The 288,358-nt window shown below is 39.9% G+C and overlaps 1 protein-coding gene and 1 non-coding gene across 2 annotated transcripts; one reads left to right on the plus strand and one right to left on the minus strand.

Moving 5' to 3' along the window:
- Nucleotides 1–62,786: 62,786 nt before the first annotated feature.
- On the minus strand, nt 62,787–242,161 carry LOC146001516 (uncharacterized). Its single transcript, XM_083138911.1, has 3 exons — nt 241,943–242,161; nt 139,626–141,838; nt 62,787–67,307 (listed from the first exon to the last, which is right to left on the minus strand). The coding sequence occupies exon 2, from the start codon at nt 141,747–141,749 to the stop codon at nt 139,650–139,652; it is 2,100 nt and encodes a 699-aa protein (XP_082995037.1). The 5' UTR covers nt 141,750–141,838; nt 241,943–242,161; the 3' UTR covers nt 62,787–67,307; nt 139,626–139,649.
- On the plus strand, nt 180,106–180,176 carry TRNAS-GGA (transfer RNA serine (anticodon GGA)). Its single transcript has one exon. It is a non-coding gene; the product is annotated as a tRNA-Ser (tRNA).
- Nucleotides 242,162–288,358: the final 46,197 nt, after the last annotated feature.

Genomic DNA, 288,358 nt, shown 5'->3' on the forward strand with positions numbered 1-288,358 from the left:
AATTTCCGGTATTAGAGACGAAATGGGAGAAAAGGGATTACGGAGAACATGCAGAGTGCTCTGGAATTTCCTTTTCAAGTACTTACTTCAAAGTAGGATTTTTTTTTGGAAGAAGTCTTGTAGTCTGCATCTTGTCCCTGACTTGATTTTTGACTCTTGACACCTCCTGGGACTTCTGGCGCTGTGGATTCTGGGAAAGTCTCGACGCAACCAGGGAGCGGCCTCTCAAAGCAACAAATGCAATTGAGCGAAGGTCTCGCATCAAACCGAAAGTCCTCTCGTGTTTTATTTCTCTCTTCACCTCTTTCTTTCAGTCTCTTTTCTCAAAGGGAATTCCACGAAAGCTCTTTTTATTAGTTTCAGGGAAGAAGAGGGAATACGGACAGACAGGTTCGCTTCTCAAATATGGTTCTTTTAATGCGCTTGCTTTTATTCTTTCTACACAAAAATACCAACTCTGCTTCTGTTTCTGTTCATAGTATTTTCGTTGGCATGGTTACTCGTGGAGGACTGGCGCAACCAGAGGTATGAGAAAACAGTGTTATGCGTAATGCAAATCTAGAATATTTATCTAAAATCTGAGCTGAAGTGAACCTCATCGGAAAATGTGTGGAAAAAACAGTAATATACAAGGTAGAATCAAAAAGTAAGGTAACAAGTTTTTTTCCACAGAAACCTTTATGTCGTGGTTGCCTAAACTGTGACAGGGGTGTTCCAAAACCTCCCATTGAAATGTGTGACATGGTGACGGGTGAGCTGCGCTGTGTGAGGGCGAGCGTTGTCGTGTAACAACAATATACCCTCCTTGAGTGCTCCAGGTCGTTTCCGACGCATGGCCTCTCTCAATCTGTCCAATGTCTGGCAGTAGGTCACAGCATTGACAGTGGTACCACGTGGAAGGAATTCCAGGTGAATCACACCAAGGTGGTCCCAAAAGATCGTGGCCATTGTTTTCCTTGCACATGTTACTGTTTTAAACTTTTTGGATGGGGGCGATGTTCAGTGCATCTGCAATGTGTGACAGTGTGATTCGCCTATCCTCCCTAATCATTCCCTCAAACTGACAAATGTTCTGGTCGGTAGCTGAAGTTGACGGTCTGCCACTTCGCTGATCATCATTAATGTCAGACCTACCATTTTCAAACTCCTTACACCAACACCACACTTGTTTCCTGGATAACACGTTGTTTCCATACACCTCCACAAGTCTCGATGGTTCTCGGCTGGTTTCTTCCCCTTCGCATGCAAAAACCTGATCACACTTCGCACTTCCACATTTGACCATGTTTCCAGTAACCCTGCTATCTTCGAACTGCGATTCTCTGCAACTGTGTCACCGTGCTGCTCTCTAGCGGTCACCAGGGATACTATCCATCAATACCTACAACACACACACAAAAAAACAGTTACTAGCATATCGTTGTACATTTTCAGGGCACTTGTTACCTTACTTTTTGATTCTACCTTGTAAATTTCATATACGCCTTCATGGCGTGGTGCTAAGCACTGGGTAGCACTTTACTTCTTTTTTTTAAATAAATTTCATCACGTTTCAGGTGAGTCCAGGTACAATATGGCGGATGTCCAACATAACACGACAATATGGAGGATGAGGTAACATTGAGGTTAACTTAGTTATTATTATATAATTTATTTATTTAGGAAAAGATCCTTAACAGAACCAATAGTTCCAATTACAAAGGATCATATTAAAAACATTTATAATAAATTAAATATACATTTTAAAAAATTACAATAATACAAAACTACAAAACTACAGAATTACAATATTGCAGAATACAAAGCAAGAGATAAAAAAAGATAAAAATGGCAGTAGGTATGTTACACAAAGTAACAGAACAAAATACAAACACATTATAGTACAATCACAACAGAGTACTGCTAAATACTTTCAGATACAAACATATTATACATCGCACAATAGTCGATGAACACTAAGATTATTTACGAAATTTGTACAAATATCAAATCCATATGAGAGTAAATAAGGCATGACTTTAAATATATAGTATGTATAAAAATAATATAATACAAACACAGCTTTAATCAAATTTACTGTGAATTTAAATGATTAGGCAATGACAATATATGTCGTTTTATTATTGAGCTATATGTTATAAAAGAAAGCGCGAAGTCTACTTTAATGAGAATCATAACCATGATAAGAAGTATTATTATTTGTACTATTTATTCAAGTTTTATCAACGGCCTGACTTCCACCTACAAGTATTTCTGGTGATGCGCATGTTACATCTTTAAATGATTTCAACTCCTTGGGAGGACTCAGCGTAGTACGCTTGAGTCTACTTACTCACTGTAGGGTACGTCACAGAGTCTGACAATTCAGAAGGGAGAAGAAAATACCCTAGGGTGGGGTAGGGATTTCTCACTATTATAGCCCCAACAGGAGGAAAATCACTCCCTAGGGTGGAACGAGGCTAGCTCACCCCTTTTTATCTTCAAAAGGAGAAAATACACACCCTAGGCTAGGGTGAGGTAAACTCAGGGAGGTTATAAAATTTTGGATCTCGAGGCAATCTTCTATAATGAGCCCTGCCAACATTATTATTGTTGTTGTTATTATTATAAATATTATTATTATTATTATTAACAGTTATTCAGAGAACTGAGAAACAAGGGTGTTGATTTAAACTTCATCCACTTGACTTTCAATTGTTGGCATTCAAAGCAGGGCCGCCAACTTTTAATAAACATTGGATGGGCTCGAACAGTTGTTATAAGCTCACCAAAAATTATCATAAATCCTCTCTTCCGTGTATTAATGGACACCAAGAAGGCACCCTTAGCCTTTTTAAAACAAAAACTGAAATTTAATTATTTAAATGAGCAATCCATCACGAATCAATATAACAAATACGTATATAATAATCATAATTGTAATAAAAGCACAAATTATTGGGTGAGTTCGGGCCACGCGATCCCATATAAATTGGCGCCATTGATTCAAAATTTTTACAATTGTTTATATTCGAGCGCTGTTACGTGACCTCTGAAAAGACGGTTATGGTCTAAGAAATCATTTAAACGCCATAAACTCCTTTTTTCTAGCTTTATTCATGAAATAAGCAAGTAAAGGAACTTGACATGTTGTTTTATGTTGCTATTTATATCATATTAGGGCCGAGTCAATAACTATGTCGATGTATCGGTATCGGAACGTTTCTGTTGGAATTCATCCACCGATAGAGTCGAATTACTTTCGGAACATCTCCGGCGGACTGCGCGAGTCTGTCTAGCGAGCCTAGTGGGCGTATAGAACCTGAGCAAGGGGCTTAGCGATAGGTTCTGGGTTGACATGACGTCAGCGTCTCGCTCCGTTGATTGGCTGCTTCGAGAGTTGTGTCTCGTTCCGAAGCTTCAAATGCATAGTAGCCAAAGATGTTACGGAAATAATCTCCCTCTACCAGCATATTGGTCTTTCACAGGGTCAGCAAAAAATACGCGCGACACATTCGCGGAGTTTGACTATCCTCGAAATTATGCAAGATTCAAATTTTCTTTTTATTATGCACGAAAAGCTATATTTTTGCGATTACACGACATTTGTTTTAATATTCTGATGCAATTTCTTGATAAATTGATGCATATAATTGGAGAAGAATATATACACACCAATATTGATCAGTATTTTGAAACATTTTAATTATTGTAATTTTCAAATATAGGTATCGGTAAGAGTATCGGCATCGGCATCGATTCAAAGTGATATCGGTTCAGCCCCACAATAGTAAGGAATTTTAATACTCGATTGTCTTTGTCACTTCTACCCCCTTCAGCGTCTCATTTTTTGTGCCGCTCCCCTGGACTTGTCACTCTAGGGTATAGAGTAGGGTAGTGGCTAGTGGCAAATAACACCTGGGTAAACTGTCCCCAACATGGACAACATGGACAAAACTCCCCTTTTGGAACGACTATTTGTGACAAGCCAAACTTCCCCTCAAAGGGTTAGTTTTTCAGTGTATTCTCTCACGGCACCTTCGTTCGATACCCGGTGGAGGCACATAGTGGTTCGGATCCCACTTTAAACTGTAGGTCCAGTCCCGATTAGCCTTACTGTGCATGAAGTGGACTTAAAACACCAAATCAATCAATCAATCTCACGGCACCTTCATCCTTGCTTTCCCATCACCACTTGTCCATAAGCCGGATACGATCTGAACCATTATGCACCCATCTGCTACCTCGAAAGGAACCCTGGGCCTCCCCGATGGCGCAGTGGTAGCGTCGTTGCCTTGTAATGAAGGGGTCCCGGGTTCGGTACCCGGTGGAGGCACATAGTGGTTCGGATCCCACTTTAAACTGTAGGTCCAGTCCCGATTAGCCTTACTGTGCATGAAGTGGACTTAAAACACCAAATCAATCAATCAATCGAAAGGAACCAGCAAATAGCAGGTATTGGAAGAAACATTTCGTGCACGGAACCATCGATTAGTAACATTAGGGGTGAACGGGGTGCCAGTGGCGTGCACAAGGGGGGGGGCTGCTGGGGGTTATAACCATCCCCTTTGGCCCAGTATTCCTAAAAAAAGAACATCAAATGCAGGAAAAGATGGCAAAATGAGGGCTGACTGCTAAAAAATGTATACTTAACCCCTTCCTTTCGAAATTCCTGGGCACCCCACTGGGGGTGACCTTCCACGTAGTACACCCAATTGTCAATCTCACTTCCACGTAGTACACCCTGGACTGAATTTTGCAGACTAACGAGGCTCTGGCGACTGGCTCTATGGTCAGTATAATTCTGTGTGTTGTCCTGTTTTTTGTCCTTATGTGTGCTGAGTGCCTCTTTACAGCCTCAGCTTTTAACCTAAGTCAGAATGTTTTAATGTTTTAGTTACAACACGACGTTACAGTTATGTTATTTGTTATGGTAAGGGGCCTGGACCCCGTATAACGTGACGGGTGCAAAATGCTGACGCACCCATGATTTTAAATTCAAATTTAAATTAAAAAATTAGTAACATTACATAAAACATCAGAGCGATCGGTAGGTAGCCTTTATTCCGGCACCCTCGCAACTCGCGAGCTGTTATTTGTGTTTGCTCAATAAATGCTTTCGGTTTCGCCCGCAACGAACGTGATGTCAGACGACCTAAATACACGACTGCATGCGGGAATCGTGGAAAACAATGTGGCAATCGACGAATGCTGCAAAACAGCAAAACGTTTTGGGTCTGAAGGTTAGGAAAAACGCCGCATATTGTCACGTCACAGATGACATCATCCGGTACCTTCAGAAGGTCGTTTTCAATTACGTCACGGCATAATGAAGGAGGCGTAGCACGGCCCGAACTTTTTTCCCCTACTGTTTCCGCGTCTCCGATCGACCGATTCCTCCATTTCCACATCATGGAGCTGCGATCATCACTCGTCTTGGACTTGGTGTGTTTTTCCATCTAAACAGGGGCGGAGGGACTCCCGATGGAGTAGTGGTAACGTCGTCCCCTTGTAATCAAGGGGTTCCAGATTGGATACCCGGCGAAGGATTAGCCTTACAATCAAAGAACAGACGCGGTGTGCCAAGGCCATTGGCGGATACAGAATTTTTTCATGGGGTGGAGGTTTGCAGACTAGTCAGTAAACATACGACATGATGTAATAACGGAAACATGTGTTGATTGATTGATTGATTGATTGATTGAATTAGTTAATGTTACATAGCTTCTCTGCCACTTTTGGCTAATCGCGACGATGATGATGATATGAAATTGATGAAAGGACACTCTCAAGGAACATCCATGTCCAGGTCGGGATTCGAATCCGGGACTCAGTACTACCACTCGGTCACAGTGGCCTTTTCTTTTCTTTTCCCACAGAACGCAGTTATGTAATATCTACCTTAATAATTCCAGCCCGCTCCGGAAATCCTACTTGTAGAACTAACATGCGTAGTTTCGACTCCTTGGATATTATTTCAAAATTCTGGTTATGTGTTGAACAGCCCTGTATTTAATCTTGTACATATTGCTTTAATATGAGAGTAATATTTTGCAAAGTATTAAAACAAGCTCCCTGCGTCCTGTGCCCCGCTTTGCAGAGTCAGTGTTGCTACTTGAAAGGAAATTTCTCCGGTGCAGGAAAATCTAGTTCAAATTTTAGGTAAAAAATTTTATGTAACATATAGATATTTCCAAAAAGAATTGAATTGTCAGACTTCTGTTTTATTTTAATTACATGTTTTAAATGGTGTTTTATTTCTGTTACATCTGGCTAATTAATCTAGAATGGGTGTATAATAAATACCTATATACAATATATAAGAATTGTTGCGCGGTATACCAGGCAGAATTTTCCGAGTGCGCCACTGATAACCACATTGTGACATTATTGTGACATTTCTCGTACTCTGATCCTAATTGCAAACGCAGAGCAAAGATGCGCTTGTTGTTCACTGCCCCACGACAAAGTGCGGGCGCGTATTGCACCACGTTTTCATTGCGAAAGAACAAAAGTGAACATCTAGACCGAAATTCTCACACGAATGTGAAGATTTTTTTCAACCATACGCGAGCGATAAGCAGAGGTTTCTCGCGGACCACGTGAAAAGTTGTGACGAAATAGTCCCTCAAAACTCTGGTCCCAATCGGAGAGTCAGCGGTCTTTAATTGCATTCATTACCCGTGGAGATTTTAATCTAGGGAAGGGGAACCAGCGCAGAGGGACATTAAAGGAAAAAGGTGCGAAGATTTTCTGGAAGGATCTCTCCACAGTTACAAAACCTTGTGTGGGAAGAAATGCACCGTGGTTCGCACCACTGACCTTGCTGCGCGGGGGTTGTGTGAACTGGGACTTCGTACGCTTTTAAGCTCAACAATGATGCAATGTTCCACGTTAATTAGACAGAAAACAAGCGCACTCAAGGAATGGCGACTGGGTGAGAATGAAAATATGGCCAGGTAATGTGAAAAATATCACTGTGTACAAAAAAAAAAAAATGCTTCTCTTTTTTTGTGTCTTTGTGTAAAACAGTTGACGGGTGGTAAACTCCAGTGGCGTTCCTCTGCCTAAATTAAGAGTATTTGAAAATAAAATCCGTAGGAAAATATTTGGACCTAAAAGGGATGAGGAGACAGGTGAGTGGAGAAGGTTACTAGAGCTGCACAAATTGTATTCCTGTCCAGATATTATTAGAATAATTAAATCAAGAAGGCTTAGGTGGGCAGGCCATGTGGCACGAATGGGAGAGGAAAGAAGAGTTTACAGGATTCGTGTTGGGAAACCTGATGGTAAGAGACCTGTAGGAAGCCCAAGACGAAGTTGTCTTTTTACAATTTATTGTCATTGACTTTTTTATATCTTCTGAAATTTTCATGTCATAATTTGTAAGAATTGATTGAAGTTTGAAAACAGAATTGCTGCCATCAGTACCTGGTCGTCTGCAAATATTACTGTGTGTAGTATTGTACTTCCGTCAATATATATTCGTGATGGCTTTAGAGATTTTAATTCCTGATAGTAATAATAGTGGAGCCTTGTTTTAGTCCTTGATTTATTTCAAAATGCCTCCGTTGTTTTTATGGTCATTTTCGATTGTCACTAATGCAGCTTCATAAACGCTCTTTCTTGTATACTGTGAATATAATGGACGCGAACCACTAAGCACCTCCACCGGGTATCGAACCAGGGATCCGTTGATTAAAAGGCAACGTCGTTACCATTTCGCAGAATGAGTGATGTTATGAAATTGAAGAAGGGTCACTCACAATGAACACCCACGTCCAGGTCTGAACTCTAACCAGTGATGTGCGTCTACGCGTAAACAACGATAGTCTACATTCTACATGTAGACTATTTTATACACGTAGATTACGTAATCTATGTAAACAACATGGATAAAGTTGATAACTTAGCAAAGGGCGCCGTGGAATTAAAAAAAATTATACTGCGTATCAGTTGCTGATGTGTAAGGAGAACTTTTCATACTATTTCTTCCAAATTCGAACAATTTCTCACCTAGGAAGAAACCTAATATAGGAAATATTCTAGAGTTTTATGGGAAAAAGATCACTCTTGCCTCACGACTGCCATCTGTTGTTGTTTTTTGCATACTATTCATCTTCTTCCATAGTTGATAATAGAAGATAAGAGAAATTTTGTTGTAAGTAGGGTTCTTTTCATTTCGTTAGGAACCAATATAGTTGAAAATGTCACTTTCCTTTCATGAAAGCCTTGAAAAATAATTTTAGAACAATTTAGATTGTCTACGTAGTCTATGTAAACTACAACCCTATGTAATCTACGCGTAGATTATGTGTAGACAACGCATGTAGACGTAAACTTATAGTCTACTGCACATCACTGACTCTAACCCGAGATCCCCGGCGTCGTAGGGCGCTGTAACGGCCACTCCGCTACGGACATTGCTTTGTGGTCGATGGGGATAATATTTTTTTTTAAAAAATGATTATGATTGAAGCGATGTAGAGACTGTTGAAACAGTTCAGGAAGTTGTGAACAGCACTCGAAGCTTTGGAATATTTCTACATATATCACCTTCACCTCCTTGTCAGTGTAAAGAGTGAAAACGGCTGATGAGGTCGATGCTGCGACCTTGATCCGAGCAGAAACTGTAAGCTGGGGGGCAGAATGAGCGATGAGATGAACGAAATCGCCGCCGGAAAATGATTCCGAAATTGATTCGAGGGATGACAGGCACGCGGAAGGAATTTCTGGGACGAGTGATGTCACGTGCTCTTACACAGTCCACCTTTTGTTTTTGCTTCACTGTTCGAAGACTTCGTGCCAAGGCCTCCCGCCAACAGGCGCCGCTGCTCATTGACAAATGCGAGATTGATGGTCGTTCGTTTGAGATGGCCGGGAGCGCAAAGCAAGGGAAACCGTAATGGTATTATGTGATGGTTCTGAATGCGTTCTTGATTAAATCATCTCTAATGAAAAAAAGAGTCCCTAGTTCGATTCCCGTGCTTAACTTGTCTCCATTGGACATCTTGGTCACTTCCTGTAGACCAGTACTTGTCCATACGAGAGATTGAGCGTCTGAGCCACTTCCTGCTCCCAACTGTTTACCATCCATGTTGATAGATGATGGCAGTGTTTTAACACATGCTTTTAGCTTTTATGAGAAGAGCGTTCATCTTACACTGTTTCTGACGAAGTTTTTCGTCTGCCCTTGCCTTTTTCATGTGATGTGTATGTCCCTTTACAACCTTGCACTTCTAACCTTTCTCAAGGGGCTCTTTACACCCCTTTTTACAACCCTTAATGTAAGGGTTTTAGGTAAGAGGATTTTTCACAAACATTTTGAAGGGTGCAAAATGGCCATATCTGCCGACGTACCCCCAAACATTTAATGAAATTATTCATTCATACGAACCCATAACCTTTGACTACAAGATCGTGTGTCGACAACAGAAGCAGTACCAGTAAAAGAAAATGCGCTCCTTGATGTGACATAAAGATTTGAACGTACGCCATTGTGACACGTGAATGGAGACAAATTACACATAATGTGGTATCAAGCATTGCTACTATTAATCATTAGAAGAATATTCGCGAATAACATTCACTAAACATTACGATCTTTACACCATTGTGTGCAGAAGTGAACACAATTTTATCCAATTCAACTCCACAGTTCACACCCCTGGTGGACAAACTTTGTCTATCCCATGGACGTCGTGTCAGGGGAGAGAGGGGGAGGCGTGAATATGAATAGATTTTTAATTTTGATTTTTGTTATTTAACGTCGCTTTTCTGCCACTTTTGGCTCATTGCGGAGATGAGGATGAGTAGTGGTTATGATGGAATTGATGAGGGACACTCACAAAGAATAAGCACGTCCAGGATTCTAATCCGGAACCTGAACGTTGTTGATTTATTGATTGATTTCGTTTATTTTACTTCACATTTCTGCCACTTTTGGCTAATCGCGAAGATGATGATGGAATTGATAAAGGGACACACTCAAATAATACACATGCCCAGGCCGGGATTCGAACCTGAGACCGAAACGTGGATGGAACCGCAACAAAAGAACGATTTCATCTTAAAGCAAGTCTCACACGGTGGTTAAGTATGTCCTCACTTCCCGACCGACCTCCGACTCGAAACTACCATAAGATTTTTTACGTCTTCAGTTCGCGAAGGCAGCAAAAAGGGTCTCAGACGATCCTTAAAATCGCATCTTTAAAAATTGCGACTACACAAACATACCACTTCGCAAGTTTAGATGCTAATAACTGCTGAAGATTTGGGAAAATAATGTTTTCTTTTAAACGAATAAAAGAATAACATTGGCACTGTTGAAAAATGTAACACACCAACTCGTGGCAGTGAATGTGAGTATATAACGTTATTGAGTTGATATACCACTTTACGGACAGATTAACATAAAGTTGCATTACCCGTATATTACGATAGAAGTTGTATATTCTAATGAAACTCTTCTCGTACGGTTTTGAAATATATCCCCCAATACGAACTAGTCAATTAAATTACATAAATTTCACAACATTCAAAGTGCGAAAATTGTGGTGTTTACATTAAGTTACCATATTATATTTATATTTCATTGACACTTCTTTGCTCCTAAAATACTTATTGTGAAACTTACTTTGAAGTCCATGAAGAACTAATTACAATTCATAACTTATATATCATTACAACACTAGCAGAATAATTTACTGCTGTGCTACACACAGCACAGTCTATTTGTTACAACTAACAAACCAGAGTTCAGAGTTTACTGTTTACTTAAAGAAATAGTATTCGCGTCGGTTGTGAAAGTAAAATAACAGTATCACAATAGGAAATTTAGGCGTACGAACTATTTATTTAAAACAATAATAATTAGTAGACTCTTCACTCAACAAGTAAAATATTCGCCCCCAATCATTTATATGGCTGTTTTATTGTCTTCTTCTTCTACTTCCTACTTCAGCTGGCCAGTGTGCTCCTCAATTCTGATTGGTAGTTCTATGGTATTAACGATGGATTTAGAGACGGTTTCTAATTCTGTCGGGAACTGAATAAGAGAAAGCTCTCACACGATCGTTAAGTAACGAAGCTACAAGTCGATGGCGAAGTGAGGACGTACCTACCTGCCGTGTGAGACTGGCTTAAGAAATGATTAAATGAAGCTTATATTCTTTCCGAGGACTTATTGTTATACTGTTAGCATGTGAATATTCTTCCTTCCATGCCATTATGAAGTTTACATGAGCTTTGGCCCCCAAAATATTTTTATTCGGCACCATGGCAAAGCACCTAAGGGCTCACCTTTGTGTCTCTTTCTATAAATGATCCGCGGCCATTCTTCCTTTGTATTCAACTTACACCATTACATGCAGAATTTTTACAATCGATGCAGTGTTATCCGAATGAACGCCACGGTGGCTACAATCCCGCCGAACAAGCTCTGCCTAACCTTGCACCTAAACTTGGAGTGAGTCCTTGGGATTCTCGATCGAGAACAATTGAGGATCGACCTTCATCGCCCTCCTCCATCAAGAGCGTTCCTTCTTCTTCCGATTTCGTTTACACAGCTCTGTTGTCGCTTGCCAAAGTTTTGACGTTTCGATGCCGCAGATCATCTTCCTCGTCCATCAAGGACTTCCATTAGTTTCTTCCTCGGGGGGGGGGGGGGAGTTTGGTTCTTCTTTGTTACTCCCCCGCCCCTCTTGGTAGTTAGGAAGAAATCAATTTCCATCCAGCGACCTTCCATCGGCTTAATGTACGGAAACATGTCTTTGTTACAGCCATCAGACTGCATAATGGCTTTCGGTGCGCAGTTTCGTTATTAAATCGATGATTTGCCTCTTTCTTACTCGTGTAATGTATAAGTATTTCCAAGCGAATTGTTTATCGGCATGTTTACTCTCTTTGTTTTACCTAGTGCCGATGGCGCAGTGGTATCGTCGTCGCTTTGTAATGAAGGGGTCAGGGGTTCGATTCCCGGTGGCTCGGATTCCACCTTAAACTGTAGGTCCAGTCCCGATTAGCCTTACTGTGCATGAAGTTGACTTAAAAGCACCAAGTCAATCAGTCAAGTTGCAAAAAAAAAAAAAAAAAAAGCCAAATAAGCTGTTAACCTCTCCACCAGCATACGTAAACACCAATTTATAAAAACACATAGGATGTGTTGATTGGTTGATTGATTTGGTTATTTTACTTCACGTTTCTACCACTTATGGCTAATCGCGAAGATGAGGATGAGTGATGAAATTGAGGAGGTGATACTCACAATGAAAGCACACCCATGCCAAGGCCAAGATTTGAAGCCGGGACCTCTGGCGTCCTAGTGTGGTGTGATAACCACTGCACCACGAAGGTCGGCACGTAAAATGTAATAGAAACATTATTGAGAGTAGTCAGTTTTTCGAGATACTGCAAAGGTGGATATTCTATATATGTGTTCTGGGGAAGAAGGGGCGGGATACACTTCCTACAAGTTTTAAACTTCATTTTAAAAGTCGTTCTACAACAAAAATTGCAATTGTTTAAAAGGTTTTGGTTTTCCAGAGTTCTTTACTAGTTTCATTTTAAAATTCTTATTTTCTCAAAATTTCTGGACGGGCTGTAGTCCCATCAGCCCCCACTCTGCGTACGCCAATGGATGAACATATTTAGTTTATTACATTTTAAACTCTTTATTACTTTATTAAATTTTTGTTTAATGTACAATTTACGTTTTTCAATATCAGAGATTCCAGGCCTACTGATATCTGTGGGCTGTTGTGCTTTTGCAGCTGCTGCATTGTACGGTCACCGGCAAAAGAAGTGGGGCAACTAGATCCTGAAATACTCGGTTCCCTGCAGGGTGTAATGTGTGTTGCTTCACTATACGGCGATAAATGGATTGTACCATTGCCGTAGAGTTAGGCAACACACATAACGCCTTTCAGGATGTAGGTGACTGTACGTTAAGTGTTGAAGTAAAATGTCCTGTTGTTTTTTTCCTTGTAGAATCCTGGCAGCCTCTTCATAGCGTGTTATTTCCATAATAAACTGGATGATCTGTTGTTTCCATGTCGACGTGTGCATGCGTATGCTGTTCGAGACTGTAGCCACAGTGTCTTAGCTGAACGTGGTCAACCGCCGCAGCAAATTCCACTTATTCCTCTGTCAATTTTCAACCACGTGGCTCACAGGACAAAATATGAAAGCGCTGTAAGAGAAATAACTATCTATTTATGTCGTTGACGTAATTACGAATCGGTCTACATTTCTCTCATAACGAGGGAGCCTAGATATTGTCCGATTTTACCTCGGGCGCTGATCCACTCTGATGGCCGTCACGCGAATTTAAGTCATTTTCTTTCGAAGGTGAAGGCCTTTTCCTCGTTCCGTAACTAGTTTCTCGTCGTGACTCTCATCGTAGGTTTTCTTCAAGAGGATTTACTTTGCCGCCTGGTCTTTTTAACGTAATACAACAGCACTGGCATAGCAAGGCATGTGCCAATGTGGCACATTATCTGCAAATCTTGATCGCATTAATTACACTGAAATTTCACTTTGGAAACAATCAACAATGGAAAAATAATAATGAGAGCAACAAACAAATGTGATACAAGAACTTGCTCAGTACAACAAACAACTTTTGGCCAAAACTCTGTGGACCGCTATTTCTATTTCTACAGTGTTAAATGTATTTGTAATGACATTTTGACTTTGTAATGGTGACAAAAGTTAGCAGCTATGTAATACTGTCAAGAGTGAACTGCATTTTGCATTGTAATATTTCTAATGCGTAAATACACAGAAGTAATAGCTTCGCATTCGTGTTTTCTTTCCAGGAATTTATTAATTACTTCAAAATGTATAATATGACCAAGATGTGATCGTTGCAACATATTCCAGTATAATATAAAATTGGTCATTTGATTTTGTATGAGCAATGCAGTCAGAACACGGAATAAACTATCATGCTACTGGCAACACTACAACCAGGTAGAGGTGTTCAGTGGAGAAGTAGAAAGAAGGGACAGTACAGAGGCACAACCACAAATTTTTGTCTGGGGGGGGGGGAGTACAAGGACAAACGTACCAACAACAACAATAATAATACTAATAATAATAACAATAATAATGACATTATTATTATGATTATTATTACTATTATTATTATTACTTGTGGTAGTAGTAGTATTAAATACCTTTTTATCCTCATAAATTACGCAAAGAGGGGCTAGAAGTCGGTACTAAAGCATTTGTTGGGAACAAACGATCAGTTTCACATTAGCTACTAATGGAAAACAAGCAGACAAACTGTATTCTTGAATGGCATAAAATTAATGATAAACGCATTCCGAAGATAATTATTTTGGTACATATATAACATGTATAACTTTCATTTAGAACATATGTTTTACACATATGGAACATGGAGCGACATAAAATAAGAAAATGCATATGCAACATGCTAACGTTAATTGTGTACGTATTCAAAGTTCATTCAGTAGCCTACATATAGCTATATAATACATATTATTTAAATACATTACATTACAGAAAACAAGTACATTGCGAGCGAAGCGAGCAAGAACGTTTTTAGATCCAATTTTTGCAATTGAAAACAATATTGATTTAATAGGGCACAAATAATTCCACAGGACGCCATGGCGTTCTCTCTTTCTCAACTATTTTCATTAAGATCACTCGGCATCCATGGCCAACTCCCGCCGTCCCCTAGCTACGGCTCGATACCGAGATAAGCAAGAAAATTTTGCGAAATGTATTTTAATTTGCATAATATTTGAAATCGAAAGGGGCAATTCTCCTCTGCGCCCCCCTGCAGGTGCCCTTGGCCGTCAATGTTTGCCCCCCTAGAATTGACTTCCGTCGAATGTTGGGGGGGCAATGAGCCTCTGCCCCCCCCCCCCCTTTGTGCCAATGGGACAGTATTGGTTCCAGGGTGGGTGGGCGTGCGGTTAGAAGCTTGATCTAAAACCGCCTCTACTCGCGTAATGCGTCAATAACCTCACCGTAGTGTGAAAATACACGGAAGAAATCTCATACTAAAAACGCTGACAGAGATTTTTCTGGCTGCACTTTTCAACTGCACGTCGAGTCCCGATTAGCCTACCTGAGCATAAAGTGAACTTAAAACAACCTCGCCCCCTCCCTCCCCTTCTAACCCGCGTTTGGCGTGCAGGTAGAGGTGAGCGAATCGGAAGCTCCTGGAGATTCAAGGACGGAAAACAGAAGCAAAATGAGTCATTCAAATCGCCAAACAAGTTTCGGATGCTGGTTTTGTTTCCTTCCTCCCCTTTTAATTTTCTCCGTGCTACTAAAAGTACTGATACAGGAGGATTTCAATTAGCTTCAAATCATTATCTTTTGCAGCGAAACAATTTGTTTTGTTATTGTTTCAGGTGGCCGCGGTGACTCAGTCGGTAACGCGTCTGACCACCATGCTAAAGGTCCCGGGTTCGATCCCCGGCCGGTTCAAATCCGGGAACTTTTCTAACGGTGGAAGCGGCCCCGGCGCCTACCCAGCGTCGAATAACATGGGTACCTGGGGGAAACCCTGGGGGGTAAAGGCGGTCAGGGGCGTGATGCTGATCACATCACCCCCACTCACGACCGGATCAAGAAAGTGTCGGGCGTTACCCCCACACCCCCTATATGCCTTCATGGCGTGGTGCTATGCACAGGGGAACACTTTACCTTTTTTTTTTTACCTTTTATTGTTTCAGGTTATTAAACCAAATGCATTTCTGTTTATGCTTAGGAATGACCAAAGGCGTCGGTTTCTTCCCATTTGACGAATATGAATTTATAAAAGCTTAAAATATGCCAAGATCATGGGCGTAACTTAGAGTTTAATTTGGTGGGGGGGCACACTCGAAAAGTTTTCCATCGCATAAAAATATCGTTACATTTGCAAAATCACAAATATTTCTCTTTATTACTTTGCTCCTCAGGGTCCCAGAAGGTTAACGAAACTCGAAAATTTTAATAAAGATGAAAATTTGGGCCGGCAAGTGCCACCTCTTGTCCCCGCCAAGCTACGCCTATGGCAGAGATAATACAGAATATACAGGATGTCATCGTAAGACATCGCCAAACTTTCACCGTACTCATCTCACATCAAATTAACAAGTTTTCTCAATAACATTTGCCTGTTGAGACCTCCTTTCCATGCTTAAGCACATAGCATTTTCTAATGGTAATATGAGTAAGCCTTGTTTCCATGGCAGAACAAAACACTACATATGCTGACCAAGGCAGTCTATATTTCAGAAAATAACACTTAACAACGTGACGTTTCAACCTTCAATCAGACCCTTCCTCAGTCTTGAAACCGAACTAAAATGAAATAAAGTTCAAACAGAAATATATATGTGTGTGTGTTTGTGTGCATACACCCATAGCACAGGGTCTAGATAGAATAATGTTTGAAAGTTTCTTATTTCATTTGAGTTTGTTTTCAAGTCTGAAGAAGGCCCTGATAAAGGGTTGAAACATCACGTTGAATATTTATTTTTACTGAAATATAGACGTATGTTGCATTTACTATTTTGTTCACATAAAACCATTCGGAATAAATTCACTGTTTACCGAAGTTACCCTGTGTGCTGTATTTGTGTGTGTTAAGGCTGTATCTAGAGATTTCTATGCCCCAGGAGAGAGAATAGAATTCGGCCCATCTCTGCTGGCGGGCAAATGTACGAGTATTACAATCCTTGTTTACTATGCATGTTAATACTCGAACGAACACACAAGAACTCCCCGACCCTATAAGGAATCCGCATCCAAAGTTATATCAATTTTATCTAGTCTCAAGGGTTTCGATCCTCTTGAAGAGCTAAGAAACAATATTACCACGTGGTAAAAAGTTTGAAATACCTTATTTATTTCTATGTTCTGTTGAGAAAGTTGCAAAGCGTTACTCGGTAGTATGTTGAGTAGAATATTGAAGTGCAGAAAACCATTAAGATGATAGTATTGCAAAAATTGCTGGAGCCATAACATTACTTTTCCAGCAGGGTTCCCATTCTCTGGAAGTACTGGGCAAGGCCAAGTCCATGGCGACCCGTTAAAGATAACATTACTTACACTCTTTCGAGCTTACCTCAAAATAGATAACTTGAACTAACTACGAGCTTTTACAGTATTGTATCCACTATTAATAATATCAACTATTACAGTATACCCAGTGGCGGATTAAGCTTCCTCGCCGCCCCTAGACACAAACTTAATGTGCGCCCTTCTCAAAAGAAAAGTAGTAACTTATTTGCAGTATTTTACAGGTTAATATAAAAATTAGTGAACATACTGAAAAAAAACAAAGGATAAAAATCAATAACAAACAATTCATTTTCTGTATGTGCTACACCTAAAATTATGTAATGTATTGAGAAATTAAATTCACCACTAACCAGTCATAAATGAAACCGCTTCCGCCTCATTTTGGTTGCTGCAAACTCATGTATAAGTTCTTCAAAGTTGATGTGTACATCAGTCAAGATGTCTGCTTCGATGTGGAGAATAGATAACTCGTTCAGTCTTTTATTACACATGGTTGAACGGAGATAAGTCTTCAGTCTTTTTAGGGCCAAAAACGAACGTTCAGCTAAACAGTTTGTTACAGCAGTACACAAAAATATTCTTCATGCAATGTCCACATTTGGAAACACAGACTGCAGATTTTCTTTCCGTGTAAAGGCTAACATTTCTGCTGGCGATTCACAGATTCCTCTGGTCTTCAGAAGCCCCGCAAAATGCACACATTCGCTTGGAAAGGTTGATTCCAGATCAGTTTCATATGCAGCCTGAAGGTTAGCTGCGCGTTCAGAAATGACACAAGAAGAACTTTGCAGAAGTTTGTAGAACTTTGTAGACTCATTCAGACACCATTCGGCAGGATCGTCACTAATGAAATTTGCACTCTCACTGTCACAATCAGGAACTCCTACGAACTGAGAGGACACTACACTACCTCAGGTGCACTTTCTTCCTCCACTAAACCCACAATATTTTCGACATTTTGCGTTTCACAGAGTTCACTCGATGTAGCCGCTTCCACTTCAATTTTTGAACTGCTTTCGGAAATCACTTGTTCCTTTCGCCTAAAAAACGTGTCCACTGTACCAATCTTTTTCTGTAAGGTTGCTTCTCTTTCTCGCTTTTCGTTTGGAAGTTTACGATAAGCCGCCCCACTTAACTTTGTTCGCTTCATGCTGCTTGCTGCATAAAAGAAAGCAACCCACCAAATCTCAAACGCACTAGCAACAAACTGAATGCACCAGCCAGAGAATACAGTAAGACATAAACTATTTGCGGCCCAAGCGAACGCTGTACTCACTCACTCACTTATCACCCGTGTTTATGTGTTTATTTTTTTTAAAGACTGGCATGCGAGTTTCAAACAATGTATTCTTTCCTTAACAAATGCTTAGTGGAAGATCGAGGGGTATGTATTTACAAAAACAAACCAACAAAGGCTGGGCGGCTTGCATTGTCATTGTAAGCCATAAAAGGCACAGCACGGGTTAAAAACAAATTGATTGGCGCCTGAAGGAGGTAGAGCATACGAAACATTTCTTGATAACACATAAATCCGATACATCAAGGTTTATTTCGTATGAAGCGAAAGTGTTGCACACCGTTGATTTGAAACATTGGTTTCATAGGTCTAAATTGTCACTGTGTACGTAAGACACTTTTTATTATTCTTGATATTCTGGAAAAAAAATTTGCCGCCCCCAAGAGTTGCCGCCCCTAGGCACGTGCCTAGTGGGCCTATTTGGTAATCCGCCACTGAGTATACCCACTATTAATAGCAACGTATTTAACAGATTAACAGGTTGTATGTATACTTTGTTGAAACACTTTTGGTTGTGTTTAGTCGGAGAAACCAACAATAATGCGTATCTTCATTGCTATTGATGCAAATAAATACCTGGAATATAAACATAACTTATTCTTCTTTGACCGAAGTAAAATAAACTAAATCAATCAATCAATCTTTGACATACCAGAATACAAAACAATTATAGTGTGTTAACTTCCCTGTGAAATATGAAGAAAATGAGTAACATAGATTGACCTGCCATCTGTAGTTTTGGAATGGACTAAAAGTTACACCATTTCCCATAACTTCAATTCAGCATTTGCTTGTCCAACGTAGTGAGTCGCTTCTCATGTTTTGCTCGGATTTTGATCTCTCTTCATCGACGTGGGAGTCCTCTGTGAGCCTTGGTGAAATGTACCGAGTTTTAATGGAACCTCTGCGGACCAAGGGGTGACTAGTATTGAGCGACGGACAGAGAGAGACCAATTTTGCAGAATTCGGAGCTCTGGTTGTTTCAATTAGTGTCTGAAACTTCTTCCTTGCGGGTACAGTCATGGTCAGTTCTGGATTGTAAGAAACCCGTTGATTTTCTATTGTGCTGTTACAACCCAGAACTGTCCGTGAGTGTACAATAGACACACAAATGCATCAAAATCTAATGAAGAGAAGGTTTGGACTGTATTTTACTTTTGAAATTGTGCGGACAATTACACTCCAAAACAGAGGCTATTGAGTTGCCTCCAAAAATGGTGCAGCTTAATAGGTGCAACACAACACGTAGTCGAGTGTTAGTGGTCTCTATACCGAATGTTTGGTAGCCAATAGTGTAACAAGACATGAGAGATGGTACTGAATAACGCCAATTCCACCTAAACACCAAATGACCATTGTAAGGTAAAGACAACCCTGTGCCAGGAAGGCATATGGGGTGATGTGGAGGTATACAGCTCCACATATTCTTGATCTCGGCCATAGTTGGGATGATGTGATCAGCATCACTCCCGGCCGCGTTTATCCCCCCTAGGGTTCCCACCAGGTACCCATAAATACGAGGCTGGGTGGACCTAGGAGCCGCGCAGAAACTCTAGATGCTCTATCAACTGAGCCATAGTTTTTTAAGTGAAGTGTGGCTACAAACATTAGTAGGATGGCCAGGAAAGTTGAAAGGTGGCGCAACGATTAAGATAGCTGTTTTAGGGAGCTTTTTAGTGCTAATTTGTTCACTTTTCATTTTTAATAAATTATAAATTGGAGTCAATGGTCGAAGGGATGCAACTGCCATCAATTCCCTTATAAACTAACTGAAATCTGAACCTTTTGTAAAAGGGAAGGAATTTCTCCTAATTGTTTCATGATTTAGAGCATTGAAATAAGTTTATAGATGCACAATATTTATTATCTACTGTATCCACTACATTCCCTACATAAACTGGTCTACTTCGTAATCCTTCCATTCTGCTGCCCTTGTGCTGCATTACTTTCCCGTTTTCCCGTATGTTATATTCTTTCCTATATTTCTTTCTTCCTTTTATTTACACTTCTGTGTTTGCATTTCCTCATCTATGCTTTCCTTTCTCACTCTGTTGGTCTCTTCTTTTAACTCTCTTTCTCTCGTTTCTCGTCTATTGTCAGTTATTTATTTTCTCCTCCGCTTCGCTCATTTCGAATCTGAGACTCCTTGATTACTCTCTTTTGTTATGCTTGCTGTCTCTTCATGAAGTTTTTTAATGGGTAAATTGGTCCAGAAAGTGTGTGTAGTGGGGGGAGGGGGGAGTGAGGGTTTATGGTTCCACCAACTGAATAGCACTCAATTTAAGATAATTGCTACGAAAATTTTTCTCGTGTTATACGCAGATATTTTTACTTGAACATTCCTTTTTCGACAAGCAGACACGGTGAGATATTCTCTTTCTCTATCAAATTCCATCTCAAACTCGTTTTCTTGTATTTTATGCAGAGCAATGAACTACATAATAATGTCTTGACAGATACCTTGCCGTTCACCCTTGAGCGTGCTGTGGTACACGGTGGAACCAATAAATCTCATTCTACATCCAGAAAAATGGTGCCAGTCTTTCTCCTTAGTGGGTTCCACCAATATAGGGAAACATGAAGAATGGGTTAAGTTGTGTGATTTGGGTATGTAGCCACAGCACGCATATTTTTTAGTGTATTTTATCGTTTTGTCAGTACGTACTGAAATAGAGTATGAAGTATATGTACCTTTACGATCAAGGCAATTTCCATTTTTACTTTTATGCCGGCCGCCGTGGCGGAGTGGTTAGTACATCGGCTACGACGCCAGGGGTCCCGGGTTCGAATCTCGACCTGGGCATGTACATTTGTGAGTGTCCATTCATCAATTTCATCATGTCATCAGTCATCGCCATCTTCGCAAATTAGCCAAAAGTGGCACAAGAAGCGGAGTAAAATAAAGCAAATCAATCTATTTTTACTTCACAACTTTCATTTTCTAATTGAATCGCGACGATGGGGGTGAATAATGATCAAGGTAATCGGAGATGAACCAGTTGTCGTTGTAACAACACCAGCTGTGGTATCCCTACAGTCCATTTGACATCCACTCACTTTGATGTGCTGAAGAGTACATCTAAGTCTGCATGCGTAGTATATCCTTTCTTAGATAACACGCACTTACAGTGTATGTAATACACCAAAGAGGGAGATTCGCAATAAAATAAAAACGTTTTTAAGGGCAACATCTTGAGTGCATAGTCCACTGAACTGCACCACCACAACACAATGTTTATTTTTATTTTTTTATTTTACATTCAATATCAGCCACCTACACTCGTCCATTTCGTCCCATGCTTCTATTTGTACCCAGTGTGATATTTCTATCATTTCGTTTTTCTTTCATGTTTACTTGGTCTGAGGTTCACGTATATGCATGGAGATGCGTAAATACTGCATAAAACATGTTTTAAAATTCTTTTGGACATTTGCCAGGATACAAAAATTGATGTATGTCCGTTTTAAATGGCCTCCATGACAGTTAGAAAAATAGATGCATTTGCTTTCAATCACGACAGAGCTCGCCCTTGTACACATTCAATTCCACGTCGAAACTACATGTTCGTTAAATATGACACAATCAGACATACAGAAAACTTTAGAATCAATCTCCGTCTTCATTCAAACCACACATTTTGTAAACAATCCTTTCGAGAAACAATCCCCTATTCCCAGTGGCGGCGATTAGGAGGGGGGGGCGTGGAGGGGGCATTTGCCAATTTTGCCCCGGCACTATGGTAAACCCTATGTACCAAGATAAAGTAAACTGTCCTTGCCCCTTAGTTTTGGCACTTACTCCTTCCCAGTTTTGGAACCCAAGTGCCGCTACTGCCTATTACAAAAACTTTTTTCCTGTGTGCCAGATATTGCTCGTAAACTAAAAACAATGTAATGAACACGAGCGCAGATGTGTACGGTCACCGTCAATAAAAATGGGACACCTGTATCCTGAAATACTTGTTTCCCTGCAACGTGTTATGTGTGTTGCCTAACTCCGAGGCGATAGGAGAACTTCCTATTGAAAAGTTGCTATTGAAGATGGATCATCGCCGTAGGCAATACACATAGCACATTGTAGGGAAGCGGGAATTTCAGGATATAGATGTCACATTTTTATTGCACGTGACCGTACATAAGAGTTTGTGCAAGAGCATTGCTGGTATGGACCAGGTCAGTATGGATGTGAGTTTACAAAGAGAACTAACGCGTTTGTGTTTCGAGAAATACTGTAGAAATACCTACTTGATTTTAAGATCATTTTTAGTATAATGTAAATGCATGAATGCAACTGTTTTATTACACTATATAGGGGAAATAACTACATAGTACAATTTTTACTAAACTATGAGACAAATATTGGTTTGACGTTCAATTTTGGGTAAGCTTGCCTAAGCCACCTCTGATTCTGATGAAAGCTACCAATACATTTCATCTGAATACATTACAACATGATACTCGTATAAGCAGTAGTAGACAAGATCCCCGGCCGGTTCAAATCCGGGAACTTTTCTAACGTTGGAAGCGGTTCCGGCGCCCACCCAGCGTCGAATAACATGGGTACCTGGGGGAAACCCTGGGGTATAAAGGCGGTCAGGGGCGTGATGCTGATCACATCATCCCCACTCACGACCGGATCAAGAAAGTGTGGGGCGTTACCCCCACACCCCCTATACGCCTTCATGGCGTAGTGCTAAGCACAGGGGAGAACTTTACTTTTTTTTTAGACAAAATTAAAAATAATTCAGGCGCCAGCTCTTTTTTCTCAACAGACACATTTTGTTTTGTCAAAAACGGGCTAAGAAAGGCATGAATCAAACTAAGATAAAGCTACACGTTTTGAAATGAAATCTTAAAACATTTAATTTCTTAATTGACACAATATTGGATTAAAATTAATTAATTCCTGTACCAGAGGGAGCCTTCCTAAAGAAAACTCAACCGGTAACTGCATTGACTAAATAACTATGCATATGGTAGACTGTACCATAGCACTGTAGATTTTAAAATTCTGCAAAGAACAGTGCAAAAATGTGTAATTGCATTTTTATTATTATTTAATGATACACATGATACAGAAAACCGCAAAGATTACAAAAAAAGTTATTTAAAGTATGGTCATAAGCGAATTTAAATTATTTCACTTATTCGAATTTATTTTAGAACTGAATTTGAATACGCAGGCGCCAAGTGAAAATTTTCAGACGCCATGGCGATTGGGCACCCTGTATTTCTACCCCTGCGTATAACGTTTCTTTTTTCTGCAAAGAAGGGAAACTACACGCGGCAGGCGTTTATTTTTCAAAATATATACTAGTAACATTTTATCTTCGACATGGAACGGCAAAGTTTGTAGGAATTTTGGACAAATATAAGTATCATCTATGGTGTGATATTTCTGTTGCATTGGAAGTAATTTTACTAGAACCGTTTCTTAAGAATCGTTTTTAAAGAATGGCTGGGGATACTTGACCTCTAAACCCATTATCCTTTGGCACACAAAGCTGAAATAATGGAAGGACGTCAGCCGAAGAGAGATCAGCACACGAGAATGGATGGAGCCTGATGGTCGGCCCGCCTATACCTCTCGGTGGCACGATAATTACCCTCAGAAGCAACCTGACCTTTGCCTGCATCCCATTCGTCTGGGATCCCTGAGGCGAAACGAGATACGCCTGCCTCATCGTATAAATCAGACGTCTAGACGCCAGGCGATCCGCTCGTGCAGAGGTGTGTCCATCGACGTGGACTGCTTCTTTCTGTTCTTACAGGAGAGTAGTCTGCAGAGATTGTCGATAACTCCATCGACATTCCTTCGTCTTGCACCCGAATCGATCAAAAAACCACGTAATAACATGTTGGTGCCTCTTCTGTCTTGTCCGCAATTAGGCGATTGTCGAACCTCCCATCTGTCAGTCCGGTCCAAGTCCATCAGTCCACTACCACGAATCAATTCCCTGGGTTACGTTAACCCTGCCAACAGTTTATAGCTTTTGCTTCTCTCTCTTTTTGTTGTTCTTGCCAACCTGTTGTTGTTCTTCGGTTAATTGTTTCCTGGAATCCCGATAAAGAAAGCGCAAGGGTAAAATGGCGGTTGGGCCGAATAAGGGCAACATCAGTTCAGCGTTATTCAAATTAGTCTTTTATTGGCAGGTTCCTCTCCTTTATAGTCCTCGCAAGGAGTAAATCCTGAACATCATAAACGGAAGTATAAGCCTTTACGCTTATTAAAGGAATATGCTTTCGTTTTGTAGCAACATGTTCAACGACCCCACGAACCACCCATGAACCTAAACGTCCGATGACTCTCTGCTATATCTTATCACCCGCGCTTGGCATTGTATGCAAAACGTATGCAAGAGGAAAGAATTTCAATCCTGTAACTTAGCTGTGCTTGTGACTGTCTTGACAGGTGAAAAATTGCTGCCGAAGATGCTAATCTTGTTATTTTTTTTTTTTACTTTGTTGGTTTTGCTGAACCCAACGAGGTGTAACAGTATGGAATGTGACAAGATATACTGTGGTAACTGAAGCCGTTGTACGATGTCGCTGTTGCACAACAGTTCATCCAGAGACAAACACTAGAAATACAACTGTATAGCTGAACTGCTGTGGATTACGCAAGCGATACAGTTTCTTGTAACACAAGAAAGAGTAATTCAACGCGTCTTACAAACTAGCAGAATCCTAACGAAATCACTATATGCACTTTCTCCTCAGTTGATGGGGGAAAAAATATCCTCATGAAGTTTCATTGTATCATTGAAGTAGGTAGCTGCATACATCATTTTCAAATGACTGATGTTAGAAAATCGAAGCTTGTTTCAAGTTCACATTAAGTGTAAGTAGTGTGATTGATACTATTATAAGGACAACAAATGATGAGCCCCCCTCAGGCAGAATTGGCCACACTTAAAACAAGCTCAACATGCCCATATGAGTTTTTTGCTCAAGTGTGGTACTCTGTCTAATCCAAGATTTTTGTAAAAATGCCCTCGGGAATTTCCCGAAGCTACAGTGTACAAATGATGAGCCCCCTCAGATTGATTTGCCCATACTTACAAAAGTTGCATCAGCCAGATTTTTGTCCATAAGCTTGTTAAAAATATGCTCTTTTTGATTTTGTTTTGGATATACTTGAAATTAAGCCAAGATCCTCATAAAACCTACACCACCTACACATATTTACTTCCGGTTTAAGTTCAATTGGATACCAGGTTCAATTTGTTTATCTAATATTAAAGCAATGTAATATGCAGAGATTTTCTAGAATTGCTCTGTGACTCTCTCATTTCTTACATCATAAACATATGATTTTTCCCCTATAAGAATAACACTACATATAGTGTCATCAGGGAGTGCATCGTGGAATTCACAGATAATTTTAATAAAAACTCTCGGGAAATTCCCGTGAAAAATTATGACCCCTCGGGAACTTCACGTAAAAAAGCCCTCGGGAATTTCCCGTTTTTTTCTTCTCGGACCGGCTTAGGGTATATAAAGAGATTTTGCATTGCATATCAGCCAGTATTGTGAGAGTGGCTGAGGAGTACAGATGTGTTGTTACAGTGCTTTTCATACTACAGGCCTGTTTGATTTATTCTTATTATTCATATTAAATATATTTCAGATATATTGAACAAAAGGGCTTATATTTTGTATAAAAAAATCTGATATTTGTTACATCCAGCTTGTTTGTTGTAATCCACTTATATTTAGAGTCAGGCTTATATCTGTCCCAGCCTGTTATACAAAAATCAATACATAACACTCAGTGCTAGGTCATTGCCATTCTAGGACATGCATGTCTGTGCTGGTATTTGTGCTAGGTCAGTGTAGATCAATATTTATTCTCTTTTTCCACTTGTAGGCTATTAGCTTTACAACCTGTCATAATAAGCATAGAGTTTTGATTTAAAACCCAAAAAATTTTATATAATAAACCGAGGATAAAAATTAATAATATTAACATATTAAATATACACAAGAAATATACAAACCACACAGCTGAACAAAACTTATATATATATATATATATTAAGTACAAAATTTTGAATTGAACCCCAGGAAATCTTATATAATAAACCAACAACAAAAATGCCAAATCAAAAATATTGCAATCAGTGTAATAAGAATATATCCAGCCCCAATTGGGCCAGACACCAAAAGAATTGTGACCCAGGCAAATGCAGAACTCCCACTAAAATATGCCCCAAATGCCATAAAATATCTAGCAAGGCATATTTTAATAGACATGTGGGCTCTTGTTCTGTACAGTCATCAACATTACCCCCACAACCATCTACTTCTGGTCTGAAAAGGAAGCATGAAACACCTCTTAATGCTAGACCGGCAAAGCAGCCACGCTATAAACCTATCCATAGCAGTTTTAATGGCCAACTTAGGGATTACCGGTTTGTATCAGAGCCAAGATGTGACATTAAGAATTTTTTGAACAGTATAAATCCTGATGTGCAGGCAATTCTAAATGCACAAAATAACTCTTATAAGCTGTCCCTCAAATTGTTTACACAATATAAGAAGCCAAATGGCACAAAATTTACACAGCCCCACATAACAGAAACTGTACCGGTATATTCAAATGCAAATTCAGACAAAATAATAAGCAGTTTGATAGATCAATTGAATATTAAACACTCTGAATTTGCTGGAAAAGAGTCTGGATGGAGCCTATGCGGTTCTCCACACAAGTTTTATATTAATATTTCTGAATTCAACCCATTACAAGGTTCTACATATCTGCCATTACCTGCTAATATTAAAAACAAAAGAGCCGTGGTTAACATAGAAAATACCGACCAGAAATGCTTTTTATGGTGTATTTTAGCTGCTTTGTTTCCAGTTTTAAGGCATCCTGAGAGAATAAGTTATTATAAACAGCATGAACACAATTTCGATGATGCAATGAAGGGCTTAGAATATCCAATGTCTGTTCAGAATATTGATAAATTAGAAAAAAAGGCCAGGGATATTAATGGTAAACAATTATCTATTAATGTATTTATTTGTTCCACTGGCCGTGGCAATTGCTTGATAGCACCTCTCAGAATCAGTACACTTGATGATGATTCTGCTGTTCGGATTGATTTGCTCTTAATTGAAGGGGATGACACACACCATTACACTCTGATACACAGTCTTGAAGCTTTAGTCAGAAAACAACAAGGCAAATCCAATACAATATTCAAGTTGTGCAGAAGATGTTTGACTGTATTTGATGGTCAAAAAATGATAAAAGGGGTTCGTGAAAAAAATGCAGAAATTGCTAAAAACAAGTTAATTGAGCATCTGAAATACTGTGGCAACCATAAACCTGTTCATATGGTGATGCCAATGCCAAGTGAAAATGCCAAATTCAAAAAGTTTGAAGCCTTGTTGGAACACCCAGCATATATAGTCTGTGATTTTGAATCAAATCTCAAACCTCTTGCATTCTGTAGCCCAGACCCTGAGGAACCTTCAATTACACCATACCAGCTACATGAACCTTCTAGGTTTTGTTATATAATTATACGGGATAGTGTAGCTAGTGAACCACACTTATACATGGGACCAGATGCCATCAAAAAATTTGCACATAGAATAGAAAATGAGTGCCATAACATAGCATCTAATATCTTATTAAAATCAAAACCCATGTTGCCTTTAACAGAGAAACAGATTGAAGATTTCAACAATGCAGAAAAATGCCCGGTATGTGATTCTGAATTTTCAGATACAAATATCAAGGTACATCACCATTCTCATACAGATGGTAAATTCTTAATGGCCCTGTGTAATAGCTGTAATATTAAGATCCAGAGACCAAAATTTGTCCCTATATTTTGCCATGGTGCATCCAATTATGATTTTCATCATCTGATCAGATACGAGGGGTTTGACAAGCAGAATTTAAATATTTTAGCTGAAAATAATGAGAAATATATTGCTATTAGCAAAATAATTAAAGTTAATGGTGTTCCTATTCACTTAAGATTTCTTGATTCCTACAGAATTCTGTCTGCTAGCCTGGCTACACTGGCCACTCAATTATCTGATGATCAATTCAAAATCACATGTCTTTGTTTCCAAATCAGGACTTGAAATTAATTAGGCGGAAGGGTGTATATCCATAAGACTATGTTACAGATTTTTCTAAATTTGATGAGTGTGGTCTGCCACCACAACAAGCATTTTACAGCAAAATCAGAGGATCTGGAATCACTGATGATGATTATCACCATGCCCAGTTGATGTGGAACAATTTAAAATGCCAGACATTTGGTGATTATCACAATGCTTATTTAAAACTTGATGTGATCCTCTTAGCTGATATACTGCAGCATTCAGAAAATCTTCCATGCAAAATTATAAGCTGGATCCAATATATTTTTACAGTGCTCCGGGGCTAGCATGGTCTGCAATGTTTTTAAATACTAAAATGCAATTGGATCTGATCCAAGATCAGGACATGTATCTGTTTAAGGAACAATGTATAAGAGGAGGCATGGTGCAATGCTCTCAGAGATATGCCAGAGCTAATAACAAATATATTCCTGATTATGATCCAGCACTGCCATCAAATTATATACTGTATGTGGATGCCAATAGCCTCTATGGTTATGCTATGATGGATAAACTGCCATATGCAGGGCTTGAGTGGGTTGAAGATTTCAATATTGAAGATCTTAAGGATTTTGATGACAGTAACTATGGCCTATTCTTAGAGGTTGATCTGACAATTCCTGATGATTTACACAACACATTTTCTGATCTGCCCCCAATTCCTGAGGTTGAGTGCTCACCTGGCTCTAAACAGAAGAAATTGATGATGACTCTGGAGCCAAAACAGGGTTATGTCATATATTACAAAAACCTCCAGTTCCTGATGAATCATGGTGTTCAAGTGACCAAAGTTGGCAAAGTTTTGAGGTTCAGGCACTCAAGATGGTTGAAACCATATATTGATACAAACACAGAGCTTCGAACATCTGCAATGAGCCAATTTGATAAGACCTTGTTTAAATTGATGGTCAATTCAGTGTATGGCAAAACAATTGAAAATGTCAGAAAACGTATTGATGTTAAAATAATTACTGACCCCAGCCGGAGCAAAAAATTGATTGCAAAGCCTAATTTCAACTACAGAAGAATTTATGATGAACATATGGCGCTCTTCAACATGAAAAAAACAAAGATTAAGTTTGATAAGCCTATTTATGTAGGGGCTGTGATATTGGAATTGGCCAAATTACACATGTTAAAATTGTATTATGATGTGTTGAAGCCTATTTATGCTGATCGTGTAAAACTGATGTACATGGACACAGATAGTTTTATTCTTGATATTCAGACAGAAGATGTTTATCAAGATATGTCACAGCCTGCATTGCTTGAATATTTTGATACCAGTGAACATACAAAGATTCAACCCCACAACAAAAAGGTGCCTGGCAAGTTAAAAGATGAGACACCTGGTGATGTTATTGTGGCATTTGCTGGGTTAAGAGCCAAGATGTACAGCTTTGAAACATGTAGTGGTGCTGTTGCCAAAAAGGCCAAGGGCATCGGCAGAGTAACTGTAGACAAAGAGCTTGAATTTGAAGATTACAAAAATTGTCTCAAATCATGTAGCACAATCAGAACATCAGAATGCAGAATTCAGAGTGTGGATCACTTGTTGACTACAAATGTTGTAAGAAAAGTGGCTCTGGACCCACATGATGATAAGAGATGCATTTTGTCATGTGGCATACATACTCTACCAAGGGGGCATTGTGATTTGAAAAGTGGTAATCAATGCCCAATTACAGAGCATGATTTGAAATAAATAAACATGCCTATGAACTTATTTGGGTTCAAAAAACAGGCTATTATGGACCTGCCAACACCAGCACCCTCTTCTGATATAATATCTAAACTAAGTGCTTTGTTAATTATTCATCTGAACAGCATACTTACAGATGTTGATGATAAAACAGGTAAAATATTGTACATATTTAAAATAATTTAAATCATTACCAATTACCTGTAGGTGGTCAATTACAATTTATTACAACCCCCGAGGGTAATGTCAAGATTTCAATGGGGAGAAATATTTACAGGATAAAGCACTCAAACATGGTTTCTGGCACTGTATATACTGTTTCTGCTGGTGACTGCTTATATATTGAGGCCCCGGGATCCTATGACAAGCTTATACCCTTTTTTATAGAATTAAGAATTAGATATTCAATAATAAATAACCACTAAAACAAAAATGCCTAATGATATATTTGGCCATACAAGACATGAAGATCACAGTGATGAGATTCTGATGCTTGATGTCAGAGTCAAGAAATTAAGAAGTGATTTACAAGCTTTACAAACCACACTCAATGCCAGTCTTCAACTAGAAATTACAAATTTACAATCACAATGCATGGACCCTCTTCTTAAAATTGATTCTGAACTCAAATTATTGCTTCAGAAATATACTGATTTGGCCACATTGGATAATTTTCAAAGTTTAGAAGAAGCTGTAGCAGCTCTTCAAGCCAAATTTAAGACCCAGGCCACCAACTCTGAGCAATTGAAACAACAATTGGAAGAGCAAATAAATAATATCCAGACACAGCTCCAAACAATTGTCAAAAGCATAAAATCACAAGAAGATTTTGATCTAGTGATTTCCACTCTAAAAGAACAGATTCAATCACTCCAGATACCTAATCTGGGCCCCTTGAACAATGCCATAGCCGAGGTTTAAGAAAAAATTGAGACACTTGAAATTTTTATGAACAACTTGATATCTTCTGATGCTTTGAGTGCAATAACTCGGTGTGTTGCCAACATTAAGCTGCAACTCGAAACATATGAAGATTTTGGAAAAATTCAAAGTACCATAACCCATCTTGAGGGTACAATAGCAGCAGTGCAAAGTGATTTGACAAATGTACAAGAATCTCTAGAATCCCGCCTGCCTGGTATTGTAGACACACTTGCCAGTGTCCAGCAACAGATCACAAAGCTTGAAAACCTCAACACTGAATCTGAGCTATCTCATTTTCATCACTTGATCGATGATATCCAAACAAAGCTTGAAATTTTACAACAATCAACACCCACTCAGGCAGATATAGCCCTGCTCCAAAATGCTATGCAAAGTGTGGCTGATGCTTCTGAATTAAACAATGTAAAATTGGCACTTGAATCTTTGCAGAATACTGTATCAAATCTGCCTACATCACAGGAATTTAAAAATATTAAGAGAGCTGTGAATAGGATATTGAAATCAGAAGATATCAAGAATATCCAGACAGAGATCAAACAACTTACTCAGACAGTGGCCACTCTACCAACTAATCAACATATTAATGAACTGCATGCCTTGTTTGAGGATATCAGAAGACAAGTCCATGATCTTACAGCTCAAAATTCAAAATTGGCAGTTGTTGAAAATCTACAGCAAATTGTAGCCAACATCAAGCAACAGCTAGGGACCATGGAATCCAACCAAGCAAATGCTCTGTCTGTTTTTGCCACCCAGCTTCAAGAAATTGTGCAACAATACAAGAAACTTGCTGTGGATATAAGAATTAAACCAGGGCACGATGAGATTGTTAGGACTATCAATGAGCACCTAGAATCTGTAACAAGTAGATTGCTTACAGCAGAAAAAGAAATAACTGGCATAATCGAGAATCCTAAACATACAGTAATTCTTGAATTGTACAGTATCCCCAACAAAGAATATGATTCACCATTTACACCAGGTGGCAAAATAAATATGCTGTCCCCTGCACAATTTTATTACCAGTTTTTTGTTGGGGGCACACTTAGACCAATCAAGATCAAATATTGGCTACAACCACAGGCACACCACTACCCTACCTTATCAATAACAAATGCTGATAACAAAGCAAAAATCACCAGTGTAGAGTTAGAGGATTTTACAGATCCCAATACATTAGAGACATCTTATGCTGAAGATGATGGTTCTCTGGAATTTAATATACAAATAGGAGACAAATTATATTTAGAATATCCTGTAGTATCAGCTGCTGAACACCCTATAGTTGCAATATTCTTGTTTACATACTATGTCTAGACAAATTATTGTTGATGAATTACACAGACAAGCCAGACATAATTATAAGAGACTGCCAGTGGTTACAAAGGGCACAGATGATTTATGGCAGTGTGACTTGGTTGAGATGGCAAGTGGACAGCTGAAAAACTTAGACAAGATCAACAAGGGCTACAAGTATCTACTTACTGTCATAGATACATTTTTAAAATTTGCCTGGGCTGTGCCACTCAAATCCAAGACTGGAGCATGTGTTACAGAAGCCTTCAGGACAATCATCAATCAGAGTGGAAGATCACCGCGCTACCTACAAACAGATAATGGCAAAGAATTCTAGAATTCGGTGTTCCAACAATTTATTAAAAGCCAGTCAATACAACATTACTCGAGTTATAGTGATCTCAAGGCCTCTATTGTAGAAAGATTCAACAACACCCTAAAAAATCATATGTATAAACAATTTACCCTTCAAGGTAATTATAAATGGCTCAGTATTCTACCAGAACTTTTAGATAGATATAACAACTCGGTCCATTCCACAATCAACATGAAGCCCTCTGTGGTAACTTCATCTGATGAGGAAAAATTGATCAGTACTGTTTATTATCCTAGATACCAGCCAACAACAAGAAAAGACAAATACAAGATTGGTGATCAAGTAAGAATCAGCAAATATAAGCACATATTAAAAAGAGGCTTTACCAGAAACTGGAGCACTGAATTATTTACAGTGGTTCAAGTTAAACCTGGGACCCGTAACACATACATAATAAAAGATCACCGAGGAGAAATTCTCAAAGGCAGGTTCTATGAAGAGGAACTCAGCAAAACTAAGGAGCCTGACACATATCTGATAGAGAAAATCATCCGCAGAAAAGGCAACAAGATACTTGTCAAATGGCTAGGACTTCCAGAACACAGCTGGATCGAGGCAGACAAAGTGATACTATGAACACCTGGGATGTTATAAAGAGACTGCCAGAGCCTGAACAGCAGAATAAGAGAAATGGCAAGCTGCTGCCTGATAATATTAGATGTCTTATTGTTGGGCCATCGGCTTGTGGTAAAACTACACTAATGATTGATAATTTTTTATTGGCACCCAACTGGTTAGACTGGAAAAACAGGCACTTGTATGTCTTCTCTAAGAGCTTGGAACAATTAAAATATCAGCAGCTGATGAAGCTATATGATGGACTGGATATTGCTACTTTTGAATCAGATGTTAAGCCACTCCATGAATGTCTCGATAATTCTGTTGTTGTGTTTGATGATATTATACTGGATAATCAAAACAAGGTTAGAAATTTCTTTACACAGGGCCGACACAAAAACATTGATTGCTTCTACCTGGCACAGACTTTTTCAAAAATACCCAAGCAGCTGATCCGAGACAACAGCAATTTTATGTGTGTTTCATCAAGATCATACCAACCTCAAACACATACATGATGAATATGTAGGTGGGGACTTGAGCTACAATGATTTTTCCAAGATTTGCAGTTGGTGCTGGAACCAAGACAGTTATGGGTTTGTTACAATTGATATGACAAGAACACCTAATACTGGTAAATATAGAAATAAAATCAACAATTTTCTAGACATTGAAACATATATAAATAACCATGAAAAGGCCAATCATTGATGATCTTAAATTAAGAGATTATCTTGTAAAAAGATTTAAGGGATGGAAATCAGAGAACCGGGGAATTTATGAAAAACACAAACAAACAGAACAGCCTGTTATTGATGCTATTAGTGAATTAGGTAAAAATATCAAAACTGTTACAGAGCAAAATCAAAATTTGATCACAGAGCTTGTACCTGTAGCTGCAAGGAACATATTAGATTATCCATTCACCCCACTTTCTAGTATTCATACACCTAGTCCTGTTGCTCCTCGAAGAATTGAAGCTAGTCTGGATCCTATTGAATTGGGTCTTCTTGCTCAAAAAATATTTAAGCACACCTAAAGACAACAAAGATGAGGTCTTTGGCTTATATGCTGACACAGAGCGTGATGGTAGCATCATACATAGAATTGGCAATTTCAGAGTAACATTTATGGGAGATGATCTTATTGTATATTCAGAATCTCATCTTGGAGAAAAAGGTGCTTTTGTTAAGTATCTTGGCACACCTGGATTGTGGGAACTGATGACTAGGAAGAGACCTGGCAGCTATACAGATCAAGATTATGAGCATTACAAAGAAATATTAATAAAATCAGATGCTCTATACCAGAACAATGATCCCACACAAAAAAGAGTCAAGTCTAGCAGTGGAGCAAAATATAACAACTTAATCAAGCCCATATGGTCACAGATCAAGACAGGTAGTGGGATCAAACAATACAACACCCTGCCTAAAGAATTTGTGTGGGTTGATGATGTCAGGAAACTTGTAGATAGGTTGCTGGTGATAGCTGGGGAGGAAAATGCTGGCAACCACAATTTTTACAATGAAAAGGTTGGAATTATGGACATGATAAGCCCAAAATTGTCTAATTTTATAGTGAATGACACTAAGGGGATTGGATATCTTATAAAAATTATTAATACTCTACCACCTAAATTTTGGAATATTTCTGAGGGTCGGGGCCTGGTTAATGACATTATAAACAAGCTGCCATTTGAACTACATATTCCAGGCTATCAGTATTGTGGTCCAGGCACAAAATTGGACCATAGATTAAACAGAGGTGGTCCTGGTGTTAATCCCCTAGATGCTGCTTGTAGAGACCATGACATAGCATACAACACACATTCTGATCTTGACAAGAGACATGTTGCAGACAAGAAATTAGAAGAGGCTGCATTTGGTAGATTTGTAAGCAAAAATGCTTCTTTAAGTGGAAGAATAGCAGCATTGGGAACCACCATAGCTATGAACACCAACCAAAAACTGGGGTGGGGGCTGTGAATATGTATATAATAAACCTACAATGAAGGCCAAGGGTGTTATGTATCAAATACCTTATGCAGGTCTTAAATCTCTTAAAACTATTGATAGTCTTTTAACCAAAAAGCAGCGCAAGAAAAAAAAAATTCTTGTCTTGCCAAGGGCCATGGTATGAAATTGTTACTTAGTACCCCCCAATTAAAAAAATTACAGCAATCCAGGAAAAAATCACATGTAGGGGGTTTCATATTTACTATCCCGGCCATCTTAGCAGAACTTGGGGCTGTTGGGAGCTTGGCTGGGGGATCAGCTGCCATAGCAAAAACAGTAATAGATGCCAAAAAGAATAAGGCAGAATTAGATGAATTGAAGCGCCATAACCTGGCCATTGAGAAACAAGGCAAAGGTGTTAAGAGAGCCATGAATAAGTTTTAAAAAACAAGAGCCGCTTACAAACCAAGATATTGAAGCTTTAATCAAGCCACTGGGCATCAAAAATTTTAGAGGTGTGTACATGTCTGATTCTTTACCAGAACAACCACTCAACAAAGAGTGTGGCATTGTTAATTTGGATAAGTACAAAAATCAGGGCACTCACTGGATTTGTTATCTTAAATATTTAAAAGATGAGGCATTTGTGTTTGATTCATTTGGAGGTGTTCCACCTGAAAATTTAATAAAATATCTAAATTCAGCTAATCTTTATTACAATAATGCCCGTGTTCAAAATTTCAAAGATGTTAATTGTGGACATTTGTGTTTATCTGTTCTTAGATATATGTCTCAAATAAATAAACCATCAATTGAAAATTTTCAAAAAGCCCTGTGGTATTTAAAACATCATGGGGGTATGCCATCTCACCAGCCAAAATTCAATATTGAAGCTCAGATTACATGATGATATAGTGTATCCCAAAACAATAGCTCTCAGAGCATTTTATGGCATGTACTTGATCCCTAATATTACACACCATAACAACACAATTGCAGTTGGTGATCAAAAAATTGTCATCACTCCAGGGCAATATAATCTGTCCACTCTAAATGCTCAATTACCCAGAGGTATAGTATTAACTCAAAATTCTGTCACTCACAGAGTAGAGATTGCATCTGCTACAGAGACAGTGGATCTGGGTACTATAGGAGAGCTGTTAGGCTTTGAGAACAGCACAAAACTTGAACCAGCCATCAAACACACTGCTATTAATATACCTAAATTCTTAGCCATAGAGACTCTGAATATTCACTGTAATGTGGCCGAGGGTATGATCACCAAATCAAATGGCATAGGCACTCACAAACAAACTGGCATCATTGCAACATTCAAACCTAATTCTGAATTTATGGAGCCCATCATCTACACTCCATCCCCAACATTATATTTTCCTGTGTGGCATAATAGAATAGATAACATTGAATTGATGGTCACTAATGAAAAAGAAGAATTAGTTGATTTTGCTGGAGCCACAACAACTGCAATCATAGAGATTAATATTTACATAAAAATACATACAAGAAAAAAATGGAAAATATTGAGAGTTATGAGCTACAATCATTCCCCCCAAACAGGAGGACATTTGCAAATTTAAATCAACCCAACACAGAGATTGAGGTTGATCTTGATGTAGGGGATGGCTTTATACACCCTCACAGAGCAGATCTATACATCAAATTTGATGTTGTAAAGCTCGATGGTACAGATTATCCGGCAAATTCAAATATAAGATTGGTGGACAATTTTGTGCCGCATCTGTTCTCTGAAATTGAGATCAGAAAACATGGTGTTGTTATAAACAGAGTAGATTATCCCGGCATTACCTCCACAGCTTTGCCACACTAAAATTATCCAAGACCGAGGCTTCTTACTACAAAATAGGTGGATTTGAGGCTGGTGATAAAATTATATCTAAAAGCCACACAGTGCTGTTCCCAATGCGCCTGTTGCCAGGATTCTTCTCAGATTACAAAGATATTATGTGGAAGGGTGGTTTAAGAATCACATTTAGAAGAGCTGCCAATGATAACAATGCTTTGATGAGGTACAGTACATTAAATTCCACTGCGGAAGCTCTGCCTAATACCCTACCTGATGAGGGCAAATGCATTATTCAGACTATGGAGTTAAGAATCCCGGTTGTTGAATATGAGGCCAGTTATGCTCTTAAATACAAAGCAGATATCCTAAAAAATCCACAGATTCCTTTACAATTTTATACATATCAATGTGTACAGAAGCCCGCAACTGGTACCTATTATGAGTTTGATGCTACAAATTCGTTCTCCAGTATACAATATGACATGCCAGATTTTGTGGTGGTACTGTTTCAGACTGGAAGACACAATAATCAGGAAAAAAATTCAAGTAAATTTGATAGCTGCAACATCAAGAACATATATCTTAAAAATGGCAGAAATGAGGTATTTCCTAGAGAAAATTATAATTTAGACATGTCCAAGGATGATTTCCTCAAATTATATGAAGCATTTACAGCATACAAAAGGGTCACTACTGGCAATACTGACATGTATTACACACCAGATGAATTCAAAGCACAGAGACCCATGTTTGTCATCAACACTTCAAAAAGGAAACAAGTTGTGGTTAATGACAGGACAAACATTAAAATTATCTGTGAATTCCACGATGCACTCCCTGATGACACTATATGTAGTGTTATTCTTATAGGGGAAAAATCATATGTTTATGATGTAAGAAATGAGAGAGTCACAGAGCAATTCTAGAAAATCTCTGCATATTACATTGCTTTAATATTAGATAAACAAATTGAACCTGGTATCCAATTGAACTTAAACCGGAAGTAAATATGTATAGGTAGTGTAGGTTTTATGAGGATCTTGGCTTAATTTCAAGTATATCCAAAACAAAATCAAGAAGAGCATATTTTTAACAAGCTTATGGACAAAAATCTGGCTGATGCAACTTTTGTAAGTATGGGCAAATCAATCTGAGGGGGCTCATCATTTGTACACTGTAGCTTCGGGAAATTCCCGAGGGCATTTTTACAAAAATCTTGGATTAGACAGAGTACCACACTTGAGCAAAAAACTCATATGGGCATGTTGAGCTTGTTTTAAGTGTGGCCAATTCTGCCTGAGGGGGGCTCATCATTTGTTGTCCTTATAATAGTATCAATCACACTACTAGTGTAGATAGTCTACTCAGGATGAATCTATAGTCAAAGTGGAATTCAAAACACTAAAATTTTCCTAAGGTGGCCATAGTTAAGCTTCTATGGCAATTTACAAATCTCTAATGAGAGATATATTTCTGAAATTAAAATAAATAACTCATATAACTAATTAACAACGTGTACCAAATGGATATTTTGTAACATTGCTTGTATCTTTAAAAAAAAAAAACGAACGTCAATTATGCCTTATTTTATAAATTAGAGTGTGATCTATCTGATTATGAGTTCTACCATCTGGAGAAGACCAGGTATATTTATGGATATCTTTATTTTTAAAAGTGGTACTTTTCACAATTAAATTGTTTCAGGTTGCCAAAGTAATTAATCTTATATCATTATTATTACTTAATTCATGAAGACTTTCTTTGCCTTGTAAAACTGCACATGATATTCTATCAATAATAAATTCTACTGTTTTAAGAGCCGAGATAATTCTATTTTTTTTATGAAGAAGCCTGTTCCAAAATTATGATTTTCAGTACCACCGTAAAAAGAAGTACAATTTTTAGTTTTACAATTACCTTCTCCTGGCCACCTAACTACCTGGACAGCTACTATGTCTAATTTATACTTAAGTATTTCATTAACTGTAGGCTGAAATGCACCAGGCCGGTAAAGGCTCAGAACATTCCAGGTGCCTAATTTAATATCCATATTCCTATCCAGGACTATCCGTAGGATACGAATGGGAGACTATTTTACCTCCGGAATATTTTACCTTGGGAACATCCATGGCCTCATATTGCTTATTCTTGACATAACTTCTTTACAGTGCAGAGTTGTCAGCTCTACGCCATGAATGGAGGACCGCACCTGTCGTTGTCAGCGTGTGACCATATTGTCATATATTTCAATTTTTATTCATAATTAAGCATAATTTCATACAAAAGTATTTTTGTATAATAATTCGGAAAGTTAATTACCTAAATTATTTATTTTTATTTACATGCAAGAAAACTTAAAAAGTATTATGTAACTGAAAGCTTTATTTACAATTTACCTAGTATGGCAAATTTAACTTACGAGAAGATTTTCTCTGATTTTATTCATTTTAATGTATAATTAAGATATTTGTAAAGTACGTTGAATATTTCCGTCAAATACTTTCACTTTTGGACATGCAATACTGTTTCTTTCTGCGACATTACTAGTATTTCCCATGTTACAAATTGTCCATCATCAAAAGTCCAGTTAATGGTCGGTCATACAATATTGTACAGTGGGATCCATGAGTAGTACCGTGCAAATCGTCCATCATCATGTTCATGCACTTTATTTGACCCAATAAGAACTTCAAGAATTAAAAGAAAACTCAAAACAAGCTGTTGACAACTTCTGCACCAGCACACATAAAAATCCCTCGCTTAAAAGCACACAGGATGTAAGATAAAAATTAATGAAAATAGTCATGGATAATTTGCACGGTAATACTCATGGATCCCACTGTACAGTGGGATCCATGAGTATTACTGTGCAAATTGTCCATGACTATTTTCATTATTTTTTTCTTACATCCTACGTGTTTTTAAACGATTGATTTGTATGTATGCTGGTGCAGAAGTTGTCAACAGGTTGTTTTGAGTTTTCTTTTAAATCTTGAAGCTCTTATGGGATCAAATTAAGCGCACGAAAATGGTGATGGACAATTTGCACGGTAATACTCATGGATCCCACTGTACAAACAAGGTATGGATAAATCATATAACAGATTTTGTAAATGATAATTTAGACTATGTAAACTTAACATTTATTATTCTTTTGTACAATTCCAACATTTACATTCATATATACATGTAAAACAAGAATTTTGTCAGTGCAGAAGTGTCTGGGCAATAACCGTTGTGTTCATAAAAATTAAGATCTGGCACGATTGCGAGGGGAGAGGAAATAAAGATGGCGAAAAACAGAGAAGTGAAGCAACGTAATTGCTAGTTTTCCATGGCTGCTATCTAAGAATTATAACATGCTACATGAGGAATTAGCATGTAAAGGCATCTCAGATGCATGATAGACAGTTTGGAGTAATAATTTAGTGCTAAGTTGTACAACCTGAACCGGTAAGAATGTATTTGTAACAAGTCGTGTTAGTCGATTGACAATGACAATGATTGCAATGGGAAGATGACAAAACATCGGCGTGGGTTTGGTACTAAAAGCATGAAACGAACTGAAACATTGTTTTGCAAGGTTCAAATTACACATATTTGTGATAGTTAGCATGCAATAATATATTTTAATGCATGTAATCTGCACTCAAAAGCTGTAGTACATATTTTTGGAACCTAAAACTTAGATGCATGTTCTGATGTTTTAACAAGATTGTGGATATTATCACTTCTCTATTGGGTTTTTGCATGGAGTTATAAAATTGCAACCAAGTTGAGAAGAGTGATACCAGATAGACATTAACAAAAGGAAGTGAATTTTGGTAATCCGACTTATAAGAAGAATAGTGTTAAATAAATCGAACACATTGAATGTATTGATTTTTTGTAAACGTACTTCTATGTCAATGTACGTAGGCTATCTGATTTCTTATTTATATCAAACTTGGAATACCTGTGAAACACATTTTATTTGATAAATTGTTCATGTTACTATTACAATAAATCATCATGTTTTCTTAAATTGTACAGTATTAGTTATATGACAGAAATATCTTTATTAACAAATCTAAATTTACTCATGTCTAATAAGTTGATATCCAAGTCGCTCTCTGCGTGTACTATTAATTTTCGAGGTAAATAGGTCCTCGAAGGTCCTTACACCAACACACAACGTTGGCTTACATGTTTCAAGCGGATATCTCGGATATAGCTGGAAGGACCACATAGTAGTCCACCAACCTACCCCACCTCTGTCACTTGTGGAACGCCCATAGAGTCATGACAGAACAGCTCTATAAATCCTAACAGAGCAACATCTTGACCATTTCCATCTGTTGGTTGACTAACTGCTTGCAGTGAACAAGCCACTGGGCGATGGGGCCGTCACATCCCTACGTCAGCATCCCTATTCATATTATAACTATATTATTATTATATTCATACTACATATTTCGTACTATATTCAATTATTAACAATTATTTTCTTGTAATTACAGATATTGGTTGTAAGCTGAAAGCTACCGTGGATGTGGTTGTGACATTATCCTTGCTTCTTGTACGTATTGTGTTGGAGGTCGCATTGAGGCGAAGCTACCAAGTGACTTTCAAGTGACCACGATAGACAAGAAGATAGCTGTGTTTATTGTATGTGTGTGTGCGTGTGATATACCATCGGCAAGGTAACCCTCAGTGAACTGTAGCGGCAAAGTTATAAGATTTTCTGCAAGTGGAGCTATATACCAAAATAAAATTTTGCAATGCATCATGTTAACAAGATATAAAGGTATGTTTTCCATTCGCCCAGCACAATAGCTGAGTGATTCCAAGCACCATACTATCTGGTGTAAAAGGTGCGTGGTATGGCGGTAAAAATGTTGGTAAAGCATAGAAGCATATTCTATACGAACAGCAAGTGTGGCGAATGAAAATATGCATGATGGAAGGGTGTCATGGATGAATGGGATATGTTTCATAATGGTATCAATAATAAGACATGTGAAATTTGTTTGGGGAAAAGAACATTGATGTCCACAGTGCAAAAAAAAATGTAAACTTTATGACCTCAGTTTCTATGTTGTACAGGGTCAACGAAGTTAGTAATAAGGTGCGTTTTATACAGCGTATATTGATATACTTGTAGGTTGAATTGTATCTTTTGCAAATATAAACAAACTGCCGGAGTACTAAATTAGAGGAGTGTACATAGACGGGTAACAAAGATAGAATGGATCCACATTATCCCAAGTATATATTGTTGTAAAATATTAATTTATATTATTTAATCTTAACAAAAAGAACACCTATATTCTTACCACAGTACCTTTCTTCATTAATGCATACAATACATTTCACAAATACGACTTGAAGACTTTGTAATTTTGTGTGTGACTTGACCCGAAGTCGTGAAACCACAACACTTGAAAACTGTGACCTAAAGATTGAATAGTTTCTGTGGGACTACTGAGGTGAATACAATTATCATTGTCGATTTGTATAATAGTATTTCATATGTAATCAAACGATAAATGTACACCTCGCAATCGCAACTTCTTATGTGGGATGTTTATATAGGATGTTGATTTCAGAAGTCAATATCCCTCCATGTCACTTTCAGTAGTTGGCATCCAAACGCTTATATTCGTCTCTTCGAGGAACAATTGTTTACATTTGAGCACTGTTACGTGAAAATAGGGTTATAATGTAAGAAGTTATTTTAGCGCTAGAAACTCCTCCCTTCTACTTTCATTCATGCAAGTTAAAGAACTGGAAATGTTTTATTTTACTGCAATCACAATAATATGGTCGATGGTCTTTGTAACTCCTGCCCTTTCACTTGCGGCCTGTAGGCTATAGTGGCAAATCCCTTGTCTGTAGCCATGGGCGTATTTAAGTGGGGGTTCAACGGGTCCAACCCCCCCCCTTAGGCTCAGATTACTTGTTCTATCCACTATGCGCAGAGACTTGTTCGAAAAAAAATTCTTCAGACTTATTTTGTTCTCATAAATTACAAGCGTATAGAACGGGGTACAGATGGGAAAGAAATTAATTCCGCACACCAGATGGAACTGCAAAGCAAATGTTTGCAATTTCCTGATAGTTTCGGAATTTCTCTGGAAAATACTCAGAAATCCCCTGACGTTTCACAAATTCTATAATGCCACATGGAATTTCTGCGGAAGCAGCTGCTTGTGAAATTATAGCGCTAACATTATAATTTCATTAGAAGTTCCCGATATGGTTTGTTGCCATTCAAGATCTAAGTATTTCTCAGGTTCTAATTTTTTGATAATTTGAAAATTCGGAACTGTTTTCTGTTTGATAATCCCGAAAGTCGATAAACAATTTTCCAAACTCTAGATCGGAATGGGAAACTTGTCCCTATTGGAGAGTGTAACCGCATCTGGGTTAGCTTCAGCTATTAGTACTTCTACTTTCTCTCTGGGTTGAGTGGGTGTGGATTTAGAAAAAAAAAATAGTTGGTGAAGAATATGATGGTGCTGATGTAATGGGTGGTAGAATTAAGGGGTGAGATAGATAGATAATTTCAGAGAAATGTCCAAAAGCAATTTTTGTACATTGTTCAGCACATACTTTAACCTTGGCTATTGCCCATTTCTGTGGAATATCTGCGATATTGAGACTGTCAAATCAGTTATAATTTTTTCCCCTCGAGTTTTCTCAAAGGAGCAGCCCCCGTAGTTAGCACATCGTGGGTCCCGGGTTCGAAACCCGGAATGGGCATGGGCTTTTGTGGGTGTCCATTCATCAATTTCATCATGTCATCACTCATCCCGATCTTCGGAAATTAGCCAAAAGTGGCACCAAAAAAAGCGAAGTAAAGTAATGCAAATAAATCATTCAAACTTCTCAAAGTAATTTGGACGTAAAAATGCAGTGCAAGATAGCTAGGGAAGTTCTGTAACGTTCTCAAGTTGTTTGACACAAGATGGACAGAAAAGTATCAATACTCAGTAGGGTGACTTGTGAAATTATACACTAATAGTAGAAACTTTACTTTTGTCCATTTTTGGACAATTTTGTAGTAGAAATGAACCCATGTTTCTCTGAACACAGTCAACACATTGCAAAATTTCTACAACTTATTCTAATATGAAATTCCCATTGATCATTCATTGGAACAGTGTGTCAAAATGTTGGATGGCCTGGTTGATATTTTTTACATTTTCAAATCTGAATGAATAATGTGGCAAACAGTAATTGAAAAGACATGTCCAGGGTCTGCATTGTAGGCAGTATAAAATTGTTACAAGCTCTTGTACTCAAATATGCACAAATTGTTGGTGATCTTGGCTACACTGCCAATTTCATCTTCAACACCCGAGAGGATGTGTTTAACATTAAGGAGGTTGAAATAATGTCCTCGCAATTCAACGGGAGATCCTCCACTAATGGACCCTGCACAGTTAAGTGTAAATACATACGAATATTAAAATAACACCGATGTTGTTATTTTCAATTTTGTAGCAAGGAGGAAAAGACTCATTCTAACATTGTAATTCTTTCTTAAAGAGAAGCTGGGACTTAATTTAATAAATGTGTGACCTTTCATGTGGTGGCAGAGTGGATTTTGATAGCCAGAGCATACTTAGGGACGCTATACGTTCCTTATTTTCAGGGACAATCCCGGAATGGTATCATTTGTCCGTGTTCCGAATAGTTTCTTCGGGATGCACAAATGTCCTGAAATCGAGTGGGAAAGAAGAAATGATTAAGACTATACTTTCCTGAACTTTTTTTATATTTAAATGCGTGGACGTAATTTTAAAATGCTAATTTTACAAAACAATCTAACTCTACATTGAGCCACTCCCTCTCCATAATACAAGAGTTAACGAAATACAGACAGTACTGCAAACATCTTTTGACTTCACGATGGCGCCGCCGTCTGCTAGCAGTGCTGAATTTTAGTTACGATTCTCTTCCATTGTATAGTAACCTGCTTACTATAAAGAGTCAGTGCTTGGGTGCCTATCTGTTCAGTCGGCAGTTTTCAAATAAAGTTCCCACACAATGTGTGATGTAAATGACAATTATGTTGTACATACATAAAACTTTATCGGGTCCAGCCCCCCCCACCGCGCTCCCTAACTAGCTACCGGTCAGTAGTGTCCCGGATTTTCACTTATGAAATATAGGAACCCTAATTGAACCAAAAGTTGAACCCCCCCCCCCCCTTACGTGAGCTACATATACGCACAATGTCTGTAGCTACGTATTCAGGATGCTGTATGTAGTAATGTTATTTAAGATATGTATTGTTTATGCTCTTGACTGCACAGCTAAAATATTGATTATTTCGATATTCTAACACACACACACACACAACTACATGGGAGAGATTAATGGGTTCAAATTGCTAAGATTATTTATGTTATGTCCGTTCCTTCGTAATGACTTTTGTTAATGAACTTACCTGATCTCCAGATGCATCTAAAACTAATAGTAAACAGCCAATTAACGTAAGTAAATGGCTATTGCTACCGAGGCGGATTCGATAAAAAAAACTACTAATAACTATTTATATAGCGAGTGACATCTAGAAAATGAAACACTGATAACACTGTCCAACAATGATTTTGTTAAAAGTAAAATTTCAACGGTTCTTTATGTTTTCCCACCTGCTGATTCCGAAAATGAAGTCAGAAATTGTCAATCACCCACCATTTTTTTGTAACAATAAAAATATAATTCTGCATTATTATTGCAGCATGCAGTCCCTAAATAGCTGATTGGTAGGCAATATTTAAAATATTTTTATGTCTTTGCTCCAACAATACACTATTAACTTTATGCCATTGATGTCTGAATGAATGACAACAATTTAACTTGTTAAACAATCCCACTGAAAAATTTGACAATGATTAACTTTTCAACACAGTGCTGTGATTTAACTGTTATGTGTACTTCTCATTTCAATAGAAAGTTGTCTGGAGGAATGAAGCTTTCCTGAGTGTTTTTCTTCAGTTCCAGTGAGTTTTTCGAAGCAAAGACAGAATCATGTCAAGATGTTGCGTAAAACACAGGAACAATTTTTGTTATATCTGTGATGAGTTGACCTTAAAAGCAAATAGGAGAACATTTACTCCTCGTGTAAGAAAAGCTTATGAGTGTTACTTTGACAATAAGATAGACGAAAACAAGAAATGGGCCCCTAATATCTGTTGTGCGAACTGTGTAACGCTTTTGAGTGGTTGGCTGAAATGATCTCGTCATATGACTTTTGGAATTCCTATGACATGACGGGAACCTAAGGATCATATAACAGACTGCTATTTTTGCTTGACAAATATATCTGGGATAAATTCGAAATCAAGGCAAACAGTGAAATATCCATCACTAGAATCATCAACTCGACCGGTGCCTCATGGACCTGGAGTTCCTATACCTGCCCCACAAGATCACATAAGTATAACGGAAGAAAGTGAAAGTGTTCCTAACAAATGTAGCGAATTGCATAGTGATCCTGATTTTGTGGGGAGTGTTTCAACAGCTGAACCTCACTTAATAACTCAAGAGGGTCTTAACGATTTAGTTCGAAATCTAGAGTTAAGTAATGGCAAAGCAGATCTGCTTGCATCGCGATTAAAAGGATGGCATTTGTTGGACAGTGACACTAGTTATTTTTTTCCGGCAACGCCAAAAAGACTTTGTAGATATGTATGCCGAAGATAAGGACCTTGTTTTCTGTTGTAACATTGATGGTCTATTAGAGTCACTAATCGTTGTCCATAAAAGTGAAGAATGACGTTTGTTTTTAGACTCTTCGAAAACAAGTTTGAAAGGAGTGCTATTGCACAATTGAAATAAATATCCAATCATTCCCGTAGCATATGCCTGGGGCACGAAGGAAAGTTATGAAAACATGAAACTGTTATTAACAAATATCCAGTACTATTAAATACTCTTGGTAGATATGTGGAGATTTAAAAGTTATTGCTATCTTCTTAGTATCGCAACTAGGTTACACCAAATTTTGCTGTTTCCTGTGTAAATGGGACAGCAGAGATAGAAAAAATCATTAGACTCCCACCTCGTTTCTTCCCGCAAAACCTTGGGACAATGAGCGACGAACATGAAGATCATTTCCACCAGGATATTGGTGAAATGAAAAGGCGATACCAAGGAAAATGGACTTCAAATATGTTGGCAGATTATTGCTGGACACTAAAAAGAGATGTTCCTCAGGCAAAGTACAGCCGAAAATCAAGTTCGAAGACATTCTAGATATGGCATTGTAAATAATATTGGATCGTATTACTATAAAGCTATATAAGATTTGTATGTACCTGATATTTTGTATGTACCCTGTTACTCAAATTTCATGGGTGATGGATAAATTCTGTAATTAGATTTGAAATCAGCACATCAAATTCAATTAGAATCACCCTCAACTTCTCTTTTAACAGGCAAAAACTTAAATTTTGTTGCAAGGGCGCCGACTTTCCAAAATTTCTGTGGGTGCATATCAATGGCGGTTAGATCTGCAATTATCAAGTATTTTATACTTTAAACAACTTACATGAACAATGATTCCAAGATGCAATGATATTATCAACACGTTACTAAAAGAAAATACCACATTCATACAAATTAAAATGAAAAACTTCATAAATGCAAATAATTTTAATTGTATTGCAGAAAGAACTATGCAAGGATTTTGTTGTGAACAGAAACTACAAAATGACTAATTTTATGTACCAAATAATAATAATAATAATAATAATAATGACATGTTAATTTTCAATATAAAACACATTCCTTCTTACGTCATTTGCACTTATGAATTTGTTTGCAATTTTAGTAATGTCAATATTTTTAGTCATTTCTTTATGAACTTGCAAAATTGCCAAATCATTCAATCTTTTTTGGGTCTTTGTTGACCGCAAAAACATTTTCAATCGTCTAAGTGCTGAAAATGACCGATTAGAAGTACAAGAAGTAACAGGTATAGTTAAAATCACCCGTACAAACTTCACAAATTCTGTGAGCATTTCATGCATACGACCACCGTTTTCTCTACTTAAAATATTTGTAATGTCTGACAAGTTGGCCACTTTTTCTTTGTTCGTTCTGCACACATCTAGAAACATGTCCCTGTGCAATGTTAGCTTGTCTCTATCAGAGTCTGTCCCATAGAACTGCAGAATTCGATCAGCACCAATTTGACCGGTAGCAAAAGCTTCAAGTTGTGAAATAAGTTCCAAAACCTTTGTTTGAAATCTACGATTTAGCGAATCCACAGCCACATCAATTATTTAAAAAAATATTTGTCTGTACATTTCCTCCGGCGTTTGATACGTATAAGGATCACTTCCTTCGTCGTAGCGTTCTAGCATCTTGCTTTTTCTAGGCAAAACTGGTTTATCAATGTTCAATTCCTTCCCTTTCCTTATGGCAGAGCGTATACGCTCTGCTTATGGTTTCATTCCACAACTCAAAAAATATATCCCTTTGTGAAGCTAAACTTGCAGACAAAGTTTCCACCAAAGTTTTGATTTCTCGGTATGACAATGATTTCTTCTGAAAAGAAGAATGAAGTTGTTCAATCCTGCCGAAAACTGAAATTAACATTTTCAGGAAAATAAGAAATCTGAATTGATGTAGGTTTGAAAAATATCCACTAGCCTTCCCACAGACTTCACTTTTTTCTTCTGACAGATCTACCAAAAATTTCAAGAGAACGTCATAATTACTTTCCAACGATTGTAGTGATTTTACCCTCACACACCACCTTGTGGGACCGAATGGTCGCAAAGTCAGTCTGGGAATGTTTTTTACAACACCATCTTCGTTGTCTTCTTGTAGCGATTGAAACACTGCTAGCCTCTTTGGCGAATGTCTTACAAATTACTGTATATTAATTCACGAAGAATCACCATTCGGTTTATTCTTTATTAGTGCTCAATATCGGCAAGTAGTTATTTTAAAACAATTGTTGACGAATGGAGTGGACGTATTGTAGTGTGTCACTTGTAAGGAAACATCAAAGCAAGCCGAGAAGACGGGATTCTATTCACAATACAATACACTTCCATTGTTATTGTGGGGACTGCCTTTGACTTGGCCAGAGACTGGAAAGGAAGGGGGGAATGTGTTGCTTGGTTGTCTTTGCACAAACACATTTGAAACAATATTGTTTTAGAGGTTAGACATTTTAACTTCCATCTCAATGTTTAATTGCTTATTATTTTTTGATAATGGCAAGTGAGAAATATTTATTTTATTTTGTTTATATCAAACTAAAAATCTTGTGGGTGCAGCGCACCCACATGATTATTTATGTGGGTGCTCGAGCCCCGGAGCACCCACGTAGTCGGCGCGCATGTTTTGTTGGACAGTGTAATTATCGTTAATTCGTCACTGCGTTGTATCCAAATACTTGTCTTATTTCAACATAATTAGATGTAACTTGATTCTGCACATTGCAGGTGGCACATGATTGCCTTCTACCATCGAAATAGAGTCCGGAAATGCTGCACCTCTTACTCCATCCTTTCACCTCGTCAAATACAGAGACCAACTTTAATTTGCAAGCACGGTGGATAAATTTTACGCCCAACTCCTGAAAGAAATGCTGTCTTCATTGAGAATCGAACCTATAACCACAGTCGTCAGGATCAGGAGTACTCACGCTATCACTTCTCCAAGCATCTCACCTTAAAATTAACAACCAGTATGAAGAAGCCAATGCAGACATGATATCATGTTCATAATTTCCTCTTGGTAATTTTTAAGTGGAAACATATTCAGCAAAAATCGAGAAACGCTCAAAGGGAAGAATGATGAAAATTTTTATTAGTGTTTTGTGAGTCACTTTTTTAAATAGTGTGTAAATGCCGCGTTTTGAACAAGCAATCGATTAGTTACGAAGTTTTTTTCTTGTTTGTTGAAAGTAGAATCTCGAAAGCGAAAAGAAGGCAGTTTAACCAGCACCCGGTTGACAAGAAACTTCAACTTTTCCAAAGACTAGAAAGAGAGAGAGAGAGAGAGAGAGAGAGAGAGAGAGAGAGAGAGAGAGAGAGAAAGAGAGAGAGAGGAAAGGGATGTTCAACTTCCATTGTTTGGAAAATCTCATAAGTGCATAGTAACGAACTTCAAACTATGGAAAACGGCATTGATCTTCAAGTGATTTTCGAAATATGAAACCGATTTTTCTGTATTATAAAATGGTGATATGAGGCGATACCCCTAAGCAAGGGAAATTTACGTTAGCCGCCGCCTGGCCTCCAACTTCCAACTCATGCAATGACCGTCTAACCAACTGCTCCATGAGATTACTGACGAAAACCTTAATATGCAAAATTCATTGCTTGACAAGAGTAGTCTTGTCTTTTCTGTCTGTCTGGAACAAATGTTGCTCCAATGGATGATATTCGGCGAACAACTTCCTCCACAATTCATTGCACGAAATCACACCCACCCGCTCACATATTTCGAGCAAACGGGTCAGATCCTACGTTGAAAACATGCCGGGTAAGCATTGTGCATGTGGTCTTTGCTGAAGTTATTCAAGGTATGATTATCATGATCATATGAGGAATGTGAACCATATGTTTAGAATGTAAATACGCGGTGGCTGTGGCTAAATCTGGAACCAACGATTGAATGATAAATTGTTTGGAGCATGTAATAATGACACTTCGCATTGACAATACATGACATATGCCACACTAGAGTCCAAGGGGGAGAATGAGTTGCAGACCTCAAAGTCTATTCTAGCTTATAAAATAATCTAATGAAAAACATATGCCCATGCATACTGCAGTTCACCAACTAACTAAATAGGTGGTCATCCCCGATGGCGTCGTAACCCAGATACCAGCTTCGATACCCGGTGGGGGCACATAGTGTTTCGGATTCCACTTTAAACTCCAGCCCCGATTATCCATAAGTGGACTTAAAACAGAACTTAAAAAAATGGGGTGTCTGAATCGCAATGTCCATTTTTCATAAATGAGGATAGGAATTATCCAGCTTGTTGGACACTGCAAACGCATCTTCCTTGACATCTGTGATTTTGTAATATTAATCTGAAGTAGTAAAAATAAGTTTTTCTTACACGCAATAACAGAAAAAAGCAAATGCTCTCGCTTTTGTGTGACGTCCATGCTTCGAAGAAGATACAATTGACTGACGAACTGCACCAATTGTACACAACTAACAGAAGAATGATAATCTCATTAGTGAAGTTACTTGCAATGATAAGAATGGAAGCATATAGAATCCTTGTAAGATTCCATTAACAACCAAATGGATTTACACTTTATTCGAAGTGTCTTGGTATTTTATTATATGGATGTGAAACTTGGTCTCTTACATTGAAAGAGGAACATAAATTGAGAGTATTTGAAAATAAGATCCTTAGGAAAATCTTTGGACCTAAAAGGGATGAGGAGACAGGTGAGTGAGAGTGGAGAAGGTTACATAATTTAGAACTACATAATTTGTATTCATGTCCAGATATTATTAGAATAATTAAATCAAGAAGACTTAGGTGGGCAGGCCATGTGGCACGAATGGGAGAGGATAGAGGAGTTTACAGGATTCTTGTTGGGAGACCTGATGGTAAGAGACCTGTAGGAAGGCCAAGACGAAGATGGAGGGACAACGTTGAGATGGATCTAAGGGAAATCGGTAGGGATGGAAAAGAGTATATAGAACTTGCTCAAGATAGGGAAAGATGGAAGGCCTGTGTTGCTGCAGCCATGAACCTTCGGGTTTAAGAAGGCTAGAGTTAGTTAGTTAGTCTTGTTATTTTATTTATTTTAAAAAAGTAACAAGAAACGCAAGTCCAAATTACACACGTGCAAGAGGTACAAGAAGCTAATCCTTGTACAGTGGGATCCACGAGTATTACCGTGCAAATTGTCCATCACCATGTTCGTGCACTTTATTTGACCCAATAAGAGCTTCAAGAATTAAAAGAAAACTCAAAACAAGCTGTTGACAACTTCTGCACCAGCATACATAAAAATTCATCACTTAAAAACACATAGGATGTAAGAGAAAAATTAATAAAAATAGTCATGGACAATTTGCACGGTAATACTCATGGATCCCACTGTACATATGTTTGCATCCACAAGTTACATTATTTCAATTTACAGATTGTGCTGAAGCTAAAATAGTAGTATGCAGTGGTTCCCAAGCAAGTGGCAGTTTGGTCTATAGTAGTTAAGGCCGCTGCTCTACAATCATAAGGTCGAAGGATCGAATCCTCCCATAGGCGAGAACTTAACAGAGATTTTTTTAATGAAATGACAAGTGGCGCCATCTAGTAGCAAATGTCTGAACTAACATCAATTTTTTTTTTTTTTTTTTTTCTTCCGAAAATACCCCTGTTACCTCGCTCGATAAGGGTGTTACTCCCAATTTCCAGACCTTTCCCTTCAGTGAACATTGTCTTTGATTCGGTGATCGGAGATGTGTGTGAAGGTGGTTGTGGACTTCTGCGAGCCCCGAAGCTGCCCCGTAGGGCGGTACGGGCTCCGTAGAGGGGCTTGCATTGGCCCACGGAAAGGGGAGAGGTTGAGAGGAAATGAGGAATTAGGTAAAGTGGAAGGTAGAGAAGACCAGAGGAAATTCAAAACCAATGTACACCTCCGGGATTCGAACCCGGGACCTCTGGGTTTGGAAGCAACACCCTTACCGATTGAGTTAACAACGGCATTCACTTGATGTTCTTTGGAACTTCTATTTCAATCAAGTTTGGCCTGCTTGTTGCCTGAAAAAAAGATTCAAATTTCTCGGAGGAGATTTGAACTCGCGTCCCTTCGTATTCCAACCAGTGCTGTTACTAACTGAGCTACGGTGGAACATGAAGAACCTTTGATTAGAATTTGTAGTTCTATACAGGAAACATGAGTTCAGCCAATACGAAGCCCGTGCTATTACGCTGTTGCCAAACTAACTGCTAGCTGAAGGGAAAGACAGAGAATTCACCGTGTCCAATAATCAACTATTTTTTTTATAATTCATAATGAGTACGGTGATATACGTATATAGTGAATATTTCTACATAGGATTGTAATATCATATCACCGCAGCATATAAAAAACAAACTCAAACTGACTCGGAAAGAACGGAACTTACAGATTATTTACTTTCCTTGGTGAAGGATTGGATAACTCCATCTTAAAAGCGTGCCGAGGCGGCTAACTTCACATAAATGTGTAGAGGGAGACAAAATTGACAAATATTTTCTTATGTATAGTGTATATACCTCTTAAGAAATTGGGGGGGGGGGCAGAAAGTTCCTTGCACTCCCTAACTCGGCGGCTAGGGAAACGTGATTTTAATATACCTAGGTATTTGATACCAGTGACCTCATCGAGAAATGGTTATATTACAGATAATTTACCTACCGGTATCTTTAGGAAAAATTGTATACCTCCATGTTAAAAGCGTTATTTTAATATATTTGATTCTAGCGCCATTATCGGGATATTGCTAAACTACAGATTATTTGCTTTCCTTTGGAAATAAATGGAAACATCCATGTTAAAAGCGTGATTTTAATATAGTTGATTTCGGCGCCATCATCGGGAAATGGGTGAACTACAAATAATTTACCTCCGTTTAGGAAAAATCGGATACCTGCATCTTTTCCCAAGGGAGGTAAATAATCTATAGTTTAGTCATTTCCCGATGATGGCGATGGAATCAAATATATTAAAATCACGCTTTTAAGATGGAGGTATCCAATCTTTTCCCAAGGGAGGTAAATAATCTATAGTTTAGTCATTTCCCGATGATGGCGATGGAATCAAATATATTAAAATCACACTTTTAAGATGGAGGTATCCAATCTTTTCCCAAGGGAGGTAAATAATCTATAGTTTAGTCATTTCCCGATGATGGCGATGGAATCAAATATATTAAAATCACACTTTTAAGATGGAGGTATCCAATCCTTTCCCAAGGAAGGTAAATCATCTTTAGTTACGCAGTTTCCCGATGATGGTAATGTACCCCAAAAATGAAAACAGTTGTGCTGGATCGAGTTTAAAAGTCTCCCCTAGCATATAATAATAATAGTAGTAGTAATAATAATACATTTCTAATTAATTGGGTTATTATTTAATATTCATAATTGTACGCATATTATTATTATTATTATTATTATTAAAGGTTCATTATTGCGCTGACCTCCAATAACAATTTCTGGCAACATCCATGGATTTAAATACTTAGAGGTAGAACCATAATTTTGTCAGACGGCTGAGTCCTTGTACTCCCCTACATATGTGTGTGTGTGTGTGTGTGTATTCTAAAAAAACTAACTTTAAAGTAATCGATTTATTACAAGGAAATATTCTTTCTTTACACAGAGGAAAATTTAAAATTTTATTCTTCCCACACTGTTGAATGACACGTGTGCAGGTGATCACGTGATTCCAAGATTCTGTATGTGTGTGTATATATATATATATACACACAGGGTGTTCAAAAGTCCCCATACATAGGGAATGTCTCTTTAGAATTTATATTCAATTGAATTCAATTATGCTTTATTGACGGGCGAGGTTCAGTCTACGGCATGTCGCATAATGAGCTCGATGTGGCGACCTTCGAGAGCCAGGCACAAGTCAATGCATTCCTGCAAATACATTTATTCAGGTGGATGCATTCGGTATCCGTCAGTGGTATTTTTGCGTCTCACTTGCAAAGAAGTAAAGTTATTCCCATGTATGGAGACTTTTGGGACACCCTGTAGATAAGCACAACAGTATGTTTAGCTTTTTACAATCCTGCAGGACATTAAAAAAAATGTATATATGTATACATATATCGAGGGCTGGAGAGGTTTATCCATCCTCTTATCAAAGGTTATAAGATGGTCAGAGAATGATGCTGATCACATCACCTCTACAATGGCAGAGATCGAGAATTCATTGAGCCATACATGCTATTACATGAAATAATTTAACCTTTCATAGTGTAAACAATCGCGTTTAGTTATGGAAACACTGGGAAAATCTGTAATTTTGACTGTCCATGGTACACCCAACGGCAAGAGAAACAGTAGGCGAATTGTCCATCACCATTTCCATTCGGTCTGTGTTACACAATGTGATAATAATGAATTGAAATAAGCAGAGGGCAATGCCTGTTCCGCATCAACATAATTTCATTCCTTAAAACAACACAGGATGTAGAATAAAAAGTAATGAAAATAACTGTGGACAATTTGCCTACCATTATCTTTGTCGTTGGCTGTACATGGCAGATGAATAGCATCAAGTGAGCCAGGCTCTGCAAGCTTTACACAGGTGTAAAAAAAAACTACTATTCATCAAGACATGTGTAAGATCACCTTAAGTAGACAAAGTGCCACCCACCACCGCAAGTTGACTTCCTGTAAAGCAAGAAAAAATTACAACACAATTCCTGCTCCTTGCCGGGCCACAAAGGATAATTATTGGAAGTGTAACACGTTGTAGAAAGCTGGTAAAGAAGAGCCTCTCGCAACAGGGTCACAAAGATTAACTCCGTTAACATTTTTACGGCCATCCTGAAAATCACTTTTCCGTCCACTTTCACACGAGCCACGCGAGAGGTCGTGGTGGTAATAGCAGGGCTCTGGGGGAACGTGCAAAGAAGGGCAGCGAGCGTTAAAAACTTACAAAAGAATTATAACGCAATTACGCAATTTCGAAAGATTTAGGTGAGCCGAATGGAGATCACAGGAACAGGTTTCGCGAAAGATGCAACGGTTTATTTGTCCATGTTCAAAAGCCACGAGACTTTACTCCCCTAAAGACCTGTCTTTATTTTGGAGGCTGGTGAAGTAACGTTCCATATCGTGAATCTTCAATCGAGCAGAGAAAGTGTGATCCGATTGGCCCGCACGGTTGTAACTTCCGTGGATAAGTTCATGTTTACTTTTCACTCTCTAAAGGGTATAAGATGGCCACAGAATGATGCTGATCACGTCACCTCTACAATGGCGGAGATCGATAACTTACGGAAAGAATTTCGCCTAACTTTTACAGGATAAAACATCCCATTTGGTTATGGAAACACTGGGAAAATCTGCAATTTAATTGGCTATGGTATTGGCAGACGAATAACAACAGGATGACGCAACTCTTCATTCACCCGGAAGAAGATGGACAATTCATAAATGCTATGAAATAGCGAATGTTCTTCAGGCACAAGCTGAAACCGTGTATTAGGTAATCTTCACATTTTGATAAAAGGCGCAACAAATTGTAAAGTGGTTCTCAGTGGTTTCATGCCAAATATTTTCCTAACTAGGACAACCGATTAATATGTTCCATTGCATTAAGAGGCCTTCAGTAAAATTTCAGCATTTTCAATTTCCTTCCTGAAATTGTATGCAGTCGGGAATTATCTCATTCCTCGTGTTATGGCTTGAAACAGCCAAGCTCCACTAAATCGAAACCTGTGTTCAAGCGGGTATACTTCAAAAATTAAAGTTCACCTTCTAGTACGAGGTGATATCCAAAATTTTATGGACTGGTGCTACCATCTGGTCAAAATCTCCTTGGGTCTCTCACCCTCTAAGTAGTCGCCGCCGATCCCATTGATTCTTTCATTTTTAAAATGCATCCTGGAAGTTTTATTATGTGACGGTGTTGAGTATTGCGTTCGTTTCTGCTTGTATCATCTCAATCGTGTCAAATCGCCGACCTTTCAACTTGTTCTTTAGTCGGGGGAACAGATGAAAAAACATCAGGTGGCCAAGTCAGGCAAGTAGGGTGGGTTGGGGACGACAGTCGTTATTTTTAGTCAAAAAGTCCCTCGTGAACAAGTCAGTGTAAGATTGTGCTTTACTGTGCTGCAAGAATCAGTTCTTCTGCCGCTAAAGTTCGAAGGATCGTTGCTCTGTCTCAGGGTTGTAGCTGTAAATCTAGCTCCTATCACCAATGATTACCCTCGACAAGAACATGGCATCAAGGGAGGCATCATGAAGATCCTTCCAGGCATCAACATGCCTGATCAAGAAGTCTGATCAGCAGTCACGATCCTCGGCACTCTGCCGTCAGAATCCCCATTACCTATCGTCAGATAGGTGGCGAATGGTTCGGTGTTGATCCTTACGAACGAGGTATTGAACTTTGGCAAAATGGCGGGCGTTGTGCAACTGAGGGGGCCTCCTTGTGTGTTCGTATGTATGAGTGTCTACGTTTAATATTCATGTTAACATCTGATTCTAACCACAACGGAGATTTCGACTCGAATGCGTCTGCTCTGCGCTCTCGAAATAAAACGGCTGTCTGTTTTAGTAAATTAACAGGCATACTGTGAAACTTCTATGTCTCTCTCGTCTTTCTAAGTCATTTTTTGCGAAGAGAGTGTTCGCCAATTTTGGGCAGCATTTCTCTTCGCCGTTTAATAACCGATGGCCATCCTGGAGAGAATGATAGCAGCTCTCCGAACATCAGAAAAGGATTTCTGAAAACAACTCCGTAACTTCGAGAGCTATGACTTATTATTGACAAAAGTACAGTGTAATCAGTATGTAATTCTTCTATGAATTCCGGTTACTGCTGTAGCTTCTGTTGACACGGAAAACAGTTTTCGAACCTAACAACAACAAAAAATAATGGGCAGGGATCTCGTCTACCACAAGGGCAATATCTCTGGAGTTGTACAGCGTGCTCGAGTTACCACTCGGAGGGACGTAATCCGAAAGCGAGAAACCAAAGTCGACAATGAGAAACTGATACGAAAACAAATGATAATGCTGCATGGATAATGGCCTACTCGAATTACATAATGGCTTGTGCGCTGAGTGGTAAGGATTTCGCCTTGCAATAACAACGAGTGACTTGGTTGAACGTTTGCTGTGGGAGATTACCTTGATCCCAGCATGCCCGTTGGTCTGTTTTCCAGTCACATTGGTCTCTTCCGTTGAAATAATTCAAATTTTATCCTTTATTGTGTCACGTGCCAGTTCCGACGACACAATGAAAAATGCAAGGAAGAAATGTTTCCCGAGAGCGACGATAGATGGCAGCACGCCATATAAATAAGAGCAGAGTTCACTGTAGAAACTAGGAGCGGAGAAGAGCGGTTATATATATTATAGTAAATGAAAAATACATAAAGGAAGAGTATAAAAATTATAGAAGGAGTAAATAAAATTTGTAATTAGCCAATTAAGATAAATAAGAATATGCTCTTATATGAAACAATCAGGAAAGTTAATAAGTGAGCAAATGAATTCAGAAATGTATCTCGTTTTTTGATCCTCCATCGAGGAGAATAATTGAAAGGATATAACCGACGTAAATTTGGAATCAGCATATATTTCAATGTATATTCAAGCTTCGCTATATATTTTCTCTGTATTGTGTACAGTTTTCATAATATAGATCCGCATTTAACTATATCCTCTTGGCTATAAAACGCTTTCTTATTTGGAATTCTCGAATAAAGAACCTATCCCCTGAGATTAAGATATCTGTAGCCGTGGTATAAATAACATTTAAGTAGGTACCCCCAAAGGGCGTAGCAAACTTTATGGGAGAGGTGTAAGAGGTGACTCTTTCTGAAGATACCCAAATGTCATCATCCTCCCATCCACGTACTACATCCTGGGCTGTATTGAGCAGACTAACGAGGATCTGGCGTTTAGACTCGCAGCCAGTATAATGCTCTGTATCCTGTCCATGTGAGTTTGTGATTGTCCTTTCATATTATCACTATTCGTTCTCATCTTCGCGATTAGCTAAAAGGGCACAAAAATTAAGTAAAATAAAACAAAACCAATGTTGCTATGAAAATGACTGTGTGTGAATGTGTGTGCTAAGTACATATTTTACAGAAATACTTGAAAGCTTCATGTATGTGTGTGGGTAAAATCAAAATGCACAAAAATATAGGAGAAAGAAAATAAACTGTTCAATAAGTATCTATTATATAGATACCTGAAATTCGGATAAACACCGGTATAGTATATTTTATTCTAATTTGAAAATCTGTAGTTTTTTCTTTTGTGGTCTTAATTTATTTTACATGAACAGCCTACTCATTATTACCATATTATTATTACTATTACTAGACTTTTGTTACTTATCCCTTTGTTTTCATAATTCTAATTTTGTTTATCTGTGAATGAGTACGAGAAACTACAGGTTCAGTAATATTGTTTTTCTTAATAATGATGTTTTTATGAATGTTTGTTTCGTATTGTTTCTAATCTTATGTTCAAAATATTTACTATTTATTTTCTTTTATTGTGCTCAAAGTTTAGAAAGTGCCAGTTTTAACAGTCGAAATGAGCGGCTTTGAAACACAACAGAATCACTGACGTAATGCTTACGTCAGTGGATGTCAAAATCTCCATTGTTGAGCGACCAGATCCTCAGCTTACATTCCCCAGGTCTTTCTGTCTTGAATAAAAAAAGGGAATTACAAATCGTGGAACTTATTGATTGACCGTGCCAGAAAGTTCCTGGCCCCATCCGACGGCGTTGGCTTTAATCTTCGGGACGTTTTAATCCAATTACACGAGGCACAATTTCAGACCGACGGATAGATGGCGCAAATGGTCTGTTCTGCCATTTGATTGATTGCCCCTGCTGCGTGCGAGAATCAAGGTCACTAGATCTGTGATTTTTATTCGGCGAGCTACTTATTTCTTCGAAAAGGATGAGGAGGGGTGGTGGAGTAAATGGAGGGAATTTTTTTCTGAGATTGCGAGTTACAGGAGGGAAAAGATGAGAATTCTCACGCAAGCAACTTTATTCGAAATCTCAAAAGTGATGCCACCCATCGGCGAATTCTTATGAATATATCAATTCTGAAATGCCAATGTTTCGGGAATTAATACAGAGAGGGTATCATGCAGAAATTATCCTTGCAGAGGTCACGGAATCATTCGCCTTGAGGAATGGAGGGGGGGATTTTTGCTTGGTCTTCTTGCAATTTCTTAGACTTCTCTCCCACCTAGTGAGTTTTGCGCGCAAGGATGTCCTTTGTGCACTGTTCTCTGTAATTTTAGTTCACTTACGTGTGTGTAGTGTGTGTGTAGAGACGCGGTGCTCCAGTTGTTAGGGTGTCCGACTGCCATCAGGTTTGATTACAGAGATGAGCGATTTCAAGAGGGATTTATTTCAGCGATTTCCTTACAGAGAGCGCTTCTAGGGTTCAACTTCTAATAAATGGGTACCTGTGGGGAGGGTAAAGGCGGCTGGAGCGTTGTGCTTATCACATCGCTTCTACAAATAGCCGAGATGAGGAATGCATGGGACCCTACATATACACACAGATATATGTGGACTGAAACATGCAGCGCTATCGCGTACCACCGTCCGTAGTTTTTCAGTTTTCTTTTAAGTCCACTTTATGCACAGAAAGGCTAATCGGGACTGGACCTATAGTTTAAAGTTGAATCTGAACCACTATGTGCCTCCACCGGGGATAGAACCCGGGACCCCTTGATTACAAGGCGACGACGTTACCACTACGCCATCGGGGAGGCCACCATCATCCATAGGAATGAAAAACAAGTGGCAGGTAGTGAAATGACTGCCACCAGTCACACAGTGAAGTGGCGTAGGAGATTCTGTCGCACCCTTTTAAATATCCCTTGTGGTTGCAAATCCCACCACACAGGCGCCGACAATCGTGACAGCTAATTCCATGTCAGTGTCCACTGGGGGGTCACGTCAGCAAGCGGTTTGAGATATCCCAAGACGAAATATCAAGAAAGTTCAGGCCGGCTCACCTCCCCGTCCAATTCAACAAGCAAGAAAGGTAACATCCAGATGGTTGCTGGTATCCACACCGAAGTGAGGCGGTGCTCCGTATCTCGGTATGCTGGTTTTTTCGACCCCAGGGCTTCCCCGATGGGTTAATGGTAACGTTGTCGCCTTGTAATCAATGGGTCATGGGTTCGAATCTCACTTTCAACTGGCGGTGCAGTTGGGCATAAAGTGGATTCAAGCACTCAAATCAGGACAAACTCGAGGATAGACAGCACTCTGACATCATAAATCACAGATATTTAAATACCTAGGTAGTATAGCACAAAAACAAAGAACGTTGATTCATTGATTTGTTTCATTTTACTTCGTTTCTGCCACTTTTGGCTAATTGCAAAGATGAGGATGAATGATGATGAAAGAAATGAAGGAACAATCACAAGCACGTGGATAGCACAGAACACATTCCATAGAGGACTGATTACACTGGCCATGGGTTCAGACACCAGAACCTCGTGAGTCTGCAAAATGTAGTTCAGGGTGTACTATGTGGAAGTATCATCCCTTACACCCCCAAAGACGTAGAACAGCCTCGAGGTGTTTTTTTTTTTCCTGCAAAGAGCAAATATTGACCCCCGAACCTTTCCTCCGCAGCTATCTGCTGGGTAAGCAAAGTGATCCGTAAAGCAACACGTTCGCCAATCGACCGTACCTGAGGCTGGGGAAATGTAGTTGGAAAGAAACGCCGGGGAGGAGGAAGAATGTGAGAAATACCGGAGAACAGAGGAAACGTGTAGGGTGGAGATAGTATCGAGGCGAGAATAGTTTCGGTCTTGTTTCGAAAGACGAGACTGAAACTTATAGAGGGAATGTCTCGCACAGAAACACTCCAGAGGCAGCTGTCTGGGGTTACATGTTGCATAGTGTGTAAAAGAAGTGTGCTTAGTTTGTTTTATTACATATTTGTTTGCAACATTATTGTACCTATTGTTCGAAATTCGAGACGGAACCGAAACGAGAATAGAATTTTCCCTTCGAGACACTTAAGGTAAATCTTTTATCAACGCAGCACACCCTGAAAACTCCATTCTTGCAGGTTCGCTAGGTTCTAATGCTTCGGTATACAGCCAATACAGAATCCTCTGTGCAGTTTGTGTGTTGGTGCATCAAAATACACATAGAAATGGTTCATCACGTGGTCCCGAGTTCGATACCCGGAGGCGGCACATAATTGTTCGGAACCCACCTTAAACTAAAGGTCCATTCCCGATTTGCCTAGCTTTGCATAAGTGGACTTACAACAACAAGTCATATCATTGAGACAGGATTTAGCTTTTCAAATCTAGTCTCGTTCTGTCAGAGTTTCGCCATGTTGGTTTGTTGCAGATGTAACTACTTCTCACTCATCTTTTTAGTTTGAAACCTACTTCAGAGGTGAGAATTTTTGTATGGGTACAAAATGTAGTTCCCTGTACAATAGTAGTCACAATGTAGTTTGTTTTTTTAAATCATGAAAGCGCTGGTAGATTAAATTTCCACTTACCTAACCTACTCTGTGGGCCAATGTTCTTCTATTCCACTCTGTAGATCCAGTATTTTCTTTTCATTCCATACCTAATATTTTTTCCTTCTTTCCTTACTCAAACTATAATTTTATCTAAGTAGATATTTTCCTTCTGGAGATCAATTTACTCCTTTTCAATCCTGTAATCTGATCTCTCTTTTTTCTACTTCTGCCAATAATCTCTCTTTCTTACAATCCAATTGTAGCCTGTATCGAACTTCCTCGTGTACTCAGTAAAGTAAGTTTTCTTCTGTCCATTCTCTACATATTTCCTATTTCTTTTCTGGGTTCCTAAATAATGGAACTTCGTTAAAAAATACCTTTTTACAATTCATCAAAATCACACGTACTTCACGTGGAAATTAAGGTAAACATACAAAAATTCATGAAGAACTACCTAGATTGTGAAACTTTTATTGCATGAACTAAAAATAGACAGTAAATGGCGTACAACGAGTAAAATGTGCGCGTTTACTTTAGTTACAACGCAGACTAAATTACTGGTACAACATCTAAAACATAACATGACGTATGGATAGCTACAAAAACAAAGCTAATGTCCAAAATGTGCACAAAAATGGTGCTACTAATTTTCACAATAAATTACAAAGTTTAACTGTGGAATGCATTACGAAAGACAATGATTTTAATTTCTTCATCTCCTACCATGCAGGTACTTACCAATTGAATGAAGTAGTTGCCTGATGTGACTATAAAAAGCTCTCAACAATGAAGTGAATTATGATGATTACCATGGCACAAAAAGCCTGCTTAATAGGTATTCTTAAAGCTATATTTATCTTGCACTTCAATTCGTTAGCGCCTTACCAATAGTTATGCAAGCGAATAATGATTACACATTATAAGGAAGTATTATGCTTTTTCTTCTTTTTTAATCGTCGCACTGTTTTTCGTTCAAGATAAATTTGGGAAACAAAGAAAAATGGAAAGAGACAGTAAAGGACATGATTCAATGATTACAGAAACTTCTAAACCTAACCGATTCGGAAAAATATCAGTTTCTTAATAAAAAAGTATTGATTATGGCATGAAGCATGTACATGTTGCTCCATATGGTTGTTGAAGTTCTTGAAATATAGGACACAATTTCGAGTCTCAAGATACTCAGTTTTTGAGTGGTTCTTGTGTGTTGCAAATCGTGACTGCATAGCGCCTAGGAAAAAATGCTAGTTGATACTTCCGACATGATGCATCTTATTAATACTTACCCCACTTAGAGGACAGTGAAGGTGGAATTTTTTAACTGCACATGTGGCGCCACACTCAGTTAAAGCACGGTGATAAAATAAAGGAAGACCATACCTGCTTTATATTATTATACAGTAAACCCTCGTTAACACAAACTCGCTTAAGACGAACACTCGGTTAACATGAACGAAATGTTGGTCCCGGCAGGGATATTATATCTTATAGAAAGTTTCATCGGTTAAGGCGAATTTCGGTTACCACGAAATTACGAACTGCTTTTTAGTCCGTTGCGTCATTAGATCTCATTTAACACGAACTTTCAAAGTTTTTCATAATTTTTTTCTCTTGTTCCTCTGTCGTTCCTCTGCTAAGTATGTAAGAAATCTCTCAACAATCTCTATCATCTTGTCAACAATCAACTCATACAGTATTGTAACCAACAGATTCAGATCAACAATGTGTTTTTCAAAACGTAGCCAGTACGAGTAACATCAAGTTGCAAGCAGACGGGAGTCATGGCCAAGAGGAAGCAGACAGGCATAGATGTGCAAACAAAACTGAAAATCCCCCGTTAGCACGATGTTTTTAAACACGAATTCTTGATTTTTCGTTCCCTTGGGATTCGTGTTAACGAGGGTTTACTGTACTTTATTAAATATGACGGCCTTTTACCTAAAATGAAACTGTGCACTTTAGCTAATCGCGTAGCTATAATGTATATGGTCAGAACTGTAGAGAACGACGAAACTCGCACTGAAAAAAATAGGACGTCGTTAACTCAGTCTGTGCCAAACGATACACTAACTTGTGGAAGGTGGTGGAACTCAGCAAAACATCAGACACCTATTGAATTCCACAGTAATTTTAGTTGATATTTTCACAAAACTACACCAATTAAAATAAGTTAGAACATTGCATGGGGGGCACAGATTCAAGTGAACGTGTTTAAAAAATGTTGACGATATTTCACGTGAAACAATAATTATGATAATGTGGAAGAGTTATGCTTCATTCAACACAAAGACATGTTGGTAATTATAAATGGATTACTTGAAATTCTTTTCGAGAAAAGTGTCCATGTTAAAATTGCAAATATCGAAATTTTAGTAATTAATTTCAGAATGTTTGAGATATTATCCAGGAAATTGTATGTCTAATGTTCCGAAGGTAGCAACGCCAATATTTCCTAACGGCTGAAAAATTGTGATAAAGAAACCACAAGAGATATAGTGCTCTCCTGTGCAATTACGAGTTTATTTTTAGAGCAACATGCGTGTGTGCGTGCGTTTACATGAACAGATGAGCACGCTGATAACTACTCAAGTTGCTTCACTTGATGTTCGTTTGGTTCTTGCACATCGCCAACCAAGCGAGAATTGAATCGATGGGGTTTAGCTGGCGCAGCAACCATAATGAGACCATAGATAAAGCGTGCGTCTCTCAGTATGTTTGGATTCCCACAGTACGTCATCAGATATAATCTATGGCAGCTTCACCTGTCTGATTAAGCCGAATGGGAAAGTGAGCGAACTGGTAGGAAAACCGAACATGTTGCCAAAGTGACATCGAGTTCAAAGTAAAGTAGGTAGAACCGTCATCTTGCACAGTGTCTCGGATCAGAACGAGAAAGTTTCGCTGCGTACATGGAGGACTGATAATATCTTTATGGCTTCTTCTTAGTTTATTATCTGTGAACTGGTGCGACTTGAAAAAGTACCCTCCCTCCAGTGCAAGGATTCTTCAAGAACTGGAGCGTTTGGGTTAGAGGTCATTGCGAAATTCTACACTTATTCATATTTGAGTTCTGTGACTACGCACTTCTCATAGTCAATGTTGAATTTCATCGCTTGACGAAGAAATTCCCATACTTTTCCAACGATTGCTTATAATGGTGTGCACTCAACCATACTCTTTATTCATCACCAAATTTATTCGCTTCGTTTTACACAAAGTGTAGCTGAAGAACAAGTTGGAAGTTTACACAGGGCAGGAGTGAAATACTAAGTGATTATCAGAAAAACAACTTAATTTACTGATGGGCTGGTACGAGCAATCATTTCTTGCAAATTCTTCACTTGAACTTTTGAACGCCCGCCTTAATTCCTGAACATTTCTTTCTAGGTTGAAACGTCATGTATTTCCGCCATTGTGTTGACCTTGATATATGGGAGGATATAGATTAATAGCAACTTGTAATTACTGGTGTGGTCGAAGGATTATCTCAACCAAGGTTTGAATCAAAGAACTTCCGTATTACAGCTCGTAAAGTCTCACTCTTCTAACTAGTTTAATCTTGCCAAATACTAACAATTGTGTGGCCAATAAAATTTAACAAGTTTCGTGATCATACCAGGCTAAGTATGACGCTCGAGGTTGTGTAATGCCAAGTTGATAGTCAGCGAATGGGTTTGATCAAATTATTTCGGGTATTCAAAATTCGGCTTGGGGAGGTTACAAACAACCACAATAATAAAACATCATTGACACATGCAATCACTTACTTGCATTCTGTAACAGAAAATATACATAATTCTGAGGACTGGTTGGTCATTGTGTATATCTCGTGCACGTTTTAGAATTGGTTGGACAACACTCTTCTTCAAGGTTAAGTACATATACTAGACCTAATCTTGAAACAATTGTAAAAAGTACGTGTCTACAGCTCAACATATCTTGCAATAATTTATGTTCGAGTGAATTACTTACAGTTGAGAAGAAAGTATGACGCTGCATTTGTTAACAATGGAAAAAATACTTATTTTTACCCATAAGCCAACATCACTTGGAGCAACAAGTACAGTACTGTTAACACATGATTTATTGTGCAAAAAAATTAGCAAGTTAGAAACAGTAAAGCGTAACTGGTACTCTTTTGATAAAAGTACAACGAATAACAGTAGCATATACATACTTTTTCAGTACATATTATTAACTATGACACGTCGGAATTATCATTTATCGAAGGATTGAAGAATAAAATGTAATTATGACTTTATATTTGAGCATTTTTCTTTTTTAAAAAAATCAAGCTTAATTCTAAATGCAAACAAGTCAATAATAATCACAGATGCATCAAACGCTCGTACGTTTGATGGTAAAGGCTCACTGAATAATCACACAGTTTTTATTATATGTTTATAATACAAAGTCAACAGCTTGTCTTTGCCCATGTTCACCAACACTGTGAATTCCGAGCCAAAACTTCACACTTTATTTACACTGTTCTCCTGTTGGTCATAAAAACACTCTGCATTCCCGTGATTATGTAAATATCACTTCAATATTTCAAAAAATAAAGATTTAGAAAGACAAACGTGAAAGGACTTGTCACACATTGTCATTTAACAGATGAAGGAATGGAGCGAAACAACCCTCGACTCTGAAATAAACCTTCATAAAAAAAATCTTCCTTCAGTCGTTACACGGCTCTACGCCTTTTAAAGGTGGCGATAATTCATCTATCACTGGCCACGTTTCCGCACAATGTTCCACATTTTCCTCTCACGTTTTACACCACACGCGCACGCACGCACCAGAACATGCATTCTCCCTTACCACGTGACAAGTCGAAACGTCTCATGTGAGAGTCCGTCTGTAGGTCATATCATCCTCCACACTGCAGAAGCAAGGTCTCAACATCAACGGTACATTTTCTTTCTAGCAGTCTTCAGGTGCGATGTTGCCACACTGGGAGCAAGCGAGTCGTTCGTTGGCGCCTGAAAGTAAAACAAAAAGAGGCATTAATGACAGAAACCTATAATTCGGTTATTTATGTCAACCTTCCTGGTTTATCAGTTTTTTTAAACGATTTTACCACTATCTTTAAGTGAGTTAATTACCTTTCTTTTCGCAAATAATTCCTTAAACCTCAAGAAATTTCGATGTCATAGTGGAGTAATTCCATTCAAGACAGTTTTGAGAAAAAGGAACATTTAGATAGCTTAGTCCTATATATAACCATTGGAACACAAAAAAAGTGGTGCCTCTATGAGCAAGAATTTGAAACTTAGGAGATACTTCTGGCACTGAAATGATGATACTTCTCGCTAAGTTAACTCAATTTTCATGAAAAGTGGAATTGTGCTACTTGTGTTCTGAGCCTTCGTATCTACTCCGGTTCTTAGCCTTTTGTTGTTAAGGTAGCTTCAGAAATAATTTTTAGAGGATGTAAAAAAAAAGGCAATTTGTAAGAGAAATACATTCTCAACTTTTTTACAAACACGTGAGGGCATGAAGGCAGAAAAACTTCGTCATATTCAAAATCATACTTTGCAAAATTGATTTTCAATATGGAATTATGATTGTTGCAAAGGTGATGTCTACCCAATATTTCTTTGTAAGAACTGAAGTACGTTATATTTGGGGAAATCAAATACCAGACGCTATAAGCTTGTTACCATATTCATAAAATTAAGTAAAATAGAATTTTAACAAAGTACTATTACTTCACTATGCTTCTGAAAGTAAAAATCTTCGTAAAAGTGTAAATTACTTCCAAAAAGGTCACTATGCTAAACTTTATCTACCAAGGGAAAGTAAACTGTCCTTGCCCCCCCCCTCCAGTTTTGGCACCATGCCCCCCTAGTTTTGGAACCCAATCACCGCCACTGGTCCCGTTGTCAGTTTGAAGTAATCATCATTCATTCTTATGATTCTTATCGCGAGGTAAAATAAACCCACCATGGTATTATTACACGTGGAGTGATATTCATAATCTGCAAAGAAAATTTGAACTTGATCTTTAAAGATTTGCAGATTCACACTTAGTGCTACTAAATTCCTCAACCTTGTTCTTCGAGGGATTTTTTTTTACAAAGAAAAAGGGAAACTTCGTGGTGGATTTGCTGCGAAAACAACCACCATCACTGCAGTGACCTCATTTCGAGCTCACGGCACCAAACACAATGCTACCAGGCCGACCGTGTGGGTTATGTCACTTCAGAGAGTCAGTCCTACAGCCATTATACATAATATCTGGGACGCATTTTCTTCACACCCGATTCACTCCCACCCGTCAGTGTCTATCATAACGTGCACTTGGTTGTTGCATTGTCCCATTGTTGCGAAAGGGGGAGGGGGACGATGGAAGGGTGGGGCATGCTTCTTAAAAGGCTTGTTGCTCAAGACTTCTCGCGGGGGAGGGGGGGTATCTTCCTCCATAAGTGACCTCAAACCCAAATCTAAGGAAAAGAAAGTACTAAGTACAATGTTACCGGGATAATCCGGATAGTGTTATCAGGATTTAGTTTATTGTCCTGCCGCCTAGGTTTTGTTCATTCTTGAAACTATTTCATCAATTATCATTGTTCTCTCACTCCCATACTCAGTTAAGATAGAGATGAAAGCGACATTAACTAATCTAAATACAAACAATTTATCGTTAATTATTCGTGATAGAAATTTGATTTATAACAATGGCGGAATTTTTTTTTTTTTAAATATCAAACCCCGATCGGTTGTTGTCGATAAAATGAAAATTTGACTGCTAGCAAATGTTTTGGAACCAACTTGCCAAAAAAGAAGTTTGAAATGTGCAGGTAGTTAGTGAATTTTTATCATGATTGCTCAGTCAAAGCAGCTATGACGATAGCTAAGCTTCCTATCTTTGTGATAAAAAAATGTCTAGTATGGAGATGTCCACATTAAGCCGTGACCGAGTAAAAAAAGTAAGGGCAAACTCGCCACATTTTCAATAGTTCGTTTCGCTACCGCACATGGACGTCCGTAGGATTTTTTCCAGGGAGGGGCAAGGAAGGTATTTTTTTCAGGGGGGGCAAACAAGGCACATTTTCTCCAACAAAAGTGTTGTTCCCTAAAAAAATATTGCTTAAATTGGAATTTATGATGTTCATGCAATAATTAACATATTATTGTGGCTAAAATGAAATTATATGTGTGAAATACATAATTTTTGGTTGACTCTCATTTTCCAGGGGAGGACCACGGCCTCCCCTTGCCCCCCCTTCCGGACGCCCATGCTACCGCACAAACGACAACAATGCTACACATTTCAGTTTATAACAACAATTGTCCTTTCATAAGTTTCAGAAACAGACTTGTTACAATAAAAGTACCGGTTCTACATATATATACATATATATGCTCTAACATGAATACTATGTCGTAAAGAAAACACTTTGTTAATACAATCTCCGTGCATCATACCGTTTGTGGCATGTGTAGGAATGTAACTCGTTGGGGGCAATGAACGACTGTAGACTAGTCTAAACATGTTGATGTGCACATTTTAAGGCATACAAATTTACACATACAACAAACATTCCTTGTCATAAGAAAAGCATAAACAAGTAACAGATCTACGTCCGTAAGCAAGAAAATATTTGTGTCTTCAGTTGGGTGCTTAGAACTGTTTCAATGAGAATACAAGTGTATTACAACAACTAAATTTCATGGAACAAGAGATTAAGAATAAGATTTACGAACAGTTGGTGTGATCACATTCGGACCTGGCAGTTCATCGGGCTGCAGTTGTTTAGGTTCTCGACGTCTATTGAAGAGACGAAAACTGTTACTTCAACAAAAGGATAAAATAATAAGAAATTGCTATTATTGCGAAGAAAGCTGAGAAAACGTTGGGAGAAAAACAAACTAACCACGTACTGGTGTAAAGGCCAGGCAACTTGTGTAGTTTTCAGACTTGAGGTGATATTTCTCGTTGAAACTGACCTACTCTACTAATCCAAAAGATGTGCACAAATATGGCCAATCTCTATTTCCACCATTCTGATATGTTTCTCGAAAATTCACAGTCGTCTTTCTCAAAACTATCTTCTTGTAAGTTAGCTCCTTATTCCACAAAGCCCTCATTTTAAAAACAATCACTACATACGACGTTACGTCTCTCTGGTGTGCTATCAAACTGCATTTTTCACATCTTTCCAAACTTCTAATTGACTGAAAAATGTCCATGCCACTTCCGTTAAGTGTACTGATTTGTTGCACTAAATGTCATGCGCAGTTCTTTACTACAGTAACATATAAAAAAGCACCCAGCACACTGTAGAATATTGAAACTGTTAAGATATCAACATAAACACATGCAGTAACACAATTTTAACGTATAATCTCATTCTTAATGGAATCTTTATCAGAATAAATCACACTTTAGAAGCATAATTGCACATGTATACAAGAGAAATACTCATATGAAACAAAAACGAAAGCATAAATACAGTAGCATACACACATAAAAAGCTGCTTTGGTTAAGATATATTAATTCTATTCCTTCCCCTTTCTTAAAGGACAAAAAAAAAAAATCTGCGCACGAAAATATTAATGTGTGCGCGCAGGCTCGCTATGGTATTATTTAGGAAACAACGCACTATATGTTTATATTACATACAATAACTGAAATAACGCTTTACATATTTAATTTAAATATACAATCTTGAGATTTAGAACTATCAACATCCGACTGCCTTGAGGTGTTATTCGAAGTGGCCTGAAATATCGAATTGCCACATGATATCGATTATTGATCCAACTCGAGATTAATCTGTTATGAAGCTTCGTGCCACTTCGATTTCACAGTTTTATGTTCATGTTGCAGTAATTTTTTGGAATATAGATAAGTCACAAACTTATAATGGATATTAATCATTAGATTTCACGAATCGAGAAAATATATGTACGTTGGCCTATGAGGAAGAAATCTAATAAAGGAACAAATACAATGAAACCCAGAATTCGAAACTGGAACACTTGGCTCTGTAGAAGGCTAGGTCACGGAAACTAACCCAACATTATGAACTCTGAGTTCATCAGATCAGTATTAGAACTGCTGCACAATTCTTAAGTTTAGGAAATTATGCAAAGAGAACTATAATTTTTGTTAATAAATAATATAATATTTCATAGCCTGTAATTTTCGGAGGCGTCTAAAGAACATGTATTGTTGGAATTTTATATACATGTTTTTCAATGCCAATTTATTTTTTCCGCATCTACATTTATCTTCTTGTTCTACCTGTTGAACTGCCCTCGGGTGAAATCTGAGAAATAACTTGCCAGGAAAAAACATTCCACTGCTGTAATAAGTGGTGGTTAGGTGAGCGGCAGTATCATTATCGTTTATCTTGCATTCTACTAAACAGAAATTTGACAGGGTGAAATACGAATTTTACCTCATCACGTATTAATTATTATTATTACATTCCCAATTCGTAGCGGAGGATTTTGGGGATTTTTAAGCCCCACTACAAAATATTTTATCATGTGTCAGGTTCAGTTATACTGAAAATTGAACTTAAGTTTTGAACGACCTTGTTAAGTGAGCGCAAGTTCAAATGAGGTTTTCCCCACACTTTCCCTTAGTCACTGCAATCAAATGCTTGGATGGAATCTTAATAAAGAGACACTGCTTTATTCCATTTTCTTGTCCCTTTCTTTCTATTTATATCCCCTCATAATAATGAAATAATTGTAAAAGTTAGTGAACAATTACACACAGCTATTCATATTACAATCATGCACTTTACACGTATTTATTCAAATACTTTTGTACTTACTCGTTAATACTACCTTCATAGATATCAAATATTCTTAAAGAAAAGAATTGCTTGTTTTGCTATGGTAAATTAGCAATATTAATGGACTTTATTGATTTTGACATTTTATTCTTGCATATTTAGAAGAAAACTACTGTTTTTATTTAGGAGGAGTCTGCTTTTACAATGTAGCTTATGGTGGTGCCACAGTCTGATTGAACTGCATATTTAAAAACAATGTTTTTCTTTTTAACTCTGTACATTGTTTGTATTGCTTTAGCGTCGATTTTATGCCACTTTTGGTTAATCGCGTACATTATAATGAACGATCATATGATGCAATTAATGAAGGGGCACTTGTTACTGGAAATATGGTCAAAATGAGAGGAAAGCTACAAAGAAAACCCATCTCCAGGCAGGGATTCCAACCCGGGAACCCTGCCGTCGTAGCGCACTGTGATAACCAACTTCTTCCAGAGGTAAAATGTGATGTCGATCACTGCAATGTGCCGAGATCGAGAATAAGTAAGCACCCCCTGTATGGACTTCTAGCACAGCACAAAGCACAGGGACAACTTTTTAAATAAATAATAATAAATAGGCAAATTTCTTATGGTGCTGCAATTTGTACAGTCACGGACACTTTTGGGTTAGAATTATCCAGTTCGAAGTCGCTATGATAGTTGCAGCCCACATGTACCCGTGACTATACACATCCACATTCGATTAAACAATGTGCAAGCACTTGGTTATGCAGAATTGAGTTTATTGCGAACGTTCGTATCTTGAACCGTAAATAAGGTTTCAAGATAACACCTTTTTCATGCATTCCTCGAACGTAGGAGTGCATCGGGGCGTGTCACTAATTTTACACCAACGCTTCGTTGCATAAAAATGCAACAATCTACGCATGCATTACTTGCCCGTTGCGCATGGAACCGTGTGAATACTCAGGTATAAACGTCGTACTGATGGATACGGCGAATGAAAATTAATAGCTAATTTACATGGATGGCCATGCTCTATGGGCTATGTGACTAGCTTTGCGTATCACTGAGTTTTTCCTATTTGTCAACATGACAAGTTTGTTGTTTCTGAAGCAGTGTAGTATTAGCATTAATATTATCTTATTTGGTTGTGCAATGCATCAACTGGCCTAAGCTGTCCAATTCCTCAAAGATTTAAGAAATACGAGGTAATATTGTGTGACGTGTTACCCTGCTTCTAAACCTTTAAACTGCTTTTAAGAGAACTTTAATTATTATACAAATAAATTTATGAACACAGAACTACACGTAAGCGTGAGGAAAGTTAAGCAGTTGTTTGAATAAACGATTGAGTGAAACCTAAGAGCAAATACGCGATAAAATGCATTAATTTTTAATTATACAAAAAAATGGACGTAAGTTCTGCATTGTACATCATGCAGTATTCTTATATCAGTTCATGACTTATAATATTTAACAACTAAAATCATTAATAAAGGTTATCGATATTAAGAATAATTTTTGTACACTACACAGTCGTACCAAGAAAGGACCAAATCCATGCTGTTAGTTTAGAAGTATTACTGAAAAAATGCTTCTTAAAAAAATCACATTCAGATCAAGTAGCTATAATGTTTTTCCACACATCAGTATCCTAGTGAAATCTATGCAATACATAACGCTACGGGGGGTTTACAAGCTTGCTTGGTTTATCCTTGGGACTTCGTTTCTGTTATTATTGTTGTCGTCGTCTACCACTACATGAAGCAAAACCCCCTTATATTCTATGAAATGTAGAATTGTGACTAAAGTGTGCGTCAAATCTCCTGCATACGGCGATAGCCAATAGCAGCGCACTGCAGCGGTGCCATGTCGAAATCGCCAGGTACACGATTTAGTAGCGAGGTGAAACAGGTTCAGAACTAGGCAACGCCGCACGTCTGTGATTCGCTGGTGCTGTTCAGCTGTTCAAGGCCATATGCAGGGGATTTGACGCGCACTTTACTGCATATTTGCATGATTGCATTGTATGCTCCCTGATAATAGACTTTCATGGCGGTTCACGAATTCACTGATGCTGTAGCCATGTGTTGGCTCCCATTCTACGTGGATGGCCTTTGGGAAATCATTTTCACCAGATTTCTCCTCTTTCATGAAAAATTGGAGTGATGAGAAATACTGGCTCAATGTACGATGTGAAATGTACGAAAGGTGATACACCGTCCTTACAGGCACCGAATCGACATATTCTCGACTGCAGCTGGTGGAGATGATTATAAATATTTACTGAAACCTTAATATTTTGATATTAAATCTGAGGCTTATCAATCCAATACCAGATGTCTCTACAAGTGGATTTAAATGTGACCATTTTTCTTAAGTAACGTGGTTTATTTGGACGTACCATTAGCCTAATCGTGACGGAGACACGAGAGAACACTGGAAGAAAAGAGCCGAGAACGTGAGACGCCCCATAGCGTAGTGGCTAAAGCTGTAGCCTTGCAATCAAGGGGTCCGGGTTTGATCCAGTGGTTCAGATCCCGATTAGCCCATCTGAGCAAAAAATTGTCTTTAACAAGCAAAAAGCAAGTGAGGAAGAGCGTCCTGGTCACCGAAAACCAGGGGGAAAGCCCCGGATGTTACGTACGGCTACAGAATTTCAGCCAGCGACTGCCAGAATACGAGTACGTCACATAAACCAACGCGGTAAAGACAATGAGATTAAGATGCTAATCAATTAATGTACCCTTAATGAAAATTCCTAAATCATTGCATCAAGTGGTAGTGTGCTGGAGTAAAAGGAGTTAATTACACATTTGTTTTTTTTTTTTAATCGTTCCTTGTATCAGAAGGAGGCCTTTGCCACCCATAGCACCACACCCATGCTGTTAATTTGCCGACCTCAACAAGAACAATGCACTTGGCCATCTAAAGAACACGCCGCTCACAATATTGATAATTAACACGAAGGGACAACCCCGATAATGAATAGCTTCGAAGACTGAACACGTGAAGATTGTACGACTGGATTGTCTAGAATTGTGTTCTCGTAACATGCAAACATTCACGTAACATGCGAAGCCTGCAACGTCAACAGCAAGAAGACATTTTCCCACACGTCAGCCAGCTGCGCAGAAAAATGTGCAGCAGGTTTCGCGCCTGCGTAGTAGATCTCTATACTGTGTAGAAGGAGCGTTCAATGCAACGTCACAAGTTATACGCTCGCATCGCACGTGTGTATAGCATTATCCAACAATGAATTCGACTGCAAGTGTTCTTACGCTTCGATTTGCAATTTTTGCAGAAGAATAGACTCTTTTAATTGTTTTTATATTGAGATTATCAGTGGCGAAGATATAGTACAAGCAATGCAAGCACTGCTTGCACTATTAAAATAGTATTTAATGTATTTAATGTTGAGTGCCTTATTTAGTTTCTATCGCACTCGATTTCGCGAAATTTTACGGCCGCAAACTCTCTCAGCAGCCCGTTGGCAAGCACCAAACTCTCTGCTTGCAGCCACTGCGCGGGAAACCAACGCTTCTGAAGTATCATATGGCGAAGGGTAGATGCTGGTGAAGGTACGGTCCCCAAACCACTAATAAAAGCTCTGCTTTTCGGAGCTTTTCGGCTTCTCGAAAACAGCCGAGCCAAGCAGACAGCAGACACTACTAGCAGAAAGCATATAAGTGTTAACACGATATCGAAGATGGATATTTGCTTTATTATAAACACAGAATTATTGAAATAAATCATTATAACTGTTCTAATTCCACGTAAACATACTTTAAAGCATTACTTTAAGTTTCACGATTTGTAAAACGTGCAGATAAACATGTTGTCCCCGGCGCTGGAGAGCACTGGAATCTGCAGAACAGCTGGCTATTGTCCACCTCACACTCTCTCATCTCAAATTGCAACGCCACGCCAGTGTTGACAACTACTACCAAATAATTTACACGATATTTTTCGTGAGTTTCCATACAAACAAATTCAATAAACTGATGTTTTTTCGATAACACTTATGTCAAGAAAGCAATGAAACACTCTTCTGAGACCTGCAAATAGCAAAAACGTTAAGTCCTAAATGCTATCAAACTCAAAATAGGCTACTATTTTTATTAATATGATACATAGTAAAAAAAAAAAGAACCGGCGTATTTTATTCCTGTTCTAATGATTTATTATTCCAATGCTTCATATAATTTTAAGCTTCAAGTCAGTTATTTTATTCTACCGTGAACAATAATTTTTACAACGAAGTTGGTATCACTTTTCTGTTAGTTTCGGAGCTTTTCGGAACATTTTCCATTTGTGTGGGAAGAACGAGTGGTTCAAGTAAGAGTTCTCTTTTGTTTGGTGTGCTGAGAATTTACCAAAACAAACATGGATATTTCAAATTGTATACGGGAAACTGTAAGTAATAGCAAGTTATATCAATAACGTGACCAAGAATTTGAACTAACAAGCATGGCTGTTGAGAAAGGAGTTGGGGATTATTATTATTATTATTATTTAAAATGCCCTTTCTCTCCTAGAAAAACTGGGACAACAACCCCCTCTCCCACTCTTTCGGAGTACTGCATTGCTTGCCTTCCCCTTAAGACCAAGCTTCGCCACTGGAGATTATCAAGTATTAAATGCAACTTTTATTAGGAACGAACATGAGGTCTCCCCGATGGCGTCGGCTTGAGTTCGATTCCAGGCGGAGGCGCATTATATACCACTTTGAACTGTAGGTCCGGTTTCTGTGCGCTTATCTGACAAAAAAAAGTGATTGTAACAAACTGCCTTGGAAATCAGCAATATACAGGCACAGCATGGACGAGATGAAAACAAGACTCAGACAACATAAAAGGGGTGCCGCTGTAATTTTAATGTCAAAACGAGACTCACAACGGCTGAGGACAGAGATTTGCTCTTTTTTTCCTTTTCCGAGTTACCTGTTGAAACGTGAAAGATAAACTTCCAGTTTATCATCCTTGCACGTTATGCAACGCATCAATTCGATGTGTGTTTTGGGTTGCTTGTCTACAATTACTGTGTGGTTCATATCTCTTACTTTACGTCTAAACTACAACTCGCTTAGGCTCACGACTGTACACTTGATGGAGACATAGGTGTAACGTTTACCTGAGGAAATGTGGAGCGATACCCGTGGAAAGTTAAAACAATAACATGCGACTACTTATGACATTCATTATCCAACTTTAGCTGTTTCGACGCGCAACCAACAGATGGCTCTGCTAAACGGCTAACTGAATACGTATCTTTACATAGACAATAGAATTATAAATTAGCTTACCGTTACAAGCAGAATTGGTCTTATTATTCGTGAAGTAAATCCATTAATTATATTTTTTCAGTTTATGTAGATCTTCAGTACCTACACAGAGTATTTTGTGCAAACCGGATGAAATGATCAGCAGAACACTTTTTTGTAATTTTCTATTTTGTTAAAATCTCGTGTAACATTATTGGGTGAGGTGAACTTTACTTGAAAATCTAAAACACGATAAACTGATTTCCCGCGCGGAAAATGCGGCTTTGGGGAAGAGGAGAGCGAGAAGGGTAAGAAAAGATCACAACGTTGAAAACTGGCAAAATTTAACAACGCAGTGTTGTGTTAAAAAACGTAGCTTCTTGGTCTCAACGGAACACTGATTATCTCCCTTCGAGCAATTAATACAGCAAGCTGTACGGAAACCCAAGGTTAACATCTGAAAAAGTTTCAAGTTTCCACGAAACTTTCTTACTTTTACACAAGAATTAATACGGGTTATTGCATAACAACGGCAGACACTACGTTCAACCTTGCACCGGATAACTTGCGTGCATCAAAGAGCTAATATTACGAGCCTGTTTCACGTACATCGTATGTAATTTTCTAAACGACTGACGACTGAGCACCTGGAAGTTTCTGTAACAGCCGAGTCATGATTCGACTTATGAAGACGATTGAACTGTTTGGTTAAATCAATGAATTTGCAGGGTGTCTGTTCACAGGTGTGCTTTTTCCGGTTATTTCATGAATCAAGGTGAACTCTGAAGAATATTTTCATTTTGATAACTTATTCGGTTTCCGCTGTTCGGCACTCAAATAAATTTGATGTTCAAACTAGGGGTGGCCTGGCGGATCCGAAATCCGGATCCGGTTGGTTCCGGATCCTTAGGATCCGGATCCTAAAATTTTTCGGATCCGGATCTGCGGATCCGGAATTTTCAGATCCGGATCCGGATCCAGAACTTTCGGATCCGGATCCGGATCCACGGATCCGGAATTTTCAGATTCGGATCCGGATCCGGATCCAGAACTTTCGGATCCGGATCCAGAACTTTCGGATCCGGATCCAGAACTTTCGGATCCGGATTCAGAACTTTCGGATCCGGATCCAGAATTTTCGGATCCGGATCCGGTACTTTTGGATCCGGATCCGGAATTTTCGGATCCGGATCCGTTTTGCCATCCCACATGCGCTTCTTTGGAAAGTAAGAATGTGCTTATAACATATTGTTACCTGCTAATATACATATATATATAATATACATACACACATATACAGGGTGGTGCAAAATTCCGTTTACAACGCTTGGGAGGTGATTCGACAAGTAAAAATAAGGAAAAAATGCCATGTGAAAAAATGTCGAAATCGGCACCGTTTTCGAGTGACAGGCGTGCGAAAATCGCCTCACACCATGTTTAAAGCACAATAACTCAAGAAGGAAGAAATATAGCAATGTCGGATTAAAATAATACAAAGAAAATCGTACCTGGCGAATACAATGGTGCAGCAATTGAGGCCCAGTGTAAATTGCGCAAGGGGACTCACAAAGAAAGTGGGGAATCCCCTGATGGAAAATACAGGAAATTTACTACTATTTTCTACATAATGGTGAGATCGGAATGTAGCCAGTAAAAAATGACGACGTATGTCCACATGTCCCACTACTGCTGGGACACCCACACTCGGGAAATAGGAAAATAACTGCAAATCTCCTGTTGCACATTGTTCACATTGCGGTACGAAGAAGAAAAGAAACCAATTTGTCGAATGTCCCACTACTGCTGGGACACCATCCCAAATGGAAAAATATGGGAAAACCAAGAAAAAAGTATTCAATTCCCTAATGTTGACACACTACTTTGCAGTACGAAAAACAAAAGTTAAACAATGACCACATGTCGTCAGGCTGTACATACTACAAGAGAGCTCCCCAAAGAAAGTGGGTAATCCTCGAAAGAATGAAGACGGAGAATGGCGAGAAAACGCACACAATTGCATGTAAAATTTCCAGGCACAGCACATCTTGAAGGGATTATCCTGAGAAGCGCACAACATCCGCACATGCAGATCGACGGTATGTACTACAGCGATCTCCAGCATCTTCACTCGCACCTTTCACTAAAGGACACTATGCGGTGCTGATAGGGGCTCACAAACACTGGCATACTCAGAGACGTTGTTGAAAATGTCCGCCATTGACTTTAAGACAAAGATGGCATCGGCGAAGCATTGATTGTCTGGTACGCGCAAATACCTCTGGCATGTCACCAAACGTCCCAGCAGCGGCACTAACACGAGCAACGAGGTCTTCGGCACTTTCCTCAGGGGTTTCATGCACAAGCCTTTTCATTTCTCCCCCCACACAGAAATCCAGTGGAATGAGGTCGGGGGAGCGAGGTGGCCACGGTAAAGGTCTACCCCTGCCAATCCAACGATAGCCGAAAAAGCGTTGAGTAAGGCCCTGGTTCCCCGGTCAAAGTGCGTGGGGGCGCCGTCGTGTTGAAACCAGATACCTTGTGTACCTGCCAGTGACACGTTTTCCAAAAGTTGAGGTAATACGTCATGTAGAAACACCCGATAATTCCCACCACACAAAGTAGAGGGCAAAATTTACGGGTATATCATGTGGTCACCTACTACGCCACACCACACATTCACTGCGAACCTATGTTGATGATGGAGCACAATGATTGCATGCGGATTGTCCATATTCCAGACGTGGCTGTTGTGGCTATTGAACATGTCGTCCATGGTGAACATTGCCTCACCGGTCCACAAAACTCTTGTTGGGAAATCTGGAATGGCAAGAGTTAGTTGCACGTACTATTGGCAGAAATTCATGCGTAGGGGAAAGTCCGTGGGCAGTATGTAGTGCACCTTATGCAATTTGTATGGGTGCAATCCCTTCTCCTGAAGATCGCAGAACACATTGCTATGGTGGGTTTGTCGCGTACGAGCAATGACACGTGTGCCGGTGCCAGGAAGGTCTCATCGCGTCCAAAACGTCCTCTTCAAATTGCAGAGTACGGGGTCTTCCACAATCCCACCTACGGGATAGTAGAGATACAGTTTCACGCAGTCGATCATCAGGTCTTTGAAAGAGTGCATGTGCTGCCAACCGCCTATTGGCAAAACGTTCGTGAAACGAACGCCGTGCTTCGCGGTTGTTTCGGTTTGCATCTCCATAAACGAGATGCATATCAGCAAGCTCGTGGGTAGAGTACTCCGCCATTGTCCTGTTCGAGAACCGACCAACAACGGGGGGCACTTTCCCTCCGAGTGACGGATCACAACTACCGTGATTAGCACCCACGTAATGTTACACATGTGTCCACGCAGTTGTTGCAAACCGAGAAAGAACACTGGAATACGTACTCTACGTACAATATTCCTTGGAGCGATACAACCACACACACACGCCAGACTAAACTCCACGCTGCGACACGCAGAACATGCAGGAAGAACAACGGTCGACTACACTCTCTACGTAGTATCCACCAATGCTAATACGTAACAGGTGACCTACACTCCCAGCGCCTCTAGTGGGGCTTTCTGTATCAACCTCAGCGTAATCTGACGACATAGCGTTATTTTCGGGTGAATTTCCTATTTCCCGAGTGTGGGACGGTGTCCCAGCAGTAGTGGGACATGTGGACATACGTCGTCATTTTTTACTGGCTACATTCCGATCTCACCATTATGTAGAAAATAGTAGTAAATTTCCTGTATTTTCCATCAGGGGATTCCCCACTTTCTTTGTGAGTCCCCTTGCGCAATTTACACTGGACCTCAATTGCTGCACCATCGTATTCGTCAGGTACGACTTTCTTTGTATTATTTTAATCCGACATTGCTATATTTTTTCCTTCTTGAGTTATTGTGCTTTAAACATTGTGTGAGGCGATTTTCGCACGCCTGTCACTCGAAAACGGTGCCGATTTCGACATTTTTTCACATGGCATTTTTTCCTTATTTTTACTTGTCGAATCACCTCCCAAGCGTTGTAAACGGAATTTTGCACCACCCTGTATATATAGTGTGTGTGCTCGCGTGCGCGATTTGTAATTAATTAATACACTTACTTACTATACACCTGTCAAATTTCATGGGAATCGGAGGGGAACACAGGGGTCAGATCCTTACTTCAATTTGTCCTCATCTTGACATTTGAGGGGATTTTGCCCCCTGAAACAGTTTTTAGCTCAAACAAAAAAACACGTAATTCTTCCTTCGGGCCCCTCTATACACCTGCCACGTTTCATGGAAATCGGAGGGGAATTCAGGGGTCAGATCCCCACTTCAATTTGTCGTCATCTTGACATTTGAGAGGAAGTTGACCCCTAGAACAAATTTTTTTCCGAAACAAAAAAACACGTATTTCTTTATTTGGGCCCGTTTATACACACACCTGCCAAGTTTCATGGAAATCTGAGGGGGACACAGGGGTCAGATCCCCACTTCAATTTGTCCTCATCTTGACAATTCAGTGGGTTTCGCACTGTAAAACCGTTTTTTAGCTGAAACAAAAAAAAAACATGTATTTCTTCCTTTGGGGCCCACTATACACCTGCCAAGTTTCATGGAAATAGGAGGGGGATACACAAATCAAATGCCCACTTAAATTTGTCCTCATATTGACATTTGAGGGGGGGTTGCCCCCTAAAATCGTTTTTTAGCCGAAACAAAAAAACACGTATTTCTTTATTTGGGCCCGTTTATACACACACCTACCAAGTATCATGGAAATCGGAGGGGGACACAGGGGTCCGATCCTCACTTCAATTTGTCCTCATCTTGACATTTGAGGGGGTTTTGCCCTCAAACAAAACACAAAAAAACCACTTATTTCTTCCATTTGGCCCCACTATACACCTGCCAAGTTTTATGGAAATGGGAGGGACACAGGGGTCAGATCCTCACTTCAATTTGTCCTCATCTTGACATTTGAGGGGGTTTTGCCCCCTAAAACCGTTTTTTATCTGAAACAAAAAAACACGTATTTCTTCCATTGGGCCCCACTATACACCTGCCAAGTTTCATGGAAATCGGAAAGACACAGGGGTCAGATCCCCACATCAATTTGTCCTCATCTTGACATTTGAGGGGGTTTTGCCCCCTAAAACAGTTTTTTAGCTGAAACAAAAAAACACGTAATTCTTCCTTTGGGCCCTACTATACTGCCAAGTTTCATGGAAATCGGAGGGGGACACTTAGATAACCTCCCTTGTTAGTCTTACACTTTGTAATTATTTAACACTGCATATATTATAATGTTTTATTTTAATTTGTAAAACTGTAACTGTAGAACAATTGTATAATTTTTGTATAACATTTCTATCTTGTTATATGTGTTAAAGGTTTCATCCTGGAATGGAATGTCTCACATTTATGTGTGTTTTCATTTCCAATACATTCGAATGAATACATATTCGTTTCAATGGCATTTACAAAATCACTTCGGACATTTGTGCACGAGTGTGTTAGCCGATGCGTAGCAAAGTATTTTAGGAACAACACTTGAAAAAAATTCTTGTAGGACTAAGGTGTGGTAATATTATAATGGGATTGAGATACGAAACTCTCGGATCCGGATCCGGATTTTCGGATACGGATCCAGATCCGAAACTTTCGGACCCGGATCCGAAATTTTTGGATCCGGATCCGAAACTTTCAGACCCGGATCCGGATCCGCGGATCCGGAACTCTCGGATCCGGATCCAGATCCGAAACTTTCAGACCCGGATCCGGATCCGCGGATCCGGAACTCTCGGATCCGGATCCGCGGATCCGGAACTTTCGGATCCGGATCCGGATCTCTCGGATCCGGATCCAGATCCGAAACTTTCAGATCCGGATCCGGATCCGGAATTTTCGGATCCGGATCCAGATCCGTAACTTTTGGATCCGGATCCGGATCCGAATGGATCCGGATTTTTCGGATCCGGATCCGTTTGGCCATCCCTAGTTCAAACATCTGACACCAGACTGTGGTCCCACCACATGCTGGCCCAGGGGTGCCCATCCCCCCCAAGGCCAATGGCGTATCCCCCCAAAATCATGTCATGCGTCCCCCCAAAATCGTCATGAGACCCCACGCCCCGCAAATCATATCATTCGCGCCCTCAAACCATATCGTAATCCGCACAAAGTATTAAATTACAACAGCACTTTATCAAGAGCTTTCTATCTCCCCCTTTAAATTTAATACTCAATCAATTTTAGACTTACTGTTGATACTGAAGAGTGGATATTGCCTCCTCAAAACAATTAATTCTCTGTCTCCACACCAGAATTTCCGCAACAGTCTAAGACAATAATTGGATATCCCCTCAATTTAATGCTCAATCCCCCCTCTAACTAAAATACGCGCCATAATCTAAGACCTAGAGTTGGATACTGTGCCCCAAAGTTTAATTCAGAATCCCCTCCACAACCCACATGTCAATTAAGGCCTAATATGCAAAAGTTGGATCTCTCCCCCCCCCCACCTAAGATAACACCCTTAAACACTTTATTTTCTTCATCTAATGGATTAAATATGGTGCATTTAAAGTGTAAAATCTTTACATATGTATATTTTCAAAAAAGGCATAAATGTTGAATTTTATATTATTTGAAGAGAAAAAATCCCCCCCAAAAATTTCGATGGCGCACCCTGCACCATAATCCCCACCGTGCTGGCCAATGCAACATCTTTAATATGTTTCATTATTCATTCATCATCGCCACTTTATGTACTGAAAGGTTAATCGGGACTGGTCCTTCAGTTCAAAGTGGGATACGAACCACCATGAGCCTCAACCGGGTATCGAATCCGAGATCCCTTGAACGTAAGTAACGTTCAACACAAACCCTGAAGCTATAATACTCTTATGATGCGATACACTTGCTAGGATACTTTCTGACGCCGACCTCTGTGGCGGAATGGTTAGCACAGTGTGAGTAACACTTCATCAATTTCATCATACCATCGCTCATCCTCATCTTGGCGATTGGCCGCAAGTGGTAGAAGAGCGACAATAAATAACAAAAATTCAAATCAAAAACTTTCTGTCGGACAAGCATTGGCACCCTCGTCTTCTAGATAGAGTTCTCAACGTTTCATTCAAATAGCTCAATGACGGGGGGTTAACAGAAAGTCTGGGAACCTTTCAACTACTGAAATAGCTTCTGTTTGTTGGACGAACAGCTAAAAAGATTAGAAAAGAAACATTTTCTTGTCACAGGCTAAAGCAGAACTGATCACCTCAGAATCAAACAGCGAAACAAACATGTTACACGGAACACAGCACTCCGAGCGATATGACGTTCAAAAGAAAGCGCCATCGACAGTTTGCCCGCAGGAACAACATATCAAAGCATGGGTTCCACCTTTTTTTCCAGTGCACGGGAAGATAGGGACTTCAGGCGATGTAAATGACCTGCTATCTAAAGACACGTTGAATAATACATATGATTAGTGAGTGCCGGAAGCATACAGATTGGTGCTATCGTCTTGTCCCGACAGCCATTGTCCCGTACAAAACATGCGCAGGGAGGAAGCAGAATCTGCCACTACAAGCAAACCAGTTTGAAGAAAAATACTTTGTTTTTCCTACCAGAAACTCATAGCTTGATAACTACTTAAAAACAGGAAATCGAAAGTGATCGGAAAGTAGCTGCGATATCCTTTTGGAACACGGGAAAAACAAGTGAATGTCAAGAATGTCGTGGGAACCTTTGAGGCACTAAAAAATAAGAAAGAATGGTATCTTGCGGTCTTAATCAAAAGCTTCTGACATTGCTGTTGCTCTTTCTTTATTGAAGACGCCGTCGACTTTGCGAAAATGAATTTGCCGTGACAGATTTCCTGTTGATGGTAAAAAGGTGGGAAAACTTGTAGATCCTTTAAAAGTGTCGTTGATCTTCATCCTCTATAGTTCGGAAACTGCTACGACTATGAAGTGCCCTACAGTGTCATGTATCAAGGTAAGGAGCATAGTTTTCGTTGATATGATGAAATGGGCGGGAGGAAAGTGCTGAGACTTGCTTCTCAAGGCGAATTATTCCATTTCTCCGGCTCAAGATAGCCCTGCTGGCTTTCTCTTCTTGTTTGGAGTTCAACGTAGGGTGACCAATGGTGTCAACCCGGAACAGACGAAGTGACTCAAGGCTAAGATAGTCTACAAATGTTTTTCCTCTGACCATGTTCTGTTGATCACGATCGTTTTCATTGAATCTATTACATAAGATAATTTTCATTCGCTTTAAATTTCTAATATTATAACTTAAGGCGAAGAGGGACAATTACGCACCAGGCATGCATTTATTCCAATATCGTCGGAATGAGCAATGCTACTAAAAAGATCTCCGCCAGAAATGAAGAGTATGAATTTCTCCCCATGTGGCAAGTGGAAGCGGTTTCCTAAGTTGATTATTAAGTCTTATACGATTTTTGAAAAAATTGATGAATTAGTATTTACCGAATCCCATGTATTCCTTATGGGACATCAACTTCAACTTCAAGTTACGGCTCATCAAATGGGAGTTTCGACTTTTCCTACTACTATGACATAGTTAAACGTGTCCTTTTTCCGTCCATGTACTTTTCTACGTCATCGGATGTTTGATATTCCCGAGAGAACGAATAAAATAATGGTCTCATAAGCCAAGTGCATTTCTCCTTGCCTCCTACGGCCACCCTGGCAGTGTTGCCAAACCTGATGAGCTAAATTTCACCATTAATATAGCTAAAGAGGACTTTCGAGGAGCTAGATTAGCGAATGCTGCATAAAGTGCCTACTAGGGTAATTTTAGTTGTCAGAGGGGTGCGGGTGCTGCTATTACCGATAGCTTTATAGTAATGGCAAATTATTCTTAGTTTTCACCGCCTAGATTTGGCGGCATCACCCATCTCAATAATCCAATGATGTTAATATAAAATCGAAAATAAAGGGTTCCCGGATAACAAAATTGTCATCTTCACCTTAGCCACAGCGCTATATATAAAAATACATGGGGAGGAAAGAAGAGGTGGGTGACGCAGCCTATAGCTATACGAATATCACGTCACGTGCAAAATGTACACTCATGGCAAAAGTTGGTATTTATGGGCCGGAGCCAGTGGTGGCATCATAGTGGGGCAGAGGGTGGGTGCCACAGTTCACAGTGAAACGAGTGCACGAAAGAGGCAGATCTGGCTTCAAAAGAGCGAAGTTGGCAACAGTGATCAGCAGCTGCCCCAGCGAGAAAGACCTAGGGGAAATTGTCCCTCCTCGCCTTAAGGTTGTGCGTATGTGCTCATGAATTCTAATGGAGAAAGTAATCGCTCTGTGATAAAGTTCCTTTTTCTCCAATGAGTGACAATGATCTTGAAAGTGTACTACAATGACCCCCACACCAAAATTGAATTAAAAATCGAAACATCCCCCCTCCCCAAACTTCAATGAACACCAGAGTGCAGCATGGTGCTGCAAAGGCCTCTCCTCTCGTTTCTTTTGGGGAGGGGGGACAGAAAGGTAACAATTAACGCTCAGTACGAAATCACCCTCCTAAAGAAATTAAAGAACACCATAAGCTAAGAAAGGGGGTGGTGTTACTTCACAACAAAGCAACTGCTCACAGTGCCATTGCCAATGGTGATGCTGCCGCATCCACCATATTTACCTGATTTGGCATCTACTGCGTTCTAAAATAAATAATACAGGCCAAGCTTTTCCATAACAACCAGGAGGTGATAAATGCAAACATGGTTTCAGATTAAGGATGCCACCTTTTTTTTTTTTTTACAAGGATGGGATCCCCAAGTGACGACAGAGGTGGGTAGGTAAGGACCGACGTATATACAAAAGAATTTCCTATGTAGTCTTCTTTATAGGCAGACAAAAAAAAACTTTTTGAACACCCTATATAATTGCTACAAAACAATTTTCTTGAACAGCACATTAATAGAGATGTCAATAGTACAATCAATTAAACAAATAATAAACAAGGAATACAAACATTTACATTTCTTCCATAAATCCTCTGAACATGCAACAACAGCACTAAAATATCTTTCTTACAAAACAAGTTATTCACGTCCAAAATATATCTGCGAAGCTGACAATTTTGACAATATTCGTGTAAGACACGAAAGGAAATGCACGTTATTGTGTATTATTAAAATCTATATCATGTAGCTGCCACACCCTTAGAAAGAGAAAGAAAGTAGAGAAAGTGATGTTTCCTTCCCAACCATCAAACATATAGACTCAATCCTTCAATGCTTCTTTCTTATCCTTGAACCATTCACTTTCGTCACTGCGGTTAACCGACTAATTGAATATAAATAGTCACATTTGTAGCAACCAATCTTTCCCGAGGTGGTGACTGGTAGGTATCTTGGAAACTGGCGTGAGAAAGACACACTGAAATTTGATACCAACAACTGACCTTCATTTACACGTGCAAGTAAAGCATTCATTCAGAAAAGGTTCCTACACTCGTATCTTTCAGTCATTTTCCCAAGGACTCGGGAAATACAGTGCTCCGTGCCCTCTGCTAGCAGAGGAATCATTAGGATCCTAATACTCTGCAACCTTAAACTCGATTGAGCCTTGAACTGGCACGTCAAGGTGTGAAATAAATCAGAAAAATGTAAATGGCACGGCCACCTAGAAGGAATTCCATCGAACGTGATGGAGCACGATAGTAGATAGTGTGTTCAAATCTTCAAACACAGTCCAAATGCGTTAATGAGTTCAACTATAGATGTGTTATTCAACTAGAGTGCGCGTCAAATCTCCTACATATGGCCTTGAACGGCTGAACAGCACCAGCGAATCACAGACTTGCGCCGTTGCCTATTTCGGAACCTGTTCGTTTCGCTCAACCACGCTGTCTCTTTTCCGTGTGAGATTTCGACATGGCACCGCTGCATTGCGCTGCTATTGGCTATCGCCATATGCAAGAGATTTGGCGCGCACTTTAGTATGCACAAGGAAATAGGATAACGAAGAGCCAAAAGGTCATCCATGTTCATGTTATATGTTGTTTGAGAGTAAAATAGTCCTACACTAGATACTGCCTGTGACCGATACATGACGAAACGGTAAAAACTTCACCATTCATCAATGAGCATGACGTCAGAATGACAAGACTGGCTGGGATGACGTGGTAAGGTAACTCAAAAACGGGTTTTGGTATTGCTTGCTTCCCATCTTGGGCTACGACGCCAGGAGTCTCGGATTCAAATCCTGGCCTTTGTAAGTGCCCCTTCATCAACTTCATCATTCATCCTTAACGTCGCGATTAGTCAAAGGTGTCAGAAAAGCGACGCTAAATAACAAAAATCAAATCAAATCAAGCTTGTTTGCTTGATTTGTTTCACTTCGCTTTTCTGCCACTTTCGGCTAATCGCGACGATGAAGATGAATGGTGAAGAGATGGATGACACAAAACAAGCCCCACAGAGCATTATACTGGCTTTGAGTCCACGCGGCACAGTCTCGTTAGTCTACTAAATACAGTTCAAGGTGTACTATATGAGAGGAACATTAACATTTGGGTGTCTTCAAAAGGGTCACCCTTTTACACCCCGGTTTTGATATTGCATCATGATTCATGACAGTTTGGTTGTAAATCTGCTATTTAGGACATGCGGAATAAGAATCCAAAATGCGTCTAGTGGTTTCCATTCTGGATGTGCAGCCTAAAGGTCTTGGCCCCTGTCAGACATCCAGCGTCAATGTTCTGGATGTCCAGAGACTTTCTATGAACAACTGTCGAATATTTAGAACTTCTAGCTGGAGGAGCACAGACTCAAAGCTGATTGGTGTACTTGTGGTGTGTAAGAAAGCTACCAGAGATTACATGGAGCACCCAATCAGAACACATACAAGTGTTCTCCACATGCAGTCGACCTCTTGCAGAGCGAACACGCCCAAGCGAGATGCCACGAGCGAAAGTGCGAAGAATGTTTTCTTTCCTCGCTTTCCGCATCACCTCTTTTAATTCCGTTGGCGAATGATGTCACACACTGTGCAATAACGATGGACGAAGACATGCAACGTAATGGTGAAACTCGTGTCCGTGGGCAGCAGCAGCTTCGTATTACGTCCAGCAGCAAGTGTGAGTTCACCGATAGAATAAATAGAATTTTAATTTCCGCGGAGACAGTTTTTCCTAGGTAATGAGCGGAAGGACGGCGAAAGCGTGACGAATGGAAACAGTCAAGTGTCCCAATTCAAGGTACAGAAGGAAATTCTCCTACAGTTTACTAATACTTAATGGGAATATAACGACGTTGCCTGTCTCTCTGTACATCACGCTCTAGCCAACTCATTCTTTCAGAGGAACTCTAAAAATCTCTGACGTAGTGGATGTTACAAAAGGCTGTTTCGGGGTAATATATGAGTATCCATTAGAATGTAACGCTTCCTCTGAGAGCACGCATTTGCACAAGTGGGACGTTTTTCCTGAAACATCTGCAGCTTCCTTCAGACATTTAGCCACCCAACTTTCCGGGACTACCCCAATTGAATTTCTTACTTTGGTAAATTTCTTATCTCCGGAAAACGGCTGAAATTTGCTAGTTCATTTAATTTCAATATTCGTACTTACGTATTCTGCATTGGGAAACATTGCTGAAGGTGGCATTTCGCTTATTTCACTGAAATAAGCTCTATTTGCAACATATCGAGTAAGTTTTCTTAGTTTCTTTTTGCCTTCGGTAACACGCAAAATGGCGGTCACAGTTTCATTACCGTACTCGGCATGCAGTGTTTCCACCTCACTGCACCCAAAAATACCTACGTAGCCCCACAAACTATTGACGCATAGCCCCACGAACCATTCATACATAGCCCCACAAAACATTTCCGGTAAGGTTAGGTTAGGTAGGGTCACGTTTAGGTTACAATAGTAAAAAATAGGTTTAGAAAAAAATATGCGTAGCCCCACACACCAATCTCGCATAGCCCCACGAACCATTTGCGGAAACGTACCTTCTTCAGTCCGGGATTATGTAATCACACAGGCTACATCCACCTGGAAGTATATGGATGCAAGAGCTTTCGTGCATCGGTCACACATTTATATCGAAAAATAGATGATTTACCGGCAAAATTCAATGAACGATGCGAGAAAACACTTCCCCGAACTTCCACAACTATAAAGAAACTGCATTCGGTAAGTAATTTCTCCTATAAATTTGAAGAAATCCGTTTTCCGGAGATAAGAAATGTAACCTTAGTTTTCATACCCAGAGCCAATATCTCACTGCTGTGAATCAGACGAACATCCACAGTAAACGAAACATTTATTAGGTTATAACGTAACTTTGGAAACGAACTAACACATTAAAAAACTACATCTATAATAACACGTGTATACGCACACGAGTGTACTCAAATGAGCATATGCCTCACCTTTTCCCATACTAACTAAGCGGTAGTCACGCAGATTATTTTCCAAACTGTGTTTCGTTTCTTCGATTAAATTCAGCTTTGTTTACTAATTAAATAGTGACGAAGGTAAACAATTATGAGATGAACTATGGCTTTGCGAGAGAAGCGAAGAGTCGTTGGTTTACACATAGCATAAAACCTTCTGATCTAATGGCAGACTTGTGCGCCTAGAACCACCATTCCATTCACAATAATGAAATTTGATAAAATGTACAGACATTTCGTTCGTAAAGTTAGTGATTATTTTCTTCGTCATTATAATTACTATAAAGTCTTCACGTTTTCTACACATCCGGGATTCAAACGATGCCTACATTTATCTGTCCTTATCTGAAATTAAGTGTGTTTTCGTTTTACTCAGTTGGGTAATCCATTTCATCTTTTCGCAGTACTTCTTCCATCCTCTCCTCAACATGTTCCATAGCTGTTCGTGTCCTTTACACTTTTTTTTTTCACACACATATTATCAACCCTCTCGTTTTTTTCGCGCCATCTTGAGACTCATACAACGTAATGCAAATATCATCAACAATTTTCTTCCTTCATTCCACAAGAAACGAACACACAACTTCGTAGTGGTAAAACATACCAAATGATATTCAATCCCCCAAGGCCAAAAAAGTATGATGACCAGAACATCAGTTTCCTGGCAACGTAAACATACCATACATCATTACAAGCAAATAAACGTATGTGGTCACTACAAACCAGATCCTGTCAGAAGTTGTCGCGCCATAACCGAACGAGATAGCTAATGCAACATTGGTGTCCAGTTAGTCAGCGCTTAGCAGGGATCTTCATTTGCATTCTCGGCTGCATGTGCACGCGGAATTACTTACCTTCGGTTCATCTGCAGTTCAAGGACTCACATTGACATGCCTCAATGTTGCCAACTCCAATAAAACAGTTACTGAACCTGCATCCTTTTTATTCACACCGTTCATCTGAGAGATTTTTACAACCATGACTGTTTTTTTTCAGACTGATATAACTAAAGCTTTCGATGTTGAAGAACAATAATAACGCACGCTGTTCTCAATCAAGGTGCTGTAAACCTCCGACAATTCAACAGCATGATCCTGTGTGAAGAGATTTTTACAGTGTTTCCATGACAACTCAATTGGTGTCGGGCCATTGATATCACTTACCGGCTTCTCCATTGGAAACATCATTCTTGGGAGCTTCTTTAGGCGCGAATTACGGGGGAATGTGGGTCACCTCCATGGCAACATTGTCGTGCAGGGTTGCCAAGCCAACAAACAGGGTGCCTTTGAAGGTTGATCGACGGCATTATAGAAGCTGATCGGGACCGGGGGGAAGGGTTGGGAACAGCATCCTTTTGTTGTTCGCAGCTTCTCGTTCCTGCCTTTAACCGCAGCCTATTGTATAGGAAATCATCGTCCGAGACGGAGTGGGTTTCTCCAGCCATTGAACTGGTGGTGATTTAGTGGTTTCACTCATAGTTATTGCCCTCATAGCATTCGAAGGTACTGAAGACCTGCTGCTTATTCAGGAATCTTATTTCCATTTCGAGACCTTGTTTTTTCTATGTGGACTAACAAGAAACGCTGTGAGCAAAATTTAGGTTAACTGTTGAGCATTGCAAATCGTTAGGACAAAATAATCTTGATCCGAAAGTAGATCTCAAGCTCATTAATTTCAAATATTCCTAAGGGTCTACCTAAATCTGTTATTTGCCGGTAGTTCTGATTCCCAGTCAGTCTACATCTAGCATGTGTATTTTCCAGTACTTCGATACTTCGAAAACCTATTTATGCTTTAAAAAAACATCCCAGATGCCAATGATGGTCAGCTTTTAGAAGAACAAGTCTGGAAATTTCCCCAATATTCCCGAAGCGAAGACCATAATCTAGTCTTCACATTGATGCACAGGTATCTATTTACCCAACAAACCAACCCTTTTTTTCTGCTTTCACAATGTACTGCCGAATACTTACCTTTGCCTAAACACAAACTGTCTATTGTTATTCCAAATGCTTTAGCTTAAGAACCCATGCAATTTGGAGGTTTTTTCGTACGTACAAAATTAATTAATTATCCTTTCCCATCAAACCACTAACGAAATGTTGAACATTCTTATGATACATCCCAAATTAATCTTGTGTTCTTAAATTTTCTACTACATCGTTCATTTGATTTGCTCTTTACCGACATTTGTCGACTATTGTGGCGGAGTGGTTATCACAAAGCAATACATTTCATCATATCATCTCTCATAAACATCGTCCCGATTAGAGGAAAGTGACAGAAGAGTGACGTAAAATTCAATGAATTGGTTTTCCCCGATATTCGAGTCTCTTAATTTTCCGATCAATGAGGCTCTCATGTTGTTACTCTCCAATTTTCCATTGTAGCTATATAGCCAGCTCCATCCAATGTCTTTAAGTGGACAAGTGTTGCTACATTCTTTCAGTATTTCTTCCTGATTTCCAATTGCATCATCTCAACTCAGAACCAAGGATCTTATACGTACCATAGAAGGTAATGACGCTGTCATATCACGAAATATAAACTATTATGTGCTTGAAATTGAGAAAATATCGACATACAACTTCACTGTCTCGTGTAGACAGCCCAAATACGACTATCGTGCTTTACGATCTACATGCCAATAGGAACAGTCGGTATCACAACAGGAAGTCGACTGAAATAATTCTCTTTTCAGACAGATTGTATCTCCCGAGGATCAGGAGACAAATTCCAGGTTACGAAAAGCCGATCAGGTACAGGGAATCGGTGATCCCAATGATAATCTTCCGAGTCAGGATTTCCTTCAAAGAAATCATCCACAAAAGCGTCCCGCTGACCTCGAATATGATATTAGCCGAACACAAAAGACGAACGTCGGCAACAATTGAAAGGGAATCGTCGCTAGGCCTACGCAGGCAACAAGACTTAGAATTCCTTTTGTCTTCCAACCATTGCATTTCCCCTCCGTGATGGACAACGCCTAGTTTTCCAACGAGGTCCTTCCTTCTTGGTTTTCTCCTCTGCGTGTCAGACAAAAAGAAATAAAAGTTTCCATGGGCGGCTGAGTGCTCTGGCCAGGCAAACCACAATTGTCTCTTTTTAAAGGTGGTCTACAGAAAGTGTTCCCACTCGATGTTTGGTAGCATCACCTCGAATAACGCCACCTGGCACTCATGACGCATCAAAATTCAACCACCTTTGACCTACAATATAGGGAAACAGTATAGAGAAAGAAAGATTCAAATCTTATAAGCAGAAATGGGATCTCTCCATTGAAAAATTGTAATAGAATGAGTGAGTATTCGTCTTAAGTCCACTCTAGGAACAGATAGGGTGAGTGAGTGAGTTATTCCCTACGAACCTCAGGAACTCTTCTAGCTTTGGGGCTCTCAGGAATCCATACCAGTGTTTTTCCTAATTACGGGTTTCCAAATTAACCGACTTATCCTGCCCCTTGGACCAAACACTTCGCGTTTTCTTTTTGGCAAATTGCGAAGATGAGAATGGTGATAAAGTTAAATGGATGAAGGAACAATCCAACATACAACACAAATCCCATAAAAGGTTATTCTGGCCATGGATCCAGACGCCAGAGCCTCGTTAGTCTGCAAACTGTAGTCCAGGGTGTGCTACGTGGAAGTGAGGTTGACATTTTGGTATCTTTCTGGAAGGATCAGCCCTTACACCCCATGTACAGATAGGCTAAACAGGACTGAACCTACAGTTTAAACTGGAATCCGAACCACTATGTCTCTCCGCCGGGTATCGATCCCGAGACCCCTTGATTCCAAAGCGAGACATTACCACTACGCCATCGAGGATACCCCTGGAATATATTTAGTGTGAGAATGTAGAAGTGTGGACTATGAAACACAGAATACCTGACAAATACTAAAGTGATCAACCAAGAGTGAGAGGGAGGACAGCTACTCAACAGCATAAATAACACAGTCGAGACGAGTGAGATATCTTTGCAGACCATGATGACAGGTTTTGTCATATCTCATGAGACGATACGTCGAATAAATATTACGTTTTTCTTGAGAATGGTGTTTTTTATGTAAAGCACGTACGTATATCTGGAATCATTTTTTCATCCACTTTACGTTGATTGACCTCAAAGGCAGTCCTAACATACAGGACATTAAACAACCGATTGATGTACTCCTCCAGAATAGCATTAGGCTGTTATCCTTAAAACTCGCCTAACACGTACTAAAACTGGAACGGACATTATATATCCAAGAATACTGGTTTATTCGCTGGTTCGATATGCTCCAACAAAGCCCTGCTGTTGGGGGTCAGGAGCACAATCCAATATATAATATTTTTTTCTCTGCTGAATCTACCGTATGGTACATTTGAGATTAAGAATATTCACTTACACAATCATGTTTGACTTGTTACAACACCTGAATACTATCGGGACAGCGTGTTACTTTGTCAGCATCCAGTAAGCATGGAACAGGAAGACTGCCAATGTATGATTGCCTCATCATCTCAATCACAGGCAATATCTCACGAAAAACGACCAGGACTCAATCCAGTAACCCTAATTATCTTTGCAAAATCACGGACGATAATTCGAACCGTAGACTCCCATTTGGCCTGTCGCTGGTATCTTTAATACTAACGCCATTAATGTCTTTCGAACTCTATCCAATTAACTACAAGACGCGTGAGACAATAATCTTATCAGGTAAACAAGCCGTAGATTTTTATTTTTGTTATTTAACGCGGCTTTCTGCCACTTTTGACTACTCGCGACGATGAGTGATGATGGAATTGATCACGGGACACCCAGAAATAACACCCATGCCCAGGTGGGGAATCGAACCAGGAACTCCCTGGCGCCGTAGCGTGCTATTCTAACCACTTCAACACGAAGGTCGGCGAAAAGCCGTAGACTTTCCTCTAATAACTTTTATTATACTGCACCTAGTCTAATAGACTAGGTATACTGTGCAGTAATATTTTCTAAATTGCGACTTTTTATTGAACTTTAACACTTTGAAACGTGTGTATCTTTACCTAAATTAAAATTTCTTGTATAATGAATACTAAGTTATCCTGTCACTATTGTATTATTTTCCTCTTCTTGTTCCGTGCTCTTCTGCCTCTCTTCTCCGCGCGTCACGAGGTAGACTTGGAATGACTTAGCTTTGTAGCAAGTTACCCAAACCACTACACCACAGAGTATTCTACTTTTCCTGTTTTTGCGCCTTCTAGCGTAGTCGAACGTGGTGTCTATATAATTGACGAAAAAGGCTTGTTCGAAACATGAAGTGTTACATGTATAAATATATCTCATGTCCGATGAACATCGCAAATGTTGTTTCAATGTTCAAGAGCATCTCCACTCTGCCGAGACAAAGCATTGTTTGAGAACTGTCAATTGACGCAGCCCACGATAGAGGTCGGCGTCCTCAGTTGTTTCCACAAACCACTCTTCTCGGAGACTCAAGTATCTTTCTCGAATGTCCACACGTGAAGAAATTGGCCAATCGCGTTAACAAAAAGGCCGCCGGCGTGTGTGACGTTGTCGCTACAACGGTCCGAACGCGAGAAAGCTCAATGTTTTATTGTCACTTGACGGAAGGTGAGAGTGGTTGTTATCTTACGGTCCGCCACCCACAATGCCACGGACAATAAAAATCAAAGAAGCTGTTGGAGGCATTGTCTGGGAGTGGAGAGGAGGAATGCGAGTGAGTGACCCCTGACACTCCCTCCGAGTTCGCCCACGGCAGGACGTGAACTCTCGCTTGGATTGAAATCAATTCACCCGTTCCCTCTGGAGTGGAGGACCGGGTGAACAGTGGACCGCATTCACGGTCTTGGAATCTTGCATCGAATCGGCTGAGCTTAGCGGTACATTACAGCACTGAACTCTTATAAACTTCACTTTAACCTTCGTGCACTTAACTTAATCTAATTTAGCTCTGGCCATTCTTTGGGAAGCCAAGACTGCAAGGCAAGGCACCTGGGGACAAGTTGGGTGAGAATGAGGCCAGGGTCCTACTCCTCCCAAATTAGGGTATTTCTAGGTTGGATAATTCCAAGCACTTACCGGGTCTCTAGCATTATTTAAGAATCTTTGAAAAGGTTCTCAAGGAATGCTAGAGGTCCGGATAGTACTTTCAATTATCCAACTTAGAAATTCCATAATTTAGGAGGAGTATGTTCCATCGCATCAATATGTTTCAGTATCTCGATTTACTACCCCAGTAAAGCCATATGCGATCTCTCTTCTCGCTCTAGCCACAGTATCATTCAATACTTTTTATTGTTTCAAAATCAAAACATTAATTTTTACTTATTTATTAAGAAAGTTTTCGAACCTTCCTTACAATATCCTGCTATTATTTCATTCACGACATAGTTGAATGTTTCAGTTGCCATCTTCTGGTAATTCTTGGAACTAGCGGATGAATCTATAGTAGCTCTTCTGTTACTGTTATTTTCTTGTGGATATAATTTTTATCTTACACTGCTGCATCACGTCTCTTCATAAATAAAGTCAGGGGCGTTTCGCACAAATTTTACATTAATACAGATATGTAGAGCATAATGGTCATGTATTGAAAATTTGGCAACACCTCACAAAATGTTTTCTAGGAAAGGTTTCTTTCCCTTCTGTGGGAGAGCTGCTAAATGAATCTGTCATCAAAGGACAACGCAATTTGCAAGCTAACTTTATGCTTAGATAGGCTAATCAGGACTGGACCTCGGAATTTCTGAACGCCACGATTATAAGAACCTTCCATCAATACACACCACTGAACCAACACAGGATGACTTGCATGTCTATAGACACGAAATCTTTTCAATATGCAAAATCTTTACTCACTTCTGCATGTATGGATGCGATGAGGTCATACACCCTTTCAAACACGGCGACCATTAATAATGTCTTATCACGCAATTATTGAAAGCAGCGAGGAGCAATGCTACCCAAGAAAGAAGCATATTGTTGTTGTATATGTAGGAGTGAAGCGAATAAAGAAGAGGCTGTTTCCTAACGTCATAACTCGTGCATAGTGTAACAGAAGGATTAGAGAGTTGCGAATCATGTACATCTTTTCATTGGAATATTTCTATTAGGTTGGTACCAATTCCCAGCTGCTGCCCTTTCTAGCCCCTTCTTTGCTTACATTTACCCTACAGAGAGCTTTAATTTTGAAGACGTGCCTCTGAAGTGGCGTAGTGGTAGCAGATTTGATGCCCAGTGGAGGTACAGTGGCAAGTTATAATAATGGGACATGTAGATCCTGAAATGCCGACTTTCGTAAACTGCGTTATGCGTTGCTTAACTATGACGATGAACGAACTTCAATAGCAACCTTCTGGTAACAAGTTCTGCTTTCGCCGTAGAGTTAGGCAACACTCATAACGCAATGCAAGTGAGGTGAAATTTCAGGCTCAAGATGTCACATTTTATTGGCGGTACGGGCCCCACTTTAAACTGTAGGTCCAGTCTTAAATAACTTATCTGAACAGAAGGTGAACTTAAAAACGTTGACAATTTTGAAGACAGTGGTTCGAATCCAGAGTAAGATGTGAAGTTTCATGCTTCTTGCGTCATATATTTACTATATTCTTAAATCTGAAAAAAAGGTTGGGGGGAACTAAGTGAAGCAACAGCCTTTAAGGCTCGGCTGGACCTTTGGCATGCAAATGGGCGAATTTTTTAAAATTTTCCTCTCCATTCGAAAAACGTCTTGGATATTTCAAAATATGAAACATTACATCAGCTTAGAATTCCTTCTAGAGCATTGACGTGAATTTTCATGTAGTTTTCTTTCACTGTTGTCTAGATATTATCAATAGTTTTGTGATTACATAAGTCTATTAAACTATTAATAATATCTAGACAACAAATAAAGAAAACTACATGAAAATTCACGTCAATGCTCTAGAAGGAATTCTAAGCTGATGTAATGTTTCATATTTTGAAATATCCAAGAAGTTTTTCGAATGGAGAGGAAAATTTGAAAAAAATCGCCCATTTGCATGCCAAAGGTCCAGCCGAGCTTTAAGAGTCAAGGTCTGCTACGAGGCTTTTCATTTGGAGAAAGTTAAAGAGTGGGAGGGGGAAGAGAAGAGAAAGAGACAGAAGAAAGAGAGGCAGAAGAGAAAGAGAAAAGAGACAGAACGAAAGAGAGAAAGGAATAGACAGAGAAAGAGACAGAAAAGAGAGAAAGAGGGAAATAAAGATACAAAAGAGACGAAGGGAAGGACAGAGAAAATAAAGGAAAAAAGAGAGAGACGAGAAAGAGAGAGACAGAAAAGAGAGACAAGAGAAAAGAACAAGAGAAAGAGAGAGGGAAAGAGAAGTGAAAGACAGAAAAGAAAGGCAAGGAGAGAGACAGAACAGAGAGAGAGAGAGAGAGAGAGAGAGAGAGAGAGAGAGAGAGAGAGAGAGAGAGAGAGAGAGAGAGAGAGAGAGAGAGAGAGGGGGACAGGAGAGAAGAGAAAGAGGAAGAGAGACAGAAATAATGTTAAAATAAAGAGAGAGAGACAGAAATAAAGAAAAAGAGGCAGAAATATAGAAAGATGAAGGGTGCGAGGGAAGAAGATAAAGAAAAGAGAAGAAGAGCGGGAGAGAAGAGAAAAAGAGAGAACCGATTCGGCTACACTGGAGCACTTTAACCTACAAATTCTCTTCAAATAACCACAACAAAATACCTACAATGAAAAACGAAACAACTTCCCGATATGCTCTACAGATGTCTCCAATCCTCCCACGAGGAATGCGGCAACTCTTATTAACCACACAATCTAAATAATCTTGGGAAAGGACAAACCGACCCTTACTACGGGCTAGAAAAAAAGCACCCATTTATCAAAAGGGAAGGCAACACAGAGAGTTTTATATACAGAAAAAAGGACTTTCACAGCTACTGGAACGTTTTCTCCTTCCTCCGTCCCGCTGGATGGAGATTCACAGAGCGTGACCACAAGGTCGTTGCTCATCCAAAACGCCATCTTTACACAATACCACAATCTCGTCCGTGGCCGAAAATTATGAGCAGCATAATAACTCACTTAAGTATCTTTTCGAGATTCCTCCGCGATGCGTTCTCGAGTGAAGCTGAGCGTACCGGAAAAATAGAAGACACAAATCTAGGTAAGCGCGTACGTGGGAGGGGAGAAATCAATGCCAATTGGGATGAATTCCAAGGACCGGATGTAACAAATTCAAAGTTTTATTAAATCTTGAGATCTGGACCGTTGGTTTGCGCCAGAGAAGAATTTTCTGGAAATTCATCTCCTTTCATAAACTGCTATGATATTTCAAATACAGATAAAACAAATTTTTCTAGAGCATTCACGTGAATCTCGGTGCGACTTGATTTCCCTGCTGCAATAGTTTCGTGGCTACGTAAGTCTACACTCTGTCCCAGCTAACTGTAGAGCAGGGCCGCGCATATCGGCAGAGGAGGAGGAGGACAATCGAGTGGTGAAAGCACAGTGTTGCCAACCGTACGGTCCAGACCTTAGTCCGTACGCTAAATGCACGCACGACTTGTCAAAATTTGCTCTTGCAGTTTTATCGCTAATATTTCCCTAAGAAATTCTTTAACCAATCGCACGGACCTGGAGACAAAAATACGGTCCGTTTGCCATGTGCTTTCGGCAAAAGTTTGCAACGCTGCATGGCTAAGGCAGTAATCGGGTAACTCCCGTCGCCTATTACGCAATCCCGTTTCTCTCACTGTTCATTGGTGGAGCCGTCTCGCGTTACTATACATGCGCAGAGACTGGTTCTCGTTCGCCTGGTCTACAGTTAGCTGGTACGGTGTTTATTTTCCATCCCAACTATCCAGCTAATAATGCTGCATCGAGGGCATTTTGCTCGAACGCTTAATAGTTCGTACTGACAACGCTAGATAGCATACGGAAATGGAAGCTTCTCCGTTAATAACGCTCGAGCAGGCAAAACGAGCGGAATACACTCGAAGCCTATAGTACACGTACAACCGTAATTTGTCTGTGGTGGTGGGTCCTCAAATATGGATCGTGAAGTGACAGATGCAGTGAAATTGAAAATTTAGTGAACATAGTCATCATCTCCATGTCAATATGTAGTTTAGTCTATACCAATACATAGAAACATATGAAAATGAATATATGATTATGGGCTGAAACTTCCAGGGCGAATTTTTACACATATATTTCTACGAATATTGTCACATTGAAATGATATTTGATTCTATATACTCGAGCGTGCAGCACTTTAATCTACACAATAGCAGAAGCAAACCTGCAATAGAAGGAATTCTAAGCAGATGTACTCAGAATTTGAAATGTCATAGCAGTTTTGGGAAAGGTAAGGAATTTCGAAAACCGCTTTTCTGGTGTAGGCCGTAGGCCCAGTGAAGCCTTAACACCCTTTCAAAATTACATCAACGTGCCTAAAACTTGCGAGAAAGGGACTATTTATGGCGATTTTGAGACAAATTTACCTTCAGGCCTTTTAAAATTATTCATTACGCCCTATCATTTTCTAAAAAAAACTGAACAATGGAATTTAAAATCATACATAATTCACGATACGAGGCTAGACCATCCCTACTTTGGAAGATTGCATTAATATCGAAAGCAATTTACATCGACTACTAGAATACTAACAAACAGAAAGTAACTTGAAACTGTTGAAATCCGGAAACTCGGAAATTAAGTACGTAACTGCATACTAGTGATTATTTGACTGATGATTTTTTCATTAAAAAAAAGAAAGAAGAAAAAAGAAGCTCGTGCTTGCCTGACTCAAGTCTTCCCGTGGAACCCATTTACTCGGACTGTCGTGAAGAAAACTGGTAGCTGGGTCACGCTTCTCTTTCCCCCAATCGCAATCAAGGACGTTTGCGGTCAGCACACAATTGAAAGGGCGATGACTACGGAGCAAAGACTCTTGTGTCCGCGGTGTGCGACTCCCGGTTATTTGGAGAAGCGTTCCAGTGCTGGAAGATCCCATTGGTTTCCACGCTGGGTTGCATCCGGATCAGCCAAACGAGTTGCATGAAGTTCTGCGTGTTTCTGTGCTTCCGTTTGAACCGTCATGTGCTGTTTATGAGTGATACTACAATTACTAGATATTGAACACTTACATAACCCCTGAATGTTCACTACATAAGCAGTGGGGGCGATTGGGTTCCAAAACCGGGAGGGGGGGGGGAACAAGGTGCACAACTTGGGGGCCAGGACACTAAGTATATTTCACTTTGTATATAAGGGCAAAACTGGCGAACATTGGGAAGCAACTGCCCCCTAATAGCCGCCACTGGACATAAGTGTACATAAGCTGAGACTGCATACTTTGACGTGCAATTTAAAGCACATAATGGTGTCTCGCCAGATCCCATTCTAGGACACTTATGGTTAAATATCATCCAAAAACATTCTTGTACACGAACAGCCCGCAACAGAGCTGTTGTAAAGGTATAACACCGTGCCGTTGTCGATCAGCAACAATGAAACAAGATTTCGGAAAAAATAACTTCCAAAAAGTACCTCACAAAACCCTTACTATAAGTCATGAATAATATTGTAAAAGGGAACACTTCCAGAACTTCAGTAATAAGAAACTGGCGTGGATATTATTAGCCACCTCTATACTTTCATGTAATGGATCCGTACATATAGATATAAAAACATTACTTTAACTTGTTTTTACAAGAAAATCAACTTAATTTTGTATATTATTTCCATGTAAATGATATATTTAGTCGAAATTTATATAACGAATAAATAATCTCTGGTTGGGATTTTTTTCCAAAGTATCCAGTCTTTCTTCTGTTACGTCCTTCCATACTTGTATGTCTTGCGTTTCTGTACTTGATAGATGGGCCGCTTCAACGTTAGGAACTCATGTTCATTTGATTCGCCTTTGATTATTTAGTGCTGAACACTGTCACACGTTCTGAACGTATTTGCAAAAATATTTACACTATTCACAATATTTGAAAACTTCATGTTTGAAATATTTATAAAAGTACCTCTGCATTTTTGTTTTTCGATTTCACTTGACATTCAAATCCTTGGTAGTAAATTTCTTTGTACCACGAGAAAAATTGAACTCGATAATGGTAAGGTCAACACATACAATTGTAGGTGGCGTTCGTGACACAGCTGTTGTGTGCATGCCCATTGCAAGAGAACAACAATTCTTATGTTATGCCTGTCTAAATTAATTACGAAGAAAAAGCACAAAGACATTTGCAACAAATGCGGGATGACTCACGAAGGAACAGGTTGCGAGCCACTGTTCCAGATAATAAATAATGCACTTAGTTGTCCTGAAGGCATTCGCCCATCTTCAACAGCCTTTACACACGCTCGTTACTATATGGTCGCTAATTCCTCATTCCTCTGCCTCCCAAGCTCGCCTGTGATAGTACCGTACAGCGTCACTGCAAGGGGCAAATTGCAGGATATCATTTTCTTCTTAGCGAGGAATATACACACACCTATGAGGCTTCGCCATGAAAGGAAGTGTCAACTACGGACGACAAAGAACATCGTACTCTTCTGCTTTCACGGCACATAAACGTAGAGAATGTAGAACGCTAAATTATTTCAACTGTACACACCAAGACCTTCATGTACTAGGACGACCTTCTTTGGAATTCAGTTTCCTCGCGTGGTTCGTCGAATGACCGCTTTGGCGCTAGTTAACATTTTTTTTCCTTCAGGTTCGTTTGAACGTCACATAAAGTACTGCCACGCATCCTGCAGATCATGAATAGATAATTCGTTAAAGAAGCATATCAATTGACGGTAATGTTCAAGAATTTACGAGAGCAAATAAGTTCGTACACGAAGAAAATTTCAGTAAGACGACAGAGGCACGAATTTTACGATCTTTATGGAAAATTTTGGAAACCTGAATTTCCTTGAGATATTGATTACCTTAGAAGAACTACAAATGGGAATTGAGGACGTAGTACGTGGGTCTCGATTAGTCTTATCTGAGCATAAAGTGCATTATTAAAACAAACGTTGTAACAAATGCATCTTCATGACGCATATATGCTACAGAAGAATAGCCTAATTGGAAGAGGCAAATAGCAATGCAAATTTGAAAGATAAAATTTAAAGAGAGATCTGTAACCGACCATTCACGGAACGAAATTAAGGAAAAAGCCTTCAAGCTTGCCCGTGTATGTATACCTTGGTAGTCTCCGCTAATTGTGATAGTGGTGTAGTATGTGCAAGATGGCCCACAGCCAAGCATTAGATGGGCATTTTGCACGATGGAATTCAAACTGATACTGTCGTTGCAGTGAACATCACTTTCAGACCAAATTCGTCAATGATGGACCACACATTGTATTGTGCGTTGGGTGATGCAGTTTCAAATCCATTGGTGGCTGTTATTGACTTGGGAATTAACATCCGAGGATATCCTGCTGAAGCCTCCGGTAAATTCTGAACTGTCATCGGATACTTGTACTGTACATGCAATTTATTGATTTGATATTTAAGAGCATTTTATGCACAGTAAGGCTAATCTGGACTCGACTTACAGTTCAAAGTGGGATCCGAATCACTATGTGCTTTCACCGCGAATAGAACTCGGGAGCCCTTGATTACTAGGTGACGACGATACCACTGCGCCATTGTTGTGGTCACTGTACTTTACGTGTAAGAATTGTTGTGTCATGAATGTTGTGGTATGACAGTTCAGGTATGAAGACATCTTTACTTCTCCGCCATTCCGAGTACTGGTTTTCTGCTAGGTAATCTATACGCACCACACCATTACACTCACTCTTCTGATTATTGGACATCTATGCAAGCGTCACCACTTCCCTGCTGACGACCTGGTTCCATATCGACAAATTCAGTCTTGTAGGTTAGTTTCACACTTTCAACGTCAACCACCCGACGTTCTCTGCCTTTCGACTCATCTGGGAGACGTGACACACTTGCCACTTTTCTTTCGCTCAATTCATCCACAATGACCTCCACGAAAACGCAATTTGGTTATCGTGGCTTGGCCAAGGAAGACCGAGCGACCAGAAGGTAGGTCGACCGGTCCTTCGCAGAGACTGCTGCTGACAGAAAACGAACCGTTAGTATCCGAGCTTCGTAGGAAGCAAGGCCCACTGCTCGGTAGCAAGCACTCCTGCCTACGAAGCAACTTTTCTAATTTTTTTCTATCACTGCTTCATCTCTTTAAATACACGTTCGTCAAGAATTGTAGTCAATGCCAGTGAAGAAATCGTGATGGTGGGAGACCGCAATTCATCATCTCACTTGGGAAGGAGAGAAAAAGGACCATAATGAGGATTCCCAGGAAAGATGCTTTGAAGGACGAACGACAGGTGGCATACGAGGCTTGAGACAAAGAAGATCTGTTCAAAATGTGGACAGGAGAAACCTTTTTTGAAACCCGTTCTTTTTTCAGAATAGCAGGAACTACGAAACACCTGTTCTCTCAGGGTGTACACTAAAAAGAACTTTATTTTTTCAGTTGATGAGTTGCACAAGAAAAGGAAAATCATCATGCGACGAGTTCTACCTCAAAAGGACAACAATCTTAAAAAGAGAGCTGTACAAGATTGGCAATACTAAAGTAGAATATATTTTCCCAAATTAGAGTTCTTATGAACACTCGTGCGCTAGCAAGACTATGATGAAAGAAACGTTAATAGTGAAACTGTTCTAGCGTTGCCATTCAGGGCATCATTAGGGATTGACTTGCGATCCGGGTTTGAACCGGAGAGACTCTCTCTCTCTCTCTCTCTCTCTCTCTCTCTCTCTCTCTCTATGTCTCTCCCCCCTCTCTCTCTCTCTCTCAGCAGATAGAAAGAAGAAAGCGAGGGATAGTTTTCTTTTTTCCGCTCTTTTTTCTATCTACCTTTCTCTAAATAAGAGATAGAGAAATTATTTTTATTCTAGTTTTTTTACCTTGCTTTCCTACCTCTTCGATTTATCACAGGGATCGAATCTGGTACACTCACCGACAAAAAAAATAGGACACCTAGATCCTGAAATACTCGCTTTTCTGCAAGGCGTTATGTGTGTTGCATAACTCTACGGCGTTGGTAGAAGTTGCCACTGAAAATTTGCTATTAAAATCCACTTAACGCAGAATAGTTAGGCAACACCATAACGCCTTGCTGGGAAGCGAGTATCCCAGGATCTAGGAGTTCCATTTTTATTGACGGTGACTGTACAAGAGGTGCCAGTGCGTTGAGAACCCAAGAGGCTGACCACAGGCACACGAGACCGTGGGACCTCCGACGCAGAACTTCTTACTCACAAGGGAGGTCATCTAAGTGTCCCCCTCCGATTTCCATGAAACTTGGCAGGTGTATATAGGGGCCCAAAGTAAGAAATACGTGATTTTTTTGTTTCGGCTAAAAACTGTTTTAGGTATGTGACCCCGAAACCACGTAAATACGGCATAGGAAGAACACGCACATATAATGGGAACACACACAGCACAGAACTGCAGGAATGTCGGTACCAAACGCAAGTGCTATCGTAAAGGACAGATCTCCACTTCAATTTCCCCTCATCTTGACATTTGAGGGGGGGTTATGCCCCCCAAAACTATTTTTTAGCCGAAACAAAAAAGCACGTATTTCTTCCTTTGGGCCCCTCTATACATCTGCCAAGTTTCATGGAAATCGGAGGGGGACACAGGGGTTAGATCCCTCACTTCAATTTGTCCTCATCTTGACAGAAACGTGAAGAAGCCCAAGGTGGCTTGTTCCAGCGAGCAAAGCAGAGTGGCTCATTCAACAGGGAGCTCAGAGGGCGTGGATGTCTGCCTCAATTCGGATCGAGTTCACATTGCCGGGAGTCCGTTTGCGAATGCAGCGCCGGGAGTGGAGTTCAAGCCTAATCGTGACCGGCCGTCTGATCAGCAACTCACGACCCTCATAAATCTCTTCAGGCCGGACCCATTTGCATAATTACACGTGGATCGGCGAGGGTTCTCCTAAGAGGGCGTAAGCATCGCCAAAATCGGAAAATTTCCAAACCGCGCAAAACAAACAGCTCAATTATACAACCGCGCTGGTTTCGGTAGCAGACGTCTTCATCTGGCAACACTGTTCAGACGGGTAAAAGGAGCGATCACGTCCTCTGGTGGAGTTGAATTATGGTGGCCTTCCCACCCATAGTAATTGCATCGCATTGGATGCTCATCCTGACAGTATTGCCTATCTAATTTATACAAGGTAAAGGTCTTGTAAATAAACGCTGGTTCAGGCAGCAGATGGCGTTGATGCTTCTTGATACATTGCAAGCTGAATGAACGAACACAACTGACGGAATTAACGTCAAATCACAAAGCAAATACTTAGCAAAATTTTAGAGTGTAGCATACTTTATAATCTGTGAACTTATAACAGCAATAGTAATCTAGACTAGAGGAGCATAGCTGGGTTTTATTAGTAGTTTTAACCTGATAATATATTTCAGCAACTTTCAAATCGTATAGAAGAGCGTACCTTAGAAATCGCATTCTCGTAACTTAAGGCTCCTTCATACCTCGACGAAAACGCGCAGTGCAGACGTTCCGTTTTGAACAGATTTTTCAGTTACGGGCAAAGATAGAATCTCGGGGTTTGTTTTTTATCCTTCAGAAAATATGGCTGCGTAATTCCTACAAAGCAGAAATTTTAAAAAAGACCCTGCTTAATAAGTAAATTGGGCATAAAAATGGGGAAAACCGTAATTTTCACATGTAATTATCTCGTTAACCACACAAGCTTATGGAAAACTGTTTTGTTGGGGTCATGCAATGTTCATTGTACTTGACATTAACATCATCACTGTAGAAGTCAGTTTTCCTATTTTGAGACTGTTTGAGGAAAACGAAACCCTTGCAATACGTAAAAGTGTCCCTGCACTGTGGCGACACCTCGTGCAGATAGTTAGAAGCGATCTAAACTCCACCCACAGTAGACCGCGGAGGGATACAACAAAATAGCTCGAAGACAAAACACGATCGCAAGAGACAGGGGGAAGTGTGTGTGCGTCAACTGGACGTGTTCAATTGCAAAATATGGGTGACGGCAGCAAGTGTGTTTGACGTAAGATGTGGGCTCCGAGAAAATCGTCTGCTGCAGAAACAACAATGAAGTTTCAAGCGCTACAAAATCGCCGGCAAAATAACTACACAGACGTTCACGTATTGTGGAAGGGTTCAGAATGAAATATAAATAATATCTATCCGTTTACTACATCATCAAATGGGGAAGTATTTATCGCTTTCCATTAGACGTTTACATTGTACGTACGTAAGCCAGTAACGCTATTTTAAGTAGTTCAATTAAACCGGTCTCCTTGGCAAATATTACGCTATAATACGTAGAACAAGTTTGCTGGGGGTCCCCCCCCCCCCCGATAGGATTATGAAGTACTAAAATTAAATAATGTAAATATACTCCTTTAGCAATTTTTGCGTATTAGATGGATATTTTCCTCTGAATGCGTATTGGAAGGGAAGGATTATAGCTATAAATATCATACGGCTTTGAAGTAAAGTACCCGAATACGTACCAAGTACTACTATTTTTACTCTGAATATATTGGAAGGCAATGATTAGGACTGAGATCATACAGCTTTGAAAGACATAAAGGATTTATTTATGGCGTGTGGACTCCCTAACCCAAACGAAAAGATTACCTAACTAACTAACTAACTCTCTAGCCTTCTTAAACCCTTAGGTTCATGGCTGCAGCAACACAGGCTTTCCATCTGTCCCTATCTTGAGCAAGATCTATATACTCTTTTCCATCCCTACCGTCAGGGCCTCCCCCCTAGGCGCAGTGGTAGCGTCATTGTCTTGTAATCAAGGGGTCCCGGGTTCGATACCCGGTGGAGGCACAAGTGGTTCGGATCCCACTTTAAACTGTAGGTCCAGTCCCGATTAGCCTTACTGTGCATAAAGTGGACTTAAAACAGCAACTCAAACCAAACCATCCCTACCGATTTCCTTTAGGTCCATCTCAACGTTGTCCCTCCATCTTCGTCTTGGCCTTCCTACAGGTCTCTTACCATCAGGTTTCCCAACAAGAATCCTCTAAACTCCTCTTTCCTCTCCCATTCGTGCCACATGGCCTGCCCATCTAAGTCTTCTTGATTTAATCATTCTAATAATATCTGTACATGAATACAAATTATGTAGTTCTAAATTATGTAACCTTCTCAACTCACCTATCTCCTCATCCCTTTTAGGTACAAATATTTTCCTAAGAATCTTATTTTCAAATACTCTCAATTTATGTTCCTCTTTCAATATAAGGGACCAAGTTTCACACACATATAATACTACAGGCAAAATTACTGTTTTGTATATTTTAACTTTGAGTTTGTTAGATATTAAACGAGAAGACAAAAGTTTTTGAAGAGAGAAGTAACATGCATTTCCTGAATTAAGCCTACTTTTTATTTCCTCCTTAACATAATTTTCACTTGTTAATATTACTCCTAAGCATTTGAATTTGGAAACTGGTTCGAACGAATTGTTATCAATAATTAGATTTTGATTATTACCTAACACTTGGTTTCGGCCTGTAAACATATATTTAGTTTTCTCTTTGTTAACTTCCAAACCTATCTCTTTAGCAGTTTTGAAAAATGTTTTAGCATTATTCTTAATTGTATTTATATCATCCCCTAATTAGTCTACATCATCTGCATATGCTAAAAACTGAGTCACACCATTTAATTTTAGTCCTTCGTTAGTTTCTTTCACCTTCCTAAGAGCATATTCTAAGGTAAAATTAAAGAGCAATGGAGATAATGCATCTCCTTGTTTTAACCCATCATGAATTGTAAATTTGTCAGACATATTAATACCCACACGAATTTTACTTTCTGTTTCACTGGTGCATACTTTTATCATACTAACAAGCTTCTTAGGTATTCCAAACTCTACTAATATATTATATAATTTATCTCTTTTGACCGAATAATATGCTTTTTTTTAAATCAATGAATAGCTGATGGACATTTCGATTATATTCCCACTTTTTCTCAAGTGTCTCTCTAATGTGAAAAATTTGATCTGTAGTTGATCTGTTACATTTAAATCCACATTGATAATCACCTATAATTTCATTAGCATATGGGGTTAGTCTTGTTAAAAGAATGTTAGACAATATTTTGTACGTAGTTGAGAGTAGAGAAATTCCACGGTAATTATTGCAGTTCATTTTATCACCTTTTTTAAACACAGGAACAATTATGGATTCTTTCCACTGTTGAGGGATTTCTTCTTTATTCCATATTAAACAAACTAATTTATGAATTTCACATATTAATGGATTTCCACCATATTTAATTAACTCAGCTGGTATTAAATCAATGCCAGGTGCTTTGTTATTCTTTAGCCTTTTAAAAGCATCTTTAACTTCAGTCAAGTTAGGTTCTGGAACTAAAGGTTCTGCTGTGTGGACTTCATTTACTTCTGATTTATCTCCTACATGGGCATCTAAAAGGTCATTAAAGTAGTTCTTCCATCTATTTAGAATATCACTTGGGTCAGCTAGAAAATCACCGTCTTTATCTTTTATCAAGTTTACTTTAGGTTGCCATCCCTTTCTAAACTCATTTACACCTTTATATAAATCTCTGATATTTTTATTTTTGCTGTTTGTTTCAATTTCGTTAATTTTGCTTTTCAAGTAATCTCTTTTTTTTACTTCTAAACGTGCGGTTAACTTCTCGCTTTATTCTATTATAATTGTTTAGATTTGTATCATCAGAGTTATTTAACCACCTAAGTCTAGCCTGATTTCTTATTTCTATTAGATTATAACATTCATTATCAAACCATGGCTTACTTTTTATCGGTTTATGGTATCCTATACTTTTTTAGCTGCTGATTCTATTGCATTACGTATGTGCTCCCAATTCTTATTTACGTCTGTTTCATTTATATTTTCATCATCATTTAAATCCTGCAAAACATCAAATCTATTTGACAGTTTAATTTGGTAATATTTCTTAATTCTTTCATCAGTAAACTTTCCTGTATCAAATTTTATAACTTTTAGATTTTGTTGCTTATGATTTATCACTGCGAGTCTTTCTCTTAATTTAGCAATTACTAAATAATGGTCACTGGCACAGTCAGCACCTCTATGTGTACGAACGTCAATTATACTAGTATGCCTTCTCTTATCAATGAGAATATGGTCTATCTGATTATGAGTTTTACCATCTGGAGAAGACCAGGTATATTTATGGATATCTTTATCTTTGAAAAGATTACCAAGTGATAAAACAATAACAATACTAGTTTAGCATTTGTTGTATATGATGTTTGTTAGCTTTATCTGAAGAGACTGAACCTATTGGAAGGCAAGGATTATATTGGGATCGTACAGCTTTGAATGATATTTAAAAAAAGGGTTTATGCATACTGCAACTCATAACAATATGTATACAATATTAATCAGAAACTTCACTGTATCTAACATTTATTTCGTTATGCAATAGTATTCAATTCTTCTTCTATTTGACATTAATTTAATTGCTGGGCACTTGTTCTTATGTAAATGTTTCTACTTTTAACTACAGGTAAGCTACTTAATGAAAATACACTGTTTGCCTTCTTACCTAGTCACGTAATATTATTAATTTATATATTGAAATTAGTATTACTTTAATTCAATTAAAATATCATGAAAATTATTATTATTATTATTATTATTATTATTCGTAAGACATTTCGTTCAGATCCCCCCCGAAACATTTCTGGATACGCCACTGATTGTGCAGAATTTTCTTTGTTCCACTTCGAAACGGTTTATTACAAGGTGTAAGAGCTATCACAAATCACGAACACAACACAGCGAGGGAAAATAAAACTACTGAACCGGCTATTATTTAACGGCTAAAATAAACTTTAAAATGTCCACGATGCTATTAGAATCATTATATTTGAGTTTTAAATCATATAATTCGATAATTTGACATTTTTGAGATTACCTTACATGAAATTGCACATTTTACAGGTTTCTTCCTTATACTTATCTTTCCCTGCTTAGAATTGTGAAAGGGGTTTCAAAACTATAAGTAGTGATTCTCAAGATATTTTTAGAGTATTCAGCGATTTTTCAGATGAAGATATTAGAGGATGAGAATGTGGTACTTTTTATTTCAGCTATTGAATATTTCACCTCCTAAGGGATTGCACATTTGTAGAATATCATATTAGAGAGGCGTTCCCTTGTTGCGTTGCTATTTGGAGTGCACTGCCACTTGAGTTGTGTGTGTTTAAGGTAAATATAAAAATAATTTATTAAATTGTATGTCATAATTTTTTCGTTTCTTGTTATTTGTACTTCAAAGATGCAAAAATTGGAATAGTATACAGGGTGGGCCAGACTCAATTAGGCAGTATTCGAACATTAGTAACCAATCAATCCAACAGCACACGGAAAAATTGGAAAGTACATTTTGTTGTCGATAGATAGGTGCATCATACGGTATGCTGTGAACGAGGTTGATCGCTGGATTGGCCGTCGAGGGCCTGTGGAGTGGCCAGCCCGATCACCCGACATCAACCCACCAGACTTTTTCCTTTGGGGTTACTTCAAACACAAGGTGTACGCTAATCCGATTGACAGTGAGCAACATATGCGTGAGGTGATTGTAACGGAGTTCAAGAATGTTCCGGTTAACATGTGTAGGAAGTCGTGTGAAAATGTTGCTTTGCGTCTACAAGCCTGTGTAGACTTACATGGTGCCCAGGTCGACCACTATCTTGAAAATCAATGACTTAAGTGTGTGTGATTCCATTTTTGTAACCATTTTGTAGCCATTGGAATTGTTAACATTTGTCAATAAAAATAAAATAAAGAAAAAATAAAAATAACATCGAATCAAAAACTGTGTAATTGAGTCTGGCCACCCGGTATATCTACATACGAAACTGTTACTTATGCAAGAAAAATAAATGTACCTCGAGAAAAACCAGTCTACTCCGTCCCCTGCGGTGTAGATGGCAATGTCTGTTCTCATCATCCCGTTCATTACTCTTCACCGCGAAATAAACTTGATCAGCAGAAAATAATACAGAAAGACTACTAATTCAGTAACGCACAACTTTGCTCTTCCAGTGTGAGCGTTGTTCGTTGTAAAAGCAAAGTTGTAAAACTACAATTTTAGCATACGTGTAGTTAATTGTACATGATCTGAATGATACGTGTATATCTTATGGAACACTGTCCATTCAATGAACCTGTTGTGATCACTGACTGGGCAAACTGATGAAATGTTTAATTCGTGCTCTGTTTTAAACTAACTAGTGTCACATCCAGCGAAAATATAAACAGTTCATATTATTAGATTACTATTGTTAATAAATGTAATAATAAAAACAATGTATTGACGGCCCCCGTGGCGGAGTGGTTAGCACATCGCGCTACGACGCCAGGGGTCCCGGGTTGGAATCCTGGCCTGGGCGTGGTTGTATGAGAGTGTTCATTCATAAATTTCATCATATCCTCACTCATCACCATCTTCGCAAATTAGTCAAAACTGGCACAAAAGTAGAAGTAAAATAAAGCAAATCAATCAATCAATCAAAAAACAATGTATTGTTATTATTACTATAAATACTAAAATCTAAACAAACTTGAAACACCTCGCGACAAAATTCTGCGTAAGCCAATTATAGTCACAAAAATTGTAATTTCTATTTAGGAACTGTAGGTACAAAATAGGAGCAGTTTTCGGTTTTCCTTTCATTGCTCTTTCTGGAAGATTAAAAAGTGAAAGAGAGAGAGAGAGAGAGAGAGAGAGAGAGAGAGAGAAGTGCCTTTTCCGCTCCCCGCCTCTCCCACATAATGATATATCCAAGATTGAAGACATGAAAGTGCGGCTGTGTTTACTATCTTCCATTTCATAAATGTTTGAGAATTTTTTGTCATCAAATTACAGTTTTACTATCCATGAAAAATTTGTTACGTGTTAAAAGAACGATAATTCATGTTTGCATTCTTCGCTCGCCTGCGCGCTAGATGGTCAACTGCTTCACAACAAACACATTTTTGTCCTTCCACCCTTGCAAGCGATTGTGTTTGTTTCCCCTCAGGTACCCACCCCACTCCAACTGCTCTCCCGTCAGCCGTGAACAGTAAACAGCGAATGCCTACCTTCAACGATCTCATATGAAGATCTGTTTCCATGTGTAGGTAATCTTTTATACTTTTTTAAAATCATTTCGCTGTTTCTTTAACATAACTTCTGTAGTTTCGTTAGGGACTATTTACTGTGTCGGAGCTCTACGAGGCAGTAGAAGCTGAGACCCAAGAAAAGTGTGAAGACTGCCAATCTCGTGACGTATTCTGTTACGTCAGAGATACGTTACAGAGTAAGCCACGCAAAAACCAACCCATATGACCCTCCTTTTTTCTTCTTCTTTCTCAGATTCGACTTTCGTCAAATGTATGAAGGAGCCTTAAGGATTAAAAAATGTAAAATACAGAAAAGTATATCGGAGACCGTTTTGCACCCTCTATGTATACGGTGAAAATCCCCTTATCTAAAACCCTTACCTGAGACATAAAAAGGGGTGTAAAAAGCCCCCTGAGAAGGGTTCAAACTGCAAGATGTCAAGGGACCTGCATAGGACAGGACATACACAAAAAAAAACTTGTTCAGAAACAGTGCAAGAAGCCTGTTCTTCTCAAAAAGCTAAACACAGGGAGCAGCCATTGCATTTCTTCGAGTGATAATAGTCACTAGTCGCTATTATTGCGTGTTGTTAGCATGCAACAAAGCAGTTTCCAGGGTGCACTTTGGGGAAGAGAAGTTGCCACTTGAGTACCTTCCAGGAAGGCTATCCTAACACGGCATGGTTTGTGGTATTTATATTATTTTTTGTTATTAAAAGCGACAATGATCATTGAAGAAATTGGTGTAAGACAACAAGTAAGAATCATCCATTGCATTGAATTGAAAATAATTGATTTTCGTACTTTGTTGCTTGGGTGAGGTTCGGCTGTTAGCGGTGGCAAGTCGCAAAATGCCACTATATTTTTCAGCTTTGGCAACCACCTTATTAAACTACAGGGTGACCCAAAAAAGGTACCCTAACACATAATACAACGGTTAACCTTTCGGATACCTTTTTTGGACCACCCTGTATTATTTCGTCACTTTTTTGTTACTACTACATTCTTGAGGTTAGAATGTATCATACAAAAATATTTGCACTTTTCTTGGATGTTTTTGATGCACGAATGTGAAATAGCTATTCCGCATATCACATAACTAGAGTCAGGAATTACGAGTAGCATTTGCATTGCTTTGACCAAGCAAATATGAGTTTCACTTTATTGTACGGTGCTTATTTTGTGTCGGCTTTCTGTCTGTGTATCGTGACGATAATAATAAGTGACAGACATTAGCACCAATCAATAGTAACTTGAAATTTTCCGTTCTGGTAATTAAGTTCTAAAGACTTGGCTCCTGAATTTTATACACAAGTCACCACATTGCGTCTAAAAGTGGAAGTTCGGTCAAATTCTGATTCTAACACGTTTCTTTTCAAGAGTCATGTGGTATCACTGAAAACAAATCGCGGATCTTTGCATTTTCTGTCTCAGCCACCTTGTTACCGATTACTTGAAAAAGTCGATCACCAATCGGAAAGAAGTATAGCAGAACAAATCTTAAGGCCCTGTAAGGTACTAAATATAAACAATTTTAAATAGTACCTTTATCATTAACGAAGGTGCAATGTATTCCTGCATGCGCTGCTCACGTTCTGTTCGCACCGTCACACTATATTGATTTGAATTCCAGATAACGACCCTTTTATTAGAACATAAATTTTTGATGATATTCGGGGAGAAGGGGTGATGGTGCGCCGGGGAAATGAATCTCTGTGTCGTTCCCTCGTTACATACTTTTTTTGTCTTTATTTCGGAAGTTTACGCTGTGCCGAAAGAGTGTAATAATCCCATAAGTTAACAGTACCAACCAGAGTTCGAAAGTCCCAGCTTACACGGCTAATGGCAGGCGTATCTTCTGCTTTACTACACGAATAAAATCTGGGACATATACAAATTGAGAGTTACACTGTTCTCTATCCCATTACTTCTAGTTACAAAACTGTTAGTTTCTTAAACAGCCCTTTAACAAGGACATATACGGAAAAAGTAGTTATAGAAGTCATCAAACTAATGATTTTATACACTAACATTCAGCATTTAAAAAAATAGTGTTTAAAGTTGATGAGAACTACTTTGGGTAAATCTGGAACTGTTGGTGACCCTCAAGTTCATCATAAAGATTCCCTTCTTTTTTCCTGCTTCAACACCGAAGTCTTCTTGAATTTCGAACTCGACCATTCTTATTTCGACGACCCCGGATCGAAGTCTTCTTCAATTTCGAACTCGACCATTCTTATTTCCACGGCCCCAGACCCAAGTCTTCTTCAATTTCGTACCCGACCATTCTTATTTCGACGACCCCGGATCGAAGTCTTCTTCAATTTCGTACTCGACCATTCTTATTTCAACGGCCCAAACCAAAGTCTTCTTCAATTTCGTACTCGACCATTCTTATTTCGACGGCCCCAGACCCAAGTCTTCTTCAATTTCGTACTCGACCATTCTTATTTCAACGGCCCAGACCAAAGTCTTCTTCAATTTCGTACTCGACCATTCTTATTTCAACGGCCCAAACCAAAGTCTTCTTCAATTTCGTACTCGACCATTCTTATTTCAACGGCCCAGACCAAAGTCTTCTTCAATTTCGTACTCGACAATTTTTATTTCGACGGCCCCAGACCCAAGTCTTCTTCAATTTCTTACTCGACCATTCTTATTTCGACGACCCCGGATCGAAGTCTTCTTCAATTTCGTACTCGACCATTCTTATTTCAACGGCCCAAACCAAAGTCTTCTTCAATTTCGTACTCGACCATTCTTATTTCAACGGCCCAAACCAAAGTCTTCTTCAATTTCGTACTCGAAACCATTCTTATTTCCATCCCCAGACCCAAGCCCTGTTCAATTTCGTACGACCATTCTTATTTCGACGACCCCGGAACGAAGTCTTCTTGAATTTCGTACTCCGTCATTCTTATTTCAACGGCTTCAGACCGAAGCCCTCTTCGACCATTCTTATTTCGACGACCCCGGAACGAAGTCTTCTTGAATTTCGTACTCGACCATTCTTATTTCAACGGCTTCAGACCGAAGGCGTGTTGAATTTCGTACTCGACCTAAACTTTTGAATCCATCCATCTCAACAGGTAAAGATTATACTCGTGCAATTTAACCTTCAGATGTTCTGATATTAAAGAACAGTGCATTCCTATCGTGATCCAAAAACCATATAAAAATTTAAACTAATGATTTCCGTCCAAATGTAAGCAGACAGGTATGGTTAATATACTTGTCACGTGAAATGCTACTTGTTTCGCGTTTCTTATAGTCACCGAGCCGGGAGAGGAAAAAAACCCTTTTTGATCTGGCAACATGGGGATCCTCGTCCGACGCCTCACTGTCCCGGGGCAAGTTGCTGCAACTGCTAATTTTCCTCAACCCGGTTTTAATTCACTCGCTGTTTTGTGGGCAGGCGTTGCATCTCCTGTACTCCGGTGGAAGGCAACAGGTTTTGATGGGAAAAGGGTCCACCAATAACTCATCTTTTTGTGAAATTTTCCTCGGGCTTCGACGCCGTCTCTCCTGCATTGAATTACAAGCGGAAGCGAATGTTGATCTTCAAGTATATTGACACTGAGTCGACATCTTTATCTAGCGGCTACTACAGAGAGAAAGAGTTTCAGGGAGGTGAATCTTGGCAACCCTGTGATATGTATTATACATATATATACATTTGGCTGTGTCCCTTCAATTACATTGCTTCGCCAAATGTTCTGATAGATGCCTTACATAACAAACGCACCTTTTGTCTATACTTTTCCAGTGAAATTCTCTCCAACACGAAGATTAGCTTTCAATGGTCTTGGACATTGAACACATTTAAAAAAAAAACGACAGTTTCCCAAATGCTCTTCCGTTTTGGAAAGCCATGCTAAAATTCTAAATTTCGAAAATTTTAACCTGTTCCAATTTCTTCCCATAAAGTTCGTTCGTGATCAGTGCTCGAAGTGAAGGGATGCGGGGAAAATTCTCCCAGCTAGCAAAATTTTCGCAAAGCATCCACCCTAGCTGTCTCATTGTAGCGCAGCTAACTACAAAGCTCAATCAAACAACCACCAGCTAACATTTTCCGCTTCAGGGCTGTTCGTAATAGAAAATAAGTTTTCGGTGGCACGAAACTGTTACAAAATAGTTGAGCTTCAATGAATGCATATGAATATTAGTACGGTCCCGGACCAATTCTAAAGCTAATCGCCAGCGCCCAGCCACCGAGAAGAAAAATGTATCGATTTCTTCCTATGAAATCCAGTCGTGCAACGCACACTACAATGCCCATCGCTGAAACACAAGAGAAGCGGCTTGTGAAATGTCCATGCGGCAAGTTTGATAGTTTATGGAAAATAACTTTTTCGTTCATGGCGCCTCCGAATTTGCTCTCGTGTCATTCCGCATGTCTTTGTGTAGTTCCTACACTTCTTGTACAGTCACGGACACTGTTGGGTTGTAATGATTCTATTGAAAGTCAATGCATTCATTACAACCCAGAACTGTCCGTGACTGTACAGGTAAACAAACGATGAAACCCCCGTCCCTCCCGCATACATTCCAGGGTATGCGCTTATTGTCCTGGTTCCTTAAATATACCAGGACGTCAGTTGTATGAATTTTTTACATTTCCCCCGACTTTATATTTCTTATTTATTGGTTCAATTTTAATATATATAATAGTACAATACATAGTAAAAGATATATAAATACTGCGAACATTGTCAGTTCTTTACATAATTAATTGTGGTTGATCTCGCTATTCTGGGGACCAAAACAGCGTTATTAACTTCGTTTGTCAGTGTTCATCCTCTTGATGCGACGACGTGTTTTGTTATGTATTCAATTTAGAGCTGGAAAATCAAAGCTTATTAGTGTTAATTCTGAAAACCAGAACCGGCAGGGTATAGAAATTGTGTTCCTTAGATTCTGAATGAAGTGCAATTGCATCAATTGCGCCAGGGTCTAACGTTCGTTCTGGTGTTCCAGAACGTGCACTCGGTCGAAATCAAACCTTAGTGCTTATACAGGGTGTCCCACTCAAAAGGGAACCCATAAATTGTCACGTCATTGGGTACGTATTTCACCGAATGGTATCAAATTTGGACAGATTGCAGTTCAGTACATGAGAAAGTTGACGTAGCAACACTGTACGTCGTAAAGACTGAAGAAGTGGGTCAACAGGCAGGTTCAGTGAGTCGCCGTGTTTCAGTGAAGCGTAAGAGGAGTAAGTGGCTTGATGTGACTGTCATAATTGGGCCTATTTTTTTCTTTAATCTACTGTGACAAGTGAAGTTTACATTGACCTTTTCCGAGAGTTTGTGAACCATTTAGACGATCAGGAACTGACACTCGGATGGTACCAGCAAGACGGTGCAACGTCACACACCTAGGGAGTAAGCATGACTGAGGTGGAATAGTTTTTACCTAACAGAGTCATTTCCAAAGGATTGTGGCCCCCAAGGTCACCGGAGTTGACCCCACTTGACGTTTTCCTATGGGTAACCTTAAAGGAAAGGTCTTCAAGAACAAAACCCTCGATGAGCAACGGGAAAACATCCACCATGCAGTGACACCCGAGATTCTGCCAGCTACATTCACAAACTTGCAACGTCGTGTTCAACTGTGTTTACAATTTGGTGGACGTCATTTCCAATACCTTTTGTGATGTAATTTCTTTTCCCACAAATACAGGTAGGTCATGTTCAAATTTCGTTTCCTTTACTCTTCACTTCCATTTTTTACAAAACAAATTCAGGGTTCCCTTTCGAGTAGGACGCCCGTTATTATGCAGGGGACGTGCTTGGTGATCGTACATGTTTCGTTTCTCGCGTATGCACAATGAACCATCACACAGACTAGCGAGTGGCTTGAGCCTTCCAGAAACCGAAAATGGGTTGTCATTATCACACTAATTGCCTTATAGACTTAAAAATATAAGAACTATATTGAGGCATAACCCCAATCTCACCGCGGAGACCGAAACTAAAACACACACTCTCAACCCCTCTTCCCCCGAAGAGAATATAAACATGTCACTGACTCGGGCAAGTCTATGATGTTCGCAGCGCGAATTTTCCGAGGAGAAAATACGAGCCTCTTCTGAATCGCCGTAATAGAGTTACAAGGGAAGAAGCAGGTACTGCACGCGGAAAATCCACGAGGCTCAACGGGAAGATCGTAAACATCATTGGAAGAAGCGCCCCCTCCTTACAGCTGCACAAGCTCGTTCCGGAACCTGCTTCGGTCCTGTATGCTTGCGTAAAACGCGGAAAGCATTACTTGCTTTCAGAAAAGACAGCTGAATTTCGGCATTCCCTTAGAATAAACAAGATGCAGTAACCTGGATGGATTCCAGAAACGTTCCCAGTTCCGCGACGCTCCAGCCTTGTGCGGGGTCAAGGTCACAGTCTCGCATTTGTGCCAGATTTTAGATCCTGCCAGTCTTTACTAGGGCCGTGTCCGAAAGGTGCAAGACCGTACTTGAAGCGAGCATCCTCCGAGTATGGTCTTGGAGTGCGGTCTTGAAGTCGTAGACTGTAAGTGTTGTCTTTCGAATTGCACTTCGACTGCAGCGCCAAATACGATCAGTAGATAAAACTTAGTACTCGTTGGTTTCCCCACGTTTTAAACACTTGTTTTTCACCATAGAAATCACATAGCACTTTCAAATGTTCGTACACATACATTTCTACACATTATAAGAACTTTTAAAACAACTTGCTGGCCCATAACGTATATTTAACCTGTGTTCCTGGCTTTCTACCTCCGTGATTTTAAACAAATGAACAACGAGTGTGGAAATCACGTGACCTAGTCAGCTCCCGTCTGTACTGCAAGCTGTGCACTTGCGTACTTCTGTTCTTGGCGCTTTCGAACTGTGACGTCACTTCCGCTAAGACTATACTTCAAGTCCGTACTTTGTACCTTTCGGACAGAGCCTTAGCATTTCGCTGATATAATTTGGTAGTTGCTCTGCGTACTTCAAGCGACTATTTATCACAGTTTGAAATATTTAATCGAATGTCATTCACGAAGGTTCTTAAGACATGAACCTGTGTGAAGGTCCTTTCTTTCAATATCAACGCCTTCATTTCCTGTACTCTACTCTTAGTTATCCTGCACCCCAAAAGAACAGAACATTTCTATCTTCCACATGGTTCTATTAGTAATTTTCATTCTTCTGATTCTATACCAGTGGTTCTCAAACCGTTTCCTCATTGTACCCTTCAGTCTTAACTATAGGTTTTCTCCGAATCGTGGGTTTTGGGAGACTTTTTTGGGGGCTGCTTGATTGGTGCGGCGTTTTTTGCCATGTTGGAGGCGTGCATCTCCAATAGAGATTCGGGCTGTATGTGGAAAGATGCTAAATAAATAAACATTAGAATCCTACGTTTACAATCTTCATGGTTAGTTACAAAAATGAAAATGTGAAACACATGCATGCTAAGAAGTACATAAAAAACTTTAATTTTTATATATCGTTTTTAGAGTTGTTAAAAAAAAATAAGAACAAAAATAAGTTTGTGTCAAGCACAATTTTGGAGTTTTTATTGTAAATCCTGAGTGTCTAGTGAGAATAATGTGCCTGCATAGCCTGACAATTCCTTGATGTCTGGTTGTGCACTTGAAACTTTCAAGCGGAGATTCGGCTCCAATTTCAAGACATGAAACAAAGATAGGAGTCAGTGACAAGATCAGCCTTGTTTTCCTGTTACGTGTTAAAGCTATGGAATCTGAAACAATGAAGTATGCTCTACGCACCAGTGTGGGTATTCTCGTCACATCTCTTTCGAGCAGATGGCGGACCCCCTTCAAATCGTTCATGTACCCCTGGGGCAAGGACGTATTTAGGGGGGTCAGGTCTCCCCCACCCCGAAGGATTTATCAAGTACTAAAATTAAATAATGAAAATATACTCGTTTAGCATATGTTGTATAATTTCCTCAACTTATTGGAAGACAAGGATTATATTTGGATCATACGGCTTTTAGGGACAGGAAGGACGTATTTAGGAGGGGTCCGGACCCCCCCCCCGAAAGGCTTACGAAGTACTATAATTAAGTAATGAAAATATTAGCATTTGTTGCATAATCGATGGTTATTAATTTCCTCTGATTTTTTTTAATCAGAAACTTACTTTTCTCCAACTACATGTGACGTCATTTTTTATATTCGATAAGAATTCAATTATTCATCTATTTGACATTAATTTCATTGCCAGAGCACTTGTTTTTATGTAAATTATTCCGATCTTAACTAAAGGTAAGCTACGTAATGAAGATACGCTGTTATATCTATTTTTATAGCTACAGTCTTTTTACCTAATCGTGTAATAATAATATTAATTATGTATTGTAATTAGTATTAATTTGATTTAATATCATTATTTTAATTTAAACATTATTATTATACCTGAGACACTTGGTTCGCCCCCCCCCAAACATATTTGTAGATACGTGCCTGCCCTGGGGGTACGCGTACCACAGTTTGAGAACCACTGCTCTATACCTTCTTTGCATCCAGGTATTCTGGTAAGATATCCACTTAGCCAAGGCGACAACGAGTTAATGGCCTCTGAACACTTGATGCAACCGCTTCACTTGGAGATCACGACCAGATTAGGTTGCCCCATCAGCTACCCATGCGATCCAGAATTTGCCAGAGACAAGCGTGGGCAATGGGGCAGTGAACTGCCGGAGTGACTGGTCGACTCGTCGCAACCACCGACCGACCGGTCCAACCACAACACAACCATGAATACCCATTGCACGATCGGAGTTGTGCAACTCCCGTTTTAGGTCAGTGAAAAGAAAGGGTTAAGTCAGTGCCACTGGTCTCGAGCAAGAAACAAAGCCGCGATGACCCTTCGGTCGAGCAGGAAGTTCGCCACGACAGGGGAGGAGCCATTTCAGACCTTGCGGTTGTTAAGATACGGGGGTATTAATGTTTTTGTTTTCTTACGTGTGATAGCATACCTATCGGTGATCATTGCGAACAATGTGTGTATTTTTCCAATTCATGATATAGTTTGGTCTTTTTCGGTTTTCTGCAATGATTCTGACAGACTGAAATTAACTAAAATATTGAAAATACTTGTATAAGTACTGTACGCTACTTGATTTGACAATGCTTAACCCTAACCAAGCTAATGTTAATAATACCATAATAGTTATTAAAACTGTAGTATCTCCGAGTCGGGTGCAATACAGCCATGCTAAATACAGGGTGTCCGGGCTAGAGGTATACAAAAATAACTGCTTATAATGCGAAAACTGCTCTTTGTATTGTCTCATAGTGAAGCTCAGTCGATTGACCATCGATCCAAGATTTCAGTAGTCCACTTGGACGATCAATCGTGCTGTTGAGTCTACGCATGCGCAGAAATTGCCTGGCCACAGAGATCCCCAGATTTGAACCATTACACTTTTTTGCATGGGGCTTCATTAAAGATGTTGTGCATAATGGAAAGTTCACCTGGTGAATTGAGACAGCGTATCGTTGCACTAATAACGCCTCAAATGCTGGTCAACACTTGGCACGAGCTTCAGTACTCGTTTGGATATGTGTCAAGCTACAAATTGTGCTAACATTGAGATGTACCAACGTACATAAAAACCTTTTGAGTTACTTTATACATAACCAGGACAAGGAAGTTAATAAACTTTACACATGCTAAAATATATGTGTGTATTTTTGTATACCTCTAGCCCGGACAACCTGTACATTGCACAATCTACATTGCCTATGCGTAGATGTAGACTTATTGCTATTTACGACGATTGGAAGTTAACTAGTTACTTGCAACGCAGTTACAAGTAAGAGTTACTGTTTAGGAATTCGAAGTCAAATAGTTACCGTTAGAAGTAAGTAACTGGAACACTTACTTTTGGAGTTGCTTTACGACACTTAAATTACTAACTTTAAAATTTGTAACGTAGCAACTCAGTTTCCAACCATGTGTCTTCTCTGGATGCTAAAGTGAAAGGATTTTAGTGATATTGCGGCAAAGAACCTAAGCATCGTTGTATGCTATAATGTAGAACATGCAGGCTTTACTGCAATTTGTTATTTGCTAGAAAGAAGTCATTGTTTACTAAGATAAAATGTTTAACACGCATATAGAGAGAGAGAGTAAGATAAAATTAATAATCATTCATACAACGCTAACTCCTTGCTCCATATTTTATGTGTTGAAATAATATAAATATATGAAGACTTTATATTATGTACCAGAAACATAAATAAGACAGCTGAAAGTTGATTTCAATTAATGACAAATCATTGTGTGTATTTTTTTTACAAGAACATTTCCAGCAGAAAGTAACTTTAAAAGTAACTCAAACTAACTGTAACTGAGTTAATTTTCGAACCAACTAACTGTAACACGGTTACTTTTAAGAAGCAAAGTTCCGAACACTGGTTATATATTTTTATATCTACATTACTGGGGAGTCCATCGTAGGTTGGTTCCTTACTACAGGGAGGTTATTTCAGTCGTTCACCGCCAGCGTGTCGGCCGTTCGGCGGGCTCTTCATGCAACAGGTCCCGGCAAATTGCGTTCAGGAAGTCCGTAACAGAAACCGCTTGTTTTGTAATGTTTCCACTTTTCACAATTACAGTTACAATTACAATTGAAATAAGCACGTACCTTGTCGCAAGGATGCTGGAAAAGGTGTCCTCCCAAATACAAATATTTCTGGCACCTTATTTCTGACATCTAATCTTAGATTAGTCATCGCTACTTTATCGTCAGTTAACAGAAATGGAAGACAGCATCCCGGCGCATAAAGCAAACCGAAAGCGTAAAATTATATTTAAAAGTAATAATAATGATGATCACTAACCTCCTGTGTTATAAGAGATGTTGAAAATGACCTCCTTCAACAGCAATACAACACGTTTCTTAGGTTCAAGAGATCCTGTCTATCGTAATTCCCTGACCACTTTTCTGCAAGAATTCGTTTTCACGTAATTATCGTACATAAAAACTCTCTGTTCAAGACTATATTTGTTTAACGACGTAAGTAATGAATGAATAACAATTAACACACAATAAAGCACTGGCCACGAGTAAGCACATTACAATAACACAGTATAAGCAACACGCGTACTGATAAATGAACAGAAGTGAACATGAACGTACACTGACGTCTGGTAGCCGACAGTGTTGCTAACTATTTTTCGGCAATGTCCCTACAGACGTAGTCAAAATCTTCCTACAACTGACCAAATGTCCCTACGCCAAGTAAAACGACTAAAAAAAAAAAAAAAACTCATTAGCATGCAAAACAGAAGATAAAATATACACATTTACTTACCAAATCTTTCTGCTCGGTGCTTCCACAATTAATGAAGGAGCGAATTTACAATACAGGACCTCTCCCCGATTTTTTGTAATATTTCGCACACTCACTAATTGAGGCCTCCTAATCACGAATTTGAAGTTAAAATTTGGGGGGTCACGTGTAGAAATTGCAAAATAAGTGACATTGAGTGGTCCGCGATCGGCACGATTGCTTATTATTTACCGGAAGATTTTGTGTTTCCAATACTTAAAAAACGAAATATACATTCCTGATATTACTACGACCCCAAATTTTAACTATGTTTGCCTATCCTAACCTAACCTAACCGTACCTGAATGGTTCGTGGGGCTATCCGTCAATGGTTTGTTGGGCTACCCGTGCATGTTTTTTTCGAGCCCAAATTTTAACTATGTTTGCCTAACCTAACTTAACCTAAACTTACCGAGAATGGTCAGTGGGGCTATTCCTGAATGGTTTTGCGGTAATTGTGATTACGAACCGATAAAAAATATTATTTTCGTAACACTTTAACGGCAAACGTTCATCATCGAAGACGCTATTTTCGTATCCTGCAATTTTATGATTGATGTACTGTTGCCAAATTTACCTGTAATCAAATCAGTTCTTCTACATCGTGATTGTCGCTGTCACATGTAAGCACGTTCTTTGGGCAATATACTGAAATCCATAAGTTTATTAATTAGCCCAAAGCCATCCTCCTGCACACTCCACCTAACAATCTGTACAACATTAACAACTTTTTTACTGTTCTCTTCCACCATTCTTACACGATCCATGCTCTCCAAGTATGAAATCAACAGTGTGGCAACGCTGTAGACAGCGTAACTAATTTTAATTTGTTCATATCAACAAATATGGCTACCATACTTGTATACGGAGAATCATTGCGAGAATTGAAAAGCTTATTTTACAACTTCTACACGTTAATGAACATTTTTTCCCCCTCACCCCAACATGTTAACTTGAGATAAATAATCACGAATAATTATTTCGTGAGTATAAGACGTAGATAGAAATTACAGAAGGGTCCGGTATTGTAAATTCTTCCCTTAATGAATAATAGGGGTGTGCTGGACAGAATTTTTTGGGTCGGGACGGGATCGGGACGGTAATTTTTTTAAATCCCGACATTCGGGACTGAAAAATTTGCAATTTCCCGACCAAGTCGGAAAATTTTCTGGACGGGAAATGTTCGAAATTTCCCGAAGCACTGGAAATCTCGAATTTTACAAGTCATTTTCACTTTAAGTGATTGTTTTTGCATTTCTAGAATAAAAACTTACAACTTTCGATAAGTTCCAGAAACTTACAAGGCAGAAAACGTCGAGAATTAACGACTTTTTAAAGTAAAGAATCCAGCACACCCCTAATGAATAACGTTGAGTCGTTTACTGTTGATTATGTTATTTGAAGTCATACATGCTTCTGCTGTGAAGAGATAGATGTTGGTTGGTGATGCTGTATTTCCTGCATTCTTTAACAATTTTCGTCCCATTTTATTTCCCTTTTTTGTTTTTGTATCACTTAACATTGAAAATATTCTTTCCGTTTCCGCGTTAGAATGCGGCAATGTTAGCACTATTTTCGCGAGAGTGGAAATGTTTTCAAAAAGGAACTTGCCTTGAAAGTTTTTGGTAACCGATAACATGTTCCAAAATTCTGATGGAGATTTGTTAGTTCTTTTTTCTCCTCCTCGCTAAAGTATCCAGATAAACTAATTCATAAAATGTAATTTACCAAGATTGAAAAAAGTACCTACGTTTTCCCTCATTTGGCAAAATCTGTCCCTACGTTCCTACGCGGGCGAAATTTAGTGAAAAGTCCCTATGCGTAGGGACATGTCCCTACGGTTGGCATCACTGCCGACACGTGCAGTATGAAGCGCCCTCTCGCGGCTGACAACTCACCCAACCCCCGATAAGCTGCAGGCGCTGTCGCGACAACTGAGAATAAAGTAGCGATGACTAATCTAAGATTAGATGTCAGAAATAAGGTGCCAGAAATATTTGTAATTGAGAGGGTACCTTTTCCTGCAATCCTTGCGACAAGTTACGTGCTTATTTCAATTGTAATTGTAACTGTAATTGTGAAAAGTGGAAACATTAGAAAACAAGCGGTTTCTGTTACGGACTTCCTGTAATGCAATTTGCCGGGACCTGTTGCATGAAGAGTCCGCCGAACGGCCGACACGCTGGCGGTGAACGACTGAAATAACCTCCCTGTATATATGCGAGTCTCATCAAAATTCTGCCGTAATGGCATTGACTACTTACTCGGCCGAAACACAAAACAAAGCGTTTCCACGGTTTACCAAACAGATGCAAAACAAGCTGCTTTGGATAAGGTCTTTGAACGTTGCCCCAAGTCACCGTCCCATTGCATTTATACAGCAATTTACTTGGACCAGTTTCTTCCCTCTGCTCCTAGAGTACCATTGCGGCTTGCATGTGCTGTGTTGCCGATCCATTAAAAGAAAAGAAAAACAACAACGAATCGGGTTAAATGGCAGACACAGACAAAAACATGCTTTCGGGTTACTCATCTGCATACACGTCTCTCGTACTGTTGAGGGCAAAACCCTGCGCATGCTCCCAGTGAAAGTCTGGTTTCACGTTGCACGCAAAAGGAATATCTTGAGCTGATTGCATGTTTCTGCACTCTAAAACAGATTCTTATTGTTTGTATTTTGTTATTCATAGCTTTCGTTAATCCTCAGTTTGATCGTGCCGATACGAATGTTTACTTGAAAGAACACAATAAAACAGGCAGGGACACTAAACCCACAACCTTCAGTGGCGAGAGCAGCCTTTGGTACAAGATGATTAGAATGAATGATAACTCACTGGAAACAGTAGTCATGCATGAGTTAATTTTAACTCAGTTAATATTATTCACACATACAAAAACTTAGTACATCCTGGGTGGTTGAATTCCTGTTTTAAGTCCACTTTATGCACAGTAAGGCTAATTGGGACTGGACCTACAGTTTAAAGTAGGATCCGAACCACTATGTGCCTCCAGCGGGTATCGAACTTAGTACACCCTGGACTGCAGCGTCTGGACTCAGTCTTTGTGGGGCTTGTGTGATGTGATTGTCCCTTCATCAATCTCATCTCATTCATCCTCATCTTCACGATTACCCAAACATCGCAGACAAGCGAAGTAAAATTAAATTAAATCACTGAATAAATCGAAACGCACACAAAATTTGTCATGGTATGAAAGACAATCCAGAATTCAAATTTCTCGCTTTCATCTCTACATTGGCCTCGTTCTCAAGTCTAATTAAATAAGAACTTACGAAACGCGCTGATTTGATTAGTAATTATTAAACGTAGCTCTTCTGGCACCACTATCTTATTTGCGAAACATGTGACAAGCACAATGAAATATCCACGTTTCACAAGCGATTTAAACCCACAACCGCTACACGGATACAGTATGTAACATTGTTATTCGTACACACGGATTTTCAAAGACAATGCTTTAATATCTGAAAGGAAATACACTCTTTTGAAGTTGTTTCTTTACAATTCAATAACTAATATAATTAGGAACATAAAATCTTACCCGAATTCTGTATAACCAATGACAATAATAAATTAAATGAAACTGAAAGAGAATCATGCCATTTTTTGTACAACTTTTCTATTCGTACACTTAATAATATAAAAGAAAAAAAAGTATATTCAGACCAAATTGACTGACAGTTCTAGTACTTTGATGCGTATCCTTTGGCTTTAATTACTGCTTGACACTTGTTCTTCATAGAATTAACCAGTTTCCGACATGTTTCAGAGTTTATTTTATTCCACTCGGCTTGCACAACAGTTTTCAACTCTTGTATTTGGACTTGACGCCTGTTTTATGGACTGGCCTCTTCAAAATTGCCCATAAATGCTCAATGGGATTTAAGTCTGGATTTTGAGCTGGTGTTTGTAGAAGTTTGGCCACATTCCATATTAGCCAGTTCATGTTAAGTCGCGCCTTATGCTTAATGTCATTGTCTTGTTGGAATCTGTAGATAGGCGGCATGTCCATTTTTTGGGCACTCTGCTTTACATTGTTCTTCAATATGTCCAAATAGACATATGCATCCATGATACAATCAATAAACTGGATGGTATCAACACCTTTTGACGACATACAGCCCCAAATTATTAATGACCCACCACCGTGTTTAACTGTTGGAACTGTGTTAATGTGATCATTGTCTTTATTTGATTTTCTCCAGACCCTATTTATCCCATCTGACCCTTATATATTAATCGTGGACTCGTCTGACTATATGACACTATCCCAAAATTCCTGGTCCTTGTGGATGTGCTCTTTCGCGAATGAAAGTCTATTCCTGCGATTCACCTTATTTAAATACGACCTCTTTCGTGGTATTCTGCCATGATATCCATGCTTCCACAAGGCACGTCGGACAGTTTGATCGGACATCATCTTGCCAGCAACATTTTCTACTAACGGTCGTAACTGAGGAACACTTAGTCGGGGATTTTCTTGCACTCTTTAAAATAAAACATCCATCATGTTTATTCAACCGTCTCTCTTTTGGTTTTCTCGGCACATTCTGTGTTGAACCTTCCTCTCTACATTTGTTTAATATGTATCGTACTGTGGAGTGTGATTTATTGACTGTTTGTCCAATTTTTCTTAACAAATAACCTCTAAGGGCCAAATTTATAATAACATCCTTCAGATCGGAACTACATTCCTTCACCTTGCCCATTTCGAACACGCTGATAGATATACGATAAGCCTACAACAATACCTATGCCAGCATTCCGCTTGACGGAGAGCGCGCCTGCATGTTCAAACTTGTTACGAAGTTGCAAACTGCACGAAATCGCCCGAATAGCGGTGGCGCTGTATGCGAGGAAGATTGAAACTCTTGCCTGTACGAATAAGAATGTTGCATGAAACAGCGTGTTTTTCTCTTTTCACACAAATTATATGCTCTGTTTATACACTTTGAACATACATTTTTATTGACATTTGTTGGTGAAACCTTCATTAACATTAATTTCCAGGTACATATGAATATGATTATATTTGCTAGTAGATATGACATTTTTTCCTCGGAAATTCTATGTGTACGAATAACAATGTTACATACTGTATATAAAGGACATAGGTAACTTAAAACAAACGCATAATTTTGAAAAGAATAGTGCTAACGTGATTTGCATAAGGTAGCAACATCAGTGGCGGCGAGATTGGGGGGGGGGAAGCAGTTGCCATCCACTTTTCGACACTTTTGCCCCCGCACTATGCTAAACCTTATCTACAAAGGGAAATATTCTGTCTTTGCCCTCCCAGTTTTGGCATCTTGCCTCCCCCGGTTTTGGAACACAATCGCCGCCACTGAGCAACAATCTTTTCTAACAAGAATGGCAAGCTTATTACAGTAAATAGTGTTACATGCTAATTGATCAGTGGGTATTCCATAATTCCTCGCCGTGAAATTGGGTTTGATACTCCCAATTATTTAATTATACCAGAGATGACCGTGCTTAGGTCAATTACGGTGCTTGTGTTTGTAATATAATCCAATGCAACTAACGGCTGGTGCAATCTGAGCCTCGACTGTGTTTTATACGCCGACCTCGACATGCAGAACGTGAACATTCATAACACCATTAAGCCTTGTTTCCATGATATGAAAAACTCAATATGCTGACCAAGGCAGTAATTTATTTTATTATAAAACATAAACTAAACGTTACGTTAGTTTATGTTTTATAATAAAATAAATAGAGTCTGAAGAAAACCTTGCTAGAAGGTTGAAACGTTACGTTTAGTTTATGTTTTATAATAAAATAAATTACTGACTTGGTCAGCATATTGAGTTTTTCGTGAACATTCAGTTCAAAGTGTCGAGTTTTTGTTCATTTTGTGACATTTTCAAAACTGTGTTGACTACGTTTCTGAAGCTTACAGATCTAAGCTCACAACAGAAGTGCTAGAAATGCCAATATACCCTTTGAAATATAATGCGCGGTTGAGAAGGGTGGCAAGTCAACAATTTCCTCACCATGTTGACTGGTGTAAAGTTGCAGCCGATACTTCGGTACGAAATCTGTCAACATGACGAATCTTAAACCTACCATGATAAAACTTCATAATGTGCAGAAGTAAGATTTTGTTATTAACAGTGTGCATATGGTCCAATAATGCTCTTCCGCAACTTATTGTATCCAGGCGTGGGATTGATTCTGCTAAAAAAGTGAAAAAGGTGCTTCAAGTGGCAGTTGCAGGAATATTATAGGAAAGTTTTGTACGAGTTGAAATCACTTTACTTGACCTAAAGGACTTGCTGTTAATGGAACACGACTTCCAACATTCTTTTCCGAGTCTTTTCAATCTGAATGGGAGTTGGCATGGAACCAAGAAGCAAATCTCCACTGGAAGATCATTAGTTTTAAGATAAATGTGCACCGTGTTGGTTCCTCGCCAATTGAATGGATGTAGCATGTAACTTGTTGCTAAACTTGAAATCGAAGGCGACTGAATCAGCAGCCTAAGGATATCACTTTTTTTTGGAACAGGGGAAACATTGGAAAGCGACCAAACTATGTTGAACATGATTCAGGAGCTCTGTCGTTGGTAGAATTGTATCAAATGGGAATCGCAACTTTTGTACGAATATTCTTCTATACATACAGAACATGTTCGCTCGCCGATCTCCGTGGCCGAATGGTTAGCATAGCGCGCTACGACGTCAAGGGTCCCAGGTTCAAATTCAGGCCTACAGATGGGGCCCTGGATTTCTGATTTGCATTTCTAGCCTGCATGAACTGCAATTACTCACACCACCTTAATGCACCATCTACAGACGACCAAGCACATTTTCCATGAGAATTATCAGGACAAAATTATTTGAAAAGGATCACAAAATGAAACAAAATATATTTGAAATGCGGCAAAAGTATTAGCAATAATGAAATACCTGACATAACCTGAACTAATTGTTACAATTAAAATTACATATAGGTGCATAGAGAGGAAGAGGGGGAAGACATACACACACATTTATACGAGATGCGTGTGTGAACCAGTGGCGTATGCTTAGTCTAAGACATGGGCTATCTCACTATGACACCTGGTCCTAGGCTATGGTGGAAGGGAGAAGGCTAGACTCATTCTTGACGTCTTCAAGGAAGCCACGTTGCCATTCCAACGCTAGTCAGGTTGCCAACTCCTAAGAATTCAGGTTGCCAACTCCTAAGAATTCAGGTTGCCAACTCCTAAGAATTCAGGTTGCCAACTCCTAAGAATTCAGGTTGCCAACTCCTAAGAATTCAGGTTGCCAACTCATAAAAATTCAGGTTGCCAACTCACAAAAATTCAGGTTGCCAACTCACAAAAATTCAGGTTGCCAACTCACAAAAATTCAGGTTGCCAACTCACAAAAATTCAGGTTGCCAACTCACAAAAATTCAGGTTGCCAACTCATAAAAATTCAGGTTGCCAACTTCAGAATCGCCATTATCTTCTTTTTCAAATCAGCGTAATTCACACAGTTTCTAATAGATTTTTCTTCAGTATTTTACTTTCTAGGCTTCAGGCTTCGCAGATAGCCTAGCTGGCCTGAAATATACGCTCCTGGTATTAACAGTAACGGGTTTCACATATACAAGAATCCCGGCCTGCACACCAATATGACTAATTACAAACAGACTAAAGGAAGACAACACTTGTGCATTCACGGTCAAAATAGTGTACGACATATTTGTATTATTATTTTTTTAAAATATGTAGTAGCAGTGGCGGCGATTGGGTTCCAAAACTGGGGGAGGGGGACAAAGTGCCAAAAACCAGAGGGGCAAGATCAAAAAGTGGGGTACAATTGCCCCACGCCTCCCTAATGGTGACACGGTGGTGCCAGGTTCAACTGTAGGATATTAATAGCCATAAGAATATCTTCATCTCAATACAACTTGAGAATGAGCAACATGAGATTGTATATTGGTATACGCGTGATACCTCCCAGGGCAAGGGAAAACATTAAGATTTGCAGTACATAGAAACAAAAACACAGAACTTACGTTTTAACATATGAATTCAGAATCTATTTATCTTGATTATGAAATTTAAAAAGAACCAAAGTTGTACATCATAACGAAACTCACAAAAAGAAATCACAGTAACAGCACAATCTTTCTCTCATGCACTTCCATTAATCTCGTAACTTCCAGCAACAAGATTAACATCTGTCAGGCCGGATGGTGTACTTCAACAGTCTGTTCATACGTCCGGGAAGGACATGTCAATGGCCACCACTGTATAGTAGTTCCTAATGTAAAATATCACATTATTGTTGAAAAAGCCTCGTTCCTTATTGCCACATACTAATGATATCTGTATTGGAAAATAAAAACAACGATTCTTTAATAAATAATGGCGAAACAATTTCATGTGTTGATCATTTCGTGTTCAAGCGCCATCCCAAAGTAAAGAGCCCCCTAATCGACAACAATGCTTTCCGGCAGCTGCTGTTAAGGGTTGCGTGCCGCAAGTGAAAAAAAATAACAATCCTGACGTCACTTCCGGCGCACGAATGCGGAAACAAAGCAACAACGCCTCATTGTTGATTTAGCATGGGAAGATCCGGCGAACGCAGGTAACGGTACATGCACGTGATAACCATCATGCATTGACCTTTGTTCAGTTGCCGCTCACGGACAGACTGAAGGAGCCGAACTTCAGGAATCGGAAGTGGCCAACCGTTCGTTCCTCTGCCCGAGAGTGACTGTAATGGCTTCTTAGGGCAACATTCGCAGCCTCAATCGATAAGCATGGGAGTCCCGGGTTCGATTCGAGTTGAGGGTACAATTTGTAAAACTGTGGGTCTATCAAGGCATGAGGTGATACTAAAAAAGAGCTTGACAAACTGGAATTATCGATTCACTGTACAGTCAGGGTCACTTCCGGATTGTAACGTGCCCAGTGCAAGTCAATATGGTTGTTACAATCCAGAAATGTTCGTGACTGTACAGCAAGTCAATATGGAAAGGCCTCCCCGTTCGCGCAGTGGTAGCGTCGTCCCCTTTTAATCAAGGGGTCCCGATACCCGGTGGAGGCACATAGTGGTTCGGATTCCACTTTAAACAGTAGGCCCAGTCCCGATTAGCCTTTCTGTGCATAAAGTGGACTTGAAACAACAAATCAGAAATCACAGAATATAGAAGGGAAAGAGGAAATAATATATGCATACCAAGCTTCCGAAAAAATGTCAAAAAATCCGCTTTAGGCTCAGATTCAGTACAATAGGCTAACCAGACTGTGCCTACAGTGGGATCCGAACCACTATGCAATGTCTCCAGCGGGAATTGTACCCGGGATTTCTTGACTACAAGCTAACAGCCTTGTCCATTCCGATATCGGAGAGGCCCCTTTCATGAGGATAAATGGTGATAACAAAGAGATGAAGGGACAATCATGGACAACAAACTCCTGTAGAGGATTATGCTGGCCATCGGTCCATACGCCAGAGCTTCGTTAGTCTGCAAAATGCAGTCCATGGTGTACTACGTGGAAGTGAGGTTCACATTTGGGTGTCTTGCGAAAGTGCCACCCCTTTAACCACCAAAATTACATTGTGAATAGTTGTGTGCGTATTATTGTTGTTGTGTACTTTACGTCACCTTTCTGAAACTTTTGGCTAATCACGACAATTAGATGGAACTATTGAACGGACAACCAACACCACACTGACAGAACAGAAACCCTCCTGGATATGGGTTCAGGCGCCAGAGCCTCGTTTACCTGCAAGAATGAACTTTCCCTTGCATTCTACGTGGAAGAGATTTCCCAGAACATATACTACACAGAGGCATAGGTGGGTGGGATTGTAATGTTCCCTTCTCCCCCTCTGTGTGTGGTGCTTTCATAATTTCAGGAAATCCTGTTCATAATGCAACATGAATGGGGAGCCGAGTCCAACATATGGAACCATGGGCGGGCGACAGAGCGTTCACAGCACGTGACGATTCAGGAGAAGCCGCAGCATGTCTCGAGTTCCGGAAAGAGCAATGCCGTGTTTCCGGTCGACATGTACTTTTGTATCTGAATGCAATTCATTCACTTCACCACACACAAAAATATTTTTTTCGTGAAAAATAAACATCTGACCTATGGTCTCTTGTTGGTAAAACTTCAACAAAGACACTAACAATATCGACTATCACGTGAAGATTCACTTCCTCTTCCATTGTTCTTATTGTTATAAACATCAAATTGTTGGGCAGGACAATTCTCATATCAATGTGCATCGTAGAATCAATATGTTAATACTGTCACGGCAGTAACTCTTATACGCGTTTATTCAAACTAATGTCGACAATTATTATAATTATTTAAATGAAAAAAAGGTGTCATATCAGGGAATTTACTTAATGACAGTTACAAGTTCTCATAACTTCCGCCAGGGTTCCCGGGTTCAAATTCAGGCCTGGGTTCTGGGTGTTCTTTGTGAGTGTCCCTTCATCATTCATTCTCATCTTCTCAATTAGCCAAAGGTGGTAGAAAAGGTAAATAAAATAAACCAAGTCAATCAATCATAAGTACGTGTACTGCCCCCAATGGCGTAGTAGTATTGTCGTCGCCTTGTAATCAATTGATTTAGTTTACTTCGCGTTTTGTGCCTCTTGGATAATTTGCGAAGATGGGGATGAGTGATGAAATTGATGAATGGACATTCACAAACAACCAAGCCCGAGCGGGATTCGAACCCGGGACCCTTGGCGTCGCAGCGAGATGTGCTAACCACTCGACCACAGAATCCGGCTCCTTGTAATCAAGAATTCCTGGGTTCGATACACAAGGCACACAATGGTTCGGATCCCACGTTAAACTGTAGGTCCAGTCTCGATGAGTCTGATCCAGACATCATTTCAAGTTCCAAAGTTATAAGGAACCTTTAATAACTTTCCCGCTGTTGTCGAGGTTTCTTTAATAATCCTCTTTGTGTGCAAATTATCTGTGATGAACGAAATTACTTGCCAACCTTTTCAATTCAATAGACACTATTCCTTAACAATTACACGATCTTGTAAATTCTCATTCTGCCTACGTCTTCATACACTTTCATTATTATATGTAACGTGACCGATGACAAATAACAAACTCGCCAAGTGAGAATAAACTACGTGAAAATAAAACTAATTTTCCTCCTGCCTGCGTGGCCACCACCACAATTCTGATCCATATAGCTTTTTTCATAATAAAGATTTATCATTACAAACCATTGGCTTTTCTATGTCTATATTTGTCATTTTGTTCGGAAACGAAATCGTGATTCAAGGATGAAGTTCGCGATGTAAAGCAACGGTGTTACAGATATGCTGTTATATGCACCTAGGGTTTATATTTCAAATCGTCAATGACGCAGTTTAAAAAGGGCGTATGAATATTCACAAGAACTAACGGTACGTACGGGTTAGTTAACATCTGCAAGATGAAGAAGAATAAGTTAGCAGCTGCTCCGAAGCGACAAAAGACTGACCATAGCGAAATGTGGCCGTACCTGGACATCTGCAGTCCTAGACAGAGGTCGTAGCAATACAAGAGTTCCTTTCTTTGGCTAAAGAGGGTCATCACCTTTATGCAGATTCCTCGGGAGAGTTTAAAATTTCTACGATCAAATATCACCAATCGGTTAGTTATGTCAGTTTTCACTCCAAAAGAAATGTGGGTCACCACGGAAACGGTGCGTGTCGATCCGAACTGCTTATGAAAGTGTATCAACCAGCTGTTAATATGGTGATGACGATTGCGTAAGCGAAAACATGTCTTCAAGTCCAGCTGGTCTCGAAGGGCTGTAGACGTCAGATGTCGATTGTGAAGGACAGGCTGCTGTGTAATCCACCTGGGTCTATTAAACTCTCCGATAGTTCTGCATATCTTGTTTCCAACAACAGACAGCCCATTCAACCCCGTGGAAATCTGAATGCCTTGAATACGGGGTATGCAACTTGCCATATGTATGGTATGGTATTTTAACAACGAAAACTTCACTGTACAAAGAGACCATTGATTTCACTTGGTTTCCACAAAATATGGAATTTAACAGAGTCCATCCCTCTCCCATTCCTATTTCTACTCAGTGACGAATTCCGAAGGTTGTCCTGGGGAATCCCCTCCGGAAATGGAAAAGTTCCCCTCCCACGAAAATTTGCAAGAGATTTGGCAACCACGTACTTCACTTTGCCATAATTCCATTCACTTTATTGTAAAACGAACTTTTTCAGCATTTTTCGTAATAAGCACTGATTCAGTCCTCTTTATAATTAAAAGTCAAAATAATGAACGAGTTGAAATTATCGTGTCATTGAAACTCAACATCGTAGAGGGAGATTATTTCCGTAACATCTTTGGCAGTTTTGCATTTGAAGCTTCGGAACGAGTCACAACTCTCGAAGCAGCCAATTGACCAAACGAGCTGCTGACGTCATCTCAACCCAGAACCTATCGCTAAGCTCCTTCCTCAGGTTCTACACGCCCACTAGGCTCGCTAGACAGACTCGCGCAGTCCGCTGGAGATGTTCCGAAAGTAATTCGACTTTACACGGAGAGGCAGGACTGGTGTAGCTTCTAGTGTAACGAATTCCAACTACTTGCAGCTATTTTAACGTTTAGTCAGTCAACAGTTTGTTGTGGAATTGTGGTGACGTGCTTGAGCAATCTTATTGAAATTTGCACTTAATTTAATTACATATCAGAAGTAAGTGGCAATTTAATAATATTAGTATTGTTTTTATTAATATTATTTGGTGCCCATGCACCCCCTCCCCACCCCCAGACGAATGTGGGTGGATTCAACAATGCCCAGGAAGTCTAGAATAACGTATTGTACGATCCACGGATCATTGTTGCCCACGAAGTAATCATAAGGTATCGGTAAAGCTGCCATGTTTTCAGAACGTGAAACCGGGACGTTTTCTACTCTATTCTTATGTCGCAATGCGCATACACATAAATGATACATGTTATTAATTAATCAAAATAAACAAATGTTATTAAGCACAATATGTAATGGAACAAGATGTTCAACAATGTTTTATGGAAAATGTGCGTTTGTATGTTTATTATGACTGGGTAAACACTAGAAAATTAAAGAAGAAAGGCTTGACAAGAAATGGGAACGTCTGGTAGCCTTAGCGTATCGGACAACATCAAGATGGTGATTCAGGAACTCAGTAACGTTTCTTTCTGTGTATTGGTAGCCCTGTATGGGATTATTCCAGGGATAATAACACTTCAATGATTTCTAAATCGTCATCATGTCTTATGAATTAATAGAAACCGCACGTACAAGAGGATTATAATATATTTCGGCGACAGATAGTAGACAGGTTTCTAACACTTGAACGTAAAGTCACCGGCTATAAAAATGGAGCCCTGGATCCTGAAATATTCGCTTCCTGCCAGGCGTTATGTGTGTTGCCTAACTCTAAGGCGATAAATGGGTTTAATAGCAAAATTTCAATGGCCGTAGACTTAGGCAACACACTAACGCCTGGCAGGAAGCGAATATTTCAGGATCTAGGGCTCCATTTTTATAGCCGGTGAGTGTACATCTATATATACAAAAATGGATGTATGTGTGTGTGTGTGTCGGTGTGTATATTTGTTTGTTCCGGCATAACTCTCGAACGCCTGGAGCGTTTTCAACCAAACTAGGTACGCGTATCACTTGCAACCTGGAAAGAAATACTGTGGGGGTAAGACACCCCTAAGGGTGGGGGTGGGAAGGGGTGACATATAAAAATAATCGAGAACCACCGATATTAAATTCTGCACAACGGTAGTGTTTCACGGGTTGTCTAACATTTAGGCTGTGTTGCGAATGGAATAGTTTTCGTGACACTCCCAATGCGGTTCAACTCCAAGTTCATCACCTATCGGTATGGGGGGTGAGAGGGGGTGAGAAATAAAATGCCACAAATGACCTAGATTAGTGTCGAATCCATAATTTTCGGAGTCGCTAAGCTAATTGGTGACATTGACGATCACATTTAAAATTAGTTACATTTTACACTATAGTTAGAATTCATTATTTTCCTGTACAAGATTGGGATAAATAAATACCCGGGCAATGCCGGGTAATCAGCAAGGTAGGACTGATTATGGATCGTTTGAGTCCAGGAAACTATTACTGAAACAGCACTCGAGAGATTCAGTAGTTTTTATAGGGAATTAGTTTCCTCTTGCCATCACAACTAATTTTACCCTTTAATATGAGGGTACAGTTTTCAATAACCCAAAGAAATATCTAACCAAAGCAGCTCTCTAACACAATATACTAATTCAAACTACGCAGCAGAATTCAATTTAAGAAAATATTACCTTACCTTATTTCTTCGCCTGGAGGAACATTACAGGTAGAGTGTGCCGATTCGCTTTTGAACCGCTGATCCCATTTTACTGTCCTTGGAATTTTTCCGATACACTCTTGGTTCCAGCTTCACTTGTCGCTCCAAATCAGGCGGCGGCGAAAGTATCAAAGGGTGCCGAGTTGGGTTCGGGTCGGAACTAACTATGGGATTTGGCGTGCTCGGGGGAGTGGGAGAATTTCCTCTGATCTCCCAGACCAGGTTCGTGAGAGACCGGGGCCTGCTCAGCCTCCGAGATCTCTTCTCCGGAAGCTTCGCTGCCGACCCTGCGGAGTCGCCGGAAGTTCTGCCTCCGGAGTTGCTGGAATCGAGGGTGTCGAAGTCCATGGCGAGATTCGTGAGGGACTTGTAGCGGATGTTGAACAGGGGAGAGGGACTCATTGACTTCACCGTTACAGGAGACATCTGCTGAGCCATCACCGTTGTCGTGGAGACCCGCAACGGAGGAGTTTCCTTCAGGGGAGACGAACTCTTGTGCCTGAAGATCCTTGCCTTCTGGGCGTTCCTGTGGTTGGCACTCTTGATGTAAAGCTTGAGACCCGGAGACTTTTCAGTCGCGGTCCCTATGGCAACACTACTCGTTCCCAGCGACGCCTTCCGCGTTCGCTTCTCGCCGCTCCTCTCCCGCCTCTTCTCCTTGAGATCAGTCTTGCTGGAGCTTCTGTTGACTAACACAGTCACACCTTCTGGTACCGGCGAGGTGGCGACTTCCGGCGGGGTTTGCTGGAGCCTTTTCGTGGGTATCGTCTCTATGGGAGGCGGTTCCGGCTTCGGACTGTCGTCCGGCGGAAGCTTGTCGATCACCGGAACCTCCACGTGGCTCGGCGTCGACGTCGGGGAAGACGCGGGGGAGTTGTTGTCCTCCGCCTTGACGAACGGCGGCTTGATGGTCTTCGGCAGAGGCGCGAATCCGCGGACGTAGTCGTAGATCTGGTCTATCTCGTCGTAGTCGTCCATCGCAGGATTTTCGTTCTCGTCCTGCACCGGGGGACTCGGTGGCGCCGACTTCCCCGTCCGGTGGTGATGCCTGTGGGAATGGTGAGCCGAGTCCGTCGAAACGCTCCTCCTGAGGAAGTACGCCTTCGGATGCGCCTTCCACTGCTTATCTCCGAATCGCATCTCCTTGCTCAACGTCGCGTCGAACACCTGGATGCGATCCACGACGTCCGCCATTAGGCGCCCGCTCTTCTCGGTCAGTCTGAGGAACTCCTTCATCGACTTCAGCTGCTCCTCGTTCTTGGCCTTCTGAAGCTTCAGCGGCGCAGACATAGGCACCGACATGATGGTCGAGTCTTTCTGCAGAGGCAGTGCGAACATGTGCTCCTCTTCAAAAGTTGCGTAGAGTCTTAGCTCTGGTATAAAGTGACTTGGGTTCTTGATACCAAGCGGGGGAGTACCGTGAACCAACCTCACCATGAGCGGCATCCTCTTGATCAGAAGATTCTTCACCGAGTGCACCCCGCTGATGTTATCTTCCTTGGCGATTGCACTGAAGCGACCTCTCTGATCGTAGGGCAGGTACACGTTCTCCCCTTTACTGTCAAAGCACCTCAGAAACCTATTCTGTCCCTTTCCCTTCGAACCTATGACCTCACCCACCAAAACCAGAGTTTCTCCGGCAGGCACAGTCCTCGATTTCTCGGTTATGCCGTTAATGTCCTCGGACCGCGATACGTAAGCTCGGATGTTATCGCGGACGAGACACGAATCTGGAAACCTCCGAGCTAGCTCGGCCACGCTCTCGATGCACCTCACGGGTCGGCCGTCTTCGCTGAGGATCTCGAAGAACCCGCCGTAAGAGTCAGGGATCGAGAACTTTGGACCGACCGGAATCACTCGGCGACCTTCCTTGAACTTGACGGACTGCGCGACGATCTTCAGTCTCCAGCCAGCGGAGACGAGGAGAACTGTGGAGTGTAGGGAGGGGTTGGGTAACGTGGGGACACCAAGATTCATGTACTGGCCCTTGATGATCTTCACGATCTGCGGCAGCTGGTTCTTGGCGACGAATTCCCTCAGGTAGTGTCCCTCGTCGCCCCACCGCGCCGCCGCAAGGAGGATTTGCCCATCCGTGGCAGCCATCTTTGCTTTCGGAATTCTCAGTCCAGTAATTTGGGGCTGCGACGCAACGGCGCTGAGTGGAATCCCTGCGCCGCTTCCGTCATCGTTTCCTGTAAAAACACGGAAGAATCAGATTACATTCATTCACAAGTGAAGAAACTCGTTACTAAGTACAAAGGTCATCCCGAAATTAATGCCTCCACCTCAATAACTCCTGATATTGTTATCGGATCGCAATGAATCTTCACACACATAAAATACGATATGTTACTAATGCACACAATTTTTAATTTACAGTTTATCAAATAAAGAACATAAATAGCAGAGAAAAACAAAGAGCCGTGATTGAGTTCATGCAAATAGAGGTTTGTTGGGCACCGGAGATCCGTAGCAGGCTGCAGGCGTCATATGGAGAGGACGCAATTGACATTAGCAATGCTAGAAGATGGATGAAGAAGTTACGAGAGGAGATAACCATTGAGGTGGCAACCACAGTGAAGGATGAAAAGCGAGAAAGAGGACGATGTTCTGGACAGAGAGGGTGTCATCTGTACGGACTTCTTGGAACGTGGTGCAACATTGAACAGTGCTCGCTATGTGCAGGCTTTTAAAAAGGTGAGGGAAGAAGGTATTGGACGAAAATGAAAGCACATTCCACTGTACAGTGTTGTCTTGCACCACGATAATGCCCGTCCCCATGTGTCAATGGAAACGTCAGTCCAATGACAAAATGTGGTGGTCAGTAATGCCCTAATCCCCTTACAGTACTGACTTAGTTTCCCCTCTCAGAAACAAACCTCGTAGACAGCATTTCCAGGACGCGGAAGACATTAAATTCACTGTGAATGCACGTTTCAAAAAAACAACCTCAGACTTTGTTCCCACAGCGGATTTCGGCAATGGGTTGAACGGTGACAGAAATGTATCGAAAACAAAGGACAGTATTTTGAATAGCCTTAAAAGGTACCCAACATGTGTATCTATTTTCACACAAACTTTCTAATTGTTCCACATACATTTTTTACAGCGGAGGAGGCATTAATTTCGGGATGACCTTTGTACATATCAAGTATTATTAAAGTGACAATTTTCTCGTTTGTAAAGAACAATTTGCCTTAATATTAAATGACATTGTTTACTTATTTGTCATGTGCAAAATTATTAAAAGCTGTAATACAAGGATGAATCAAAAAGTAAAACCATTTTTAAAGCTCTCTTCTCTTCAAAACATGACATTTCTGTCTACTTGTTATTCATGGAGTAGCTAGCAAAAGATACGCAGAAGATAAAAAGCTCAACAAGCGTCTCAATTCTCCGCACACAAACCCAACGACACCTTCTTACACTCTGCAATGAAATCACAGTTCTCATTCCCTGAGAACTTGCAAATCATTTTGCAATGTCCAAAGTCACTCCGCGAATCACCTGAGTACAAAGTCATGCCGATACAAGTAGAGTGATATTCCCACTCTCAATTTCTCACATCACGCGCCACTGTGAGCAAAGGTTAGTATCACGCGTAACACTATAATTTGCATTATCCCAACGTTACATTCCTCCACGCGTTACCTTGCATCATCCCCGCGATTGAATGTGTGCTATCTGCCTACCAAATGCTACGACTTTCTCCCTTCGGCGGGACAGGATGGTATGCGATCTGTGGCGCTCTTTGTTGTGGGAAGAATTGGGCTCAATTAGGGCATCTGGTCTGCGAATGATCGTGAGACCAAACTTGAGGAAAGCATGCAGAGTCGAGAAAGTCCCCTCGAAGGCGACGGCCCGATTGTATTCAGCATCAGAAACTGCCGATCAGAAGGGAAACTTTATTGTCATGCCAGAGAGATGGATGGTCCTCCATCTGCGGCAATCGCTTCGTTTTATAGTCATGTTTGAAACGCCAATTTCAAAGATTGTCATGGGTGGGACACCCAGACTACATTTTTGATTTTAAAGTGACTAGCGCAATAATAAAGGGAAATGATGTGAACGAGTTAGAAGCCAACATTGAAAAAACAATGGAAGTAATGAAATCTTGGTTTGACAGTAATAAATTACTATTGAATGAACAGAAAACAAATTACGTGCTATTTCACACTAAACAAAACAATAAAATTAAAGATGTACTAAAGAATAGCCAGCCCTCTTCCAGTAATATTAGTTAGAGAAACAAAATTTTTAGGAGTTACTATAAATGAAAATCTAAATTGGTCAAACCACGTAAAAATACTTGTTAAAAAACTGAATTCCAAAATATTTGCACTGAGGTTATTAAAACTGACACTTCAAACAAATTCACTAATTCAGGTATATTATACATTGTTTCATTCACTAATAAATTATGCAATAGAATTTTGGGGGAACTCACCGGCAAGTTTAGAAGCATTTAGAAAACAAAAGCAAGCCATTAGGATTATAGCAGGTATAAAGCCTAGGGAATGGTGCAAAACGTTGTTTAAGAAATTTAAAATATTAACCCTCCCTTCTCTGTACATATATGAAATGTCATTATATGCGAGAAAAAATATTGCGCAGCGAAGTTCAATAGAACACACATATAACACCCGAAATAAACAGCTCTTAAAGTCTTACTTCACCAGGCTAACATTAGTTCAAGAAGGACCCCAACAGATGGCAATTAAAATATTCAACCATTTACCAAATGATTTAAAAGCAGAAAGTATGACCAGTTTCAAAATAAATTAAAGAAACTATTAGTTAATAAGAAATATTATAGCGTTAGTGAATATCTAGATTGTAAATTATAGAAATTTTGTAATTATATATTTTTTTTTAATATGAACTGTACTGAACCCTCCAAATACCAATGTATATGGTTTCCATGGAGATAGTTAAGCAACATTTTTCTTTCAGTTTCTGTGCAATGAATCATGAAAGTTAACACTGTTGGTTAAACATACTAAATACCCTTAAAATACTTTCCCAGATTTATAGCTACAAGTGAATAATTTTGTGCCAGAGGTGGGACAGATAAACACTGCCTCTTTACTTAATAAGAAACTTATTTTAAATTCTGTGAATTTTCAAATTATGATAAATAGTTTATTTAAGACAAAAAGAGAAGGTAACTGACCTTTGAATATTCTACTGGAGTTGAAGGGGAAATGAAACAGTTAAAGGAGAAATTAATTGTTTTTGTGTCACGGGTGGGACACAATACAAAAGCAAATCAAGATGTTAATATAGACGAACAATACGTAAATTACCATCTCCTTCTAACAATTATGTATAATACTTGAATTTCTATCCAAGTGACAATTTTAGATTGCTGACTCACAAGATAGAATAAAGTTATAGCATTTAATTTAATTTTAAAAATTGAGATTCAGCTGTACTTTCACATGGATTTACCCCCTCACGTTGACGCAGATAATAAATTTTTGACATTTTGTTCAGCTGGGAATGATTTACAAACAAGACAACTATATTGCTAAATATTCCCTCTGCTATACTTGACCAAATTAAGTGCACATGGTGGCGGAGTGGTTAGCACAGCGAGCTACGATGCCAGAGGTCCAGGGTTCGAATCCCAGCCTGGGCATGGGTGTCCCTTGTGAGTGTCCATCAATTTCATCATATCATCACTCATCCCCGTCGTCACGATTAGCCAAAGGTAGAAGAAAAGGAACGTAAAATAACCTATTCGATCAATCAATCGACTAGGTGCAGATATGATCTACAACAACGTGGTAGTCCTGCTTTAGGCATCATTGTGTTTGTTGCATCATCAATTTCATGTGTTCGTCTTCACCAGAACTGAAAGAGAAATAACTAGGTAGGTTAATGCAGGTTTCGATTTCTAGCGTCAAGATTACAAGAACAAGTCTGACAATATTACAGAATTTTGGTGCAGTATATTTGCACTAACTTTGTGTTGACAGGGCCTTTCGGTTCACCAAATGCTATCCTTAAAGTAGAACTTACTTCACTTTGATATATCTGTAGCTCGTGTGAATTTGAATGTAAAATTTTAGGGTGCGTCAGCACTTAGGCTATTTTGCACCCGTGACTTTATACGGGGTCCAGCCCCTTACCATAAATAAAATATCTGTAAAGTCGTGTTGTAACTAAAATATTAAAATGTTCCGACTTCGATTAAAAGCTGAGGCTGTAAAGAGGTAAAATATTCTGACTTCGATTAAAAGCTGAGGCTGTAAAGAGGTAAAATATTCTGACTTCGGGTAAAAGCTGAGGCTGTAAAGAGGTAAAATATTCTGACTTCGATTAAAAACTGAGGCTGTAAAGAGGTAAAATATTCTGACTTCGATTAAAAGCTGAGGCTCTAAAGAGGTAAAATATTCCGACTTCGATTAAAAGCTGAGGCTCTAAAGAGGTAAAATATTCTGACTTCGATTAAAAGCTGAGGCTGTTATGAGGTAAAATATTCTGACTTCGATTAAAAGCTGAGGCTGTTATGAGGTAAAATATTCTGACTTCGATTAAAAGCTGAGGCTGTAAAGAGGTAAAATATTCTGACTTCGATTAAAAGCTGAGGCTGTTATGAGGTAAAATATTCTGACTTCGATTAAAAGCTGAGTCTGTAAAGAGGTAAAATATTCCGACTTCGATTAAAAGCTGAGGCTGTAAAGAGGCACTCAGCACACACAAGGACAAAACACAGGACAACACAAAATTATACTGGCCACGGGGCCAGTCGCCAGAGCCTCGTTCGTCTGCAAAATGCAGTCCAGGGTGTACTACGTGGAAGTGAGGTTGACTTTTGGGCGCCTACGTGGAAGGTCAACCCTTACACCTCGCGTAGGTCGTGTGATGTTGGTTGACAGTTTTAACGCTAGTATTCCCAGACACTGAAAACCCTCAGACGGGTTGGTTGGTACCTGTGACAGAGTTGTCCAGTATGAGGAATTAAAAAAAAGAAAAAGGAAAGTCTGGAAGCATCTGGATATTATTATATGTCCATAGAACACCCCTACCCTCTTTTACAGATTTACCGCTAGCACGGAGATGAAAAGAAACTATAGAACGAAAGGGTTGAGGTATGGAAGGAAACCGCCGTGGCGTTGTTACGAGCAAGACTCCAGCATTCGCCTGAGGTTGATTCCATTTGGTGTTTTGAGTCCACGTTATGCACATTAAGGCTAATCGGGACTGGGCCTACAGTTTAAAGTGGAATACGAACAACTATGTTTCCACCGGGTGTCGATCCCGGGACCTTTTGATTACAACGTGGAGACCATCGGGGAGGCCATTCGCCTGAAAAACCTCGATCAGGTTGATCGGCCGCAGGATCCTTCTGTTTAGGTACTTTACGAAACATCAACTTTAACAGTTACAAAAGGAGCACTTTCTTGAATATAAGGAAAAGAAACTCCTTGGTGCCGCGTGGAAAATTTCCTCAGGGAGTCAAAAACACAAATAAAAGCAAGAGAGAGAGAGAGAGAGAGAGAGATGCTGGAAGGTGAAACAGAAATAAAATAAGCAAAAATGACAGTGAGAGAATAAAAGATAAGACAAGACGGAAATAGAAGAGAAAGGGTATTAAAATAAGGGATTAAGCAAGAAGTAGGATAGAAGGCGAAAATCTACAAAAAAAGATAGAAAAACAAAGTGGCAAAGGAATAAAAATAAATAAATAAATTTAGTAAGCAAATTATTCATATTCCGGGGGTAGGGGGTTTGAAAACTTCCCCACTGAACAACTCAAGCTCCAAATAGGGACTTTTTTCAGCTTTACTGATGGTAAATGTACCCCTGTGCGTGTGCACACATACCATTAAGGCATGTGGAGGTATACATCTCCACATATTCTTCTTTTCGGCCACAGTTGCGATGAGGTGATCAGCACCACGTCCGGCCGCCTTTACCTTCCCAGGGTTGCCCCATTTACGAGGCTGGGTGAGCCTCAGAGCGGCGCAGAAATAGGGAAATGACTGGAAAAATTCCTGGTTCACATCACCTGCCCCGGGATTCGAACCCGGGTCTCCCGCGTGGCAGCCAGATGCTGTACCAACTTTTTTTTGTTTTTAAAGGAATATCCCTATACGGTAGTATTCCCCGTCATTCACACTTTTTCTCAACATTCTAACATATCAGTTTTCTCTTTATTCTCGATTTTCTCATTTTATGGACAACACAAACATCCAAGACCTAGCCGGGAATCGAACCCGGGACTAAACCAACTGAGCCACCGCGGCTGAAATACCAGATAGAGTTGAGGATACGAGTTCGGCCGAGAATGGTGCGTCCTGATGGTCGTAGGAGCTCGGGTCGACAACAATAAATCCAGCGATTGTTATCTCGCAAACACTTACGAGCAGAATGGTGCAAATAGGTATGAATGCAACCCGTTAGTTGCATCGCTTCATCGGTCCTCTTTTTTCTTTTTTTAGTCCCGACGCAGACGCTCCAACGGCGGAACGAATTACGAATTCATAACGGATTCGCCCCCCTCTCGCCGATCTCAACGCCTGATTGTGTCGGGAGATGAGATGGAGAGGGAACGCCCCTGGGCACCTCGAACGATCATGTGCAGAACCGCAAATCTTTTGTCGGATGCAACTGTTTTCCATTAAACAGCTACTTGGGATGAAAAGCCACGGTGATGGACGCCAAAAAGGAAAAGGACAGGTCATGTTAGGAGGAGACAATAGGGAGGATGCAACCTTTTCACACCTTCTTTTTCTGTTCTGTGTTGAGGGCGTCTGAAGATATTTTGCTTGTTTTAAGTTTCTTACTTGTATCACTAAAGGTCTACAGGTCAGTGTTGTCAGAAACTGAGGGCAAAAAATCCCTTTTCAAGCTGCAAAATTTCCCTTTCCCCCCAATGTTCTATTCATCTTAAGAAATAATTTAATAATAATAATAATAAGACATTGATTGTCTTAATTGTGACCAGACCGTTACTGGGATCCATAACAGATCTGGTTTACAATTTATGATAAAAAATGTATTATTATTTATTTGCATTTTGCTTGTGCGAGCTTTAAGCTGTACGCACTACATAAATTTTACTTTACACACACTTTCTCTTTCCTTACAGTCATGTATTAATATTGTACCCTCTTTACATTAATATACAGATACTCTTAGTAGTTGATCATAAGAAAATTAGACATAATAAGTATAGTTTAACAATCCAAATATTGAACCAGCAAATAAAGTTGTGTCTCGTTCCTTTGGTCTCCAGTCTCTATATACCTTTATTCCAATCTTTCGGTCGGACCCTGTCGCCGAGTGGTTACCACATCGCGCTGCGACGCCAAGGGTCCCGGGTTCGAATCCCGCTCGGGCTTGGTTGTTTCTGAATGTCCATTTATCAATTTCATCACTCATCCGCATCTTCGAAAATTAGCCAAGAGGCACATAAGGCGAAGTAAAATAAACTAAATGAATGAATCAATCAATCAAATCCAATCTTTCACTTCCCACACAAACTCCCCCCCCCCCTTTGCACTATTTCTCGAGCTGCCTTTTACACTTCCATTCTCCCCTCTTCTTTGTGTGATAAGGGGTGTTTATACTTTACGTTACACTATAAAGATGGCTCGGTTTGAGCATGATCACTAATATCGCTGTCTTCTCTAATAGCTTTCCCCCGCCGTTCCCTTTATTCCCCCCCAGGTATTTCCCCACTTGTCCCCCTTCTTTTGTTTTTATTCTATCGTTTACAACTTGTATCACCTCCCTCCCTGTTAAGTTTTTCAGAAACTTGTCCCTTAGGTCACGTGTAGAAGGGCAGTTCAGGAAAATATGCTCGTCCGCCTCCTTTCCATCGCACATAGAACATATCGTTTCCCAGTCTTCGTTTATCTTCCTTAATTGTTTCCATCCCCCTAATCTGAACCATGCCAGATGCTTAGTGTATAGTTACCGGCATGAAATATCTGCTTCAGTGCAATGCGTTGTGTTGCCTAAAACTAGGATGATGAGCAACTTTTCAATATGAAGTTCTCCTATCGCCTCATAGTCACGCAACCTACCTAATGCATTGCAGGGAAACCAGTATTTCCGGATACAGGTGTCCCTTTTTATTGCAGCTGACTGTACATATTTGTATTAGGGATTGATATCAACTATGTTATGCAGAAAAATGTCAGGAACATGATTACATGTTTATTTGCAGTATAGCGATTGGGTGCCAAAACAGGTGAGGGGCGGACAAGGGCATTTTACTTTCTCTTGGTAGACAAAGCTTAGCATAAAGCATTTGCCCTAGTGCGCTGCAAAAAGTGGGGGCAACTGCTCCCCCTAATCGCCGAGACTGCCTATTTGTATAAGATTATATTTAGTGATTGATAACAATATTAAGCCTTGTTTCCATGATTATGAAAAACTAAATATGCTGACCAAGGCAGTAATTTATTTTATTAAAAACATAAACTAAACGTAACGTTTCAACCTTCTAGCAAGGTCTTCTTCAGACTCTCTATCAAGTACTTTTGTACGTTTTTAATAAAATAAATTACGGCCTTGGTCAGCATATTTATTTTTTCTTAGTGATGGAGCTAGGTAGGAGTCAGATATATAATGTGATATGTGTTATCTATATAAAAAGGAACATATACATGTATTTGTGCCGAGAGTTTTAAAATGTTGATATTCTCACAGCCTAAATCTCCTGGAACTATAAAGTGACAAACGCAAATCTTTACAGACGGTAATGTGTGTTACCTTGGCGACGGTGGGCGGATTTCTATTAAATATATAAATGTAACACCAATTGTGTTATCGATCAGGACAAGCAGCACCATCTGTTGACCGAATGAATATTTACGCATTTCTCGAGCACTGAATCGCCGGACCCCGTGGCCGAGTGGTTAGCACATCGCGCAGCGACGCTAGGTGTCCCGGGTTCGAATCCCGCTCGGCCATGGTTGTTTGTAAATGTCCATTCATCAATTTCATCATTTCATTCCTCATCCCCAGCTTCGCAAATTAGCCAAGAGGCACAAAACGCGAAGTAAAAATAAAACCAATCAATCGAGCACTGAATCAAACTAACAAAGTTTATGTATGCCTCAAATTCTTGTTCCCAGTGCCGGATGTAACCGCATAATGTTACCAAAGGTCCCTTCTACTTAAAATACACGTACTTGAGGAAGGAAATGTCACATTTGGAAAGGTTTGATTTAATTTTTTGTTATTTAGCGTCGCATTTCTGCAAGTTTTGGCTTATCGCGAAGATGAGGATGAGTGATGATATGATGAAAATGATGGACACATACAGAGAAAACCCATGCCCAGGTAGAGTTTCGAATCCGTTACCCCTGGCGTCGTAGCGCGCTGTGATAACCACTCTGCCACGAAGGTCGATGTACCTCTGGACATCTAGGTAGAATCGTACATCTCATACAGAAATTTTACAAAATAATGTACAGTTTAAACTTTTGATACGTCACTTTTGAGAGCTGTTTCAAAAGACAATAATTCAGCTGGGAATGATGGCTCAATATCTGTTTCATAATACTTCTGTAATTGCTCTGGTTTTGCTATCAGTTCTTCATGTGTTGGGTTTGGTATGCAGCAGTGGCGTATATTGAGTCCAAGGTCTGGGATATCTCACTATGTCACGTGGTCCTAGGCTATGAATAGAAATAAATTTACCAACTCATAGGAAATCAGGTTGCCAACTCATAGGAAATCGGGTTGCCAACTCATGGGAAATCAGGTTGCCAACTCATGGGAAATCGGGTTGCCAACTCATGGGAAATCGGGTTGCCAACTCATAGGAAATCGGGTTGCCAACTCATAGGAAATCGGGTTGCCAACTCATAGGAAATCGGGTTGCCAACTCATAGGATATCAGGTTGCCAACCCATAAGAAATCAGGTTGCCAACCCATAAGAAATCAGGTTGCCAACTCATAAGAAATCAGGTTGCCAACTCCAGAATCAGCATCATCATCTCACTGATATGAATAACATTATTTACAATTTCTGATCTATTTTTCTCCTGAATTTTGTTCTCTAGACTTCAGGCTTCGCAGATAGCCTAGGCAGCCTAGAATATACGCTCCTGGTATGCAGTATCGGGTTTGAGGGTCCCCTAAGTAAATAGTAGTTTCGTTCCATCCAAGGGATTTTCGTCCGTTCCTCCGCCGTGTTGAACTTCTAGTAAAACCTTTTCACCTAACATCATTTAGATGGTCTTTTCTCCTCTGCTCTGTGGCGCTTGACAAATGTAAAGGGCATGGCAAGGGCTCCCAAAAGGCTTGCCCCCCCTCCCCCCCCCACACACGGCAGGGTTTTGCGGTTTATAGATCCGGCACTGCTTTCTTGTAAGGGGAAGAGTGACGATTTCGCACCAGTTGTGTATATATTTCAATGTCGTCGGAATGGGCACTGCTACTAAAAAAAAGCCTTAACTATATAAAGAGAGTATGAATTACTCTCCATGTTGCAAGTTGATGCGGTTCTTTAAGGCGATTATTAAGCTAGACACGATGATTCAATTATATGATAAGTATTTACAAAATCCCATGTATTCCTTATGGGAAATCAACTTCAACTTACGGCTAATCAAATTGGAGCTTCGACTTTTCCTACGACTAAGAAATTGTTCAAAGTGTCCTCTTTCCGTCCATGTACTTTTCTACGTCGTTGGATGTTTGATGTTCCCGAGAGAACGAATAAAATAATGGTCCCATAAGCGTAATGCATTTCTCCTTGCCTCCTATGGTCATGCTAGCAGTGTTGCCAAACCTGATGCGCATAAAAGAGCCAAATTTCACCTTAAATGGAGCTAAAGTTGACTTTCAAGGAGCTAGATTTATGAAGACTGGTTAGAGTGCCTCCTACGGTACTTTTAGTTGTAAAGGGTGTGAGGGCGCTGCTATTACCATTAACTTTAAAGTGATGACAATTTATTCTTAGTTTTCACCGTCTAGATCCAACATCAATAATCTATTGACGATCGTATGATATCGAAAATAAAGGATTACCGGATAACAATATTTTACATCTTCACCTTAGCCAAGCCGCTATATAAAAGTAGCTGGGGAGGTAAAGGGGGGTGGGTGACGCAGCCAATATAACAATATCACGTTACGTGCAAAATGTATACTCATGGCAAAAGAGCCAGATCTGGTTCCAAAACATCTAAGTTGGCAACAGTGCTCCCCAACTGCCTCAGAGAGAAGGACCTCGGGGAAATTGTCACTCTTTCCCTTAAAATAACTTTAAAAAAATGCAGGGCGCACTTCCTCTGAATACACTCAGCATGAACCGACCTCCCTCTTGAATTACTTTTGCTACTTTGCCCGTGTGTTAATCAAATGACTCTTTGAGATTCTCACATCGCCACTCAAAGCACTTGAGAGTTTGAGTGCTTGGGTTCGTCCATTTGGAGATCTTCCGAAGTTTACATTTCAATATTATTCCACCGCATTCCACGATATCTGCACGTCCGTCTTCATGGCGTACTTATATTGTAGTTGCCCTATTCAGAGTCCCCTGGTGGTATAAATTTGAACTATTTTCTTCTTCAGCTTTCGCTTCCCCATGGTCTGCATAGAATCTCGAAAAAGTTTCACCGCAATCCGATGCTTCGAACGGACTTCGGGGAGCTCTGGCAACTACATGGTGTCTCAAAAGTAATAACGCGAACTGACACAGTTGAAAGTACACGATAATAGAAGGAAAAAGTCTCTGTAAACATGGGAATGTGTGAATACAAGCCGCCACTGACTTCATTGTTTGTAAACGTCGTCCTAGTTGGTAAAATGCTAATAATGTTTGCGAATGTGTGGTTACAAGCCGCCACTGACTTCATTGTTTGTAAACGTAGTCCTACTTGGTAAAATGTACTCTTAGTTGCTGTAAGGTTCCATTTTCGCTACGCAGCACAGCACAACTGACGTCACTCCCACAGTACGATTAGACTGTGTACTGATTGTATCCATACAACGCCACCTCTCGGAAATGTTACCTCGGACCGCGCAAGGAGTAAAGCTCTCGGTGTTTACGAAATGCAATCAGTGACGGCTTGTAACCACACATTCGCACACGTTATTAGCATTTTACCAACTAGGACGACGTTTACAAACAATGAAGTCAGTGGCGGCTTGTGATCACACATTCGCAATTATCTCGAAAACGGCTCGTTTGCAGACCCATGTTTACTGAGACTTTTTTGCTTCTATTATTGTGTACTCTCACCTGTGTCAGTTTGCGCTATTATTTATGAGACAACCTGTATAATTATGTCCACCCAGTGTGCGCATCAACAAGAAACAAGAGAGCGCTAGTATGTTAATCATGGTCTCCGCACGGAAGATTCCAGGTTCAAATCCCGACTTGGACATTAGCATTCCGCCACTTTAAACTCCAGTCCTATTTCCAATTGGCCCCTGACGAGCATTCCTTTGTCAGCGCCCCTTCATTCATTTCATCCTCATCGTCGCGTATATGGAGGTAGATAGAGAGTGCGTCGATGAGGATGGATGCCCACGCCGGGAGTCGAACCTGGGACCGTCAGATTAAATTTCCAGTGGCCACCCAGCCCAGTGAGAGCAACCTGAGAAGATACTTGTGCAAGAAGTGCAGACAGGACAATGTTTTAAAAGCCAGAGTAAAGCAGCAATGGAGACGGTGAAATTTCTATCCATGTAGCACGCCAGTGGTTCATGGATGGAAGTACTACACTCGTGGACTCGAAACCACCTCCGTCCATTTTCAAAAAATGTTTTGGTTTACCAAACCCTTTTACGGCTTTAAATAATCAAACATCGAAAGTTGTAAATTAATTTTCAATTCCAACAGTAATAAGTAATAAATCAAGCAAGTAGACGACTCAGGGTTGCACTTCGTAACCGACTTGACACGTGAGTGCAAAGCGAGTCAAAAGGCGCATCGAACTAGATGGGGTCCCTCACAGTGATGCCAACCCTAGCATAATGATGCTAAATCTAACACAATTTGAGCTGCGTTGCCACCTAGCACCCTATAGCATAATATACACACTTGCTCCTCTGGGAGGGATAAATTCACTTCAAAGGACGAGTAATTTGACAAATTAGAAATAAAAAAGATATCGATATCTTATTTCCGGTCGAGGGATATGCTTTTTCCAACCACACCCTCTCCTCATCTTTTCTTTATTCTCACCAGCTTACCTCCCCAGGAACATTTCCTCTGACACCTAAAATTACCCTAGGAGGCACTTTATGCAGACTTCGTTAATCTAACTCCTTGAAAGTCATCTTTAGCTCTATCAGTGGTGAAATTTAGCTCTTTTATGCACACCAGGTTTGGCAACACTGCCAGGATGCGCGTAGGAGGCAAGGAGAAATGCATTAGGTTTATGGGACCATTATTTTATTCGTTCTCTCGGGAATATCAAACATCCAATGTCGTCAACAAGTACATAGACGGAAAAGGACACGTTGAACTATGTCATAGTAGAAGGAAAAGTCGAAACTCGCATTTCATTAGTCGGAAGTTGATTTCCCATAAGGAATACATGGGATTCTGTAAATACTTATTAATCATATATTTCAAACATCGTGTCTAGCTTACTAATCAAGTTGGAGAACAGTTTCCACTTGCAAGATGGAGAGAAATTCATATTATCTTTCATACTAAACCCCTTTTTAAATAGCAGTGCCCTATCCGACTATATTGAAATAAATGCACAAACTGGTGCGTAATTGTCCCTCTTCGCCTTAACCAGGACTTTTTCTTATCAGGGGGTTGGCAACGCTGGTCCCTCATCGTTGCGATTAGCCAGAAGTGGAAGCAAGGCGACGTAAAACAACAACAGCGTTCGAGCACCGAAGTAGATCCTTGACATCATGGCCTGAAGATCGGATTTGAAGTTTCCCGTGCGATACCGAAAGGCCGCATTCCTACAGGTGCGCCCGTCCAAGCGGCCAGGTTGTCGACTCGACCTTGGTCTGCCCTCGCTTCAGAGCCACTGCCTGATATTCGAGCATTCCTTCGGACTCCTCAACCTTAGCCATCCCCGAAGGATGCGTCATCCGATTCGGCGGAAAAACTGCCCAACCACCAGGCGATCAGCTAACCGTGTAATCGGCGAGGGGATCGCGTCGTCGATCAAGAATCCAGGCCCAATTTATCTTGCCACCGAGGAGTCGACCGCAAACCACCGGCTTCGCCGCGGGAAGGGCCTCCGACAGGAGCGATAGCATCTCATTCGGAGATCCCTCCATGTGGAGTAAATAACAGGTGCAACAAATTACCTGTGACGTTTCTGTGAAGTCTGGCTGATTCCTTTGGCGCAGGCCAGCACGACTACCTACTTAACGCCCAACGGACATTCCCAAGAGAACGAATAATGTACTTCGTAGAAGGAGAAAAGAACTGCGTATGTTTCTCGGTATTGTCAAACAATTGGACAAAAATTTCTCTTCAGTCAGAGAGCTCTTTGCACATTTGTATATTCTCTTCTCTCGTAAGCGTAGATGGGACATGAAAGAAGATACCTTTTCGGGAAGAACTCACTTCTCAACCTACTGTTCACGTTGCATTGTTGCAGGGAAACAAGACTCTGATACCTAGACTCAACGTCAGATAATTATCCGTGAGACTTTGTGTTGTTCTGTGATACATTATTGAGTGTGACTTTCCTTAGTCTCAACTCTTATTATGGAATTTAGGTTCTCGGGTGTTTTACTGCTATTATTCTGGGAAAAGAATTCATCTCCCATAAAATGAGGTTTTATTCTGTTTCTTTGAACTCGCGCGCGCGCGCGCGCGCGCGCGTGTGTGTGTGTGTGTGTGTGTGTGTGTGTGTGTGTGTGTGTGTGTGTGTGTGAACCCTATCTATTATTTGGCATGTTAATCACTGCAATAACAATCCAAAAAAGGGCTATCTATCCTTCAATAACTCTGTGTCGTGCCTTATTCCCATCTTAGTTTACAAAAGTTAGTTTCACGCTCGCCCAGCCTTGCAAAATTTCGCCTCGATCCCGTCGCCGTTTGCAAAAAGTTAAGCCTCGAATTCCGTCGCGTTTTGCGCCAAGGGTCCCGGGTTCGAATCCCGCTCGGGCTTGGTTGTTTGTGGATGTCCATTCATCAATTTCATCATTTCATCACTCATCCCCAACTTCGCAAATTATCCAAGAGGCACAAAACGCGAAGTAAAATAAACTAAATCAATCAATCCGTCGCTGTTTGCAAAAGTTGTCCTACATTCCGTCGCGGTTTGCAAAAGGTAGCTTCCATCCAGTCCCCGGTTTGCAAAACTTAATCTCTATTTGTAGAAACGGGAGCTACAAACACGCTTTTCACCTTAGCTGCCCTTGTCCCTCCTCAACCAGCTCCTTTCCACATGTTCGACACAAGCCCACTTGAGTAAAAGCCCAGCCATGAAAAGCGAAGATTAAGTTCTAAAAAAACACCGTGAAAGCAGAAATGAAAGCACATTCAACTCCACTTTATAGCTGCAACCCCTTCTGCATAACGGTTCAAAAAGGCAGCGTTGATTGCACACACACCACAGCGACACCTACGCCGTTGTCCCGCATGTCTCGATATGCATTTGTTTTTTACCTTGTTTCGAGCTCGGGTCAAGGAACTAAAATGGGAGGGAACGTTGCTAGGATACTAAAAAGACTTTACTGTCTGTTCCCTTCCCTCCGTTCCTCTCTAAAGCTGTTTTTTTTTTCTTGTTTCCTTACTCTTTCCGCATAAAGCAAACGGAAATGGGTTTCCACTTCGATCATAAATAAAGGGAAGTGACAAAGGTTGACCACTCACTCGACCGAAGCTGACGACTAGTTCTGGTTTATAGTAACATAATACGGTCGTCTCTGCTTACGCGAGAAACTTTGCATGGACAGACGAGGTTAATTTTCACCCTTACCTGTAGGGATTACCCCACCCCCACCTAAAAGTTTTCAAAGGGCTAAATTGAAGATCATTTCTTTTCACTAACTTTTACACCCCCTCGTCTCCCCACCACGGATTTGATTGATGTTATGTTTTAAGTCCACTTTATGCACAGTAAGGCTAATCGGGACTGAACCTACAGCTTAAAGTTCGGTCCGAACAACTATGTGCCTCCACCGGGTATCGAAACCGGGACTCCTTGATTACAAGGCCACGACGCTACCACTGCGCCATCGGGGAAACCCTCCCCACCATGAAAAATTCTAGATAAGCTCTCCTGAGTAGAGGGTAATTCGCAAATGCATTTTAAAACGACACCATAGGCGTGAATTTCCAGTTACTGAAGATCCTCCCCCCCCCCTCCCCTTCCTCTGTCCGGAGCAACAGGTTCGGCAATCCATCCGCGCCGTGAGAAGTCTCTTTAGCAATATTTCAGCGAGGATGCAAAAATAATCATTCGTGTGGTGCAACGCGAGCCCTCTTGCCTGATTCACCGCAGACAATATGGAGCAAAGCGAGGAGCCGAGGCGGACTCTTCGGCCGTGTTCGGGAACTTTCGTGTGGCCTTGAAGTCGATGGCACTGACATGGATGATCGGAAGAAGGATGCAGCGAGCAGGGTTCTTGCTCTCGTAACGAGCTGCAACGCGCTGTGCTTGTGATATAAACTGCACCGCTATGCAGTTCTCTTGATTGTGCACAACTTAAAAATGTGTACAAAATTTTCGCTTGAAAATCCAGTCGAAATGAAATTCGGAATGCATAAACGCACTTGTAACTCGTGACAGCGTACCCTATAATTTGTACCACTACAGAATATCTAATTCTTAATTGTATACATCATTTTTTTACTGCATTGTAATACTGTGTGTGCAGCTAACATGTTTGCATCAATGTTTCGCTTTCACGTTAAATTATGGAAGCACAATGTTCGTTCATGTTGAAAAGGGCATTTTTTGATTATTTTTTTTTTAAAAGAAGATGATTTAGATCATGAACATAGATTCTGAAAGTAATGAAAAAGTTATTCTGCATATTAAATTTTAAAATTCTCTATGGAATAGGTAGGGGAAAGTGCAAAGTGACGTACTAATACAAGGGCGTCGGTAGGACGGCATAGAAACTTTTATTATTATTATTATCATCATTATTATTATTATTAGTAGTAGTAGTAGTAATAGTATTACAGCTATTATTGTTATTATTATTACTTATATATATATTTTTTAAAATTACATTTATATTTTTCATATTCTGTATACAGGGTGTCTCATAAGTAATAGCGCAAACTGACACAGGTAAAAGTACACGATAATAGAAGCAAGAAAGTTTCAGTAAACATAGGTCTGCAAACGAGCCGTTTTCGAGATAATCGCGAATATGTGATTACAAGCCGCCACTGACTTCATTGTTTGTAAACGTCGTCTTAGTTGGTAAAATCCTAATAATGTTTGCGAATCTGTGGTTAGAAGCAGTCACCGATTGCATTTTGTAAACACCGAATGCTTTACTCCTTGCGCGTTCCGAGGTTTGCTTTGTTTACAAAACAGAACATTTCCGAGAGGTGGCGTTGTAATCAAACAGGGTGGATACAATCAGTACACAGTCTAGCAATGACATCTCCAATGACATTTCTTACTGTATTATTAGCATTTTACCAACTAGGACGTGTTTACAAACAATGAAGTCAGTGGCGGCTTGTAATAACACATTCGCGATTATCTCGAAAACGGCTCGTTTGCGGACCAATGTTTACTGAGACTTTTTTGCTTCTATTATCGTGTACTTTCACCTGTGTCAGTTTGCACTATTACTTATGAGACACCCTGTATGTATACATACTTGCATAACTGTATATGTACGTATACTTAACATATTAATTCATGTAGGACGAAAAGCATTTTTTATAGTTAGATATTAAGACTGAGAGCATGTAACCCTACTTCAATAATAATAATAATAATTGTTGCTGTAACTTTTGGCCTGTAAGTCACAGAAAACAATATTTTTTGTTGTAAAATATCTCTACAATTTCACCATTCGTATTACATTAAGTCTTTCCAGAAATCTCAGGGGGGGCAAATGCCACCTTGGCCCCTCCCTGCGGGCGCCCTTGATAGTATATTCATACCCTGCTTTTAGATCTGCATGGGGAATTCGATGTTGTATATTTACAGTATTTCTAATACTGTCATGAATTGTAAGTATATTTCCTACAGGCGATTTTATATGAGCACTAGCTCATTGCCCGGCGTTGCCCAGGTATTTATTTATCCCAATCTTCTATTAGACAGGAAAATAATGAATTCTAACTATAGCGTAAAATGAACTTGGAGTTGAACGGCATTGGGAGTGGCACTATTCACCTTAGCGACCCCGAAAACTATGGATCCCACACTAATATCGGTCGTTTTCGATTATTTTTACATGTCACCCCCTTCCCGCACCAACCCTCTAGGGGTGCCAGAGGTGTCTTGAAGTTGAACGGCATTGGGAGTGTCACTATTCATCTCAGCGACCCCGAAACCCTAAGTATTTCTTTCAAGATTGCAACTGATACGTGTACCAAGTTTGGTTGAAATCGCTCCAGGCGTTCGAGAGTTGTGCCGGAACAAACACACACACACACACACACAAATGTACATCCATTTTTATATATTAGAAAGATAATACAATTACGATTGCGCGACGTAACTCGTCCTTGATCAACGAGAGCAGATTTCGTGCACTGCAACCACGCTATGTTTCCGATTCGTACCAGACAGTGAGAGAGCGCCAATAACCAGTTTCACACTTCTGCTGGTAATCCGCAAGAGGTTTGCTGATGTATAATTACAAGTCATTGTCCCCGGGTAGGAAACGCTCCCGTGTTCTTTTTTAATACGCCAGTGGTTTCATAATCTCCATTTAAAGTGGTTGCCACTCTTATCCGCCAGGTGAGTCACGTCTGTCATTTTACGACCCGTAATAGCACCTGCCGAGGGCCAGACAGCCGGCAATTGGCTACTTGCGTTACTGCTTCACCATTCAGATGGCTTCCCCTTATACAGTCCGAGACCGCCTCATGAATTACAATTATATTGTTGTTTACACTCTGGAGAAGCCAACAGCTGCTGAGAGGAATGTTTGCCTAAAAGATAAAGTTGTTGGTCGAGGTTTGGTACCAGAAAGTGTTAGATATGTAAATATATATTTAGTTATTTTAATCAAAATATTGTATTAAATGTTGTCTTACATTGACTGGCACGCGTTCAATATCGCATGAGGTAACTTCCCTGTGCATATAGCACCGTGCCATGAAGGCGGTATGGCCATCTTGGAGGATGTGATCAGCACCACGCTCCTGCCGCCTTTACCCACACGCCCCAGGGTTGTTGGTATGGCATTTTAAATCTTGAAGGGTGACTTAACACGCCGTACAATACCTCTTACAATATAATTATGTGAAATATTGATATTTATGGCTGGGAATTTGGTTCAGTCAAGTTTTTGATCATGGGCCAGAGCCAACAGACACCTCTTCCTCATATGTGCGAATACACTCGTCGTCGATTTTAATGTCACGCTTCTTCCTTTTCTGACCTTCTACATTAAGTTCCATCCGCATGTACTTGAAGTTAGTGTCTTCTGCTTGGGACTTGAGGCAGGCAAGAACGTCATGAATTTTTGGATGCTGTCTTCCAATCCACCTATTTATATTGTTGTTTCAACTTTCTACACCATTATTAGTTCTGTCTGTGGCGCCTTTGGTTATGTTAGGTTCTGAGGTCTTCACTGTCAAAATCATCGCAATTGTCCGTGATTTTGGCTTCATTGCAATTTTCCTAGATTCGGTTGAGCCCCAGAGCCGATTTATACGGGGACAAGGCCGGAAAATTTCAGATCTTTGATCACCCATCCTGGGAATCGAACCCGGGTCTCCCGCATAGCAATCAGACGCCCTACCGACTAGGCCACCGCAACTCCATAACCTAATATATATAACCTATACCATTCTTAATGTACAGTCACCGTCAATAAAAATGGGACATCTATATCCTGAAATGCTTGCTTTTCTTCTTGACGTTATGTGTGTTGCATAACCCAACATCAACAGAAACTCTTCAATAGGAAGGTCTACAATCACTTAAGAGTTAGGCAACACACAACGCATTGCAGGATAGCGGGTATTTCAGTGGTCTCATTTTTATTGCCAGTGAGTGTACCTGCATTGAACAATTTGGAGCTCTACATACCGGGTGGTCAGAATTAAAGTTACCCAACTCAGAGCCCTCTGTAGCCTGTTTGAGGCATCGTAGAACTCTGAAATTTGGTGAATCCACTATGCAGACCATGGGGAAGAGGATGGCGATAAAAAAAGTTCAATTTTCCGCCACCAGGTTGAAATGTAGCGCTGTAATAATGTTCAGCACTCACGTTAAGTGATTTAGCTGAGTTATTAATTAGAAAGACATTTGTTAGTGGCTGGAAGTAGCGAGAAAATAATCTCTCGTTTATTGCAAGATTGCAAGGTAAAGGCAAATCCATAACCAATTGGAGCAGTTTACATCATTATTACAACCCATCATGGAAGTACAGCGCCACATTTCAACCTGGTGGCGGAAAATTGAACTTTTTTTTATCGCCATCCTCTTCCCCATGTTCTACGATGCCTCAAACAGGCTACAGAGGGCTCTGAGTTGGGTAACTTTTATTCTGGCCACCCGGTATGCATGTTCGCGGTAAATTATAGTTTTTTTTCACGACGCAGGATAACTAGCCACACAAATTGTAATCAACAACAGGAAGAAGCGAGGACATTTATTTTTACCTATAAAGTTTTTCATATTGCAGTCAGTTTTTACAGGCAACTGCAACGGTTTTTCTCTTGATAAATTCATTTTGCTGGTAGTTATCGGTTAACCAGCTATAACATGACAACGCTATCCGACACCGCAACGCAGAGGCAGAATAAAAACCCGCAGCAGCAAATAAACAAGCTATGAATATGCAAACTGCTCAGGATTACCGTCAATATCCCAAGCAATTAGGTCGCAAGGGATGAAGAGAAGAGGCCTTTAGAGCCGAGCATGAAACCGTTCGCCTCTTGTTTGCAACTGTTTGTATATTCCCGCACGTGTCATTTGACTGTGGACAACGGCTGATGTGGGCTGTAACGCCGACGTATAATGCGCAACTGTTCTGCACATTAATTTCTTGGAAATTACTTCACGAACTGCATTTCATCCAGCTACGCTCACCAGAAGAAATAAGCACAGATTTCTACTCTGGAAGTTATTTTATGTTGCTCTGCGGTTTGTGGGGCTGCATTATTTCAGTTTTTGGTTACACTAAGGCGCTTCTCATATACAGGGTGAGTCAAAAGTTATGAACCATAGATCTAATGTGTGCACGCATAGTGTAGTTTCCGGGGAGGTGGATAGATTGGCGAGGCCTCTTTGAGTGGGCCGCGAGGTCCCCTGACCACCCAATGGAACATATGGGATCACCTGAAGGCAATGGTTTACCTAAACCATCTGCAATATACCGCCTGTAACAATCCTGTGTCCTGAAGAACTGGGAGCGTCGTCTGAACACGTGCCTTGCCGAAGAGGATCAACATATTGAGCCTATGAGTGAATAATACTATGGTTCCTGATTTTTGATTCACCCTGTAGTATGGACAATACTGGGTTGTAACGATCTCACTGAATGCCAATAGCCGGGTTCGATTCCGGTCCAGGGAATGGGTGTTCTTTGTGAATTTCTATCAATTTTGGCTTCCTCGATAACGTAGCGGTAACGCCGTCCGTTGCTTTGTAATCAAGGGTCCCCAGTTTCGACAGATGGTTGGAGGCGCACACCGACTCCGATCCCACTTTAAACTGTAAGTGCAGTCCCAATTAGTCTATCTGTGCATAAACTGGACTTCAAACTCTCTTAATCACTTTAATTTAAATCATCACTCATCACCTACTCCATAGAAACTGCAATTCCCAACAAATCTGTATATTGTATTTCGAGTTACTTAACTTCACTCTTCTGGCACTTTTGGCTAATCGCGACGATGAGGATAAGTGATGAAGGGACACGCACAAAGAACAACCATGCCCAGACAGGGATACCAACCTAGGAACTTCGGGGACCAGATCGAAAGTCGAACACACGACTTGCTCGGTCACCAAACCGGTCCAACAAATCTGAATAGACACAGTTACACGTCTTATACGTTCATAAGCAATATATCTGCGGTCAGGAATTATGTAGATGCATTTCGGACTTGTATCGTTAGTGATGTCTTTACAAAGAATTAGCAGTTGAGGACTTGGAGGATCTTATCATAAATGCACTTAATCAGGTTTCTTACAAAACTTGAGAACACTTTATAAAATGTATTTCAAGTCTACGTCATGAACAGATAGGCGAATCAGGAACGAATATATGTTTTGAATTAGGATTTCAACCTCTTAGATATGCCCAAACTGGAACTTGTTGCCCGGCATACCTAAGGACTTCTTCCTCAAAAGATAGAATCCAATCCTGTATCTGAACGAACTGTAAGAAATCCATAGCTATTATTGCAGCTGATTGGATCTTATTTTCATGATTGATACAAGATGTTCAAGTTGAAGATTAGAATGATATAGTTTAAACTCTTCAATTGTATTGAAAGAAACGTGAACTTAATATGAGAGTAAGTGGACATGTCTAAAAAGAAGAATTCTTTCATATAATATGGTCAATGAAGCTTAAGTAATATATCGATAGGCGTCGTTTGGACATGCACCATCCAATCGATGTATGACAGTATGCTTCGGTTAGTGAAAATTACCCATTGGATCAAGGCCAATATTCTAGAGTCATCTTTCGGTGCACTTGAAAGTTTTCGCCCCGAGGATAAACTGCATTGAATGGCTTCAACCACTAAAGGATCGAATATCGCGTACCTATGGTCCCAAACTTGGTTGGCCATCTGTTGCATTGCTACCAACAACGACCAGTTTTACACGCTCTATAGTTGAAGTTCAAAGTCTCATTATGGATTTCCAACAGTTAATTTAACGTCCATGAAATGGTGGATGTGGCTATAGCAGTCCAGCACGTTTCGTGGACAATGCAATGAGTTTCTTTTTGTAGCTCTGCGCATCAGAATCTACCAACGTGAGCACTTCTTCCAAAGTAAAAATGGCGAGGGACTTTCAGTCTGGTGGGCGATGCGACCAGTTGGTGTGAGCATATCGATAGACATGTTGACCTCTTCTCGCTCGGTCAGTCTGGAACGATCAGTCCACATCCCACACGGCCAGCATTCCAGAACACCCGATTTGGAAACTGAACTGTAGCAAAGATCTCCAAGATGCTTCATTGAGACGAAATTTTCGCGTGGTGTCCCGTTACTCTCTAGTTTATTGACGATGTTGTTGAACCACAAGTAACTAAGTTGTCTTTGGTTGATGAAAGAAACAGAACCAGCTCCCGTTTACAGAAGAATGCGCGATTTAGCTAGTGGTAATAGTTATTGTACACTCACGGACACTTCTGCGTTGCAATAATCTCATTGACTTTCAATGCGATCGTTACAACCCTGACTGTACTGTACCCTGTCCCAGTATCTCCGGAGCAAGCGAACGAAAAAAATAAATCCGCGCAACTAGTGACACGAGGCAGCTCCATTAATGAACACGTGAGAGGGAACGGGATTGCGTGAGTGGGAGAAAGCGACTACAATTAACAGCCTTCGAAGCAGAGTGTACTACTGCCCTCTGCCCATTCGAGTCTTCTCTGAGGCTATGCGCGGCCTTGTTCCAGAGATAACTTGGACAGGGTTAAAAAGTTTATTGCTCGATTGGATTAGTTTAAGTCGCTTTCATTCCACTTCTGGATAATCGCCACGATGGAGCTGAATGGTGATATGATGATATAGGCGAAATGACAATCAAAAACATTGAACGATTTGGTATATTTTACTTTGCTTTTTTGCCACTTTAGGCTAATCCCGAAGGGACACTCACAAAGAACACCCAAGCCGGGATTCGAACCCCGGACCTCTAGCTGGAGGACAGAGCTTCAAATATGGTGGCGGATCAGTAATGGTAAAATTGCATGTGTACTAAATAAAATAAATCAGAACATAAGATTTTGCACATTGAATAGCACATCAGGAATGAACTTTCCTTTGTGTGAATAAGAAGCAGCTGCATACGAATGACATCCTATATACAGTAAATTGAAAATGCCTTTTTGGAACCCACCACTCTTCACGTGTTTAACATCCTGTCGTTTGCGGTACCTTAAAATAAGGACAATGGTTAACGACTGAGGAGCACTTGGCCCATTTTCGCGGGGCAACGGGCTGCTAAACGCATGCATGTCAGGATGGGTGTTAATTGCCAGCAAGGTCCTGAAGCAATCATCGGCTGTTGGTGAAAACCCCCTCGGATCAGGAGGGCGACACATTTCGCAATCTCTGACCCCAATAGAAGCATCGGCCTTCAACTGTTTTGTCGTCCCTTTCAAGATTGATTAAAATATCAAAATCGCTGTACATCAGCGATTCCTGATCGATTATTGGGGGCAAGGTCTCCCGTTTTGATTCCCGAATCGCTAAATGTGGGAGCAGATTATGCCGGATTCTCTTGACTGGGAACGTTTTAGTATTCCATGCTCTCTATGCCTGAGTTGCTTATCGATGACGGATCTGACCTTTCACGCAGTGAAAGTGAGCGATAATGGTAGTAGTTTTTGTATCTGATGCTATGCAAATCGTACGTTTCGGGTCGTTTGATCGACTAGTTGGTCGACAAGCTTCGATTCGTTGTGGGAATGCCGAAATTTTCATTGTTGGTACACATTGGTTGTAGCAACGCAATGTTGGATTTTCGTGTGTTGCTTTCTTGAAGAATGTTTCACCTATGGTTCAAAGGTGCAACAGCAGTGATTTAGCAGAAATATTGTATTGCATTTTGTCTGTTTTGTAGATGTTTAGGCACGCGACTACATGACTGAAATAAATGAAATTACAATCTTAATAAAACAAAGCTCACATTCTATGTAAAAACCACGAAACTTACTACAACGCGGAAGACCTAAGCACAAAACAAATCATGACTTACTGCCATAATATATATCTTCAACCACACTTCAATTGATAGAAAGGGCAGACGTACAGTCATCTGAACCCAAATATTTCATTTTGAAGGAAGGATGTTCGTTTTTTTCTGCTTCTTTCATCTGTCACACCGCTGTTAATGTCAATATACAGTACAAAAAAAATCCCTGTATGTAGGTATCTAACCGTACAGTTTGCAACACTACGGTAGATCAGCAGCAGACCTTCCTGATTTACTATGACCACATTTCAGCCCCTGCCGATTGGGGATAAAAACTATCGTACATGTGTGATGGCCTATTATTGGTTGGTTCAAGGTCACCAATTCCACGTCCCGTTTCCCTGAGCCTGGGGTGTTTGGCAAAATACACAGATGTTTTGTCAAATAGCCACAAGATGGTGTTAAAGGGTTTCATGTCGAAAATGAACTGACTGGGGAAGACTAGAAGTTAATTCTTTTGACATGGTAGAAAATAATTATAGAAAAATTCAAAAAGGTAAAAAAAAAGTATTTTGCAACTCTTAATGCTGTGGGCCTGCACTTCTGGCATTGCTGTACTGGAAGAGACGCTCATATCAAATATTTACTTCTTCGTTTATGTTTTCTACCTCTACCTCTACCTCTAAGTTAATTTTCCTTTGTATGTCTACGTTTAACCTTACGTGGCAGTTTGTCTTCTGAATTCCTATCAAATTGTATGTTTGATTACTGTGGTTAAATCGTGAAGTGAAAAAAAATCCATGATGCTTTACCATCATGACATACACAACATCCAGAAATGAGCAAATGTCTCACAAGCGCTTTGGAAGATGATAAATTTACATTGTCCCCTGACGACCCGTCGGAATTGCAAATGCACTCACGCACTCCCTGTGTGGCAGAATCGTTTATTACGGAAGGAATTCCATTGTGGCTCCTGCGCGTGGCATTCCCCGTTCCGTTATCTGCCGCCATCTTGACAGAAGTGCCGCGCGTGATTCGCGACATGACGCCACCTGCGTATTCGCATGCATTGATTGGCGTTCCCTTTTGGATAGCCGGGAGGATCTCTTCCTGAAGGACGCCATGTCATCACCCTCGTCGCCAGTTGCAGGCAGCGATGCCAACCCTAGCATAATGGTGCTAAACCTAACATAATTTAACAGTCTTTGGCACCTAGTACCCTGTGTTTGGCATAACAGACAAATCTAGCATAATCTGCAACCGTCGGTAGATATTGAACTCAAAGGAAAGTGCTCTTAAAAATAAAAATAAATGCACATCTCTATTTCAGGAGTGGACATGTTTCCAACAAAAAAGAGAGTTAACCGGCCCAGGGATCTCGTCCCCCACCAACGCCTTTCATCTCTCTGCCATAAAATCGAAGGGAGGCCTACCTTGAAAAGTTTGTCCTTTCTCAGCACTGACACAAGGGGTCAGCCATTTGCGGTGCTTGTATATTCGCAAGGGATGTTTAGTAGAAAGTTAGATTGACAAATAAAGCTCATGTGCCACCCTCCTTTGTCGGCAAATTTTGACCATCTTTGTCTTCAGCTTGTGTTCGGTTTGGTTCGGTCGGTAGCTTACCATTTCGGAAGCCGTCTCCTGCAGCGAAAAAAGCGTTGTTCGTGTGTATGATTTTAATTTTTTGTGCGTGCGTCTTTCAGTGTATTTTTGAGCGTGTGTTTGAGTGTATCTATGAATATTTTTACCTGCTTTATTATTTTTTATAAATATATTTTGAACAATTTCGAAAAATGAGTACTAATAGCAAAAGAAGTAACTGTATAATCCATAGACCATTTCATTAGTTCTTCATTCATCCTCATTGTCGTACTCACTCCCAGAGACCCTTAGGCAAAAAAAACTACTTAAAATAAATAGATCCTAGGGTGGGATACAATATAACATCTGAAAATAGTAATTAAATATATTGTTAATATTCATTCATTCATTGTTTTCTGCCTAATTGGCAGGTTTTTCACTGCAATCTCCAGCTTTCCCTGTTCTCTGCCTTACGCTTCGTAATAGCATACGACCCAGTTAATTTAATATCATCCATAAGCTGATATCTCTTTCTTCCACGGACTTTTCTTCCTTCAACCATTCCCTCCAAGGCATCTCTTAGCAGGCAGTTCCTTCTTAGACAGTGTCCTAACCAGTTTCTTTTCCTCTTCTTGATGGTCTCCAGTATAGATCTTTTTTCACCAACTCTTTTCAGTACGGCTTCGTTTCTTACCTTGTCCGTCCATTTTACACGCTCCATTTTTCGCCATGTCCACATTTCAAAAGCTTCGAGTCGTTTCTCTTCATTTCTTCTCAACGTCCAGGTTTCTGCACCATATAGTGCTACACTCCACACAAAACATTTCACTAATCTCTTCCTTAGACCTATGTCCATGGGTCCACAAAAAACATTTTTTCTTCTATTGAAAGCTTCTTTTGCTATTGCGATTCTCATTTTCACTTCTTGGTTGCAGCTCATGTCACTGCTTATAGTGCATCCGAGGTACTTGAAGCTATCCACTTGCTGGATTCTTTCACTGTTTGCTCATTAATATTCCTTGGTTTCCGTCCTATAACCATTGCCTTTGTCTTCTTTACATTAATCTTCATCCCATACTGCTCACAGCTGCTGTTTAACTCTTCTAACATACTATTTATGGTTATTTCATCCTCAGCGAATAATGCCATGTCATCAGCAAATCTTATGCAGTTTATTCTTCTTCCTCCTAATTTGACACCTCCTGTGCCCTGGAAACAAGTTTTCACTATATCTTCTAAATAAATATTAAACAAAGTAGGCGATAGGCAGCATCCTTGTCGTACTCCTCTTCCAATTTCACAGCCTTCTGTCATTTCGTCTCCTGTTTTCACTTTAACTCGTTGATTCATGTATAAGTTGCTTAGAAGTCTTCTCTCTTTCCAATCTACACCAATTTTCTTCAGAATTTCTAAAAGTTTAACCCAATTCACTCTATCAAAGGCTTTCTCCAGGTCTACAAATACTACAAACACCTCCTTTCCTTTCTCTAAATATCTTTCCCCAATGGTCCTCAGTAAACCAATTGCATCCCTTGTACCTCTTCCTTTCCTGAAACCAAACTGTTCTTCCTCTAACTCGCCACTGACCTTCGAGTATAGGCGTCTGTTCAGAATTCTTAGAAGAATTTTTGCCGAGTGAGATATCAAGCTGATTGTCCTGTACTCAGAACATTTTCTGGCATTGCTTTTCTTCTGCAGAGGTACCAAAACAGTCTCCGTGAAATCTTGTGGCCAATCCCCTTTCTCATAGATTTCATTGCATAAGTGCAGTATTTCTCTTTTTCCATCTCCCAGGCATTTGATAAGTTCAACAGGAATTTCATCAGTGCCCGTTGCTTTCCCATTCCTCATTTCTTTGAGTGCTTGCTCAAATTCTTCATTCAGGATATAGTATCCTTTCTCATCGTCAGGCACGTCGTCTTCATTTTCTACATTCAGACTGTCTGGGCGATTCTCTTTCTGGTAGAGCTCTTCAACGTACTTTCCCCACACATTCGATATTCCTTTTTTGTCTGTGATTTCACATCCTTCCTCGTCTTCTATCATCCACATTGTTTTCCATTTCTTCTTTTGGAAGCCCGAGCAATTTACTTCACGATACATCAAGTCATACCTTCCTCTTTTTTCCAGTTCTTCAATTTCTTCACATTTTTGTTTCATCCATTGTTCTTTTGCCCTGTCAGTTTCTCTTCTTAGCTGGTTATTCAGTATCTTGTAATTATGTCTTCCCTCTTCTGTATTTACATTCTTCCATTTTCTCCGTTCCTCCATTTTTTCCAGCATACTTTCAGTAATCCATGGTTTCTTTGCACTTTTCCTTTCCCTGTAGCCTATTGTTTCATCCACTGCCTTCTGTAAGCAGCTTTTTATTCTATCCCACATCTCATCCTTATTGTTACAACTAGCTTTAAACTTATTATAGTTTCCTTGGAAATGTTCTGCAAATTTTTGTCTTTCGTCTTCTTCCCTTAGCTTCTCTAAGTGGGGTTTCTTGCTCACCTGGTTTTGGGTTATCTTCTTCAATGTAAGATTGATTTCTCCTATTAGCAAGATGTGGTCTGAATTAATGTCAGCTCCTGGCAATGTCTTCGCATTTTTCAAACAATTTCGAAATCTTTCTTGTACCAGTATGTAATCTATCTGGTATATTTTACAATCTCTTGGACATATCCAGGTGTACCTCCTTCTCTTATGTTGCTGGAACAGTGTGTTTCCAACAATTAGGGAGTTTCTTTTACAGAAATTTACCAGGCTTTCCCCTCTCTCATTTCTCTCGCCTAATCCATATCTTCCTACTGTACTTCCATCCTGCCTTTCTCCTACTACAGCATTCCAATCACCCAATACGATAATGCACGAACCCTTTCTCTCTTTTTCCATCAATTCCTCTATCTTCTCATAGTTTTCTTCCACTTCTTCTTCTGACAACCCACTATGTGGCATATACACTTGAATTAACACTAAGTCTTTCTTCTTTCCTTGAAGTTTCACCATTATAATCCTGTCATCCACATAACGCACTGCTATAACTTTATGTTTCACACGTGGTCCTAGCACTATTCCCACACCACGGTTTCCTTGTTGATCACCTCCAGAATAAAACATCTTGAACTCATCACTCACTATTTCACCATTTTGTTCCCACCTCACTTCTGATATTCCCATAACATCTACTTTGTTTCTTCTCATTTCTGCCTTTAAGTTTTCTAGCTTTCCCGACTGTAACAGGGTTCTGACATTCCACGTTCCAATCCTTAATCTTACCTTCTGTTTGCTTCTCTTTTCCCCATCAGTGTCCTTTGTCATAACGTGTCCTTCCCAGACATCCCCCTCCCGGACATCCGAATGGGGGGCTAGTTTACGTCCGGAATATTTTGCCTTGGAATGACTCATCATGTTTGCAGTTTTTCTAGGGAAAAGATATATGCGGTAGCTTCCCGTTGCTTTCCGCACACCACTCTCTCTTTCGCATCTTGAAAGATCCCAGGGGGCCCCAACGAGGAGGTGAGGAGAGTGGATTTGACTAAATGAGCCCTCCGGACTTCACCGAAATTCACTGCACCAAACGTATGGTGTTTGGATATAGGTTGCATATCAGTTCCATCAGGGTTTTTGACTCAAGGTCGAGAAATCCCATTTAGCCTTTGCCCTCCATTGTTAATAATAATAATAATAATAATAATAATAATAATAATACTGCCCTAGCACAATTGGGTGGCGTTCTAGCATAATTCCACAGTTCGAACAGCACTTTTCGTAGCTGAGGGGTTAGCAACGCTGGTTGCAGGAGGTGAACGTCTCTTTCGTCGACGCCTGCACCCGAAAGGTTACTTCCCAAATGAGCTCATCGGCGTCTTTTGGAGCTGGTTGCCCCCCCCTGGCCGCACCTTCCACTGTTTCGGCGCAGCCATGAGGATATTCTGTTGTCGTGAAATGATTTCTTGTACTTCCATTATGCGGGATACACGTGCGTTCAGTCAGGGCCAAGATATAAACGACTTTCTTCTCGATGCTGGTACTGTTATGTGTTATGGGAACGCCTGCGCTGGTGACAAAGCCAATGTCATGCTTTCTTCACGCCCTCATCGCTCTATGGGTGACGCTCATTTATTTACTCGTGAAGGACAAGCTATCCTTAGATACAAAGAGTTCATACAGGGCAGTGTCTCGATAAAATACCTTCCTGGAGAATTAACCGAGCATCTAGGAGGAAGCAGTTGCCTTTACAATCTTAACCGCTGAACCAAAAGGACATACACATTCATGGCATCAACTGAAATGTCTGAAGTGGATTCGTGTCCCAAGATTACACAGTTACTAGATTGCAAGATGATTCGTTGGGATGCATGCTGTGTTTACTCTACAATAGGAATGTAGACGTTCCCAATCATTATTCAAAGGCAAGTTCCTTCTGTACATCGTCGGTGTGTACGACGGGCATACATGCCGACAATTATGCTATACACTAACAAGCTTACAACAGGCCATAATAGCAATATTATAATGCAATTATAATACAATGTCCAGTATCTTTCTACTCTTCCATGTTTTTTGACAACCTATTAGCCACGGGCAAACACAAGTCATTTACCCTATCTCGATAGACATGCATAGCTTTCAAAGCACATATGCAGCAAATGTTACGAAGTACTACAAAGTTACCAAATACGTATACCAAGGTCACGCACCATGTGTCATGGAAGTTTCATCCCCCCACCACAGATACTTCATTCCTTCTATGAAGTTCATCCATCGCTGTGAGTTGCCAACGAGTGGAATAATATGTGTAACATCACATTAATTAAAGCAAAGCGGGGGTCAATTCTGAGATTGGATATTATCTCATTTTTAACCAATCGTCGCTGAATCCTAAGTTTAATAAAATAACTGCAACGCGATAAAGAGTTGTGGGGGGAAACCCCCTGAAGGGGGTATGCGCTTATGTAATGTTGCCTTTAAACAATAAACCAAGACGTCATTCCCTCAGAATTTCGGTTCCCCAGTCTATTGTGTACTAATTTAATTTTTTGTTTGCTTTACAATTTACATTTTTCATATCGTTCACACTGGTATTTAAGATTACATTAATTTTGATTAATAGCTATAGGTACCCTGATTGTTTTTGGTTTCCAGACAAAAACAGAACGTTTGTTATTTTACTTATCTACTGACTTTTCTAGAACGCATGAAGAATTACGTGAAGGAACTATTAGATTGATTGATTGATTTGGTGTAAGTCCACTTTATGCACAGTAAGGCTAATCTGGACTGGACCTACAGTTTAAAGTGGGTTCCGAACCACTATGTGTCTCCACCGGGTATCGAACCGGGACCTCTTGACTATACGGCAACGACGCTACCACTGCACCATAGGGAGGCCTAGGAACTATTAGAAAGAATTAGATTAGATTAATTTCCATTTATGTGCGAGCCATAGGCTGTACGCACTACATAATAATATTTGAATCTTTCTACAGTGACTTCGTCGTGCCTTGCACTCCACGGTCACTCCATGGTCACATTACCAACCAACACTGCTATTGGACTGAGGATTTGTTGTTTCGATACCAAGAGTGGTATTTTAAGTGGGAGAGGAAGAACGTTTTATATACACTCCCCATATGTTTTGAAACAGTCTCGTGGAATCTTCCCCTACTGGATATTCTGAAATACCGTACTAGGCTAGAAAGCACACTCAGATTCCTCCAAGTGCAGAAAGAGCAATGCTAGATCAGAAGACCCCGACAAAACGACCACTTCAATGTGCACAAAAATTCTTATGGTGGGCCTGACAATGCTCTGAACACGAACAAAAGGAGTGAGATGATGTATTTTTGACCCTTACCTCGGGAGACAATAGACACCGCAGGAGGTACGTCGAGCTAACATAAATGGCATGAAACCACGCCGTGGTTTTGTTTGGCGCCTCGGTTTTTCTTGTTTCTTTTTTTCAACTTGACATCCCAGCTAATGTGAAGCCTTTGGGTCATAATCGTTCCTGGAGCCACCAGCAAGGTTCAGACGGGCAGACAGACCAACCTGTAGCATCCATACCCCGTCCAGTGATATTGGGGAAGACTATTAAGCCCACATCACACGGAACTGGATTTGCAGTAGGTATGCCCTAGTTGGCGTTGGACTGGCTACCAATTTGCTAGTTTTCGCCTCACACGATGCTTATGAGCGTACTTGTCGATAGACTTTTGTTCCCATACGAGGGAAGTTTTAATGGCGGCCGCGTGAGATGTAAACAATGTATCACTTCACATTTTTAAAAGCCGATAACTATTCAACCGAGAGGAATAACGTTTGGTATAAAACGTTATTAGGTACAAAACAATGGCGCTGCTTAAAGACATACTTTACAACGTTTATTGTACACGTATGGAAGAATATTTTAGTTGTTTCAAATGTAAACACCGTGCACTCAGCATAGATGGTGTAACTCAACGCTCCTTTCATGTTGTATACGTTATACATTGCTGGAGTAACACTCGGAAACCACAGACAAAAGCGCCCCTTTGCACACTCACAGATTATCTTCACATGGCGAAACTTTGCTCTGATTGGCTGTTCCACAGAATCCAGTCGAGGAAAGCAAGTAGCAATTAGAACATGTCCTATTCCTCCAAACCAGTCAAGCAGTCAGCCAGGCGGCATGATTGCTACCTAGAAAGTTAGTTCAGCGCCAACTAGGGCATTCCTACTAGAAATCTAGTTCCGTGTGATAGGGGCTTTAATTCCAACTTTCTGCACAAGGTATGTTAAATATTTTCCAGCATCATGACGAAACATCCAATAGAATGTCCATAGGAAGGGGGTGGGGAAATGATGAAGGTTATATGTCCGTATTGGTCCAGTTTCGGTATAATAAATTGACGGTTAAGTGAAAAGATAGTAAAAATGTAGTGCATTGTTAGTCGAATAGAAATCATAAGCTCACTTGCGAAATGGAAAAGATCAACTGTCACTGTGAAACAATTTGCGTTTTATCTGTCTCTTGCAGGATGTTTGGATCGTATTTATAATACCATTGAAGATTATTAATAACTGACATTTCCTGTTTTATATGGTGCAACGATGTGTGTATGTCCGTTTAGGGATACATCATTACCCGAAACATGACGAGTTGATGAGCAAATGGCAAAAGGGTCATCCTAGAGATATAGGAAATCATTTCACATGTGCCTTGCTGACACATCATTTTTATGTAAGTACACACAACGCATGCAAATCATGCGTGATGACCAGATATCTCTAATCATGTGTTCTTTATCACTGCTTGTTGGTTACAAAATATGGAATCGCATATACAATACCAGCAGTTAGTGAAACGATGAAGGAAAAATTCAATACGCCTTACTGTAGAATTTTTGGATGCATTTCAACAGTATAAAAGAACTTTTAACACGACTAGATACTTGTTTAAGAGATAACCTAATGCTCCACATACCTTTTTAATATTACAGATTCGTTGTGTATGTCAGGCCTCCATGGTGGCTTAGTGGTCAAACCGCTGCCTTGTAATCAAGGGGTTGCCGGGTTCGATACCCTGTGGTTCGGGTCCCACTAAACTGTAGGTCCAGTCCCAACAACTCAGTCGTCGTATATGTCGCACAATTACCGCCAAATCCTCAAATTTTCTTTGTGTGTGTGTGTGTGTGTGTTCTGTTCAGTAACAAGCAGAAAATGAGATACCCATTTATTTCTAACACGCACACATACACAGTATATACGTGGCTGAGAAGTTAATGGAGATGTAGAGAGAAGAAACACTATTATTTTGCCCATAAAAGCGTATACTACTCTGAAATTAAAGGAAGCTACAAAAGGCAATCATACCCAATATGTAGATATGAAAACCTGCTAATCAGTTTATAGCAGTGGCGTATATTGGGTTCAAGATCTCACTATGTCACGTGGTCCTAGGCTATGAATAGAAATAAATTTACCAACTCCTAAGAAATCAGGTTGCCAACTCACAAGAAATCAGGTTGCCAACTCACAAGAAATCAGGTTGCCAACTCACAAGAAATCAGGTTGCCAACTCACAAGAAATCAGGTTGCCAACTCACAAGAAATCAGGTTGCCAACTCCAGAATCAGCATCATCATCTCACTGATATGAATAATAATATTTACAATCTCTGATTGATTTTTCACCTGAATTTTATTCTCTAGACTTCAGGCATCGCAGATAGCCTAGCTAGCCTAGAATATACGCTCCTGGTTTATAGCATTAAGATATCGTGCTCTGGTGTGTACGATTGATACCGGAAACACCATAATAAATAATAACTTGAAATGGTGCAATCAGATCTAGTTCAGTTGGGAGGTTACAGCAGTAAGCGATTGATGAAGACACAGTGAAAACACAGTTGAACCTGAGTTATACGTATGCCAAACTAAAGAGAAAGTAATACGTATAACAGATAATTAATTACAAATCAGATTTAGATACCATGCCATATCATTATAAAAAAAAAACTGTAATTGTATCTATTTTGAGGAACGAGATATACGTAATACAGGTTAATTGTCATAAAGTGGTACATTAAGGATTCTTAAAGTTTGATACTTAAATACACTACAATTGTCACTTTATTAGCGAGCACTTTCATACTGAGATACTGCAGTAGACGCTTTAGTTTTATAGTTTTACTACCCAATTTTTAAAAATCGTCTATAATAACATTTCTTTTACTAATGACTGTGCAAAGTATGGTATGAGTAGGAACATTGAATTTTCGCGATGCGCGAAATCGCGAAATGTGAAAAAAAGATGCAATTTTCAACCTTCTGCACGTAACCCCAAATGATGAAATATGCATGAGTTTTATTCGCGAAGTAATGCGAAATGTGTGCTTTTCCACGAAATGGACGCTTTTTCGCGAAATATCATCAAATTAAGTAGAAAACACGCAAAAACCGGCAATCGAGGTTTAGCGCGCAAACTGTCGATTTGTAACGATTTGTTTGCCTAAAGTTTCCTACCACTTGCAGCTGAAGAACGTTTTATCTTCGATCACATCAGGCAGACGCTGCAAATTGGGATTCCCCATGCACATAATCTCAGTTCGAAAACTGAGCTGCATTCCTTTCTTCCCCCGAATGTCTACTCAACTTCCAGTTTCATTGAACTTGCTAGCTGTAGCAGCGATAAGATTAGTATGTTCCCGCACATCAAGGGAAACAATGGTGTAATTTGTGTTCATTCATGAATGAATTTTGTTTATCATCATGTGATTTTCAACATGTTTGTGTATGTGCAGTAGTGATTATTTTATTTGTTGGACAGCAAGGATATCCTTTAAAGGCATATAATGAATAAATCACTTGAGATATGCAATTTAGAAATGAAGTGATTTTGTGTTGATGTTTTCTTTTTGGTTGGATAGCTAATTACTTGTGTATATAAAAATGAAGTACTTTATCAATTAATAGCTCTTTTGTATGTTGTTTCCTCTCATAATGAAAAAGTGTATGCCATTTTTTTTCCAATGCTGTTATATACCGCTGATCTAACATTTTATTTACCGCTCTCCTCAGTTTTTATTTACCATAAATTTGTCTCCCTAGGTATGAGCAATGCCTAAATCTGCAGCTATTTCAGTTTAATTTGATGGTAGATTAGCATCCACTTCCTGTATAAATTTTACTTTCTGGTCAAGCGTGTAAATTTTCCTCTTTCTGTTCTCTATGGCCGACCAGTAGCAACTGAAAACCGTCACTTCTGTGACATTGGTGTAGCTTGGTTACGTATAAATAGGGTTTAGTTAACACGTTTTTAAATTATATTTTGCCGGGACCTACAATAATTTACGTATAAAACAAAATTACTTAGTTACGTATAAATCAGTCAACTGTATTTCCTACAGTCCTAAATAACCAATATGGCCGCTATTCAGTAAACGGAGACTAGAAGTGCGCGTCAATTCTCCTGCATATGGCCTTGAACGGCTGAACAGCACCAGCAAATCACAGACGTGCGGCGTTGCCTAGTTCAGAACCTGCTTCACCACGCTGTCTCTTTTCCGTGTGAGATATCGACATGGCACCGCTGCAGTGAGCTGCTATTGGCTATCGCCATATGCAGGAGATTTGACGCGCACTCTAGCCATGAATGATCCACATAATCGAAAACCTCAAGCTCCTGCAATAGCTAAGCTGGAGATGTTCCTAAAAAGTAAGGCGAGGCAGCATCTCTCGTCGTCTACCAGAATGACTCCATTCGATTGCAGGACACGTAGCGAGCAGCCGGACAGGTTCCACCGACACTCGCTGACCCCAAACCAGTTCTTCCAACACAGAACTCTCAAAGCAGAAGATTCAGCTCCACTAGAGACCCCGTACGACCGACTGACTATCACGTATTGTGAGCCTCGTTTCGCCAAAGCAGGAATGATTTAGCGGAGCTGCGGTAATGGGTGTCAATGGCATTCAGACCAATAGTAAATCAAGTAACAGAAGTGTGCAAAACGGAAGCTGCCTTTGGTGTCTGTGGAATCTGGCACTGACATTGCAATCAGCTGTCCGTGTGTTCCGTAAGTTTCGACAGTAGGCTCCTTGTACAGAATCCTCAAGTATACTAGGTCGAAGCACAGTGTTAGCAGCAAACGATAAATGCTGTGAACACGCTATGAAACGAAGCAACTATTTCGTGTACAACATAGGTAATTGAATGTATAGGGTGTTCCAATAAGAGCGACGGATTTAATATGCTTAAGAAAATACTGTATATTTACAAAATCACAAATTTTTTTACATCATTACAACGGGTAAATGTTCCGATTTAAGAATGCCAAGTTTGATTTTCGCATTATGTCTTGTGGTTGAGTTGGTAACACTGTTCTTACAAGTTCCTTTATCAGTGATTGTTGCAGCTTAGTTGACATGGAGAGTTAAACAAAGGAATAACGAGTTTTGATAGAGATAATCATTACAAGAATGGCGAGTGTTATGCAGAGAGTGTTAGGAAGCTTCGTGCAATCCGTGGACGTGAAAGTGCGCCTAGTGAGAGAGTACATTTCGCAAGTTGATCAAAAAAATTTGAGGAGTCGGGAAACATATGCCGGCTGTCATCTTTCATTCTTAAATCGGAACATTTACCCGTTGTAATGATGTAAAGAAAAATGTTATTTTGTAAATATACAGTATTTTCTTAAGCATATTAAATCCGTCGCTCTTATTGGGACATCCTTTACAATATTCAAACTGGGAACAGGGAAGAGTGGGATGATAATGTAGTTTCTTGCGTGTATAACTAAATGCGATCTAGAACTTTGGTAAATTCTCCTCTGTAAAGAAACGAAACATTTGGAAACCGTCAGGAAAGGGTTGGTAAGAATGGTAACATAGTAATGCAGTAATTAGTAACATTTTGCATTAACTAACATTAACTAAAACGCTGCAGCAAGGTCATAGGCAGTCCTTTGGAGCTGACTTCCCATAGAATAGAAGACATAATACACCCCTCTCCTATACAAAACTCCTGAACAGGCGGCTACATCTAAAGTTGTCGTCCTGATTTCATGCGCACCTTACTTCAAAGAAAGTTCCGAAAGATCAGTTTTCCCCCTAACAACAAAGTACAGGACATTGTCAACATACACATGGAAATGATCGCAGCAACCTATTTTCCAATTGAGGTTCAACTGCACTAATATTGGCACTATTATAGTGGAACAAAAATTCCGATCTTTGTTGGGCAAAGGGGCGGAGGGGGAAAGGGGCATTTTTCTTCAGAAATTTAGAAATTTTCTGGTCCCCCCTCCCTGCATCCATATTATAAACTCAATGTGCATAAATTTTATATAGTCCGATTCTATGTAGATTTTCAGCGAAAATTGCAGGCTCGACCAGGAGTCGAACCCGGGTCTCTGGCAATCCGTGCCATTGCTCTACCACTGCGCCAGCGAAAATGCAGGGGAAGCCAGGCCGGCTCGGTAGCTCAGTGGTAGAGCAATGGCACGGATTGCCAGAGACCCGGGTTCGAGTCCTGGTCGAGCCTGCATTTTTTGCTGAAAATGTACATAGTCATCTCCTGTGTGTGCCTAATTTAATCCGATTCTATGGTTTATTCCGCGTATAACGGTACTTGATTCGTCCATTTAGGGCAATTAGCTTCGGACCTACAGTCGTTTCAAGGTAACTGCGCATTACGCTGAATGGCTCAGTGGCGTACAAACATATCGTTTTGGGGATACAATTCGTGTTGTATTGTTCATATCATAATAGTGCAATTATTTTCTTCTTCCAGACATGCCAGCGATCATTTCCATGTGTATTTTGACAATGTCCTGTACTTTGTTGTTCAGGGCCGGAGGAGGGAAGGGGCATTTTTTTTTAGAAATTTTGGAATGTTCCGGTTCCTCCCCCCCCCCTGCATCCATATATATACAGTCAATGTGCATAAATTTTATATAGTCCGAATCTATGGTTCATTCCGCGTCTAGTTTAGTCCGTCTAGGGCAATTAGCCTCCGATCTACAGCCATCTAAATGAAACTCTGGATTTTGCTAAAAATTGGCCCGGTTTCAGCGTGCTTACCTGGCACAATGGGCTCGGTAAACAAAAGGAAGGCAAGATAGTTAGTTACTAAAACTAATTTATATTTTTAATACTTTGTTTTCCTGCTCACTTTTGTGACAACGACGCATTTCTAATAGCCAAGCCAAAAGTCTTTGCAAATGCAATGTTCCTCGTTGAGAGCTGGTGCCACGCTTTCCGTGTTAACGCAGGTGATATAACGTGTGCATAACATACGAAACACACACCACCTTAACGCTTATAAAGGAGTTTACTTTGTGAATATGTCCTCGGTAATGGGAAAGATGATTTTTTTATGTTCTGGTGAAACGGGGCTGAATTATGAAACAATGAGTTCTTTTTCTCACGCAGACACTGGAGTCATCCGGAAGAAGACACTCGACCCGCACGGCATGTCAGGAGCAGAAGAACCTTTTTTCGCATGCATGACGTCGCAAAACAATTGTCGCCCGGGTTTACGACGAACAACATCTTTTGGCGAGGAGGAGGGGGGAGCTTTTCCCTTCACTACTTTACCTGCTTTGTCTTCCGGAAGTTGCTTCCTCCGTACTCTCGGGAATCGGAAGGTCTTGATGAGGACGCTACTCAAGAGTCATCCCGTGCACCTTGGGTTTCGGCCATCCGGAGTAGATCGAACTTCCACAGTTTGGAAGTTTGGAACTTCTACAAATCTCGCCAGCAAAGTTCCAAGTTTGAGCTCCGTCCTGTTGGGGCATGGATGTCTTTGTGAGTGTACTTCATCGTTTTGCTTACGGATGCAGAAAATCGACGTACAATATTTTTGGAAGTACCATTCCAAGTCGCAATCCATTTTTTAAAAAAATATTTGTTTCTTTTCTGTCTGTTTACGCGATAAGAATGAATGATGATCAGATATATATAAAAAAAGATTCATACTCGGGTCTTTAAAAAGTAAGGCGAAAAATTTGCTAAATAATTTTATAAACTAAATTTAGATTGTGTATACACTGTATAATATTGTACTTTTACAACACTAGTCCACTATTTAAGAACTCAAAGATATAATTTATTTTGTTAATTTTACATTGTATTATACAATTGAGGCGTTACGGATACGAAGGGTGAACTCAACAAACGTACCTTGTAAAGGAAATGCGTTTCAAGTTGTCAGGCACAGTGCGAACTCCACAAAAACGTGGTAAGGGTAGATCGGAAAGTTTCCTGCGTGATTTCCAAAGTTTTTGGTTGAATTGGCCCCGTGCATCACAACTTGAAACGCATTTTCCTCTAAATGTACTCAATTGTTATACTATTATAAAAAGATAGTGCCCAATTGATTGATGTGTGTGTGTGTGTGTGTGCCTCGGTGGCGAGGTCTTGATCTGACTGACCACTTCAGTTAACCACCACTCAACCAACAAGGCATCTGATTACAAGTAATATAATAATGTTTTCGAAGCAGGAGCTGAATGAGATTATGCAACATCGCTGACTGGATGTCTCATTTCATCTACATGAGCACAGCAGCCTTCAGAGACAAAGTGCCAGAGCCTTGTTAGCTTGCAACATTATAATTATCGGGGTGTAATACCCTCGGCAGATAAATATAATTGATATTTATATATTAGAAAGCACGCTGTGTTACAGCAGAAAACTGTGCATACACTTTTACCCAAAGGCCATTGCGCCAAGAACATGTTACTTTCGAATCCCCTGTTGAAATCTCATAAGATGGAAATAAACTGACAAACGTTCGTTGATATATTTAATGGTCGAATGATAATTGTAATTGATTTTACAATCAAATTCAACCCAGATGCGTTTTGTGGGTTTTAAGAGCAAGCGAATGAGTGTTTTGTAACTACGTGGGTTACTAGTTTCGACCCACAACGAAAGACAACTACGTTCAAAAGTCATCATCCTATTTGAACTTACCTTTATTTTGACATCTTGTTGTTTATATCAGTAATGTTTTGTCAGTTAAATATAAGATACTCACGAAGTTTATTGTGTGCGAAGATGAATAAGTATACCCCAGAAGAACGTGGAAAAATTGTGACAATTTTGCGTGACACCTTTCCGGTGATTTGCGTTTTTCCGTTTTGGTGATTTGCCATGGCCGGCCAGGTCTCCCGATTCGAACGCTCCAGATTTTTTTCCTTTGGGGATATTTGAAGCCATTGATTCATGTGAATAAGCCAGAGACGTTACAGCAACTAAAGGACAATATTCAGCATGAAACTGAAAACATTTTCCCGCAGATTTCAAACACCATGGAAAACGCAATAAAAAGAGCCCAAATTTGCATCAATTCGAATGGTGGTCATTTATTGGATGTTATCTTTAAAAAAAAACAACAAGCTATAGGCTAAGAAAATCAGATAACCTTTGCGCCACCTTGTACTTCATTACCACCATAAGCATATTCTAAAATCGAGCAATTTCACGGGATTGCATGAAGTCGGTGATCATGAAATGAAAGATCATTGTGGAAACAAAATCATGTGCTTCGAATAGGGCTAAATGTGCATTCGATTGGAGCTCCGAGACCATTATACACAAAGCCTGTTATTATGCATGGTGAACAGGCAGCTATGGCCAACTGTAATAGTCTGTGCATAGCAACTAGTATGGACTTAGTTTATGTTTGTCTTGTGTATTAAAATGTTAATCCACTTCGGTTATATCTAATATGAAGTTCCACTCTTGACATGTGTATTTCTGTTAATGTCATGAAGATTAAGACATAACAAAGACTTAGTTCTGTATAAAATAAATAAGCACAGAAAAGGGTATTTAATTATTGTCCCAGAGAGTCTACCAACCTTAACTTTCATGTAAATTAAAAATTGTTTCCGTAGTGAAATTTCTAGAGAAAAGCTGGTGGACGTAAACCTCATTGGCAAATTCTCGAATAAAAAAAGAAAGTTATTGTGCCTAATTCTTGGGCACTATTATGTTCGATACCCTTCAAAAGTAAACGAGGTCTGTAACTCTATAAAGCAATGGGGTTTCAAGTACTATAGGGTTGAAAGCTGCAGTGTTCAAAGAATGCCATTGGTCAATTTGACGCAGGTATGTTCGAAATTGCCATTCCTTACGCCAGAATTGAGTTTAGCCAGAGAGACAGGTGTCTTTCACAAAGCTTTTCCTTCACACTTAGGGTTTACAGTTATAGATTTAAAGGGTAAAGGCACACATCTTAAAATGCTTCCTAGGGGCTACGGTTTTGGTAAAAGTGTTGGGCTATTTACAAACCCTTTACAAGTAAAATGCAGCTTGTAACAGCCGTGTCAATAGAGATTTCTTGAGTCAGCTTGGTCGTTTCTGCCACTAGCCTCAAGCAGAGATTGTGCAAGTTGATGGTGGGATCGTAAATGAACAGGAGAAACTCTTCGAACATTGCGTTTGCAGTAAAAATCTTCTTTTATGGCATCTTTCTGGGCTGAAACGACCCTTACCTGAAGCCACGTGAGGATCTACGGGCTGCTTCTTCGCTCAGTGTTGCCACAATTCGAGGGCACAACTTCCCTTGGCAAAGGCGAAAATTTCCCTTTTCCGACACTTTTTTTCCCTTTTCCGACACTTTTTTCCCTTCATTTAAGAAATGTAATAATAATAATAATAATAATAAGTTGTAGTAATAGTAGTGGTGGTGGTGGTAGTAGTATGTGAAAAAATTATAATCGATTAATGACACGGGCCAGATGGTTCAAACATGAATGTACAATTGTTAATTTCATTCATCCTTATCATTGCTCTTAACAGAAGGTGGAGAAAAGTTACGCATTATCTATCGGTTAATCGGGACTAGACCTACAGTTTAAAGTGGGATCCGAACTGCTAGGTGCCCCAACCGGGTATCGAACCCGAGACCCTTTGATTACAAGGCGACGACGCTACCACAGCGCCATCGGGGAGACCGAAATAGAGAGATAGGCTTATATTGAAAGAAATATAAATAAGAAGGAGATGGATACGAAATTTGAACCTAAGATAATCTGTGCTGACTCGCGAGGTCTTCAAATTTCCCTAAATGTCGGTATTTTCATGGAATTTCCCTTTATGTGGCAACGCTGTCTTCGCTCCGAGGAAACAACAATCACAGGAAGGAAGAAGGGAAAAGGCTAAGCGTGGCAACGCCGCAGCGTCAGGTCTCTGCCCTTGAGGAGACGGACCGCACCCACCGTGCAACAAACCCCTTCTGCTGGTCACGTGAGCCGCTTACCTGGACATGTGGCGCGACTCCGCTGCACATCCTGCGTCAGGGAAGGAACATAAAACTGCCGGTCCGAAAATCCTCCTTCGCCCGCTTGATTTCAGGGAACGAACATCCCTTCCCTCCTCCATGCCCGGTGCACGCGAGACAAGGAGGAAGTGGGATATCGGGCAACGCATGGATGCAAGCTTACGACATGGAAAAGTATTTTTTTTCCACTTTCAAGTCAAGTTCGTTCACTCCAGAAGGAACCTTCCTGCTGCCAGAACAATGTCATTAAAAAGAGGCGACACCACACCAAATACAGTTTCACGTCGCAACGCAATTTCATTTGACAATTCTCCTGTAAGACATGAACCCAGTGGCGTGGCGTGATTTTTTCAAAAGTGTTACCGGCCATCAGACGTTATTATCTCCACCCTAACCCCCCCAAAAGAAAAAAACATGCCTGTGATCTGGATTTTTGTTCTCTTTTTATTTGCAATCCGCTCAATGATATATTTAGCCACAATCACTCTTAGAGAGAACTATCACTCGTGAGAGAGTTACCGCGAAAATCCAGTGAATAGTAGTCGAGCCTTGTCAACCATCTCTGTTTCTTTGCAAGAGGTGGAAAGGGGAAGCGAAGAAGAACCACACACTGGGGCCAGTTTGACGTTTCTGCGGTGAGCAGACGACAGAATTCCCCTCCTCCAGCGGTGGAAGGGAAGTCCAGATGTACGTTCTACTGTTGCCAACTTAGTTTCTTGGAGGAAGGTTTGTCCAAATCACGAATCGCATGAAGTACTTATCTTTTCGTCTATTACTAAACGGTCTTAGTTGTAGTTAAATCCAGCTTTGGCTTTGCAGTCTAGCTCTTGTTGCTTCAGAGAAATAGTATCCCCGTTTTAGGCGGGATTTAGCTCTTTTCTGGAAATCCAATGTGACAACACTTGCTGATCCGGTATGCCGCAGCGGCAAAAGGGCCCCTAAACAGGCATATGAATAACCCTCTAGCACACTTGCTTCCAAGTCTTTTCCTGCTGTTCCCTTCCATTGCTGGAAGCCCTTTCCTCTTGTTGCCTCTTGAGGGTAGCGGAACGGCCTGTCTCTTCGCTTTGTCGGCTGCAGAAAAAATGTCCTCTGCAATATACACTCAACTGCAACGTTGTCTGTTAACGTATTTAACAATGTTATTTTATTGAGAAGAAACTTTTTAATTCCTTTACATTTTGCTGTTACCTGCGGTAACACCGGTTACATGCACGCCACGCCTCTGCATGAACCACTTCCCAAGAATGCCGGTCCCCGTGGCGGAGTGGATAGCACATCGCGCTACGACGCCAGGGGTTCCGGGTTCGAACCCCAGTCTGGGCATGGGTGTTTGTGAGTGTCCGTTCATCTGGCATCCTCGAACGGACATAGAGACTGACACAATTGATGTAATTCCACTTCCTAAAGAATCTAAGTAAGACAATTTCTACACCCAGCTCGTTCTGGTTTCCAGAATTAACACTAATCGGCTTCGGTTTCCAAGCTCTAAATTGAAAACATAACACGCCGTCGCACATACAAGCTGACCAAATGACAAACGAAGTTAATAACGCTGTTTTGGTCCCCAGAATAGCGAGATCAATGTAAGACTAACAATACTTATATCATCTTTATATATTGTTTACTATATATCATATCATATTATGTTATTTTATGTATTGTAAAATAGAACCAAAACTAAAAGTTAAAATATACAAAACAGTAATATTGCCTGTAGTATTATATGGGTGAGAAACTTGCTCCCTTACATTGAAAGAGGAACATAAATTGAGAGTATTTGAAAATAAGATCCTTAGGAAAATATTTGGATCTAAGACAGGTGAGTGGAGAACGTTACATAATTTAGAACTACATAATTTGTATTCATGTCCAGGTATTATTAGAATGATTAAATCAAGAAGACTTAGGTGGGCAGGCCATGTGGCACGAATGGGAGAGGAAAGAAGAGTTTACAGGATTCTTGTTGGGAAACCTGATGGTAAGAGACCTGTAGGAAGACGAAGATGGAGGGATAACGTTGAGATGGACCTAAAGGAAATTGGTAGGGATGGAAAAGAGTATATAGTTTTTGCTCAGGATAGGGACAGATGGGAGTCCTGTGTTGCTGCAGCCATGAACCTTCGGGTTTAAGAAGACTAGAGTTAGTTAAAATAGAACCAATAAATAAGACATGTAAAGGCGGGAGAACAGTAAAAAATTCACGCAACCGACGTCCTGGTATATTTTAAGGAACCATGACATACGGTATGCGCGAGGAGGCGGGCTTACTTCGGGGGTTCTCCCCTTTATTTATTTTTGTCCATTCATCATGTCATCACTCATCCCCATCTTCGCATATTAGCCAAAAGTGGCACAAAAAGCTAAGTAATATAAAGCAATCAATCATTTTTCCCAAGAATGAGGAGTTCAGGAAATAAACGGCTCATCACACCTTTTTTCATTTATAGAACTTCAGAGAGAGGCGGTCGTTATGAAAACACCAAGAAACGGCACTTTCTGTTCTCACGACGATAAAAAATCGAAGGCATATTCGAAAAAAAATGTTAGCATAGATTAACGCAGAATTGAATAAGCTAAATTTTGATATAACTCGTTTTTATATAGGTGTACTGGTTAATTTATAATCAGAGTTCAAACTCTGGTATCCATAATTTTTAATCCGAATCACTCCATGCTCATGTTCAGCGAGAATACAAAACCAATACGGTATGGAAATAATGAAATGCCTTACCTAAAGCGAATGAATAAGTAAAACTTTTGGGTTGTTCCGGAACATATGGCCATTTTGCACTATTCAAAGTGTATGATAAAAAAAGTTCCTTATCTAAAATCCCGACCTAAAAGTTAATAAGGGGGTGCAAAAAGTCCCTTGATTTTTAAAATTTTGTGTTTGTTTATTCTAATTGGCTTTTTTTGCCGTTTTTGGCTAATCGCAAAGATGACGATGAGTGCTGATATGATGAAATTGATGAAGGGACAGTCAGAAATAACACCCCCATGCCTAGACCGGGATTCGAACTCGGCACCCCTGGCGTAGTAGCGCTTTGTACTAACGTAGCTACGTAGATGTGCAATAAGGCTCTTGAGAAAGATTAGAAGTGTAAGGTTGAAAAGGGACCCGCACAGGTCACACACCCAAATTTAAAAGTAAGGATTAGGGATGGATGATATCGGAAATTGGATATCGCGATATATCTTCAAGAAAATATCGTCGACGATACGATACGCTGCTATTTTTTCCGTATCGTGATATCGGCGATATATCGTCTTCACGATATATATATCGCCAAATATCGTGATGATATATCATCGCTGACACGATATCGCAAAATATCATGACGGTATATCGTCTAGTTGATATCGCCTGGAGACGATATATCGCCCAACACTAGTAAGGAGAACTTAAAGAATTTCTTCAGAGATAGTGTAAACGGTCTGTGCTTCTCTAAGAGCTAAAGACATTTAAAACACTACATCTCCCAACACGGATAAGGAGTCGGCAAGATGAAAAGTTCTTAAAAAAAACTCAAGCTACATATCTAAGCATTACCTTGCGGCATCTGGCAGTCCGTACAGACGTCTTGCATACTGAACGCGCGGCAGACTCGCAATCCGTGGTCATCCAAAAATCGACATCCCTTCACCGTCAAGGATGAGAATGGAAAGTGCCCGACGTGTGGGTGGATGCAGCATCCCAGAGGGTTTACAGCCTGACCCAGGAAACGTAAAATAATGAAACGAGATACTTGACCTCAGCAAATGAACCCGGCTTTTCCTAGAGGCAGATGAAGTGCATTCCCTTACGCCAAGCGACCTTGTGTTGTTGTGATTGACCCCAAATGGCAGCCAGTTGGGAAGGAGTCGAGGTTGACGGACCGTCGCTGTTAAATTCACATTAATCTATACGAGGAGAGGAGCGGTAATCGGTAAAGACACATCGGCAGAGCATTGACGTCACACGAGAATTTCGTTTGAGTGGTCATGCCTCCTCGTCTCTACTAACTTTCCTATTCATCTGCTTCTCAGTTTTCTTATATTCATGTTTCTGTATTTCTCCCTCTTCTTCCTATCCTCCTTTCCCCATACCTACCTTTCCTTTATCCGTTCCTCTGTTTCTTCCTTTACGGATTTCTCTTTGTTTTCATTCTCTTTTTTCTTCGTTTTCTACTTCTCTCTATCACTCTTCTTTTTACTACTTTTACATTTCCTCTCGCCCTTTCTTTCCATGTTTCTCTATTTCTCTGTCATTTTTGACTACTTGCCCCTATCTCTTTCCTTCTCTGTTTATCTCATTCTATATTCTTATTAACATGTTTCTCTGTGTAAACCTTTCCTTCCTCGTTTTCTCTCCTACTTTCAATCATTCGCCCACTACTTTTTAATGCTCTTCTATTTGCTGTTTTCTTTCTTTCCTGTTTCTGTATTTCCCTCTTTCTTCTCTTCCCTTCTGTTCAAGGACGTAGCTAGGATGATCAGTTTGGGAGGCCCAAAACTAAAGATTTTTTCTATCAAACCATTAAAAACTAACAAACTATTAATATACCATATAGGCCTACATATATGTACAGTATGTGTATGTGCTTTATGTATATATATATATATATATACATATATATATACATATATATATATATATATATATATATATATATATATATATATATATATATATATATATATATATACCGTGCGTCCATTTCGATCTGCAGCCGAGAGATCGGGAGAAGCGTGGCGGGCGGCGCTGGCGGAGATGCCGACATTTGCGGCCTGTAATGCTCGCTTATTTTTACGGACATATCCAGACATTTATATAAATATTGCAAAACGAGCACTAACCTGGGTTATAATTCATCATCTGTAATTCATCCAAGTTCTGCAATTATATACACAAAAAAATACGCTTTAGAAGTGACGATAAGAGTCACAGATAATAAAACATTTTAATCATAGTTTTGACCAGCAACGTCCTGCTTAAGTTTATATCCTTGAGAGTTTTGTGTCGATGGGGATGGTTTGGAGGTTTCGAATGTGCAACACTGTATCAAGATTACGCTGCCGACGAAACCATTAAAAGTCAATGGTTTTCGTGAGCTTCCTCGATGAACTCGATGAAATTGGGGCAGCGTTAGAAAGTTATCCAAACAAACCTCTACGCCGTGTTTCACAGGAGATGGTAGTGTCAAAATCATCAGCACATACAGCCACTAAGCTACTAAAATTAAAACCATACTCTTATAACACAGGTTAGTGCTCGTTTTGCAATATTTATATAAATGTCTGCATATGTCCATAAAAATAAGCGGGCATTTCAGGCCGCAAATGTCGGCATCTCCGCCAGCGCCGCCCGCCACGCTTCTCCCGATCTCTCGGCTGCAGATCGAAATGGACGCACGGTATATACATACATACATACAGTATGTAACATTCTTATTCGTACACACGGATTTTCAAAGAAAATGCTTTAATATCTGAAGGGAAATACACTCTTTTGAAATTGTTTCTTTGCAATTGAATAACTAATATCATTAGGAACCTAAAATCTTACCCAAATTCTGTATAACCAATGACAATAATAAACTAAATGAAACTGAAAGAGAAACATGCCATTTTTTGTACAACTTTTCTATTCCTACACTTAATAATATAAAAGAAAAAACTATATTCAGAGCAAATTGACTGACAGTTCTAATACTTTGATGCATATCCTTTGTCTTTAATTACTGCTTGACACCTGTTCTTCATAGAATTAACCAGTTTTCGACATGTTTCAGAGCTTAGTTTATTCCACTCGGCTTGCACATCAGTTTTCAACTCTTGTTTGAACTTGACGCCTGCTTTATGGACTCGCCTCTTCAAAATTGCCCATAAATGCTCAATGGGATTTAAGTCTGGACTTTGAGCTGGTGTTTGTAGTACAATGGAAACGTTCCATATTAGCCAATTCATGTTAACTCGCGCCTTATGCTTACTGTCATTGTCTTGTTGGCATCTGTAGATAGGTGGCACGTCCATTTTTAGGGCACTCTGCTTTACATTGTTCTTCAATATGTCCAAATAGACACATGCACCCATGATACCATCAATAAACTGGATGGTACCAACACCTTTGGACGACATACAGCCCCAAATCATTAATGACCCACCACCGTGTTTAACTGTTGGAACTGTGTTAATGTGATCCTTGTCTTTATTTGATTTTCTCCAGACCCTATTTATCCCATCTGACTCGTATATATTAATCTTGGACTCGTGTGACCATATGACACTATCCCAAAATTCCTGGTTCTTGCGGATGTGCTCTTTCGCGAATGAAAGTCTATTCCTGCGATTCACCTTATTTACATACGACCTCTTTCGTGGTATTCTGCCATGATATCCATGCTTCCACAAGGCACGTCGGACAGTTTGATCGGACATCATCTTGCCAGCAACATTTTCTACTATAACACTTAGTCGGGGTTTTTCTCGCACTCTTTTTAAAATAAAGCGTTCATCACGTTTATTCAACCGTCTCTCTTTTGGTTTTCTCAGCACATTCTGTGTTGAACCTTCCTCTCTAAATTTGTTTACTATGTATTGAACTGTGGAGTGTGATTTATTGACTGTTTATCCAATTTTTCTTAACGAATAATCTCTAAGGGCCAAATTTATGATGACATCCTTCAGATCGGAACTAAGTTCCTTCACCTTGCCCATTTCGAACACGCTGATAGATATACGATAAGCCTACAACAATACCTATGCCAGCATTCCGCTTGACGGAGAGCGCGCCTGCATGTTCAAACTTGTTACGAAGTTGCAAACTGCACGAAATCGCCCGAATAGCGGTGGCGCTGTATGCGAGGAAGATTGAAACTCTTGCCTGTACGAATAACAATGTTGCATTAAACAGCGTGTTTTTCTCTTTTCACACAAATTATATGCTCTGTTTATACATTTTGAACATACATTTTTATTGACATTTGTTGGTAAAACCTTCATTAACATTAATTTCCAGGTACATATGAAAATGATTATATTTACTAGTAGATATGACATTTTTCCCTCGGAAATTCTATGTGTACGAATAACAATGTTACATACTGTATCTTGTTGGAAGAGAACATTATATTCTCCTGTAGCCCCCTAAAATTTACGAATATAGACTCGCGAAATCCACGGCCATTATTCGGGAATCTAAATGCACAAAGAACGCATTAACTTAATGGCATCTAGACAGTCTTTAAAAATCCATGTATTTTCTCTTATGTCAGATTTGAGATACCAAGAACAATGTCATTAGTCCTTACTCCTTAGATTTGTAAATTTGCTCGAAGAAAATTGAGAAGTAGAGAAAACCCTCTTCCGTAGGTTTAGATATAAAATGGTGTTGTAATCAGGTGTACAAGTATGACAACGGTACAAAAATGAAATGTTTGTGTAATGAGTTCAAGATAGGCATCCCATGTATATTGTTTATACCAGAATCGAATCCGGCGCCCTTTAGTGCGACACCGTTAATCACTATCCCATGGGACATGCCCGAGTCTTTTGTGGCGTCGTACTGTACACATTAGAGAATGATGACTATATATGTATATGAAATTTTATTCACACATCTAATTTCTTAAAAGTAATCTTCTTTGTGCGTGCGGAACTGATTATATTATGGCAATAGAAATAACAAAATTCCCGCGCTCTAAAACTATTGCGCTCTCGTCTTTGGTAAGACAGGTTCAAGGTTTGATGCCTGGAAGAAACTCCAAAATTTCTGTGATGGCCCAACATAGTGAGGACAATTGGGAAGCTACTTGAAATCAATATCTAAGCGAATGCAACTCTCAAAACTAGATGGATATTTGTGATGAATGTAAAATTTTCAGCAAATGTAGAACAGTTTGCCGGGGCCACATGAACATTTCGGGGGGCCAGTGCCCCCCCGTGCCCCTCCCTAACGACGTCCCTGCTTCTGTTTGTCTCTTTCTTTCTCCCCTGATTGTTTTTATATATAAGGTATGCCCAAATGAAAAGGAGACTACGGTTATATCTAAAGAATATCATATTACAGAATATTTGCATTACATAATATATGAAGTACAGTTTATGTGTAACATGATACCTACACATAATTTTCATTGATATTGATGCACTGATTCCAGCACGTACGAAGGAGTGGATGGCTTCAGTGTAGAAACTCCTGGGTGGTTTACGGATCCAGTTTTCACGGTGTTCTGCACGTCCTTGTCACAGGTGAACCGTTGACCTTTCAGTGCTTGTTTTAAAGGGGCGAAGATATGGGAGTCACATGGGATAATGTCGGGGCTGTACGGAGGATGTGTGAGGACTTCCCACTGAAATGTTCTCAGCAGGTCGAGGGTCCTCTTGCCTAGCGTTGTCCTGGAGCAACACTATCCTCTTCGAGAGCTTACCTCTGCGCTTGTTTTTGATGGAATGTTTAAGCCTCAACAACGTCTTGCAGTACAGTTCAGAGTTCACTGTTTCACCACGTTCCAGCCAGTTTACCTGGCTGATCTCTGCGCTGATCTGGAGGAATCCATAATGCACCCGTCTACGTAAAACAACTCTCGCCAACTGAGGAATCGGCCATTCGCTACACCTGCAAACTGGGACAGACACCGCACCATCTCTCGGCAAACATATTTACCTTCAATGCTACAATGCCGCTACAGCAAAGGTCTCCTTTTCCAGAGGCGAAGATATATAGTACAAGCAATGCAAGCACTGCTTGCATAATTCGAATATCATTTAATGTACTTAATGTTCTAACCGTATTTAGTTTCCATCGCACTCGATTTCGCGAAAAAATGCGGCCGCAAACTCCCCAGCAGCTCTGTAGCAAGCACCAGCCTCAATGCTTGCAGCCGTTCTGCGGGAAAATAAGGCCTCCCAAGGAGTCACATGGCGAAGTGTGAAATTCTGGTGGAACCCGTCCACAAAGCTTCTACAAAAAGCTGTGCTTTCCGAGCTTGCGTGATTCCCGAAAATAGCCGAGTTCAACCGAAAGAAGAAGGATTCATCTATGGGTACGTTGCCAGCAAAAACTAGTAACGAATATTTGTCTTCATGAACACGTAAACAAGATCGCAAATATAATAATAATTGTTAGTCATAAAATAACTAAAAGAAGTTATTATCACTGTTCTAAATTCCATATATATCATATTATATTACAAATTATTTTAGATTTCGCGAATGTAAAACGCGTAAAAAAAGTTGACATTGGGAGTTGGGGCAGTGGAATTTCTGCACCCCCGTGAAGAGTTTTCTCAGGGAGGGAGGGAAGATTGGACGGACCTTGGTTCTGCACCCTGCTTCCTGGTCGGTCCAGCTCAAATTACGCCAGAAGTGTTGACCGCTACCAGTGTTTGCAACTGCCAAATTATTTACGCAGTAATTCAAGTGAGCTCTTTCACAAATTTTACAATCAATAAATTGACTGCTTTTGAATAAAACTTGGGGTGAAAATAAAGCTATCTGAGAAAGAACTATCTACTGATATTTGTACATGGCATAGAAGTAAATCGTATACATTCTGCATATTATGAGCACAAGAATATGTTTTAATGATCGATTGATTGATTTGTTGTTTTAAGTCCACTTTATGCACAGTAAGGCTAATCGGGACTGGACCTACAGTTCAAAATGGGATCTGAAACACTTGTGCCTCCACCGGGTATCGAACCCGGAACCCCTTGATTACAAGGCGACGATACTACCACTGCGCCATCGGGGAGGCCCGAATATGTTTTAAGTTCTATTATTATGACGCAAGTGGTGTTCCCAGGGTCATTTTACGGTCCCCATTTTGTCATCTTTTCCTTCCTTTGACGTTTTTTCTTAGATATACTGGGCCAAAAGGGGGTTATGTCTACCATCCACCCCCCCCCCTTTCGCCCCGGGCACGCCATTGAATGACACTTTATTACTTAAATATTAATGTACATACTCGTTCTGCTGAAATGATTCTGATTCCTCCGCGTAATTTTTATCTCCAAACTGATATATCTTTTGTGACGGATAAAAAAAATTAAGGAAATAGGTTGGTATCACTTTCTGTTGTTTCAGAGATTTTCAAAGTGATCTTGTGTGGATGCTTGCAGTTGTGGAAAGCGCGTGGGATAGTGTGAGTGTTTGTTGCTTCGTGTTTTGTGCTGTGAATTTATCGGAATGAACGCGTATTTAGGAACGGTTGATGTGAAGTGCGGGTGTATTATTGAGCAATTGAAAATTGCTTCGTTTAGCTCGAGAGAGATACCAACACCGCATTTACCGGACTTAAAAACAAGTTAGCCCAAGGGGCTTTGTGCGACATTTCCAAAGGGTGGCATCCAATGGACCAAGAGTTTGAAATTTATTGTGGTGAGTACATCGTCTATGCATGTGTTTCTTTGCTTATATTTTTGTTTTGTTACTTTTTAGTAGTGTTAAGTACTCAATGCGTTTAGTGCCCAAAAATACTAAATACATCATCACTAAAAAACCCAGTAAAAAAAAAAAAAAACACAAAAAACAAAAAAAATAAAAAAAAAAAAACAAACAAAACAAAAAACAAAAATGAATTTTTTATTGTTTGTGTTTAACTTTTTATTTAGTGTTTTAAGTTACTCCAATGCGGTTTTTAGGGTGCCCAAAAATACTAAATTACATCATGCAGCGTAAATAATATCATATGAATAACGTTACCTGGATTTTTTTTAAAAAGTAAATGTGACGTTTGCGGATCATATGGTTTATTTTTAGTACAGTCACTTTATTACGATATTTTGACAAATCCAGCGACTGGGTAAATGAGGCAATAAACCTTGAATCTTTCCCCTCGGCATGTCGTTGTACTACATGTTTTGTTGTACTGAAACATTGCTTGCCTCCTTCGTAAGACTACGCTTCGCTACTGTCCTTTTCATTTGGGCATACAATATATTTCTTTCTTCACATGTTTCTCTGTCTTTCTCTCTCTTCTAGAGCATGTTTCTATCTACTTTTCGTATCTCGATTTGTCCTCTCTGCATTCGTCCAACCATTCTTCCGAACCCTTCGACAAGAACAATCAGCATTAATGGTACACTCAACGGCGAAGGAAATACTACGCAAATTGTACATTACTATTTCCGTTCTTTATGTTTTTATGGAATGGAATTGTCCTGGAGCAGAGGTTATCATACGCTTATTCCTCTCGCTTCAAGTCTTGAGCTTCACATGGCGGAAAACAAAGCCGATGGACAGTTTGGGCGATTAGGAAGGACAATTGAGGGGTGCAACTTTTTACCCCCGCACTCTGAGCTCTTAATAAAGTGGTGATGGCTTCTCAGACAATTCGTCCTGCACCAGAAGGTTTAAGTAATTCAACTTGGTATCGTAACGGAAACTTCAGTACGGGTTCGACTCTCCCGTTCACTCCAACGACCTATATGGTACATTGCAATTCAAACGTCATTGTGCTCGCTGGATGGTTAGCAAAAAACAGCTATGCGGACTGCGGAAAACAATCAAGTCGAAATGCAAACGCCATAAAGAGAAAGACTAGTTTGACTCGTAACGGGCACCGTATGCTAACCTAACTGTCCCATACGGGTTGCCACGCTTAACGAACATGCGATCGATATGCAACGGAGCAATGGATTTCTGTTTATATACCTGGTCATCTGAAGTGTATACATCCTTAACAGGAAACACTGTATGCAAACCATGTTCACTAATTGTTTACATGAACAGTTTGTAAGCGAAGTTTCCTGGTGTGAAGGACAAGGTCTTGTGTTTTTGGTGCCACGATAACTTCCGCTAAAGCACAAACATAACTGCCTTAATCCAGTGACGTAACCAGATATTAAAGAGAGGCTGCCGAGTTTACCCTCAAATAAATCATCTCTTCCGTGGATGGTTCACTCCCCAAAATAATTGTAACAATTTCTAACTCAAATATTTCTCACATGTCCACTTCTTAACGAAGTGAGCAAATTTTCGTGGTATTGCCGACCTCCATGGGTCCCAGGTTCGAATCCTGGCCTGGCCGTGAGTGTTTTTTGGTGTTCCTTCATCAATTTATGCTAACGTCGTCGCCGTGAAGGGGAGGCACATAGTGGTTCGGACCCCACTTTAAACTGTAGGCCCTGTCCCGATTAGCCTATCTGTGCATAAAGTGGACTCGTGTAACAATTAAATTAAACTCAATAGGTAGTTTCGGCAGGAGGAGCTAGTCCCTCATCAGGAGCCGCCATTGGAAGGCGAAAACGTGTAGGGGGGCAGAAGATCTGAAGCTGAATTTCTCACTATATTACATCTTGCTAAATAAAAAAGGTAAAGTGCTCCCCTGTGCTTAGCACCACGCCATGAAGACGTATAGGGGGTGTGGGGGTAACGCCCCACACTTTCTCGATCCGGTCGTGAGTGGGGGTGATGTGATCAGCATCACGCCCCCTGGCCGCCTTTACCCAAGGGTTTCCCACAGGTACCCATGTTATTCGACATTGGGTGGGCGCCGGGGCCGCTTCCAACGTTAGAAAAGTTTTGAACCGGCCGGGGATCGAACCCGGGACCTTGAGCATGGTAGTCAGACGCGTTACCGACTGAGCCACCGCGGCCACCTTATTACTCTGATGTTATACATGTGCTGCAAATTTGGTTTGCAGAAAGATCCAATGTATTACTTCTTGCTAAGGAAGAACAATATTAATTGCCACTGCACACTATTTAAATGAGATATTTGTGGGATTTCGGAGGGAGGCCTTCAGCCCCCGAACCCCTCCCCCTGGCTACGTGCCTGCTTGGGTGCCTTTCGAGAAGGTCATTCCTTACATCCCGTGAAATGTTTTTTTGTGATTGGGGACTATTTTGTCGACTTCCACAAGGCTTAACACACATGATACTGACTGTTCTTCCGGAAAAGGAGTTTGTCGTTCCGATTCTTGCTCAATGACGCTTTTTATTTAAAAAAGCGGAAGCGCAAAGATAAAAATAATTCACAATGCACGTTCAAGGACGGATTCAGTAGGGGTACATGCTTCCGCGGAGCGATACAATGGCTCCACCTCTAGTCGGCATCGCCACCAGCTTCAATTTGGACAACCTACATAACGTTGATACACATCTGCTTTTTCTGGGTCACAAGTTCCCCTCAGCGGCGGTTTTTGACGGATGCTCTATGAAAGCCAGCCTGCACCAAGGACATCGTCCCATTGAGGTGCGTCCATAAGGGAGAGCTTCCCTTCTGTGTCTCGTGACATCCACGGCCGCCACGTGAAGGTTTGTTAATTGGGTGGATGCACGAGAACTTCCATTGCTATGCTCATGCCCCGAAGGCCTCTTATGTTATACATGTGCTGCAAATTGGTTTGCAGAAGGATCCAATGTATAGCTACGCAATTTGAGTGCAATACTTGGCTGTACCGTTCTGAATCAATTGAATCGTCGAATTAAAACATTAATGAATTCCGGCTTGAGCATGAATGTTTGTGAGTGTCCATTCATCAATTTCATCATATCACTCATCCCCATCTTCGCAAATTAACCAAAAGTGGCGCAAGAAGCGAAGTAAAATAAATCAAATAAAAAAAAGATAATTTCAGTAAAGGTTGATGTTATGGATGGTGTGAACTGTACTAAAAGAAGATTGATTGTTTATTTATAGATTTGCTTTATTTTACTTCGCTTTTTGTGCCACTTTTGGTTTTTGGCTAATTTGCGAAGATGGGGATGAGTGTGATGTGATGACATTGATGAACGGACACTCACAACCATCCATGCCCAGGCCAGGATTCGAATCCGGGACCCCTGGCGTTGTAGCGCGATGGGCTAACCACTCCGCCATGGGGGCAGGCAGAAGATTGATTGGCTTGTGCTACATTCTACAAAATATGCTGAAGTGGTGCCAACTTAGTGGCCACCGCAACTGTGCAACACATAATCGAGCATACAAGACCTCTGTATTTGGCGTTGTTTGACAGTTCAATGGTGTAGCAAGACACCAAAAATGGTTCTCAACATCGGCAATAAAGCGTTAACACCACAAGGTGTGTTCTGATGCACCACGTCTGCGTATCTCTTAACACCACGCTTGGTGCTACTTTGCAATATGCATTTTAGAGTCAGAGACTGTAATGTGTTCAATGTTCTCACGAAAAGTATAGGCTCATCCCTGTTGGGCGACGACAACAGTGTTTTATCAAGGGCTTTTAACATTTTTGAGAAGAGCTGATTGATTGAGTTGGTGTTTTAAGTCCACTTTATGCACAGTAAGGCTAATCGGGAATGGACCTACAGTTTAAAGTAGGATCCGAACTCACTATGAGCCTCCACCGGGAATCGAACCCGGGACCCTTTGATTACAAGACGACAACGCTACCACTGCGCCATCGATGAGTCACAGTTGAGAAGAGCTGGCCTAATCAAAGTATATGCAAGATCGGGATTTTTTTTAACGGAAGTGGGGGGGGGGGTGTTAAATAACGACACACACTGAATGCTTAAGTTGGTCCAAAAGTATGGCTGAGGGGAACAGGTCCATAAAGCCAAGATTAGTGTGCCGGTGTACGTGAGAATATGAGCCTAGGAAACACTGATTACTACGTGGACTAAATTGGTGTTGTCGCCACTAGGTGGCAGCAGGATATGCATATGTTACCTATATTTTGCAAATATATGCACTTTCTTCTTGAAGGTGGGGTAAATAAACATTACTGTTATTAACAATAAGTACAATAAAACATTAGTGTAATCGAAAATTACATACTGAATTATTAATTTTGTTTCTTCCCATAAGTATATCTCTTTAGTATTTTCTGTACAATCAATGAATAAGTAGACAGACACACTATATAAAAATACTACTGGGGAGTAAGTGGCATTCATTATTATACGTTACCGCATCTTTCAGCGTTCGTCAGGAGGAACATACCTGAAATAAAGGAATATATTTGCTTAGTATTTATGGATAAATAGGCGAGATACTGAATCAGCACACTTGTTAATTTTATGGATACATGAAATACAATGGAAAACTGACAAGAATTAAAAAATAATAATAATACATATCAATGCCTTGGTTTGAAAGTACTAGAGCTTATATTTAAAAAACACAATATTGCAAAATGATTGATCCTGGACTGGAAGACATGATAATGACTGGGGGAGGGATAGAGATGTATATATTTCTTTCTGTCAACGTATAATAATTACCACTCTCATATTTGTAATTTTTGCAGAAGAAATCAAATATATTTCTACTTACACCAGAGTCATACCATACTTTTGAATATAATCGGGTAAACGCAGGGAAAATGTAGAACTGAACCTTCATATCATTTTAATAATTCTAATTGTAAACACACTAAATTTCTCTCACGAATCTTTGCATTACCTTCCTAATTATGAAACAAGTACATTTATGATAATACGTACACATTTAAATGCATAAAACTGAAGGATTTCGCAAATAGACATCAAATGATCATAGCACCCACCTTTTATCCTCATAAAGATATACATAAAGCAACATGGAGAACTCCGGATGGGTGATCAAGTAATCAAATGGACCCTGTAATTTTAAATACTAAACACAAATCTAACATTTTAGATGTACGTAGTTTTAGAGGAGCTAATGTGGAGACAGACCACTACCTGGTTATTGCTAAGGTTAACAAAAGGAGACAACGAAGTGAAATTACAAGATATGACATAAATAAATTAAAGGAAAAAGACGGAAAGGTATGAGCAAAAGATTGCTGACAGGCTGAGGAAATTGGAAGGTGGTATGAATAGTAGTAGTAGCAGTGAGGTGGACCAACATAAGAGATAATAATAAAAGTAGCTGAAGAAATAGGGGCAATGAAGAAACAACATCGTAGTGAATGGTTTGATGAGGAGTGTAGGGAGATAACAAGGCAAGAAAATGAAGCTTATCGAAATATGATAAATAGCTACTTTACAAGAACAAAGAAGTATATAGTGAATTGAGGAAGAAAGAAAAGAAAATACATAAAAGGAAGAAGAGGGAGAATGAGGAAAGTAAGAAGAGGCAACTGGAGGGATTTAATGCAAAACGAGAAAGTAGACGATTCTATAGAAAAGTCCATTTTGTTTGCCATGCAAACATATTTCCACGTATAAATTTATGCAAAAAATACATAATCGAGCAGGAATTGAACCAAAGGCTCTGAAATAACTATGTCATTCCTAAATCAATTTTTTATATGTATTTTGTCCCCCAAGCGACAGTTTTGCGCGTCTTAAATCAGTTATACTTAATTCCTTACTCTTTTTCCATTCAGGATAGACCAATGCAAACACCGAAGTCTTGCCTAGGATTCGAACCAGGGAACCTTGGCGCGCTGTGGTAACCATTCCGTCACGAAGGTCGACAACTGAGCTACCGAGCTGGCCTGGTTTCGGCTCACTTCTCGCAACGGAATCCGTTGCTTTTGAAACACTGATGAAGTCAATGCCGCCTAGCATCTCCCAGCGTGGAACTGTATTCCAATAGACGGTAAAGGAAAATGGAAATACCAACTTCTGATGCTTCACAACTTTCTGAACAGGCTTTAACCATCTTAATCAACCGAAGTCTCGCCAAAAAGAGGGATCTGATCATGTGTCAGGCCCGTACCCAGCCCCCCCCCCCCCCAATCTCGAGCCACGAAATATTTTGATGCAAACCTACAAAAATAATATGGATAATATTTAAGATTTTGCAAGAATTTAGATTTTCTTCTTGTATAAATACATGGGTTGTGTCTCTGGAGAGAGGAGACTCCAGAAGTCTGCAGTCTACTATATTTAGTAATTTTAGTTTTATAACCATTTATGCGAAGCTAATAAATGTTCCAATTTGGTCGGGACAGTTCACCATATATACTCCCTGTTTTGACTTTTTTCGAACTGCAGTCTTGATGAGAAAATGTCCTCTTTTTGTGGTTAATTCATATTCACACATGTTCATTAAAAGGATAATTCCATACCGTTGGTGGTCGCATTCAGGGTACGAATTCCCATGGCGGAAGGGGGATCTTCCACCTTCCCACCAAAGATCTTGTTCTATTAAAATGTTTCCCCTATTAAAATTTTCCAAGGGTAAGAGTTTGTGTTATAACAACAAACATAAGCAACTCGTTTGGACTTCAAACATACTTTACTATGATGGGGCAAAAACGTACTTCTACAATCATAGATAAAATTTTAAAATTATATCAAATTGTTCTAGTAAGAAATGGAGTCGTAGCTGCGAAGGTGGTTGTCATTGTCACCCTAGGCCCCTTGAACATAGAAATTAGACCGACCTGTTATTTCTCCTCCATTTCTCACCTCCTTTCGTCGGGAATAAAACATACCACTTACATGTTAATTTAATAGGAAACTAATGTCTTCTTAAAGTTTCTAATTTTTTATCCCTATACCTAGTAAACTTTAATTTGCAATCGATTTTGCAGATGTGAACAATAACACACACTGCTTCAATGAAGATGGTGTGGGATGCACAACCGACTGTCCTTTTAGTAGCCACATAACTTGGATGCTAAGTTTTCTTTCCATCGGATTCAACGGAAAAGAGTAAGTACATACATACAATTTCTACATCTAGTTAGGTAAGGGGGTGCAAATTCGGTGCAGGGGGTGCGAAAATCATTCTCGTCCTGGGCACTGAAATCTTTAGCTACAACTCTGATGAGGAAATATTTCCTTTCGAGAGAGTATTAATAGATTTCACACCATTATAAAAACATAACACAATAAAAGTATGAAAATTTAATGATCATTTTTAATAAAAAGCAATAATTAAATAATATCTAACACTTATTAAAAACATTTCACCTATCTTCTAATTTCTTGACATTTTGAACCAGTCGTTAAAGAAGTAATTTGCTAGTTTATAAATGTAGCAAATTAATTTGTTTATAAACTTTTATAAATATAGGTATAAATTAATTATATTAATTGATTACTTAATAATTGACATATATTTCATGACAATTATATATATATACAGGGTAGTGCAAAATTCCGTTTACAACGCGGAGGAGGTGTATTGCCAAGTGAAATGAAGACGAAAATGTAAATGGAATTTTGTCGAATGACGCACCGTGTCAGAGCTAGAGGATGCCGAAATCGTGTGAAAATTGACTTCACACCTCCATATGCCGACAAATAGTACTCATAAAGAAGATGCGGCACGACATTCCCAAACAAAACATGTCATGTCATTTCCACAGCCAATAAAGAATACTACTTGTGTACGTGTGTGTCATCATACACCTCTTGCACATGTTGTCTGTGTCCACTCTTCTCTGGGGAATCCCCTTCTGCAGCCTGCTTTTTGGACATTTCCTGGCGAAATGTTCTTCATGTGCTGTGACCTCCGTCATTTCCCTTTGTACACCCATTCGATATCTGCTTTCCATGTCGGACATATTCCCGGGAATCCCTCACTTCTTGTGGGGAATCCCTGCCGGATTTCTTTTCGACACGCGATTTGTGCATCATTCGCTAGCCCAGGTGTGTTTTCTTTGGGGATATCGTGCTGCATCTTCTTTATGAGTACTATTTGTCGGCATATGGAGGTGTGAAGTCCATTTTCACACGATTTCGGCATCCTCTAGCTCTGACACGGTGCGTCATTCGACTTAATTCCATTTACATTTTCGTCTTCATTTCACTTGGCGATTCACCTCCTCCGAGTTGTAAACGGAATTTTGCACCACCCTGTATATCCAAGATTATGGGCTTGGCCCCCCCATCAAAAAATCCTGTGTACGGGCCTGACATGTGTAAACAGTGTATCTCAACCCCCATGGGTGACAAGCGTAAGAGGAACTTAAGAAATTATAATGATCAACCTTTCCGTATCTGATGTAGACTTTTCAACTTACAGTGGCTCCGGAAAGTATTCGTCTGAGCACAATCAGACTGTCAAACCACAGTACTTTGCAAAAGAAGAAAAGCATAAGCAAAATGTAATACCGACACACGTCCACATTCGTTCTGCGAAAATTAAGAGAAAAGGCAAAAATATTTCCTGCTGTGTTCGAACACAACACAAATATCGAAAATCATGTCATATTACGCACCAAACTAGTATTCGTCTGCTACATACTTCCATGAAATCACGCCCCCTAGGTACTCGCTTTTGAGACGCAAGGTGAATCTCGTGTATTGCAAGTACGAGCTTTCTTCTGTTGCAACAGGGAATGTGCGTGCTGGAGGCCAGGGTTGAACCTGTGTGAAAAAATGGGGCGCAAATCGAAGGAAACTACCGAAGAGGAAAGGCGTATTGTGCTGAGTTTGTTTCGTAGTGGTAAATCTTTCACAGACATAAGCAAAACACTCAGTAGGCCAATCACCACAATTAAAAGTATTGTGTATAGGTTTAAGAACACAAGAACATACACAAATGCCCCAAGAAATGGCCGACCTCCAAAGCTAACACAGAAAGAAAAACGTGTGATAGTGCGGAAAGTTGCGAAAAATCCGAAAGTGAGTGCCCCAAAGTTGGTTACTGAGGTTACAAATGAAACTGGAAAAACGGTCTCAGCAGAAACAGTAAGAAGTGTTCTCCACGAAGCTGGATATCGGGAAATAACTGCCCGTAGAAAATCGTACATCAACAAACGCAACAGGAAGAAAAGGACTGACTACGCCAAAGCACACATAAATGACACATATGACTACTGGAAGAAAGTCATATTCACAGATGAGAGTAAATTTAATATTTTCATGTCAGATGGACGGGTCATGATGTGGCGGAAGAAGAACACAGAACTGGCTGAGAAGAATCTAACACCGACTGTGAAACATGGTGGAGGTTCAATACTTGTATGGGGATGCATGAGTGCCAGTGGTGTTGCGGATCTGTGCTTTGTGGAAGGCATCATGGATCATACAGCATACATCAACATCCTGAAGTCCCACCTTCCCAAAAATGTGCATGATATGGGTCTATCCGATGGATACATCTTCACCCAAGATAATGTACCTAAGCATAAAGCTCAGAAAATCAAGTTGTGGTTACTATATAATACACCACACTGAATGGAAACACCTCCACAGTCTGGAGGAAAACATACGCAAACACAACATTTCTAATAAAAATGATCTGAAGAAAGCTCCAACGACTGAATGGCGTAATATTTCACAGGAAACGACAAGTAATTTGGTTCGATCAAAGCCACGAAGGATGGAAGCCATCCTTAAAAGCAAAGGTGGTCCCACCAAGTATTAACCATATGTAAAGATGACACACTTTTATTTTTATTTATTGCAGACGAATATTTATTTGGCATCAGATGATGCGTGTTAAGGTACTTTTTGTTGTAATTCACTTTGTATGACAAACACGACATTTCCTTTTGTATATATTTTTGTGTGCAAACCAATAAGTAATCGAGTGCAATTTGTGTTCTTTTTTATTGTAATTTAATGCCAGTCTGTACATCCAATAACCCATTCCTCTATACAGACGAATACTTTCTGGAGCCACTGTATATCCGCCCATTACAATTACGGTAAACTGAAACACTGACGCATTTCAACCATTGTTCTTATCCACACTTTGCATCCGTATTAACGCTTGCTTGTGTGGAAGTTACCTGTGTAATTTCGCACCTGTGAAAACCGACCGTGGCAGGGAAAGATTTAAAAAAACGCCCAAAAGAACAACAAAGGGATCTCTCGGCTGTCCTTGACTGGCCCATATTGCTCGCGCAAGGCGAAAGGGCATGCGAGTGTGACTTGGCCGACGGCCGCTGAGAGGCGCTGCAAGTTTTCTCGTTTCCGCGACTGGTTTCCTTTGGGCGGAAGGTGAAGTAGGTCAGGCATGCGAAAGTCAAGTTCACCCCCGAAATGATTACGTCACAAGAGAGAAGGAAGAATTAGACGTTCTGTACAGCAGAATCTTCCGCATTATTTCCATGCGTGCAGAATCTGCAGCGACATTACGTATGAACTCTAGATCGCTAAATTTATCGTAGCGTGTTCGGAGAAAGTCTTTGTTTTTGGCAAAAAGTTTGTGCTCGGATAGGCTTGTCGATACTGGATCTACAGTTCAAAGTTTTGAAAAAAGGCATAGCCCGCTCCTCCTTAGGAACTTCCTGGGCACGCCAATGACCCTGAACTGTAGCCTACCTTGACTCTGCATCTTCATAGACTTGAAGTTTTTGTTTTTAGTCCACTTTATGCACAGAAAGGCTAATCGGGACTGGTCCTAGAGTTTAAAGTGGGATCCGAACCATTATGTGCCTCCATCGGGTATCGAACCCGCCTCCATCGGGTATCGAACCCGGGACCCTGGATTACAAGGCGACTGCGCCATCGGGGAGGCACCTCCATAGACTTCTAAAAATGTCTCTCTCGAAAGTGCAACTGAAACACAAATGAAAAATCCTCCATAGAAACCTGAAAAAAAAAAGGTACAGTCGCCGTCAATAATAATGGGACACCTAGATCCTGAAATACACTTCCCTGCAAAGTGTTGTGTGTTGTCTAACTGTAAGGCGCCAAGCAAGGGGCAGGATCTAATATTGCCGCTGACTGTACAAAATGCAGTAACGTTGCGATGATGAAGCTTTCAATCGACTCGGTTTTTCATTTTGTCAAGGCCATCGTAATTCAACGCGCAAGCTGCGATGCTCCAATCTCCCCGCCTCCTATCCTATCTTCCCTGGAGATCTGCTAAAATGAGACAAATCTCTCTCGCACGAGAGGCGGGACCGTTTGCGGCTCCCAAGGACGTAACAACGCGTTACGTCATTGCGGACACGATATTTCCCCCCCGTCCTACTGAAACAATGTCCCACTTTGAGCGCTCGAACCACCGCAATCGCCGTTAGAAATGCGTAACGAAAGGGTAACAACACGATGCAAAAATAAATTGAATTTTCATTCCCAACCTCGGTTCATGCGTCCTTAACCTTTTTTCTGTGCCGTTTTGCTAACCGAAAAGAAACACGTCTGTGTTTTTTGGGCTCGTCTAGCGTGCATGATAACACTGTCGCGTTGCAATCAAGGGATTCAGGGTCCAATTCATGGTGGACGCCATGGCACTGTAGGTTCAGATCCAATTACTCTGATTCGATTTTTGTTATTTAGCGTCGGTGTTTTCTGACACTTTTTGCTAATCGCGACGATGATTTGCATTAGTTTATTATATTTACGTACCTATTCTGCTACATTTGGCTAATCGGGAAGCTGAGGATGATACTAATGAATGGACAATCATTAACACGTAAGGGCAGCACCCAACACAGACGCCAGAGCCTGGCTAGTCTGCAAAAATGCAGTCCAGGGTGTACCATGTGGAAGTGAGGTTGACATTTGAGTGTCACCTTTACACCCCAGTCGCAAAGATGAGGAGTGGTGTTATCATGAAGGGACACTCGCTAAGAACACCCAGACCGAGATTCGAAACCACGGCGCTAACCACTCTGCCACGGAGACCAGTTAAAGACTAATAGTGCAAAGGGGGGGGGGGTGGAAAGTGAAAGATTGAAACAGAGTACAGGTATATGGAGACCGGAGGCCAAACGAACCAGCCATGCATGCATGTGCAATATTTGGATTATTAAACTATACTTTATGTTTAATTTTTTTGTATCCGATCAACTACTAAGAGTTATTTGTATACTAAGGTAAATATTACAATATTTATTTATTTACGACTTTGTTTACATGGCGAAGTTAAGGCATTAATGCCTTCTCTTCCACTTAACCATTAATTACAGCAACCTGATTTCCTATGAGTTGGCAACCTGATTTCCTGTGAGTTGGCAACCTGATTTCCTATGAGATGTTAACCTGATTTCTTATGAGTTGGAAACCTGATTTCTTATGAGTTGGCAACCTGATTTCTATTCATAGCCTAGGACCACGTGATATTGTGAGATAGCCCATACCTTGGAGTCAGTATACGCCACTGATACATACATAAACAAGGTGCATAATATTTACTATGCACATAATAATGCACTTGGCCATAACTGCCAGTTCACCATTCATAATAATGCATGTTATGGTATATAACAATACGTTATAATAATAATAATAAAGGTGGCTTATTTTTATTAGTTTATAATAATTATATGATAACAATCATGACCATATCATCCCTGCTATTCTAGTTTCATCAATGCTCTGACAACCGTCTACAAACATGTATATCGACGCCTATGTTAAAAACCTCAGGAATTACATGATAACAAATGTCTACGAGGACATTAAAAACCTAACAAAAAATAAGTGAAACGTCTCGAAGCTACAGAACATCACGCGAAGAGCGTCGAAATCCCGTTCGTATTTGTGACATAAAACCCTCTCCTCTCCTTCACAGTTCCGGGAGATAAAATCTGTCTTGCTTCTCGCCCATTCTCACACCTAGTGACCTACATTCGCACCAAGAGAGAGAGAGAAGACACCAGAGATTCCCTGTTTTTGATTTCAATAGCCTGCTTTGCCTCTTGTAGCCTTTCGGTGACACCCTTTGCGTGTGAAGCGTTTTAGCGCTTAATCGACGTGGGCGAGAGGAGGAGAATACAGCTGAAAGGAAAGGGGTTATGGCGTTTGGTTACCCCGGGGCCACCCGATGGCGTGGTGGTAACATCGTGGCCTTGTAATCAAGGAGTCCCGGGTTCGATACCCGGTGCGGGCACAAGTACGAGCATTCCATGGCATTCGCTTCGAGACTCAGCGGGAAGCGGCCCGGCATCAGCGCTGGTCTCTCCCGGTGAACGGGGTCCGCGACAGTCGCACGCTACAGCCTTTTTTCCCCGCTCTCCCTGCCTTCGCTCTCTTTCCCTTTCTGTTGACGTTGCAGACTGACGCCACTATAATCCTCCCCCGGAAGTTGTGTTGCGTCGTGTCCGTGTGTTGAAGATTGTGGCTTAATATGGCACCACAAAAGTTTACATTACAACAAAGGACTTATCTTGTCGAGTGTTACTTCGGAAAGAGGAATGGTGGAGAAGTGCGACGACGTTTTGGAACGAAATTCCCTGGCGTTCCCGTTCCACATAGGACCACTATATTAAACATCGTGAAAAAGTTTAGAGTAACAGGGTCAGTTCTGAATAAAAGTGGAAAGAAAAATGGGGAAATCTAAAAAAATGAAGTATACAAAGACAATCCGCACACCATCCGTGAGTTAAAAGAGAGTATTGCACGAGAAATCGGGAGAATTACAGTAGACGAACTTGCACGTGTAAATCCCAATTTCCTTCGGAGATGCCAGGAATGTGTTGCAGCAGAGGGACATCATTTCCAACACCTTCTGTAGTCAAGGTTAGTACACAATATGAAAACTTAAATTTTAATATCCGACCCTAGCGACTGTCGGTGACCCGTTCACCGGGAAAGACAAGCGCTGATGCCGGGCCGCTTGCCGCAGAATCTCGTAGCGAATGTCAGGGAATGCTCTTAGTTCGGATCGCACTTTAAACTGTAGGCACAGTCCCGATTAGCCTACCTGTGCATAAAGTGCACTTAAAAACCAAAACTCATCATTCATGTTCACCGTCGCGATTAGCCTTAAGAGGCCGATCAATTTTCAATAAAAATCATAGAGCCTGGTCTTCGTTTCTCAATTTTCAATCTCAAATTTCGAGAATTGTCTTGATTCATTGATTGACACTTTGCTTTCTGTTACTTTTGGCTAATCGCGAAGATGAGGATGAAAGGTGATAAAGTGAAATGAATGAAGTGACAATCATGGACAGAACACAACACGAACTCATGGAGGATTATACTGGCTGTAAATCCAAACGCCAGAGCCTCGTTAGTCCGTAAAATGCAGTCGAAGGTGTACTACCTGGAAGAGAGGTTTACATTTGGGTGTCAAGAATATAAGTAAAGACATTTCAAGAAAGCAAAATATAGAACGTAGGAGATTAAAATAACGAGTAAAAGTAAGGGGAATTAATCTTCCGCTTTCGCTGACAGCGCATGCTACACATTAATTTTATCGAATGTGGTATTTTATATGAACAAGAATGTACAACGAAACATCTCTGGTCCTTAGCGTACCTGTAGCTCCAGGGCGAGTCTATCGCTTGACGTTGCGCAACAGTATCCTCCCACCAGTGTTGCCACAGTATGAGGGCACCATTTCCCTTTCCAAGGGGCAAAATTTCCCTTTTTGCCTTCACATAAGCAAATCATACAATAATAATAATAATAATAATAATAAGTATTAGTAGTGGTGGTATCAGTAGCTGTAATTATTATTATTATTATTAGTGGTGGTGGTGGTGCTGGTGGAAGCAGTAGTAGTAGTTTTTCCGTTGGTCCATGTCCGTGTGAATAAAACATGTAAAATTTTTCACATACAAGTCACTTTCATCGCTTCCTGGCCAGATGTCCCAGATTTGGATCCTGGTCAAGAATCCATTTAATCGTTAATCCTCATAGTTACTATTATCCGAAGGTGCAGAAAAGCGATGTACTTAACAGAAATATAAATAGATACATATATTCAAGGGAGCAGAAAAAATGAAAATGTGAATATGAAACTCGAACTTAACATAAACTGTAATAATGTTGTCAGATGTCTTAAAATTTCCCTCAAATTGTGGTATTTTTAATCGAAATTCCCTTTTCCCTTTTGGCTAAAATTTCGGTCCGAATTTCCCTACAAAAGGGAAATTTCCCTTCATGTGGCAACACTGCCACCCAACGTCTTCGATCTCGAAGCGCATGCGCAGAAAGTTACAGCTCATCGCTTCACGCACACTCCTGTGCAGGATGCGCTAGCCTAGGATCGCTGACTGTATTAACCCCACAGATTTTGTAGACAAAGCAAAATATTCATTGCAATAATTACATTAAATCGCTACTGTATTCAATGGGGTGTTAATATTTGTTGTCTCGTACGTTCAGGAGTGAGCGCGCTACAAAGAACAGCGTTGGGTTTGCGTGTCCAAGAATCGCAAAATGTTTGTATCGACGGTGTTGTGTCGAGCGAAGCGTGCAGTCCACAACTTTGAAGACGACGGTTGTTCTCTTGGATGTTACCTGAGAAACGAATTAGCACGAACAGACACGTCTGCTTCAAGTTACGAAGTTCGCACTTTACTTGGCGCTCGTCCACCAATTAGAGGCCAGGAAACGGTTTACCTTCGATAACGGATTCTCTCGTTGCTGCCTCGTTACGTTGGCATGCATTCGAAGATATGCCCCAAATGTTTCATTTTTTCCATTTCGCTTAACTTTGCACATACTGGAGCTACGTTTGCGGATCATGTGTGCATGGGAATTTCTATAAAATATACGTAAAATGAGCCGCGGTGGCTTAGTCGGGAGGGCGTCTGACTGCCACGCGGGAAACCGGGGTTCGATTCTCCGTGTGGGTGATCTAAGGTTTGAATTTTTACAGCCTTGCCCCTGCATATAGCAGCTCTGGGGTTCATTTAGCCTCAAATAAATGGTTACCTGGACTCAAATATGGGGGTAAAGAAGGCCAGAGTACTTGATCACATCGTCTCCAAAAACGACGAGATCGAGAATGTGCGAGGCCCTGTCATCACACCCTGTGCTTTTACCCACACATCCACACATGCACGTGGGGACTTTACGCTACCTACCATTACTTTTACTTCGCTTTTCTGCCAATTTTGGCCAATCGCGAAGATGAGGATGAGATGATGAAACTGATCACTCAGAAAGAGCGCTCATACCCAGGCCGGGATTCAAACCCGGAACCTACGACGTCTTACCGTGCTGCGCTAACCACTCCGCCACGGAGGCCGGTACACCTACAGTTTAAAGCAGTGGTTTCTTGTCCACTTTATGCACAAACATGTTAATCGGAACTGTACCTACAGTTTGAAGTGGGATCCGAAACACTATGTGTTTCCACCAGGGTGCGAAATCATTTAAGACTGGTGGGGGGGAGAAGGATCTTAATCTACAAACCGCCCTCCCCCCACAAATTATAGGATATACATATTTATAATGTTATTAAAAGTAAAAATAAATTACTAAATTAAAAATATATTATTATTAATTACCCAAAAATAAATAACTTTGTTACTTTACTTTTAAATATATTAGATATTATAAAGTAGCAAACTACGTCCTTTACTAACTGGTTAAAGATATTAATAAATTATGAAATAGTTGAAGTGGTATTATTATGTGTAAGTTTTTATTAAGTTTTTGTTTCATGTTAATATAAATCAATTAGATTTCATAGTTATTATTGTTTTGCATTCATGTTTACTTTTATTGTGCGAACTGATGTAGATTTGATAATGAACTCTTGAGAGAGAAAAAGCATTCAACACTCACAACTACACTAATTTGTGTAAGTATTCGATATTATTCTCAATACAGTATACTTGAAATTAAAAGTAATTTTTTATCTCTTGTTTGTTGTAAAAAAAAAACTCCCCCCCAAACAAATTGGTGGGGGGATTTTTGAGGCCAAGATTGTTGGTGGGGGGAAGTCCCCCCAGGATTTTCCACCCTGGCCTTCACTGGGTAACGAACCCATGTCCCCATGATTACAAGACGATAACGATACCACTACGCCGTCGGCGATCCCTGAGAGAAAGACAGAACACTGTTTGAACTAAGAAGGGATACTGGAAATCAGCCACATGACTCATTGTCGTGTAACTAAATGGAGACAAATCTTCAGCAGCACGCCGCCACCAAGGTCACTTGATATGTTTTCCTTTTTTTACCATCCAGTCCCTTTTTCCCAGCCTCCTCACCTCGCAGCGGACAACCACTGGCCACTACAGCTTATTATGTGCAATTTTCACTTTCCCTGGCGACCTTGAGAAGTCTCGAAGCCTCCAGGTGGAATATCTGGGTCCGTCACCTCTCGCGGGGGTTCTGCGAAGCCTTTCGGCTATCGCCGTAGATCCTGCCTGGAGAAGAATGAGCCTTCATTTGTCAGTTGCCCCGCGGGAGGCTTCTGGGCTGCCTAATTTTCTACCTGGCCTGAATCCCACAGGCAAAGAGGAGCCTGGTCGGAGGAACAAAGGTCCCTTGCGGTGTTGCCGACTGATTAGCTAAGATTCAATGCGCACCTTCTTCAATGGAACTGTGGCTGTGGGACTTGTGTAGGCACGAACGAGCTTCACGGCACGTACCGCGAAAGGAACAGCGAAACGGATTCAATACAATGAAAATTACTCTGAATTTAAAAAATATTCATCTGCCAAAAGTATAAAAGTAAATGTAACAATAAAACCTGTCTCTAAATTGAGTTCTCTGCAAGAATATCTGCTTTGTAGACTCCTTTCTTGAGAAAAACGTATCTGCCTTCTGTTCTCTTGTCTTCTAATTCACCTCTTATTAGTCTGGAAGTGTAAACTGAATGGGATTGGAGCTTGATTAGAACTAAATATACAATGACCTTAATAGAGAGGATGCAGAAAATATATAAGAATAGATGCTTTCATGAAGAAAAGCTTACAAACATTTCTGGTCTATATTTTCTGCCAGAAATACTATGTCCCATGCTAGAAGCATTTTGGGGGTGAGGAGAGTGACTCCCCTTCTAGAAGAACCATTATCATCATTTTCTATCGGGCTGTTAGTGAAGTGGCGTTGCCATGGCTTCTATATGTAAACTCGTACCAGCTAACTGTAGACCAGGCGAACGAGAACAAGTCTCTGCGCAAGTAGTGACGCGAGATGGCTCCACCAATGAACAGTGAGAGAAATGGGATTGTGTGGGCGACGGGAGTTACCCAATTTCTTCCTTCTTACTGTAAGCGTTGCAAACTTTTGAAAACGATAATACCGAACGCACATTGCAAACGCACTCTATTTTTGTCTCCAGATCCGTACGATTGGTTTAAGAATTTCTTAGGGAAATATTAGGGATAAAACTACAAGAGCAAATTTTGACAGGCCGTGCATTTAGCGTACAGACTAAGGTCTGGACCGTACGGTTGGCAACCCTGCGCATTCACCACGCGATATTCCTCCTCCTCCTCTGCCGATATGCCCGGCTCTGCTCTACAGTTAGCTATGACAGGGTATAGTGGTCGTTAAGGTGGCATGTTGTTGTTAATATCGTGCCTGGCGCTGGTGCATCGTATATATACTTCCACGTTGCTCTAGGTCGAATGACACTCTGGTGCAACGAGTTGAAAGAGACAACGGCACCTGCATCTCGCCTTGCACTCCTGCATCAGTGACCTCCGAGATCAGTTACGCCAGTTAGCATGTCACCCGTACGCACTTGGTAACGTGCTAACTGGCGCTGACTGAATCCTTCACGATGATTACCATATGTACATGGCTGCTGCTACGTCTTCATACCTGAACCTCTGTGGGGATATTTAACAGCGCCAGATCTTTCGTTTCGTCTGTCAAAAAGTTTGGTCAAAGTTTGTTTCAGATCCACTATGTCCACAGATAGGCCAATCGGGACTGGACCTACAGTTTCAAGAGAGATCTGGACCGCGGTGGAGCTCTCAATGTCAACTTCATCAATTAAAAGATAAAACTAACTACAGCTGTACCGCTCTTATATCCGGGGCGGGAACCCTTTAGAGACCCTCTGTTGCCGCGTTTCCCTACGAAGGAACTCGCGGTCAAACAACCAATTAGGCCTAGTGCTTGGGCAAGAAACGACAACGTTAAAAATCCCCCTCCCCAAAGCAACCAGTAGATAAGCAGGATTTTGTCAAAATAACCGTTCTGCGCTGCGATTGCACGCCGGTTGCAACGCCGTCCAGGGAATACGTCGTCCCTAGACACGAACCAAGCCCCTTTCCTGGGGTTAAATATACACTCCTCACAAAAAGTTTGTAATAATGTTACATTAGGTAATAGGTGATAGGCGAAGAGACGAAAACGTCCACCAGGCAGATACCATATGTTGTTGCATTCCAAGGCCGTGTATCACCTATTGTCTAATGTAACAATATTACAAACTTTTTGTGAGGAGTGTACATGTAGGCCTATTACTGTGAAACGTATGCGAAAATAGTGGTGTTTTAAGGTAAGGTTACACCGGATAACATGGATATGTTAATTTTTGCTCTTTAATGTGATAAAAATAAGATTTTCACAAATATGGTTCCATGAATGGCTTCTTAATCCGATTCATCACAGAACGATATCATTTCTAGCGATGTACTGATACCATTGCAGAGACAATCTGGAATAATTTTTTGGCGCCCGTTTGTCTGTGATCTGCTCAAGAGTCTTTAGATGTCAAATTATATTATCTACACACTTGTAATCGCAAAAAAGAATAGTATTTCAAGGCTAATGTACGTGTATTTAAACAAAAAACATAGTAATAGTCCATGAGCCCCTTTAGCTACGGTCTGGAATAATAACATCAGTGGAGCAAACAATCTTTGGCGTCATCGAGGAACCAGTCGTTCTTTGACCACAACATAGCTAACGGGAAAATGCAATTTGTATCACTTGCCAGCAAAGCATGGGGTTCCTCATTACAAAATAGTTATCCACCGGTACATCACCTACACGCTCTTGCTAATTACGAACCTCTTTCCAGTTCCCAAATTACAGGTTTACGGAGAAATGAACTTTTGAGATTTAATAACCAACACATTCCAGACATTCCCATGCCTTGAAACCTCGCAACAGCCCTAGGTCCATTGCCTTTTTCATTGCCGTTTTCCTAGCACTAGCTTGCCTAGCGTTCTGCAATCATCAAACGTTTGGAGCTATTCCCACTAAATACTGGGTCTCAATCATATTATTAGCAATAAACCCTCTATGATGAGGAACACATTGTGCAAGATTGTTCTTACGGAGGGACCATCAAAATGAGGGACTTAGGTGAGGCGTGAAGCAGGCGAAATGAAGCAAGGTGCTAATCACATGGTGATGTTTAAAAAAGTATCTAGCATGTCCTCAAGCTCTGCGTCTTATTTTTCCTTTTTCTCCACAGTTAATCGCACGACCCATTATTAACGTCAAAGAACGGAACGTCTTGTGTGCTAAAAGGCAACGTTATAGGTCTTAGCAGAGTGGTGAGCTACACTAATAAAATCAGTTTTTGGAAGGTCGAACTTGAGATCTGATATTCAGGTTTTCTTGTCCTGTCGCCTCGTAAGTAGAGGGTCACTTGTTCGATCCCCGGTGGAGGCGCATTGCACAGTGATTCGTATCCGACGAACGCTGCACGCTCTGATTTTATTTTACAAATTCACCTTCCTATCTCATCTCTCGCTTCCAATTTCTTCACGAATTTCACGATCGCGATACCAGATCCCCGTCCACAGATCAAACTTCTTCTCCAACTCTTCCTCCGTATCCGCTGTGGAACCAGTTGCCAGAAACCACTAGAACAGTAAGCCCCGTCGCTTCCTTTAGGAGACATGTTCGCCACTCTCTTCAGAGTACTCGTTAGATCTTTCCCTGTCAAGCAGACTAAAGGGCATGCGCAATTGAATGAAGTCTTAAAATACCTTGCAGTTATTTAAATACAATTTTAAATTTTTTATTCCATATTTCGCATTTTGTGTATTATATATTTTGTATTGTGTGTGTGTGTACTTAATGTACTTTGTGTTTAATATAGTAATGTATAATTTTATGTGTAAGGTTGAGTGGAAGAAAAGGCTTTGTACGGCCTTAACTCCGCCATATAAAACAAGGCGTTAATAAATAAATAAATAAATAAAACTATCAGTGCAGTCCCTATTACCTTATCAGAGCTTACAATGGACTTTAAGAAAACCCTTAGTGGGTAGATTGTGAATTCGGCCACCGAAGTGACTACTGTAGGATAACTTACTAATTTGCTTTACTTCGCTTTTCTGTCACTTTTGTCTGATCGCGAAGTTGAGGTGATACGACAATATTGCTGAAAGGACAATCAAGAACACATATGGACAGGCCACAGCATTGGTCTCACAGAGGATTATACTGGCTGAGTTCAGACGCCACAGCCTCGCTAGTCTGCAAAATGCAGTCCACGGTGCACTAGCGTATGCAGGATTTCTTTTCGGAGGGGCTGGAACTGCAAAGGTGGATATTCCATAGCTGTGTTTGGAGTTACATACTGTAAAATATTTGGTGACTACCATTTGCAACCCTAGCTTTAAAATTTGTTCAAAGACAAAAATGGTAATTGGGTTAATTTTAGGGTGGGTTTGCATTTATCACCCCCCCCCCCCCAAGTTCTTTACTGCTTTCACTTAAAAATTTTGAATTTCTCAAATTTCGGGTGGGGTTGTAGCAAAGGTTTATCCACACCCCTCAGCACTCCCTTACACACCACAAATTTCTTCAACACACCCCTAAAAGTTTTCACAAAGGCACCATTTATGGTCAGTTTGACTCGAAATTCACCCCCTTAAATTTGGACTTACACCCCAAAAGGAAAATTCGGGATGAACCCCTGGGCTGTAGCCAACGAACTCCAGCGCCACTTCATGGAAGTGAGGTAGATATGTGGGTGTCTTAAACAAGAGTAGCCCTTAAACCCCAACCGTAGGATCAAATACAATAACTTCACTGACACAAGTACTAAATCTCATTGTGTGTTCTATGTGGAATCCACTTTCGCTTCTGAGTGTACTTTCCTCTTTCCACGATACCACAGATTCCTTTACTTTTCCTACATGGTAACTAAAATGATGTTTGTAAACCATCATCCAGCGAAAACCGTCCTCTGAAGAACCATCTGGTGCTTTGATCGACGACGTGTGTTGAAAGCAAGAGGCCATAAGTACACAAAATCCTTACCCCGATCCGCAGAGTACACATGGGCAATTTTACTTTCATGTCTGAGTTTGCAGAGCTCTTGAAACCAGCCGCAGCCCACATCCAACCTGCCTATCAATCACCGCAAAAGCATATGGCCTTTTAAATTGCAACAGAAATCTTTTTTTATCTCTTTCCGAGATATCAAAACAAGGTCTGTTAAAAGCCCCCATCCACTGCTGGAGGGCTTGTAGCGAGGGGAGTGTTCACCGCTGCAACCGAGTTTGACCTTGCACAGCTGAAGAAATCCAACACGCGCGAAAAAAAGGTTCTTCGTTATTACATGTATTACTGCCTGAAATGATAACAATGGGTGGATCCATCCCCGAAGTGCTTGTGTGGGCGGCACCTCTTGTTAACCTTGAAGTATTTTTTTCGCGAATAAGCCGGGACACTCCTCCTCGACTCTTCGTGGCCCAACTTCTCGAACTCATTTACTCGAGAAAAATAACCAAGAGAAGTTCTGAAAGCCATTCCTTCACCCTTCCAGAAAGACTTTTGTCTCTTCGATTGCAAGTGCCTGACGCTGCTACCTACTAATTTCTGACACTGATCACATAATGTGGAGCAATACCTTTGAGGTCAAAGAGTTGTGAAGAGAATGACTGCGTCGTAAAAATTACAGAAGACGGCGCCATACAATAGGGAAAGGCTTTGCCACGAAGAACAAGAACGGGCTAACACAGGAACTGAAACTGTACGACTTGCAATGGAAGAGATCGTCTGTCTGTTTTGAAAAGACATTCAGTCTTGTCACACGTCGTGGTAAATATGTCGCCTTGTAATAAAAAAGCCACGGGCGGGTTCGATATCAGGTGGAGGAACTCAGTGGTTCATGAACTTAAAAAATAAACTTTGAAACTTTGCACTTAAGTAAAGGGCAAAGGTGTAAAAAAAAAGTGTGGTGCAAACTAACACCAAGCTTAGTCTTGGTGTTAACGCGGGGTTGGTGCTTTTCACTACTATCCTTGGTGTCTTATTTTATTTATTTACATCACTGGCTGCCATACAATACGAAGTGTACAGGACTTCAACACGTGACAACTCGGTAGTATTATTTTTTCTATGGCCGGGCCATCCTAGAGAATAGGCTTCAGGGCCTTCGGGATACCGTAGTAGTAACGTCATTGTAATCAAGGGGTTTCGGGTTCGATACCATGTGGAACACCTTTCTGTGTATAAAGTTGACTCAAACTCAACATTTTAAGTATTATGCTTCTTGATTCTGTGTAAAAAAATCCGAATGTAACCCAAAGGACCTAGCACCAAAGGTGAGAATGTTAGCCGTTATGCAACACAATAACACACTCCGAAGACAATCCACGTATAAGACAACACTCATGAAATTGCGATTCGAATCTGAGAAGCCGAAAGGAGTCTCATTACATTGCAAAACTGTTCTGGCTCCGGGAACAAAAGCGCAGAAGAATGATAAAGCATCAGCCCTTCCATTCTTTCTTCCGCAAATTGAATTTCCACCCACCAAAATGGACACTGCTGTCGCTTTCTTTTACAGAAGCGGAGCAACAATATCCTTGAAGACAATTATCCCGGCAGGGCACCCGTTTCCTCCTAAACGTGGGCTGCTGCATTGCTATGACAATAGGATGACGCAAAAGTTCGTCATTGAGAACGAGATTTCAAGGCGTCGATACAGAGTTGGCTACGATTCAAGATTCTCTTTTTTCTCTTATCCGGGCGAACTCCCCAAAAAGGTAAAGCCAGTTGTATCCGCTTCTTTTTTCTCTCCCCGAACATATCCTGAAAGAATTACATAACAATACACATGTCTCGGGTGTGAACAAAGCAATTGAAACTTGCAAATATTATTGTGGAACGTCTACGTCACAATTACGTCCAACTTCTACGCCGTACAAATTGATTTTGTACTTAAATATTTTTTACTAATCCATACAAGGCTTCCACGATGGTGCAGTGGTAGCGTCGTCGCCTTGTAATCAAGTGGTTCTGGGTTCGGATCCCACTTTAAACTGTAGGTCCAGTCCCGATTAGCCTTACTGTGCATAAAGTGAACTTAGAACACAGAGCCAATCGGCGTCTATGTTTGTTGTTCTTCGATAGTGTCTTCAAAACTGCATAATTGTCTCAAAGTTCCAGATTTTATACGCAATTGCTGTCTTAACAAAAACTTATACAAAATAGAAGCAAAAATTCAAAGAAAAATGTAGTTTTACTCTTGACAATTGATACAAAACACTTTTAAGAGGCACAGGGACTGATGGGAGCTAGAGCAAATTTACAACAGGAGGGTAAAATTGTGAGAGGGGGTCAGATCTTGTAAACCCTTTAAACCATAGCTGATAGGGAGTGGGGTGCCCAGGGTTTTGGAAAGGAGGGGTACGTATACATTTTTAAGTAGTCAGCCCTCATTATTCCATCTTTTTGTGCCTTTGGCGTTCCCTTTTTTGGGGGTGATAATGGGTCAAAAATGGGGGTATGACCCTCAACAACCCCTCCCCCCCACTTGGGCACGCCAGCACTGATAGGGTAGATGTCTCACTAACCAACCGTACCCAGCAAGTGGAGGGGACCAAAGTTTTACCCGGCAAGACGTTCATTAACTTCCGTCACGCCACGCTGAGTTCCGTATTTCCGCCTCGGTTTCTTGTAAAAATCGCTTTGGTTCCCTACAAGTTATTTCCAAAGGGTATTGCCCCCTGGAACGACTATCACCGCCCCCTTGGACTTTGGTATCACATGCTCTCCTTCTGGGTCCACGAACCTAGGTGATGGGCAAGGAAAAGAGGGGGTCATTTCCCCCCTTTGCAGCAGCCCCTGGTGAGGAGATTCCGCTGCTAAGGTCACTGCCGGAAATGATGGAATGTACGCATCACGGTGGGTGGTAATGTCATAGCTTAACAAAGAACACAAAAATTCATAATTTTCACGCCAGGGAGTGCAGTGGGCAATTTTTCCTGTCCGTAAAATGACTTGGGATGGGCAACGAATTTGTACATACTAAGCCCATTTCACAGTCTGCAAGCTCCTGTGCGAGATATCGGCACAGGTAAGGTCCTTGTTCTAGCAATGAATGCAGGGGTTCATCAAGAATTTTCGATCTGAGTGGTAAGGGTAAATTTAGAGCCGAGATGACGATAAATTGGGTCTTCGTGAATTATTTTAGAGGGGTGCTGGAGAAATCACCGAACGTCAACTCTTCTGGAAGGGAGTTTTTTTGGTTGGATCTTCCTCTGAATGCAATGTGGCTCGAATTGGTCAAGAATCGACAATATTCCATTTTTGAGGAAAGTAGAAACAGCATCTTGGTCCAGGCAGACTGACGAATTTAGATGTTATTTTTTGTGATGACGCAGACTAAACTTTTAGTGGCAGTTCTGATGCATTCTTTTCACTACAGACACAACAGACTCATTTATGTGTGTGTTCCTTTCTCTGTTGCTATTGTAGTACTTCAAATATAAGGTTATTGGATATTAGTTGTTTGTTTGTTGCTTTAAGTCTACTTTAACAGATAGGCTAATCGAGACTGGACCTACAGTTCAAAATGGAATCCGAACCACTGTGCATGTGCCTCCACCAGGTATCGATCTCGGGACCCCTTGGTTACAAGGCGACGACGCAACAACTGCGCCATCGGGGAGGCCCTAATTACTAACTTAGTGTATGGACAGATGGATTAATCGAGATATATCTTGTGGAAGTTAATAGTTTTTTAGGGGGAGTGTTTTGCTTCATCAACCCCACCACGATAATTGACAATAGCATAATGACACTATGTTCTTTTTACTAGTAGTACTTTCTTCTCTTCGTATAACAACTTAGCAGGAAGTGGTGACGAGACAAAAGGCTTCGGAGTCTCTCGTTATTCTTTCAGTTTCGAAGGAAACGTTTTGGTCTCAATTTCAAACATATGGTATAAAACAACATATACAGGGAGTAATCGCACAAACTTTATCTCTTTCACACCTCGTTTGAACGCTATTAACCCTCTTAAGAAAGCAACTTTATCATGAACAGGGTCACAATTGCCACTTATGGGTTCACATTGTAATTACTATAAAACAATATGTATAGCTGCTCTATAAATAATCAGATACCCGATTGGTACACCTGAAGAAGTCGCATAGTAAATTTGTATTTGGTATTATTTGGTATCATACCAAACACTCGAATACAAGGTCTGGTCTTGTCTTGGTACCATCTCCATTGGAAGATAGTTGTAAATGTAGTTTATGGTAAAATAAAAGTTGATTTTTTCAAACTAGAACCTTTGGATCGTTCTGAGGAGTGGCGGAGAATATATACCAGGAAATTGCAATACTGCCCTTGTCTGTTCAAAGAAGAATCCTTGTACAATTCTCAGGATGAAACTCAAACCCTGCCGTGGATCCAAGAGAGACCAATTGTCCACTCACCCATGACAACGCTACGTCCATCCTCTCCCCATCTCTCGGGATCTTTCTAATCTCGCCAACGCATCACTCACTTATCTCCATCTCCGTCGACCACTCGAAGCATCTTCTTCGGAGAGGATGATAAGGGCCACTTTTCCTGCGGACCGAGGTTGATGGTCTTCGGTATCCGGCAAGATCGACTAATTTAAATCGTCCTCAGAGACCCTCGAGTAGGCGCCTTTTCGTGACAAAGTCCACTTTCCTAGTCTTTTGTGGTCCCAAGAAGTTGTTTAACGAACTCCGAGGCCCCTCCACCTTGTGGCTGCTTAGCCAACGTGACGATGCGTTCTTGTTTCAATTGCGGCCGGTTTCCTGGTATGAGGGGGTAATTGCAAGCGGCAGATCCCAACAACGAAAAAACGCAGATATGAAAATAAAAACCAGATCCATGAACTCCGAGAGGCGACTGACCCGCGACTGTGTGGGCGAGGTCACGCCATTGTGATGATCTCTTGTTGTTGCTGTTCCGGTTGGCCAAAGACATCGACCAACAGCTGTCGACATTTTGGAGTAAAAGCAAAAACAGGGGGAGAAGCTCTGTAATGTGCTCATGGGCAAAAATGATTACTACCATCTCGACTTTTGGCTGGAGGATTTCCTCCATTGGAAAGACACCTCTATCAAATGCTCAATATGCAAGTCCGGGCCAAGCTGTATCGAAGGCTTGGGGTGGAATGGCTAATTACGGAAGTTATTAATCAATTGTCACTTTTTGTCGCGTAGCTGTTGCTGTAATCACGGGATGAAGGTGGATGCCAGCCTTATTATTACCGGTAGAGGAGAAGGAAAGAGCTCGTTGCCGTCTGGGGAGAATGCAAATACAAGAATCTGGTTCCTCAGGAGCTTCTAGCACAGCAAGTGTTACTCCGGGCAAACTAGTGACTTGAGGAAAGGGCTGTGGATTGAAATACCTTCTAAAACAGGAAGCTAAAAGGCACTTGTACAAAAACCACATGTAACTACGTAGTCAAATATTAAGAAGCTATGGGAAATTGCCAGAAAAACTCCCTCCTCAATCCCGCATCAATGCCCATTTCCAGGAAGTGCAAATAGAAAAGTTCATAACAGCTTCGTGAACTCTATTATACATATCTCGACCAATAGCAGAAAATTAAATCTCTGTATTGCACCGTGCCATGAGGAAGTATGGCTTCACACATTCTCGATCCCGATCATGATGGAAGTGGTGCAATCAGGACCATTCCCCTAGGATTTCAAAAACAAATTTGGATTTTCAGAACCGAGATGATGAGCGTGATTTTTATAAACAAGAGACAAGGGATCAGACTCCTCCGGATATCGAACCCGAGGCTCCTGATTACAAGCCGACGACGTTACCGCTACGCCATTGGAGAGGCACAATTTCTATTTCTTGTTCTTCTCCTTCGCCATGTCTTTTACACTGTTTCTTTGTCCCAACAATAACGAAATAGTTCATTCAAAAATTACAATGATCTCCAAATAAATGTATTTGTTCCAAACGCGAGGCCTGTATAGTACAATACGAACAAAAAGCTCATAATAATTATGAATCGGTTACAATAATTCCGAAAGGTTAGTTTGTGAGTGTGCAGACTATAATCGACATTTGAAGAGTTAGAAACCATATCATGGTTGCATAGCAACATTAAAGCTGGTAATACATGTGCTACAAGACAGAAAGTATAATATATTAAAGTAACGATGTCAAGTGTAACCAACAACTATTACAATCACCCACCAATAAACGAGTACCTCCAAAAACCGTAATATACCACCATTTTGGAATCGCTGTATTCTCCAGTTACATCGACTGTATTCACGCCTTGACGAAGATCCTGAAGTTGAGACAGACTAGGATTCATCCAGAATTTTCCATCTGGGAGGATGCAAGTTTATTTCTAGAGCGTGGGGGGGAGGGGCGTAAATTTAGGGCCGAAATGACCAGAACTGGACTTGTGAAAATTTTAGGGGTGCAGGGGGAAAAATGGGTAGTGTTATGGGTGACCGGTGCTGTGTGGTGGTGATAGCATTTACTTCTTGTCAGGCCATCCTGCAAGCAAGGTCAAAGACAAGGGTTGATACAAGCGTCGGGCCTCCCCGATGGCGCAGTGGTAGCGTCGTCACATTGTAATCAAGAGGTCCCGGGTTCCGTACCCGGTGGAGGTACATAGAGGTTCGGATCCCACTTTAAACTGTAGGTCCAGTCCCGATTAGCCTTACTGTGCATAAAGTGGACTTAAAACACCAACTCATTCAATTATGTAAACGTTAAGAAATAAAGGCAGAGAGAGACAGCAGGGAAATCCATACGGAAGGGTGTCAAGATGCTAAAACTGAACAGCCACAAAGAAGATAAGCTTTTTTGAAAATTTAGAAGGTGCGTATGCGGTGCCGTGCAGACTGGCCCGCTGCAAAATTCGGACAACCCAAATTTCCAAGTTCCGGTCCCACATTATGAGTCGGTTACTAATGGAGGACGAGGCCGTTTACCAGTTCTTGCTCGCGCGTGTTTTGTTTTTTTCTAAAGTCACCTCCCCTTCTACCTCCTTTTCGGGAAGAAGGTGGGAGAAATAATGAGGCACCAAGCTACATTTTTTCTTCCATTCTGATGCTCACTAACGTATTTTTTCCCCCCAAGAGACATTTTTTCCGTACCTATCGTAAACAAGACCGAGCGAGTTCCGTGAGTGGTTATAGCTGGTGGAATAATTTCCGGAAGGTCGACAGTTCAAAGACACTTGATCACATCCTGAATGGACCTTCTTTCATGTCCCCCCCCCTGCAGTCCCTCCAGGCAAATGGCAAAATTAAACTTTCAAATCAGCGGGTAGAGGGTCTTCCATGCTCGTCCATTGACGAATCTCCTTGCCTTCCAACTAGCTGAATTTGCATGTAACTTCAAACAAAAAAGATGCATGGCAACAGCGGCGGCCAAAAGTTTCGGGTCGTTACCATTAGGTTATCCACAGTGGTTAGCACAGTGCGCTATGACACTATGGTTCCGCTTCGAATTCCGGCTTCTGCATGGATGTTCTTTGCGAGTGTTAGAAGAACATCCATCAATTTCATCATATCATTACACACTCTCATCTTCGCGATAAGCCAATAGTGGCACAAGCGAAGTAAAATAATAGTCAGGGATTCGAACCTCTGACCACTCAATCACTGTAGTTGCACAAAGCTTTTGAAGGCGAAACTATTTGAAAATCTTAGTTTGGTCAACCAACCCGGATTCAAATTTAGAAACTTCAAATTACGTAATACACACAAAGCTTCCAATTGCTCTGAAGGTAGGACAAAGTGAGTATGGAAAGAACATGGCGGCCAGGAACGTTACCGACAAACATGTTCCAAGAAGCATTGACCTTTCCCTTTCCTCGTTCAGACTCCCGGATATAGATGTCCATTTGCTCGTTCAGCCTCTCCTGGACCGTGCAGGGTAAACAAAAAGCACGTTACGTTGTCCTCAGATACATCCGGTGCCAGAGTATACTGTTCCGTGTTGCACAATATGCAATAAAACCCCAAACGTCAAGGTAACAGCGCCTGGTACATGCATACTTCGACCCTAATAAGCGAGTAGTATCTTCAAAAGCAATTGCCGTTATGGATCACTATAGTTCTTTTGTTTCCTTTCTTGTCAACGTGTTTGGCAAATTCGTAAAGAATAATACGCTCATTTTTTTTCCTGGCGAAAAGATGTAGGTCCATTTCTGTAAATATATATTAAAGTTTTAAACATTCTTTAGACACCACTTTATGAATCAGCATTTCATCAAGTGAAACAATTCTTTTATGTATTTTAACATACATTTCCGATAATATTAGGTTGTCGCTGTTGAATTACGAGTGACTGTCATTTATTATTTGACACAAGTTTATTGTAATGCCAATGGTAAAAAGATCTTTGACAAGAAGAAGAATATATCATTATCACTGTCACTGTTAAATATGAAGTATTATGGGATATCTGTACAGTGAATATCTGAAACTCGTTATCATATTTATAGTTTCTTAGGTTTGTTGCTATAACGTTGAAAAGACAGCAGCAACATACACCATAAAACCTTACGCTTAAAAAAAAATTGAACTTTCTCACTACAAATAACACTTCATAGGAATTATATATCGTAACAATCTGCAGAATATTTGAAATATAACGTACAACGAACTCCAAATCGCAGACATTTAGCCATCACCTTTCCACACAGGAAATATCTACAAACATCTAAGGAATGTCTTGTCAGACATGCCGAGCTTCCTTGATGGCCATCGTTGTAAACAGGTGTGAACAATCGCTATGAAGGTAGAGACTGCAGGTTAACAGAGTCGGCATTATTGATTGAGTAAATTCGATTGGAATAAATTTTTGGGAGGACGGGGGGTCATTGGTCAGTTCTAAGCAGTAATCAGAGGGTGCAGAAGTACAAGCTAAAAGTCTAGAGGGGGAAGTGAAGTCTGGGCATTCAGACTTGCACTACAAACGACACCTCGTTCATTTAACCGGTCCGTAGTTCGACACCTCGCGGGAGCACTTCCACGCAGTGAGAGACAGGTATTTCCATACACCATGATGATCCAGTCTGTAGGGGTGTGAAACTCAAAGAGTTGTGTATTGCCATTCAGTTAAGTTTACAATTTTTACCTCTCGCACCACTGACTACATGAAGAACGAGACGGACATCTGTAAAAACTAAGGCAATACCGAGACTTACTGTCTGAGCGTCTCGTCTCATTGGAAGCTTTTAGCAACTTAGAATGTGAACACATTGCGTATAGTCATTCAGATATAGTAATAAGGTGTCTACCGAAGGTAGAATGCTATGCTGCAGAATGTGTTTCGTGCATAAAAGGAAAAGCAATGAAGGGTGATTGAATTAGGTTATTTTACGTCGTCTTGCTGCCACTTTTGGCTAATCGCGAGTATGGGATGAATAGTGATCACAAACACATATGGACGATTATCCTGGTTGCAGGTCCAGGCGCCGGAGCCTCGTTAGTCTGCAAAATGCAGACCAGGGTGTACTACGTGGTGAAGGACGGTCGCATCGTAGTCAATTTAGCTCCATAATAAGCAACACATTCAACAAGATTGTGTCACGTGTTTCACAAGAACGAATCGGGACTTCATATACACTCTCTATGTACAGTAAACAGTGGCGTGCCCAAGGGGAAGTTATAACCTCCCTCCTATGGCTCAGTATTCCTAAAAAAAGAACGTCAAAGGTAGGAAAAGATGGCAAAATTATAGCTGACTACCAGAAAAGTGTACTTAACCCCTCCCTTTCGAAAATCCTGGGCACGCCGCTGACAGTAAATGTGTGTGTGTGTGTGTGTGTGACCCTGGACAGTACAAAAGGGCTGCACTGTCCACTGACGATATTGCCTAGTCATTGACAAGATATTCAGCGCGTCCAAGATTAAGAAATCTTTCCCCGAACCTTCCACCTTCTACGCTGCGGTATGTAGGGCGACGGACGCCTCACACAGCTCTCGTAACACTTTTTTCCCCTGAAGAAAGAACACGAAAGGGTTTTTTCACGAGCCCCGCCAACGTAAGAACTCCATCAAATTCGAACGGAGATATTTCGTAGATTGAAACACGGCAGGGTGCCTGGCTCTTTTCCATTTACATATTTTATTCCCTTTAGCCGCGAAGGAAAACGTATTTTCCAATGAGCGGCGCGTGCTCGACCCATCGGCTGGACCTCATTTATGGAACCTTAACCAAGAACCCTGCCTTCGTCATCTCAGTAATAACAGTAACATTACAAAAGTTATTGCCTACGCGGATGACATAGCTATGGTATGTGCAGACGACTCCCGTGCTAAGGTTGAGCACAAAGTAAATGAAGCTCTAGAGGCCCTAAGAATATGGTGCAAGGAAGCCAAGCTAGAACTATCCGCAGAAAAGACAAAATACTTGTTTCTAAAGGGTAAAATTAGCACCAGGAGAAACCCATCGATAAAACTATCTGGCTCTATCATTCAAAGAGCAGAACATTTTGAATATCTTGGGGTAACCATAAGTGAGGGATTAAAATTCGATAGACACATACAAAAAATAACTACCAAAGCCGAAATCACAATGCAAAAACTCACCAGGTTGACATCATACCAAGTTAATCTAAATTCCAGCATAATGGAAGCATATACCAAGTCAATTTATGAAGCAATAGCCACATATGCGTCATCCACATGGATGGAGGGGTTGACACTGAAAAAGAACATCAGAATGCTCAGGTCCTCTCAACGTAGGATTCTTCTGCGAGTAACGGGGGCCTTCGGAACAGTCTCTACGGAGGCATTGCTTGCCCTTACGGGATACCTTCCGCTGGATCTGGAGGTCCGCTGGAGGGCGGCCAAATATTGGTTTAGGAAGGGAGACGAGGAAAACCTTACTAAATGTGTTGGAATTTTCTTGCCTACTCTACGGGAGATAAGAGAAAGATTCATGGATGCCTGGCAAGGGGAATGGGACGTTGCCCGGAATGGAAGAAGGACGTTCGGCTTCTTCCCAAACCTACGTCAAAACAAACTGATATCTGCTCATGCCACAAAGGGCTTAATGCACTTCCTGACAGGCCATGGCCCTTACGGAGAGCATCTACACCGGATAGGCAGCAGAACTTCTACAAAATGCATTGCCTGCGAAGCTCCGGAAGATACCCCAGAGCACAAGGTCTTCTTCTGCCTAGGATCAGGTGAGAACATCAAAAACATGAGGAGGGAACTTCCAACATATGATATAACAATCCTGCTATCTAAGCAACAGATAGGAAGATTCAAGGCACTCGCAGACGCCGTGTCTTTGGAGGAGCTGGGAAGATTCGAGAAACAGCAAAGGCGACCACCCCAGCCAATACACATACCACAGACCCAATCTGCCATGGAAACCAGGAGAGGAACTGCTGGAAGGCCCCTTACTTCTCGTGCTTTGCCTCCTACTCCTGTAGAGGAGGAAGGTGAGGAGGAAGCACCCACCAATGTTTCCAGACGAAGGCACTGTGTGGTTTCCACTGGACGAAGGGAGGCCTCAGAGCGGAGAAGAATTCGTCCCGTCCGATTACCAGGAGTAAGACATAAGGATTAAATGGAAAGAGAAATGGCTTCAAAACAAACTCACAACATCTAGCTGGCACACCAGCTACCATTCAAACGTCGGTACTCCGGCGTTATTCTCTAAACTACATATCATACAATCCATTTATAAATTATAATCCATAAATCTCATTCAAAATTACATTCATTAATATTTCAAATACTTTTACCTTTTGTATTGTACTAACTCTATTTTATCAATCAATAATTCATATCTACTATGCTGCTTTCTGCTGAAGTGTATTCATTTCAGCAAACAGATATACAAGGCAGCAGGTAACTTTCTTCCACACACACAATACTACACACATTTTACAATTCCAAATGGGAACTGACCACGCATAATCGCATCAAACTATCTTCAAAATATGGGAGCTGGAGACCGACAGCGGAACACCTAGCCTCTGAGGTGAAGCATACCCATCCAACTGAATTAATATAACTCAAATCAATGGTCTTAAACCACATGCTGATCTACTGTCGCTCTCTGGCTCCCTATGCACTATTTGTAGCAAGAAAATTGTAATATGCAGGGCGCGTGAGCTCTCAACACTATAGATTTCGGATCCCGAAATCCGGTATATGTTAAACAATGCATACATACACACAATACTTATATCGTATTTTAAACATATTCCAGCTAAGGTTCATGTAAAAAATAAAAGGTATAGATGTATTAACATTGTACTGTACTGATACCAATGTAATTATACAAAATTATATTTATGTTATATATTATGTTATTAAATATTATTGTAATTGTCAAATTTTTATTTCCAGATTTATGTAAAATGCAAATTTCAAATAAAGTAATGGAGCGTAACAATAACGGGGGAACCGTAAAACGAGCAACTGCCGTCCCAGTTTTTTCACAGAGGCACTGGGACATGCGCATACCCTCGAATGTATGCGGGTGGAGGTTAGGATACATTCGGGGGTTCCCCCCTTATTGTCCTTCCAACGCCTTTGGTTTCTAGACTGGAGTCATATACTTGATAATACAAAAGGATACCAGGCTTTACACTACAGGGTACCCCCCAAAAAATACCTTTGATTCAAGCAGTCAGCGTTAATCAGTAAGTTATCGGCGAGGGCTTTCTACTGTGTTGTACCTTGTGTCACCATTTTATGTACAGTGACCTGCAATAAAACTGTGACTCCTAGATCCTGAAATGCTCGCTTCAGGATCTAGGTACCCATTTTTAATACAGGTGACTGTACATGACACCATGATCGAAGTGAGGGGGTGGGGTCGAACAAGCCAGTCGCCCCCCGCCACCTGGAAATGAACATTTACTTCCAAGATAAGCCAAAATCTCACGGAACTGGATTTCCAGTAGGAAAGACCTAGTTGGCGCTGGACTGGCTACCCATTAGCTAGTGTTCGCCTCACACGATAGGCTACTTGTTATCGTACTTGTCGATAGACTTTTGGTCCCATAAGACATTGCACAGAGCAGACAATCTGTAAAGATGGACGAGGCAATTTGAAGAATGTTGTAAGAGAATTACTGCTTTGTGCTTTTATTAAAAATTAAAAAAGAAAAGTATGGATTAGAAATTGGCTCGAAAACAATATGGTAATCAATACATACCGAACAAGCTTTTTGATGAACTCGGGTATGCACATTCATACATGACAGTAGCTGGATTTATTCACAAAGAAACGAAACAAACATTTAATACGCTTGTAATAATAAGGGTTTTCATTTTCAGCTAATCGTATTTGTCACGTACACATCTCATAGTTTTGAATAAATACCTAAAAATTAACTTTTTTATCGAGAAAGGGAGAAACTAACAAAAACAGCCAGCACTCGGAAATCACACACAAAAAAACTCTACTTTGCAAACTCACAGATTATCTTCACATGGTCAAACTTTGCTCTGATTGGCTGTTCCACAGAATCCAGTCGAGGAAAGCCAGTAGCAATTAGAACACGTCATATTTCTCCACTGGATATCCAGTTCCGTGTGATTGGGGCTTTACAAACTTGAAAAATGAAGATAGCCTAGTAAAACAAAGAAATTGATAAAAATAATACGCTTCCGATGTTTTCCGACCAGAAATTTTCTGGAACACGAACGAAGGTGAAGTTGCAGAATGTTGCGCCACGGTGGTCAATATGTAAACAAGGTTTGCCTCTGTTTGCTTTACCAATAACGGTGCTGGCAAGCATTCAAGCACCCACGCGGAGAGGACTTCTGTGAGCGAATGCCGTTACTTGTGCGAGGCAAAACCTTGCGATCTACGTCAATCGCAGGCTGACCTCTTTACACAGGGACATATTGTCTGCCCAGCAGCAACACAGCACGACCATGCATACCCATCTGTAACAAGTCCGAACATCTTGTCTAACGGTCAAGTGACACGTGTGTGACGCTTGTCGAACATAACGCATGCAATACTCTTTTTAAAAAGATAAATGTGCGTGTTAATTTCTGAGACCGCACAGTCGATGTGGGCCACTTGTGTTGCGTTTGGGAATACGGTACCTGTTTAATATGGAACTTGGCAACAGTTTCTTTGTACATAGTGTTAGGCCGGCTTTAGACGAAAGCATTTCCAACATTTTGCTAGCATAAATGTAAATACTTCCAAAAATCTTATAGCAGATAGTACAGTGGGATCCATGAGTATTACTGTGCAAATTGTCCATCACCATATTCGTGCACTTTATTTGACCCAAAAAGAGCTTCAAGAATTAAAAGAAGACTCAAAACAAGCTATCGACAACTTCTGCACCAGCATACATAAAAAATCCATCGCTTAATTACTCATAGGATGTAAGATAAAAATTAATGAAAATAGTCGTGGACAATTTGCACGGTGATACTCATGGATCCCACTGTACTTTACACCAAAGCATTTCATGTAACAATTCGGTTAGCTTTTGCGATTACAATGTATAATACATACAGCACGAAAGGCACGTCCAGTTACACCATATATGGCGAGTGCACGGTGTTTACAATTGAAACAACTAAAATATTCTTCCATACGTGCACAGTAAACGTTGTAAAGTATGTATTTAAGCAGCGCCATTGTTTTGTACCAAATAACGTTTTATACGAAACGTTATTCCTCTCGGTACAATAGTTATCGGCTTTTAAAAATGTGAAGTGGCACATTGTTTGCATCTCACGTGGCCGCCATTACAACTGCACTCGTGACCTAGAGGTCGCTTCCGATTGGTTATGCTATCCTTGAGAAATGCCATGAAATATGCCATAAAATGTCTCACTTTACACGGTAGCTTTTTAGTCATGGCATAAATGTTACGAAAAATGCTTACGAAAATGCTTTCGTCTAAAGTGGGTCTAAAAGCTTGGACGTGTGTGGTGATTCATTTGTTCTCCAAGTTGTGCATGATGGTTTACTACCAGAATTATTCATGCTACATTTGGCAAATTGTCCACTGCTGCTATAATTGGTGTTCAATTAACTTCACGGAACTCAAAATGCACAAAATCAAGGCTGAAGCACTTTTAGTACAGTGGGATCCATAAGTACTGCCGTGCAAATTGTCCATGACTATTTTAATTACATCCTATGTGTTTTTAAGCTTTGGATTTTTATGTATGCTGGTGCAGAAGTTGACAACAGCTTGTTTTGAGTTTTCTTTTAATTCTTGAAGCACTTATCGGGTCAAATAAAGTGCACGAACGTGGTGATGGACAATTTGCACGGTAAATACTCATGGATCGCACTGTACCTCAATTGTCACAGTTAAATATCTAATTTTAATTTGTTTGAAGTCATCTTGTCTGATCTGTTCGATTGAGGCATAACATGGAACATCAGATGATAAAAGTACCCTTTTATGCATTTCTTTGTGTACTTTGATGCATAAAAAATTCATCATGAGAAGCTTATGCACATAAATATGTCACTGGAGTAAAAAAAATACATATTTTTTTCAAATGACACATTTTGGGTTTCGTGTGCCTTTACAATGATTGAACTATCAGATTCATTATGCTCTTCACTTAACCCCATTCAACCATATTCGTATCTGAGAACAACTATACGTAGTTACGTCGCTGCCTTGTCGGTACATTTCAAAGTGGTTCGCAACCTTCTTTAAATGGCAGGTCCAGTCCAGATAAACCTATATCGACAAGCAATTGACTTAAACTTTAACACGCATGCAAGTTATATCGAATAGTGAGCACAGAATATAAAGTTAAGAAGCAGGGAAACTGTCCGGTTTTGAAATTTCCAGTTATGGCTATTCTAACAGATTGTGCACGGCAGGATGTAAATTTACACTGCAATTAAACGCGCCGATTGTGTGGAAGTTAAGGCTTACGTAATGGTGGAGGAACAAGCCTCGGACGTTTTTTTGACAAATTATCCGCTGGCGTAACGGTACTTTATCGCCGATAGGCTATTTACCCGAGGTTCTCACGTACATATTATCAGTATAGGAACACATGCGCTGTAGGACTTTCACCAGCTATCATTGCCGATACGTTTTACGGTGTGTTTACCGTAATCCGGACGAGGAACGAATCGACATCAGCAACGGTCACCGGGAAGCCTTCCAATTACCATCTCGGTTTCTTTGGCCTTTTCCAACAACATTGTCCTGAACGTTCGCTTTTGGGCACTCACTCCACTCCAACATTATCTACTGCCCTTCCATGGTGATACAATGGCAATTCGCGATTAAAATTAACCGATATGCCATCTGGTGGGACTTTCAGGAACTAGTCTAAGTAGGATACGTTGTGTTGAAGTCGTTTAAAGCATGGGGAATATGCGAAAGAGTAAGGTCTACTGTTTTTTTGTGCTCTAAATCGTTTTATGAGTTAGAAGTGTTTCCACCTCGTGGAATCGACAAAATGAAATTTGTAAATAAATCAGGGAAAATGTAATTGATTGACAGAAGATTCTGGCATGGGGAATATCACTGTAATTCGACAAGGAAATTACGAAGAATGCACGAGTCCACTCTTTTTATTTTTCGAGAGAAGTAAAATTTTAAATTGTACTTTATAAATAAAACTTTTTTCTTTTTCGAAAAGTCATGAAGCGTCTTACCCAATGCATCTATGTATTATATGTGTGTGAAATTTGGAACAGGTGCAAGTCGAGAGAAGATGAAACTAGTTTGAGAATGAATTAATGTCAAATGTAACCAGAAAATGAAAATGGACATGCTAATGTTGCTCTTTCATTCGATGTCCTTTTTCAGTGAGGATAGCCTGGTCATGAAATCGTGAATATTATCGAGAAAGAACTGCAAACGATATGTTCGCAATTTTCTCCTGCCAGCTTTTCAAGTGTAGGTCAATTTCAATGTCTTTATTTTGAAACAATTTCCGAGAACCCCAGTTACAACATGAGGTGCAGATGATGCAGCACTGCTTTGAAGAAGCAGTGCATATACATTAGTTTCGTCTGAGTTTTCCGTGATATTTTTGCCTGTCATAATTAAATGCTTCGTTCTCATTACAGCTTCACCTTCGTTAGAATTCCTGGAATTCACATCGCATTCGCAATATTTAAAAATACCACGTAATTTAAACATTTTTACCATACCAGCCATGACAACATGCTGCTGTTTCGTACTACTGCTGAATGTAAACAAAGATTTATCCTACATAGAGCGGCCATATTGGAAGCGACACTAGCGCTCAGGTGGTAATTTTAATCGCGAATGGTGTGTGTGCATGCAATGTTTGGGTTGATTCCTCCGAGTGAACATTTCCAAATCAGTTCTAATCCCCCGCCTTCCCTCTGAGAATATGTATACAGTCACGGGACACTATGGTCTGTAACAACGACATTGACTTCCTCGTCTCACTTATCACACCAAACTCAAACACCTTCTTGGTCAAGCGACGTTTCATCTTCTGACGCAAGCGCGGAATGTTTTCGTGGCTAGGTTAGGTTTGAATCTCTCAACATAAATACAATAAATGTAGCCTGACGTCAGCAGAAGAAGAAATACAGCGCTTGACGAAGAAGGTGTTTGAGTTTGGTGCGATAACTGAGACCCTCGACTTTCAGTGGGATCATTATTCCCAGAAGTTTCCGTTGCGTTGACCGCACTACATAGCACGATCTCGATTACTTGACCTTTCCATTTCTTTAGCCTCCAAGTGAGCTTAAAACTTGTTCAATAGCTTCACATATTTCGGAAATTAAGATTTATTGGAACCTCTTGCATAAAATCCCTAAATCCCTAATAGGATTAGGGATATTATGTGGGTGAAAAGGTAGGTTGTATCCTCCCTGTTCCTGCGGCACCGTGTCGAACTCAAGTTTTTCCATAAGTTATTCTCGGCAAATGGCCGCGAGACCTTGGAACTAATGCACCAGACCATGTAGTGGGTGAGAAGGGTCTGTAGCTGGCAACGTTGTGTCTACATCATGGGCAAACAGTCTGGCACGAGAGAAACCACATTAGAGTTTAGTTTCTATTTGTCCTGTTGCCAAGTTATGAAAACACTACAAGCGAGGTTAGAGGTGGTCCACGCTGGATGTAGAGCAGGACACACCCCGCTAATGCCATAAAGTGTTTACAGATTCACTGTGTCCAAAGTGAGAAAAGTAGGTTCCATTAACACCACTCACAGAGCCTTGTGGCTTTGTTTTTTAATCGCTAGATGGCGAAGTAAGCAAACTCTTGCGTTTACAGGGCAGGCAGATTTGACATGAAGGAGTGTTTCAAAGCACCACTACTTTTTTTTTTAAATCTTCAGGTCAAGGGATGAAGAGAATTGATCTGTCTGTTTAAACATGTGCAATCTTACGAATAAACTCCACCGTTTATACATTTTTTCTACATAGTACTGAACTGATTCTTTCGGTTCTCACTGCAGTATCATTTTAATTCAGACTAAAATAGTCATTAATTAGTTACAATAATTAAGAATAAAAGTAATAGAAGATTCTGTAAAGTGCGTCTACTTATATACATTTTACTAACCAAGAACCGCAATATGTTTCATGGATAGTAATCAAAACATCTGTATGTTTTCAAATTATTTGTTATATTTCCTTAGGAACGAATTATAAATAGTCAGGAGAAGTTATAATATGTGATGTATACTTGACACAAAATGTAATCTTCTTCAAGAACTAACATTCTAACATTAACGTTAAAAATCTTGACATTGAGTTTGATCCTGGTGAATGTTTATAGTGATTTCGTGTTATTGAACGTGCGTTAGTAATAAGGTGTAAATAAACCTTGTGATTAAAGCATTTCTTTTTGGTAATCACGTCCCGAGAAAGCCCAATGTAGCTGTTATATGAAGGAGATTCTCATAACCCTTCCGGTTGTGGGATTGGTCCGGTTACCGTGACGTATTAGCCCGGAATCTGAAAGGAACGTCACAAGGTAAGACCCGAACTATAAAACAGGAAAGTATTTCCCAGAAGTCACGTGGTTCTGTTTACATAAACTTCGTTCTTGCAGTGGATGCGGAATAGAATTGATCAGGATGGCATTTTCTACATTTGGTCCAGGGGGAAGGTACCGCTCTGACCCTCCTTGACCTCCGCCGCGGGAGCCCATGACCCCCAAAGCTCTCGATTCGATCTCTTGGGGAGAAGGACTGGTAGAAAAAACGAGAAGCAAATGAACCCTGTTTGTACCGGAAAATTTATGTGCATTCAGAATACACCCACACTTTATCCCTTATGCATAACCTACCAAGCGTGACGAACACGTGCGCATATGGGGGAGCCCCCCCTCCCTATGTCGTGAGACAAGAACAATGGGGACTCGATGCGTGGTCGCTTACCTCAGCAAAGCAGGTGGAAATAATACAGCTGATTACAATGCATTCATTGTTGCTGCTGGTGTGGGAGGAAATTGTCATTGCACATGTGCTGAGGCAGATGTTCCAACTAGCCGGCTGGTTAATAAAAAGTAGTACATTTACTTCATTACTTAAGCAAGAAAATACTCACTGAACCTTTTCAAAACTAAGCGTTTGGCTAGTCTGGTTCGCAACAGTGGCGCATCCTCGTTAAAAGTTCTAGTTCTGCAACAGTGGCGGCGATTAGTGGGGCGGGGGGACAGTTGCCCCCCACCTTTTGCACTATGCTAAACCTTATCTCTTAAAGGGAATTTAAACTGCCCTTGCCCCCTCAAGTTTAGTCATCTTGCCCCCGTCCCCCCAGTTTTGGAACTCCTTCGCCGCCACTACACATATTAATCAGTATAAATTTAATCGCGTGTCCAGGAATTTTAAGTTTCCAATTCTGTTTTAGTAGACCATGTCAATGGGCGTAGGCATGGAACTGTCTTAGTAACTGTTCGTTTGAGCTTTTCCCAGTCGAATGTTCTGTTTGATTGCAACGCCACCTCTCGGAAATGTTCTGTTTTGTAAACAAAGAGCAAACCTCGGACCGCGCAGGGATTAAAGCACTCTGTGTTTACAAAATGCAATCAATGACAGCTTGTAACCACACATTCGCACACATTATTAGCATTTTACCCACTAGGACGACGTTTACAAACAATGAAGTCAGTGGCGGCTTGTAATCACACATTCGCAATTATCTCGAAAACGGCTCGTTTGCAGACCCATGCTTACTGACACTTTTTTGCTTCTATTAACGTGTACTTTCACCTGTGTCAGTTTGCGCTATTACTTATGAGACACCCTGTATAACAAAAATCAAATCAAAATTTGATAATGCACAAGAAGTTACCTAGAATGAGGCCAGGCTGAATCTCAAAGATTAAAATACGGGACAAAAACCTACCCTGAGGACATTTGTCGGTAATTAAAGAGCTTAACGGGACAGCTGAACGGAAAACGGGACGCCTGGAAATCCTATAGTGACGGAGAGAGAGAGAGAGAGAGAGAGAGAGAGAGAGAGAGAGAGAGAGAGAGAGAGAGAGAGATAGATATGGAGGAAGAAAGGGAAAACTGGAAAGTGAAGGAAAGGTAGACAGAGAAAGTAGGAAGAAAGAAAATGATAGAAAAAGAAAAGAAAGCAGAAGTTAATAGAAAAGAAAAGAGAAGAAAATGATAAAAAGAACGAACGAAGAAAATGATAGAAAGAAAAAGAAAATTGAGAATGTAAGAAGAAATTGATATAAAGAATGAAGAAAAGGATAGAAAGAAAAAGAAAATGATAAAAAGAAAAACAAAATGATAGAAAGAAGAAAGAGAGAATGAAAGATGAAATTGATATAAAGAAAGAAGAAAAGGATAGAAATAAAAAGAAAATGATAGAAAGAAAAAGGAGAAAGTGAGAGAATGAAAGAAGAAAAGGATAGAAATAAAAACAAAATGATAGAAAGAAAAGAAAGAAAGTGAGAGAATGAAAGAAGAAATATATATAAAGAAAGAAGAAAATGATATAAAGAAAAATAAAATGAGAAAAATAAAAACAAAATGATATAGAAAATAAAGAAGGAAGTCAGAGAATGAAAGAAGAAATTGATATAAAGAAAGAAGAAAGGGATAGAAAGAAAAAGAAAATCATACAAAGAAAAACAAAATGATGGAAAGAAAAGAAAGAAGAAGTGAGAGAATGAAAGAAAAAAGAAAGAAAATGATAGAAAAAAATAAAATGATAGAAAGAGAAGAAAACGGTAGAAAGAAAGAGAAATTTGGTTGAAGAAAGTGAAAGAAAATGGAGAGAGAACGAAAGAGAAACAAAGAGAGGAAGATATAATGAGGAAAGGAAAATATCAGTACCAAGACCACCCATGGAGAGTTCAGAAAGCATTTCGTCCACCGTGAAAATTCTCTCGCGAACCGCACTGCCCTCAAATTACTATTCCGGGCACGCCACTGTCCAACACCTTCATGAGTTGACATGGAATCAGATGCAGGCAATGCAGAAACATCCCAGCATAACAACGCCTGCGATCGTACGATAGATTCCCGACAAAGATTCATAAACCGAGATATGAGAACGTCTGATCATCATTCAGATTGCAACTATTCCCCCGCCTTGCAAGAATGAGGCTGAAGAAATGCACTTGACAGCGAAAGGAGGTTCCCGACATGCATCAGTAAAGCGGAAGATCGCAGCGAAAGGTTCCAAAAGCTCAATAAACTTACCCTTCCCACTTTTGTAGAAAAACGATTTTTCTTTATCCAATTCGGAAATCGCAATACAGTGAACCAAACCTTACCGTCACCACCTAATCGTTAAAACAGAATTAGAGCACGGAGACGTATGTATGAACATATTTTCACAAAATGCCTCATTATTATAATGGAGTAAACCCAAATTGTTATTTGAATTTTTGGAACGTGCAGAATGCAGACTGACTGCAGAAAAGCATGTGAGCATATAACAACACACACAGGTTTTTTTTGGGGGGGGGGGGGGGAAGAATAGTTCCGGCCCTTTTCAAGTCGGTTTTATTGTGTTCATCATAAGAACTACACAAAATATTGTGCTGTGTTCATAAAAGAAGGTGCAACACACACACAAGGGCGCCCGCAGGGAGGGGTCGGGGGGCACTTGCCCCCTGAGATTTCTGGAAGTTGTAGATATATTTTATAACAAAAATGTTGTTTTCTGTGACTTATAGGCTGTAAGCTGTGGCGGCGATCAGAGGGGGCGAGGAGGGGTGCAGTTGTCCTCTACTTCTCGCCACTTTTGCTTCGCATTATGCTAAACCTTATCTACAAAGTGAAATATACTGTCTTTGCCCCCCCCTCAGGTTTCGTAAACCAATCGCCGCCACTGGCTGTAAGTTACAGCAACTATTATTACTATTATTAATATTTGAAGTAGGGTTACATTTAAGCTTACAATCTATTTTACACTGATTATCTAACTATAAAAACAGCTTTCTGTCAGTATACAGTTATGCAAATGTATATGAAAATTACAAATGCATGTAATTTTTTAGAAAAATATAAGTAGTGGTAGTAATAATATTAGCAACAATCATAGCAATAATAATAAAAGTTTCTGTGACCCTGGCCCCCGGAGAAAAACTCTACTGGCGCCCTTACACACACACTCCTCGGTGACGTAGTGGTAACGTCGTCGATTTATAATGAAGGCGATGCCCCCATGGGCGTTCGGAAGACCCTAAAAATTATATATTTCACACATAATTTCATTTCAATCACAGTAATTTATGTTAATTATTATAAATTCGTTGAAGAAACATGATAATTTCAGACTGAAATAGTGTTTTTTTGAGGGGCATCACTATTTTGGAGGAAAATATGTCCTTTGCTCCCCTGGGAAAAAATTACCTTGCTTGCCCCTCCCTGGAAAAAATCCAACGAACGTCCGTGGATGCCCCCTCATAAAACACTGCTTTAGTCTGAAATTATCATGTTCCTACAACACCCTTATAATAATTAACAAATTTCTGTGACAAATGAAATTATGTGTGAAATATATACTTTTTAGGTGGACCGGGGGGGGGGGGCGGTGCCCCCTTCCGGACGTCCATGCCCCCTCCCTACAACGCAGGTATGTAATATCCATCTCTTCAATTCTAGCCCCATCCGAAAAAAAAGTCCTGCGTGCACCAATAATTTACAATATACTTCCTCCACAACAGTGAGGAAAATCAAGGAATTCCTTTGTTATCCACATTTTTGTAGAAGTCTCAAAGGATATTCAGAAAATTCAAGAAGGGCTACTCACAGACGAAAAGACACGACAGAAATCAACCTTGAAATTTTTTAGCGCCCTTGGCCTCCGAGGCGGATGGAAGATTCGGGGGGGGGGGGTCCGATTCAAGTGTGTCTAAATAATACTAATGTTTAAACAAAAAATGATTATTACAATAAATTAATTAAAATATTCAAATTAATTAATATTATATTTTTATTACATGAATAGGTAAAAGGACTGTATAAGAATAGTGCTATAACAGCATGTATTCATTATCTAGCTTACGTATTGTTAAGGTTGGGAAAATTTGAGCAAATAAAACTGACCTCGTAAGGATATTAATGTCAATAGATAAAGAATTGTATATTTATTAAATATAAAAAAAGGTTGTTAGATCCGGTTGACGAAAAGTCAAGTTCCTGATGATATTTTGTGAATGTTACGTTACAAGTAACATAACAAGTACAAGTAATTAATAAATCTTGCATAAATCTACTTTGCCACTGTCATTCAAAAGATTACATTATAATACTTGCCTTCCAATAAGTTTGGCGAAAATAAATAACCTTTGATTAAGGAACAAGCATTAATTTTTGTAATTTGTAAGTCTTTCGGGGGGGGTCCGGTCCCCTTAACCCCCTAAATACGTCCTTGTAAACCACGTACTATTCAATTACCGAATCTCGTCTATTAAGTACAACTTGGGGAATAATTCGTATTGTATTTTATCTTTTGTGTGCATTAAGGTAACCGCGACGACGAAGATGAATTGATGAAGAGAACCTCGCAAAAGAACGCAAGGTAAGACTTGTTGAAACTGGAACCTTCGGTAACGAAATCGTGCATCGATTTGATGAAAGAGGCACAAAACTATATGCGTAAACATTGAAGCCAGCAACATGTTTAGTCGTGTCATGGGGGAGGTACATCTCCCTACATAACAAACTTCAATCTATTCACGGACATCTGTAGCAACGAACAAAATAAGCACCACACGTATGCTTGTTACGATCACAGTCGAACGGGGCATAAATACAACGATGAACATGCCTCGTACTATTTTAAAGCACTCAGTACAAGTTTGACTTGTTTTAGAAGACCGAATATTGAATCACAGTCCCTGTACCACGCACACTACATCACTATTGTAGCTTTAGTTACGCTAAGAATCAAAGATGACACCTGAATCGCTTACTCAAAACACTTTAAATGCACTTCACTCAAAAGAATATGTAAGGCCAACTCACCTTTGCGTAATTAGCCAGAAAACAATCTCGCAGAGTCCAGACCAAATGATCTCAACTTCACAGCTTGGTTCACTCAACCCGCACCAAAACAAAAACAGTCCTCTCACCCGACTTGTCCAAAGCACTTATCCCAACACTAACAAACGCACGGCCACCACCGGGGAAGTTCGACAGCAACTGACCGAACCGAACCGCTCAAAGGCTTGAACTTACGGAAACCTGCCTGCGTGAGCGTAGCTGCTGCCATCTACCGAACGTTTCTTGTTGTTACAGCGTGCTCAGCATGTAAAATCATCCTTTCTACTAGTGGTGCCATCTATTGAGCCAGCTACTAACAAGATTAACAACAAGATTGTGTTTTTATTTTAGCCACTTCGCCGTAAACGTCGGAAGAGAGAGAGGGAGGGTAGCTTTTCAGGTTTAAAGTTCAGTGAAAAAGATGCTTCACATTCACCTCCATCGCAGACACGTAGCCAGGGGGAGGGCTAAGGGGGCTGAGGCCCCCCGAAATCCTACAAATATCTAATTTAAATAGTGTGTAGTGGTAATTAATTTTAGCAGGAATGTACTATACTGAGAAATTAATCTTCAGAGCTTCTAGCCCCCAACTTTTTCCCCCTTTGGATGGTGGCTGCGGATAAGGGATGAGCCCCTCCCGAAATAAAATCCAACTACGGACCTGCTCCATCGTGTTTAAAACTAAATAGAACTGATTATCAATAACTTTCCACTCTTTGTATAAGGGGAAATTAATACGGTCTTTTTGCTCAATAGTGATTGATTGATTGATTGAGTTGCTGTTTTAAGTCCACTTTATGCGCAGTAAGGGTAATTAGGACCGGACCTACAGTTCAAAGTGGGATCCGAACCACTATGAGCCTGCACCAGGTATCGAACCCGGGACCCCTTGATTTCAAGGTGACGACGTTGCTCAATAGTGAATCGCGCTACGACGGCAGGAGTCCCGGGTTCGAATCCCGGCATGGCATGGGTGTTTGTGAGTGTCCATTCATCAATTTCATCATATCACTCATTCCCATCTTCGCGATTAGCGAACATTGGCAGAAAAGCGAAGTAAAATAAAACAAATCAATCAAAACTCCTCTGATTTTTGAAGGCGATGTTAAGTAATTAGATAATTAATAAATCAGCACATCAAAAAATATTTAAAAGCTTAGTTTTTCGTCATAAAGCATTTAGAATATAAATGTATGATTGCATTTGATAGTATGGATGCGTCGAAACAGTGGCTACTTGTAGCTACCAGTCACATTAAAGAGATGTCTCTTACAATAAAATAACGCATATGCCTTTAAAATCTATGCATTTATTCATTTACTATATAGTGAAACGACAAGCATAGACGTCCGAAAGAGGGGCGCAAGGTGGATCACGTCCCTCCATGGAAAATAAATGTCAACTTAAAATTATATATTTCACACATATAATCATTTCAGTCACAGTAATTTATGTTAATTATTATAAGGGCGTTGCAGAAACACGATAACTTCAGACTAAAGTAGTGTTTTTGGAGGGAGCAACACTATAGTGGAGGAAAATATGCATCGTTGCCCCCCCATGAAAAAAAACCTTGCTTGCCACTCCCTGGGAAAAAAATCCTGCTGACGTCTATGACGAGCTTCTTGTCAATGATTGAACTAGAAAGTCGTCCGAACATAGGCTGATTCAGAGGTTTTTTTCTGGACGGGTTCAGAATACGTTGACACGGATCTATTTATTTAGATATCTGTTCGTTTGAGTTTGCTTTGAAGTCCACTTTATGCACAGAAAGGCTAATCGGGAGTGGATCGAGAGTCTCAAGTTGGATCCGAACCACTACGTGCCTCCACCGGATATGGAACCCGGGCCCCCTTGAGGCAACCACGTTAACACTTCGCCTCCAGCATATCACAAACGCCCCTCCAATCACGCAGCCAAAAAAATCCCAAAATGCACTATTCAGAGATAACCTATGTTGGGGGTACATTAGACGTGTAGTTATGACTAAAGGGTACAATGAGAAGAAACGTTTGAGATCCACTGACGTCCTCTTTTCTAGGAAGAAGTTCCGATTCTCTTAAATTACATGGATGTAAGCAGTGGCAGCGATTAGTGATGTGTGGGGCAGTTGCCAATCCACTTCTTGCCACTTTTGCCCCCTCAGTATGCTTAATCTACCAAGGTAAAGTAAACTGTCCTCCCCCCGCCAGTTTTAGAATCCAATCGCCGCCACTGGATGCAAGTTCATTTATGATCATACTACAGTAACCATTTTCATTATTTCACAAGCTCAACGAATTTAGAAAGCACTATTTATAAGTAGTACAAAGCAAGATCGTGTGTTACATATGTAAATTCGTCTGAAAAATTGCATAATATTTTTCATAATTTGACAAAAAACCTATGGTTGTTTTACAACACAATATTTTTCTTGATTATATTATTTGCTACTCGTTTGATTTTTCCTAGATTGGCCAGAACTTTATTCATAACCGCCTGCGTATACTTGCTCTTCCATCTAGTGACAATCGCAAGAAACAGAACAGAATATACCAATACCAAAGGCGGACGTAACGTTCAAACGTAGCTGGGAAAAATGACACGAAGTTTTCATATTGCGCGGAAACGAAACCTTTATACACGACAAGGTAATCTAACACACGGAATAAAAAATACTTAAGAAAAGACACAGAAAAATAAACAAGTTGCAGTTAATGGTCGGATATGTGCAGCACTTCGTAGTAAAAACTTCCGCAAGGACAATAAGTGTTTGCAAGCGTTTAGTATAACGCTACCCACATGTGTACCGCAAGGTAAATACATATCTTTTATTTGACTTCAAAGCCCATGTGGAAGTCCCAGATAGTATTTGCATGTCAAATAGCCGTATTTGCTTACAGAAAAGGTAGGGAAATGTCGGTAGAAGTACGCCTAAATCCTGAAGAAACTGAATCTTGGTTTATATGTTGTTGAAACGTTGTGAAATTGATAATATTTGAATTCGGGTTCTGGCGGTGTGATACATTGTTGACGGCCAATAACGGCGTAAGTAATGGAAATATTATTCTTAGAACGTGAAATCTCCTACAAGTGGCCTTCGGAACCCTTACTGCGCCTGCTGATACAGTTTATTAATATGCAAATGTGTCAATTGCATCAAAAATAAACGCCGCACTGGAGTTGAGGCGGGATATCATGTTACCTCTTCATGACTGGTTCCGCTCCAGGATTTCACGATTTGGCGATATGCTGATGGAAGCATAACCTTGAGGAGTTAGTAGGTACCGGTAGTGTACAACCAGAAGCAAAAGTGCTTGTACACCCAACGGCAAAAGAAACAGTAGGCGAATTGCCCATCATCATTTTCATTCGATCTGTATTACACAATGTGATGATAATGAATTGAAATAAGCAGAGAGCAATGCCTGTTTCGCACAAACATAATTTCATTCCTTAAAACATCACAGGATGTAGAATATAAAGTAATGAAAATAACGATGGACACTTTGCCTACCATTATCTTTGTCGTTCAGGGGTGCCCATCCCCCCCCCCAAGGCCATTGACGCATCCCCCCCAAATTCATGTCATGCGTAGCTGCCAAATCATATCATTCGCGCCCTCAAACCATATCGTAATCTCCACAAAGTATTTAATTACGAAAGCGTGTCTACCGAAAGTAACATTTTTCTTAGCTTTACTGAACACTATACTTGATTTGCCCCTCCTCCCTTAACAGGGGGCCGATCACTGAAGACCACCCCTAAAATCGTTCATCATAATCGAGAATATCGCTGTCTTGTAATGCAGCTATGGTATAAAAACTTCACATTCACCTCATTAAAGCGCCAAACACGCATCCTAGCAACACATCATTGCCAGCGAAGCGAGCAAGAAAATTTTTACATCCATTTCTTTGCGGGCTTTCAAGAATACTAATTTAATAGGATGTCAATCTTTCTTAGTATTTTCCAGCTTTTCCTTTGGCACGTTCGGGGTCGAAAACGTGTGGATACCATTTCGCTAAATACAGTCTCCAAAATATAATGTTCGATCTCTCTCCACTAAAGAAATCCCTTGACAATCTAAGATTTAACACTTTATCAAGAGCTTTCTATCTCCCTCATAATCAAGGGGTTTCGGATTTGATACCCGGTGGAGGCACATAGTGGTTTGGATCCCACTTTAAACTGTAGGTCCAGTCCCGATTAGCCTTACTGCGCATAAAGTGGACTTAAAAACACCAACTCAATCAATCAATCAATCAAATCCATAATATAAATTTCATTTAAAATCTTTACATATATTTTGGAAAAAGATATAAATGATGAATTTTATATTATTTGAAGGGAAAAAAATCCCCCCAAGAATCTCGATGACGCAACCTGCGCCATAATCCCCCCCCCCCCGCTCCTGTGGGCACCCCTGTTGCCGTTGACTATACGTACGCATTAAATTGTAGTACTGACCGCGGTCAGAGCAGCACGGTGACATCAGAGTTCCCTGGTTGAATATTTACAAAACCTATATGGGAATCTCTTTTTTGAATTTTGATTTGATTGATTGATTGAGTTGGTGTCTTTAAGTCCACTTTATGCGCAGTAAGGCTAATCGGGACTGGACCTACAGTTTAAAGTGGGATCCGAACCACTATGTGCCTCCACCGGGTATCAAACCCGGGACCCCTTGATTATGAGGTGACAACGCTACCACTGCGCCATCGGTGAAGTTGTTAGATCCTTCTAGTCGCGTGTACAGTGACCGGCAATATAAATGGGACACCTATATCCTGAGACGCTCTCTTTCCCGCAAGGCTTTATGTTTGTTGCCTAACTCCACGGCGATAAGGGTTTTTAATAGCAAATTTTCAATGGCAGCTTCTACCAGACCCTAAGTACAGCGCCTTGAATAACGTAGGGTGGAAAACGACCCAAGAAACTGGTTCCCCAGACGGATGAGAAACATAGATGGCAGTGCGATCAATGTCGGTGCTAATTTTCTTATGAAAGTAATGCGGCTTTCTTAGTTTTTGGAATATATTATGTAGATTTGTTTGTCTTGAAAGGCGGTACGTGAATTGATGGAAACAGTTATATTTGTGGAGTGATTTGCAGTCACGAAATGAAATTAATTTGGAAAGAAAAGTAAAATAAAATTAATAAATAAATAGCATGCGTAACACAAGAAGAAACATCGCAAAGTGATTCCGGACGTCAGGTCTTGGACTGTGTATTAGAGTTTATTCTTTTATTAGAATATAAATAGTATCCTGAGAGATATTTCATACCGAGGCGACAAACCACAAGTGTCGCTTGGAAGCGAGCAGTCCGTAATCAATGCAGCCTTTCGAACCGTAGGGACACAAGCTCTGACTGCACCGTTTCCTCAAGGAGATTTTACACCAAAGCGACACGCGACAAACGATACGAGGATTTCACACCAAAGCGACAAGAGTCCTTCGGTCCAAGGCAACTTTCACACCGTAGCGACACATGTTGCTTGGAAAGGAGCCAATCAAGAGCAACATTTCACATCGTAGCTGCATGACGGGAAGCACAGGCCAGCGTTCGGTTGGTGAAATCCTCAAGCGATAAGTGTCGCGTGCCCCTTGTCGCTTTGGTGCGCAATCTCCCTAAAGCAAGACACTCATTGCATCGCGCATGCGCGAACAACAAATCACGGCAACATGTTGCAAGCTATTGAGGAAATGGCCCAGTTTGAGCGACGCACAAGCGACAAAGCGACACGTGTGACTTATCGTGTCGCCTAGATCTGTTGTTGTAATGTGCGGTTTTTCGTGTCGCCTATCTGTTGTTCGCACAATTAGCAGCGAACGCTTGCCAATAGACTGAAGGCACCATGTCGCTTGTCACTTAGTTGGGAACTCCCCCTGTAGCGCGTCGCTTCGGTCTGAGCACCCTTCCTTTAAGGAGCTTCCCGACCGAAGTAACAAGTAGCACGCGAATACGCCATATGAACGTGTCGTTTGCTGTTTGGACCCTCATGTGCAATAAATGCTATTTTACAGTCTGGAAGTGTGTGTCACTAGTGTGACAGTGTGAACATCCCGTGTCGCTTGTCCCATTGGTTTGAAAGTTTCCTTACACTCATATCGATGGCACTAAGAAAGTTTTGTGGGGTTCCCCTTGTCGTTTCATGGAATCATCATTATCATCATCACCGCGATTAGTTTAAAGCGGAAGAAAAGAGACAGTAAATATCCAAAATACAAATGCTTCAGTGTGTATATCTTTAAAATAAATGATGATGATGATAATAATAATAATGAACCTAATTCATACACAAAAATTTAGTTGCCAAGATCATTCCACGCGTATTTTTTCTCCCGTATTATTAACGAAAGTATGACGATAACAGGACGTGGTCGACTGTCTAGAATGTTCGTTAATATCTTCGCGACCACTGTATCAAATATCATAGCAATTATCACATTCATAGAAATGCTTCATGTAAAAGAATCAGACGTTGCAGCGAAAACTCCATTTACTTCCATTATAAGCAGACAAATACCAAGCACCGGGTTCAACACCAGCGCCTCTAGCGGATCATTTTCGAGTGGAACCAGCCAGAGCGCGCAGAACTGTGCCGTTTTCCACACTACGTTATTCAAGGCGCTGTACCCTAAGAGTTAGGTAACACATATAAAGCATTGCAGGGAAACGAGTATTTCAAGATATAGGTCCGATTGGCTATACTGCACAAGCGACCCTTGTATTTTATACCCTTCACTGGGAGTACTTAATTCTTGCTTCGAATTGGCACGGTGCATTTTTCACTTAGAAGTTCCTGTTCTGTGAAATAATATAAACTTTCTTACGTTACTTCGCATAGCTGCTTTCCTGTATCGAAATCCATGTTGTAAATACACAGTATTGCCAGGTCGAACTTTGGTTTTTAACATGGATATGTATGCGAATTTCCACTAGAATTCAACTTTATTTCGTGCTTTCATCCGCATTTATGATTTTAATTTTGTTTTTGGATATTGAAGTTTCTATTTTGTAATAACTGTAAATTATTTTTGTTAATTTAAATTGTTTTTCGTCAATTTCTTTGGGAAATGTATGTTTTTTTCTTTATTTCATTGTTCAAGGTTGTCCTAGCTTTGTGCTAGAAGGGAGATCCTGACTTCCCTATCGCACAACGTGAGGATAACCTTGCGGTGTGACGTCAGTCGAGGATAGCCTTAGTTGATAGGTTTGGTTCTCTGTAAATAATTGTAGAAAAATTACAAAAAAATTGTCGACCCATTTCTATGCCGGTAACCGTACCGGAAGGAGGTTCGAATTCGAAATATTTGCTCAAATACATAGATTTGAAAACGGAATAGATGATACTAGTTTGATGTTTCCTTGCAAGATGTAAAAAACTAATGTTTTTAATTTTTAATAGTTCTTTTTGTGTGTGTAACATTTCGAGACAAGATGAAAATTTTACGCTCGAGACTGACACGAGGAAGGGACTATGGTTTGGATACCGAGACGAGACCGAGGACGAGATAAACTTCCAGATTAACGATACGAGACGAGAGAGTTACAAGTCAGGTCCCGTCTCGGCATTTCGCAACGATTCCCTTGTTTCTGATTGGTCCCAGGGCTGTCGCTTCAACAAAGCGCACGGTAAAAGCAAATTGAACAGCACCATATAGCTCTGAGCGAAACAATCACACGAGATAACGCCGACAATGCCAAAATCGCTAAAACAATATCTGAACAACTCAGTCTTTCATGGTTACAAATCCCTTTGTTACATCGTGTTCCGGTTTCAGAATTTCAAATTGATTTTCGTTCCGCATAGCTCGGATAGTTAGTGTACGATTTCTCATTTTCAAATATGACATGTCTCTGCACCAGGCGAGATGCCTTGCTGCAGTGGTGGTTTTGAACTGAATTATTGTTTCAAGTACACTTTAAACACTGATACGCGATAGGCTAATCGGGACTGAACCTACCGTTTAAAGTGGGGTCCGAACGACTGTGCAATGTGATTCCGCCGGGAATGTAACCCGTGATTGATTAAAAAACGATCTTTGGTAGTACGAACATTTAACATAGCCTACCTCTAAATACCATGGAAACAATGCACATATGGGTTAGTGTTGCCCACGAGACGAGACTTTGGCCTGTCTCGTCTCGTGGAGTCTCGTGGAAATGCTGTCTCGTCCCGAAAATATTCGTTTGTCTTATGACACATGGTCAATCTCGTCTCGTCTCGAAATTTTAAAAGCCTGTCCCGTCTCGTCCCGTGGGCAACACTAATATGGGTTAAAATAATACAGAGCATTCCCTGACATTCGCTACGAGACTCGACGGCAAGCGGGCCGGCATCAGCGCTTGTCATTCCCGGTGAACGGGTCCGCGACAGTCGCTAGAGTCGGCTATTAAAATTACAGTTTTCATATTGTGTACTAACCTTGACTACAGGTGTTGAAAATGACGTCCCTCTGCTGCAACACATTCCTGGCATATCCGAAGGAAATTGGCATTTACACGTGCAAGTTCGTCTACTGTAATTCTCCCGATTTCTCGTACAATACTCTATTTTTAACTCATAGATGGTGTGCGGATTGTCTTCGTATACTTTATTTTTTAAATACCCCATTTTTCTTCTCACTTTAATTCAGAACTGACCCTGTTACTCTAAACTTTTTCACGAGGTTTAATATAGTGGTCCTATGTGGAACGTGAACACCAGGAAAGTTCGTTGCAAAACGTCGTCGCACTTCTCCACAATTCCTCTTTCCGATGTAACACTCGACAAGATAAATCCTTTGTTGTAATGTAAACTTTTGTGGTGCCACATTAATCCACAATCTTCAACACACGGACACGACACAACACAACTTCCGGGGGAGGATTATACTGGTGTCAGTCTGCAACGTCAACTGAAAGGGAAAGAGAGCGAAAAAACAGACTGTAGCGTGCGACTGTCGCGGGAGAGACAAGAGCTGATGCCGGGCCGCTTGCCGCCGAGTCTCGTAGCGAATGTTAGGGAATGTTCTGTACTTACTTATAGTTTTTCATGTTTGTCAGGAGGGGGTTATAGTAAAGGGGCGGACTGGTTGACAAGGACAGCGGGGAAGGGGCGTTCGCCCCTGTTTCCCCTCTGCGCCATCACTTTTGCATAGATGAATTCCGAAAACACGAAACGGTTCCTCAAAAATATTTTAAAATCTAATGGAAATATTTGTGTTCCAAGCCAACGGTGGAAATTTGTAATACAACATTTGTGTCATTATTTTTCGAGATTTCTATACAGGGTAGACTTAGCTAAACTAACGTTGTCTCATATCGTGGCAATTCTTATTAGCGATTTTCGCCTTGGCAGAGTGGTTAGCACAGCGCGCTACAACGCCAGGGGCCTCGGCTTCGAATCCCGGTCTGGGCATGCATGTTCTTTGTGAGTGTTGAATTGAATTGCTGCTTAAAGTCCACTTTGTGCACAGATAGGCTAATCGGGACTGGACCTACAGTTTAAAGTGGGATCCGAACGCTGTCAATGTGCCTCCAGCGAGTATCGAACCCGGGACTCCTTGTCTTTGTGAGGTGTGCATTCATCAATTTCATCATATCATCATTCATCCTCATTGTCGCGATTAGCCAAAATAGGCAGAAAAGCGACGGTAAATAATAAAATCATTCGAAGACCAAGAGCTTTGAGTGCTGGACTCACGATCTTGCTATCTGGGACCACAGGTTCGAGTCTGTAACGAACCTGAGCGTTTAAGGTTTTATATTTGTAAGATATTAAGAGTTTAAAATGTTTGTTACTTCAAATAATGTGCAAGCTGTCACAGACAACTATAGTTAGATTGATACAGTTGTGGTTGGAACTTGTGTATATGTTTAGAAATACGTCATAATCTGTTCGTGTTGACGTCACTTTCTCATCTCTGCAGAGGAAGTGAACCCACCTGAATGTTTTTCACCTGACAGAAAAATCAACAGAAACGTGGTAACGGTTAATGGAATGCCCGAATAGTGTAATTGGTAATTAATTTCGTTTCATTCTTGCTATACTCGGAAATAATAATGAAGTATAGAAACTTTCGTGTATTTACGTTTGTCTTGTCCAACGTTAATTCTATATGCAAGTGTGTTTAGTGATTGTGATGTGATTTAATATGCTATAGAATTGTTCTTTACGCCTCTTCAGGCAGAAACGTAAGCAAATCTGTACCTTGCTTGTAAGTCCACATACGATAGGAAATATAAGTGATTATGAGAGATAAGTTAATATAAAACTGCGTTTAACGTTGAATAACGTGTTGTGTTTCTTTTCTACCCAGCAAGTCCTGATGAGTGATAAAAGAGTCTCATGTTACTGACACAAGGAGCAGCGGACTATCTTTGTAACGGCTAGTGTCCAACTGAGTACGTTGCAAGTCCTGATGTTTCCTTGTTCATGGAAGACACGCGACCCAAATAAGACAAATAATACCAAATGTGACTGTTACATTCTTGTGACGTCGAAGGAGGGATCGACGTCATTCTCCCGTTAATTTCCATTATGCTATCACAAACACCTGTGAAAAGCAGAAACAATAGTTGTTGCCCTTTTAAAAATAAGTTTACCGTATGAAACTTTAATGTTGTTTCACGGAAACGAAAACAATGCCCAAAAGCTTCTTTGGCATGGATTCCGTGCAGGCAAAACACTACGTGTTGCAGTCTTCCTATTTTCTTCACAAACAATAACAGCCCGAACAGTGTGGCTGAGCAGATGTAACTTGCATATTTGCATACCATGGGATGCGTCTGCGGTTGCACGATTTTTATGGGCGTCGTGACCAAGCGACGTTGCCAGGCGTTTCGATCCCCTCGTAGCCCAGGGCATTCATCCCATATGAGGCACCGGTAGTCAGATGGGACACCCGATTGCCCCCTTGCCAGAACACCGTCATTACTGTTGGCACCTTGTTTAGCGCCGAGACCCTCTCGCGTGGAAGGTTAGGCGTTGTGTGTTTGCGTACCGTTATGTCCAACCGCGACAATTAATCCGGAAGAGATGAGTGTGTGATGACCCCGGTGAGGTACCGCCAAGTGAAGGCCACAAGGGTTAGGTGAGAGGGAGGTATGAGATCTTAAACGAGAGTATTGGACAGGTCCGTTGAATTAACATCGAAACTGCGGGCGCGTTGTATTGCGAGAAAATGCAGACTTCAAAATATCCAATTCCATAATTTGTGCCACAACGCGCTACGACGCCAGGGGTGCCGGGCATGGATGTTTGTGGATGTCCATTCATCAATTTCATCATATCATCACCCATCCCCATCTTCGCAAATTAGCCAAAAGTGGCACAAAAAGAGAAGTAAAATAAAGCAAATTAATCAGTCAAACCATAATTGGTGATAGGTTCAGTTTAAAAATAAAAGGTAACCAAATTTATATTCTGTGTTTGTTACCAAGACGTTGCGATTTTGTTAAACGAAGACGAACTTGGACTAAAAGTACACATTGATTGATTTGGTGCTTTAAGTTCACTGTACGCACAGTAAGGCTAACTGGGACCGGACCTACAGTTTAAAGTAGAATCCGAACTACTATGTGCGTCCACCGGGTATCGAACCTGGGACCCCTTGATTACAAGCCGAGGACGCTACCACTGCGCCATCGGAGAGGCCCTGAAAGTACACATGAATATGATATTATTGTGATAAATTATGTATAGCTTTACACAATTAAAAAGATGTTGTTATGTTCAATATTGCGTTAAATAACTTTTATTTCTCGTACAGTCTAAGCAACGGGAAACGAGACGACATCAATTAGATGTTCGTCAAGTGTTACACTGGCCCCCTGTAGTTCGCTGCACTGTTTAACCCTACATTTAGTGCAGCGGTGTCAGGCTGGTGCAAGTAAATGACATTCAACAAAGCAGACGAATAGCGGTGTTCAAGTTCAGAAGATTCAGCAAATTTCTGTCTGCTGCTTTAAACGTTCATTTGATTACTTAACACGTGCCACGTGACAATACACCACACACTAAACCGCTCCAGAAACCTAATACACTACTTGACACCAAATCAACGAAGTACACCACTCGGTGTTGCACCGTGTAACCAACTAGACGCGTGGGTGCAGAGAGAGACAAAAAGTGCAGGAAACGCCCAATTTATGGTCATTTTGGTTGGACATTTACCCTAGCTAACACCCCCCATATGGAAAACTCTGAAAAAAACCATGCCGGTACAGAATTAAAAAAGGACAAGAAACAACGGGAAATAGGGAGAAAGAAAGAGGTAGAGAGAAAGAAAGATGGACAGAGAGATAGATTAGATGGAAAGATGGTAAAAAAAGAAATAGAGAAGAAAATAAGAGAGAGAAACAAAGGAAGAAAAGAGAGAGTGAGAAAGAAACAAGAAAAGAAAGTAAGATAGAAATAAGAAAGTAAAGGGTAAGATAGAAACAGGAAGAGAAAGATAGGGTAAGATAGAAACAAGAAGAAAGATAGAGTAAGATAGAAACAAGAAGAGAAAGAGAGAGAGTAAGATAGAAAGAAGAAGAGATAGCGTAAGATAGAAACAAGAAGAGAAAGAGAGACTAAGATAGAAACAAGAAGAGAAATAGAGAGTAAGATAGAAACAAGAAAAGAAAGAAAGAGTAAGATAGAAACAAAAAGATAAATAGAGAGTAAGATAGAGAAGAGAAGAGATAGCGTAAGATAGAAACAAGAAGAGAAAGAGAGACTAAGATAGAAACAAGAAGAGAAATAGAGAGTAAGATAGAAACAAGAAAAGAAAGAAAGAGTAAGATAGAAACAAGAAGAGAAATAGAGAGTAAGATAGAAACAAGAAGAGATAGCGTAAGATAGAAACAAGAAGAGAAAGAGAGACTAAGATAGAAACAAGAAGAGAAAGAGAGACTAAGATAGAAACAAGAAGAGAAAGAGAGACTAAGATAGAAACAACAAGAGAAAGAGAGACTAAGATAGAAACAAGAAGATAAAGAGAGACTAAGATAGAAACAACAAGAGAAAGAGAGACTAAGATAGAAACAAGAAGATAAAGAGAGACTAAGATAGAAACAAGAAGATAAAGAGAGACTAAGATAGAAACAACAAGAGAAAGAGAGACTAAGATAGAAACAACAAGAGATTAAGATAGAAACAGGAAGAGAAATAAAGGGTAAGATAAAAACAAGAAAAGAAAGAAAGAGTAAGAAAACAGAAAGTGAAGAGAAAAGAGAGTAACAAAGAAAGAAATGTGAAAAGTTAGGGAGAAAGGTGGAAACAGAGAAAAAGGAAATCTTAGAAGCCATAATCACCAGAGCAGAGCCCACTTAAAATATTTGTTCGTCCACCGAACAAATTCTCTGGTGATTTCACTGTGTTGCAGCAGCAACAATATCAACAAAATGCTGAACACAGCATAAAGAACCTACTTCCTGTGTTCTGAGGATGATCATAGTAAACTCCTAAATCAGAAAACCAAGTAAAACTGCCTGCACACTGAACAAGAGAGAGTTACAAAGCTATGATTTAATGCCCATTAATCGTCACAGTGAAAATGATCCAGTGAGTCTTCTTTAAAAGAGTGCACTTCACGTGTCAGACTAAAATCCCTGTTTTTCAATTTTTCCCATGATAGTTGACGTCACAAATGCAGCTCACAGGATGCTTGTGACAATGCAAACTATGACGCTATGTGCTCAATATGTAAATAATCTTATATAGTTCTTCTTCTTCATTGAATATTGATTCTCGTTTAGTTAAATCGAAGTGTATTCATATGGAAACAACATTCCTCAAATATAATGTAACTGAACGTACATCTAGCAAATTTTGTAAATTTTGATCGTTAGGGGTGTTGATATCATTTTCGGTTAAAACCACAAATTTAGCATTTCTCCGAATTTATGGACGTATTGTTGGAATGTACACTATAACAATATGTTTACTTCCCACAAGTTTCAATTGTTGAAAGCATAGTCCGGGTTGCGATTGTTGAAACTCGTTGCATGGAAGCATGTACAGTGTCTCTCAAAAGTTTTAGGACAACGACATTTTAAACTAGGCAACCCAATTTACACAAGGTGTTGGTGGGTTGCGTGTAGAGTTAGGCTCAATTTCAGGGTTGCCACATACACAATAAATATTTATAAAATACGCGAAAGAAATAAAAACAAGTATTAGTGTATAAAAAGTATTAAAAATATCAATATTATATCGCAAGTGACAAAATTCTTTCTGAAAGAAAAATAATAGGTTTTCTAGCATTTCATCGCTGATGAGTCTACAGAAAGGAGAAGAGGTGAGAGAAAACGAGAGGTGACAAATGAAGAAGAGAAAGAGAAAGCGAGAGGAGAAGAGGAAAAGTAGAGGAGAGAAGAAAGAGAGGATAGACGAGGAGAGGAGATGTAGTGAGGAGAATGGAAAAATATTCTAGGAGAGATGAGGAATATGGAGCAAAGAAAAGAAAAGATAAGGAAAACGAGATGAGAGGAGAGTGGAGAGTAGAGTAAAGGAGAGAAAACGAGAAGAACGAAAAGAAGAGGAGAAAAGTGCGTGGAGTCGGAAATCTAAGAAAGGAAAGGAGATACGAAGAGTGGAGATGAGTGGGATGGAGATAAGATGCGAGAAAAGTAGGGAAGGCGATATGAGATAAAAGCAGAGCAGAAGGAGGGGAGAGAAGAAGGAGACGGAGAAAAGAAGAACAGAAGGGACTGAAGGGAAGAGGTAGTTGCAGAAAATATCGTCTCAGCGTCAAGAATTGATGCATTGGTCAAATTATCGACATGAAACATTCAATAACATTTTGAAATGTATTAAATCGCTGCGAAATGCTTTTTGGCTTAGTTCAGAGCAAGGTAAAATCTTCCATGTAAGATCTTTGATTTTACCTGCGATTATACCACTAAAATCATGAATGTAATTTTAATATTTATAAGAATTATCCAATTTTTGTCCAATTCTCGGTTCGTTGAAATTGAGATTTTGTAATTTAATATTTCCTCTCCCCCCATCGTTAATTCCAAACTGAATCATTCCGTTTTACACGGGGTGAACAAAGAACACAATGGGATAGGTCTAAAACTTACGAAAATTTTCTGCCACCGGAAGGGTTTGAACCTACGACCATCAGATTGACAGTCCTGAACGTTAAACACTACACTACACGCTTTCGCTCCTGAAAGTAAGTAGAAGGAGCTGACTAATGTAAAATGTAGATGCAACTCTCCTCCTACATGTAATGTGCAAACAATACTTGTTTGTAACAAAGAAAACGAAGGTAGTACGACTCGGCGAACACATTTAATGGAGAATTGCACATGATGAGAACTTTTCATTCGATATTTGCGGAGGTATCCTTGCATTGAACTCGAGTGGGAAAAGGGGTAAAATTAGTATGTCCTGAATTGCCACATATATAAATAGTTATTTCATTAATATTTATCAATGTCTTTGAAGCAGTACACAATTATCGTTAAAGTATTATAATTCACGATCTTATACATGAAAATATCCCTATGAACGTGTGTCAATTCATTTATTTTTTAATTTTTTTATAAATTCCATTTGCAGAACAATGTAGCTACTATACACTGCTATTACAATTAATGTTACCATGCTCTTGTTTGTAATAAAAGGAGAATTAAAAAAAGAACACCTCCTAAGGAGGATCGAACCTGGGACCACGATCAATGCTTTCAAGAACTCTAACCAATACACTACGCCCTTTGCTTCTCTTGGAGAAACAGTTCTTAATTATTCTGTCGCGTCAATATTGTAAACGTTATCCTGCAAAAAGAAGTTCAATACTCTGATATAGCTCTGTACTTCTAGAATTACTCTATACACATGCATTTGAAAATTAACTCTGAATTTATTTCTTCGTTGTTAGTATATCTAAGCTTGTGAATATATTTTATTTGTAATTTTATAACGGTTACATGAACATCTAGGAAATAGTTCCTTATAATAACCTCAGGTTGACCAAGTTGCCAATACAAACAAATGGAATACAGATTGTCTTCGAGCTTACATTGTTAAAAAGGAGCGGGTACGCGTATTACTATCCCAATACTTATTCAATAAGGTTTCTTGGTTGTCAGAAATTATCACTTAAACTATTGCATGTTGAGCTAGTGCCCACCTAGCCGCCTCTGATGAAATCTATCATTCTTCAGATTCTCTTTAAAATTCGACTCTGGTCACTCGTAACTTGCTGGGTGCATCGACGGACAATGTTTTGCGATAAGAAGCGGCCTTGAATAGCGTGAGTGAGTCACTTTGAACGAGCAAGCTACGCTACCAAGGTTGTCTGCCTTTGAAAACCAAGTCTTTTTTTTCACCGTTTCCGAACGCGATTGCTATTGTAGAAGTATATATTTTCACAAAAGAGCAAGAAAGAATATTAGACCAATGTTCTCCTGTCGTTTAAAACCAAATATTATCTATTAAACCAAAAGTTCACGATTGTCAATAAACCTATCTGAGCATAAGGTGGATGTAAATAATAAATTTAATACAAAGATTCTCCAAAATTTCTCTCCCACTGTCTACGTCACTAACGTCAGGCCAGTCCATGCCCCCCTCGAACCCTGAAATATTTAAATGTGAACCTATCAATAACTACGAAAATAACGTCATCGATTTTAGAAATATGTAAACATTTCAATTTTGTTCTTACATAAATGCATCTGTTTCTTGCGCAAAAGTCTTCATCCTGCATATTGGATGGTTTTAGTTTTATGATGCAAGGCTAGCAGACGTCCGATTCACCGATTTAGTCAGGACAGTGTGCTACTTTCAATCCCTGACCCAACTTTTTCGAACTGCAATCGTGATGCGAGAATGTCTCTTTGTTATTGTTGTTTCCTTAACTCACAATTAGACATGTTCTTTATTGTAATAATAATTTCTAGTACGCAACATTTAATTTATAAATATATTATTTTCTAAACATAGAATTATCATGACTTAGGGTCTGGCCACTCCCTCAAAGAAATCCTGCGTACTGGCCTGGTCTACGTCAATGACAGAAATGCAAGCAATACTTTTATTTATATTTAACCCAATTAAAGGAATGTGGAAGAATTTAAAAGAAATAAGAAAGAGCGGAACTACTCTTGCTCTACTATAAAAATTGTTGTCCTTCGAGGAAGAAAAATAAGAAGGATTTACTCCAGCACCTTAACACAGTGTCCCACGAGTCTCTCTTGACTAATACTGTCAAGTGTGAAGAATACAATTTTCCGCCTGTTTACGTCTAACGTTGCGCAGATTTGGTAGTTCGCAAACGGTGTAATTATTTCGTGTTACCTTACGCAACAGCAAATACATTTCATAAGACTGTTCTGAACACGAGACTTGCCAGTAAACAAGCATTTCGTCTGTTGCAGTATCACAGGAAAAGAATATCGTCCTGCAATGTTCAAGCCTCTAGATATTTTCCATTAATAATGTCTAATCACAATAACAAGTTAGAAGAAATAACTCGCATTTTCACAACTACCAATATTCTCGTTTTTCTTCATCACTTCGAAAATTATTTCTCGAAGATATCTGCTATACTACAAGAAAGCAATCCAAAATTAAAGTAAAAGTTCAACCACATGTATACCCAACTTCATTTACAATATTGGAGAGACAGAATACTTAAAAATTGTTGTTTCAATCGAAAGTAAGGGCGTGATGTAGTGGTTAGAGTTCTTGAAAGCATTGATTGTGGTCCCAGGTTCGATCCTCCTTAGGAGATGTTCTTTTTTTAATTCTCCTTTTATTACAAACAAGAGCATGGTAACATTAATTGTAATAGCAGTGTATAGTAGCTACATTGTTCTGCAAATGGAATTTATAAAAAAATTAAAAAATAAATGAATTGACACACGTTCATAGGGATATTTTCATGTATAAGATCGTGAATTATAATACTTTAACGATAATTGTGTACTGCTTCAAAGACATTGATAAATATTAATGAAATAACTATTTATATTTGTGGCAATTCAGGACATACTAATTTTACCCCTTTTCCCACTCGAGTTCAATGCAAGGATACCTCCGCAAATATCGAATGAAAAGTTCTCATCATGTGCAATTCTCCATTAAATGTGTTCGCCGAGTCGTACTACCTTCGTTTTCTTTGTTACAAACAAGTATTGTTTGCACATTACATGTAGGAGGAGAGTTGCATCTACAGGGAGGTTATTGCAGCATGCCACCGCTTCAGCGTCGGCCGCTTGCCGGCCCAGTCATGCAACAGGTGCCGGCAAATTGCGTAACAGATAGCCCGTTACACAAACCGCTTGTTTTGTAATGTTTCCACTTTTCACAATTATAGTTACAATTACAACTTAAATAAGCACGTACCTTGCCGCAAGGATGCTGGAAAAGGTGTCCTCTAAAATACAAATATTTCTGGCACTTTATTTTTGACATGTAATCTTTCTTAGACACCGCTTCAGCGTCGGCCGCTTACCGGCCTTGTCATGCATCAGGTGCCGCCAAATTGCGTAACAGATAGTCCGTAACAGAAACAGCATCGCGGCGCATAAAGCAAACCGAAAGTGTAAAATTATATTTAAAACTAATAATAATGATGATCACTAACCTTCTGTGTTATAAATGATGTTGAAAATGACCTCCTTCAACACCAATACATTTCCGGCATCTGCGTATGAAATTCCTCTGAACATCCATAAGCTCCTCAGGTGTGATTCTGGCAATTTCTCTTCTTATATTTTCTTTTAAATCCTCTATTGTACGCGGGTTATTCTGATACACTTTGTTTTTTAATGTTCCCCATAAATAATAATCACAAGGAGTAAGATCGGGGCTACGAGAGGGCCACAACTCAGTACTGATAATTCTGTCCTCAAAAATCTCGGCAATAAAATTAAGTGATTCATAAGCAGTGTGAGTAGTAGCAGAGTCCTGCTGAAAAAATGACTGCTGGCATTCAATGTCCGTTAATTGTTCAAAAAATGGTTGTAGTATGTCTCTTCGATACCTTTCACCATTGATAGTACCTTCATAAAAAATAGGCCCTATTATTCTGTGCGCATTCAAACCACACCACACACCAATTTTTGCAGGATGGAGCGGAACTTCATGCACAAGGTCAGGTTTTTCTGCGCTCCAATAGCGATTGTTTTGTGAAATAACTCGGCCATTCAATTCGAACCAAGCTTCGTCTGAAAATATGATTAATTCTGGATTTACTCTGCCAGCAACAATATTATCCAGCATCCAGTTACAGAATCGAACTCTAGTCGCGTGATCGCGCGGTTGCAATTCATGAACCACTGTAATTTTGTAGGGTTTTAATCTAAGTAATTTAGTGGCATTTCGTGCTGAGGATTTTGAAATGCCTGTTTCCTGAGCAAGCCGACGGAGGGATTTTTTTGGAGTATGTTCAAGTCGTTCACCAATTTCGTCTAGCTTTTCTTCCGTAAGAACACGTCGTCTGGAAACACGTTTCTTAGGTTCAAGAGATCCTGTCTCTCGTAATCTTTTAACGAGGTTGTAAACAGTATGTCTGTCCGGAACAGGATTGCCAAGAAATTTTCTTGCGAATCGCCTGACTATTTTTCTGCAAGAGTTCGTTTTCACGTAAGTATCGTACATAAAAACTCTTTGATCAAGACTATATTTGTTTGGCGGCATAACTAATGAATGAATAACAATTAACACACGATAAAGCACTAGCACTGAACAACACGAGTACTGATAAACGCAAACCGAAGTGAACACGTCTAAACAACTGGTAGCCGACAGCTGTCGCATTCGCGTAGTATCGAGAGGCTTCTCGCGGCTTACCACTACTCCGATAAGCCGCTGACGCTCTTGCGACATGTGAGGAATTTTGCTTCTAGCGTCGGCTCTATAGACACTGGATGGACCAAATTTTGAGGGAAGCACAACAAAAGACTACTCTATGAGGATATGTAATGCTCCTGCCGCAACTTTGAAAAAAAAAAAATATGGAAATTACGACGTTCAGAAATTTTGCGTAATTACGGGGAAAATAGAACTTTGGGATTTGGCCCCCGTTTCCCCCTGGACTCACAATTGTCGGAATTTACATAAAATGTTGCTTTTTGTTCATTCTTACATTTAGAATTTAAATTTCTTAAAAAGATGCAGTTGTTGAGCAGTTATAGCCTTTTATATTCAGTTTATCCCATAGTAGCAAAAGGGGAAAAGTGCTTATTTCAAATGGCGCTCTCAGAAAGAAAAACGCACACAGTGTATGATCGCTACTTTACTTCAAAAATATTCACACGTTAAAATTAAGTGACACTGTTAAATAATTCGTTTATCTGCGCTTTCGTTTTGCATAATAATGTATACGTAACCTCCCCCCTCGAAAATCTTGGGCACGCCACTGACTCTAGTGTTCAAAAGGATTAATCTTGTGTTATCTGCAAAATAAGAGTCACGGTTTTGTTTATTCGAAGGCAAGACAAGAATGAAAAATTGAATCCTTTATGTTGGATGAGTCATTGCTGTCAGAAGCGATATGGGCAGAAATAAAGTGCCAGAAATATTTGTATTTTAGAGGACACCTTTTCCAGCATCCTTGCGGCAAGGTACGTGCTTATTTAAGTTGTAATTGTAACTATAATTGTGAAAAGTGGAAACATTACAAAACAAGCGGTTTGTGTAACGGGCTATCTGTTACGCAATTTGCCGGCACCTGTTGCATGACTGGGCCGGCAAGCGGCCGACGCTGAAGCGGTGGCATGCTGCAATAACCTCCCTGTACATTTCACATTGGTCAGCTCCTTCTACTTACTTTCAGAAGCGAAAGCGTGTAGTGTAGTGTTTAAAGTTCAGGACTGTCAATCTGATGGTCGTAGGTTCAAACCCTTCCGGTGGCAGAAAATTTTCGTAAGTTTTAGACCTATCCCATTGTGTTCATTGTTCACCCCGTGTAAAACGGAATGATTCAGTTTGGAATTAACGATGGGGGGAGGGGAAATATTAAATTACAAAATCTCCATTTCAACGAACCGAGAATTGGACAAAAATTGGATAATTCTTATAAATATTAAAATTACATTCACGTTTTTAGTGGTATAATTGCAGGTAAAATCAAAGATCTTACATGGAAGATTTTACCTTGCTCTGAACTAAGCCAAAAGGCATTTCGCAGCGATTTAATACATTCTCCAATACATTTCAAAATGTTATTGAATGTTTCATGTCGATAATTTGACCAATGCATCAATTCTTGACGCTGAGACGATATTTTCTGCAACTACCTCTTCCCTTCAGTCCCTTCTGTTCTTCTTTTCTCCGTCTCCTTCTTCTCTCCCCTCCTTCTGCTCTGCTTTTATCTCATATCGCCTTCCCTACTTTTCTCGCATCTTATCTCCATCCCACTCATCTCCACTCTTCGTATCTCCTTTCCTTTCTTAGATTTCCGACTCCACGCACTTTTCTCCTCTTCTTTTCGTTCTTCTAGTTTTCTCTCCTTTACTCTACTCTCCACTCTCCTCTCATCTCGTTTTCCTTATCTTTTCTCTTCTTTGCTCCATTTTCCTCATCTCTCCTAGAATATTTTTCCATTCTCCTCACTACATCTCCTCTCCTCGTCTATCCTCTCTTTCTTCTCTCCTCTACTTTTCCTCTTCTCCTCTCGCTTTCTCTTTCTCTTCTCCATTTGTCACCTCTCGTTTTCTCTCACCTCTTCTCCTTTCTGTAGACTCATCAGCGATGAAATGCTAGAAAACCTATTATTTTTCTTTCAGAAAGAATTTTGTCACTTGCGATATAATATTGATATTTTTAATACTTTTTATACACTAATACTTGTTTTTATTTCTTTCGCGTATTTTATAAATATTTATTGTGTATGTGGCAACCCTGAAATTGAGCCTAACTCTACACGCAACCCACCAACACCTTGTGTAAATTGGGTTGCCTAGTTTAAAATGTCGTTGTCCTAAAACTTTTGAGAGACACTGTACACTTCGCAACATCTTATTTGACCGACCTGAAAAATTTCAAAGTCCGGAATTCGTAAATCTTGCAGCATAGCGCTTCAGAGCCAACTAAGAGTAGCCAACTTTGCAACATTTCTTCTTCCTGAATGAAAACGCTCGTGATTTTTTTTTCATTCTTTCACATTCCATAAAGTAAAGATACCCTAAAGCAGTAATAAAATATATGAGTAGACAAAAAAAAATGTTAAGTAGAAACACGAATCTTGAAAATATTTCAAGATTCTTAGTTCTGAATTTGAAAATAGGAAAATGTTTGTGCATTGTGAAACACTGAACAGGTTCTCATCCACCTGGAAAGAATTACGATCACATATGAATGCAAGAAGGCAAATTTATGATGATTTTATGCGAAATGTTTAGTAAAGATACCTTGCACAACACCAAATGATTCTGCAAAGTGTGTCTTTTCCTTGGTTCTTGGCGAAAAATGGTTCGAAACTCCGGCAGAATGTTGCTTCAACTGAGATTTACGTGTTTTACTGAGCTTTCTGTTAGCAATCTCCTGGAGTAGTTGGTTAAATGACGGCACTTTCGTTTTTTTACTGTTTTCGTCAAGATCGAAACATCGTAGGTTCAAATCCCACCATTTCCTTATTATTTTTTCCTTTTTATTTACCGAGTACGAAGTGTTCTAATAACGTAATATAATATTATATGATATTACTGTAAATATTTATGCGATGCATGCTCAGTGGCGGCGATTGGGTTTCAAAACTGATGGGGCAAGGTGGGGGGAGCGGGTAGGGCAAGGACAGTTTCTTTCCCTTGGTAGATAATGTTTAGCATAGTGCTGGGTCATCTGCCCCTCCACACTCCATAATCGTCGCCTCTGTGCATGCCTCAAGTAATGTTTCTACTAATGTTTTTAATCTTACAGTGATTGGCAGGATTTTGGGAAATACTTTTCCTTTTATTCAGCTGTTATAAGTTAACACATATTAAGAACTTACATGTCAACTTTCTGCATCCGGAAATGCTGGACATAAATCGCAGAAATATCAACGGAAATATCCAAGAAACGTAGATAAGCATTCTCGTCCAAAGCCGTTTATTTCCCGAAAAAGATTTCGCAAAGAAGTAGGTTTGAACCCATGACCTTCCATTCCATAAGAAAACTATCCCCCTACACCACACGGTTCACGTTATTTTATGCACTCGGTTCGGATCCCACTTCAAACTGTAGGTCGAGTCCCGATTAGCCTTACAGTAGTGTGATTGATACTATTATTAGCACAAAATCATACAAATGAAGAGCTCATATGCCCGATTCGCCTACACTTAAAACTATGCCAAGATGCCCTTATTCCCTATTTCTTCAAGTGTGATATGCTCTTAATTCTAAGAATTCTGAATTCTAGTGTAGAAAAGAAGAATCCTCAATAGACAGATTTGCCTACACTTAAAACTATGCCAAGATGCTCTTATTCCCCATTTCTTCAAGTGTGATATGCTCTTAATTCTAAGAATTCTGAATTCTAGTGTAGAAAAGAAGAACCCTCAATAGACAGATTTGCCTACACTTAAAACTATGGCAAAAAGGGCATATAGCCCAATCGACCATGTGTGTACATATTTAAATCTAAAGAATTTTGAATTCTAGTGTAGAAATGAAGAACTCCCCTCAGACAGATTTGCCCATGAGTGTAAAAGCTGAATCTCTTAGTTTGTTGTCCATAAACTTGTCAAAAATATGCCCCCCTTGATATTGTTTTGACTATACTTAAAACTAGGGCAAAAATGCTTATATTCTCATCCTCTACAACTTACAGATCAATACAATAGGACAAGGGCAGGCAAGCAAATTGGTTTCATGTTTTTTCTAATCTTTGATCAGTTTCATGTCCTGGCCAGCAATAAATTATATGCTTGCATGCATGAGATAAAATCTACACTGTGCTCTTTCAGGGAAAATTCCCTATACATGCCATCATGTCATTGACTCCAAGGGAAATTCTTAGTAAAAAGAACATTGGCCTCTTGCATGTTGACATATATGCCTGAATTGGATTCATGTTTTGCTTTGTTCTGATAATATATACCCGAGAGAGACTTACAGAATATTCATTGCACAGTTCAAAGTCCAACTTTGAATTGTATTTAGCTGATATATAGCTCATAACTCCTGGGTTCTGATGCTCAATAGAATATGGACATAGTCCCATGGCTTATATGCTTTGTAATCAAGAGGCTTCTGTGTTTAAGACCTCTCTATGGAGAAGTGCTAGTCTTGTTGTCTTGTAATCAAGAGGCCCCCAGGTCTGAAACCTGGTAGAGTGTGTGGGCCTCCCCTGATGGCAAAGTGTTGGTATTATTGCCTTGTAATCAAGAGGCTCCGGGTTTGAGGCTCTGGTAAAATGTGTAAGATTGAAATACATGTGGCAGAATAATATCCCCACATGTAATATTTTGAGAATATTTATTGCTAACTGATATACAGCTGAGGTTTGAAACCTGGTAAAGTGTGTTGTACAACAGCATAATAGAGCAAAACTACTCTATATTGGGGATCACCAGAGCATAGTTTCTGCTGTTGTCTGGGTATAAAAGCACCAGCTCAGCCACTAACTGCTGGTATAATTGTTTTGGCATATTGTCCATAGTTCTGTTTTTTTGGACCAGGAAATTTTATATAAACAAACAATAAAAATGCCAAATCAAAAATATTGCAATCAGTGTAATAAAAATATATCTAGTCTAATTGGTCTAGGCACCGGTTTAATTGTGACCGTAAGAAATGCAGAAAGGCTACAAAAATATGTCCAAGATGCCATAAAATATTAAGCAAGGCATATTACAATAGGCATAAGTGTAATTCTTATGTACAGTCATCAATATTGCCCCCACAACCATCTACATCTGGTCTGAAAAGGAAGCATGAAACACCTGTTAATGCTAGAGCAGCAAAGCAGCCACGCTATGCACCACCTATCCATAGCAGTTTTAATGGCCAATTAAGGGATTACCGGTTTGTATCAGAGCCAAGATGTGACATTAAGAATTTTTTGAACAGTATAAATCCTGATGTGCAGGCAATTCTAAATGCACAAAATGGCTCTTATAAGCTGTCTCTCAAATTGTTTACACAATATAAGAAACCAAATGGCACAAAATTTACACAGCCCCACATAACAGAAACTGTACCGGTATATTCAAATGCAAATTCAGACAAAATAATAAGCAATTTGATAGATCAATTGATTATTAAACACTCTGAATTTGCTGGAAAAGAGTCAGGATGGAGCCTATGCGGATCTCCACACAAGTTATATATGAATATTTCTGAATTCAGCCCATTACAAGGATCTACATATCTGCCATTACCCGCCAATATTAAAAACAAAAGAGCCGTGGTTAATATAGAAAATAATGATGAGAAATGTTTTTTGTGGTGTATTTTAGCTGCTTTGTTTCCAGTTTTAAGGAATCCTCAGAGAATAAGTTATTATAAACAATATGAACACAATTTTGATGAAGCAATGGAGGGTTTAGAATATCCAATGTCTGTTCAGAATATTGATAAATTTGAAAAAAAAAAGGCCCGGGATATCAATGGTAAACAATTATCTATTAATGTATTTATTTGTTCTACTGGCCGTGGCAATTGCTTGATAGCACCTCTCAGAATCAGTACATTTGATGATGATTCTGCTGTTCCGATTGATCTGCTCTTAATTGAAGGGGATGATACATATCATTACACTCTGATACATAATCTTGAAGCTTTAGTCAGAAAACAACAAGGCAAATCCAATACAATATTCAAGTTGTGCCGAAGATGTTTAACTGTATTTGATGGTCAAAAAATGGTAAATGGGGTTCGTGAAAAAAATGCAAAAATTGCTAAAAACAAATTAATTGAACATTTAAAATATTGTGGCAACCATAAACCTGTTCATATGGTGATGCCAATGCCAAGTGAAAATGCCAAATTCAAAAAGTTTGAAGCCTTGTTGGAACACCCAGCATATATAGTCTGTGATTTTGAATCAAATCTCAAACCTCGCATTCTGTAGCCCAGACCCTGAGGAATCTTCAATTACATCATATCAATTACATGAACCTTCTAGTTTTTATTATGTTGTTGTACAGGATGGTGTTGTTAGTAAAGAAGATTTATACATGGGACCAGATGCCATCAAAAAATTTGCACATAGAATAGAAAATGAGTGCCATGACATAGCATCTAATGTCTTATTAAAATCAAAACCCATGTTGCCTTTAACAGAGGATCAGAATGAAGATTTCAACAATGCAGAAAAATGCCCGGTATGTGATTCTGAATTTTCAGATATAAATATCAAGGTACATCACCATTCCCATACAGATGGTAAATTCTTAATGGCCCTGTGTAATAGCTGTAATATTAAGATCCAGAGATCAAAATTTGTCCCCATATTTTGCCATGGTGCATCCAATTATGATTTCCATCATTTGATCAGGTACGAGGGATTTGACAAGCAGAATTTAAATATTTTAGCTGAAAATGATGAGAAATATATTGCTATTAGCAAAATAATTAAAGTTAATGGTGTTCCTATTCACTTAAGATTTCTTGATTCATACAGAATTTTATCGGCTAGCCTGGCTACACTGGCCACTCAATTATCTGATGATCAATTCAAAATCACATGTGCTTTGTTTCCAAATCAGGACCTGAAATTAATTAGGCGGAAGGGTGTATATCCATATGACTATGTTACAGATTTTTCTAAATTTGATGAGTGTGCTCTGCCACCACAACAAGAGTTTTACAGCAAAATCAGAGGATCTGGAATCACTGATGATGATTATCACCATGCCCAGTTGATGTGGAACAATTTAAAATGCCAGACATTTGGTGATTATCACAATGCTTATTTAAAACTTGATGTGACCCTCTTAGCTGATATACTGCAGGCATTCAGAAAATCTTCCATGCAAAATTATAAACTGGATCCAATGTATTTTTACAGTGCTCCGGGCCTAGCATGGTCTGCAATGTTTTTAAACACTAAAATGCAATTGGATCTGATCCAAGATCAGGACATGTATCTGTTTATGGAGCAATGTATAAGAGGGGGCATGGTGCAATGCTCTCAGAGATATGCCAGAGCTAATAACAAATATATTCCTGATTATGATCCAGCACTGCCATCAAATTATATACTGTATGTAGATGCCAACAGCCTCTATGGTTATGCTATGATGGATAAATTGCCATATGCAGGGCTTGAGTGGGTTGAAGATTTCAATATTGAAGATCTTAAGGATTTTGATGACAGTAACTATGGCCTGTTCTTAGAGGTTGATCTGACAATTCCTGATGATTTACACAACACATTTTCTGATCTGACCCCAATTCCTGAGGTTCAGTGCTCACCTGGCTCTAAACAGAAGAAATTGATGATGACTCTAGAGCCAAAACAGGGTTATGTCATATATTACAAAAACCTCCAGTTCCTGATGAAACATGGTGTTCAAGTGACCAAAATTGGAAAAGTTTTGAGGTTCAGGCACTCAAGATGGTTGAAGCCATATATTGATACAAACACAGAGCTTCGAACATCTGCAATGAGCCAATTTGATAAAACTTTGTTTAAATTGATGGTCAATTCTGTGTATGGCAAAACAATAGAAAATGTCAGAAAACATATTGATGTTAAAATAATTACTGACCCCAGCCGGAGCAAAAAATTGATTGCAAAGCCTAATTTCAACTACAGAAGAATTTATGATGAAAATATGGCACTTTTTAATATAAAAAAACAAAGATTAAGTTTGATAAGCCTATTTATGTAGGGGCTGTAATAGTGGAATTGGCCAAATTACACATGCCGGAGCTCTATTATAATGTGCTGAAACCTTTTTATGGTGACTGTGTAAAATTGATGTATATGGATACAGATAGTTTTGTTCTTGATATTCAAACAGAAGATGTTTATCAAGATATAGCACAGCCTGAATTGTTGAAATATTTTGATACCAGTGAACATTCAAAAATTCAACACCACAACAAAAAGGTGCCTGGCAAGTTAAAAGATGAGACACTTGGTGATGTTATTGTGGCATTTGCTGGGTTAAGGGCCAAGATGTACAGCTTTGAAACATGTAGTGGTGCTGTTGCAAAAAAAGCCAAGGGCATTGGCAGAGTGACTGTAGACAAAGAGCTTGAATTTGAAGATTACAAAAATTGCCTCAAATCATGTAGCACAATCAGAACATCAGAATCCAGAATTCAGAGTGTGGATCACTTGTTGACTAGCAATAATGTAAGAAAAGTGGCTCTGGACCCACATGATGATAAGAGATGTATTTTGTCATGTGGCATACATACTCTACCATGGGGTCATTGTGATTTGAAAAGTGGGAATCAATGCCCAATTACAGAGCATGATTTGAAATAAATAAACATGCCTATGAACTTATTTGGGTTCAAAAAACAGGCTATTATGGACCTGCCAACACCACAACCCTCTTCTGATATAATATCTAAACTAAGTGCTTTGTTAATTATTCATCTGAACAGCATACTTACAGATGTTGATGATGAAACAGGTAAAACATTGTACATATTTAACAATAATTTAAATCATTACCAAATACCTGTAGGTGGTCAATTACAATTTATTACAACCCCTGAGGGTAATGTCAAGATTTCAATAGGGAGAAATATTTATAGAATTAAGCACTCAAACATGATTTCTGGCACTGTATATACTGTTTCTGCTGGTGACTGCTTATATATTGAGGTCCCGGGATCCTATGACAAGCTTATACCCTTTTTTATAGAATTAAGAATTAGATATTCAATAATAAATAACCGCTAAAACAAAAATGCCTAATGATATATTTGGCCATACAAGACATGAAGATCACAGTGATGAGATTCTGATGCTTGATGTCAGAGTCAAGAAATTAAGAAGTGATTTACAAGCTTTACAAACCACACTGAATGCCAGTCTTCAACTAGAAATTACAAATTTGCAATCACAATGCATGGACCCTCTTCTTAAAATTGATTCTGAACTCAAATTATTGCTTCAGAAATATACTGATTTGGCCACATTGGATAATTTTCAAAGTTTAGAAGAGGCTGTAGCAGCTCTTCACGCCAGATTTAAGACCCAGGCCACCAACTCTGAGCAATTGAAACAACAATTGGAAGAGCAAATAAATAATGTCCAGGCACAGCTCCAAACAATTGTCAAAAGCATAAAATCACAAGAAGATTTTGATCTAGTGATTTCCACTCTAAAAGAACAGATTCAATCACTGGAGATACCTAATCTGGACCCTCTGAACAATGCCATAGCCGAGGTTAAAGAAAAAATTGAGACACTTGAAAATTTTATGAACAACTTGCCATCTTCTGATGCTTTGAGTGCAAAACTTGGAGTGTTGCCAACATTAAGCTGCAACTTGAAACATATGAAGATTTTGGAAAAATTCAAAGTACCATAACCCATCTTGAGGGTACAATAGCAGCAGTGCAAAATGATTTGACAAATGTACAAGAAACTCTAGAATCTCGCCTGCCTGGGATTGTAGATACCCTTGCCAGTGTCCAGCAACAGATCACAAAACTTGAAAACCTCAACACTGAATCTGAGCTATCTTATTTTCATCACTTGATCGATGATATCCAAACAAAGCTTGAAATTTTACAACAATCAACACCCACTCAGGCAGATATAGCCCTGCTTCAAGATGCTATGCGTGGTGTGGTTGATGCTTCTGAATTAAATGATGTGAAATTGGCACTTGAATCTTTGCAAAATACTGTATCAAATCTGCCTACATCACAGGAACTTAAAAATATTAAGAGGGCAGTGAATCGCATATTGAAATCAGAAGATATCAAGAATATCCAGACAGAGATCAAACAACTCACGCAGACAGTGGCCACTCTACCAACTAATCAACATATTAATGAACTGCATGCCCTGTTTGAGGATATCAGAAGACAAGTCCATGATCTTACTGCTCAAAATTCAAAATTGGCAGTTGTTGAAAATTTACAGCAAATTGTAGCTAATATCAAGCAACAGCTAGGGACCATGGAATCCAATCAAGCAAATGCTCTGTCTGTTTTTGCCACACAGCTTCAAGAAATTGTGCAACAATACAAAAAACTTGTTGTGGACATAAAAATCAAGCCAGGCCATGATGATGTTGTTAGGACTATCAATGAGCACCTTGAATCTGTAACAAGTAGATTGCTTACAGCAGAAAAAGAAATAACCGGCATAATCGAGAATCCAAAACATACAGTAATTCTTGAATTGTACAGTATCCCCAACAAAGAATATGATTCACCATTTACACCAGGTGGCAAAATATATATGCTGTCCCCTGCACAATTTTGTTACCAATTTTTTGTTGGGGGCACACTTAGACCAATCAAGATCAAATATTGGCTTCAACCACAGGCACACCAGTACCCTACCTTATCAATAACAAATGCTGATAATAAACCAAAAATCACCAGTGTAGAATTGGAGGATTTTACAGACCCCAATACATTAGAAACATCTTATGCTGAAGATGATGGCTCTCTGGAATTTCATATACAAATAGGAGACAAATTATATTTAGAAAATCCTGTAGTATCAGCTGCTGAACACCCCATAGTTGCAATATTCTTGTTTTCATATTATGTCTTGACAAATTATTGTTGATGAATTACACAGACAAGCCAGACATAATTATAAGAGACTGCCAGTAGTCACAAAAGGCATAGATGATTTATGGCAGTGCGACTTGATTGAGATGGCAAGTGGACAGCTGAAAAACTTAGACAAAATCAACAAGGGCTACAAGTATCTACTCACTGTAATAGATACATTTTCAAAATTTGCCTGGGCTGTGCCACTCAAATCTAAGACTGGAAAATGTGTTACAGAAGCCTTCAGGACAATCATCAATCAGAGTGGAAGATCACCGCGCTATTTGCAAACAGATAATGGCAAAGAATTTTATAATTCAGTGTTTCAACAATTTAGTAAAAGCCAGTCAATACAACTTTATTCGAGTTACAGTGATCTCAAGGCCTCAATTGTAGAGAGATTCAACAAAACCCTAAAAAATCATATGTATAAACAATTCACACTTCAAGGTAATTATAAATGGATTAATATTCTTCCAGAACTTCTACAAAAATATAACAACTCGGTCCATTCCACAATCAACATGAAACCCTCTGAGGTAACTTCATCTGATGAGCAAAAATTGATCAGTACTGTTTATTATCCTAAATATCAGCCAACAACAAGAAAAGCCAAATACAAGGTGGGTGATCAAGTAAGAATCAGCAAATATAAGCACTTATTCAAAAGAGGCTTTACAAGAAACTGGAGCACTGAATTATTTACAGTGGTTCAAGTTAAACCTGGGACCCTTAACACATATATAATAAAAGACCACCGAGGAGAAATTCTCAAAGGCAGGTTCTATGAAGAAGAACTCACCAAAACTAAACAGCCTGACACATATCTCATAGAAAAAATCATCCGCAGAAAAGGCAACAAGTTATTTGTCAAATGGCTAGGACTTCCAGAACACAGCTGGATCGATGCAGACAAAGTGATAATATGAGCACCTGGGATGTTATAAAGAGGCTGCCAGAACCTGAACAGCAGATTAAGAGAAATGGCAAGTTGCTGCCTGAAAATATTAGGTGTCTTATTGTTGGGCCATCGGCTTGTGGTAAAACTACACTAATGATTGATAATTTTTTATTGGCACCCAACTGGTTAGACTGGAAAAACAGGCACTTGTATGTCTTCTCTAAGAGCTTGGAACAATTAAAATATCAGCAGCTGATGAAGCTATATGATGGACTGGATATAGCCACTTTTGAACCAGATGTTAAGCCACTCCATGAATGTCTCGATAATTCTGTTGTTGTGTTTGATGACATTATACTGGATAATCAAAACAAGGTTAGAAATTTCTTTACACAGGGCCGACACAAAAACATAGATTGTTTCTACCTGGCACAGACTTTTTCTAAAATTCCGAAGCAGCTGATCCGAGACAACAGCAATTTTATATGTGTGTTTCATCAAGATCATACCAACCTCAAACACATACATGATGAATATGTAGGTGGGGACTTGAGCTACAATGATTTTTCCAAGTTTTGCAGTAGGTGCTGGAACCAGGATAGTTATGGGTTTGTCACAATTGATATGACAAGAATACCTAATACTGGCAAATACAGAAATAAAATCAACAATTTTCTAGACATTGAAACATATATAAATAACCATGAAAAGGCCAATCATTGATGATCTTAAATTAAGAAATTATCTTGTAAAAAGATTTAAGGGATGGAAATCAGAGAACCGAGGAATTTATGAACAACACAAACAAACAGAACAGCCTATTATTGATGCTATTAGTGAATTAGGTAAAAATATCAAAACTGTTACAGAGCAAAATCAAAATTTGATCACAGAGCTTGTACCTGTAGCTGCAAGGAACATATTAGATTATCCAATCACCCCACTTTCTAGTATTCATACACCTAGTCCTGTTGCTCCTCGAAGAATTGAAGCTAGTCAGGATCCTATTGAATTGGGTCTTCTTGCTCAAAAATATTTAAGCACACCTAAAGACAACAAAGATGAGGTCTTTGGCTTATATGCTGACACAGAGCGTGATGGTAGCATCATACATAGAATTGGCAATTTCAGAGTAACATTTATGGGAGATGATCTGATTGTATATTCAGAATCTCATCTTGGAGAAAAAGGTGGTTTTGTTAAATATCCCGGCACACCTGGATTGTGGGAACTGATGACTAGGAAGAGACCTGGCAGCTATACAGATCAAGATTATGAGCATTACAAAGAAATATTAATAAAATCAGATGCTCTCTACCAGAACAATGATCCCACACAAAAAAGAGTTAAGTCTAGCAGTGGAGCAAAATATAACAACTTAATCAAGCCCATATGGTCACAGATCAAGACTGGCAGTAGAATCAAACATTATAACACCCTGCCCAAAGAATTTGTGTGGGTTGATGATGTCAGGAAACTTGTAGATAGGATATTGGTGATAGCTGGGGAGGAAAATGCTGGGAACCACAATTTTTACAATGAAAAGGTTGGAATTATGGACATGATAAGCACAAAATTGTCTATTTTTATAGTGAATGACACTAAGGGGATTGGATATCTTATAAAAATTATTAATACTCTACCACCTAAATTTTGGAATATTTCTGAGGGTCGGGGGCTGGTTAATGACATTATAAACAAGCTGCCATTTGAACTACACATTCCAGGCTATCAGTATTGTGGTCCAGGCACAAAACTAGACCATAGATTAAACAGAGGTGATCCTGGTGTTAATCCCCTAGATGCTGCTTGTAGAGACCATGACATAGCATACAACACACATTCTGATCTTGACAAGAGACATGTTGCAGACAAGAAATTAGAAGAGGCTGCATTTGGTAGATTTGTAAGCAAAGATGCTTCTTTAAGTGAAAGAATAGCAGCATTGGGAACCACCATAGCTATGAACACCAAACAAAAACTGGGGTGGGGGTTGTGAATATATATATAATAAACCTAGGATGAAGGCCAAGGGTGTTATGTATCAGGTACCTTATGCAGGTCTTAAATCTCTTAAAACTATTGATAGCCTTTTAACCAAAAAGCAGCGCAAGAAAAAAAATTCTTGTATTGCCAAGGGACATGGTATGAAATTGTTGCTTAGCACCCCCCAATTAAAAAAATTACAGCAATCTAGAAAAAAATCACATGTGGGTGGATTTATATTTACTATCCCGGCCATCTTAGCAGCACTTGGGGCTGTGGGGAGCTTGGCTGGGGGATCAGCTGCCATAGCAAAAACAGTAATAGATGCCAAGAAGAATAGGGCAGAATTAGATGAATTGAAGCGCCATAACCTGGCCATGGAGAAACAAGGCAAAGGTGTTAAGAGAGCCATGAATAAGTTTAAAAAAAACAAGAGCCGCTTACAAACCAAGATATTGAAGCTTTAATCAAGCCACTGGGCATCAATCATTTTAGAGGTGTGTACATGTCTGATTCTTTACCAGAACAACCACTCAACAAAGAGTGTGGCATTGTTAATTTGGATAAGTACAAAAATCAGGGCACTCACTGGATCTGTTATCTTAAATATTTAAAAGATGAGGCATTTGTGTTTGATTCATTTGGAGGTGTTCCACCTGAAAATTTAATAAAATACCTAAATTCAGCTAATCTTTATTACAATAATGCCCGTGTTCAAAATTTCAAAGATATTAATTGCGGACATCTGTGTTTATCTGTTCTTAGATATATGTCTCAAATAAATAAACCATCAATTGAAGATTTTCAAAAAGCCCTGTGGTATCTGAAACATCATGGGGGTATTCCATCTCACCAGCCAAAATTCAATATTGAAACTTAGATTACATGATGACATAGTGTATCCCAAAACAATAGCTCTCAGAGCATTTTATGGCATGTACTTAATCCCTAATATTACACACCACAACAACACAATTGCAGTTGGGGATCAAAAAATTGTCATCACTCCAGGGCAATATAATCTATCTTCTCTAAATGCTCAATTACCCAGAGGTATAGTATTAACTCAAAATTCTGTCACTCACAGAGTAGAGATTGTATCTGCTACAGAGACAGTGGATCTGGGTACTATAGGAGAGCTGTTAGGATTTGAGAACAACACAAAACTTGAACCAGCCATCAAACACACTGCTATTAATATACCTAAATTCTTAGCCATAGAGACTCTAAATATTCACTGTAATGTGGCCGAGGGTATGATCACCAAATCAAATGGCATAGGCACTCACAAACAAACTGGCATCATTGCAACATTCAAACCTAATTCTGAATTTATGGAGCCAATCATCTACACTCCATCCCCAACATTATATTTTCCTGTGTGCCATAATAGAATAGATTACATTGAGTTGATGGTCACTAATGAAGAATTAGTTGATTTTGCTGGAGCCACAACAACTGCAATCATAGAGATTAATATTTAAATAAAAATACATACAAAAAAATGGAAAATATTGAGAGTTATGAGCTACAATCATTCCCCCCAAACAGGAGGACATTTGCAAATTTAAATCAACCCAACACAGAGATTGAGGTTGATCTTGATGTAGGGGATGGCTTTATACACCCTCACAGAGCAGATCTATACATCAAATTTGATGTTGTAAAGCTCGATGGTACAGATTATCCAGCAAATTCAAATATAAGATTGGTGGACAATTTTGTGCCGCATCTGTTCTCTGAAATTGAGATCAGAAAGCATGGTGTTGTTATAAACAGAGTAGATTATCCCGGCATTACCTCCACAGCTTTGGCCACACTAAAATTATCCAAAACCGAGGCTTCTTACTACAAAATAGGTGGATTTGAGGCTGGTGATAAAATTATATCTAAGAGCCACACTGTACTGTTCCCCATGCGCCTGTTGCCAGGATTCTTCTCAGATTACAAAGATATTATGTGGAAGGGTGGTTTAAGAATCACATTTAGAAGGGGCTGCCAATGATAATAATGCTTTGATGAGGTACAGCACATTAAACTCTACAGGGGAAGCTCTGCCTAATACCCTACCTGATGAAGGCAAATGCCTTATTCAGACTATGGAGCTAAGAATGCCAGTTGTTGAATATGAAGCCAGTTATGCTCTTAAATACAAAGCAGATATTCTAAAAAATCCACAGATTCCTTTACAATTTTATACATATCAATGTGTACAGAAGCCCGCCACTGGTACTTATTATGAGTTTGATGCTACAAATTCATTCTCCAGTATACAATATGACATGCCGGATTTTGTGGTGGTACTGTTTCAGACTGGAAGACACAATAATCAGGAAAAAAATTCAAGTAAATTTGATAACTGCAACATCAAGAACATATATCTTAAAAATGGCAGAAATGAGGTATTCCCTAGAGAAAATTATAATTTAGACATGTCCAAGGATGATTTCCTTAAATTATATGAAGCATTTACAGCATACAAAAGGGTCACTACTGGCAATACTGACATGTATTACACACCAGATGAATTCAAAGCACAGAGACCCATGTTTGTCATCAACACTTCAAAAAGGAAACAAGTTGTGGTTAATGACAGGACAAACATTAAAATTATCTGTGAATTCCACGAAACACTCCCTGATGACACCATATGTAGTGTTATTCTCATAGGTGAAAAATCATATGTTTATGATGTAAGAAATGAGAGAGTCACAGAGCAATTCTAGAAAATCTCTGCATATTATATTGTTTTAGTACTAGATATATGAGTTGAGGCTGGTGTCCAATTAAAATATTGAGCATATTCCAGGTAATAAGTATTTAAGCATATATTACATTATATTATTGTGTAAGCAAAAGCTCTTATAAGCATTTTTGCCCTAGTTTTAAGTATAGTCAAAACAATATCAAGGGGGGCATATTTTTGACAAGTTTATGGACAACAAACTAAGAGATTCAGCTTTTACACTCATGGGCAAATCTGTCTGAGGGGAGTTCTTCATTTCTACACTAGAATTCAAAATTCTTTAGATTTAAATATGTACACACATGGCCGATTGGGCTATATGCCCTTTTTGCCATAGTTTTAAGTGTAGGCAAATCTGTCTATTGAGGGTTCTTCTTTTCTACACTAGAATTCAGAATTCTTAGAATTAAGAGCATATCACACTTGAAGAAATGGGGAATAAGAGCATCTTGGCATAGTTTTAAGTGTAGGCAAATCTGTCTATTGAGGATTCTTCTTTTCTACACTAGAATTCAGAATTCTTAGAATTAAGAGCATATCACACTTGAAGAAATAGGGAATAAGGGCATCTTGGCATAGTTTTAAGTGTAGGCAAATCGGGCATATGAGCTCTTCATTTGTATGATTTTGTGCTAATAATAGTATCAATCACACTACTCCTTACTATGCATAAAGTTGACTTAAAACACCAAATCAACCAATTCATCTCCTTTCAGAGTGGGCCTTCTATGATACTGTAGTCGGCCAGCATCCGAAAATACAGTTCTGCTTCGCGTATACCAGAGTGTAATTGCATTTAATATTGTGACTAATTTTACTTTAAAACTACAGATTAAAGCGATAATAGGGTCCAGAAAAAGAACCTCAAACTAGATCTTCACACAAAGTGTTTTAATCCATTGCCAAACATTTCAGTTAAGAATAATATGCTTTTCCATTGACCGTATTTTCGATTCATAGTGAATTTGCTAAAAGGACTATGTCAAGAAATCTAAATATGTAAGTTTTACTAGTAAATGCATTTAAAATGCACGTAACAACAGGGGAGGAGAAAAATAAACCTCAAAAATAAGTAAAAATGCAACAAAAACTGTTAAAAATAAAAAAATAAAAATAATAAACTAAAAGCCGAATAATGCAACAAAAAGAAAATGTAAAAGAGAAAGTGTTTTCCGGCTCTAACTGAAGGGAAACGGACATGATATCAGGTTTAGCATTGTTTTTAAGGGTCAGAAAAAAACATTGATTTTTCATCAACTTCCGGACCCTGATTAGTAATTATGACCATTGAAAAAGTTGGAGGTAGCTTACTTAAAATTTTCTTGCTGAGGGATCGTATCGTCCCATATCTCCACTTCATAATAAAGAAAAACATCAATTTCATATTTCGAAAATGACTTGGAGTTTTCCACCACGAAAATATGTTTTTCATAGTTTTAAGTTCGTTAGTATTATCTTTCGTCCTCCTCCGTAGTCGAGCGGGTTAAGGCGTTCACTCGTCTTGAGATCGTTCGCTGCGGGACGGCGTAGGTTCGAATCCGGCTCTGGTCGGAATTTATTCGGCCTACGTATAGGGCCGGTGGCAACCCACCATCGTGAGGAAATTGGGAAGCTCCGAGTGAGTGAGCGTAACCCGGTCGAGAAGACCTACAGTAAACGGCTGGGGGTTCGTCGGGCTGATCACCCGTCCCCCTTTACTGGTCTAAGAACTCCACGCTCCAACAAGGTGACGGCGGAACAGTGTGGGAGGGAGACCAGCAGTCGGTAGGTAAGGCAAGGCCCTTCAAGGTGCTGTAGAACTGTGGGTTATTGTTATTATTATTATAGTATTATCTTTCAAGGTTTCCATTGTTTTAATTTCACACATATTTTATATTTCATTCGTTCCTCTCTCTTTTCATACAGTCTTTGGAAGAAAGCTGAAGTTTCTTGTCAAACGGGGTCTGGTTTAAATGACTCCTTTTCGCTCTCCTGTTCCTACTTTAAATAAACAACAAAATACTTCGTAACTAAACGATTGCTTGTTCAAAACACGGAATTTTTACACAATTTACAAAATATGACAAAACGCCAATAGACATGTTCATCATTTTTTCCTTTCAGCGTTTCTCGATTTTATCTGAATTCGTTTCCTCATGAAAATTGCCATGAGGATATTATAGATATGACATTCTGTGTGAATTGGTTTCTTCAAACTGGTAACATATTTTAACATGAGCTACCTGGAGAAGAGGTAGAGTGCTTGATTCTTATGAGGGAGGTCGTAGGTTCGATTCTCCATCTAGGCAGAATTTTTTTTCAAGAGTATATCGTTGGGTGTAAAGTTTATCCACCGTGCTAAGAAGTTAACATTGGTCTCTGTATTTCACGAGAGGAAAGGAAATAGTAAGATAAAGTTATTTCGATGATAGGAGGAAGTCACATGTCACGTGGAATACGCAGAATCAAGTTATATAGAGCTAAGTCTGTAATGGTGGTTTCGAATATTGCAAAGTTAGTGCTAAAAGTTTGTTATATCTGATACTCGTACTTTCTGTTCAAAGAAGACAAACATTTTAGATACAAAGCAGTGAGGAATTAACGATCATTATGAGGTTTTGAATTTTTTGTTTGTCACGCACTATATAAATACTTATTAGTAGTTTCTTATCGAATCGGCCTTCGTCCCAATAACAATTTATTTATGTTAATAAGCGATTTACTATTAGTTTTAGACGCTTGGTAAGATGGTGGTGAGGGGATTGACAACAGTCATTTCGAAGGAACGGACATAAAATTACCAATCGTAGCAATTTGATCTCATTAAACGCTCTCCTTCGTTACAGTACTGCACTAGATCACTACTTAACATAACTGTATATCTTTTTTTAGTATATCGAAATCAAATAATCAATATTTTAGGTGTCAGTGAAGAACAAACAATAAATAACTTAAATAAAATTACATTTTGCATCCTGAATATATATATATGTGATTTGTGAATTAATCATGATGTGTGTGGGAAATCTCCAACTTCTAATATGCGCAGAAGGGACGTCCCTCAAGTGTGCATCGGATTCATTTTTTTAAATATTCTAATATCAACGGTATCTGTTCAACAAACAAAAAAGAAAGAAAAAAAGAAAGAGGAGAGGGTGGGATTTGAACCTGCGACCTTTCACGCTTGACGAAAAACAAGGATAGCAGAGCCTAACCAACTGCTCTACGTTAACTTAATGACGTCATACCCTTAAAAACATGTTGACGTTTATGAAGACTCCCACCTTCCTGTGTTTCAAGCACATTTTCTCGACAAGTCGTGTAAAATATATGTTTTTGAGAACTGTTCGATATTATGCAAGGTATTGTAAATAAAATGTCGCATAAAATCCTCACAAATTTGCTTCTTTCTGCACAAACTTGATGGCAATTTCCTCCAGGTGGAGAAAAACTCTATTCAGTGTTTCAAACCCCCCAAATTTCAAGTCGAGCAAGCAGAATCGTAAATATCCTTCAAGGTTCTTTTTCCAATTTATTATATCTGTTTGATTGTGTATTATAATAGCGGTTTATAGTTTCTAAGTTCATGGAAAGTGTTAAATTGAAAACCTATCACCGCAGCGTTTATCGTCTAGTGGAAGGACCTACTCCAAGTTGGCTACTCTCACCTGGAGCTGAAGTGCAATGTTGCTAAGTTTACGATTTCGGGACTTAGAATTCTTTCGAGGCGGTCAAATAAGATGTTGCGAAGTGTACATGTCCATGCTCAGTTGATAGAAGCTAAATCGCTGTTATTTTGAGTGAGATTTCAGGATTTAGCAGATGTCAATGTTGCAAAACGTTAAGGAAGCTGACAAACTAGCACCAGAGATGGCGTCGGTGGAAAATTTGAAAGGATTAACACCATCTGTCGCGGAAGAACCACGCGCAGAGTTACCTCACTGCTCCAGGGACGAAGGAGACGCCATCTTGAGCACAATATCAGAACCACCACTACAAGCACAACCTGATGATACGGCCGAAGGAAGAAAGCGAGAAGAAGATCTACGGAGAGGAGTGGAAAGTTGCTGCTGATACACTAGACGTGCCTATGGAAGCAGAGTGCGCAGGGTACGCAGGGTGCGCAGAGAGTAGAGACTCTACCTTCAAATGCAAAGAGCTCGTCCTCAAGTGGAAATTGAAATCAGTGAGCACAAAAGTAGAAGACTCTTTGCGCAGGAAGACACGCGAGGAAACTTCTTCCTGCCTGAGGAAAATCAGGAAAATTAATTTGGACTGGAAGTTGGAGACTGGCCTGATCAAGAAGATACACGCAGCTGGGAATGCGGTTACGGCAAAATTCGGTGAACATTTGTGTGAGATGGAAATCTCAGCAGAAGCGTTCGTTATGGAGAATCTCGATTCCAAGGGAAAGGATTTGGAAAATTTCGCGAAGCAGCAGCGGTTAGAAGCAAAGAAGGAGTGCCCGCAGGTTGGAATGATTGCTTCGAGAATAACTTAGATCCTCTGTGGTCGCTTGCGCTAAGAAGACGTCGAGCACTTGCACTTGGTGACGATAGAAGCAAACCATTGATGTGGACGGAATTTACCTGATGTGACGTTATATACCCCGAGTGAGATATCAGGCGCATCACGCAGTATCTACCTGGATGTAAATGCGTAATTACGTTAGGGATTGTTAATAATTGAGTTAATGGCTGGGTAACAGTTTCATACATCGGAGACACATTTCTTCATTTTTACACAAGAAACTACTTACGGAAATGTGTTTCTCCAAGGTTTACAACGTTCGTCGAGGTATTTTCTTTCATCGTGGAATATATTTGACCGGGAAATCATGTATTTTTCAAGAGAAATATCTCACCGACGCAAAATTGCAATTGCTTTCATTTGCTTGCCCTACGAAAACCGGATGCTGCGTACGTGTGATGACGTAAGCCCCTGTCAGTGTTTCAACCCCCCTTTTTTTACTATACTTGCCCAACGTAACCAAACCAAACCTAACCTTATCGGAAATGGTTCGTGGGGCTATGCGTGAATGATTCGTGGGGCTATCCGTCAGCTACCTGGGCTATACGTCAGCTACCCGTGCATAATGTATAATTTCCACCGGTGACGAACACGATAGTAGGTATTTTTCGGTGCAGAAGGTTGAAACACTGCATACCCACAACGTGAGTCATGGAAACACAAAATATCCTATTTTAATGTGTCTCCGATCTTTGAAACTGGTACCAATGGCTGTATACAGTTAGGTTTAGGGTTGCAAATATTAGTTTTACTTAGGTTAGGAATAATCACGACAGAGTGCCACTTAATCCTGAATTGTGACCACTTTTAAGTCTTCATAGAACTTGAAGCTATACTTGATAATCATTCCTTTCGCTGCATTGAAAGGCAGGACACTGGTGAAATAGTGCAAACCGTGAAGTGACCGTTAATCGAGGTCATAATATAAATATGTATTCAACAAATTCCCAAAGTATGCGTAGTGTGCAAAATAAACGTGCATCCAGTTTATTGAATTTCTGTTGAAATGCATCAAAGAAAAAGATTGAAACAATAGTCTATTCAGTAAAAATCTGGGTTTACGTTTAAGATGGTATTTGAACCTGATGAAGTCAATGGGGTTGTGCAACCCAGAAGTGTATGTGACTGAACTTTCACCGATGATCAAACCCGGGATCCCTTGATTAGAATGCGACAGCATTACCACTACACCATTGGGCACCCTATGTCGTAACCAACGTCGAACGATGACTGAGCATGTATTTTGGCAACGGCCAAGACATCACACGAGGAAGCGTGTGAACGAATCGCCCGTGGAACTCTCGAAGCAAGGACAAAGGCCTGGAGTTTGGCAACTCCAACCGCACTTCTTCCTCTGCAAGCAAACGACATAGTTGAGGAATCCTCGTCCTTGGAAAAGCGCTTCCTTCCTTCTAGTGGCACAACGTAACAAAGAATTCGCAACGTCCGGAGCTGCGATTGTGGAGGGGAAGGAAAATTTCCCTCCAAGTGGGAAAAACTGCAATGGGATTTGCTCATACTTTTCCATCTCTTCAAGTTTCACATTCCCGGAAAAGATACCAGCATTTTCTGTCTCGTTGTAAGAACGATTTGAATGTAAGGGAAAGTATGTGATTTCTAATTGCTTTCTTGGTGGTGATTTCTTAATTGAATTCGTTCGAAGTTTTATTTTAACAGTAGCTATTATCATTGTCCTCCTCCGTGGCCGTGCGGTGGCGATGGATGTGCTTTGGACTCCCGACTGCGGAACGGCATGGGTTCGAGTCCGCCTGGGTTCAGTCGGTGTATAGGACCTGTGGCAACCCACCATTGTGAGAAAATTGGGGAGCTACGAGTCAGTAGCGTAATCCCAACTCGGAAATCTCCTATAATTGCTGAGGCTTCGACGTGCGTCACCCCATTACCTGTTGAAGAACTCCACACCTCTAGGTAAGGAGGGGCGCCGACTTGTCAAAATTATTGGGGGGGGCTCTGATCACTGAAATAAATTAATAAATGACTCACTCTCTCCCTTTTTAAGTTTTGGCCTCAGTGTTCGGAATCTCATAAAAGCCCATGAATTCCTCAAAAATATCAAATTTTTTATTTACAGTTCGAATGCAGAATATTAATTGTCCACGGATGGATATGTCACGACTTTTAATATCTGCTACCACGGAGCGCAAAACAGATCTCCTTAATATTTCAATGATTTCGTTCTGAATGTCATGTGAGAGCCATTTGTAGCCCGAAAGTCCCATCCACTACCCTAGTTTATGCACATCGTCTTTTGAAACTCTTTTTAGTAAAAATGTTAACAATACTCATAATTACAGTAATAAGTCATGTGTTTTGCTGTCTCTGGTCATAGCCCCCCCAAAGTTGCTGGTCTAGAACATTTCAAATGTGTATTTAAAGTTAAGTTCATGTGGCATAATTCAGAGTAAACTTTACAAGAGAAGCAAAATAATACATTAGATCCTCTCAAGCAAAATTATTGGGGGGGGCTCTGCCTCCACATCGTTAACATTGGGGGGGCTCGAGCCCCCCCAAGCCCCATGGAGTCGGCGCCTATGTAGGTAAGATTGTGAAAGGGAGACTGAAAATCGGGAAGGGTAAAACTTCAGCTTATAACTTTGGTAAATTTTCCGTATCCGGAAAACGGCTTTCTTAAAATTTACAGAAGAAATTACTTACTGAATGCAGTTTCTTTAGACTTGTGGAAGTTCGGCGAAATGTTTTCTCGCATCGTTCATTGAGTTTTTCCGGTGAATCGTGTATTTTTCGATATAAATGTGTGCCGATGCACGAAAGCTGTTGCACCCATTTCCTTCCAGCCGGATGTTGCCTGTGTGTGATGACGTAATCCCGGTCAGTGTTTCCAAACACGTGTTTTTGTAACTGAAGAAGGTACGTTTCCGCAAATAGTTTGTGGGGCTATGTGTCAATGGTTCGTTGGGCTATGTGTGAATGGATCGTGGGGCTATGCGAGAATGGTGTGTGGGGCTACGCATTTTGTTTCTAAACCAATTTTTAACTATTGTAACCTAAACGTGACCTAACCTAACCTTACCGGAAATGGTTCGTGGGGCTATGTATGAATGGTTCGTGGGGCTATGCGTCAATGGTTTGGGGGCTACGTAGGTATTTTTTGCGTGGAGTGGGGTGGAAACACTGCATGCCGACTACGGTAGTGAAACTGTGACCGCCATTTAGCGCGTTACCGAAGGGAAAAAGAAACGAACAAAACTTACTTCATACGTCGATTATTGCCGTGGAAAAAGCGAAATGCCACCTTCAGCAATGTTTCTCAATGCAGAATACGTAAGTGGGAATATGGAAAGTGACATGAATAGCGAGTTGCGTTTTCCGGATGCGGAAAATTTACCATACTTTTTTTTTTTTAAGTTTTAAAAATGGCTTCTCTCTCTACATACATAATAGTGTCAAGCTGTACAATTAGACGTGATATAAATAGACGTCATTCTTTATACATCTGTACGCGCGAAATTCCCACGGAGCAGCTACCATTGGTATTTTTTAGTGTGACTTCATTCTTACAGTAGAAGAACAAATATAAATATTTTATTATAGTAGCGATTTGCAGTTTTGTGAGAAGTTCTTCCTCCTTCTCCCATTTCCTCTTTCTTCACCGTTTTCCCTTTGAGACTCTTTCTGTGTGTTCCGTCTAATTCGCTCCTCTCTCCCTTTCTTTTTCATCTTGTTCCTCATGTATACATGTAGAGGAAAGTCACCAAAACCGACATACCATTTTGTTTTTTACCCTTAACTCGGAGTAGGGCACCACTTTTCTGAAGTGGAATACATCAATGTGACACCAATTCTATGTCCAAGTATAAGCTGTGTAACAATGTCTATTACAACAACAGTTTGTTCCACAAAATATATTCTTCACGAAAGGTACAATTATTCCAATCCGAGGAAATGGGTTCCTAAACCGACATACCTGTTTAAATAAGGAATTAAATTACAAAGCAACACAATATATGTGATAATTAGAGCCCGGACCTTGATACGCACCCACTTATTGTATCATTTTAAGTGTTTAATATGTTAAATGTCTATGATGACGTAATTTGTTTTGTTCAATTGGGTAGTCTGTTATGGTTATGGACTAACCTTAAAACATTTGATTGTGGGTTGTTAGGTGAAAACCATTAGAGAATGGTTTCATAATGCAGGATTAACCCTTAGTGAAAATAAATCCAAAATCATTTGCTTTAATAACAAACGCACAGATAGTTATCCCAATAATATTTTACAAATTTCTGACATCCCAGTGACAGATTCTCACAAATATTTAGGTGTACATTTTGATAGACGTTTTACATGGAATACACACATTTTATATTTATTAAACAAAGGTCAAAAGTTTTTAAACATAATTCGTAGCATGACAACAACAAAATGGGGAGGCCACCCAAAAATTTTACTTCTCTTTTATAGAAATTGCTTTCGCTCATTTTTCGACTATGCAGCTTTCAGCTACGGGGGCGCAAAATCCAATCTACTCGACAAAATAGATATATTACAAAGAAAAGCATTGAGAATTTGTCTAGGTCTTATGCAATCAAGCCCCAATGTAAGTGTTTATATGGAGAGTAAAGAGACTTCTTTGAGTCACAGGCGGATTCAATTAACAATAAAATTCCTCCTTAAATCATGGGAAAATCATCCTCATCCATTTAATAAATTGTTTGAAATACAAAAACAATGGGCTGAAGCCGATGTAATAAATCCTCATACCACCTCATATTTCCTTGTATACTGTCATTACTTATTTCCAGAACTTCGATCTAATACTTTCACTCTCTTACATCCTTTGATCTATCAACTAGATATTCCATTATATACTCAATGTTCAATCCACTTCAGAGATCTAGGTTTACATGCATTGTACAGAGAAAAGTGGCCAATGCATGTAATGATTTACACCGATGGTTCTAAGAATAACAATAGTGTAGGATGTGCCTATTACATCCCAGAGAAAAACATTTATCAACAATTTAGATTACCTATAGATTCATCTATTTTTACTGCGGAAAGTTACGCCCTATACAAAGCCTTACAATATGGAATAGCGGAAGACTTTAAAAAAATTCTTCTCCTTACAGATTCGCTGAGTGTTCTTCAAGCATTATCTACATCCTATCCCAAATTATGTCACCAATCATATCTTATTATTTTAATTATTCAACAAATTCAACTTGCTTGCAAAAGAAACATTGACATACAATTCAGTTATGTCAAAGCACATGATATTAATGTAGGAAATGATAGAGTGGACATATACGCTAAACAGGCCAGAGATTTACAACGCATAAGTTTCAATAGGTTAATGTATACTGATTTATTACCACGAGTAAAAATCAAACTTATGGAACAATGGAATGAATGGTGCAAAGATCAATTTAAGTTTGTGGGCAACACATATAGATGGATTGCAGAATTTAAATCTAAAGTCCCTTGGTTCAATTCATACACACTCCCACGGCAAGTCATAGTTTTTATTAATAGATTAAGAACAGGACACGTACGTACACCAGCACATTTAGCAAAAATAAAAATTAAAACTCAAGAAAATTGTAAATGTGGCAATAATAATCCTGATGCTCAACATTTAATTCTAGAATGTCCAATCTATTCAGATCAACA

Source organism: Lepisma saccharinum, chromosome 17 (genome assembly GCF_977018435.1).
Source record: "Lepisma saccharinum chromosome 17, izLepSacc3.1, whole genome shotgun sequence".
Classification (NCBI taxonomy): Eukaryota; Metazoa; Arthropoda; class Insecta; order Zygentoma; family Lepismatidae; genus Lepisma; species Lepisma saccharinum.

Excerpts from the sequence above, each read along its gene's own strand:
- LOC146001516 (XM_083138911.1), bottom strand. The coding sequence starts at position 141,749 with ATGGCTGCCACGGATGGGCAAATCCTCCTTGCGGCGGCGCGGTGGGGC.